Here is a 213288-nt window from a genome sequence, read left to right as displayed (position 1 = left end):
CAATTATTTGTTTTGCAAAAATACAATAAAAGTGGCTCATAGAAAATTGTTGTAGGTAATAACGTTGCCAGAGGCTCTGCATCTACAGTCCTATGAGCATTTAGTGTTCTCTGTTTGGGGGAAGGTGCAAAGTTGCAATGCGCTCAATGTGATAAATTTGAAATTGTAGTTCTTCAGTAGATTTTGCAGATACAAAATTCCATTTTTAAATTGCAATTGTTGATGACACATCACCAACTACAGCTTTTATTTTTATCTTCTATGGATTTTCATCATCACTGTATTTTTATACTGTCACTCTATACATCATTCTTTGTCTCCTTGTTAGGTTGTTTTAAATTTATTAGCTTAAAACCTTTTCCCACAAGCATGCTCACACACAAACATATATCGCACACATACATGTATAAAATGAAATCGTTTACCAGTTCTTGAGCCAAATGCTCATTCAAAACTGATGAACTAACACTTACTTACAGCATTTATAACAGATGCTTGCAAACAAAATATTAAGTATAATGAAATCCAGCCAGGATTTTATAAAAACAGTGAGCAGATTTCAGCATAAGAATTGAAGCGCAGGGTAAAATGACAGAGAAATACAGTGTCCCTAAAGCCATATAGTGGATCCACAATTCAGTGGATTGAAAAAGATCCCTCTTAATTTTAGGATAGAAATTACATCAAGTTTCTATAGACTGACTTGCCTCATCCTTTTTTAAAAAAAGGGTTAGTCAGTACATTCTTCTATAGTGAACTTGCAGTGCCTTGACAGGAAATAAGAGCTTACAGCTCTGCAAATCAGTGGAGGTATACTGCCATATTAAAGAGATACTTTGGGTCTAAATCTTATTAAAACACAAAATTCTCATATCTATTTGGTATGCAGATGGGTCTAGCTTTCACAACATGCAACTTGTCATGTTTTATTTGTAATCCGCAATGATAAACAATATCCCAGAATATTTAAAATGTTGTGTCCTGTAGTTAGGCAGAATGAGGTTACTCTCTCTCAGGCAGAAAAGGGTGAAGAAATAGGAAGGCGATTACTAAATGTGAAGTTCTTTCTTGGGAAGAACCTAAGCAAAGCCAGAAGCCCACTCCCTGTCTCCAGTATGCACATCTGACTGACTTCAGCTCTCTTCTTGCCATGCAGAAATATAAAGTGCATTTTCCTTTTCTTCTGCAGTAATGTCAGGAATACAATGTTTGCAACTCCCCTACCTCAGAAATGCATATGCTTCCACCATAGACATCATCTTGGTCTACAAGCCATTTGGCCATACTGTTCTTTTCTAATTTTATTTACTTCAACTGACTAAACAACCAAACAACAACAACATAATGGGAGGTGTAGTTTAGCAACAGCTGGAGGGCCAGAAGGTCCTTTCACCTAGGCTGCAAGCTTGGAAATCTTGAAATTATTCAGCAACGCCTCAGCTGGGACAGCAGCACTCAGAGAAGGCATCATTATTATTACCAGTATTTTTAAAAGGGCAAACCTACATTGGAGATTGAAGTATAGGTGGTTTCTGTAGCAATAACGTCAAATATTAAAAATATATGAAACAAAGGCATTTCCCTAACCATCCAGCCTGCCTTAATTCTCATGCTTTTGCTAGTTACCTTGAGCAAAATAACCGCAGCTCCTAATCTTGAATTCTCATTGTGTACAAGAATGCAAAATGTACTATCCATAATATAGGATATCATAAATTCTCTTATGTATGAAAGTTATTGTACACCTGGGCTGCAGAGCAGGAGTACCACCTCCACCTGGTGTTCAAGGACTCCTTCAACCTTAACTATACCCACTCATGTGGACCTCGTGGGAATTGGTGTGTTTGGCATGCAGAGCTGCCATTTTTTTACTTGTTGCAGTTTTCTTGTGATTGAGAAAGGGTGTGTGTGTGTACATGTAACAAGAGGCATTCTTTGTATCAGATTCTTAAAAGGTGAATGAGCAAGGGCAGTACAAAGATGGCAACAGTAGACAATCATGGTCATCACTTCAAATGTTACCTCTAATTGTTGGTACAAAAAATGCTGAAAGCACTCATTCCACCTGCTTGACATGCAGGAAATAACACAGGAACCTAGGAAGGTGCCTTAAACAGGGTCAGACCATTGGTCCATCTTGTTCTGTATTGTCGATAGTGAGCATAAGTAGCATGAGTTTCAGGTGGGGTCCTCTCCCAGCCCTATCAGTAGATGTTGGGGGTTGAAACTGCCTGCATACAAAATGAATGCTCCAACTGAGCTCTGATTCTTCCGAAAGAGCACAAGATAGGGCAGGTTTTTTCTTTCCCTGGGTCTGTTGATTATTGTAGGACTACAAACTTATGACTGACCTGCTCAAGCTATGATGCAATTGAGATACTTGGAGAGAAAAGGTAGAGAATTGGATAACAAAAACAAAACAAAAAACCCGCTTACTGGCCCTTAGGGGGGGGAAATACCCTAATTTGGATTTAGGAATAGCAGAGTACAAAACGGTGAAACTCACTTTTTACAAGCTTTGCATTTGAAAGTTAACCCTACTACCGGTAATTGCGTTGGGATCATTAAATAACATAACAGGGTGATTACATGTTACTTTCAATGAGTGTATAATCTGTGTAAATAGCTTGGCGGCATGAATCAACGCAAACACTTGTACATGTGTAGAGAGACAACTTGTACCTGTGTTTAGGGTACTGTGAATAACCTTAATGGGATCAAGTTTCAAAGGCATTCATTTATTGCAAACTTGCATTATAGCCAATGAGACCACTTAGCTGAAGAACCAGCTGTGTTTTGAACATTAATGCTGCTTGGCAGAGCAATACTATGCATGTCTTCTCAGGCATAAACTAAATGGGACTGGCAGGCAAGTATATACTGTATACAATTGTAGTCTTCATGGATTACCTCGGAACTAATGGGGATTAAAACAAGGCAAGTAATGTGTAGCCAGAAATATATCATTTGGTTACAGTAATTTATATCCATGCATTTTGCAGAATTTAAGCTGCAATCCCATACATGTTTATTTACCTGGAAGAAAGTACTGCAGCTGAACTTAGTGAGGCTTCTTGACAAATTTAGGGTTGTACTATTCTCAGTGTCACAGCTAGTGAAGTGGAGGGCCTGTCATTTTTAATTTCATTTTCCCAAATCAGAACTGAAATAGTATTAACAAATGAAAATGTCCCTTTAAACCTGAATGGAGTGCCTTGGCCTCCCTCCTGAGAAAGGAACTGTTCCATACCCCTCATTATGGGGGTGGAAGGGCACAAACAGCTTTCAGACATTCCAGCATCTTTCATTTTAAAATTAATTATGGAATAATTGAATTAATGCACATTTATTGGAACACGCCCATTCAATGCCAAAAATCAAAATCTTACATGTCAGCAAACACACTTCTCAGAAGGATTGCATTCAGCTTGGTTCTATTCAGAGCAGACTCGCTGAAATTGGTTAATATTCCAATGTAGGTGCATTGATTTTGATGTCTTAAGTAGAAGCTGGAAACAACCTCAAGTCCCTTTCCTCTTTTAAAACCCAAAAAGCTAATTATTTTAGCTCTACAGACAAAATATAGAAGTTTAAGAGAAAGCCCACCACATCTTAACAGTGGAACCTATTTTCAACTCAGTGGCTCAACCTCAGATATTTGAAGGAAAAAACCAAAAAGTTAGACCATATGCACCACAAAATAATTACAACCATCCTCCACATATGTAAAATTAGGAATAATGTCTCCCAGATTTTGACACATCAGTCTATGTGACAGGCAAAGCGTTTTGAGACCCCCATGTTACACATTTTAGAAATCCACTGACAAAATGGGCCCTAAAACAGGATCACAGGCATTACTAAGCAAGCTAAAAAGTCTACCTTGCTTGCCACCACTGCAAAAGAGAGTATGTTGAATCACTCCCTACTTGTGTTTCCCAACCAGTGGGTCAGAAAACCTGTGGCACCTAGGCATCAGAGGCAAGTTGTAATAGTCACTCAAAACAACTTGTATGAGCACCTTGTGGTGGACCATCACCGGATCTACCACCAGCGTTAGCTAATAGTTTAGTCAAAGGTGATTTGAGTTTGCTTAGCCAATATTTGTCCACAACTTGTCTGCTGAAGAATCAGAAGTGTGAATGTGTGTGAACACATTTGCAGCTGATATCACAAAGCTGTATTTAGCTGTGTACATACCATACTACTACTACTACTACTACTACTACTAATAATAATAATAATAATAATAATAATAATAATAATAATAATATATTATTTATACCCAGCCACTCTGGGCAGCTTCCAATAGAATATTAAAATACAATAATTTACGTTTAAGACACATTTAAAGCACACACACTACCCCAGAGAATCATAGGAACTGTAGTTTCCCCCTCTCAAAGCTATAATTCCCAGCAACCTTAACAAACTACAGATACCAGGATTCTTTGTGTGAACATGCTTTAAATGTGCTTTAAACTTCTATGGTGTCTGCTGATTCTCTGCAAAAAGGAAAACAACTTATTGAATTGTCATGTGATAGGACACTATTTTTTTTTTTGAACTGAGATTAACTGAATGTTGGCTTCATATAACCAAATTACAAACTTAGTTGGTCTCTAAGGTGCTACTGGAAGGATTGTTTTGTTTGTTTGTTTATCCTGAGCTTGCTAATGAAGCAGTACCTGTGCTGCTGCCATTTGGTAGCCCATACCTTTGCCAGAGGTTTTCAAGCAATGACTGCTATGAAGATGAAATCTCAGGTCCCACATTGAGTACACATTGGCAAAATGCAAGCTTTAGGGATCCCACTGATACTTGCCAAAACAGACTTGACCATGAATATTTTTAATACAGTAGTTTAATCTAACACTGCTTTAGTATTTTCATAGAATTAATTTTTATGATTTATGAAGCAATATTCTGAAGTCATTACTGGTGGTCTTACATTCTCATTAAAAAAACCTGATTGACTTTGTAAGTACTACAAATAGTTCAACAAATTCAGCATTAATAGGGGCATCAAGTACAATTTTGCTTGGATGGTTATAAAGTAGGCAGTTTCACTTAAAATGCATAAAACTGATGGCTGCCAAAGAGCTAAGGTCTAAAGTTCATGTGACAATAAATCACTGGGTCAGTAAATACAACATAAATTTGGACCTGTGGATCATACCAAAAAGGTTGAAAAGCACCTCATGAGGTTTTCTGGAAAACTTAAGGAAGCTGGCAAGATACTGCTGCTTCCCCCTTCTTTCATATTAATTCCATTGCAAGCTGATGCTGTTCCCTCAAGACACAGTTTAAATAATAAACTGTAATTAATTATTTTAAAGGAGCACACATAGGTTAGAAATTTATCTCAGTACTTTTCATCCAAGAAATAGAGTGAGAATTTAGCTGCTCAGACTACAACACAGAGTAGTATCCAAAAAGTACAAAACCCTGTTATGCAGTTCAAACAGGCTGTTGGGATTGAGTGTCTGAATCAGCCAGAAGTTGGGAACTCTTCAGTTGATGCTGGACTCTGGCACCCGTCATCCTTTATCTTTAGCCATGCTGGCTTGGACACATGGAAGTTGGAGTCCTACAACATATGGAGGGCCTCAGGGTCCCCATAATTGAAATAAATCATGTGCTGACCGTGATTATTGGCTGCCTTCTATCTTTCTCCTCACACAGTGAGATCTACTGAGCAAGCATTAGCCTAGGTTTTTTTCTCTCTGTGTTGTGGCAAGAGGAAAGCATTTTGCTTTTTTGCAGGGGGAGGGAGGAGTTAACAGGCAACAAATAGGCAGCTGCAATTCTAGGTGTAAGGCTTTAACTGAGAGAAAACACCCCAATTATTGGGGTGTGTGTGTCTGGCTATATTCCTCAAAATTGGAATATAGGGGGAGATAGAATGCAGCCTAAATCAGCTGCTGAATTTAGTTTAAATTGAGGTGTAGGCTACTACACCAGTGTTTTTTTTATTTTAAAAAATGTTTAGGGGTACTCTCATTTTGACTCAAGAAAACCACCATTTTATAGTTAAAATCATGAAAAACAAATACAGTAACTGGACAAAAGCACAAAGATTCACAAAATGTTTAGGTTATATGCATACCCCCAGAAAAAAAGCACTGGGCTACACTGGAAGGAAAGAATGATTAAGATGGTGTAATTGTCTTTCAGAGTTCCTCACACTAAACATTTTATTCATAGCTGTCAACCCTCCCTTTTTTGCGGGAAACTCCCTTATTCCATTTGTTTAAAAGATAAATAATAAATGAGACCAAAAAAACATACCTTTAAAACACTTTTGATTCTGTAGTGCTCCACCCTTCTGTCAGTGATGGGCTGCCCTAGCCTGCTTTTAGGGTTTTATTTTTCTAAATATTGTTTCTGTTTCTGCAAACCTCCTAGTTTCCTCAGCCCTGAGGTTAGCTCCTTGTGTGAGGACAATGCCATTTTGTCTACATAAGGATTCACACTCAAGAGAATGAGTTCACTGTTAGTAATGTAAGTTAGTAATATACATATGTAATATGTAGATTTATTAGTATAGTAATAGATATTAGTAATGTATGTATATTATATACTCTTAGCATTTTGCTAAAGCTATCAACAAGTGTCCTTTTATACCATTTAGATATTTGTGCAATATCTAATTTGTGCAAACTATTGTGAGAGCTGTCATTTCTGAGCCCACAAGCCCAGGAATTTGTTCTGAGTGTCAGTACAGAATTGAACTCACAGTCCTTGTACACAAAACTCCAGGTTTTCCCCTCACACAGCTTTCTTATTTTAGTAGATACGTATGTACAGTATGTATGTATTTTGGAGAGAGAGAGAGAGAGAGAGAGAAATTTTGTTGCTGCCATTCATTGTTATCAACAAGAAGTCAAAAATCCTTGCGACCGGCTGCTTCAAAGCACCCAGACCCAGAGATCTATCAGCAAAATCCTGGTCCACTTTCTGCCTAGCTCTGTAGTCGAAGGTGGCCGCTTGCTTGCTTGCTTGCTTGCTTGCAGCCGTTAGGGGCATTTTCCAAATATTATTTGGCAAGCCCCATTGAATTCCCCCGGATAGACTGAGGAGGAGTTGCTGTCTGCTCTAGCAGTGATCAGCACCACATTCAAAGGGCTGTGGGAAGCAATATAGAGGGAGACCCGGGCCCTGTTCGCTCCCTCGCTCGCTACGTGACAGAACGCGAGCGGTCGGGAATGCAAAGTGCAGGCGGCGCTTCGCTTTTCAGGCACACTCCTTATAACGCAGGGAGAGCCCGACTGCAGCCTGGCCTTTGCTAAGGATTGCCTGGCGGGCAGCTGCTGGCACAGGAAAGCGGGTAGCGTCGAGCGCTCCTCTGCCAGATGATGTTAGCGGGTTGGGGGGCTTCCCTCCAGGACGGCTGCTGCCTGCAGGGCCGACAGACAATGGCCTGGGAGGAGGCGGTGCCTTTTTCCCTTCGAGGAACGGACTTGGCACATGGTCTGCCTTCTCTGCAAAGTAAACACCCCACTGAGAACATGAGGAGAGGCGTTCTAAGAGTGTGTTGTTGTTGTTTTTCTCCCCAACGGGTCTACAGCCTGAGTGAAAGTTGCGCCTCCTAAAAACTACAACTCCCAGAACGCTGCGCGCGGTAGAGCGAAGGCTGTCCAGTCCACACGCCAACACCCCGCCCCCTCCAGCTCTTCCGGCGCCGCGTCTTCTCTCTCTCTCTGCCCATTGGGCGGCGGCGGCGGGAGCGCGAACGATTCCATGCGTCTTGGAGGTGCGCGCGGAGGACTCCGAAGGCGACGCGGCTATTGGCGGCTCGTGCGCTCCGTGGGGGGAAGGGAGCGCGCGCCGCCTGGCCGGGCGCGTCTTGTCGCTGGCGGTGCTGCTCGGCGTCTGCATGGCCAAGAGGAGAGCCATGGAACGGGAAGGGGGCCCGGCGGTAAGTCGGTCGTGGTGGTTGCTTTGCTCGGTTAGCGACGAGGCGGCAGTGAGGGAGGGCTCCCAACTTCCTTGCTCTGGTGCCGCAATAACGTCACACCTGCCTGCCTCCTGCTTAGGGCGAGGGGCGGTGAGGGGGTGTTCCATGTCAAAACGGAAAACAGTATATTTCCCTCATAGACGGTGCCCCCTTCCGGCTAAGCATCTCGCCCCGCAACCCGTGTCTCTCTCCCACCGCCCTTCTTGCTGGACCCCTGTGTGCAAGGAAATGCACTTTTCTTTAGCCCTAAATGGTTTCAAATAAGCTTCCTTGAAAGTTAACTCATTTGTCTTTCTCTCTTACTTTCAAAGACAGTTGCTCCTTCCTAGTCTAGCTAGGTAGGTAGATGGATAGATATGGATATTGGAAGCAATTGAATACTTGTTACTTCCTCAATCAAAAGGCGATTTTTGTAATGCTGTGTCTATTTATTTATTTTTACAAATCAGATTATATATAGTGTATTTTATAAGTCCATACACAAGTGTATTTTAGTTTAAAGAGATTCTTCTTTTCTAGGCGTTTTATATATATATTTTATTGGTTATAATTATAAATAATAAAAATCTATAGATTTTCCTTTAGGGAAAATATTTTTTGATGGGAGCCTTAATGTTACTTAAATATACTGTTATTTCTCTTTTTAGAAAACCAACATGTGGGACAAAGCTCACCCCCTCCCCAAAATGCATTTTACTCCTTCTGTGCTCTCCCCAGTATGCCTTGTTTCTAGTATCAATGCTATATTTACTTTGTATTGCGGCCCTTGACAAAAAATAAAAATAGACTGAAAGTGTTGGTCCCCCCCCCCCCATTGAATCCATGTGAGTGATGCTCCCAACTACTGTGTGTTATTATGTGAATGATCCTGCACACATGTAAGTTTCTTTTAAGTATTGAAAGATGTATGTGGGACAGCGCTAGACCTGTTGAAAGCATATTGGCTAATTACCTCCTGGCTTTGCTCTCTGTGAAACTCACTGCTTCTTGCTTATCAAACAGCTTATTAAATTAGTAACTGGCTGCTATTAAAACTAAATGACAGGTTGCATAGTGAACAGTTAAGTAGCAATAGAATCAGAGTAACATCCAGCTACTGGTATTTGTTTGAGCACCATCAGTATAGTTCAGGAGTCGCCAGTTTTGTGCCCATGGCCGGGATAGGTCTTCCTTGGCCCCCACATGGCCCCATCCTTCCACTGAAATTAGACTGTAGTCAGTAGAATTAGTTTTGGTGTATGCTTTGTTACCTGCTGCTCATGACAGTTTCTCCAGATTGGACCCAAAGGTTGGTGAGTTCGCCAGTCTGCAATCCTGTGCAAATGTAAGAGCAAGTTCCCCTGACAACAGTGGGGCAACTTACAGTTTAAATGTATTGTAGGATCTGATCACACAATAGATGGGAATAAGGGTTGGATTTGCTAATGCAACATTGATTGGAAGATGCTAATTGGTTAGGAGTGTAAAACTGGTGATTCTTGGGATTATAGGAATGCTTTGTGGAAGAAGGTGGAGCTCAGACAGGAAATGGAATTTGATATTTATGGTGTGGTGGTTCCAGCTGTAGGGTGCGTTATGGCTGGGTGAGTAGTCGTATTGTAGGCAAAGAACTTCATGAACTCAGTAGTGATTTGGTGGCTTGCTGCGTAAATGGACTTAAATCAGTACAGCATGTTGCTTGATCCCTCACAACAAATATGCAAAAGCAAACATACATGTCCTTCCTGTTGAATAACTACTTAGTCTATAATAGCTATTTGCTGGGGCTTTATATTCATAAGCTGTAGCTTAGATTGTTTTTTTTATTCTCCCATAAACATGCATTGAACATTAGGTGGGAAATGTCCTGATGGTTATACTTGCAAAAAGTGGTTAAGATTTGACTAATCTGCCTGAAGTAATCTTTACTGGATGTGGCCAGATGTTTTTGACCCCAAATTGTAGTGGGCTACTATGGGTATCTGCTGCCTGCTTGACATTGCAGTCTTATTGAATTAGAAAGAAAAACCAAGGTGGTAGGATGTTTGACTGCACTGGCTTCCTCAGTATGTTGCTAAACTCACAAAGGTGCTTAACTTAACATCTCTTTCTGCTTCACTGTTTACCTCATGTCTTTACAGAGCTGGGCTATAGTCATGGCCACTTACCCCCAAAGTCTGCTTAACTCACTTGTTTGCTTCGCTGGGGTTCCCCTCATACATTTCTGCCTACAGCGTCCTAACATTGCTTGAATCCATGTTTCATGTGGTGATTTGGGTCAGGTTGACGGCTAGGCCCAATGGACCAGGGTATCACTTCAAATGGACTTGAGACAAGCTATTGAGAATTCTCCAGAATCCTCTGCAATATGCAGAAATTCCACAGCAGATGCTCAGGAGTTCCCTGGAGGAGGTGCATCAACATAGACAGTGTTCCCTGAAAGGGGGGGGGGGAATTGGAAAATGCTAGCAAAGATTGAAGTTATGAAACATCAAAGAAGACTGAAATGATATACAGTTATATCATTCCCCCCCCCAATTATTCTAGCTTGATTTTGTATACTCCTTAGGATGTGCATCAGTTTTACTTTTTCTTCTTTTTGTGCAATTGCCCACTACTGCCACATCACTGTTTTCTGATTGTGAACTAGTGCCTATTGTAATTCATGTGGTGCTCACTAAAGACCTCAAAAAGTCAACCCTAAAATTTTGAGAGTTATCATGACTTCAGGATTAAAGATTTTAAGGCACATGATAAATGAATAGAGATGCATTTTCATATTGTTAGTCATATATATGCCACGTTCCCTAATAAACTTGGCTGGACTTGACTCTGCCTTTTTAGCACCAGTTGAAAACGCTTCCATTCTCCTGGAATTTTAACGGATATTATTTGTTTGTCCAATTAACTTTCTTTTTGTCTTCCAACACTTCCACTGTTGGAAGTGTAAAGATAAGGTGGGTGACTATTTACATTGTTGGTGGGGATGTGAAAAGATATCTAAATTCTGGGGGGAAGTGTATGAGGAACTGAAAAAGATGTTAAAATTCACGTTTAAGAAAAATCCAGAATATTTTCTATTAAGTTTGATTCCCGAAAACCTTCCGGAAGACAGGGAAAGTATTTTTCTTTATGCATGTGCGGCGGCAAGGCTGCTAATAGGACAAATGTGGAAAAAAGTAGAGGCTCCAGCAATACAAGAATGGCAGGTAAAATTAATAGATTTTATGAGCTTGGATAGAATGACGGCAGCAATTAGGAATAAGTCAAAACAATCAATTAGCAGGAAATGGGAATATGTAGAGGATTATTTTAAGAAAAAGGATATTAGAACGGAGCTAAAGATCTGTTTACTTTGAGGCAGCGCGGGGAATACCCTGTTTCTCATATTTTAAGACATACCCATAAAATAAGCCATAGCAGGATTTTTAAGCATTCAAGGAATATAAGCCATACCCCGAAAATAAGACATAGTGATAGGTGCAGCAGCAATGCCAGCCGCAGCAGGAGGAGGAGGAAAAAAATAAGACATCCCTTGAAAATAAGCCATAGTGTGTTTTTTTGAGGAAAAAATAAATATAAGACATGTCTTATAATATGAGAAACACGGTAATAGAGAAAGGTAATTGGATGGGGGAGAACCGTATGTTAGGGCTGATTTGTATGGATTAACAACGCAAGTAGTAGGAGTAAGTTACAGCTAAGTGGTGTGGGCAAGTTTGGAAGTTAATTTTTTTATGAAATAATAGAGTGGTAAGATTATAAATGTAATTTTGATTCGTGTTGCGTGTGTGTGAAATGTTAAAATTTTGAAATGTGATTTTATGGCAATAGAGGAATGGTTGTTTGTCTTTTGCTGTAATGTTTCTTTTAAATGTTTCAATAAAGTCTTTTTTAACAATAAAAAAAAAACTTTCTTTTTGTTAAGAACCTAAGAAGATCTCTGCTGGATCAGACCAAAGGCCTATCTAGTCCAGCATCTGATAATCTGCTTGCCCTTTTCTGCAGCTCTTCCAGTTTACTCTTCCACTTACTGTCTGAAAAATATTTTCACTTGATATTTGATATGTGTTGGTTTAAATTGTTCTAGTTTTGTTGTTGTTGTTAGCTGCTTGGGCTTAAAGGAAACATCACAGTATTGTAAATAAATATGTAATATTTTAAGGGGAGCATATTGAGGGAGTATGGGACCTCATCATTAGTGGAAGTACCGAACACTTCCTTGGCTAATAGCCTGTTCAAATGATTCCGCCTCTGATATATGTGAACTGAATGCCTCTTTCCCACCATCATGTCTGTGGGTATTTCAAATATACTCCGGTCTGTTTTGCTGCTAGTTGGAGTCTCCGGCCCCTTGCAAGGCCTCATCCTTGGAGCAGAAGAATGAGGAGCAAGAGGATGATGACTTGGATCTCTTTGGGGGTTATGATAGCTGCCGGCGTTACAGCAGCAGTGGAGAGAGTGGCAGTACCTCCTTCCTGGAAGACTCTAGTGAGAATGAAGCAGCAGATCGAGAAGCTGGGGAGCTGCCTACATTGCCTCCACAGGCCAAAATACCTACCAGCCGATTGCCAGATGAAAGTGGGTCTGAGCCAGGTACTGGTGTTTTGTGGCAAAGGAAGGCTGTAAATGATTGAATACAAAGCAGCTTTATTCTTTCTAGAGTGGGGGGTAGAGATAGTTGATGGAATACACTACATTTGGAGGATGAGCCAAAACGAAATATAATACAGTATCAGCTTTTTAATAGGGAGTGTGTGTGTGATATATTATCTCATACAGACATGAGTATTGCATATACGCAGTATGCCTAGCCATATGGTATTGCATGAAAAAACAGTGGTGTGTAAATATGGAATAATTCAAAAATTCACTACCGTATCATGCAGTTCTGCCCACTTTTTAAATCTACAGGGGCCTTGCTCCCAAGAAAACAATTTCAAACAAGCTATTTTTAAAAAGTTTGGTTAAAGATTTTGACATACATTTTCCATGAATTCAGTGCAGTTATGGAAACTTGTATGTAGAAATACTGTACTGTATGTTACAATTTGAACATTAAGTTGTATTTGAACTTTTACACTTGTTTTTAATGGTAGCTTTAAAACAACACAGCCTGAAAATATGTTCTTATTAAAAAACATGAAATTAAACAATTCAATTATTCCATATTGTTTCGCAAGCAAAGCTTCTGCCCAGAAAATTCAAATTTTGTACTCAAAATCCATTTGAGAAATAAACATTTTTTTTAAAAAAAGTACTATCTTGATAATTTTTCCTTATCGTATTCCTGGTGTTAAGCTTCTTTAGTAAGAAGGTTTGTGTTGAGAGGAGACGTTTGCAGGGCCAGACTTGTACATTTGGGGTAGTGTGTCTGAAAATCATGAAACTCCCACAAGGTGGGTTATATGTACCGTACACAGCTGAGTGTACCAGACCATATCCAGCAATTCCTCATGCTACAAACCTTTCTTGAAAATTGTGGAATGGTGATATCGCAATGGAGCTAGATAAGGTTGGGGTTACCAACATGGTGCCCCCTGCTCTCTGGTCCCTTCATCATGAGGTGGCTTAGATGCTTTCTGGTTTCCCCCTTGAAAAGTACCGGTACATAGAAGCAAAGGAGGAAGTTGAACGAATGACAATCTTTTTCACTTTCTCTTTCTACTCTGTGTGCTTTTCAAGGCTCAGATTGACAAATGAGAAGCTGAACAGAAAGTAGAGTGACCAAGTGCGTAGGAAGGATGGGGAGGTGAGCTATGGGACTGTGTGTGTATGAAAACGAAATGGCCAGGAGAGAAAGTGGGGTGCCCCAGGAGAGAGAGAAGATGGTGGCAGAGAGAGAGAGGGAGAGAGAATGTGTGCATATGTATGTATGTGTGCATATACCCAGAGGACCCAAAAAGCTAGCCATCCTTTGTGTCCAAAATGAGAGGGTGGAGTAGAGGCTCTTTCCAATCCATTAGGTCGCAGCTTTTGTGGTGGAATTTAAGTTATCAAATTCTGGCTTCAAGACAAAATTCTGCAATCAGGAGTCTGTCTGCATTGTAACACATTTCCTGTGTTGGAGCACTGCCATACAGAGGTGCTTTTGGGCAGCCTCATAGGGTGTGCTTGTGTGATGTTTGGGTCAACCTATGCAATTGCTATTGGAGGTACAGGTTCCCTCTTGAGCGCCATGCCCCCAACTTATGGAAGTAGTTTATCTCTCTGCTTTATAGTCAATTCTATGCAATGCAGTACTGTCAGCTTTGTGCTTTTTATCCAACTTGGTTGATACTCCTAGTGGCCAGTGCAATAAGTGGCACTCTCTTAACTCCTTCAGGTGTCTCTCTTTGGGATCCTAAAGCACACTATGGGCTCTGCTCTCTCCTTCTGATCCGCTAGTTGAAATGCCAGGACAAGAGCAGTTTGAATCAGTAGCAACAAGTGACCCTTTACTTTCCCCTTTGTTGCTACCTGCCCTTCTTACATGCCGACTAGCTCTAGGATTCCCCCTTGATTCACCCCTTGTTTTGGGGGTGGGTGAGACATAAATAGTTCCTCCTAGCTTTCAGGAGAAGGTGGCTCCCAGTCAACCTAAGTTTAATCATCCCCGTTGGTAGCCTTGGGCTTTTCTGATGGAACTGATTTGCTTCCTGCTGCTGAGGCCTATTGTATTTGTGCCCCCTCAGCTGTCTGTGAGATGTGTGGGATTGTGGGCACAAAAGATGCCTTCTTCTCCAAGACCAAACGTTTCTGCAGCGTCTCCTGCTCCAGAAGCTACTCTTCAAATTCCAAGAAGGCCAGCATCCTGGCAAGGCTGCAGGTGAGCAAGGCCCACTTAACGAGGCTGCTGTTTGCTAAACGAGGCATGAAAATAACAGTAAGCAGTGCTGGATGCCTGCCAGGGATATTCAAAAAGCCATTTTCCCATGAAGCAGGGACTTCAGGTGCTAGGAGGCACCTAGCAGACAGCCGCACTGGATAACTAATTATTTGGAAGCAGCTTTTGGCAGGGGAGAGGAGAGTTGGGGTTGGAAAAGCCATGCTTTCCCCATAGAATTGCACACTCACATGCACCAGCATATTAAAGATCACTTAACACAGAACAGTTGCTCTTTAACTGCTGTTTCATATTTGTAAACAGGTTACTGAAGAGGCCTAAGCAGGTAGATTTTTCTCTACCCTTTCCAATGCATGCTTTTGTGGAGTGTGATTTAAAAAACAAACATTGTCAGTGATTGTAATGAGAAGAACCTCGAAGTGGTGGTTATTTCAGATTGTCTAATCTCTCAAACACACACAATCTTGTATAAGTAAGCCTTATTTGGAATCTAATATTGTATAATTAAGAAATTGTGAATATGACACCGGGGTGGTGGTTTGTTTCAAATTTAGAATAAAAAGAGTGTGATCTTTTGCAAGCATTTCCAGTATGAGAGGAGGCACCAGAAGGGAGAAAAAGGACAGCCCCACTAGTTGACAGGGCACAGCATAGTTCAAAGATAAGAGAGTGAGTTGGAGGAGAAGAGGGTTTCCTCAAAAGAAAATGAAGGAATTGGGTCAGATACATTTGATGAGAGAAACAATAGTCTTTGAAATATCATGCCATACATCTTCAGATACAGATAACAAAGTTACTTCTCATTTAGGAAAGCTACTTATTGTACTCGTTAAAGCTGCCCTTCTGGTTTGATCCATTTAACCTGCAAATCCATCACAGACAGCAAGATTTGCCTGCCCCTTGTGTCACTGGAAGGCTATTGGGAATTAACATCTTCTTATCATTTTGTTTTGTCTTGTCACACTTTAACAGGGCAAACCACCTACGAAAAAAGCCAAAGTCTTGCACAAGGCAGCCTGGTCTGCAAAAATCGGGGCTTTTCTCCATACGCAGGGGACAGGGCAACTGGCAGATGGAACGCCAACTGGCCAGGATGGTAAGTGCTGGCAAGTGGGCAGAGGAAGTAAGAGGCTGTCACTTGCTTCAAACCTCATGGTAAATAGGAAGTTCATCAGAACCTTGCACAAAAGTATTTCTGGTTGAATAGAATATGCCAGCTGAAAGAAAAGAACGAATGTATAACCACTATAGATGTGGATGCAAGGTGAAGGAGTGCCTGCATGGCACAGAGAGAGATACTTGCGTCCCCTTCCTGTTTTTGGCCTTGTAAAGTAGTCTCTGCTTTTGGATAAGTCTAAAAACGTCTGGACTGTTCTGCACTCTCTGTAATAGATCTAGCTATTTTCTCCTTTCTGCTGGATAGAGATGTCTGAGCTCTTCGGAAACTCTCAGTGTCTTACACCAAGAGGATGATGCTCCCAATAGAAGATGTGTCCATACCTGTCCTTATCCTATTGTGGCGAATCTGTTTGCCAACCTTGAACCTTCTGTGTTGAGATGGTCTCTTGTGTTCCCTCCCAGCTCTCATCGTTGGCTTTGACTGGGGAGCGTATCTGCAGGACCATGGATGCAAGGCTGCGCCTGTTGGCAGTTTCAAACATGTGAGCACTCCCTACTTTCCATCAAGCCCATATGTGTTGTGTTGCAACAGAACCTAGGCTCCCGATAAGATAAGAAGGGTCCCCAGGAAAGTGCTCAGAGTAGCTTAATTATTTTTTTAAAACAAGAACATGAAATCAAGATGACTTTGAATACCCATATTGTAAACTGTGTGCTATGATTTCCAAATGATAAAAAGCTTACAGTAATAGTATCCTGCAAATGGATCCCAATTAGATTTGGCAATCAGCTTAAAAATATGTGAACAATTAAATTCAGTGTTGCCAGAAAGGGGAACATTTAAACAAATTGTTAGCTAACATTAAAACTAGTGCAAACTGCTATGGCCATAAAATAAGTATAAGCTGTTCTACAATAATGAGAAACATACACTGTATGATTAACAATGTTCTATTCATGGATGTGAAGGTGAACAGGAGAATGACCAACTTCAGACTCTCCGTCTAGTGTTGGAGGTAATGCCCCCTTTTCTCCCACAATCACATTTTTGCATAGAAAAGTGCTAGAGAAACGGAAGCTAACAGAGTTAAGGGCACAAAGTTCTCTGTTAAAAGCAATTTCCTCACCTGCTCATCACACATGTGTGCAATTTCACATCCATACACACACAAGCAAATGTAAATTATTCTGACAATTTGCTATTCTTTCTATGCCTCCCTGTTTTTCTGCTTCAATCTGTTCTCCACTCCATCATCAGGTGCCTCTTTATGATCAGTGGGAAGATGTGATAAAAGGGATGAAGGTAGAAGTGTTAAACAGTGATGCTGTGCTCCCCAGTCGTGTGTATTGGATTGCCTCTGTTGTTAAGATTGCAGGTGGGTCTCTTGAGGGGGATAACAGAAAAGAGTAATTTACTTTCCTTATTGTTATTTGAATGTACATCTGCTTCCATCTGGAGACTTGAGGCAGGCAACATATTTAAAAGGGAATAAAAGCAACACTATTATAAAACGTTATTTACGGTACTTACTTTTTAACACTGATACACAGCTATTCAAGCAGGTTTCAGATCTATTGCTCAAAATATAATTTAATTTGAAAACTTGCATTAAAAGCATTTTTGATAAAAGCAGCCCTAGAGAAGTAACAGAACAGTGAATTAGCAGCACAGTAATGGAAGGCTCTCTTTTCCTTTTCAGAATGGGATATTTTAGCTTGTCTTTTAAAAGGACAGCAGAGAGGAGGCTGCATGCACCTCTTGTGGGAGGGCATTCCAAAGAATTGGGGCTGCAACAGAGAAGGTCCTGCTTATTGTAGAGAATAAGCTCACCTCCACAGTAGTTGGAATCTGTAACAAGGCCTTATTAGTAGATCTCAATTTGCTAGGGAAGTTCATTTGGTAGTGCAAGTGGGTAGTGCAAGTGCTAGAGCAGTGGTTTCCCAACCTTTTTGGTATGGTGACTCTCAAGCCCAAATTTACCTGGCATGGTAGGTGACCCATTGATTTATTGTCAAATGAATTTTGGACCTCAGATCTTTGGCAGCCACCAGTTTCATGCATTTTAACAGCAAGTTTGCCTATTTTATTACCACTGCTTAGGACATCCCAGTAAAAACAATAAAGCTTGTGACCCACTTGCAGGTCATAACCCACAGTTTGGGAAACATTGTGCTAGAGCACTGGTGGAATAGGCTTCCAGACCTGCCATGCTGTACTGTGTCCCAACCCAGGGTTCCAGATGGGCCTTGAGAGCAGGGCATAACTGTAAAAGATTTGGGGAGCTGAATTAGGACACTAGGCTATCTTTCCAGCTGGCAGAGTTATTCAGGCTGTGGAGCAACTTCCTATAAAACAAGTGGTAGAATCCCTGTGGTTGGAGGCATCTAATGGTCCATACACTGAGAACAGAGTTTGTCTTGAAGGAACTGTTGCTATAGTGATCAGAAAAGGAGGGTGACAGTGTTCAAGATGCAATAAAATGTTCTCTTGTTTTCCTTTTCTGTCTCCAAAAATCAATCCTTGCAGGATACAAGGCACTGTTACGTTATGAAGGCTTTGAGAATGACTCTAGCAGTGACTTTTGGGTCAACTTGGGTACTGTGGACGTTCACCCTATTGGCTGGTGTGCTGTTAACAGCAAAATCCTGGTGCCTCCCCAGTGTAAGTGTCTTTGAGTCTTGCCCAGCTTTGGGGGTTTATTTAACTCACAATTTGCATCATTGCCCTTTCTCAAGTTGGATGATTCCCATTGGATCTAGTGACTATTAATCCTAAATGCTGCACACTGGAATACATTGGGGCATTAGCAAAAAGTTATCAAATTGCATGTATGCTTGTAAATTTGAGAGTTCTTACAATATGACCATTTTTGTTTAGGGGACTGAGAAAGCAAAGATGAAGGAGAAATGTGTGTATTGGTATTGAGGAGGGGGGCTTTCTAGGCCAAATAGTCCAACCCCTTGTTCTAGATGACTGTCCCACTAGGATGTGTCATTTTAGGGGGTAAAACATTTTTTTTTTTGCAAAATTCTTCAGAAAGCAGTGTTAAAAATGTGTTTTTGAGTGTGAGGAATTAAAATCTGCTAATATTTTTGTGATTGGACAACATTTAGCTTAGCAAGTCTACAGTTGATGAAAAAAACGCATAAACTGCTTTTAAGAAAACCAAAGAAATTTAATTTTACTTCTGAAAGTGTCAAGTAATGCCTAATAATAATGTTGATGACAATAAAAATATTAATGTATAATATAACCATAAGTACTTGGCAATCATTTTTAATTATCTCTGTGCAATTTTACACACATTCTATGTACCATGCAAAACTAAATTATATTAATTTAACCAAAATGTCTTTTGAATTCCCAAGTCATGTTACAACTTTTTAGCACCCCTCATTTTCGAAAAGTTGGATGGCCATTTGTCGTGGGTGCTTTTGTTGAAATTCCTGCATTGCAGGGGGTTGGACTAGATGACCATGAGGATCCCTTCCAACTTTACAATTATATGATTCTATGACCTTTAAAGCCCTTTATTGCTCAGGACCACAGTGCCTCAAGCACCACCTCTCCCCATATGAACCAGCCTGGATCCTACAAACTTTTGAGACATTTTACTGTAAAAGCAACTGATAAATGAAATAAATAATAATAAATAGTTATTGCAGGTCGGATAATTTAACTACTTGTAGTGCAGAACTTTCCCTTGTCAATGCACTTCAAGGTGATCTGTAGTCGCCTCTAAAGTTTCCATCAAAAATCTAGAGCCTGTTCAGGGTGGTAGTATGTTGAGACTTAGATGTTGCTTATGCTTTTGTTGAAAGACTACAGTGTTTGAAGGAGCAAAGCAAGTTGCTGCAGGTAATTTTTGGGGTGAGTGTAAACTGAAAGGAGGCTTTAAGTTTAACCAGAGAAGAAGAAAAATGAGGAAATCCCTGTGTTTTATTCTTCTGCAGGAATGAAAGGCGTGCTAAGTTTATTTTTTAATTATATGAAGATCATTATCCCAGCCTTCAACCATATATGTAATACTGAGGGCAATTTATAGCAGTTTTTAAAAAATCACACTTTTATAATAAAACAACAGTACTGTATTGGACACCGAAACAGATACAACTAAGACAGTCATAATGGAGAAAAACTAAATTCTCAGATCAAAACTATTATTTACCTGGGCAATCTTATACCTCTTTGTACAGCCATCCATTCAAAGTACACCGACTGGAAGGGATATCTCATGAAAAAGCTTGTGGGAGCCAGGACTATCCCTGTGGATTTTCATATAAAGGTGAGGGAAAATATCTCCCCCCCCCAATCCCCCTGCACACAGAGGAAAGAATCAAGGCCTTTCTACTTATCCATTCTTCCAGTAGCCCAACCTGGTGCCCTCACCATGTGTAGAAATACACCACCCATCGTCCTTGACCATTGCTCATGCTGGCTGAGGCGAATGTGAATTGTAGTCCAAATGTACATAGAACACAAAGTCGGAGGCTGCAGCAGCCCGTTTAGATTTAATATGGGCTGCAAGCCATGCTGGAGCCTATCTCTGTCCGGAAGGCCTGGTGATACTTGGTGATAAGGGAAAGACACTTCTACAAGTTCCACACCGTACACTTATAGCACTCTTATAGCATTTCAACACTCACGGCTTCCCCCAAAGAATTTTGGGAACTGGGAGGGTGCTGAGAGTTGTTACGATACTGCCCCTCACAAAGCTACAAAACCCAGAACCCTTAACAAACTACAGTTCCCAAGAACCCCTGGGAGAAGTTACTGTTAAAGTGATATGACAGTGCTTTAAATGCATAGTGTGGATGTGAATGCAGTGCATTGGAATACACAATGTGTTTCAGGACTGAGCTTTTCCTGGGATAAGCAGCATAGCATAAAGTTGGTAGAATTTTCTTCAGAGTGTTTGGGTTCTGCCCAGAGCATTGTTTGATAGACATGAACAGAATGTGTTAGCTGTAATCTCCCCCATTCATGACACGATGTCCTTCAGTTTAAAAGACTTTTAAATAAAGAGCAATTAAAGCCCTGCTGTTTGGTCTGTTGCCTTCACTAGCTCACCTAAAAACTCGATTTAGCTATATTTGCTTTTGGGGGGAGGCGCCCCCTGCTGGCACATTTTAGAAAGCATCTTTGGCCTGAAGGGATTTTTCTTCATAATCTGTGCCTCTGAATAGTGAGATGGCGGATTGAGGAAGAGCTCTTGCAATTTTAGCTTCCACATTTAAACAGGCACGAACCAGTGATGCAGAGTTGGAATCACTAAGCAGTCTTGATTAGTCTCTTCAGAATGTACTTTGTGAGAGGGTAATTAGTGTTATACTTCATTATGCCTTCCTCTCCCTCCCCCCTTTTACGAGGCTGCCTTGGCTAGAGATGGTATATTGGGCTGTTAGGGGCAAGGAGACTTTCTCTTGGGGGAGACCCAGTGAGTTACTGCTTCTGGGTCATATCAAGGCTGCAATTCTTTGCACGTGTGCTTCCACTGCAATCTGTTGGATCTGCTTTTAATAAATACGGGTAGGATCAGGCAGAAGGTCATTGATTAATAATAATAATGCTTTGTATATATATATTTTCCCTCCAGAGCTTTTTTAAAGTTCAGAGTGCTTCTCATATATTATCTCAGTAATCCTTACAACAGATAATACCAAATGTTAGCCATGCTCAGAGGAGACCCACTGAAAACAATGGGCTTAGGTCCATTTGTTTCAGTAGGTCCACTCTGGGTATGAGTTAGTTGGGTATCCCCCCAGTCACATTGTATCTTTTATCATTAAATAATTTTATTAATTTTCAAGAAGGCCAGCATCATTGTAAAGTAGGTCAGTTATATCCACATATGGCAGATTTGCGCAGGGGACACGAGAGTCTGGTTTGCAAAGTTCATGCCAGAGTTGCGATTTACACCAGGACTTCCTGGTTCGTAGCTCCACCTCCTGGTTTACAGCACTATGTTGGCTAAATCTGCTTCTGCCAGAGATGTGGGGCATGAGCCCTTAACACAGAATATGAATCCAATGAAGGTTCTGGAATTTTGACTGAGACTCTCCCCCCCCCAGAACAGTCAGTGTGGTATTAGGGTACCTTGGGCAAGTCTCTCTCTCTCAGCCTTGCCTGCCTCACTGGGTTGTTGTGAGGATAAAGGGAGGTAGAACCATGTATGCTGCCCTGAGCTTTTTGAAGAAAGGGCAGGATACAAATTAATAAATCAGGTTAGATTGTGGTTTTATTTATATAAATGCTCTGGGCTACACAAAAGGGGGCAATGGGGACATTCACATTTCATGGTATATAATAGTTAACGGTTTAGCATGAATGCACAGATGGCTCCTGCTTTACTGCTTCTTGAGCAGGGTCAACAAACCCTGGCCCCGGCTTAATACTGCATCTGAACTGGGGATTCAGATCTGGACTCAAATCAAATGAGTCCAGAAGCCAAAATTTATTCAGATGTATCGCTGAGCCAAGGACCATGGTTCATGACTCCCACTCGTGCTAGAAAAGGAGCAAAGTGGGAGCCATGTCTGCATTCATGTTGTTGTTTAGTCGTTTAGTCGTGTCCGACTCTTCGTGACCCCATGGACCATAGCACGCCAGGCACTCCTGTCTTGCACTGCCTCCCGTAGTTTGGTCAAACTCATGTTCGTAGCTTCGAGAACACTGTCCAACCATCTTGTCCTCTGTCGTCCCCTTTCTGTCGTCTGCATTCATGCTAAACCATTAACTATGGGTGTATGACCTGGGCTACTGAAAGTGTTTGGAAAAACCCAATCTGAATGGATGGCCGAATGCTTTTATGTTGACATGGAAGCTTCAGCAATTGGGTGGGTGGGGGTTGGATTCATGCGGCATCCCATGTTTAAGAAGAACTGCAAGGCTGCACTCTAGAGGAGGAAGTGTAAAAGTGCAGAGAGTTGCGCAATCTCTGTGGTGGAGGGCCATGGAAGGCAGCAGATCATCTCTCTCCTTGTTTACTCAGATGACTGAGAACATGAAGTATCCCTTCCGCCAAGGCATGAGACTGGAAGTGGTGGACAAGACCCGTGTTTCTTGGATACGTGTGGCTGTCGTGGACACTGTGATTGGTGGCCGCCTGAGGCTTCTCTATGAAGACGGGGACAGCGTTGATGATTTCTGGTGCCACATGTGGAGCCCCTTAATCCACCCTGTTGGCTGGTCTAGAAGGGTTGGCCATAGTATAAAGAGAACGGGTGAGGATTTACATAGGAGAAAAACTACTCTTCTACTTGAAGTATATATTTTAACCTTTCAGATTGTTGCAGATATAATGTATTCCTTCTTTTTAATGAGATTGGAGCGCATGGTGTGTTATTTTACAGTTTTTAAGACGATGAGAATGGTTGAAATGCATGCTGTGGCAAATAAACTATTTTTAAATGGAAAAAGAAGAAGAAGAATTTTCCTTGCCAAAAGATGACCGCTAGCTAGCAAATCCAAGATTTCTCGTTTCACTATTTCATACTTTCAATATCCTTTTATGTCTTTGCTGGAAGAAAAATCTAATGACATGGCACAACACCCTACCTTCCGGAAGATCTACTGCGATGCTGTTCCATATCTCTTCAAGAAGGTGGGAAAGGTTTACGGTCTCTTTCTTTTCTTTGGTCTCCAAGTGAGATGGGATTTGCACCATTTGTGGGATTGTAGTTTATTGAGCTCTTGAAATCTCTCTCTTGCCCTGCAAGGGACTAGCTGTTGTAGCGCCCAAGGAGCTCAGTGTTGTATGAACCAGTCGGGGGGGGGGCCTTCTCTGTGGTGGCTCTCCATGGAATCACTTTGCCCTAGAACTGAGACAGGCACCAGTACTGTTGGTGCTTCAGCACCTTCTGAAGTGCCTCTTCCCAAACTTTTGCTGATGTTTAGTTCTTTATAGTTTAGTTCTGTGTACCTCCAGGAGCATCTCCACACCCATTGTTCATCCCAGACATTGATGTCCAGCTCTGAGGGCCTTCTGTTGATTCTCTCACTGCGAGAAGTGAAGTTACAGGGAACCAGGCAAAGGGCCTTCTCAGTAGTGGCACCCACCCTGTGGAATGCCCTCCTGTCAGAAGTCAAGGAAATAAACAACTATCTGACTTTTAGAAGATCTCTGAAGGCAGCCCTGCATAGGGAAGTTTTTAATGTTTGGTGTTTTACTGTGGTTTTAAAATTTGTTGGAAGTTGCCCAGAGTGGCTGGGGCAACCCAGTCAGATGGGCAGCAATAGAAATAAATTAGTAGTAGTAGAGGAGGTATTGTTAATTTGCCCTCAATCGCTGCTGCATTTTATTTTTCAAAGATTTAACACTGTTTTACTTTGCTTAATGGATTGCTGTCTCTTTTCTGTTGTGCTTTGGGGTGCTATTTAAAAGACAATACAGTACACGAATAAACAAATTACAGTGTTGAGCTATTAGGGATAGGATACAGGACCTGGGTGAGTTGAAAGCAAAGCAGGGATGGCTTGCAGCAAAAATATGAGGAAGACTTTCTGTGGTTGGAAAGAGTCATTCCCCTATTGAAGGACTAGACCTTGGAGGAAGCTTAAGCAATGGGAGATTTTGTCTTTCCCTTTATCATGTTTATCCTACTTAGCCTTGCAACCGTGCTGTGACGTAGGTCACTGCTGTTCTCGCATATCAGGTAATTAACTGAGAACAAGAGTGCTGCTTCCCCAAGGCCAGCCAGCAAAGCTGGAAAGCAATTTGAACTCCTACGCCCCAGTCACCAGGGTCAGTCTTTCTAGTTACCCACACATGTCCCTGCATGTGTTTTACTTCTTTATCACCAACTTCTTTCTCATCCGTAATCTGTTCCAGGTGCGTGCTGTCTACCCAGAAGGTAGCTGGTTTGAGGAAGGCATGAAACTGGAAGCCATTGACCCTTTGAATATGGGCAACATTTGTGTGGCTACGGTCCGTAAGGTATTCCGGTCTGAAAAGAGGGAGCGGCTGCTTCAGCCAAGCACAGCGCTTTGCACCTTGGGCTTTCAAGGAATTGGGAGTCAGACTTTGAAGGAAGAAAGGAACCACTTTGGGGTTGTTGTTTTTTAACAAAGAAGTAGTGTATAAATTTTTATGAAATAAAAAATTAAGGCTCTGGTTTATATACTTTAGAGCCAACTTTTTTGGGCCAGTGGGCAGATTTCAAATTTTGAGAAAATGTTGGAGGCAACAGTCACAAAATAGCGGCTATGTGCTATGAGTCTGCTTTTTAAAAATCTAATAATGCTTGTACAGTGTTGACGTGATGTTCAAATCACGCACGTGTGAGTGCAGATCTTGGTTTCTGAAAGAAAAGCAAGTTATAAATATTTTTAAAATAAATGAGTGAGAAAAGTAAGAGGAAAGTATGTTATATTTAGGCACTTAAAACCATAGAGTGCTCCAGCTCTCCTCTCTGTTGAGTTTAGAAACTGCTGTTATGAAATACTTTAGAACAACCTTCAGGGTCGCTTTCTCACCCCTGGCCTGTCTTTCAGGTCCTTTTAGATGGGTATCTTATGATTGGCATTGATGGCGCAGCCTCTGAGGATGGTTCTGATTGGTTCTGCTACCATGCTTCCTTGCACTCCATTTTCCCTGTCAATTTCTGTAAGCAGAACAACATTGAACTGACACCTCCGAAAGGTGAGGACCCCAAGCTCTCTTTCTCTTTGCTGGCTTCCGTGGCAGATTAAGCTCCTTCCCTGCAAAATAGAATGCTAAGAAAAACTTGCTTACATTAGACTATTAGTGTGAAACCAACATACTCTGTTCATCCTTTCCTGCCTCTGCACTCCTCTGGAAACAAGAACTACTTGGTTTTCTGAATAGCATTGTGTTCTGTCTGATCTCCACTCTGGAAAGCAAACATTTGCTTTGCCCCACTGTGGCTGGCATTGGCTGCTTCTTGGGCAAATATGTGCAAGGGGACAGACAATAACTTGCATGCTTCTCCTGCTCCTTCTGGTTGTGGTGTTTATGGGGGGGGGGTGTTTCATTCCAGTAACCCCCCCTCAACTTCATACTTCAGGGCATGATGCCAAGACCTTCAATTGGACAAGCTATCTAGAAAAGACCAAGTCAAAGGCTGCACCAGCACATCTGTTCAACCTGGTGAGTACCATGTGGGAGGGCAAGTTCTCAAAGGCCACCAGCATCCCCCCAAACTAGTGGCTCTGTTGTTGAGAAGCAAATGGCCTTATGAGAAATGCTATTAGATACAGTGCAGTGCAGATGCAAGCATACTGATGAAATTTTGTGTAAAGTGTTTCCCTGAAGCTACCGAAAATGGCTATCAGATTTATCAAGGGATGTGAATGGCTTCCCTAAGTGGAAAGGTCCAAGTGTCTGGGATATTTCAGTCTAGATAAGGAAGTAAGATTCATTTTGTACATAGAATTTCAATGATCCAGGCTGGACAGAGCCTCACTCTTGACAGTGTGCTTTGCTGAAAAGAGATCAAGAAGACTGCACTCTGTGGCACAGTCAAATCTCTCATTTATAACATGGGCATTGGTACTGCTAACTTACATGCATAGGGCTCCCCCTCCCCTTCTCCCTGGTCTACATTCATTCCTTATCTCATTACAAATATCATTTCTGGACACCCACACTGTCCCTCAACTTGAACTGCTAAGCTTCCCCAGTAGAATTGGCTATTTATTAATTAAAATATTTATATAATAAAAAATGTTTTACAGCTGTGTGTGTGTGTTTGTGTGTGTGTGTGTGCATACGCTTAAAAATGTAAAATCAGAAAGCATTCTGCAGAATTTGGATTTCTGAAAACAATAACGTTGAGTGCCTTCAAGCAAGCAAGCAAGCAATAAAGCATGCAGCCCTCATGGATGTATATTATTATCTGAGGTTGGGTATATCGTGCTGCTCCTTTTCCCAGGATTGCCCAAACCATGGCTTCAAGATGGGTGCCAAGCTAGAAGCAGTAGACTTGATGGAGCCCAGGCTTATCTGTGTGGCCACAGTGAAGCGAGTGGTACATCGGCTTCTCAGGATACACTTTGATGGTTGGGACAGCGAATATGACCAGTGGGTGGACTGTGAGTCCCCAGATATCTATCCTGTGGGCTGGTGTGAGCTGATAGGCTACCAGCTACAGCCCCCAGTAGCACCAGGTAAGAGAATGTATCTTCTTTTCATCCAGCATCACCAGTTTCATTCAAGGTCTGTTAGTGGCAATCTAACCTATTGCTATTCTTTTTACTTCCCTTATGAGAAAGAGGTACCTTCCATGTGACCCACCCTATGTCTTTATTTCATAGGAAACCTGGACATGTTAAAGGCTGGGAACCAGACTGGGCAGGTTCAGTAGTTGATGAGGAATTGAAGCTGAAATCAAAACAACAGGAGCTCCCTATTTGGGGGGGGGGGTTTAAGCAGAAATGGTCGTTAAACTGATTCTGCTCTCAATACCAGCTCCATATACATGCAGCCCATTAAGTGAGGACTAGAGCAGCCTTTTGGCTTTTCCTCTACCTTTGAATTACCTTACTCGGAGCCGCTAACGTTCTTTAAAAGATGAAATCATTGTGAGGCCCCAGAATAAAATGTACAAATGTAGCAAACTTGTGGGCTTGCGGGGGACTAGACAGAAAATTGTCCTTCTCTGTCTCCTCTACCTTTTTATACAAAGTGTTCCGAGCTTGTTAAACTGGGAACTAATCATGAACCCTCCTGCTTGGAAACCTTATGCAGCTGTGTCTTTATACTTAGCTGCTGCTTAACGTTTCCTGTGTCCTGTGTAGTTTCTGATTGTAGATCTGTTTCCTCGGTGGCAGAGCCTATGTCACCAGTGCCAGCTAAGGAGATGCCGAAGAAGAAACGGAAGCCATATGGAAGGAAAAGTGAGTGGCAATTGAAACAACCTTGTCTCTATGATTCATCTTAATAACAAAGCAAATATTGCAAGGTTTGATCCTAAGGCTTCCTGCAGATAGTATGCTGCCCAGAACTACCAGTGCACATGCAAGGAACATTAAGGTACAGAAGGTGGGGGGTGGAACCTTTGCCTGGACTATCTTCTGTGAGGATGGCATTGCAAAACGGAGTAGCTTGAAATGTGGATGATAAGACTGTCTGACAGGACATGAAATGGACTGCCTCATCATTAGCTTGTGCCTTGTCCCATGCATTCTTGCGAATCACCGTAAGCTGTCACTATTGGAATTGGGATTCTCGATTGGATGGACCACATATATGACTTGGCTCTATGTCAGGAATGAGGAACCTGTGATTCTTCCAAGTTTGTTGCACTACAATTCCCATCATCCCATTGTCCCTCTGTCACCCAACCTGAGCCTTAAAGGAGCATGCCTTTCTTATGCTGCCAGTGAGGATGGCTTGCTGTGAATAGGGCTCTTCTCTGTAATACCCAAGGTCCTTCTACATGGAGGTGCCAGGTGACAGAATCAGGGACCTTGTTTGTACAGAACATGAGCTATGGCTCTTCAAGAATTGTGGCTACAACAATTGTGTTTGAAACCCTGAACATCTCTTACTAAGAGTGTCTCTGTTAACATGGTGGGAAATGAGCTCTGGCTGAATATCAGATGACTTTAGTGGGCTAGGTGAACCATTGGCCTGATGGCGAACGCCTTACGTTTCTATTGAACTGGCCAACTAAATACTGTAGACTAAACATATGAGAGCCAGTGTGGTGTAATGGTTAGAGTGCTGAACTAGGATCTAGGAGACCGGGGTTCAAATCCTCACTCAGCCATAAAGCTCATCTTGTAATTTAAGCTAAACCAAAATGACTATCAGTAGCACTTGTGTCAGTGTTGTAACGGTGTGTTTAGAGAACTGTTTGATTGTTCAGCATCCTGTTAAGTTCAGTGAGTGGCCTAACCTATCTTGCGAGATTCCTATGAGTCTTAATTCTAGCTCTCTTTGAAGTAGTCAGTAGTCTTGAGTAATTTCAGCTGCACTGAGAGCTCACTTGACTGAATGCTGCTGCCATACCAAAAACAAACAAACAAAACAAAACAAAACAAAAACTTAACAAGAAGATGTTAATATAAGAAGCAAAACAGCCACAAAGGTGGGTTTTCTTATAACTGCCTTTCTTCTGTATACAAAGGGAAGAAGATGACTGCTAAAGCCCGTTCCATCAAGAAAGCAGCAAAGAAGACGGCTGCCCCTGAAGTAAAGAAGAAAGCACAGGCTGCCAAGAAAAGGACTGCCCCTAAAGCAAAGGAGGGCACACAAACTGCAAGCAAGACCTCACTGAAACCAGCTTCTGATGAAAGTATGTTAAAAGGGGTGTCACTTGCGCCTGCTTTTTTGCTGCCCCCCCTCCAGTGGGATTGGAGATGGGAAGGTGGTGGTTGTGTAAATTAGCTATTTTCCTGCTCACCATTTCCAGTGCAGAATCTGTTTGCTGTTGTAGGAAACTCCAGTCACAGGTCTCCCAGCCTTGGTATATATAGATGTAATTTACCACAAGCTTTTGCTATTGTTTATTTCTTACTTGTGTATGTGCATGCTCTGAGGATTGTGTCCTGCAATGTGAATGTAGCCCCTCTCTCTGTTTCTTGCAGTTGTTGCTGTGGAGGTGAAAGAAGAAATTCTTGACGATTCAGCAATGGAACTTGAAGCCCCACCGCTACCAGTACCAATCAGCTGTTTAAAGGTTGAAGATATGGACACGGAATCCCCATTGAGTCCTATGCCAGGTGGCTGCTTAAAGGATAAGGATATTGAACCAGGAGCTCCAGCAAGCTCTGTGCTGCTCAGCTGCATAAAGGATGAAGTCATGGAACCAGAAGCTCCAGCAAGCCCAGTATTGATCAGTTGCTTGAAGGATGAAGATGTAGACTAAAGCTTCATGTGACAAAGTGACTTGATGTTCTTTTGCCACAATCCTTGAAGAAATTAGGAAATTGCTGGCCTCATTTGCGGGGCCATGGACCACAGTTTATAAAGCTGTAGTTTTTAAATAGTTGATGGATCACCTCAAAAGAAAAAAGGAAATCTCTCAAAACAAATTTCATTTAATTATGTAAAAAGGCAAGCCCACTATGCCTTTCTGACTGGCATGGCAGGAGCCAAGGATGAACTTCTGCATTTCAGATCTCTTTAGGGAGGTACTTCCAGTCTTTTTAAACTTGCACCAATTGAGCCAGAATCTAGATAAGTGCCAATAAAATACAGAACCACATCCATGGTATTGGGAAGAGGCGAGAAAACTGTGAGTTGCACTTCTGCTCTCCCAAATTATCCCTGTCTTCCTCTGTGCTACATTGTTTCTTCCTGCCATTTTGGCCACAGAGTCTAAGAAGGCACAGGACATATGAAATCCAATTACATGTGAGCCCAATGCACTTTGGATCATCCCAATTTTCCTCTGTGAGGAGTAGGAGTATACACTTGCCCCCTCCCCCTTTGTACTATGAACAGAGTAAATCAATTCTTTGACAATAATGAGAGGAGAAAAATGTATTGCAATCCTTTCTGTAAATAAAACCATGTGTTTATTTTGCCCTTTTGTTGAACAAACTCAAACTGTACTAATGAAATTTGTACGTAAAGCTTAGTCAGAATACCTTGTGTTTGGAGTCTTCTCTGGTCAAGAAAATATGGGTACCAAGGGCATACAGAAGCAACTTGTGCATTGTTTGCTACTTCTAAAGTACATCTGTCTGCAGGGGGGATTGTTTTGCCTTTTGTCTTCTCAGGCAAAATGGTTCCCAGGGTCATAACCATGACACCAAAAGTATAATCCTTTTCACTTTTATAAAACTACTAGCTGTTCCCGGCCACGCGTTGCTGTGGTTCAGAAAGAGAAAGCAATCATTCCCCCCCCCAAAAAAAACACGTTTCTATAGCAGGGTGGGTAGACTTACGACTTGTTGGTTCTGCTGAGCCTTTTTCTTTCTGTTAGCTAGAACTCAAAAGACCTAAGAACCATAGCCAGGTGCAAATGACAGATAGGAAGAATTAAAGAATAAGGTCCCCTTGAGCACATTTTGAGACTAGGAATGTGACCAGAACTGGGCTGAGCTCTTAACAGAAGCTTAATTTAGGTAGAAAAAATCATTTTGTTGTTGCCATTGTTAACAATTGGGAGTCAGAATCCCTTGTCAGTCTTCTGCAAATCAGCCAGAGATCTGTGGATTCTGATCTAACTTCTGCACTGCCCTAATGTAAACCATCTTTATCAAGCATCCTTGTCACTCTTCTGACTCTGGGCATTTTGATGGGCCCCAAAGTCAGCATGTTTCTCCCGCCTTGGCCTGAAATGAAAGAAGGCTGTTGGGTGGGGACTTGAAATGTGGACCATCCCTGTCGGCCTCCTCATTCCCAAGGTTCTGGTGAGGTGACTGTAGTTTTTCATCTCCTTCCTCAACAATAAAGGTGTAGAGTAGACTGTACAGGGAGAGTCCTGATCTAACCGTATATTTTTGTACAGACTCTACCCATCTTCTACCAACTTTCTCCTTGCAGAAAGTAAGTCTGTGCTTTCTAACATCAGGAATGAAAGTAAATCTCATTTTTATAAATTAAAAAAGAATAAAACTAAATCTACACACGCTAGAGCTGTAACTGAAGTGTTTATATTTTAGCTTTATTGATATGATGCTTATATAGCCATATAAAAAGAGCTTGCTTCTATTTATATTTCCCACACACATAATTCTTTGTGCATTTAGTTACATGTAGGAAACAGCCCTGAAGCTGTGGGGGAGTTTTCGTTTTGATTTCAATGTCATTAAGTTGTGGTACCTCCTGTTATTCTTTACTAGAGTGACATTTAAGATCTGTCTCTTACATTGCACTGGCAATGCACTCCCTTCTAAGAATATGAATTCGGAAGATCTGGAATGGGGGAAATTTGACCTTCCTTGTTTTGTTGCTGTAGCTGCCGGCATCCCTTACAGATGACAGCCATAGTCCAGCAATGGTCCCTGGTGTGGTTAAAAGTGGCCTAAGCCTACCGTATGAGAAACTGTTCTGAGAAGCAACAACTACCCGATTTACATTCACAGGAGCACCCACATTGCCACTATGAACCAGTCTTAAAATTCTCACCAGGAGAGCAGATGGGCCATGGTATATCTGGGGTTGCCATTTGAGAAAACATTAATAATGACACTTCTAATTCTTCTGCTAAGCTGATACCTTGTGAAATAATGGTTGGAATAAATACTGGCCATCCCCCTGCAATGGCAGCTTCCTGGCATTTAAATCATGCCCATTACTTAAGTGTGTTTTCCCATCATCCTGGTGTTTTAAAAGCCCCTAGGAGGAAATGTCACTACTTCCCTGGGCAACTTGTTCCATTGTCTGATGCTTCTTAAAGTGAAAAGGTGCTTCCTGATATGCGGCTTTCAGCTGCTAACTATAGCATGGATGCTTAGAAAGAAGTCATTTTGCAAGCAAAGGAACTTGCTTTTGAAAAAAGCATGGTTAGGATAAGGCTGTAAATCTGCTGTGCTACAACTTGCCCCCACTGTTGCTTTTGTTTCCTGCTGTGAAATGCGTGATTTCATTTTTGTTTGGAGACATCTTGGTTCTTTGGAACCATCTTATCCCATGGTTCTTTCAATGCACATTCTTTTGCTATTGCGTCAAATCCCCCATATTTTGTCTCTTGTAAACTCTTTGCAGCCTCCAGAGATAACTCCAGAACACACCAGAGATAAGAGGCAGTTTAACCTTGGGAAGAGCATTGGTTGCTTACAGATGGTGAGCTCCTAGCACTACCCAATTATTGCTCTTCTGTGGTAAGCTATGCTAGATTTCACAACAAATTCCTCAACTCTGAATTGCAAAATTCTGTATATAGTGCGAAAGGCTATTGGCGTAGTAGAGCATCAATGCATAAATTTGGCAAACTGAATACAATGAGTAGCAGAAGACAAAGACTTAGCCAAATTGTAAAGGTAAAGGGACCCCTGACCATTAGGTCCAGTCGTGACCGACTCTGGGGTTGCGCGCTCATCTCGCATTATTGGCCGAGGGAGCCGGCGTATAGCTTCCAGTTCATGTGGCCAGCATGACAAAGCCGCTTCTGGCAAACCAGAGCAGCACATGGAAACGCCGTTTACCTTCCCGCTGTAGCGGTTCCTATTTATCTACTTGCATTTTGACGTGCTTTCGAACTGCTAGGTTGGCAAATTGTAGCTTAGTCCAAATATTCCAATGCTTAGAAAAAGCATCATGAGAGCATTAACTTTAATAACTAATATACTTCACAAAGTCAACTTTCTAACTATCTCCTCTAACAGAAACTGCTGTTTCTACTTCAACAAATGCTGTGGGTTCTTTTACAATTTAGCAAAGATGCAGAAACAGCACACAGTTCAGCTGTGGGCAAAAAATTCAACAACCTTGATAAAGCTTTACATTACGTATGTATAAAAATAAAAAATCCTTCCAGTAGCACCTTAGAGACCAACTAAGTTTAGTATCTGAAGAAGTGTGCATGCACACGAAAGCTCATACCTACCGGTATGACAAACTTAGTTGGTCTCTACGGTGCTACTGGAAGAATTTTTTATTTTTATTTTGACTGCGTCAGACCAACACGGCTACCTACCTGTAACTAGTATTATGTATGTATGTATGTATGTATGTATGGCAAGCTCTTAATATTTTTAAGCCCTTGTTAAATACAGACTGGAAAGTGTGCATGACATGTCTGGCTAAATCATGGTGACAAGAGGAGTACTTGGTACCTTGCACTACTTCCAGACTAGCAGAATAAACTATAGAATATTTAAGTGTGCACATTTGCCTATACAAGTATCTTTGGAGATTTCAATCATGCTTAGTGCATGATTATACAGACAGGTATAGCATAACGTACTGCTCCACTTGCCTGCCTCTTTAACATCTAAGATTGACTCTTGGTATAATGATCAAGTATTCCTTTGAAAATGTACCTTTTGTAGTATGGAGGAATTTACAGGCTATAAAAATGTGCCCCCTCTCAAGCCTTTCTCCCCCTGTTAGTGGAGAAGCGCATTTTCAGCAACTTGCTTTTCCTGCTTCTATTTTTCTTGCTTTTCTTGACTCTTATATTTCCAGCCTGCTGCTGCCTCTTCTTACTGGAACTCCTTCCAGCCTTGGCTTTGGCTTTAGTTGAACTGGTTCGTTTTGTCTTCTTGGTATTCCAGCCTGGGCAGCTTTGGAAGATAGTTACGAGCTTCACCTTCTGGCCACGTACCTCTGCTGGGGAGCCACAGGTGGCTCCTACTCTAAGATTCAGCTTGTCAAGCCACCTGAAAAGGAGGAAGTGAGGCAATATAATCAGCCTAAGTGCTAAGCCTTTGTATCTTCACAGTCACACACTTTCCTACATTTCTGAGAGATTGCTTCTTGATACAAGAGAATCTTCAGTTATTGTGAAACACAGAGGAGAAAGGAAGGTATGGAGACTTGATGATTTCATTAACTTAATGAATTAATTTTAAAATTTTAAAAAATTATAAGTCAACCTAGGCAACTACCTGTATGGAGCTCAGTTGATCAGCTTGATGCATAAATGAATGAATCACCTTTTCAAATTGTGTTGGGTTGCCTATCTCTTACCTAGCTTTAATCTAGATACACTGCGGCATTTGAGTCAGCTTAAAGCATATTGGCTTGAAAGCAGATGCAATAGCATTTGAAGTGAGTTGGTATAATGAAAGAGTTGCTTCGTATTTGCTGCTCTTGGGCCTTCCCCATACCTTATTTGGTTTATTGGCAATAAAGAGGAACATGTTGAATTACTGTACAATTTTGCGACTAGGCAACAGAAACTAGAACAGTGCCCATAATCACTTTGCTGAGATGGCTGGCAAGAGTGCTAGTCTGAGCATGTTAATAGGATGCGTTTGAAGCCCTGCCAAATAAGAAAGAGAGACAAACATTCTACCCACTGCTGTTCTACAAGCCCTTGTGCAGTAGTGGGAACTAGCAGCTCACTTGCGTAGTGGGAGAAGTTGGCAGTCACAAGAGAAAGGAACATCACTCAGACTGATGACCTCCAGAGCTGTAAAGCTGTGTAAGTTCGGCAAACTGCTCACTTTGTTTTTCTCAAGATACAGACTTCTTATCTGTGGGCCCAAGCCAGTGAAGGCACCAGAGGAAATCTGCAAACACAGGAGGAGTTTGGCTGTCAGACGCTTAATGACATCAGTAAATTCTACGTTAGCATCCCGATCTAGGCCAGTTATCTGAAACTTCTGGTGACATTGACCCACTTGGTGTGTCCCACCAGAACCATTTGGAAGGTGCTCTTCTACTTATCCAAGCACTTTAGCTTCTACATCCCACCCCAGACTGATCAAATTATGGTAGTTCCATATTACTTTAAGGGGGGGGGGGGACTTGGATGGGGAAATGGCTCTACCAGATCTGAGCATCTTCAACCTATAGCTTACTAAGGGTGCTGGAATAAAGGAAATAATAGTTCTAGCTTTTAAATTTGCTCATCTACCGTGGTTTCTGCTTTGCACCTTCTCCCAGCCCCTTTCAGTTGATGGCGGCTTTTAATCAAAAGAAAAACAGCAATAACCCCGGGATCATATTTATACATTGTGCAGGTAGTTTGGATGCAAGCTGTTTAGAAAGCTGACATACTGAGTCAGAACCCTGGTTCATTTAGCTGCACTCTGGGTTTTTATTCAGACAGGCATCTTTCTCAGTCGTAGCTGGAGATGTCAAGGAATGAACCTGCAACCTTTTTGCATAAGAAGCCTGTGTCCTGATAACGAGGCAATGGCCATTCCCTCAGCATGCAAGAGCCATGAGATGAAATGGAACAGCTGTGCAGCAGAGAGTTTGAGTAGGGACAGCCTTTCCTGTCGCCACTGCAATGTGTGGAAAAGCCACATCTGCTAGAAAATGCATTTCATATCTCTGTTAAAGGCCTAAGAGCAGATTTTGTGGTCCAGGGGGAAGGTTGTTAGCTCAGAGGCAGGCACCTTCCCTGCATGCAGAAAGTCCTGCACTTAATGCCTGGCATCGCCAAGTGGGGCTGGGGGAAACCCCTGTCTGAAACCCTTGGGAGCTGCTGTCAATTGGTTACTGAGCTAGATGAAGCAATGCAAGTCTGACTTGATTAAGTTTATCCCCTTCAGGTGAAGCTTGTATTTGGGGAAGGTGGCAAGATAGGGCCTACAGGTTGGTTAGGGCCTCCTAACACATGTGTACAATTTCCCAAATCCTTATGACACCTGAGAACTGGTATTTAATAAAATTAAGCAAACAAACATTTGCAAAGGGACGTTCTTAGGAATATGATGGCAAGAGAAGGCAGGTCTTAATTTCCAACCTTCCTACCCCTGCTTACCTGTTCTAGCCCCATATTATCCAAATACAGGTGCTGCAGAGATCTTGCCACTGGCAGGAAGGCACCATCCCCAATGTACTTTATGGGATTCTTGGACAACTTCAGTTCACTAAGGGTGGGCAGCCCTCTTAGAGACTTGGTGGGCACTTCCTGCAAATGATTCTCGTCCAGATGCAGCTTCTCCAGCAGCTTGGCATGTCCCATAGCCTTGGGAGACAAGTGAGTGATGCGGTTCCCTGTTAGGTATAACCAGCGTAGCTTCTCCAGCCCAGCCAGGTCATTATCGGACAGCTGACCGATGGAGTTGTGTTGCAAGTGGAGGGCAAAGAGGTTCGGCAAGAGGGTGAAGGAGCTTTTGGATATTTGGTTGAATCCATTGTGGTCCAGGTACAAATATGCAAGCTGGGCAGGCCCTTTGAAAACATCAGCATCTACAGAATCTATGTTGTTGTTAGACAGGTAAAGGTAGACGAGGTTTTTCAAGTCCTGGAAAGCACCAGCCTGCAGCCTTGCAATCTTGCAGTTCTGCAGATGGAGTGATGTCAGGTTTCTCAAGCCAGGGAAGGAGTCTTGCGGTACTGAGTGGAACTCATTATGGCGCAAGTCCAGAAGTTGGGTGTTGCTTGGAAAGCCTTTGGGAATACTCTGGAGGTTTCTCCTGACACAGTTTGCATGCTGGGAATCTGGTGAACAAGTACATCCTTGTGGGCATCTTACAGCATCCTTCTCTGGCTCCCTGGTGACCGTGGCCAGGCTAGGCAGCAGCTCCTCACCCAAGGCGTGACTTCTGCACTTCATATCTGTTGCCCTCAGGGATTCCAGGTGCTCTCCCCTGACGGCAGCAGGACCAGCACATACTACATCGGCGTGTATTCTTGCTTTCGCAGCCCACTCCTTGAAGGGGCGCATTTCACAAGTGCAAAGGACAGGGTTCCCTGTTAGGTCGATTTTTTTGAGGTGGGCCATCTCCGTCTGTGACTGCAACACGGACAGCTGGTTGTTATGCAGGTCAAGAGTGTGCAGCAGGGGGCTCTTGACAAAAGCTCTGTGTGAGACCTCCTGAAGGGCCATGTTGTCCAAGAAGAGCTGTTTCAGGGATGCCATCTCAATGGCCTCCTCACCAATATAAGTGATTGGATTATGTCCGAGGTCTAGCTGGGCTGTGCCAGACAATCTAGAGAGTGCCTCGTTAGGAAGGAACTGAAGTTCATTGTGATCTAGGCTTAGCCTCCTAAGGGTCGATAATCCACCAAAGGCCTCGTTGGCAAGCACATTGAGTGAGTTATGGGACAAATTAATCCACTTGATCAACTGAAGTCCCTGGAAGACCATGTCTGGTAGGTAAACCAAGGAGTTTCTGGCCAGGTTAAGAAAGGTGAGGAAGCCCAGTTGACTAAAAGCCCCTGGCTTTATTTCCTCAATGCTATTATTTTCTAGGATAAGCTGCCGGAGGGAGGAGAGGCCATCTAGAGACTCTTGATAGATGAATGCTATATTGTTGGAAGCCAAATTGAGGTAGACAAGCCGTCCCAATCCCCTGAAAGCCCCTTCCTCAATGCTTTCCACCTTGCATCTCTGAAGTTTCATGTGGGTGAGGTATGGAATAGGCAAGAAAGTTCCTGCAGGGATGACTTTGATTTCATTACCCCGGAGGTCAAGTCTTTGAGTGACCTGTTGATTATCACAGATAAACGTTAGCTTTATCCTCAACTAATTGTCTTGCTCACGGTCTTTTGGAACAATGTTACCTCTGCATGAAAAGTCAATTCATCACTCCCTGGTGTGTTTGTTATAATAGAGAATTTGCATATTATTAACTATTCCATACTTCCATATTCTTCTCTGAAAAAGTGTGCATGCACACGAAAGCTCATACCAAAATATAAACTTAGTTGGTCTTTAAGGTGCTACTGAAGGAATTTTTATTATTATTATTATTTTGCTTCGACTCAGACCAACACGGCTACCTACCTGTAACTATTCCATACTTGGAATAGATATAGAAAATGACTTTGCCCCATAGGTTGCACCTTTTGAATCCACAACAACAGACTTCAATTTCAATCCCAGAAAAGTTTGAGAGACCTTTTCGGATGGGAAAAGCATAAATGTATAGTTACATGGACCTGATACCAAATGGGAATTTGTCTACTTGAGACCAGAGTTTTGTGGAGTCTCAGGTCTGGGTAGCCACAGGGTATCAGTAGCTTAAATAAAGCAGTTTGTACAAAAAGGAGAGGGTAATATTTTCAGGCTGCATCAAACAACTTATTTGAGAAGGTGGTTATAGAATACACTTTAATAAAGGGGGTACTTTCTCATTTATATAATCTGTGATATGATTTTGAACAGACTTGGGTTATTGGATTTCTGAAAGTGCTTGGTCTGTCATAACAATATGATGACTTCTTTGGCTTGTTATGATAGAAGCATAAGAAGCTGCCTTATGCTGAGTCAGGCCAATGGTTCATCTAGCTCAGTATTGCTTACACTGACTGGCAGATGTTCTCCAGGATTTCAGGCAGGGAGTCTCTGGTTATTGAACCTGGGACTTTTGACATGAAAGGTAGATGCACTGCCACTGAGCTGTGGCCCTTCCACTTTATGGGGAAGTCCAATATAATATTATGTTTAAGTGGCATATTATTCCAGCTAAAATCTCAGTCCAATTGTAGGATGTGTGCAAGGGGGCATGCCTATTTTATCCATTTGTGGTGGAATTGTAATATGGTTCATGGGTGAGGTATGCAGGTTTTGGATGTAAAGGGGCCCCGACCATCAGGTCCAGTCATGTCCGACTCTGGGGTTACGGCGCTCATCTCGCGTTATTGGCCGAGCGTTTGTCCGCAGAGCAGCGCACAGAAACACCGTATACCTTCCCGCCGGAGCGGTCCCTATTTATCTACTTGCACTTTGATGTGCTTTCGAACTGCTAGGTGGGCAGGAGCTGGGACCGAGCAACGGGAGCTCACCCCATTGCAGGGATTTGAACCGCTGACCTTCTAATCAGCAAGCCCTGGACTCTGTGGTTTAACCCACAGCGCCACCTGGGTCCCATATGCAGGTTTACAGGTTTTGGAGGTATGCAGGTTTTGGATGTAGATAGGTCCAATCTTGGGTGCTAATGCTATCGTAATTAATCATCTCACTGTCTTAATAGTGTAGGTAATGGATATCAAATGTATGTGTATTATTTTGACCTGTTTGTAATTGCTGAGATTGTTCTTTCAGGTAGTGCAAGGCTCAAGGCATATGATTAAGGAGTGTCTGATTAAATCCTTAGATAATATGTAAATGGATGAATTGACATGCTATTAATATTAGAAATTGGTTAGAGGCAGCAGCTGTTCTTTTTTTAAAAAAAGTCTCTGGGTCAGAGAGTCCTCAGATCAGGCATCCCCAAACTTCAGCCCTCCAGATGTTTTGGACTCCAATTCCCATCTTCCCCGATCACTGGTCCTGTTAGCTAGGGATCATGGGAGTTGTAGGCCAAAACATCTGGAGGGCCGCAGTTTGGGGATGCCTGCCTTAGATGGCTTCACTAGAACTTTTAAAGAAACTGGAGCTGTTTCATAGACTCATAGAGTTGGAAGGGAATCTCAAGGCTCATCAACTCCAACCCACTGCTAATGCAAGAAACCCATTAAATATCCCTGATAGGTAGCATTCCAGCCTTGGCTGAATAATAAAGGAGCACCCACCACTTTACAAGGCATTTTTTTTCAAAACTCTTTCCAGTTTGAACTTTGCCAGTAGGATGTCAGAGGAAAGGGCCCTATGGATGCTTCATAGAAGTGCACTTGCGCACGCTCGTGTTGCACGTCCCTCGTCGCTTCCCACAAACTGACCTGAGGGATGTTAATGGGCACCTCGGTGAGGTTCTTGTTCAAGCACATGACTTGATGCCTGATGCTGTCGCAGAGGCAGATTTGTGGGCAGCGTTCAGCAACTGTCTTTCCAGTGAGTAGGGTTGACAACAGGAGAAGGCGCACAGAGGTCCACATCTTGGGGAAGCGGCTGAGTAGGGAATATGCAAGAAAGCCAAGTCGTAAGGCAATATTAAACTTTCTGCTGCTGTCATGGACTGGCTGGAGGCAGAGGGGCGGTGGGAGGCTGGATGGGTAAATGGTTTGAATAAGCCAACATCCTAAAATGTGTTAGAAATTAGAAAACATAAGGCAAATCCTCAGCATGTGTTCCCACCATACTTATCTAGTAACAGTTAAACAAATGGACCTGTGCACTGGGTGTGCATGCTGAATGCACAAAACCGCTTATTTTTTTAAAAAATGCCCTACACGGATGACCTTAATATTGTCACTGTGATGTAATAAAAAGGGGTATAAACGGTATAAACTGAGAAAGTGATCTTAAGATACACTGCCTCCCCCCCCCACCCCCAAACTTTAATATATCCAAGACAGGCACTTTTCATGCCAGAAACCTTCATTCTTCTTCATTTGCAATGTTGCTCCTGGACTGGAAGCAAATCACAGTTTTTGCAAATTAAGACCAATTAAAGCAATCTGAGATTGAGAATACAACTTTAATAAATTTAGCTCTTTGATACTGCTGCTTCTTGCTTTCCCCTCGCTGCTCTTCACTTTGTGTATTTTTCAGTGTATTTTTTAAAAAGACAAATGTTAAGGCTCCCGTTGTTAGAAGTGAATCTGACCTACCTTAGGGAGGCCCCTCAGCCAAAGTAAAGAGAACAGCAGGGGCTTTGGAGAGAGACCAAGAGAGAGAAGGAAATGGAGGAGGGGAGTGTGCAATTGGAATCACAAATCAACATAGTTTAGACAAAATTAAAATGGAGGAAGAAATCCCTGAAGATTTAGAAACATACATACGGCAAACGGCACAAAAGCCCAAAGCAAAAATCAGTAATTTTTCATTTACAGGGCAATAAAATTGATTTATGCTGTACATAGCCATCTCTTCTGCCCACCCCATCTCAACTGATGTGCAGGTTATTTTACATAATGCAACAAAATGAAACCATCACTTGTTGCCAAGAGGTTCATTTCTTTGCTTTCCCTTCATTCGCCTTCTTTTTGCACAACCTTCTTTGCGAATTTTCATTTTTCTTTGCCTGTTATCTCAAATCTGCATGTCTTTGTTGTTTTCTGTGCCTGTCAATTTTCCTCTGTCGCCAAGGTTAAGACTTCACTCCTCCCAGAAGACCCCTTTCTATGTAGAATACAAGAATACATACATACACACACACACCACTTCATTCATTTATTCATTCATTCATTCCACACCTCACCCATTACAACTAATAATACAAAAAAGTAGATTTCCTAAGGGATAGTCTTGCTAAGTGGAAATATAAAATATTTCTCCTTACTTCCTCTCACTAAACTGTCAATTACAATACATTCTTCACACGTAAAATAAACAGAATGTTTAATACCAGTGATGAACACAACTGTATCCTGGGTGTGTTGAGAATTGCATATATTTTTTGAGAGAAATAAGCTCTTGTACATTAAGCGACTAATTACAATGAAAGTGGAGTTTACAAAGGTGTATGATACTGTTTTAAGTGTGGCATTTTTTATGGACAATTCAAAAACCTGGCTGATTCCACAGCCATCCCTGTCAGAGGGGCACAGTATGATTCAGATGTCCTTGGTATCTAACTCCCATTATCCCTCACCACTAGCCTTGCTGGCTAGGGCCGATGGCAACTGGAGTCCAGCAACACAGAGAGGGCCATAGATATGCCAAGTCTAAGAAGCCTTGTCTTCTAATCCATCTCTCTCTTTGTTCCTTCTGTGCCTTCAGGCAGCCTGATACAAACCCGGCTGTAATATTTATACCCTTCTTTTACTTCAAAGAGGTCAAAGTAGCTGAGGTCAGGCTAACATCCCCCCCCCCCGATTCTCTGAAATGTGTGCTCAGCTTGAATCTCATGTCCTTGGTGGTATTGGTTCTCAATATCTCCATTTCCTGAGTCACATGTTTACTATGACCTGTTTGTCTGTCTGTCTCTGTCTGCAGTGCAGCTGGCTGGACACAAAGGTACCTCTAAGCACCCCAAATTATTCATCAAATGCTGAAATACTTAAAGACTAAAAATACATCACCCACCCCATTGCACATTGCTGACTTAAAACATCTGCTTCTAAGTTAATAATAATAATAATAATAATAATAATAATAATAATAATAATAAATTTATTATTATTATTAATTTATTATTTATACCCCGCCCATCTGGCCGGGTCTCCCCCCCCCCCGTCATTCTGGGCGGCTTCCAACACACATTAAAATACATTAAATATCACAAATTAAAAACTTCCCTAAACAGGGCTGCCTTTAGGTATTTTCTAAATGATGTCAGGTAGTTGTTTATCTCTCTGACCTCTGATAGGAGGGCTTTCCACAGGGCGGGTGCCACTACCGAGAAGGCCCTCTGCCTGGTTCCCTGTAGCTTTGCATCTCACAGTGAGGGAACCGCCAGAAGGCCCTTGGCGCTGGATCTCAGTGTCCGGGCTGAACGATGGGGGTGGAGACGCTCCTTCAGGTATACAAGACCGAGGCCGTTTAGGGCTTTAAAGGTCAGCACAAACACTTTGCATTGTGCTCGGAAAGTCTAAGTTATTAGACTGAGGAACAGATTTTACAACTTAAACTGTACAACTAATTCGTACAGTCATGTTGTGGAGAAATACCCACTTAGGAATTAATTGTCCCTATTCCTTTAGCCAGAAAGCTTCCTATTATTTGGCAGCAAAAGGGTGTTGTTAAAAAAAACTGCTGTGTTTCCCTTATGGGGTACACAAGAGCCCTTACAGAGTCCTTTGTAGGTTCTCCATCAGTAGGAGAAAATAAGAGAGGCCAACCAGAGAATATTGAGAAGCATAGCAGCTAGTAAGCCTGATCTTTATTAAAGTTGTTGCAACAGGGTACCCCTTCCACAAGAAGAGAGGAGGAAGGTAAACGGCATTTCCGTGTGCTGCTCTGGTTCACCAGAAGCGGCTTAGTCATGCTGGCCACATGACCAGGAAGCTGTATGCCAGCTCCCTCAGCCAGTAAAGTGAGATGAGCGCCGCAACCCCAGAGTTGTCCGCAACTGGACCTAACGGTCAGGGGTCCCTTTACCTTTATAGGTATCCCTCTTGAGCACACTGGGTAAGACCTGTGTGTAAAGTCATCATCCATTGTTGTTGTAATTAATTCACGTCCCACACATGTTGCAGGGCACTTTGTAGTTACAGTAATTATTACATGCAAAAGTATTCCATGTAGGAATTGTGTCATATATGCAATGGCACTCATTTAGGAGAGTGTTTCAGTGCATTTACTCTACATAATCTCAGGGCATACTCTAAATCAGAGATGGCTAACCCTCAGTCTGAGAGCCTGATCTGTCCCTCCTAGCAAATTTTTCTGGACCCCTAAGACCCCATCAAGTTTGGCAACGAAAACAAAACACAAGGTAAACCTCTTGTTGGGTTTAAAACCTCTCTGCTCACCACAGCAGTCTGGTGGGAATGAGAATGGACTTGTCAGCAGATAAGTTATCTGATGAGCAGGAAAGGAGTGAAGTGGCATCTGTTTTTGGGTGGTGCTCACGGAAAAAGCACAATGTAGCTGATAGTGTGGAAAGTGAATTTCCAAAGTACTTGCAGCTTTCAACAGAGTAACAGTAGACCAGAAGTCCACCAGAGATTTATACCCAGATGCCCAGGCAAGAGCAAATTCAGAACTAAAGGTATACATTTTGTTCAGCTCATCTTCCACACAGGCCAGGGAAAACAGTCAGATAGCATTGTGGAAAGCAGTGGGAGGCACAGAGCATAACACAGGCTTGGCCAGTCACATTGCACCCTCTTTTGAGGGGGTTGCACTGGCAATATTTATCTGCCTAATGAAGGCTTTGCTTTACCGCTCATAAGGTACCGTGTTTCCCCCTTTTTAAGGCGTAGTCATAAAATAAGCCATAGCAGCATTTCTAAGCATTTGAGAAATATAAACCGTACCCCGAAAATAAGCCATAGTGATAGGCGCTGTGCGGAAGAGAGCACTGAGCTCCCCGAGTCAGCAGCAGCAACGCCGGCCGCAGCAGTGTTTGCTGAGTCCTTTCTTGCTTTTGGGACTTGGTTACTGTGCTGGCTTGGGATGGTGTGTGTGCAATTGCTGTTGCTGCTTCGTGTTTTTCAGCAGGATTCTCTGGGTGCTAAGCACTTTCCCCCGTTTGTTTGCGAAGCAGCACTCGGCTGCAGCCCCTGCCTCTCCCGGCGGCTGCATGAATGCGAGGCTGGTCGATCCCCAGGAGGCTGTAGTTGATCGCTATCTCCTTTTCCATTTCTTTTGTCTTTGAGCACCCGGCCCCGCCCCCTCTCCCCTTCGTGGAATGAAGAACAGAGTTTTAGCAGCATTTCCTCATTATAAAAAAAAGGTCAGGAACTTTTACTTTAACCTCAAAAATTGGATATTTCCTCTCTCTAAAAACAACTCTGACCTGAACACCAATAAAACGGGGGTAGATCACCTCCAGTTTATAAATCCGCAAGTAGATCGCAGTCTCCTGGAAGTTGGGCTATATACTTTGGCTGATTGCAAGCCTTTGCATCTTTAAAAAACAAAAACCATGCGCTTCTCAGTCTTAATTTTCCTTTAATTCATCCCCCTATACCCTCCTCCAACCATTGCCTCCTTCCATTCCTTACCCCCCTCCCTCTCTCCCCACTTCCCTCACTCCTGTGCGATCTCATTTAGTCATATACTTGCTTTTTCTGTTGTGTTGTCTATTTTATATTAAATATTATTACCCTTTATGATGTTATTTTTCCCCTTGCGATAATTATTTATTTTTTTATCTTTAACTAACTTTCCTTTCCATATTTTTCCATATATAACTCAACACTTTCCCATTCCTTCTTAACTCTTTGGATAGAGTGCCCCCCGCATTATTGTTGTTAATTTTACAATTCCTGGATTTTTTATGGAACCGAACAGCTCGGGTGCTTCAGAATGTGCCTTCTGTTGCTACAGGGCTTCACTATTTGACCCCCCCCCCCAGGTTGGGATTTTTAAAGTAGTTCTGTGGGTCCCAGGGCGCAGAATCACCCCCGATCCTTTCCTTTGTCTAAACAGACCTCTTCCCCCCTGACTTTGGAAGGCTGTGCTTCAAGGGTGATACCAGGGGTTTTTTAAGACCTGCGCATCTTAAGGATTGTTACAGTCCATAACTTCCATTGCTTTCTACAGGGTTGGGGGTTTAAAGCACTGCCACCCCCCACCCCACCCTGCAGGCGCTCGGAACTGGCAGCGCCAACAACGCGTCCAGCAGCGTGCAGAAGAGAGCACTGAGCGTCCTGAGCCAGTGGGTCCCACTTGTACCAGCACTTTTTTTAAAAAAAAAGACACCCCCTGAAAATAAGCCACTGTGTGTTTTTTTGAGGGAAAAAAGTTATAAGACGGTGTCTTAAAAAAGGGGAAACACGGTAGATTTGGATATAACAGTCCCTTCATTTATTTCAAACTATTCAAGTAACTCCGTGTACATGAGGTAATTTGTTTTCTGTGTACAGTATAGGTTACAGGTAGGTAGCCGTGTTGGTCTGGATCGAAGTAAAATAAAAAAATTCCTTCAGTAGCACCTTAAAGACCAACTAAGTTTTTATTTTGGTATGAGCTTTCGTGTGCATGCACACTTCTTCAGATACCAGTATAATTTCCTTCGCTGCTTATGGTGCACTGGAAAGCTATAATTTTCCACAAAGTTTGGGAAACTGTCTTTATGGAGGGTTGCAGGACTGAAGGGAGAATGTTGGTTTATTTGCCATAATAGGGTTGAAATCATCTCTCTCTCTCTCTCTCTCTCTCTCTCTCTCTCTCTCTCTCTCTCTCTCTCTCTCTTTCATCATCATCATCACAAAAGTGACCCAAAGTGACTTACATTAAAGCCAATTAAAATAAGCACAACCAATACAACAACAAAAAAAAACACCTATACAGATAAAAGACAGGTCTTACAGATCCTAACCCTCTAAGAGAGGCTATAAATACCTGAAAGTCCAACATATAATGCACTGCAGTCATCCAGCCTACAGCCCGGTCATAGACAACAGAAGTTAAGACTGTCCTTGTCTAGATATGAGCACAGCTGGGCCACCAGTCAAAGCCAATGGAAGCCAGTCTGCACCATCAAGGCCACTTGAGCCTTAGATGACAGAAACGAATCTGGAATTACCCGTAAGCTACGTACCTTCAGAGGGAGTGAAAACCATCCAGGATTCTCATACAAACTAATCAGTCCTCTTTTTTTCTGCCTGCCATTGCAGTGGCTGGTAATGGAAACACACATCAAGAGCTGTTCATCCTTGCATTAACACTGGACTCTTTGTAATACCTTTAGACTTGGGCAAGCTGCAGCCCTTCCACAGAAGGAAACAAGGAAGCTCATGGAGCAGAGTTGCAGGGTGCCGCTTCCCCCCTTCAAGCTGTCAAATAGGCCAACCTGCATTACAAAACCTCTCATTTATGAAGGCAGAGAAGTCCTTGCTCTGCAAGCAGTTCTCAGTCTGTGCACGCATACACACACACAGAGCAAGTTAAATTTCCAAATACCCTTATTGATTTGAATGATTTACTCCAGTACATTAAATGCAATTTAAAACAAAGGAAAAACCTGTTGGATTCCAGGGTTTATTATAGCCATCTCAAATTTCTATCTGGGACTCACTTCCAACATGTTCCTGGACCACAATGTGTCAAAAACCAAATTTTAGTTGCTCAACTTTTAGGTAACATGATATTATATGTTGTTGTTGTTGTTGTAGTGTTGAAAACTATATAAAATATATTTTTAAAAAAACCAGCCAGATTTTAGTTTATTTGTTTGACCTTAAGAATTTGCCAGTGGACACTCCAGATTTCAAGGGCCCAGTCCAGCAAAAGTTAGTTGCAACTACATTTGACTGACATTTTCTAAACATGATAATTAAAACAGCTTCAAATACTAATTAGTTGAATTGTATACTTATTTCTTTCCATGCAGGGCTAAAAACATGGGCCTGGATCGAATGCATTTATTTTATTAGAGAATTGTTATTTTGTTCTTCAGCCAGAACAGGCTGTCAAGAGAGATGTAGTGTTTATTTAGTTTAGCTCAGTTCGTGACACTTTTCTATTACAGACTTTGTTTGTCAGCTATGTTATAGTAAATATAAAAAATAGGTTTACCAGCATAAGGGTGTTTCATGATTTCTTTAGTGAATCTGCAGGGGCAAATGCCATTGGCACACACTGCCTTCTGGATACTGTTGTCACAATCACAGTGGAAGTTAGAACAAATCTTCCATGGTTTACATAGGATTTAGAGTATTAAAAGCATAGTAAAAGCGTTGTGTTTATGAAACATACATGTTGTTGTTTAGTCGTTTAGTCGTGTCCGACTCTTCGTGACCCCATGGACCATAGCACGCCAGGCACTCCTGTCTTGCACTGCCTCCCGCAGTTTGGTCAAACTCATGTCCGTAGCTTCGAGAACACTGTCCAACCATCTCATCCTCTGTCGTCCCCTTCTCCTTGTGCCCTCAATCTTTCCCAACATCAGGGTCTTTTCCAAGGATTCTTCTCTTCTCATGAGGTGGCCAAAGTATTGGAGCCTCAGCTTCACGATCTGTCCTTCCAGGGAGCACTCAGGGCTGATTTCCTTAAGAATGGATAGGTTTGATCTTGCAGTCCATGGGACTCTCAAGAGTCTCCTCCAGCACCATAATTCAAAAGCATCAATTCTTCGGCGATCAGCCTTCTTTATGGTCCAGCTCTCACTTCCATACATCACTACTGGGAAAACCATAGCTTTAACTATACGGACCTTTGTAGGCAAGGTGATGTCTCTGCTTTTTAAGATGCTGTCTAGGTTTGTCATTGCTTTTCTCCCAAGAAGCAGGCGTCTTTTAATTTCGTGACTGCTGTCACCATCTGCAGTGATCAATGAGCCCAAGAAAGTAAAATCTCTCACTACCTCCATTTCTTCCCCTTCTATTTGCCAGGAGGTGATGGGACCAGTGGCCATGATCTTGGTTTTTTTGATGTTGAGCTTCAGACCATACATGTGTTTTATTTATTTACTCACATTTATATTCCATCTCTTCTCCCACTCAGGGTGCTTCCAAATGAGTGTTTATTGTGAGGTGTTTTTTGTTTTATTTTTTGCAGTGCTCACGTGTCATTGGTAGCCCACATTTCTCACTCTCTGAACCCAGATTTACAATTTGTGGAGGAAACCCAGGAAATTAATAGTTAAATAGAACCATTGTGAATAAACAAATCAGAACTTCCTCATTTATAATGTAATCCTTGGCTGTTCTCCTGTAGTCTTGAGTGTTTGGTTCAGTTTGTGACTCTTTTCTGTTATACAGTCTTTCTCAACTACTTTATAGTAAATATAAAAAATAGAATTTCTTAGCATCAGCGTGCTTCCCGGTAGTCTTGTGTTGTAAATGGGGAGGGGGTCATTTAGGCATTGCAAATGGGTTATTGACAACAGTTTTTCGTTTATCATATTTCCCCAAAAAAGGGTAAATCAAGATTAAGGGCACTTCCAGATTGAATCTCACCCATAAAATTGAGTCAAATAGATACCAGCAAAATTCAGATGGCACAGTTTAAAATGATTTGGCACTCTGCAACAAACCTACTTTTCCCACAAAAATCAGACTTTTGTGGTAAGCAAATGCACTGAAAATGATGAGATAAGCCTGGTTTGATGCAATGTGATATAACTTGCCCCTTTACAAATTAGAATGAACACTCAATACACAACCAAGGTTCCCAGGCTGTGAAAACAAATGAGGCTAAATGCTCAATATGGAAGTACACTAAAAAAAAAAAAACACAGGCTAGCATGCCAACGTTGGGTACGTGTTGCAATAATGTGTATACACTAGGTGCATTCATTCCACAATATACACCTACTTGGAAGCACCCTACCACTCTGGATGATTCCAGACTGCCATTTGTGGGTGGGATTCAGTCTTGTTTTGACGGCAAATTTAAGTTGTGCAAGGAAAGTTGATTCGTCTCCCTTGCCCGATCAGACTTATTGTGATAAGGAAAAACGGGGACAGGGACAATATGCACTGGGGAGTGGGCAATACTGTTTACTTGAGGCAGTGTCCTGTAACAAATCAGGAGGAATGCTCAGTAGAGAGGTCACCTGGAAGCGGTCTCTATGTTCAGGGTAGCAAAAAGAGCTTTTCCACACTAAGCCCCATGCTTAAAAGAAAAGCCAGCAGAGGTGACCGGCACACCCCGACTCTCAGCTTTAAGGTTGTGGCCCTATTATGCGCATTTACCAACACACCTCACTGAACACACTGGATCTTAATTCCGAGTAAAGATGTGCAGGATCGCGCTGCACATCACTTGCTTCTAATAGCATGAGACTTGCAGCGGGTTTGTGCTTAAGCGCCTTCTCTCGCAAATAGTATTTTTTTTCGTGCATCAAATGCATATTTACAGTGAACGGAGCTGATATGAATATATACTGTATAAATCTACTCCTGCACGCACGCACAAATCGGCGTTCAAGCAGAAGCGGAGGAAATTTTTCCTTGAACAAATGACCTCATTTAAGCCCGCCTCCCCGCCCCATTTCTGCAAACTATCACTGGAGGTCTGAGCATGCGCAGTGGTGATCGTTATCCGGCAGGCTTCGCGACAAATGCAGACGTCACGTGAAAGCAGAGCCGGGAGGAGTTGCGATGGATTCGGCTCGGAGGCGAAGGCGGCGTTGCTTAATTTGCATATCCCATCATACATTGCGCGGAAGGCCATAGATGATACATTTAAAATACTTTTATTAATGTTTTAGTTTCGAACCCGATTATGAAACTGGTCTTGTCAACTTGGAAATCTAGTGTTTACTCAAGGGATTGCTTTTGACAGGTCAGTTAGGTATTCGCCATCACCTGCGAGGCTGTTGGCGGGTCCCTGGTAGAGGCGCCCGAAGGGTTTTCAGTATACTCTGGTTTCTCTTCAGATCGTATAAATCTTTCGCCTTTTACTAAAGATTTCCGTGGAGAGGAACATTTATGAGTTTACAACTAATTTTTTGAGGCTCTGTTTCGGCAGAGCTGTCTTATGCGGTTTAAAAAAACAGAATGAGCTTTTTTGTGTGTTGAGTGGTTGATGTTGTCCCTGTAATTTCATGTTAAGTGTTGTTGAGGCTGTAAGACGACTGAGAGATTTGAGGTTTTTCTATTTCATAGGAAAGTGGGGGGTTAGAAGCGAGATGTGTTTCTGTTGGTGTACCACTTGGAGAAGGGCTGTTAGAAGTAGTTTTGGGGTTTCTTTACTGCTTTTTAGATAACTCCTAATATTAAATAGTGGGTAGACAATACAGCAGTTCTTCAAGAAGCTCTTTATTCGGAAGCCAGAACTGAACTGCATTGCTGAGCTGGCCTGCTTTTATAGAGGCTGGCTCAAACAATGTATCAAACATAATTCAAAGTTCCCTCCTAAAGTTCCCTCCTAAAACAACTGTCAGGGGCTGGAGGACCTGAGGGAAAACTATATACCCTAATACATAACACCTAAAACATACAGGTAGGTAGCCGTGTTGGTCTGAGTCGAAGCAAAATAAAAAAATTCCTTCAGTAGCACCTTAAAGACCAACTAAGTTTTTATTTTGGTATGAGCTTTCGTGTGCATGCACACTTCGTCAGATCTGATCAGATCTGATTCATCTGACGTCAGATCTGACGAAGTGTGCATGCACACGAAAGCTCATACCAAAATAAAAACTTAGTTGGTCTTTAAGGTGCTACTGAAGGAATTTTTTTATTTTGCTTCGACTCAGACCAACACGGCTTTGTTGTTGTTGTTTAGTCGTGTCCGACTCTTCGTGACCCCATGGACCAGAGCACGCCAGGCACTCCTGTCTTCCACTGCCTCCCGCAATTTGGTCAAACTCATGTTCGTAGCTTCGAGAACACTGTCCAACCATCTCGTCCTCTGTCGCCCCCTTCTCCTAGTGCCCTCAATCTTTCCCAACATCAGGGTCTTTTCCAGGGAGTCTTCTCTTCTCATGAGGTGGCCAAAGTATTGGAGCCTCAGTTTCACAATCTGTCCTTCCAGGGAGCACTCAGGGCTGATTTCCTTAAGAATGGATAGGTTTGATCTTGCAGTCCATGGGACTCTCAAGAGTCTCCTCCAGCACCATAATTCAAAAGCATCAATTCTTCGGCGATCAGCCTTCTTTATGGTCCAGCTCTCACTTCCATACATCACTACTGGGAAAACCATAGCTTTAACTATACGGACCTTTGTAGGCAAGGTGATGTCTCTGCTTTTTAAGATGCTGTCTAGGTTTGTCATTGCTTTTCTCCCAAGAAGCAGGCGTCTTTTAATTTCGTGACTGCTGTCACCATCTGCAGTGATCAAGGAGCCCAAGAAAGTAAAATCTATCACTGCCTCCATTTCTTCCCCTTCTACTTGCCAGGAGGTGATGGGACCAGTGGCCATGATCTTGGTTTTTTTGATGTTGAGCTTTAGACCATATTTTGTGCTCTCTTTCACCCTCATTAAAAGGTTCTTTAATTCCTCACTTTCTGCCATCAAGGTTGTGTCATCTGCATACCTGAGGTTGTTGATATTTCTTCCGGCAAACTTAATTCCGGCTTGGGATTCATCTAGTCCAGCCTTTCACATGATGAATTCTGCATATAAGTTAAATAAGCAGGGAGACAATATACAACCTTGTCATACTCCTTTCCCAATTTTGAACCAATCAGTTGTTCCATATCCAGTTCTAACTGTAGCTTCTTGTCCCACATAGAGGTTTCTCAGGAGACAGATGAGGTGTTCAGGCACTCCCATTTCTTTAAGAACTTGCCATAGTTTGCTGTGGTCGACACAATCAAAGGCTTTTGCATATGTCACAGTGGCCGGAGCAGGCTACTTCAGAGAAACGACGCTACGCAGCTCTGCATTTTATTACTTTATTGGTGCTGCGTATTTACAGTGCTGAAGTCATTGCTATTTACACGGAACGATGGGGTCATTATGTTGCAGAACCTCCGAATGGCTTTTGGCGCGTCTTTCTCCAACACAAAAGCCTTGGAAGACCCATCCTCTTTCCCCTCCTCTTTCTGCGTAATTCCGGAGTTGGGGGGATGGGTCTCCCCCCCTTATTTGCCCCTTCCTGTCCCACCTGGGACCCTGGCTCCGCTGCCTTGCCTGAGCCTCGGACACGACTTCCTGCTTCCTCACTGGAATCGGAGCTCCCTCTGCTTTCCCCTGTGCTCGGGGATGGGCTTGAACTCAGGAGGGGAGGGACTTCGCGATATCCCCTGTCCCTCACAGCATAGTCAATGAAGCAGAAGTAGACGTTTTTCTGGAACTCTCTAGCTTTCTCCATAATCCAGCGCATGTTTGCTATTTGGTCTCTGGTTCCTCTGCCCCTTCGAAATCCAGCTTGCACCTCTGGGAGTTCTCGGTCCACATACTGCCTAAGCCTGCCTTGTAGAATTTTAAGCATAACCTTGCTAGCGTGTGAAATGAGCTACCTGTAATATGAGTTATGTTACAGTACTTCTCATCTCCAGGTTAACATATCTGACCCTACTCTAAAATCTAAAAATAAATAGTATCTCTCTTAAACAAGAAAGTGGTGGTTGTTGCATGACCAGCTATTTATTAATAAAAATCACCCAGGAACCCTCACATTTATGTTCTTAAATTTCCTGAGCAAGTTAATTATTCTCAGTGTTGTAGCACATTTGTCTTGCTTCTGTTATTATGGATATAGTCCCTGGTCAAGGCGGTTCAAGATATGTGAATCCCAAGATGGCACAATGTACAACACGTCATGGTACTCCAGTGTTTGTTAGAGTTGATGTTTGTTATGGTAATAGTATGTTTGCCTTGCACGTGATCAATAGTGGAAAAAATAATTTAAAAACAAAAGCACAAAGCAAACAGTTAGTAGATTATTCCCAAAATCTGAACATTCATGTTTAATAGCATATACTTAAATAAACATATGACTATAATAACTGGTTGCAGGCATGTATCTGGGTGTATGGTAAGTCTCATGGAACTCAATAGGACTTCCTTCTGAGTAGACTAACATAGAATCGCCCTGTAAAGGTGTTCTTGAATCTTCCTCCCAGTTTTTTGCTTTGCATCTTTCACCACATCTCAATATTGTTTATAATACCCTAATACCCAGTTCTGGTAATAATGTTTGGTACAGGTGTTTATGTAATACTGTACATGAATTTAAATTAATATTGGTGTGGGAAGTGAGTGTAATATTGGCGGTAGAATCAATGATCAATATTAGCTATACTTGTGATGTACATAGTTTGGGTCATGGAATAACATGCAGACATAGCATTTTGTGATGCAAGTAATGCACAGCATTACTAGAACCCCTGTTTCCCCCCTTTTTTTAATTAACAAACAATAAGAAGTATTTCAATTTATTTTTTTCATTCTGATGTAACACATGTAAAATGTTGGAATCCTATTTCATAAACATTTGCCTTTTTCATAAATTGAAATAAAGAAATATTTATTCCAGTCCGCAACTTCCTTTTTACTGCCTTATCTACTGGTGTTTTAAGGCAGTATCTGGTGCACTGGGTCACTTTTTAATAGGGTAGGGGGCTGCAGAACCATTTTCACTAGAAACAATAGAAGGAAAAAACTTGTCCAACCCAGTTTCCTGTATCAGACTTTGTGGTTGAAGGGAAGCGCATGAAAGAGCAGCGAGAGAAGCCAGCTACATGGCTGTACACTCCAAAAGCAGCTCCAAGACAGCGTAACAAGAAGCAACGCAGCAGGTAAGGGAGATTCATGGCTCAAATTGATGAGGATGCAGGAGCCACACAACAGGGAGCAGCACATGAGAATGATAAAAGCCTGAATCAAGTTCGTGCCCCTAAAGAGATATTTGTTTTAGCAAAGGGTTTTTTTTTTTTTTACCATAGAGGTTAAAATGCAAGTGGGTTTTGGGGTGTTTTGCAGGCTAATGGCAGTGAAGATTGATGAAGGCTATGTAGCATAGCAAAGATGGGAAGAAGTATCCAGATTTAATTGTGAAACCAATATGTATGTTCCAAATAGGTACAACCATCCGCTGATGAATGAGAGAGACTGATTGTATGATGAAGTGAATAGAATGTTTTTACTTTGAAGGATCTCCGGTCTTTACATTAGCATACTTGCCTTGCATTTTCCAGCAATTGAGACCACAGTATTAGTGTTGTAACCCGCACTGAAGGGTGGGTAGGAAAGAAATAACAGTAGTGAGTTTTACTCCCAGAAAGTGCATGATGCTGTATTTGAATTATTTTCAGGTTGACATTTGATGATGGTGTGCGCACAAGGACCATCTGTCCAAAGGATATGTGTACTGTTGTGTACTGTGGTTGCGCAAATGTCATTAGCATGTATTGATTAATGTTCATTACATCACTAATGAAAAATGACCCAGCTCTCCATTCATACTGGGCTGTTTTTGTATTTATGTTATTTTTATGTCTTTAATGACAGGACACTCTCATCATATAATTTCTTTTACGGGTTTCTAATCTCACTTAAAATATATTATGAAACATATGAACAATGGAATTACTCTGAAAAACGGTTGCTACCCCCTTCCAATGACTGAATACAAATCTAGAACTATGTAAAAGCATAACCTGCTTATCGCTTTGCTACAATTAATCGAAATTCACCATTTTTGTTAATTCAAATGCTTGCAGGACTGAAAGTCTTCCTAGTATTCCTAATAGTGCTGTCTGTTGCCCATTGGAACTGATAGGGTGGAAGGCATAAAGGTTAACACTTGGTAGAACCAACTAATTCTCATTTTGCCCCCATCCTCCTGCCTGTTGAATTCTGCAAGAGGCCACACTGAGACTGAGGAGGAGGAAGAGGAAACTTCCTCCTTCTGGTCTGGGTGTAAGAAAAAAGGCTGGCAGGCAGGAGCTGGTTGAGGGCGGACTAAGGTTGGTGGGGCACCCATTTGCCACCATAGACCAACCTCCACTGATTCCTAACAGTGCAGCCCTGTGCACAGTAACTTGAAAGCAAGTCAGTGTGAGGTTACTCGCTAGTAAATGCATTGAGGATTTCAAGACCAGAACCACCACTGATGTGAGTTTCATCTGCAGAAATCCCTACCCTGGTTTTGAGAGCTTAACTAGTATGGATGAACATTAATTAAGTGAAAATTAGGTACTGCCTGATGGTTCTTGAACAACGTTAGTGCTAACGTGGTACAGAGAGTTAAAAGCTATTTACTTTTCCATCACTGAAAAGCCCTTTAACCCAATAGGGTGAACCTGTGGCTCTCAACCTGCAGTTGGACTCCAACTAGGTTTGATAGCTCAGCAACCTCACAAGGACACAAGTTCTCTTATAGAAAATGTGCAGATCCATATAAAACCACCTAATGGGCATCACTGCTGTTCTCATTATATAGACAGGGGATATGGCTGTTTAATGTATTGTAGAGTCAGATAGCAAATATAACATGTTAGGACAGGAGAATCCTGGGCAAGTTATACCTCAAAGAGCATGCCTGGGGACTTTCCTGGTTCTTCTCCCTATAGCTTTTCCATGTGTGGATTTATATTTTACTCACATCCATAAAATCACAATTTGCATATGGTTTTATTTGAGTGGAACGGTATGTTTCAGTTGTGTTTTATTTATGCATATTGGCTGCCTTTGGAAGGCTTTGCCCTGAAAGCTAGCATAGACATAGGTATTTTAAAAATGAGTAAGAACCACTTATCTGATGCAGGATGTAACATCCCAAGAATCACCATTTTAATTTATAAGCTAGAGCAAGTTTCTACTCCGCTCTCTCAAATAAATCTATTTTCCAGGGCAAAAAACAAACCCAGTCTCACAACTTCCTGTGTTTCTTGGCCACATGGACTGAAGTCACAGAGCCCATTCATCTCTGAGTTTATGCTCAGATTGTCACAACACTCATCAGAGATAATTTAAAAGCAGACTCTTTTCAAAAACCACCAGAGGGAGGGAAATCAAGGGCAAAGGGGTCTTATGCCAGTGTTTCCTGCTTTCCAGATTGCTGAATCAGTATATTTTTAGCTGTAAATTATACCCCTGGCTGAAACAAAAGGAGGAAGCCCCAACACCCTTACTGTTTGCTTCCAGAGAGGCCAGTTAACTACTTTCTAGAGGGGTAGCTGTGCTACTACCGGTAAGTTGTTTTAAGAACAGTAAGAGTATTTTGCAGCCTTCAAAGACTAATAAATGCATTATGCATTTATTAGTCTTTAAAAGAAGAAGGTTGGAGCCTTCTCCAACCTCGTGCCACAGGTAGATCTAAGGGAGCACGGCTGGTTTGCCTGTACTAGGTTCCCAGCTGAGAGGGTGTCACAATGATGATGTAGAACAGAGGCGGGGAGCTGTGTGGATTTAGGTGTCGCACAGGGCACTGCTGAAATTTGGAAGCCCCAAATCTGCCTCTGCTGCTTGTGCCCTGCATGTGGTTTGGACTATGGACACATCTACTTCCTAGAAGATTCTGTCCTGCACATGCATTGAAGTGTTCTGCAGCACCCACACATCGCATCAAAATAGCAGCCCACACTTCCCCCCTTAATTCAGATGTCCCTGCTGTTGCTGGGTTGTTGTTTTTAACTGACTGGACACTGGACAGAATTAAGCCAAGAAGACCTAGGACTGTGGTAAGAGGGAATTGGAGAGTATGTCAGTTAGTGCTAATGGGGTAGGGGAGGGCCACAGAAGGCCAAGTGACTCTTGCTCTCCCTTGCCTTGAAAAGCTTGCTGGTTCTACAAGGGATTGCCAGCAAAGAGACATGCCCGGCTGCCATGTTCTCTCCCTCATGGTAGATCGTTCAGGAGCTTCACAAGCTTTCTGCAGCCCGAACATCACAGCGAGTGATGCCAACTGACATCAGCACACTTCACGGTTCCGCAGAGGTTTGCGCAGTTGCGTAACAGAACTCAGTAGCACAGCATTTGGCTAATCTACTTTATTTACATATAAACACACTCTGAGCACTGCAACATGGCTCCCTCTCTCTCTCTAGCATCAGACAGCAAAGAGAGAGAACAAAGGATAATAGTCCGTCTTCAGGAACACAGTAAGACAAACATCCTGTCTACCTCACTTCCCATTCCTGTGGAATGTAAACATATACCATAATGTGATAGACAACAAGCCCATGACTGCACATGGGAATGAATCTCCAACACCAGCATGGTCAATGATCAGGGATGATGTGAGCTGTAGTCTGCTCCGCCCCTGCAAAAAATTAAAATAAATAAATCCCCCACACAATTTGGAGAGCACCACATTGACCACCCCTAGTCTAGGGTTCAGACACAGGCCACAAAAGCACCTGGAAGCCTTTTTTAACCTCAGGTATGAAGACTGAACAGCATTAAGGTGACTTCACACATCTTTGCCAAAGTCCCTTAGTGCCCAGCAATGTAAGCTTTTGAGCTGGGGAGATGTGGTGGGATGCATGTATAATTCTGACACATCTTCTTTAGGCAATTGATCAGAAAAGGCTCCGGCTGAGAAGAGAAGAGATGCTTCACAGACTACCTGCAGGTTTCTGAAGTGTATTTAATTATTTCAGTCTGCTTTAAATTATAGCATTATGGCTCAGCATTGGTGTGTGGCCTTTACTCTGTCAGTACTGTGGATCATTGCCAGCCCAGAGGTCCTGGACCGTTCCCAATGCCCCATCGGTTGCAGCTGCTCTTTCACAGACGGGTTTATTCGGTGTTCCAATGCCAGCCTCTCTTCTCTGCCCACTGGCATCCCACAAGCCACAGTGGAGCTTGATCTGCAGTTCAATCAGCTGGACAGCCTGCTGGCAGCCTCTTTCCCATATTTGCCCGAGCTCACCACGCTTTTCCTTGGGAGCAACCAAGTGCGCCGGATTGAAGCGGGAACCTTTCTCGGTGTGAAGAATTTATACCACCTCCACTTGGACAACAATCTCCTCGAAGAGATTCCAGAAGGGGCATTTGAAAACCTGACCAATCTAGTCTTTCTGCACCTGGAGCACAATCGGATTGCTTACCTTTCACCAGGTATTTATAGATGGGTGTTTCCCCCCTCATTGCTAAGGTATAATAGTGATTATCCCTCCCACTTTCATTCCCAACAGTTTTAGGGTATGAACTGTGGGGAAAGGATGCATTTGGGATGAAGTATGGGATGAGTGGGACGTGGGTGGCGCTGTGGGTTAAAGCACAGAGCCCAGGGCTTGCAGACCAGGTCGGCGGTTCAAATCCCCATGACGGGGTGAGCTCCCATTCCTCGGTCCATGCTCCTGCCAACCTAGCAGTTTGAAAGCACGCCAAATGGCAAGTAGATAAATAGGTACCACTCCGGCAGGAAGGTAAACAGCGTTTCCGTGTGCTGCTCTGGTTTGCCAGAAGCGGCTTAGTCATGCTGGCCACATGACCTGGAAGTGTATGCCGGCTCCCTCGGCCAGTAAAGCGAGATGAGCGCCACAACCCCAGAGTCTGTCACGACTAGACCTAATGGTCAGGGGTTCCTTTACCTTTACCTTACAAATGAGTGGGGCAGCTGACCAATTTAGAAGGTGAGCACAAAGCTGATGTGGAGTAACTTAACTGAAATTGGCTAGTTCAAGCCCTCTATGAATTATTTCAGCTTAAGTTCAATATGGATTTATTCAGTTGGGGCGAACACCTCCTTTCAACAGCAATAAAGTAGGCCCATGGTATTACTGCTACGTACTGATAATGAATTGCTCATTTTTTATGTGCAATAGGCCAGATTAGCCTATTCTGGTGCCCTTCCTGTTGCCTTTTGTATTCCTTATGGCAGAAAAGAGTATTGTTTTCCTCTTGGTTTGGAAGAAGGGAGAGAGGTCTTGGCATTCTCTGCAAATTTTATAAAATTAAATTCTAACACAAACAAGGATGTAGTCCTGTAACTTTGAACTCTGTCCTTAATGGTTACCTTCTGTAGTTTGTTCCTTCAAAATGCATTTGGGGCTCTTGCTGCTCATTCTGCTGAGTTGGGCCCTGGATTTTTCCATGAATGTCCTTTCCTGATGACACCACTGAGCACAAGACCACATTCAGTGCCACAGTATTGCAGGAGGGACCAAGAGGTTACACACCCACTAGAGATCACACCCACCCACCCCTCGTAAACCAGAATATTAGCAAACTACTGCAACCTGCTCATGAGGAAAGACACGTTAACCTGGCATTATCCCAAGGTGTCAGGTGGGAGGGGGGAGAGACTTTGGAACAAGCTAGATATCATCAGGCACAAATGTGCACCATGAAAAGCAGAAACTGACCAGCAATATTCATTTTATTAATTAATTAAAATAGTTATACGCAGCCTCGCGTCACAGATCTGCAAGGGACTAAACAGTAGGCTAGTCTTTCTGTTGTGCCAGCACCATGTGATGTCTGGTTCTCAAAAGTTCTGTGAAACACACTGAGCAATGCTCAGGCCTCCCATATAGCAATTAGCTTTATTCATTAATCCGAGCACAAGCAAGTATAAACACACACCCAGAGAAGGAACCCTAGACCAGGCATCCCCAAACTGTGGCCCTCCAGATGTTTTGGCCTACAACTTCCATGATCCCTAGCTAACAGGACCAGTGGTTGGGGAAGATGGGAATTGTAGTCACAAACATCTGGAGGGCTGAAGTTTGGGGATGCCTGTCCTAGACCTAAGCACTTGGATGCTTAAGCAGTTTTCACCTGTGCTGGAAAGCAGATGTGCTCTGCACATCATTACCACCCTGGGGAGGGCAGAAGTGGGATGGAGTTATTAGCTCTCAACTCAAGACAGCTCTTACTTCCACTCCCTCTTTTGCCTAGGTGCATTCTCCTCTTTGAAGCGACTGAGTCTCCTAGACTTGAGTCATAACCTGTTGACTGAACTTTCAGACGAGGCCCTTGGTGGTCTCCAGCAGCTACGCAAACTTCACCTCAGTGCTAACCTTATTGCCAACTTGTCAGCCAGAGCTCTCCCGGGCAACATGCGCATCCTCTACCTCGACTGGAACAGGCTGAAAAGTGTGCCACTTGCCGTCCGCACCTCTGCCACTCTCTCCAGCCTTTATCTTAGTAGCAACCCAATCCAGGAGCTGACATCTCTCTCCTTTGGGAGGAAGCTCGGCTCGCTGAGGCAGCTGTTCTTAGAAAACCTGTGCCTGGAGAACATTACCAGCTCAACGTTCAAACGGCTACGCAGACTCGAGGTCTTGAGCCTCAGGAACAATAGTTTGGAGTCGCTGTCACCTCTGTCGTCGCTGAAGTATCTCTCGACTTTGTATCTGACTGGGAACAAGTGGCGCTGCGACTGCAACTTAATCTGGCTTCGCACCTGGCAGAAGCAAGTCGCAAGAAAAGATCGCAGCCCAGTGGAATGCAGTTCCCCGGAAGCCCTTCAGGGACAACAATTGGGAAATGTAGAGGTAATGAACAATCTGAATCACACTGACAGACCCCAGAAACACCTTGCAAATAGGACTGCCAAAGAAAGAGGGGTGGGAACAGACAACCCTCTCCATCTGCCATCCAGGGTAAAGGTAAAGGTAAACTGTCAGGTATGATAGGAGCTGGAGCTAAGCAAAATCTGAACTGTAACTGTTGTTTAAAGATATGATAATCTTATTAAAGGAAACATAAACGTAAAGGGACCCCTGACCGTTAGGTCCAGTCACGGATGACTCTGGGGTTGTGGCACTCATCTCGCATTATTGGCCGAGGGAGTCGGCGTACAGCTTCCAGGTCATGTGGCCAACATGACAAAGCCACTTCTGGCAAACCAGAGCAGCACATGGAAACGCCGTTTACCTTCCCGCTGGAGCGGTACCTATTTATCTACTTGCACTTTGACGTGCTTTCGATCTGCTAGGTTGGCAGGAGCTGGGAACGAGCAACGGGAGCTCACCCTGTCGCGGGGATACAAACCACTGACCTTCTGATCGGCAAGCCCTAGGCTCTGTGGTTTAACCCACAGTGCCGCCCGCGTCCCTCACCATCCAGGGTAGCAAGCAAGGCACATTATCACAGTTCAAGGACAAAATTTTAGCCACCTGAGGGCACTGATCCTTAATTACAGTACTCTGTATAACAGACAGAAAAGAGCCTAGAGATAGTCTAAAACTGGGGCACAAGACAATTTCCCCAGAGTTGAAGGTGGTATGAAACAGGAACGCCTTTTAGGGGTGTGTCCACTAGTCTCTGGCAAACAGGTTTTGTAGGTTTTTATAATACTTCAAGAATATGCAACGCCTGTTAGCTAGAGGCAGACAACAAGGGGGCAGAATAAATGAGTGTGTACATCACAGGCAATGTTGCCATCCAACCACATTCATTTCTCTGTAAGCATTCTCTGTCTGCAGCCAAATGGGTCACTAAAGGAAGTAGTGGCAATGCTAAATTCAGCTCTGAAGTCATAAGAACTTTCTTAGGAAGCTGTAACATTCTGTACGTTACACTTAGTTGTCATGTAATAAAACGAAGAGCCTTCATTTAGACATTCTAAAGGTGAGAGCAAGTGTGACACGCATAATAGTTAATACTGGAAGATGACTTCTCGCATGTCTTCGTTTCCCCTCCAGTTACAGAAATTGACTTGTCCACCTTTTCAAACCAATTCAGCCACCACCAGCTCCTCTGCAAATGCCATGCCTGTGATATCTACTCTACCCAGTGAACAACTTTTGCCACAAGCTGCTACGACCCTTCCGATCACTGTTTTCACTACTTTTGTTACCAGTAGGATGTTCTCTATCACAGGGACAACTACACAAAATAATCCCACTTCAAGACCAACCTCTGATGAGAACCATTACATACTGGAGAAATATGACCCTTGCCTCTCTGACCATATTAGTAGCATTCACATAAGAACAAAAGACCACACTGCCCTGGTGGTTACTTGGTCTTTCTCTGGAGATCATGACCAGTTTGAACTGCGCTACAAGTCTTCTGTGGATCAGCACATACTGCGAGTGATTGGACGTTTAACTGAGATTGAACTTCACCATCTGCAACCAGGGACCGATTACAGGGTTTGCATTATCCCCCAGAACAAGAACCTCCTGGAGTGTGCGGCCCCTACAGCCCAGCAATGTGCCACAGGGCGCACTGGAGCCCAAGTTCCAGCTCAGCACAACTTAGCCTTGGGAATTGGCGTCAGCATCGCACTTTTAGCACTGGTGGCCCTGGCTCTCTTTGCCTTCTACAAGTGGCAGATCCGACCCTTCCAGTTTCAGCGCTACTATGATGAAGACGGGCTGCCTTCCCGGCGCCAAGGCACTGCCCACTCCAAGCTGACCACAGAGTCAGTCTATGAGAACTTAGAAGAGGACAACCAGCATGTTTATATGACAGCTGCCAGCCAATGGCCTCAAGAGAAGATAGACTGCACTCCTGTTGTCCCATCCAGATTTTCATCCACACCAGCCTATGCAAGCCTCTGATATTTACAGAATATTAGTTATTTGTTAAAATGACCAGCTGTTGTGAATGACATCCAAACCCTTCACAGCTGTGGATGAAAATGTTTCTTACATGACCACAAAGAAATGCTGAATCCGATGGAAGAAATCTTTTCTAACCTGTGTCCTCCTTTGTGAAGATTTTCTCAAAGAAACAAAGTCAGCTGTTACTACCGGTAACTTTTACAACAATACCAGGAAAGAAATATTATTTGGGTATTCATGTTAGCATAAACTAGTGGCTTTGTTGGCTGAACCTGAAAGGGGAGATTCCTATTTTTCTGAAGACCAGAGGGGGAGAAGCACACAATGATGCCATCATAGCTGCTCCCCAACTATCCGGAATATGCTCCACACAACTGCCATCTTTAGAAATTTTTCATATATTTTAATGAAATAGTATTTGTGAAGAAACCCATGCCTATCGTTCACAACACAAATTGCTCTTTTGATAACCGACAGTGTATGGATAGATGTTATTCGCTTTATTTTTTAATGATTCAAGCTTGGCTTCAAGGCAATGTGTTTTAAATAAATAACCTGAAGACAACAAAATTCGAACTAGAAAGTAATTAAAAATGGCGGTATTGTTGAATTATATGAAGGGTTGCTTATTTCCAGTTCTGCACTGTCCAATGAGTCAAATTTCTGCTTCTAACACAATCACTTTCTTTACTCAGGTATAAGAGGAAATATGAACAGAATGATTCCAAGGAGAGTCAATATTGATTTTTCTTATATTGATTTTTCTTATACTGAACCAAACCTATTTCAATTGAGAGCTTTTATGCTTAGAAATATTACTAGCCGTTTTCTTGCAGGCCTCCAGAATCAGTCATTTCAATGAGAAACATCAGTGAATAATGGGGAAGGATCACTCATGATGATCCAACAACCAATGAAATATCCCCAATTAGGAATATATGTCACGGTCCACACAATTATAATAACCTAAATTTCTGAGAAACAGCAAAAATAGTGACATTGCTTTATACCTGGTGCTGTCCTAAAGCTGAAAGAATTGCTCCTCCAAAGCTCATAGGACAGTGCAGTAAAAAGGTTAGCGTCAGGATTTTCTGTTACCCCATGAGAGGTGGTCCTCTGACAAACAGTTCAATTTAAGCCATTTAGTGAGTCCAAAGCCCTGAATTTGGAAACAGAAGTTTCAGCTAAACAAAATGCAGAAAAGCCGAGGGAAGACTAACCTCAGAGAAAGGGGGATGGGGGAAAATGAAGTATTTACACTGGGGAAGGCAGAGTTCACTTTGGAAAAATGAGAGCTTAAAAACACAAAGCCCCCTCAAAAAAACCACGAACACATTTTTTTTAAAAAAAGCACATGGCAGACTTCCTCAAAGCTTTAGGTAGCAGTAGGTAGCCAGACATCCTGGTGTAAAGAGAGGCAGAATGTTTTATCCGTAAGTCCCGTTGTCTTTATCTGCTCTCCATCTCAAACACTCTGATGACAGTCCTATAATGGGAGGGAAACAGCTTCATGTGTATTACAGCTGGTGGAGAGTTTGTAAGAGCAAGTGGCGGGCAAAGGAACAGGAATCCAAAGCATGATTGGGTCTGCAAAGATAAAATGGAAATAGAAGAAGGGATGAATATTAATGAACTTGTACTCAGATCAACAGATATTCTCAAAAGGGACAAAGAGTTCAGTTATGTAGCCCTGGAATCTGCCATAGGCAACTGCAATCGCTAGGTGCTTTAAGAAATACTCAAGATTTTCCACAATGCAACAGTCAGATACACTTGTATGTGTCCCATGGACATGTAGGCCCCATGGTCTAAAACGGGAGGCGGGGGCTAACTGGCTGCCCAGATGTTGTTGGACTCCCAGCATCCTAGCTATGGTCCATGCAGGGAGATGCAGCCCAACAACATCTGGAAGGTCACAGGATAGCCACCCCTGGCCTATCAGGATTATTCTGGTGTAACTATGGAGTATAGAGAAAAGTGTACTACGGGAAAATGGGGTTGTGGGGCAGAAACAGGATTCAATCTGCAACAATCATTAGAACACTTAACATTAAAACGTCAGAACAAGGTTGTACTGTGAATGGCTCTGGAAAAGAGATCTTCTCTCTCAGGTCCCTCAGGCCATTCACAGAGACAACAAATGGAGGGGCATTAATAAATCAACCATAATGAATGATTAACCCCTCTCCAGGTGAGTGTGTGATTCCAAGGCTGGATATTTATCACCCTTAAAAAAAAACCAGCCAACCAACCAAAAAAGGCTTTTCAGCAAAAAAGTAAGCTGTCATTACAGATTATGGCTGACGTTTAAGTCCTTTGCAATAACATCTATTGTGCTGAGAGGTTTCCGCTGGATCCAGCAATATGATGTGTCTCTGTTATCTGGGAGCGGCAGGTGTTGCTATTTTTTCTCATTGAGAAAGGCGCAATACTCACTTTGTAACAAAGGCCAAGAGAACTGGTACAAGAGATTTAGGGAAATAATCCTGCTGGACCATGTGGTTCAGAGTCATCAAAGGGCCGTAAAGGCTTGGTACAGCCTTGATCTTCTCTTCGCTCTGGAAGGGACAAGCAGACATGCATGTGTTGTAAAAATTTTGCAGAGCTACACGGCCCTAGAATTAAGTGGATCCTTGACCCAGGAAGAGTCCAGGTATCCTGGCAAGCAGACAAAGTTTAAGCGTCTCCTGCCCACCAAATAACAGAGACCAAACCAGGACGTGCGAAGCAAGGCACTTTTATTTTTGCTGTTGCAACAGGGTCCTTCCTCTCACACAGGAGAACAAGGAAGGAACCCCAAACAAAGATGTCTTGCCCTTAAAAAGAGATTTGAAATTGGTTTCAGCCCACCCCCCAGAAGCATCATCCATATGTCACAGAAGGGGTGTAGCCCAAGACCCCCCCTCCCTAGATTCATCATAGGTACATCATGAAAGGGGAGGTCTGGTGGCAGTAATCTGAGCACCCTGGACCCTGCCCCCTGCCCCCAGAACCTAATCAACAAAATTGAGAGATATTTACATTTCCCTGTTTCCCAGCCAAGTTAATCACACCCTTTTGTCTGGCAGTCAGGTATCAGGATGCCAGGGATTATCACTTTAATTCCTGAGACAATGAGAAGGTTCCCCCCACCCCCCTTCTTCCTTGCAGAGGAACACCTGGTCAGAGAGAGTCAAAATGGTGTCAGTCAGGCCTGTTTTCCTGTGCTGCTTCAGACATGTTTCTGTACATTCATGTACATGTTTTATGAACAATTATTATATATATATATATGACCTCAAAATTCTTATAACAATATCCCCCATTTGGGGCTATAATTTTTCTTAAAAATTGTTGCCCCACAAAAGAATAACCAGATGTGTTGTTTTAGTACTTTGGGAGAAGCATTTCTCAAAAATGGTCTACGTATTTCATTTAACAGGATGGTCCACCAATATTGACTGGAAAGTGCAGTTTGTTTGTTTACCCTTTTGTGTGTTCTTCAGGTGTCAAAAGCTAGCTCTCCTCTGGTTGCACACCTCCATCGTGGCACAACAGCAACAATCCCTGGTGAATCCCCTTAGGGCTTTCATATTGACCATGTCGCCTGGCACCCCCCATAGCTGCCACAGGTTTGGACATGTCATGAGAGAGATGCCTTTGCCTTGGGCTTCCTATGGGCCTTTATTATAGGCTCTGGCCTTGCACTGTAGGGAGTTGCCCAGTTGCTCTTAAAGGAAGAAAGCTACTTGCACCTTGGATACACTTGCCCAATTAGAACTGACCCAATTAGAATTTATACAGCCCCATAAAACATGTCCAAATTAGTCAAATTTAACTCTAAAAGGGATCATTCCTGTTAAATCAAGACATAAATACCTTCATTTATCTGGTGTTTCATGGATCTTGGGGCTTATTCTTGGTAAAATGATTTAAAACAATCTAAAATTGTGTAAGAAGGCTGGCACACTGCAGAGTGCCAGGTGGGACAAGAAAACGTGGTCATAAGTTGATCTAATCTAAATACTGGACTATGCAATATCCTGATCCTTTAAAAGGCATACAATAATACAAAAAAAATCATTGGGACACTATACATTAAACATAAAAAAACAATTAAACACAAAATTGGTTCACCCCCCCCTCCTTGTGGAAATAACATACTGTCAGACATAGTTCAATGTTTCTGTCGAATATCACACAACATAAAACATAATCATATATCAGTTGTATGTCTTGAGGCCATCATGATCTTGAGACAATTCCGGCTGCTTTTAAATCCTAGGGCACAGAGTCTTGAGGTCAAGGAGAGAGAATGTCCTTGCAATTCACTTTCCCCCTTTGTCCCAAAGTCATTTGACACATTTCAGTGTTCCTATATAACACATAATGCACAAAACCTTCAAATTATTAATTATACGCCACTTGTATATCTTGAGGCAATCAGGTGAACTTGAGATAATTCTTGCTGCTTTTGCATGTATCTCCAACAAGGGGGTTTTCTTGTCTGCCTTCGAGTCACTGGGAGGAAGTTAACAGTACTTCTATGCCAGCACTTCTAAACCTTGCTGAAACGTTATAGCTTTCTAGGTCCTCCTTCTTAGGTTGTGATCAAAGAGATAAAATGTCAATTTGGTTTCCTGTAAAACATCCTTTTGAAAATAGGCCTGCAGGGGGTTGGGGTCTGAAGATATAATTAGTTAAAAAATAATAATAATAAATAGTATAATAATGATAAAGTCAAGAAAGGGGAGAATATTCTAGAAATTTCTTCTTGGGAAGCTGCAAAGAATATAAGATCATAGTTAAGCATTTTATTCATCTAAATATTATTATTATCATTCATATTTAATTACTGCTGTTATTGTCTGCTCAGTCAGTTTAATTTACTTCACCTAGTTTGGCTGTGGAGGAAACAAAGGACAAAAATTTTGTTAATTAGGACACAATCGATAAGTTATTAACATTTTCCTTATGTGGTTCTGAATTCTCTTTGAGGTTCACGTATCTTGTTTGAAAGGGATTAATATTATTATTATTATTATTTACAGGAAAGAATGAGTTAGATGCTACATTTGTATGTACAGAAAGAAAAAGTAGAAATACCAAAAAAAAGATACAAAAATAAAACAATAAAATTTAGATTACCACTCACACAACAATTTTTCAAATGAAATTGGACTTGACACAAAGATATCAGATTTTTTTAAAAAAAGAATTATCATTAAATAATACAAAGACATTATAAATTGGAGAGGAACCTTAAAGATCTGAAGGTGAAATATCCAATTAAGATGGAAAAATGGTAAAATAACGGAAAAAGCTTTGAAATTCATCATAATAAGAAATACTCAGGCAAGACTACCTGACAAAATACAGTCACAAAACAATACCTGGTTATTGTTAGAATAATTTCATAGACATAATGGAAAAACTGATTTAATAAATGGAAGCAGATTATTTATAAGCTAAAGAGAAGCGCCAAAGAGAAATGAAATTACTGTTTGTATCTCCTCACTCCTCACTTTTTCTTTCTTTTTTTTTTGTGCTGTGGAAGAAAAAAATTGGCAAAACACTCAATCATTGCTACATTAGAAAAGGGAGGGTTATATTAACATAGGGTAATGCTTCGGGGTGAAATGCAAATGAGAGATAAGTATCCATCCTGAGTACCTGCTAGGAAAGAAATGGAGCCTTTTGTTTGCATAGTCTGTCAACTGGTAGACAGCAATTTTCTATGAATTTCCAAGTGTGGAGGGGGCTTGTTTAGGTGGCGTCCCCCCCCCCCATTGGGAGATAATTTTGCATTAAGGTTCTGAAAGAATTTCTCTGCACACTGAATCTCAGTATCCTGCTGGAAAGGGAAAATTATTTCATGTGAAAATCAGTCAGGAAATGTTCCTAAAATGTACAGAGTTTTGCATGTTGAACTGGAATTGGCAGCTTCTAAACAGTTGATGGTTCTCAATGGTTCTTTATCTATTTATTTATTTTTACATAAAGAAATTTAAATTTAAGTTTCATGTGCAAAGCATAACCTTGAACCTCTTAATTAATTTATAAACTACTCAAGAGACAGACTTATAGTAGTACTCTGCTATTTATACCTGTGGAAAGAATCTGGCATGTTAAGATTTTGAAACTTGGCAACCATTTAACTTTGATGGACCAGTAACATACATGAGGTTGTTTTCCCTCAGTGGTTCAAAGCTTTACATTAAGAAATTTGAATAATATTTCATGAGCAGATTATAACCTTTTCGCCCCTTAGTTTAAACCTCCTTTTTCTCCTCTATTTTCCTCTTCAAGCTGACATAGCCTCTGTGCATGTACAGAGTTCATGATTCGGCAGTCTATTATACCCTTTTTTTTTTTTTAAAGTGCTGTACCTCTTGACAACATTACCATCTGAATAAAGGAAGGGAAGGGGAAAGAGTAGATTTTAAAGTAGGGTTAGATTTCAAACAAAAGATAGAAACATAGCAGTGTTTTTTTTCCCAGAGCCAGTTTAAATTCTTTTTCCTTGTTTGGAGTCCTAATACAATTTGATACATTGTTTCTTGTTTCTTGCTGCTTAAGAAGCAGGCTTATAAACCTTAAACTAACTTGGAAGCTGCAATAAAAGTTGGGTCAGATTAAAGTCCTAATGAAGTCACCAAATAAACACCTCATACCCCAGGCAAAATAAATCTTGATTTGCCCCCTTTATCTACAGGGTTCGGGGTGAATTCGTAATTGCAAATGTTTTCGTTTGTTTGTTTGTTTTTAATTAATTTATTACAGCCATGGCAGACTAAATTCTCTGCCCCTTTATCTATGGGTAATATGGCCATAGAGCCAGAATTCATAAAATCCTTTGCATTCTCATTGATTTTCAGCCTTACCAATTCCAGACAAAATTTTCTGGCCCTTTATTTACTTGAACTGTTGGCTGGAGTTTTGCAGTTAAAAAAAATAGCTGACAATATGGTGGAAAAAATAACACCAGACATTCATTTTCAATGCATGATATACCATCTCTACCTCTTTCTGAATGGCACCTCAAACTCTTCATGCCAAACTTTAAAAATCTATCTTTCCATCCTTCTCCACCAAAGAGTAATGCTTGACTGAATTCAGGCCATTTCACTATACCACCAGGGTTTAAACTCACTTTTCAGTGCTTACAAACACATTTTCTCTCCCTCCTTTTTCTAAGTTTGGAAAGGGTTGGAAGGGATCTTGAGTAATCTAGTCCCCCCCTTCTGAAATATGGGGATCTCAACACTATCACTGCCCTTAGGATACACATACATTTGAGTACAGACGCCTGACTGGGAAGGAAACACAGGCTATGCCCTATCACGGAAGCACATGTGTGTACTAAGGGAAAAATAAGGAAGGGGAAGATTAAAAGTACCAACGTTATATAGAAGCCTTTAGCAAACCTTAAGATTGGATAAAGATTGGGAAATGTTCAAGACTTTCATATGTGCTTAAACTTTAAACCTTAATAGACAACGTGATAAAAACTTATATAATCACTCCATAAAAAAAACAATTACACTCTTGTTCCAACTCTGAAAACCAATAATCTTTCCTTGCCAGAAAGCAGAGCTGGGCTGAATTTCAACCCATCACCACATCAGACACATTGCCTTTCACATAGCTCTAAAATGGGGGTTAGAAGGGACCCTGAGGTCATTTAGTCTAACCCTCTAAGATACAGGATTCACAAGATTTGAATGAAAATACCAACTTTATACAGAACCCTTGAGCAGATGAGTTGTTTTTTTCTTAAGAGACTGATATTAGGAGCCCAACAATAACCCTTCTGTCCAACACAATTGAAGTTAAAACTAGACTCAGATAGACAATTCCTGGCTATGGAAGCTCTACCTTTGACAAACAAATCACCTTTATTGGAATAGCTGTTCAATTTTCCTTTAGTCAATATTCATCTAGTCACTTGGAGAAAGACTCCCCTTTGGAGCCTCTCTCAATAACAAACATTTGCACACCTCATTCTCATATTTATAATGTTTAAGATTGATCGGTTCAACATTGTTTCTATACTAGAAATTTAAACAAGTTGGCAGTTTTAACTATGCACACTTAAGAAGGCAGTCTATGGATGTTGTAGCCAATTTAAACACACCCCATAACATTCTAAACCTTGAGTACATCTCTTATCCACTTATAGCTGGAGTTTATGAACATTTTCAAGTTTAAAATATTTTCAAAGCATTGAGCAAGCATTTTTAAACTTACAGCTCGTTATTTTCCTTCATCCTGCCCCCTCTTTTTACTTTTGGAGAGGAAACAATGGCCTTCTACAGCCTCTTTAAAACAAACCTTTACACACTACCTCCACTCTTTTAAATATTTGCCATGTTTTTGGGTTGATCAAGCCCTTACATAAGATTATTTAAGCAAGCTTGCCTTAATTTTTATATTATTTTAAACTATGCATGCTTTAAAAAAGGCAGTCTGTGGGTGTCATGGCCAAATTTTAAACACAAACCCCTAATTTCCTAAACCTGGATTATATCTCTCATTTACTTTAAAGGAAACAACTATCTATAGCAGACACAAGGAACAGACGCACATACACGTAACAGACAACACAGACAACATGTAACATGCAAACATATATAATTTTATACCATAACATACTTTGCAGGATTCCTCACAAAACTTTTCCCATTCAGAGTTCACCAGGGTTAATTTTAAAGCGGAGATTCACTGTATGTTAAAGGAACCTCCTGGTAGCCATTTCCCCTCATCTGGGTGGTCCATAGTAAATCGGACCCAATGTTTTTTTCTTACAAAGTTTTTGCAATTGGTTCCCTTCAAGCTTGTCCGCCCCGGGGATTTCATGCCAATTTAAGAGAACGAATTGGAGTGGACTTTCATCCTCAAAGTCCTTACCGGAGCAAAGCCTCAGTTGTGCTTTGCCTCGGTTGGGAGTCTGGGAAAGGAATTCCTTAGAGTGGGTTGCACCCATTTTACTTCTGTCTTTTTATACTGCAGTTCTGGGTCCCCGACCCTGTTCCTGGACACTCTTAACTTCCCGAGTCTATGACTCACCCCCACGTCCTAGTGGTGTTCCTGCCTGCCGTTCGCGTGCACTAACTACTAGGCGGCCTGGTGCAGCTAAAACCCTATTGGAACCCTCCCACTGGTCATCAATTGCCTGAGGGTTCCACAGCAACTTCCCTGCCTCTTACACACTAGACTCAGGTCCTACTGAACGCTTGCCTACGCAATGTCAGGTCGGAACTGAGGAATACAGAGTAGAAAGGAACAGGCGCACTTGCATTCCCTGGTCACGGGTCCTACCCAACAAGGGTCGCCGTGGCAGGGGGGCGTCTTCACCCGAAGATTAAGAGCAGAGGAATAGGAAACAGAGCTGGGATAGCCAGATTCCCAGATTGGTAGAAAAGCGACAGTTTGCTCAGACTTCTGCTCAGTTTGGCAGAAGGGAGCTGGGACAGTCTTTCTAAGCTCTGCGTTTAACGTAAAGACTGTTGCCCGGGACCTCAGTTCTACTCTGTAACTGTGCCTGGCAGCCTTGCTGCAACTAAGGTCCAAAGAGGAGAGTAGAAAAGGATAGTCCAAGTGGAGAAATAGATTTTTAGTTGCTGTGGTTCTTAGCTCACCCAAGGTGTCCCCTTTTAATACTCACGACCGATCCTTTCAGTCGAATCCCGTTGTCTCCAGCTTCCAACTGGTTCCTAAAAAAAAACAGCCTTGTCCCTTTAAACGTTGCTTCGTCCTGGGGGTCCCGCTTGGACTCTCAATTACTACCAAGTGCCTCGGGTCCTGAGGTTGGTTTACCCCCCTGCAAAAGAGGCAAGGGCGCGCTGGGCTCCCCTTCCTCAGTGAACCCGGAGCTCAAGGCAAAACTGGGTCCCCGAAGTGGTCGCCAAACTGTTGTAAAAATTTTGCAGAGCTACACGGCCCTAGAATTAAGTGGATCCTTGACCCAGGAAGAGTCCAGGTATCCTGGCAAGCAGACAAAGTTTAAGCGTCTCCTGCCCACCAAATAACAGAGACCAAACCAGGACGTGCGAAGCAAGGCACTTTTATTTTTGCTGTTGCAACAGGGTCCTTCCTCTCACACAGGAGAACAAGGAAGGAACCCCAAACAAAGATGTCTTGCCCTTAAAAAGAGATTTGAAATTGGTTTCAGCCCACCCCCCAGAAGCATCATCCATATGTCACAGAAGGGGTGTAGCCCAAGACCCCCCCTCCCTAGATTCATCATAGGTACATCATGAAAGGGGAGGTCTGGTGGCAGTAATCTGAGCACCCTGGACCCTGCCCCCTGCCCCCAGAACCTAATCAACAAAATTGAGAGATATTTACATTTCCCTGTTTCCCAGCCAAGTTAATCACACCCTTTTGTCTGGCAGTCAGGTATCAGGATGCCAGGGATTATCACTTTAATTCCTGAGACAATGAGAAGGTTCCCCCCACCCCCCTTCTTCCTTGCAGAGGAACACCTGGTCAGAGAGAGTCAAAATGGTGTCAGTCAGGCCTGTTTTCCTGTGCTGCTTCAGACATGTTTCTGTACATTCATGTACATGTTTTATGAACAATTATTATATATATATATATGACCTCAAAATTCTTATAACACATGAGATACAAATGAGTATCTGGGATCGTTCAGAGACCACTAGGAGGTGGCTGATTTTTACAATCAAGGAGTATATTTAAATTGTATTGGATATATAAATTTGCTGAGATGGTGCAGTTCAGATACCAGTGTCCCGTTTCTCCCCCATCCCTTCGTGGCTGCCTACCCTAGGGCTTTTCAAAGCCCAGACAATTCTTTCTGGCCTGAGAAATGAAAGCACAGAATTATGGCATGTGCCCAGTGTCCCTCCTGGCCTTACAGGACATCCAGCTGCCATATAATTTCTACCCTTTTCAAAGGGCAAGAAAAGCCCTCAAGTGGATGCATTTGGGATAGATGGGTGGCGAGAAGGTAAAATTTCACACTTAGCTGTTGCTTGATCAAGGCCCTGTCTATGCAAGTGTATTATTTGCTTTCCATTCCTACCACATGCCTTCCATTTGCCAAGAGCAGAAATGGCAGAGCACTTCCATTTTAGAATACTGTACCAGGTATCGAGAACAGGTTTCTGTTATCGCTTATCACCAGATATGCACAGAAGCCTTATATAGTCACAGAGAAAGAACATCTTCCACAAGCAGCTATCTTGGCCTTCTAAATCTCTGTGATTTTGGAACAAGGGTGCAGTTTGCTTAAACAGACCACACCTCACAGTTGCCACAAATCATTTGCTTCTCCTCTCACCTTGAGCAAACCCATGTGAATCAGGAGGCTGGTAAGGAAAGCATCAGAATTGAAGGTAGCTGATGAAAAAGCTTCTCTCATCATGGCATCTGAAAAAAGAGAACAGCGGGTTTCAATTTTTCAGGGAAAGAGGCTCTCAAGCTTTACAGTCCTGAAGGCAGCTGGCCAAAAGAAAGACACTAAGAACCTGGTGGGTCACAGGACTTAGCTGGTATCTTCATTTGGTGGCTAAAATGCAGTTGCATATAGCTCTTCCTATAGCATTTTTGTGTCCCCCACAATATCCCTCACCCAAAAAATTGGTTATTAGAAAAAAAATACTTATTTTTTGCTGACTGCTCCCATAGGCTCCCTGCTGTGATACCAAAAAGGGTTTTATGACCACCTCAAGACCCCCTAAAATGTGTCTTTTTTTTTTACCAAAACTAATAATTAAAGATTGTTCATGCCCTCTTGAACCCTGTAGTCAATGCAATTGACCATTGGCCAATGCAGCCCTTCAGCTAAAAAAAGGTTAGCCACCCCGGCCACAGCGACTGAGCCTGATAGCCTGCTCTTTGCCATCATCCTATTGGTCAAAGTTCCCAGCCTCACCTGTTGTTTCATTCACTGCTGATTTTACTGTTGGCTCATCTTTGAACACAGAAGATATCTTCAGAAAAACCGTAACAACTTTCTCTGTGTCAGATGTGTCTGTCTAGAAGAAACGTAATTCCAGAATAAAAAAATGGAGAGTCAATGGCAAGGTATGTTTGCTGCTTGAAAGAACTAATCCATGGCCATTATGTCTAGAATTGCAGCCCATGCATGATACCTAAATCCCCAGCTATTTCAACAAGTAGCAAGCATGGGAAACCCAGCCAGATGGGCGGGGTATAAATATTATTATGATGATTTTCAGCGGGAAGAATACAGATAAGGCTAATTATACTCAAGCATATTTTGTATCCTTCCTGAAGTTAAGTATTTGTACACTGAATCCTCTGAAACACCTAAGGAAGACCAATCTCAAACTGTAGCTTTGCAAAAACAACAACCACCCCCCACGACTCATGAAAAACAGCTGTGACTTACCTGCTGCGCTATTAAGGTGGAGCACTTAGGGCCTAGTCGCAACAGTTTCTCTGGGGATGGAAAAGCAAGAAAAGTGCCAACATCCACAGGAGGGAGAGAAGGAGAAACCACTGGAGTAGAATCCTGGAAGAGACAGCCCTGAAAATTAGTGCGCCCTAGTAATTTCCCAGAAAATTCACAAGCGCTGGAACTCTGGAAAAGGCAGGTCCAAAAAAGGAGTTGCAGCAACAGGGAAGGGCGTCATTAATAAATTAGTGGAGAAGAGCCTAATGCTATATTAAAAAGGTAAAGGTAAAGGGACCCCTGACCATTAGGTCCAGTCGTGACAAACTCTGGGGTTGCGGCGCTCATCTCACGTTATTGGCCGAGGGAGCCGCCGTACAGCTTCCAGGTCACGTGGCCAGCATGACAAAGCCGCTTCTGGCAAACCAGAGCAGCACACGGAAACGCCGTTTACCTTCCCACCTATTTATCTACTTGCACTTTGATTTATCTACTTGCCGTTTACCTTCCCACCTATTTATCTACTTGCACTTTGACGTACTTTCGAACTGCTAGGTTGGCAGGAGCTGGGACCGAGCAACGGGAGCTCACCCCGTTGCAGGGATTCGAACCGCTGACCTTCTGATCGGCAAGCCCTAGGCTCTGTGGTTTAACCCACAGCACCACCCGCTGTATATTACAACACCCTAAATCTGCCCTGCTGAGCCTTTCCATCAAACATACTAAGGCCACAGCAAAAATACCTTCCTATCACTGAATTCTTGCGCCTCAGGAAAAATGAGGGTCAAAGAAATCTTTCTCTGTTACAAGCCACTGCCTCAAGGCAACTAGAATGCCTTGATGCAGCGAAACCTACAAGGGCAGCTCCCTCTTTACCACTGCTCAGTTGTGGGGGAGAATTGTGGGAAAGCAAGGAAAAACTATGGGGTTTCCCCCACAAACCACTCTGTTATTTGGGATGAAGAGGGAGCTGCTTCAGTTGTTCCTGAAGTATCCCTTCCAATGGACTAAAAAGGGATGGTGCACAAGGAAGAAACAAAGTGAGAGAAAAAGAAACCACAATTTAAGACTATACAGTAGTTTAATGTGAACAGGCAGAATACTGATGCATACTGCTCAAATGTCCCTGTGGTGCTCCTCTGCCATGGCTGAAACAAGCCAGAGTCTGGCTTGATTTATGATCTGAACCTGAGCTTCTGATTAGGCTGGAAGACTGTGATACAGCAGCAACTTTAGAGAAGTCCATTTCAGCATGCTACTTGCTCACATTAAAGTTTGTAAAAACAACTGAGAAGGTTTTCCAGTAGCTAAAAATATTTGAATCGAAATACTTGCTTAGCAGCCCAATTTGACTTGTATTCACTCGGTACATTTTAATTAATTTTATGCAACACTGCATTGTTAGAAATGGAAAAACTACAATGAAAAATATGGCAGTAGAAATCTTTACAGAACACTTTCCCACCCCATATCACTTCATGAACAGCTATTTTCCCTCTATGTGAAAGCAACGGGATCTGTTCATACTTACATGTGCCTCCAATATTTTTTTAGGCGTCAGTGATTCTTGCTCTCCCTGGCCTCTCTCCTGCAACTGAGTTGGTTCTTCTTCCTCCTCTTCCTCTTCCTCCTCCTCTTCCTCCTCCTCTTCATCGTCGTCATCTTCATCATCATCATCGTCATCTTCTCCTTCATCATCACTAGGTGGACAAGCGTGAGAGAGAATGTTATGAATATAGCCGTTTCATGCCGTATGCAAGCATTTTATTGCCAGTCAGTTTGTAACAATCAACACTAAATAATCCTAAACGCAAGTAAGAGGAAGATCTAGTGGCAAAGAAGGAAGGAAGCACACTTGTAGGAGTGGCTATTCTCCCTAGTGGTCCGTTCAAGGAGCAGCAGTTGGACCTCAGGAGTGGATCTCATCCATCACTGTATTGTTCTTAATGGTGTTTGATGTTATATTCTATTTTTACACATTTATGTACACCACCTTGATGTGTCATATGAGTGGGTGGTTTATAAATATTTGTATAAATAATAAATTGTTTCCCCCAGAGCCTTCATCAGTGACTGAATTTGATTGTTTTCCAGCTCCTATCCCATCCCCTTTTTCTTTTCTTTTGTGAATGTTACGACTGTTACCTTGTGGATAGAGATGCATTTGGCATTTCATCTTTGTACATCTCCTAGAAAACTGGCGGTATACGACCCAATCATACTCACTGAGTGGACTCACTGAGATGAATGGATTTGAGTTAGTTATGTCAATTGAGTTCATTGGTCTACACTCTGACTTAGCGGAATACAACCTAAACTTATCATCATCATATTTTTCTTGCCTCATTTAGAAAACTGTAGTCACAAAACAAGTTTTGTATCATTACACAAGCAAAAAACCAAGTAAAATGGATTATAAAATCTTTTTCTTAAAGGAGCTCAGAAGGGCAGAGCACAAACCCATAAGCCACCAAAAAGAGCAGCAACAAGTGTTACCCGAAAAATATTTTCACACTCGGGAACAGAAGCTATGCACCCTGGCAATGGTTAACTAGCCAATCATGAATAACCAACATAAGGAATAAGCCATTTCCAAAGAGGGTCAATACAATTTAAGTTTTAAGGAATGAAAAACTCAGGCCAACCGATCAAGAGATGGGCATGTCAAGAGCCCCCCGAGTCAGATTTATCCCACTGTAACACTCCTAGAATGGTTGTTATAAAAACAGCAAAACCAATTAGGAGCTCAAGCTTAACTACTGTTGGAGAAATGGCCATTTCACAAGCAGCACTGCATGCATGCAGATTCACTAGAGAATCAAGGAACTCTAGCAGCAGATTACCGTAGCTTCTTCATATATCTTACCTCAGAGATCCAAGTACTTCTGCCATGTTGAAGCCTTCAAGGATCTCTTGGAGCTGCTCACAGCCCTCCTCTCCAAAACAATTCCCTGTGGCAAGGACAGACATCAGCAAAGACTGTAATTCCCACAATGCACCTGCAGCCATCCTGTGACTCTCTTATATGTGTTACTGGGCAGATTTTTTTTTAAATGATAATTTTTATTAAATTTACAAATAAACAACACCAAACAACAACAAAAACAACAAGCAACCACAACAACAACAAACAACAACCAAAAATTTGCATTTTGAAGGAGCGTCTCCACCTCCATCATTCTGCCCGGACACTGAGGTCCAGCACCGAGGGCCTTATGGCGGTTCCCTCGTTGCGAGATGCCAAGTTGCAGGGAACTAGGCAGAGGGCCTTCTCAGTGGTGGCACCTGCCCTGTGGAACGCCCTCCCAACAGATGTCAAAGAGGAAAACAACTACCAGACTTTTAGAAGACACCTGAAGGCAGCCCTGTTCAGGGAGGCTTTTAATGTTTAATAGATTGTGTTTTATTTTTCTGTTGGAAGCCGCCCAGAGTGGCTGGGGTATAAATAATAAATTAATAATAATAATAATAATAATAATAATAATAATAATAATAATAATAATATATTTTATCTTGTATTCCCCATTTTAGTTCATTTTGCTCTGCCGAGCTTTGACTTCCCTCCCTCCCATCATTCGGTTTTCTTTCCCACTCTTATCTCGCAGTTCCTTAAACTTCTACAGAAGTTCCTTTAAACTTCTACAGTTTTTCTCCATATAGTCCACGAATTTACTCCATTCCTTTTGGAACCTTGTCTCTCCCTGGTTTCGGATCCCGCAGGTCAACTTTGCTAACTCTGCATGGTCAATCATTTTCGTCTGCCACTCCTCAATCGTCAGTAACTCCTGTAATTTCCATTTTGGGGCTAATAAAGTCCTAGCCGCGGTTGTAGCATACATAAGTAATTTTTGATCTCCTTTTGCAATCTCCTCTCCTATTAGTCCCAATAAAAAAGCCTCAGGTTTTTTTGGAAAGCTATAGTTAAAAATCTTTTTCAGTTCATTATATATCATTTCCCAGTGTTACTGGGCAGATTTGGCAAGTAATTTTGCATAGAAAAGGGCAAAACTCTGTGGGTCATGGGGGGAGATTTCAGGAACTGCTGAAGGCTATCTGCTGGAACTACGGATTTAAGGGAAGACTTTGAAGATGTTGAGGAAGAAGTTGGAAAATTGCCAGACTTCAGAACTCGGAGAACCCTATCAGTTGCAGGACTTTGCAGTAACCAAGCTTAGGACTTGGCTGTGGACTTTAACACAGCAATGACTTTGAAACAAAGAACCCTCTCTGGGTTGAGATGGAGAAGGCTACCTGTACCATCTGTGTGTGTATGTAAACGGGTGTATATTGGTGTTGGCCCAGTATTATTATTATTATTATTATTATTATTATTATTATTATTATTATTATTATTTCAACTTTTACACTGCCCTATACCCGGAGGTCTCAGGGCAGTTCACAACAAGACCACAACACATAAAATCAAACCAAAAGCAGTATCCCAATAACCCACCCACCCCAAGCCACATTCTAAAAGGGTCTTGGATAAACCAAAGGCCTGGTTAAAAAGGAATGTTTTTGCCTGGTGCCTAAAGATGTATAATGAAGGTGCCAGGCGAACTTCCCTGGGGAGAGCATTCCATAGATGGGGAGCCACTGCAGAGAAGGCCATAAAGGTGTTTGTCTAGCAATACAAACTGTTGGAATGAAACAGTTATTGCTTCAGTATTATCTTTATATGAACAACTTTAATATTTAAATACCCAATCATGGGACTTGTGCTTTGAAGGAAATGCCACTTCAGTTGGGTTTGCTGGGTCAATGTGGAATAGAGTTTAAAAAGCAACTTTATTGTACTTTGGTAGTGAAGTCTCTTGACACAAAATGGCTAAGTTGCCGTGGTTATATAGAATATTCATGAACGTCATATATGCTCAGGGAACAATATGTAAGAATGTTTCCTATCCATCTTCTGGGAGAGAAAATGGCTTTGGCTAGGACCAAGACCCTGCACAGGCTCTATGAACTACAGTAGCATTGCACGACCAACTGATATGAAATTCAATTAGTTAGGGAAGCTAAAGGACCGGAATCTTAGAGACAGGATTGTAGAAGCAAGTGTGTGGGGTGGGCAATGGACCGAGAACCTATGGGAAGGTTGGGTTAAACAGAAGGTTGGGGAAGAGAGGGAACTGAGGCATATTCACATGCTGACCTGAATGAACCAGGCAATTATCAAGCTACAGATTTCTAGTAAAACATTTTTGACACTGACATCATAAGCCTCATACCATTGAGATCCAGCTTCTGTAGCTCTGACTTGTCCTCAGTAGCCTCAGCAATAATTAGAGCAGCATCTCGCTTGATTTCACAGAAAGACAAGTTGAGTTCCTAAACAGACAGAAGCTATGGTTTTAGAGCAATATTTTAAAAAATTAGAGATATATTTTGCATTTTCAAGCCAGGTACGTCTACAATTCACATTACAAAGTACCAAATCAGGAATCTAAAAAAAGCTTCATTAAAAAGGTAGTGATGGGGTTAGGGGAGAAATGACTAAATTATGAATAACCTTGTTTAAGAGATGGCAAATAGTGCTTGGTTTTCTTTATAAGAACTACAGAAATAAATCCTAGATGAAGGTTTATGTTGACTCTTTGTAGTTTTAGATTCAATACACTACCTCTAAGCCAAATTTCATATTAAATGGATGCAAAACACTTACATTTCACTCAAACAGAATAAATGTCATTCTTCCATCACGCCAAGTGGCTTGGAATATATTCATGCTTAGTGGCTATGTTTTGGCATCAGTTCAGAAGGGTGCCTTAACTTTAAGATGGATCTCAGCCATAAGCACGAAAATGAGTAGTCATGTATTTTGTCAATCCCTATTTCAGGGTTTTTGAATAAAACAGCACATGGGGAGATGGACAGAAAAGAAAAGAAAAAGTATTTCCTATTTGAAATCTCCCTTAATCACTCAGATTTCTCCCAAGCATCTTAACAAAATACAATATTTTGAAAGATTAAGTTGTAGCCAATACCTTTAATTTATGGAGTCCTTCATTAACAGCTTCAGCAATGGCAACAGTACCCTTGGAACGTACTAGGCAGTCACCAAAGTTGATCACTTCCACTTGTCTGAGTTTCTTGAGGGTCTGAATGGAATAGAGAACATTACAGTGGTTAAGAACTTAATTTGTTCTGGAGGTCCATTCTTAACCTGAAACTGTTCTTAACCTGAGACACCACTTTAGCTAATGGGGCCTCCTGCTGCTGCTGCGCCACCGGAGCAAGATTTCTGTTCTCATCCTGAAGCAAAGTTCTTAACCCGAGGTACTATTTCTGGGTTAGCGGAGTCTGTAACCTGAAGCGTTTGTAACCCGAGGTACCACTGTATTCCACTCACTATTCTACTTGACCATGCAAGACCACACAAGACCAACTTAATCCTAAGGAAAGTGTTTCCTCCCCTACACTTTCTCAGGATTTCCTGGCCCAAGTCACTCTTAGAATCAAGAGGGATTAATTTTAAGTGAAAGGAGCTCACCTCTGCCATAGCCACGGCTCCCTTCTCTGTAAAAGTGTTATCGTTCAGGTTGATCACCCTCAGCAAGGGATTGACAGCAAAAGCCTCGGCTAAGGCTGTAATTCCTGGATGGTTGATTCCATTCTGAGGCATGTGAACTTCTTCCAGGGTCCCAATAACCTGAAGGGGCAAAAACAGAATGGAAAGCAAATAAAGTTCATGTCATAGGTGATAATTCTAGGAGGCTGGTGTTCTCAGATCCTTTTTATCTCCATCTTCCACAAATGTTTTGGGATATTTTGTCTGAACCCTTTGTATATTATTTAGTGATCCAAAGTGATTGGCTAATTTGAATAATGAAAAGCCTAAGCGCATTCCTGATTCCAGAATGTTGAGACTCAGAACAACTTTCCTTTCTTGTCCCATTGCTTACTTATCCTGCTTTATTCACTTTTTAAAATATTAGCTTTTGTCTCTCTAATTTAGTTCAACACCTCCTACTGCCCTTTCTCTTCAGAGTGAAATCATCTCTTTGCCCCACGCTTCTCCCAACCACTTTTACTCTGCATGTGGGGAGTTTCTGGTGCTGGCATTGGTCCAACCAAAATTCTGCAGCACAGCCAGAATTCAGGGTGGGTAAGAAGAACTGAGGCCCTCCTAAAAGTGGACTGCAGTCCACTGGTAGTCCCTGGCCCACCAACTGAGAAATACTGCAGGTGAGTTGCTGTTGCTTACCAGGGGGAGAGGGCCAGTGGAGCAGAGAGGTCAATGTGGTGCAAAAGCACCAGCAGGAACCTTAGATTGGCTCTGCCAGTGTGTTTGCTCCGCATCAACCTCCTTTCCACTCTGTGTCCCTCCTGATAAACAACAGCACCCATCTTCCGGCAAGCTAGCACAGTGGTCCCACTCTACCTGGCAAGCCACTTCTTGCAGCAGTATCAACAGAGGTGACTTAGGCTGCCTCAAATGGCCTTTTCCGATGCTGCAACAAACTTGACCACTACTAATACCATTCAATGCAAGAGATAGTAGCATTGTAGCAAAAGGAATTCGGGTTTTTTTAAGGGCACCACAACACACTTTGGAGGAAGAATATGCATGTTCATTAACACCAATGGCTAAGAGCATCCCTCCCCATGCAACAAATGTCAGGGCAAACTTCCTGTCTCAAAGTCCTGCTTTTTGTACTTACACTGAATGCCTCAGCAAGAGCAGTTGCACCATCATTTTCCAGGCGGTTCCTGCCAGCCACAAATACTTTCAGAGCCAAAGGCTTGCCTTGAACACTTGATTTCCTGTGGCACTCTTTCAAAGCTGCAGCCAATATCTAAAATAATAATAATAATACCAGACTGTTTATGTTACTATAATTTCATTTTGGCCTGAGGGATTCAATTCCTTTAAGGCACACATTTAAGTTACCACTTCCTAGACATACATACATAATGCAGGCACTCTGCAGGAAATATTACACACCACTGAAGGCTACTGTCAGCAGTAATATCATGAGGGGAATGTAAGTGAGTAAGATGCAATGATTCTGTTGTGTATCTTCAACTCAGATTTCCATGTGTGTGAGATAAGAAGGACACAGGTCCCCAAATTAGGGTTTTGGTTCTCCCCACCCCCTCAAAAAACCCAAAAACCTCTCTGTGGCAGGCAGAGGAATGCCTTAGACATTTCTTTTTTGAATTAGACTTTTTGACTAGAAAAAGAGAAGACTGCCCACCCTGATCTGCTTGTGGAGATTTTAATACAGAAAACAATCTGAAGCAATAAAAAACTTGTTGGCAAACACAAGCCCCCCTGGAACTGGTTCTACTCAAGAGCTCTAAATCAAAGCTTCTGAACAGTCAACCCTTGTCAGAAATAGGGTTTGAAGACAGTGTCAATCAACTGATGGGAAGTGACTTTACCCAACCCCGCTGGGATCTTCCCTTTGCAGCACCACTTGCGTTCAAGTTCCATTTTAAGGGGAAATTGTGACATCATGGTGACATCACATGATGGATAGGCAGGAAGCCGCAATTATGGGGATTTCAGGTTTCACCCTGCTGTGAAGACTGGATTCCCCACCCAGGAAATGCCCTTACCTTGCCACCACCAATGCCCATGCCACAATTGTTTAGCTTCAGTTCCTGCAGGGTGAAACAGGCAGGGCTTTTCAAAAGTGCCTCAAATCCACGCACTCCATCTGGTCCAAAGGCATTGTCACTCAGATCCAGCTCTGTAAGCTGGCAGCCAGCAGAAACAATGGCCTCTCCAAGTGCGATCTGAAAGATGAACAAAAGGTAAATTTGAAACAAAGCCTGTCTACTACAGAGGACAGTGATCGGCCCTGCAGCCATTTCTTGCTGTCTCTTTTCACTCATTACCCGCTAGCAGCCTTGAGAGGCTCCTTTTCATTCATAAAATGGAGAAGTTGCTGGTAGGCAGGCAGCTGCCCTGTTTCGTGTCCTATGTGCCATGTCTGTGTCAAGGAGGGGCAACACAAGCAGCTGGGATGAGCAAGTCACACCCATCTACCTGGATGCTGTGTTTCTGTTTCCTCCTGGCCTTTTCTCCAGCAACAGATATGTTGTGACTCCGAGCAAAGAGGACCGAGGAAACAGCCACTGATGACACTCTCCCCTCCTTATAAGGCCCTAATGTTTTATTAAACTGTTACCATTATAATACTGATTCCATCATTACTCAATTTCTGCCCAACAGAGATATCTCTTGGCAATTAATTTATGACAACCAATTTCAAAGCTTAAAATTACAACCCTTCTTAACCTTCCTTTTGGTCATTCATTAATCACATCCCTGTCTCTATCTGAAGCAGGGGTGGGGAACCTAAGACCCTTCGACATTCTCCTCAGGCCACACTCTTGACTGGCTCTGCTTTGCAGCCCAAGTGTTTTTGCCTGGAATCTGACAGTGCCTCTTGGCTGCATGGATGGAGGATAGCAAGGTGTGCATTACTGTGTGTAGAAACTAGGCTACTGTACAAAGGTAATTTTTAACTTTAATGCCCTACCCACTTTTGCCTCTGCAAAAAGTTACCCAGAAAGGGTAATAAAGCTTGGGCTGAAAAAGCTTCCCCAACTTTGCCATAAAGTCCCTGTAAGAGAAACAGTATATTGCTCCCACTGTTGATCATCAAGCTCAGAAAGTCATTCCTACACTTTAGCCTCAGAAAAATATCATGAAAAGAGCATGGACTAAGAAATAATGAAAAATGACATTTGGTAATATTAGCAACCTAGTCTTACACTTACCAGAGCAGGGGGAATTTCAGATCGTAGTCTCCCGGTGAACATATCACTCCAATGGCACCTCTAAAATAAGACACATATATTATATACATGCTTAAAAATAAAAGACCATGATTAGTCAAAGTATTTGTACTCACTTACTTGGTGTGCGTAATGGAGAGCTACATATGCTTTATATCGAATGTTTTGCTCAAGAGTAGTTTTTTTTAAAAATAATAACAGGTTTTTGACAGCACATAGCAATAATACCATACAGATTAGAAATTTGGTAAACTAATCCTTATTGTTGGTTTTAATTATTCATTAAATGTTTAAAATATTTTTCTTCAACTGTTTTTTTTACTGGTAATTACATTGCTTTATTCCTCTGGGAAACTGCTTCGAGGGTTGTTGTTGCTTGCAATCAAGTGGTATATAAATTTTGTGAAATAAATAAAATCACCATGCTCCAAAGGAGGCGTGCAGAGTGGCATTTATAATTCAATTTGCTCAAATATCCAGTATAATCTTGCACACCAATTTAAAAATCTTACTGCACACACACACACACACACACACACACACACAAGCTTAGTAATGACAGCCGAAGCAGTGCTACTCCAGAGTTCATGAAGAAGGCAGGAAGCAATGTTTTCTTAAAAAAATAGGGTCTATCTATGCAATCACCACCCCATGCAAAAAAATAGTCAGAGGGCTGTTTTGTAGTCAGAGGGTTGAGGGCACAAGAGAGAATGGTTGAAGAATTCATAACTGCTACTGTAAGACTTAGCATATTTCATTGTGTTCCCTGCAAAAATAGTAAACTTTGCTTGAACAATGGTTTCAACCAGTATTTGCTCCACCAATTCAAACTTTTCCTTAAATCAAGAGTGGGGAGCCTGTGTCCCTCCAAATCATGGCAGAATACAGCTCCCAGCATCCCTGAGCACTGGCCAGGCTGGCTGGGGATGATGGAAGTTGGGAGTCCAACATCTGGAGATCCACAAGTTCACTTACCAACAGAGTCAATCACAGGAAGCACAGTAGTGAATGCCACTTATAATTCAAAATTGCTTAGACAGTTTCGATTTTTTTTTCTTATGTTTGTGAATATCACAGATGTCCCTGGGCCTGTTTTATCTGCTAGTCAAGCGGTCACTGAATTTAAGTTGCAAGATGATGAGTTTTCCACTGTCCATCATCCACTGAAATGCTCACCTTGAGCTGAGATTTCTTCTCCAGAGCCTTGGCAATGACCTTTGCTGCCTCCACCCCCACAGTGTTGCCTTCGAGGCGTAGTGCTTCCAGGCCATCGAATTCCTCAATCTCTTTAATCACCTCTTCCGCTGCACAGAATAAGCAGAATATTACTTGTTGCCAAAATTGAGATCTAACAGTGCTAACAGTACCAGCTGTGGAATTATTATTTTTTAAAGACTCTGGAGAAAGGGGTATGTGTGCAGCCTAGGTATGTACTAAGGGTGGTTGGAGAATCTCTCCTGAAATCATTCTCCTTGTTTGGGTCTCAGATGCACATTCATCCTGCAATTCAGAATCCAAAATCAAGGAAGGATTCAAAATCAAGGTTTCCTGCAAATCCACCATTTTAGAAAGATTAAGGGGGGGCACAAATATTTGATCAGGCCAGACTTTTCCAGGATCTATTGCTGGGAAAACATTCAAAGCAGTGCTATTCTTCTTACCATCTTCTGCGGTATTGAGCTTCAGACTCTTGCCTTTAAAACTCAGCTGCCCTCCGCCCACCTGAGTTTTAGCAAGGGACTCTGCCAGCTTAGAAATGTCTTCTGATGCCATTTTTGGGGGATTGTGTCAACCTTTACTGATTACCAGTTGGGAAGGGTGCTGAAAAAGAGGAGAGAAATCATATACCATCAATGGGGTGAAAATGTGCTGTTCAATTATATGTAGAAATTATTGTTTGATAGATAACTGCTTTCAAAGCTTAACCCCTTAAGTGCTCGTGGTGAAAAGGAAACAGCCAAGAGAGGGGAGCAAAGGGTTAAACCATCATACAACCTCCTGCAAAACAAATATTTCAGTAGACTAATAATCTTTTCCTACCTTATATTATATGCCATGAGAAAAGAGGTCAGAACAGCCTAACACTGGGGTGAAAACTGCCTGTGAGGATAGCAAAAAGGCCCTGTCACGTGCAGGCGAAAATAAAAGAACAATAATTTACCCGTCACCACATGCCAGTTCTAAGAGCTGCGGATTAGGAAACAGCTATTGAAAAGAGGCTACAAAGCATAGTTTGCTAGTGTGTACTGCCATGCTTCTGCTAAGTTCCACATAAATAATGCAGTTTGGTTTAATATTCAGCACCAGCACATTTCAGCAGAGGATTATTTGCATGAGGCTGATGATAAACTGGGCCAAGCGTGTCAAACTCAAATTAGTAGAAGGGCAATATTCATCACCTAGCAGAACCTAAGCAGCCATATCCATAATTTTAAAAAGTCAGCTCCACACTCATTCACAAAATGTTTCTGAAGTCCTGTTCCTAATTTCTGCACACCTAGCAAAGCCTGAGCAAGGAAACGCTCCAATGAGGAAGTTGGGGAATAGACAAGTTTCCTCATTATAACACTTGCCTACGCTTTCTCTCATTAGCAGTATCTGAAAGAGGAGGAAGGAAGCATTTCTCTGACCATATACACTAACAAGGAACTCCAATATAGCAAAAATGTTACATACACAGCTTGACTATTCAACACTATGGATTTGAATGGAAATGAAAAGGAACTGAAGCTACAATGACACAGATTAGCAGCCATTCCCAAGTTTGTTTCTCCCTACTTAAGGGCACTCGTTTCCTATCATCATTATTTATTTGTCACATTTTCGCACAAAGATGTGGGTCATTCCACATCAAATCAATGCAAAAAACAAGGGTTTCGTCACTCACCATCTTGGATTTTGACGAAACTTGTTGTACACCCTTCCCTTATAGTTGAAAGAAACCCCCTTAATTTTTTTCCTCTATCTCAAACGGTTTTAATTTTATAGCACTTTATTATGTAGCAGGAAGGGGAGCTACCCTAAAATAATTTATTTCATATTAATTTCTAAGCATAGCTGTAGAAATTGGCACCAAAGATGACATGGTCTGCAACAGTGCGAGCCACAAAACTAGAAAATGTGGAAAGTGTGGTATAGCGATCAAAAGTAAGCTGAAGTTAGTAGCAAAGCACTCTGCTACTATACTATACTATACTGTTCTATATTAATACCACTTTTTTAAGATAGGAAGGAATAGCCACTTGTTTCTTATCTCAGCACCAGAACTCATGTCCACAGCCCTGCATCTGGTTGCCACCTTCTAAAATGAAGATTACCTTAATGCTATTTTTAAACAAGAGGTATCACATTTATCTACAGGCCTAATTATATCTCTTGGAATTAATATTTTGTTAACTAGCTACCCCCCCCATTTCAACCCAAATGTTGCTTGGGCATGCTCTTTCAATTTTAAATTGAATGCCACTGAATGCCAATTGTTAAAAGGCTGATCCAGCACACAAATATTCTTGTATTCTTAAATAATATACTAAGCATCTGTCATAATCAACATTCATTCCTAGGGTAGTCTCTCCATCCCCTTGATCAGTTTGGTTGCCCTTTTCTGACCCTTTTCTAAATCTATCATATTCTTTTTGAGGTGAGGCAATCAGAACTGTACACAGTATTCCAAACATGGTTACACTATAGGTTTGTATTATGGTGTTATAATATTGGCAGTTTTATTTTTAATTACTGGGTACCTTCCTAATTTTTCCTAGCATTGAAATCACCTTTTTCATAGCCACTGCACACTGGGTTGAGCTAACTACTTTCACCCCAGGGCCTTTTTCTTGGTCCCTCAAGAGTTTCACAAGGCTTCATCTTATGACCCAAGGTATTCAACTCTGACATAAACCAGTGGGAGAGAAGCTCTAGAGATCTGGGGTGTGGTGTTAGCACAACCACTTTGAGGTGGGCTTTTATATTTTCACGATCAAGTGGTGTATACATCTTATGAAATAAATAAAAATAAACAAACCAATAAGCATGCTAAGGACACTCAATTTTCTCTTTCCCATTTGATTCTAGAGAGGTTGCAGAGATTTTGAATCACTGCTTGAATTTAAGGAGGGATTGGATGTGGGCTAATAAATGGAGATTCAATTCAGATAAGACAGAAGTGCTGTTGATCAGGAGACTTAATCCAGGGTTAGGTGTAAAGTCTGTTCTGGACAAGGTTGCACTCTTCATAAAGGAGCTGGTTCGCAATTTGGGAGCTCTTCCAGATCCAACTTTGCCCTTGGAGATCCATTTAGTGCACAGGACTGTTTTGTGCTGCTTCAGCTTGATACACTAGCTGTACTCTTACCAGGAGAAAACAGCTCTTCTCACTGTCATGCCTTCTTCACATCTAGGCAAAGTTAATATAAGGCCGTTTATGTGAACCGTTTCTGAAAACTAACTGGAAACCTCAAGTGGTACAAAACGCTGCAGCTAGAGTTTTGGCCAGGGCCTATCTTTCACCTCAAAAAGGATATTGTAGGACTGGAAAATATTCTGTAACGGGCAACCAAATGGTCACTGGACTGCAGTAACTCCTCTTTGAGGAAAGAGGCTCTTTAGGCCAGGCTTCCCCAACCTCGGCCCTCTAGATGTTTTGAGACTACAATTCCCATCATCCCTGACGCTGGGATCATGGGAGTTGTAGGCCAAAAACATCTGGAGGGCCGAGGTTAAGGAAGCCTGCTTTAGGCTCTTTCAGGGTTCTTTAGTTTAGGAGGAAAAGTTGAAAAGGGACATGATGGTGTTATACATCTTGGGGGGGGGGGATCCTGCTAAACCCTATGAATTAATAAATTGAATGAATTCAGGAACCCACCCACCCCCCCGCCCAGGTGTTAACAGAGACAGGGGTCTGATTTGAAGGGTTGCCGAGGTGATGGGGTGTGCTTTTGAGCAGAGGTTTCTGGGAGGAATGAGGAGGAAGGGGGGGAGAGATCCATCTTGGCCAGGGAGAGAGGAAAGGTTGCCTACAATGTCGTCGGCCATGCTGTAAGATCTGGACTCCCACCATGAAGTCCGAAGGTGCAAATAAACCATATTTTTAAAAGCACAACAGTCTCTGCTGTGTCTTCTTTTCTCCCAAGAGACACAGACCCTGTGTGTGTGTCCCTGTGACCTCATGGGCTCTTGCCGCCGCTTGGCAGTGAGAGGGGCAGGCACTGGAATTTTGTAACAATATAAAAAGTTATGCATGGCATGGATTTGTTATGTGGGTGGATTTTGTCGTCTTTTTCTCTAGAACTTAGGATCATCCAAAGAAGCTGAATGATGGGAAATTCAGGACAGGCCAAAGGAAAGTACTTCTTCAAACACAGCATAGCTAAACTATGGATTCACTATGTAGTGATTGATGCCCATTTGTTTGACTTTGAAAGGTATTACATAGATACATTGAAGATAAGGTTATTAGTGGCTACTTATCACAATAGCAATATTCAGTCTCCAGTACTGAAGAAAGTATGCTTGTGAGTATGCTAGGGAAAAGGAATGGCAGTGTGTTGTTGTGCTTATGTCCTACCTATGGGCTTCTCATCACGGGTTTCCAGTTCAGTTCTGCACTATTTGGGACCATGATATTTAAAAAGATCACTCCCTCTCCACCCACTGAGTTATCAACAGAGGCTTGGCTTTACATTTCACCACTATCAGAAGTGTAGTTGGGGTGGGGAGAAAGTTAGCTTTTTGTCAACGGCTCCATGACTATCAATCTTTCTATCTCTTACATAATCAACTCATTTTTTTCTTGTCATACTTTAACTTGATTTCCCCATTCATGATATTGTATTGCTAGTTCTCTGTTCAGACTGTTACAGAAGATACAACATATTTTTTTTTTAAAAAAATACATAAAATGTAATTAATTTTCAACTCTTGTTTTGATAAACATTTTAGTGACTATCAGTGCTGCTAAAGGCACATTATTACCATCTCTTCAGTTCCAAAACGCTCCAATATTATTATTTACCAGTGGTTTGTTACACAGGTCAAGAGACTGTCAACTTGTTTCCACTAGAATAATCACTTCCCAAACAAAAGTCCTATTTAAACCTTTTGCTTTTCTTCCTTTATCACCCTACTCTTGAAGCAACACGAAAATGCGTGAAGCTTACGTGTTTCCTAGTGTTGCAAGCGATTTCAGTCATCGAACATTGCTCAGCCAATCTAGAGCCACCGCACGCCTTCATTGACTCAGTTCCGTCTGCTTCCTCGCTATTCTACATAAAAAGCAGCCTCCCATGCAGATGCTCACTTTTAAAAAAGCAAGTGGAACTGAGAGAAGGTGAGCAAAGGGGTGACCCGAGTCCCTCGCTCCGTCATGCACGGGCTTCACACAAACGCAACAGCACAACAAAATTACACAAGCCAAGTTAAACAGGCTCACCCGAGTGGGCCCTAAAACTGCCAACGAGGGCGTGACGTCATACAGGGAAGGGACCGAGAGTTTTTGGGCTGGTAAAAAAGCACTCCTAGTGGAGAGGGTTGGATCCACGTCTCCGCCGGACGAACCGTGGGAAGATATGTACACGTGCATCCCGAGGGGCAACGCGCAAGTGCTTTCTCCTTTCCTACCAGTTGACGCACACACGCGCCGCGCCTGGCATGGCCGGGGCGGAAAGTGGGGAGGCGGCGCTAACGCGAGGAAACAAACCCACCCGGCGCCCTCTTACCGGCGAGCCTGCCTAATCAACCCAGCCAGCCAACTCCCGCCCCTCCTCGCGCGAACACATCGAGACCACCCGGCAGGCGCTTACCTGCGAAAGCGCCGGGTTCCAGTCTGTCACGTTGCAGCCGCTACCGCAGCCCCAAGCCTACGAAGACGATGGCGTTATGGGAGGCGGAGGATTTGAAAGCCGGCAGTTTTGTTTCCTACGCTGTGATTCGCTCTTCGCCTTCCCGGTCTTCTGCGCCTGCGCAGGAAGGGGCTTTCACGGCCTCCCTCCTCCTCCCCTTTGCTCCCTCCTTCCTCCTAAAGGCGCCCAGGCAATTGTTAGTGGGAGAGCCGAAACGGAGAGGAGAGGTCACAATTTCGCGTCGCACGACGCAGCTCCCCGTTTGCCGCAAAGCATCTTGGGAGCTGTAGTTTTTTTAATGGAAGTGTCCTCGAGCTCCCCCTTTAAAAACAAAACTTGGTGGTGGAGTGAAAGAGGCTGAGTTCCCTACTATTTTGTTGCTTGGAGCGGCGGGTCAGACGTGTGTAACGGGTTTGGATACGATTATATGGTTCTGTTTAGTTTTTAGTACGACTGCTACCTATTTTCTTGAAGAATTCCTGTGTCTTTAAGAACTACCTTTAAGAAACTCTCTTGAGAAAAAATTACAACGTTTGAAGTTTTTTAGTTTAGAAAAAGGTGAGGGGAGGGAGAATTTATTCTGAAAATCCTCTGGTCTAGTAGATTCCCCCCAAAGTGTCCCTATTTTCCAGGGACGTTCCTGATTTAGAGAAGCCATCCTGATTTCTGATTTGATTCTGGAATGTCCTACTTTCCCTTAGGATGTCCCTATTTTCATTGGAGAAATGTTGGAGGGTTTCAAGTTATCCAGCCTCTGAGCCATCTGAAGGCAATCCTGTATAGAGAAGGTTTTTAAGGTTTAATGTTTTATTATGTTTTATACATATTGGAAGCTGCCCAGAGTGGCTGGGGCAACCCAGTAAGACATGTAAAAGTAAAGTTATCATTATGGAATGGGACATCCCAATTTTCATCGGAGAAATGTTGGAGGGTATAGTTTAGACTTTTACAAAATGACACTATTGTTTCAGTGTGTTGTGAACTAGGCCCAATCTGAACTATACATTTAAAGCAGTATCATATCAATTTAGTTTAAACAGTCATGTTGTTGCAGTATTTTTCCCAGTCAATAAAGACACACACAGGTTCTCTGAGGAAGGTCAGAATTTATTTGGTCCACCTGTGGAGAGAAGACAGAGCAGAGGCCAACATTTGCACTTCCTGAGTCTTACCTAAAAGAATCCAGGGAAATGTACTTTATGGAGTGTGCTGAGAGTTTGTAGCAGCTACAGTTTCCATAGTGGTTTAACAATACAGTAAATCCCTCTTTGTAGGGAACTCTGAGAACTGTAGCTCGGGGGGGGGCAGTAGAAGAAGAAGAAGAGTTTGGATTTGATATCCCGCTTTAACACTACCCTAAGGAGTCTCAAAGCGGCTAACATTCTCCTTTCCCTCCTCCCCCACAACAAACTCTCTGTGAGGTGAGTGGGGCTGAGAAACTTCAGAAAAGTGTGACTAGCCCAAGGTCACCCAGCAGCTGCATATGGAGGAGCGGAGACGCAAACCCAGTTCCCCAGATTACAAGTCTATCGCTCTTAACCACTACACCACACTGGCTCTCTCAGTAGAGGTCCCTAGCAGCTCTCTCAACACCCTTAAACTGCAGCTTCCAGGATTATTTGGAGGAAGCCACAACTGTTTAAAGTGGTGTGATAGGCTATTGCTTTAAATGTATTGTGCAGATAGAGCCTTATTTTATTGCATGCATATGTTTACTCAAGAATTTACAGCATCAAAATAACAGATTATTGTGGGGCTGTGGAATCTTGCACCTACATTTCCCAACAGACTCTAAAGTGACTTGCATCACTGACCTTGTGAGGTGGGTTGGTTTGCTATGCTATGAAAAAGAGGTAGAAACTGACTACAGTGCAGCTTGGTAGCAGATATGTGTGGCACCAGTGGGGAGAAGTGGAGCAGAAAAACTCTTAAACGAGCATCATAAAATTGTGTACAAATCTGTGTCTATGTCCAAAATGCAGATATGTACCACATATGCAGCCCACCAGTTTTAACAGGGCTTTCCATTTCATTCGCCACAGTTTATTGCCTTATTAAAATAATTTATTGGTTGCCTTTCAATCACTCAAGATACCCAAGGGCGAGACATAAGTAAAACTAAGCAGAGCAAACTCAACAGCCCACAAAACTGGGGGAAACCCATCACCAGCAAGAAAAAGTAGTGCTTGTTGATTTTCCTTCTGATTTGGGGGACAACTTGATCAACAACATCCCGAGTTATTATGTTGACTAGCTTCATGCATTCTTGTTTTTAATGAATTTACCTCTTTTTCCTCTCTCAATTTCAGTGTTGACTAACTCTGTGATCAACCCTGTGAAGGAGAGGATTAAAAAAAATCCCATTGAAATTGATAAATATACAGTATGTTTAATTTGACATCTTCCTCATCAGTTACTAGACTGGTTAAACATTTATTCCCTAACCATTTTTAAGTATCCGTTATTTTATGCTCACTCCTAAAATTGGTTGTCTTTACTCATTGGGACACTGTCAAAAGTTTGACTTCTATTTATATACTCTGATTTTTTATCTATCTATCTATCTATCTATCTATCTATCTATCTATCATCTAGCTATTTATCACTGCAAGTAATCACCTTTTACAGGTGACTTAGTGATTAATTACTCTGATAATTATTTATTCATTCACATTTATAGATGGATAAAGTAGTTTACAGTACAGTCCTGTACATGACTACCCATGTAAGCGGATCTAGAACTGTAGCCTTAGTCTGGTACTATCTGTTGATAAATTGCCTGGAATATTATTTACTGAAAAGCCCATTTTTGATTGGACAAGCACCTACTCCCTTGCATGAGTAGTGCAAAGGCATGTATAGGAGTTGGACCAGGGCCGTCTCAAGCAGGTCGGGCGCCCTGGCGCTGAGGCACGGAGATTGCTCCGGCGCCCTCGCAATGCGCAGCACCCCGCACCACCGGAACTATACCTAGAGCCAGGTCTGAGTTGGACAAAGAGAGAGGGAAGACTGTACTATGCACAGCTAGAAAGGAGGAAAGGATCAAAAGAAGAAAAGGACAGAGTGGCCAGCAAAGTGTAAGAAAATGGAATAATGAGTTGGACAAAGAGAGAGGGAAGACTATACTATGCACAGCTAGAAAGGAGGAAAGGATCAAAAGAAGAAAAGGACAGCGTGGCCAACAAAGTGTAAGAAAATGGAATAATGGAAGGAAGTAAAAAGGATGGATGGGCTGAAGGAAAGAAAAATGATAAGCACCTTGGTCTACTGCTGTGATTCCTGGCCCCTCCACTTGCTATATAAGCAAGTACACAAGTCCTCCTACCCACATAGCTGGTTTATTACCAAGCCACGAAAGCCCCTCCTGATCAAAGAGAGCAATGGTGGAAATTAGGGAGAGAGATAAATGATTGATGTCATTATTAAAATATTAATTAATAATGGGAGTAGTGGGAAAGCGAATGAGAGAAGCTACAGAAGGAGGAAGGAAACAATATCAAAGGAGGAGGAAGAGGAGGGATTCAAGAATTTGGAAGTTTGGGGCAATGATACAAATTAAGTATGAAAGAAGAAGGGCAGAAGAAATGACAGTTTACTAAAATATTTTCAGACAAGTGGAAGGAGGGAAAACCTCATTTATCTAACAGCACCCCATACTATTTTGTGGTATGTGCACCCCCAAAAAATTAACCCTGTTAAGTGTGCCCTGGGAATAGGAAGTCTGACAAGCCCTGATTATTATTTTTGTAACATGATGTCAACACTTGGCTTTTTAAAGCATCTTGGTAGCTGTGATCTGTATCAGCAGAAGATTCTGAACTGTCTTTAAAGAGAGCCTTATATGTAGTATATTATAGCAGTCTAGTTTGGATATAACCGGGGCTTTCTCCAGATGACAAATCAGCATGCAACAAAGTACAGTAAAAGGCACTTCTAACTACTAACAGTACCTGTGCCGTAGAACAAAGTTCTTTAATACCAGTAGAGGCTGCTCCATTAGCATGAATGGGGTCCAACCTCACCAACTTCAGCTGTCCATCAGCTAACCCCACCCACCTGCCAACCTTCCTTTTTTTGTTAAATAATTTTTACACCTGCCAACCTTCTTAATCACAACCAGGGCAGGAAGTGGCCATGGCTGTCGGCTCCCTCCTCCTTAGTCTCAGTCCCATCCTTTTAGAACTCAGCAGGAAGGGGGGCAAAAGTGGAATTAGTTGGCTTCGCTTCTCATTGGCTGTTGCACCACCTACTGTTGGCTCCCTGCCTTTTGCTCTACCATTCCCAAGTGGGTACCAGCCACCACTGCTTAACACAATTCTGGTTATGCCCCTCTAGAAAGGATCAGAGCTGCGCTGAGACTGAGCCTCAAAGGCCCAATCCCTATGGTTGATGGTCCTGAAAGCTGCTGAAAGGTCTTGCGAAACCTGCTCTCTCCATCCTCTACCATGGCATGAAAGGTGGAATTGTTATATCCTCTAAATTTGACTCAAACTAATCCCACAGCCTTGGACATTGGGAATACATATTAGCATATTGCTCATCTATAACTAATAGCCAATAGGGCTATTTTGCTGTATTTTGTCATAATAAAAAATTGCATTGTTTTTGCATCTCAATTACCTAATAACCTGTTTAATCAAGTGAATCGGAACACTTACAACAGATTAACAGAATAATAATTAGGGAGAGAAATAAGGGGGAAATGCACAGGTAGATTAAGCACTTAACTGTGTATTTGCAAATATAATAATAATAATATTTTGTTGGTTTATTTCCTTCACTCGTTTATTATTATACATCCTTGCTCAGATGTTTATCATCATAGATTGCAATGCAGTTCTAACAATATCTACTCAGCAGGAAGCCATATGGAATTCAAAGGGGTTTATTCTCAGGTAAATGAGATTAGGATTGCAGCCTAAATTGCCGCTAGGAAGGCTGTGTTATGTATGTGGTGTCGATGAAACAGTGGACTGTAGGACCTGGAGGGATCCCAAGGAAGCATTTTGCCTTGCTGGTGAGACTGAGCTGGAGAGACCTGGAAATGAAAGTAAAAAAGACCAAGAGGCACATGGAGGGAGCTGTATCGGCAGCAGCTCTAGGAACAGAATGCTGCGTTCTGTAATTAAATAGCAATTACTAGTATTATTACTAACCGTAATAATGCTCTAATAATATTTATAGTAATATCATAGCATTTATCAAGGCGGGGTGTAGGGGGAATCCCCAAGCAGAGGAGGTGAGTTGGTTATTTTGTTGTTTTTCTGTAAAGGAAGGAAGCTAGGAAGAAGGAGGGTGGCTGGGTTGGGGGTATGAGGAGCGAAGATGGGCCAAAATACCCCTGAAGCAATATTACTCAGCTTTGCAGATGAGTAACGGAAATATTTATCACTGCATATGTTGCTTAATCCCAACCAGAACTAAATAGGACGCGAAAGTCACACTACTACCGCCTCTCCTTAAATGTTCTTCGGGTCGAATTCTTAAAAGATAAATGTCTTCTTCCTCCCTGTGCTCCTTTTGAGGTTGGGAAGTTTTTTTGGGGAGGAACTAGCGGGAGCTCGGAACTGAATGGCGATCCCACGGTTTCATTTCGGGTCTGCGGTTCTAGAATTTTTATTTTAGTTTTATTGCTTCCTTGCTCAAAAGCACTGACTAGATACAGTCACAGTGAAGAGAATATTTGCAGAAACGCTGATCTTGGACGAGGGGGAGTTGAGTAAAAAAAAAGGTTTGGTTGTTGCCTCATCTGGCATTTTATAATCTATGACTTGTAAAAGTTACGTTGCTTAGCAGAACGGAAATGTTTCATTTAAAATCATGCATCGTTTTGGGCGGGTTTTTTTTAGTCTGGAACCACCAGTGACAGTTTGTTGTAAGCTTAGTAGCACCAAGTTGTGTGTCGTGGCTTCCGAAGGCAGGCGGCTTTTCCTTGTCTATTTCCGCGTTCGAGGCACATCTAACGCCGGTTACTTTTGCTAACCGAGGCCGGGGATTTGGAGGCCTTGGATTGGTGGGAATTGGGTCAATTCTAGTGGAATTAAACCAGAAAAATGTGCATGTGTGTTTTAGGGCTGTTAATGGGGGCTGGTGGGGGGCAAAGAAAAGGAGGACCTTATTTGACGGAGCAGAGCAATAGAGCAATAGAGGAAGATGCCGCCAATGCGCATAAACAGGGTACAATCCACATCGAAAAGGCTTACTAATGTCTGTTATACGCCTGTTGCATTATAGTATGATAGCTAACCAAAATATGTTGAAAACTGGGAGAAGGAACACTAGGGGAGTGGGAAACGTGTTTAAACCGTTGCTGAAAAAGAGAATCTGTTCCCTCCCTCCCTCCTTTCCCCTGCATATTGCAGAGGTCTTTACGGTGCATGTAAATATTTGGGGAGACGGAAGCGCTAGGGAGATGTGTGCTGTAAAAGTAATCTTACATATGGGTTTGCAGCTCAATGCTACCATGTTAATGTGCGATATTGAGGGCTGCAACTAAGCCCCAAAGCTTTCTTTATGCAAAGCAAAACATCACAATTTGTATGAATGCAACGAACCTGTTGTGATTCTGCCAAGCCATTTGTACATTTTCTCGGTAGAGTCTCCTTATCGCATAATCGGTGAAACGTTCCAGACATATGGGATTATAAAAGCTTTGTATTACTAACTCCCAAGGTTCAGGGTTGGAGAGGAGCCTGGAAAACATGAGATTTGAAACCATGATGATAAATGTGTCCCTTTTCATTTGTTTTCATTTCTCATTTTAAGCTTTTAGTGCATGTTATAGCAGTTTTAAGCTTTTACTCTGCAGTATACCATCTCTGAGCAGTTTGTAGATCCAGTTTAAAATACAAAAACAATCCAAAGTTTAAACAGTAAAAACAATGAAAACCAACAATAATAATACAGAACAGGAAATAAAATAAAATAAATCTAAAGACCAGGATGCACAGCAACAAAAACAAAACAATTTAAATCCAGCTAGGGGAATAATTAGGTGGATCTTGAAATCCCATAAAATGACTATCCATTGTATACACAAGAACATAGGAAGCTGCCTTATACCGAGTTAGACCATTGGCAAAAACATTCTGCACCATCCAGTTTAAACTGTAGGCATGCCTGTAACTGTAGGCTAGTGTCTGTAACATCATATTAAAAGTGAAACATTTGTTTCCTGTTCCCTATTACGTTACCCCATTCGAGAACTTTAAAAAACCCTAAGAAGCAAAATACAACTAGCGTGCTACTCCAGCAGAAGTACTCCATATTATTTTAAATATTTGTGCAAAAAACAAAAACCAACCTCAGACTTCTTCCCACCCCTCAGAGCAGTGTTGTTGTGTTGCTTCCCCCCCCCATTCTAAAAATTAAGGCAGTCTAAAGGGACTCAGTTTATCGTTGACTATGCAAAAGCCTTTGACTGTGTTGACCACAGCAAACTATGGCAAGTTCTTAAAGAAATGGGAGTGCCTGATCACCTCATCTGTCCCCTATGCGGGACAAGAAGCTACAGTTAGAACTGGATATGGAACAACTAATTGGTTCAAAATTGGGAAAGGAGTACAACAAGGTTGTATATTGTCTCCCTGCTTATTTAACTTATATGCAGAATTCATCATGCAAAAGGCTGGACTAGATGAATCCCAAGCCAGAATTAAGATTGCCGGAAGAAATATCAACAACCTCAGATATGCAGATGACACACCCTTGATGGCAGAAAGTGAGGAGGAATTAAAGAACCTTTTAATGAGGGTGAAAGAGGAGAGTGCAAAATATGATCTGAAGCTCAACATAAAAAAAACCAAGATCATGGCCACTGGTCCCATCACCTCCTGGCAAATAGAAAGGGAAGAAATGGAGGCAGTGATAGATTTTACTTTCTTGGGCTCCTTGATCACTGCAGATGGTGACAGCAGTCACGAAATTAAAAGACGCCTGCTTCTTGGGAGAAAAGCAATGACAAACCTAGACAGCATCTTAAAAAGCAGAGACATCACCTTGCCTACAAAGGTCTGTATAGTTAAAGCTACGGTTTTCCCAGTACAGTAGTGATGTATGGAAGTGAGAGCTGGACCATAAAGAAGGCTGATTGCCGAAGAATTGATGCTTTTGAATTATGGTGCTGGAGGGGAGACTCTTGAGAGTCTCATGGACTGCAAGAAGATCAAACCTATCCATTCTTAAGGAAATCAGCCCCGAGTGCTCACTGGAAGGACAGATCATGAAGCTGAGGCTCCAATACTTTGGCCACCTCATGAGAAGAGAAGACTCCCTGGAAAAGACCCTGATTGCTGGGAAAGATGGAGGGCACAAGGAGAAGGGGACAACAGAGAACGAGATGGTTGAATAGTGTTCTCGAAGCTACGAACATGAGTTTGACCAAACTGCGGGAGGCAGTGGAAGACAGGAGCGCCTGGCGTGCTCTGGTCCCTGGGGTCATGAAGAGTCGGACACGACTAAACAACAACAACAACAAAGGGATTGACAGACAAATATTGGTATAACCAACCAATATTAATACCATGCTTACAAAATATATTTTATAGTTAAACAATCCCATGATATTTTAAAGTATGTTTAAATTTAACAATAAATTGTTACTCTTTTGAGAAGGACCTTTACAAAAATGCATTTTCAGACAAGGACATCAGCATATTTAGATGACAGTTCTGTGGTGCATATGTGGGCAAAGTTATTTGTAAGATGCATTAACTTTTGTATCACCTGCCACATAAGAATTCCAAATGCAGGTTTTTTATTTGGAAATTTATGTAGAGTGATGAATTCCTATAGGATTATGTATTTGCTGGCTGATTTTATTAATAAATAATAATAAACTTATGAATAATCTCTTACATTATCTCAAAAAAGCTTAAAAAAAGCTTTTAAAACAGTAATAACCTTTCACATATACACACAGGTTTAAAAACAGTACAAAATGACCTTTTGACTCAGCTGGAAAAGCTAATTGAATTAACAAAATCTTCAATTGTTTCTGGAGAGTAAGATAAGATAAGATATCTTTATTGTCATTGTCCCCTTGCGGGAACAACGAAATTACTCGGTTGCTACATCTACTTAGATAAAGCATTCCGCATAATCCAAAATTACAAAACCTAATTAAAAACAGTAAATATAATACAAATAACAAATAAAATAAGATGACATCAAAGTCCAGGCTTTCCATTTAAGGCCAAAATCGCTCTAGAGAAGAAACTGTTCCTGAGATGGCTCTTTCTTGCCTGCATAGTTCTATATCTCCGTCCCGATGGCAGGAGCTGAAAGAAATGGTGACCAGTACAGATAGTAGACACCTGTCTTATCTAAACTGGACTGCTGTTCCACAAAACGGGTAGCCACATTGAAGGCCCTGCTCCAAGTCACTTTGGAATACGTTTCTGCTATTTTGGGCACTTGAAGGAGAAACACTCTTGCAGAACACAGAGACCCACTGTGTGTATAAGGGATATGGCAATCACTGAAGCAACCTAGTCCTAAGTTTTATGTGTTAGTACCCAAACCTTGAATTAGGCCCAGGAGTAGATTGGCAGCCCATGCAAATCCTGCAAACAACGTGCTATCTGCTGCTGGTGGTTTATCCCCACAAGCAACCTAGACACTGCATTGTACATTAGCTGCAGCCTCAGGGCCAACTTCAAGGGTAGCCCCCACATAGAGTGCATTGCACTAATCCAACCTTGAAGTACCAATGCATGGTATCTGAAGAAGTGTGCATGCACACGAAAGCTCATACTAATAACAAACTTAGTTGGTCTCTAAGGTGCTACATGAAGGAATTTTTTAAATTTTGTTTTGACTACGGCAGACCAACACGGCTACCTACCTGTAACAACAATGCATGGATAGTCGTGGTTAGGTGCTCATCATAGAGGCGCTCTAGGGATAGAGCTATATCTAGAAGCACTCCACACTTTGCAGCTGCTCTTTTCAGGAGAGTTTGGCCCCATCCTGGATCGGGACACATTCTCACTGAACCTAGGAACCCAACCCTTACACCCACTGTCTTGCCTGGATTCAGACTCAGTTTATTAGCCCTCATCCTGCCCACCACTGCTTCCAAACACTGGTCCATGGCCTGCTCAGCCATTTCCAATTCAGATATTACAGATAAAAAGTTTTGGGTATCATCAGAGTACTGGTGACTCTTCATCTTCTAATGGCTCCTCCCAGTGGCTTCATATATATGTTAAATAGCATTGGGGACACTAGAATGCCCTGTGGCAGTGCATAACTCAAGAGCCAGGGGGGCTGAGAATGACATATTCAGTGTTAACTTCTGGAAGTATCCCTGGAGATACCGGTAAGCCCAGAGTCACTGCAGAACAGTGCACCAATATCCATCTCCCATAGATAGTCCAAGAGGATATACCATGGCCGATGATACTGAAACCTGTAATCAGGAGTTTAAGCAGCAGGGTCACATTCCTCCTGTCCCTCCCCTGATAGAGGTAATCTATTAGAGCAGGGGTAGGCAACCTAAGGCCCGTGGGCCGGATGCGGCCCAATCATCTTCTCAATCCGGCCACAGATGGTTCGGGAATCAGCATGTTTTTACATGAGTAGAATGTGTCCTTTTATTTAAAATGCATCTCTGGTTTATTTGTGGGGCATAGGAATTTGTTCATCCCCCCCCCAAAAAAAATATAGTCCGGCCCACTGCATGGTCTGAGGGACATTGGACCGGCCCACGGCTGAAAAAGGTTGCTGACCCCTGTATTAGAGTGACAATGGCTGATTCAGTCCCGAACCCAGGTCCAAACTCAGTTTGGAATGCATCTAAACAGTTTCCTCCTAGAATGCCTGTGACTGCACTGCCACAATTCTCATGAATACCTTGCGACCGGGATATATTTGTAGGCACCACTCCCTCATGCAGTGTTCACTGCACCCTGGACCCACCCAGCCACGCCCACCCCACAGCTAGCTTTAATCAGTTTTGAAAAGCAATGGTCATGACAGTACTTTGGAGGCATAGTCACAAATGCCTTGTCAAAGTCCTCAGGCTGCCAGAACTGATCCCACAAAGCAAGGCTTGATGGAGCATTGCAAACTTCACTCGGAGCTTAGTCTTAATTTGTGTTGTACGTTATGGGATGTGCTGAATCTCACTTGGACTTTCCCCCCTGTGTTGAACTTTCTCCTTTTTGCAGTGACATTTTGGTTTCAGCAGATAAAAATACCCGGTTTCCAGCAATTTGGAATACTAATTCTGCTGCAGATTCAGCACATCTTGTGTTGCACCTGACCAACTGAAAAATACTTTAAAGTTTGCCTAGCACAGCTAAAGATAGCTGAGAACAAATTTTCCTGTTTTGTATTTTTAATTTGAAATGTCAGAACAGCGCACTGAATCATGACATACTTTTTGTGCTCTGAATTTTTCTCCTGAACTGAGTTGGTTGCTGGGTTTCATCTTCATCTTTGATGTTCCTTGTTGTACCACCATAAATAATTGACAGCCTTCATTTTGGTTTGCATCTTCAAAATTGGAAAAACCTAGTGTAGCTAGATGCGTCTTAGAATCTGTGTTGCCATGAATTGTGTAGAGTAACAGCTCTATGCATAATATGGTAGTTTCTATGGTATCCTGGAAATCAAAGCCTGCCTTTCAAGTTTGCTTTCTAAAAAGTGGGCACTTGGGATGTATGAAAATGGAATGTTCTATCCGGAAGAAAATGTGTCAACAGAAAGCAGGATTTTGTTCCTCTGTACAGATCCCAGTCCATTGATGTTCATTGAGACTGGAATGGTAGCAGATCAGCTGAGGCCATTTTGAGGCAGTGTGGATCAAGCAGACTTTATCCTTGCTTTAAAAAAGGGGGGTGGCTACTGTAATATGAACTTACATGTAGTTATGTTTAATAGCAGTATTTGCACTCTTCTATTGGTCCCTAGGCCCATTTGAGGGTGGGAACTGTTCTCTATACAATTCTAAATGGGTTTAACCCACCACATTTGAAGCAGCAGCTGTGAGAGACCATTCCTCAGTGTTGGAATGCATGCTTTAGCAGCAGAGATGAGCAACTTGTGGACCTCCAAATGTTGTTGGACTTCTAACTCTCATCAACCACACCCAGTGCTCAGGAAACGTTGAAGGATTCATCCAACATCTGGACAACCACAGGTTTCCCATCCCTTCTTTACTTGTACAGTCTCTAGTTAAAACTATCCTATGTTATTGTTAAAGCTGTATCATGGGGTACGCTCAGACTCTAAAGGTTTAATATATGCTTTTCCCCACTGCAGTGACTGTAATGGAGAGACAAAAACGTAAAGAAGAGATAGAGAAGGGACTACAGTTCATCCAGTAAGTGAACAAGTTTTGAGACTGTGTTGTCTCTATTCTCATTAATCTGTGAAATTGAGCAATCCTTATTTTTTAATATATATAATTTATTTTCCCTTCAAATGAAGACCAAAACAGCTCGCACAATAAACCATAACTTTCATAAATAGCAGCAGAGATACGCTGACATAAAAAATACCTAATTTAAGAAAAACTTACAAAGAAGCAAACCACAATTCTTATACAGCTTCCAAAATTGTGGCACCACTATAACATAAGTAACACTTGTTGCATGGAAACATATACTTGGCCTTGAGTGAGTGTACTTTGTTTTTTACCTTTGTAATGGAGAACTTTGAAATACAGTGGTACCTTGGAACTAGAATGTAATCCATTCTGGGAGACCGTTTGACTTCCGAAACGTTCGAGTTCTGAGGCGCGGCTTCCAATTGGCCGACAGCTAGGTTTTTGCACAGCAGAAGTCGCGTTGGACATTCGTGTTCCAAGGAACATTCGAAAACCGGAGCACTTCCGGGTTTTTGGCGTTCAGGAGCCGAAACGTTCAAGAACGGAGCAGTTCGAGTTCCGAAGTACCACTGTACCAGAAGTTTGCAGCCTTAACTTTCTAGAGTAAGGCTGCAGATTGGAAGGCTCCTATTTTAATAAGACTATTCTAGAGTAAATGGATTGTCATGGCTTAACCCTATGATTATAGGGTTAAGACTTGCACTCCAGTAAATAGTCACTTCTGGTTCATACAACTACAATAGTAAAATTATAAGGGATAGAGGAGCCAAATTCCCTTCAAATCTGTGGCGCACAGCCAGCTTCTTCACATATGTAGCAGCCCATGTAAACAGTTAACTATCTACACTTGGGAACCTAGGCAAAACCTTTTTCCATTTGTATATTGAAGAATATTGATTCATTCTATTGAAGGAACCAGCAAAATACTTGACAGACATAATTTACTGAACTGGACACCATGCCTGTGATGTGGAAAACAAGTAGTGCTATCATTTTATAGACAGAAAAACCAAAGTGTGTGTTTGGGTTGTTACCTGGCTGTGGAGAAAGTATTGCCTCCATGAGGCCACCTAGCAATGCAGGGGACATTTTATCAACACAGGAAACATTGGACTTTTGGATGGCAATAGGCCAATTGCCACCCAAGCAAGTTGAAACAATTTATTTGTTTCCCTTTATTTAAGTTCCCATCTACAATAGTTCAGGAATGATGTCGTGCTGGCTAATACTATAGTTGGTGGTACATTACCCAGAGGGCTTTGTTTTTCTGTGTTAGTCACTTTCACCGCCTTGAAAGTCAAAAGAAATTTAAACCGACACTGAAGCACAGCCAATTTTTGATTATCCTGTCTTAGTAGCTTTCAGTTTGTTGTTACTTTAAGCCTACTTTCTTGCCCAAAGAATCATTGAGAGAGAGAGAGTATGAAATATATATTCTCAATCAAATAATGTGGATTTTTGTGCAAAAGATGTGTGTGTGTGTGTGTGTGTGTGTGTAAACATAAGCAAAGTATTCTTCAGCAATAGGTAAATTTGTGTGCAATGACTGACGCTAAAGGGATAATGTAGCTTCCTGTACACAGGCCATGAAAAACCTAAGTGCATTCTGCAAACTCATCTCTGAAAAGTGAGCATACCAATGCCCACAGGTAAAAAAGAAGAGGTTCCGTACTGTATTTCTAGTTATATTATTCATTTATACTGCTTCACATATTAGAGTGATGTGCATATATGTATATTTCTGTACTTCACAAGCCCTTTGTCTTTGTTTAGGTCCACGTTACCCCTAAGCCAAGAAGATTATGAGGTAATTTTAAGAGTTTCTTTTTTTAAAAAAAGAAGTACCAATTGATACGTTAATATACATTGTTATCTTGACAAATTAGTCCTTGTAACTGAGGTGGTGGTGGCAGGGAGGAAAAGGGAAGTAGTTTCTTCTTGCCGCTGGATGGGCAGAGTTGCTCACAGAACAGGGATAGGGAAGCTTTTTCAGCCTGAGGTCCATCCAAGGTCCATATTTCCTTCTGGGCAAGTTTTTGAGCGCCACATGCTAGTGATGGATGCGGCTAGGATTCAGGAGATGCCATTCTGAATTGCATTGAGATTATCAGCTGGGTCTGTGTGGGTGGTTTTTATACTTCCAATTTTATATCCCCCTGCTACGAGATCTCAAAATATGAGTATGTAAAAACTATCAACAACGTGGGAATTTACTTTCCAATAATATTTTTGTTGTTTGACTAAGTTACTTAAGTACGTTGACTTCAGTGGGTCTGAGTAAAGCTTAGCTTTGATAATGCCAAATTTGCTTTAGTTGAACAAGCATGCTATGCATACTTGCCCGAGATATATATTTTAAAATGGGAAACTTGAATTTACTCAAGCCCACTTATTTACTGAGTTGTTGCCTGGCTCTTAAGACTCCTCATTTGAGTTTTGCAGCCCCTGGCAGGGCATCTGCCCTAAAACCTTTGAGAGATGTCCCCTCTCCAACCATAGCTATGAGTCTTGGGAACTCATTTGCTCTAGAAATGCACTGTGACTGGTCTAGGTTCTGTTTTTCTTGCCAAATCCTGTCCACACTGTGTTGTGACATTGGCACATTGCATAGCAGGTGCATAGCAGACAGTAATATTGTGAAGTACAATATCATTGAGATTAGATGAAGAAAAAGCAGGTGAGAGCTGCGTTCACGCATCATGCTAAGCCATAAACCATGGCTTAATGTGCATGAGTGAATCTTGTCCATTGCACTCTTCCCCACTCCTCCAGCTGACACTGTGAAGAAACAAATGGCTTGGATAGATACATTCACTGTACTGTGCCATGATGCTTTCCAACCAAGGAACACTGTTTCTCTTAGGAGACAAGCTTTTTCTCCTAAACCTGTCCACAGGAGATTGTGGCTTTCTAGGATTATTCGAATTATGTGCCTCCTTTATATTCTGAGAGAACGTATATAGTGATTTTGATGCCTTTTTGGCAGTGTAGCAAGGACACTACAGGATGGCATAGTGTCCTATTTCTTCTTTTCTTCTTCCTACAGGCTTTTTTGCAAAAGCTGGTGAGAAACTTATTTGCAGAGGGCAACGATTTGTTCAGAGAGAAGGATTTCAAGCTAGCGCTGGTTCAGTATGTCGAAGGACTGAATGTGGCTGAATATGCAGCTTCAGATGAAGTGGCCATTCCGGCGGATCTCTTATGCAAGCTGCATGTCAATCGGGCTGCCTGCTACTTTGCCATGGTGAGTAGTCTTGGGGCTAGTTTGTGCTTTATTTGATCTCTCCATCATTTGATGGCTTGCGTATAAGCAGGTTTAAACTGCATTAAAGTAATTTGGGTTGAAATATATAAGAATAATTTCAAGATATGTCATGGCTCACTTGCTTTTATTTGACGTTGCAGTCATCAGGTGATGATTATACTTGTGCAGTTCATTCCATTGCCTTTAGGGGGTGGGGTGGGGGTTAGGGATCTGGCTACAGGCAATATACACCAAGGGGAAGAATTATCCATTGTTGTGGGTATTAACCTGACACACTGTTCTTTTGCTCCCCCTTTCTTTTCTGTACAAGCAGAACTTAAGAGCAATGAGTTAGGTGGGACAGATCTTGCATGGAAGGAGACGTGTAGGATCTGTTTATATCAAGCTTCTTATGGTTATGATAGTCTCTTTTTCCAAAAGGGCCTCCATGAGAAAGCTCTGGAAGACAGTGAGAAGGCTCTGGGATTCAACAAGGAGAACATTCGTGCGCTATTCCGGAAAGCCCGCTGCTTGAATGAGCTAGGGAGGCACAAGGAAGCATATGAATGTAACAGCCGCTGCTTGCTCTCCCTCCCGCATGTAAGTAGTGGCTTGCAAATTTACAGTCATTGACTTTTTAATGGAAAGTGCATAAATGTGTTAAAATAAATTACAATCAGACTTGAGATTTCCATTCCCCTCCTTTGTCGTTGGCTCTCTCGTCTTTTGTTTTGATACAAAGAGCAATAAAAAGGACTCTACAAATCTTCCAAGCATTGAGCAAACTAATAAATAGAGCATGCAGTTTCCAGCACAAATATGAAAGGTTATTATTGTCTTTAGCACTTAGAATTGCAAATATATTTTTATATATGGCAGCTTCTGGGGGAAAAGTCCCTGCTCTCTCTCTTACTGCAAGTGCTGCTTCTTTTCCCCCAGCTTCCCTGCCATTATTCCCCCTCTAGCTGAGACACCGCCCCTTGTTCTGCTCATATCTCACCTTTAGATATTTTGGTCTGGATTGGAGAGACGGCACGGGAGAGAGCTTGGGGAAATAGGCATTTAGAGGATTCATGCAATTTCACTTATGAAATTTACACAATTACACTTACATGACGGGCCCGGAATGTAACCCCCTATAAGTGTGTGTGGGGGGGAGACCCCTGTATTTGCAAAGAATTGAGTGAAATACTTTGTACACCAACAAATGTGCTCATTGTCTTCTCCTTGAAGGATGAAAGTGTGGCACAACTCGGCCAGGAGCTTGCACAGAAACTGGGATTAAGGGTCCGGAAAGCCTATAAGAGGCCTCAGGTATAGTCGTCATGTCCCACATTTATTTCGTTTGGCATATATAGGGTTATGTGATTGCATCCTCCCAACAATCCTTTGGGATACGTTAGACTGAGAGATAGTGACTTGCCTAAAGCTAGCTAGTGAGCATCAAGATGGTTGTGCAGGGATGTGAACTTGGGGTTTCAGCATCCAAATCCAGCACTCTATCCCAAGGCTGCATAGCATGTGATTCAGCTCACCAACAATGTGGGGTAACCTCTGAAGTGCTTGGTACCCTCCCATGTTTATGCAGTCCTCAAAAGAGAAAACAGAAATAGGAAGTGTTGAGTTTTGGTGAACCGCCATTCATGGCCAGTGCTCAGAATTGGGCTTGGTGCAGTTGAGCAGGTCTAGTTTGGGGATCCTGTGTGGCCTTCCTGATGTTCACTGGTCTCCATCTTCCATCACTCCCAGACTGCGTGGCCAATGGTCAGGGATTATGGGAGTTGTTGTCCACCAGCATCTGAAGGTCCTCCATGTTTTATTTTTTTTGGGGGGGCAGTACTAATTGGTGTGTGCAGTTGCGTGTAAATATGTGTATAAAAGGCTTATGACAAACCAGAAGGTTGGAATGGTGAGTACAGTGGGACCTCGGTTTTCAAACACAATCAGTTCTGGAAGACCGTTCAACTTCCTAAACGTTCAACAACCGAAGCATTTACTTCCAGAAGCATCTACTTCTGGAAAACTCTATACAGAGGCCGCGTGGCACGTTTGACTTCTGAAAACCGTTCAGAAACTGAAGCAGTTACTTCTGGGTTTTCAGCATTCAAAAACTGAAACGTTCACCTTCCAATTCTTTCAAAAACCAAGGTGCCACTATATTCTACTTTAAGTGCACCTGCCACTATTATAAATGGTGTTTAATTAGAAATGGCATTTAATTCAGCTAGCCAGCTCAGAACAGAATCATACTGTCTGGCTATCTATGAATACCTTAGAGAGCCAGACTACCTACCTCCTTTCCTGTCAAAACTTAGTGCTATTAGTTTCACCCAGGATAAAATCCAAAATAAGACTATCTACTTGCAAATGATGTGATATTCCAAACACAATAGTCAGTTCTTGTTGGAAACAACATGTAACCTGCAAGTAGATTGTCCCATTTGACTATTATATAAGCATGTCTTGTACTGAATGTATAAAACTGGGATGTGAGGTTTAGCTGCAATTTCTGGTCTGTGTACAGGGTGGTGCAAGTACAGTCGTACCTCGGGTTATGACCACCTCGGTTTGCGAACAGTTCGGGTTACGAACTGCGCAAACCCGGAAGTGTTTTCGCCGCGCGCGCGCATAAGCCACACGCGCGCGATCGCGCGATTTGTGCATGCGCAAAGCGCGAAAAACGCGCTTTGCGCATGCGCAAATGGCGGCGCCCATCGCACTCGGTTTGCGAACTATTTGGGTTACGAACTGCGATCCGGAACGGATCGCGTTCGTAACCCGAGGTATTACTGTACAGTGCAATACATACATACATACATACATATGTATATGTATATGTATATGTATATGTATATGTATATGTATATGTATATATACATATTTATGTGTATACACACACACACACACAGAGAGAGAGAGAGAGTGTCAGTGCCATCTTGTATGTTTACCTGCTCGCTCTTAATATGGAAGTGACTTTGTGTCAGAATCTTGTAGATTACCACTGTTCTCTCTTCCTTGCAGCAGGAATTGGAAACGTTTTCTCTACTTAGTAATGGCTTGTCTTCTGCCTTACCAAATCAGGTAATAATAATAATAATAATAATAATAATAATAATAATAATAATAATAAATAATAATTTATTATTTATACCCCGCCCATCTGGCTGGGTTTCCCCAGCCACTCTAGGCGGCTTCCAACAGAAAAATGAAATAAAATAATCTATTAAACATTAAAAGCCTCCCTAAACAGGGCTGCCTTCAGATGTCTTCTAAAAATCTGGTAGCTGTTTTTCTCTTTGACATCTGATGGGAGGGCGTTCCACAGGGCGGGTGCCACCCCCGAGAAGGTCCTCTGCCTGGTTCCCTGCAACTTGGCTTCTCGCAACGAGGGAACCCGCCAGAAGGCCCTCGACACTGGACCTCAGTGTCCGGGCAGAACGATGGGGGTGGAGACGCTCCTTCAGGTATACTGGACCGAGGCCATTTAGGGCTTTAAAGGTCAGCACCAACACTTTGAACTGTGCTCGGAAACGTACAGGGAGCCTTTATTGATTAATAGTGCAAGTGAGACCTGAAACAACATTTTGCAGTGTCAAGCCAGGACTTCTTCGTGAAAACTTCATTTCATTCCCTGTCCCCCTTTCTCGCTTAAAGAGTTTTATCATTCTTCAAACCCTGGGGTTCCACCAAGTATGCTAATATCTCCCTCATGTTTCTCAGTGATCCTGATTGGCTAGAGTCCTATTGGCACTCACTGCCTAAGTTCGCTGTTGCAAGAAATGATACCTCCTAGGAGTTTTTAATTTGAAGTGCAATTGATTGCATTCCAGAATTTTTAGCAGAAGCTGGAAAACTGTAGAGAGTGCTGACTGGCTAACTAATGGCCCTTGTGACAGTCATGAAGTCAGTCAGTTGTGTAGATTGTAGAGCATTGATTGTCAGTCCAACTAGTCACATAACTCACATGGCCTGAGCAGTATTTCAATTTTTTAAATAAAAAAATAACCCCAGCAGGAAAGGGGTCTAAAGAAAATTTAACCAGACGAACATATGCCCAAGTTTTTTGTGTTTTGTAATAGTTGAAAGCTTCCCTGAAGCTTGGCAGGAAGGGTGAAAGAGAGGAAATTAGTGCTAGTTTCAAAGATCAGAATGTGTGTCAGTAAAGTGAACAAACACTTTGCAAGAGGAAAAAACTGCAAACTTCTGTAGTTAGGTACATCACTGTGTGCCCTGAAATAACTCTTTGTAAAAGTTAGAGAAAAGAGTTGAATGCTGAGAGTAGCACCCCCCCCCCAACCTGCAAGAGGGATGACAATAGTATATTCTTTCTCTTTGCAGACTGTTTCTAATGGATTGGGCTCTGTAGATGACATTGAAACAGGTGATTAGTTTTATGTTCCTTTGACTCATAGCAATTTTTGTCTCTCTTACTGACTTAAGTTTTGACTTTAGAAAGTCTCAGGTCATATCTTCAGGACCTCTGGTTTTTCCACCTGGTTTGCCACTAAGGACTATAACTGGAGTGACAGAAAATGTTCTGGTAGAGGGGAGGTGTTCTGGTAGAGTTGCTCTTGCAACTTCCCTCCCTGAGGCAGCTTTGAGAACTTTGCACTGGGTTTGTAGTTGTTCCCGTGAACTGTGTGGATCTGCAGAAAAACCAATGTATGCTGAAGCTCCCACCACATGTAAATTAAATCCACTGCAGGAGATACCCTTTCCCCATGATGCACACTGTGCCAGCATGCTATAAAATTTGAAGATACTGTTAGAAACATGACTTTAGATTGTATTCTGCCTGATACTGAAAGACATATTTTGAAGATGGGAGACACAGTACAGTGGTACCTCGCAAGACGAAATTCATTCATTCCACGAGTCCTTTTGTGTTGCGATTATTTCGTCTTGCAAAGCGCGGTTTCCCTAGGAATGCATTGAAATTTAATTAATACGTTCCTATGGGGAAAAAAGAAGTGCAAAAAAAAGGCGCCGACTCACCCGCCACGGGCTCTTCAAGGCTCTGGGGAGGGGGAAGCAGGAGGCGGGCCAGGGGTCTGGAAGGAGTCTGGAAGCCAATTACAGAGATGGGAGAAAGCAAGGCTGGAGCCACGGGGTCTCCTCCCGCTGCAGCCTCCGCTCCTTCAGGCGCTGTCGCTGTTCCTGCCAAGGGCCGCCTGGCAAGCCCCGCTGCTGCTCCTGCCGGAGCTGCAGAGGCCGCCATGAGTGCCATGCTGCCGCAGGAGGCAGAAGTGGCGGCCGTGGATGTCACTGGCGGAGTCCTAAAGGTAAGTGGCGGTGGTGGCTTCCCTTCCCCTCGTGAGGCTGCTTTGTCTTGCGAAGCACAGCCATAGACGGTTTCGTTTTGCGAGTCGTCCAAAAAAACGCAAAACGCTTTCATTTTGCGATTTTTTCGTTGCGTGAGGCGTTCGTCTTGCGGGGTACCACTGTATAGTACAGGCTTTGAGTGTAGTAGAAGGTCTCTGGTTCGATTCCTCTTATTTCTGTCTGTCTGTTTATGTAAGGATCACATAGTGGGTGATGAGCGAGGGCGGAGAGAGACCTCTGCCTGGGACCCTGGACAGCCACTGCCCCCCAGAGTGTACAATATTGGGCTAGTTGGACAAACGTCCTGGGCTGGCATACGGTAGCTTCCTATAGTTTAGAGAGCAAGAGCCTCTGAGCTTCCATTTCTGCCACTGGATTGGGATCTGTGTGTGTGCTGCCATCTGGATGTGATCAAGTAATTTGCCTTGCAGACAGCTCTCTCGATCTCCAGTGTGTCACCCCTCCCAATGTCTCTGTGAGTGAGGACTCTGCCTTTCCATCAACTGACTTGGATACGAAAGGCACACCAACTTCACTGCCTGCCGCCACCCTGCTCCCTTCTACTGATGCTGCATCCATGCCAGGGTCTGAGGGTGCTGATGACTTCACTGAAGGAGGAGTTCTTGGGCATGAACTGGACTCCATTCTGGATTCTATTGCAGATGGGTCACAATACCCTCTGGTAAGAGTGGATTTCCTAGGTCTATCTATCCATCTACATCTCTGCTTTCAGTCACTCCTTTTTGACTTTCCCTCACTCTTCTCCTCATGCACTGGAGAGCTCTGTGTCTTTCTCCCTCCTCCTTTTGGTATCTCTCCCCTGCCCACAAACTCCTCCTTTTGGTTTCTAAGTATCTGATGGGATCTGAACCAACATGAGACCTGAGTATATTATACATTTCCATGTGGCATTGTTTATCACCTTGGGAACACAAAGGGTGTGTGCACATCTAAAACTCCCAACTGTGGTAGCTGTGATTAAGCAATTGGAAGCAGAGTTCTGGTCTCCCTGTCCACACACAGGGAGTGCAAATTGTTCTCTACTAGTCTTACATGCAATTAAGTGATACAGTGGCATTGATGTTGACAGTGGCTGAAGTTGCCCAGGGTTTCCTCCCCAACATCCATCTCAAATCCTGGTTAAGAGAAAACTCTGATATCAGGAATGGGGAAGTCCATAGCTTAATGGCAGAGAATGTGTTGTATGTGCAGGAAATCCAGGGTTCAACCCTGACACCTCAACCTGAAAGGATCCTGTACTAGGAAAGTATCGGGCATGTACTAGGAAAAACCAACTGTCTGTGTTAGACAGCGACTGCTAATCAGAGTAGACGGTTCTTTCCTAGATATACCAATGTTCTGGGTCAACATTGGGCACATAATCCTTCCCTGAAGCTTCTTTCTGGTACCCTATTGGATCTGTTGCATTTTTCCTCCCCGCTCCCCCAATCCAGTTAATGCCACTTATGCCTCTAACACCTGGTTAGTCTTGATGCCGTTGTAATGCTGAACTGCAGTGGGGGGGGGGCAGGAGTTGCACCCCCAAAGAGAGGAGGGTCTATGTGGATCTGCCCAGATACTGGTTGATAATGCTGCTGCGTTGGAGAAAGTAACTGTAAACTAGTCTTCAGTTCTGTCTGCCATAGTGCCCTGTGCTACCTACCTTGTGTACCTGCTGTATTTCATCTCTTCCCCTCTAACTGTATCATGTTTTATCTCTCTTGCTGAAGTCCCTGGTCCAAGGTGCCATCCCTGCCAACCTGTCTAGTGAGATGCCCCAGCTGATCCCCGTCTTTCCAGGTGGCACTCCTCTGCTCCCTCCCGTGGTGACCGCCAGCATTCCAGTCTCCACACCGCTCCCTCCTGCTTCCTTTGGCCTTGTGATGGATGCCACTAAGCAGCTCTCCTCCTCATCTGTCCTGGATGCCTTTGAATCACCTGTGGGTGGCAGTGGCAGCTCCCCTTTGGACTCGCTGGATTCGCTAGACTTGCTCCCGTACACCGAGTCCCGCCTTGATGTGTTGGATGCTTTTGGAACCAATAGGGGATCGCTAGATGCGCTGGATTCTTTTACTGTTGGTAGGTGTGGGGCCTGTTAGAGTCACATTATCTTGTAAGGAAGGGAAATGCTGCATCAAAACTCCGTATAATTTCTAGGCATATCTCTGTGAAGAATCAATTGCCCTAGGCTCATGTTGCATGCTCCTCCACTGCCATCTAACTCTCTCCTTCTCACCACTCATATCAGTTCCTGGCCTATGTCCCAGCCTTGTATTGTCGCTTTTAAATTGCAAATGTTTCTTTTGTCTAACTAGACTGGGTATAATAAATAAGCAAGTGGATAAATGTTTTGGTTTGTAGAGTGCCCATCATGTGGTTTGCACCAAACAGCAGCAGTATTAGTTCATTGCTGCATTATAGATTAAGAGAAACTTAAAGAATTACTTGACTGAATAACAAGATTAACATGTAAGAGGATGAAGGAGAAGGAGGTATGTTTCTGTATGATCCAAAGCAAAATTGAAGAAAAGAGTCTTTTTCTAGCCAGTGATATCTAAACCACTAGAAAACAATTTTCCTCTTGGTGAGAACTGCCTCTTTGGAGTAATTTGAAACTAACACTGGAGAGAGAACTCCCTGGGATATTTCCCTATGCAGATCTCATGGTAATGACTTGGGTGGTGGGGCTGTGCAAGAGCATTACAATGATTTTCTTTCTTAACTCTAGGTTTTTTATTATCGAAACTATTTGCCTCAAGTGCTAAAAGAATGTGGAACTTGGTTTCTGTTGCCTCTTGGGAACTTAAGAAAAGAGAAGGTAGTTGAATGTGGTATCGCTCAGATAGTTGGCAGTCATGCTTGTAACACTGGCCAACTGTCTTCATTTCTCTTGTGATTTTTCTCTCCTTGTTCAGAGGAAACCAGCACACAAGAACCACGGCAGCCTGCTGGTATCCAGAAATCACAATCCTTGGTGAGTAGCAGTTGTTCTCTTTTTCTCTGGATGGGGATATAGAATAATCTGTGGGCCAAGAGCTGAAAATGGACCCCTTGGCATCATGTAAGGTGGCAAAACTTCATTAGGATTTTTTGAAAGGTGTATATCTTGGTTGCATTTTCATGTGATAGCCCGTTCTGGCAGGTTGCTTGAGCTCTCTATGCTGTCATTAAGATGGCTGATGCCACCTTTTCTAATTTAAGATATAATGTCAACAAAGTTTGTGGTTTAAAATGTTAAAACTGTGTTGGAAAGCTAATGAAATCTGTTACAAAAAACTAACAATTTCACTATTTTTTACAATTACCATGGCCATGTATCAGGAAAAAAGTTATTTCCCCCCTCCTGAGCTATATATGACACTTTAGCTGAACCACATAGGCAACTAAAGTGTATTGGACAATTGTAGGATACTCTTTGACTTTTCCAACAAGCTTTCAAATGAGAAGGAAATAGATTTTCAGGTGCACCTTCAGTGTAACAGTCAGTAATATAGTTGATACCCCGATTTCATCCAGTCTATTCCACTAATGGCACAATAGGGCAACACTTTGACAGTTCTTCTTTGCAACCCTGCCTAGAATTCATGGGAATGCACAGGATTGCATTTTGGATTGACCACGAAAGTCAGAGTAATTCTCCTTGCATGTAGAGTAGAGTCATCAATGAAAATGACTTTAGTTTGCCCACTTTGGCTTGTTCTTTCTGAAATGCAGGTTTACCTGAAGAACTTCAGGAGCGGGGTTCAATTACTTTTCGTTGCAATTCCCCCCCCCCTCCAGGCAAACCACAGTGGACCAAGTCACCCAACGGTACCCAAAGTGGTAGAGTTGCTGATGTGTCAGCCAGAGTCAATGATGCCCAACACAGCTCTGCTTGTGAAGAACCCGCTGGCGTCCACTCATATCTTCAAACAAGCCTGTCGCATCTGCTATCCCAAAACAGGTTATTTGCTTGTGATGACTTGGACTAATTGCTATTGGAAAAAACTGGGCTCTTGTTAATCTTGTCTCCCCTTTTGTAGGACCCAAGGCTGGCGATTATACCTATCGAGAAGGTCTGGAACACAAGTGCAAGCGGGATATACTGCTGGGCAGGCGCTGCAACTCAGAAGATAAAACCTGGAAGAGAATCCGGCCACGGCCAACCAAGACAAACTTTGTGGGATCTTATTATCTCTGCAAAGGTGATTTGAAGGGAAGGGTGCATGGGGGGTGGGGAGGAGGAACGGGACTGCTTCATACAGAATGAGGGTTCTGTGAAATATGGCGTGGGGAGAGGGAGGCTGATTTCTGTAGCAATGACCTGTTTCCTACTGACCTACCCTCTCCTTCATGAATGTGTACAGGCTTTAATTAATATAGAAATTTATACCTTTGCCTTCAATCGATTCCCCATCATGGTGGCTTACAAAATTTGCAAAGTTCAGTAATAGATAAACAAGATAAAAGTAATAGATAAACAAGATAAAAGATATACAAAAGCACACCCAAAGCAGCAAGATTTAAGAGGGCAGCATAAAAACACAATTGCCATCAGCCAAGAAAAAATGATTAAATTAACATCCTAAGAAAATCAAATTGTCTGACTTACGCCAAAATGGGCAGGTATCAGGCAGGTCTCCTTGGGGAGATTAAGTTAATCATTAGTAAAGATGACAGGGGATTGAGTTATTATGATGACTAATTGCAACCTTCTCCAATGTACTCTCCATTCTACTGCAACTCCCATGAGCCACAGTCAATATGACCAATGGTCCAGGGTGATGTGAGTTGTAGTCCCAACAGCATCCATAGGTTGGGGAAGGCTGGGCTACACCAAGATGTGACATTTTGAACTCATTTGTTTATTTTTAACTGTTTGTGATCTTGGGGCTGGGTGGGAGGGAAGAGAAGGAAACAGAAGAAGGGGTAGCAAGAGAGCTTGGTTCTGATTCCAGCCTCCATTCCTTGTGTGGTGGTGTGGTGTCTGTTGCTTTGTAGATATGCTTAACAAGCAGGACTGTAAGTACGGGGATAACTGCACCTTCGCGTACCACCAGGAGGAGATCGACGTGTGGACAGAGGAGCGGAAGGGGACTCTCAATCGTGACCTCCTCTTTGACCCGCTGGGTGGAGTCAAGCGGGGCAGCCTGACCATTGCCAGGATCTTGAAGGAACACCAGGGCATATTCACCTTTCTCTGTGAGGTATGGAGTAGAAGGCAGGCAAGATGTCCTTCCTTCCACTGCATCCTTCTCCTTGTCTAGCTACATAACTGGGCCACTGAGACTTTCACCCAGAATAGTGTCCAGTGCTGACATTTGTCAGTTTTGGTTTTGCATAAAAACACCAAAATTCTGCTTACCCTTTCTCTCTCACACTCCATTCTGGGTTGCAGCTCTGTTTTAAAGTGACGGGAAATGGCGCCTCTCTGGAATCTACTGCCTAGTTGCCATGTGGCTAGCCTTGAGCTGGCCTCCAGAAACCCCCAGTATTGCTGAGAAACATGAATTGGAAACATCACAGTGTGGTTGTGGCTTGATTACAATAAGCATTCTGTTTTCTTGCTAAGTAACTTAGCAGAAAGCCACTGTGTTCTAGTCAATGGAGCGTTGGGCTGGGCCCTGGAAGATCAGGACTCGTTGACTTTTTGAGTGGGCAAGTGGGCAAGTTGCAACCTCCTAACCTTAATTCCTCATCTATAATAACAATTACCTATAATCACAAGTTGCCAGGAGCATGATAAAGGAACACAAGAAGCTGTCTTACACTGAATCAGACCATTGGACCATCTTGCCCAGTATTGTCGACACTGACTGTCAGGGGCTCTCCAGGGTTCCATTTGGGAACCATTAAGATTTCAGCCCTTGTTAGGCAAATATTACAGTGCCTTGGAAGTGCTTTAGAAATGATGGTTTAAAGCAATTTCTAGGGACTTAAGTCTGAAACCCTTTTCTAATGGTGTGCTTGCAGATCTGCTTTGATAGCAAACCCCGGATAATCAGCAAAGGGACCAAGGACTCGCCAGCAGTGTGCTCCAACCTAGCTGCGAAACATAGCTTTTATGATAACAAGTAAGTGGGCTGGGCTTTGTCATAGGGACATAGAAAGTTGCCTTCTACTACCGGTAAGTCAAACCTTTAACTAGCTCGGTATTGACTCTACACAGACTAACAGGCTGCTCTCCAGGGGTTCACACTAGAGTGTCTCTACCTGGAGATGCTGGGGATGCAAAGCAGTTGCTCAACAATGAGCTGTGGCTGATGGTCTCGCTTGTTGTTGTTGTTGTTGTTTAGTCGTTTAGTCGTGTCCGACTCTTCGTGACCCCATGGACCAGAGCACGCCAGGCACTCCTGTCTTGCACTGCCTCCCGCAGTTTGGTCAAACTCATGTTCGTAGCTTCGAGAACACTGTCCAACCATCTTGTCCTCTGTCGTCCCCTTCTCCTAGTGCCCTCAATCTTTCCCAACATCAGGGTCTTTTCCAAGGATTCTTCTCTTCTCATGAGGTGGCCAAAGTATTGGAGCCTCAGCTTCACGATCTGTCCTTCCAGGGAGCACTCAGGGCTGATTTCCTTAAGAATGGATAGGTTTGATCTTCTTGCAGTCCATGGGACTCTCAAGAGTCTCCTCCAGCACCATAATTCAAAAGCATCAATTCTTCGGCGATCAGCCTTCTTTATGGTCCAACTCTCACTTCCATACATCACTACTGGGAAAACCATAGCTTTAACTATACGGACCTTTGTCGGCAAGGTGATGTCTCTGCTTTTTAAGATGCTGTCTAGGTTTGTCATTGCTTTTCTCCCAAGAAGCAGGCGTCTTTTAATTTCGTGACTGCTGTCACCATCTGCAGTGATCAAGGAACCCAAGAAAGTAAAATCTCTCACTGCCTCCATTTCTTCCCCTTCTATTTGCCAGGAGGTGATGGGACCAGTGGCCATGATCTTGGTTTTTTTGATGTTGAGCTTCAGACCATATTTTGCGCTCTCCTCTTTCACCCTCATTAAAAGGTTCTTTAATTCCTCCTCGCTTTCTGCCATCAAGGTTGTGTCATCTGCATATCTGAGGTTGTTGATATTTCTTCCAGCAATCTTAATTCCGGCTTGGGATTCATCTAGTCCAGCCTTTCGCATGATGAATTCTGCATATAAGTTAAATAAGCAGGGAGACAATATACAACCTTGTCGTACTCCTTTCCCAATTTTGAACCAATCAGTTGTTCCATATCCAGTTCTAACTGTAGCTTCTTGTCCCACATAGAGATTTCTCAGGAGACAGATGAGGTGATCAGGCACTCCCATTTCTTTAAGAACTTGCCATAGTTTGCTGTGGTCGACACAGTCAAAGGCTTTTGCATAGTCAATGAAGCAGAAGTAGACGTTTTTCTGGAACTCTCTAGCTTTCTCCATAATCCAGCGCATGTTTGCTATTTGGTCTCTGGTTCCTCTGCCCTTTCGAAATCCAGCTTGCACTTCTGGGAGTTCTCGGTCCACATACTGCCTAAGCCTGCCTTGTAGAATTTTAAGCATAACCTTGCTAGCGTGTGAAATGAGCGCAATTGTGCGGTAGTTGCAGCATTCTTTGGCACTGCCCTTCTTTGGAATTGGGATGTAGACTGATCTTCTCCAATCCTCTGGCCATTGCTGAGTTTTCCAAACTTGCTGGCATATTGGGTGTAGCACCTTAACAGCATCATCTTTTAAAATTTTAAACAGTTCAGCTGGAATATCATCACTTCCACTGGCCTTGTTATTAGCAATGCTTTCTAAGGCCCATTTGACTTCACTCTCCAAGATGTCTGGCTCAAGGTCAGCAACCACACTACCTGAGGTGTACGAGACCTCCATATCTTTCTGGTATAATTCCTCTGTGTATTCTTGCCACCTCTTCTTGATGTCTTCTGCTTCTGTTAGGTCCTTACCACTTTTGTCCTTGATTATGGTAATCTTTGTACGAAATGTTCCTTTCATATCTCCAATTTTCTTGAACAGATCTCTGGTTTTCCCCATTCTATTGTTTTCCTCTATTTCTTTGCATTGCTCATTTAAGAAGACCCTCTTGTCTCTCCTTGCTGTTTTTTGGAAATCTGCATTCAGTTTCCTGTATCTTTCCCTATCTCCCTTGCATTTTGCTTGCCTCCTCTCCTCCGCTATTTGTAAGGCCTCGTTGGACAGCCATTTTGCTTTCTTGCATTTCCTTTTCCTTGGGATGGTTTTCATTGCTGCCTCCTGTATAATGTTACGAGCCTCCATCCATAGTTCTTCAGGCACTCTGTCCACCAAATCTAAATCCTTAAACCTGTTCCTCACTTCCACTGTGTATTCATAAGGGATTTGATTCAGATTGTATCTTACTGGCCCAGTGGTTTTTCCTACTTTCTTCAGTTTAAGCTGGAATTTTGCTATAAGAAGCTGATGATCTGAGTTACAGTCAGCTCCAGGTCTTGTTTTTGCTGACTGTATAGAGCTTCTCCATCTTTGGCTGCAGAGAATATAATCAATCTGATTTCGATGCTGTCCATTTGGTGATATCCATGTGTAGAGTCGTCTCTTGTGTTGTTGGAATAGAGTGTTTGTGATGACCAGCTTGTTCTCTTGACAGAACTCTATTAGCCTTTGCCCTGCTTCATTTTGAACTCCAAGGCCAAACTTGCCAGTTGTTCCTTTTATCTCTTGATTCCCTACTTTAGCATTCCAGTCCCCTGTAATGAGAAGAACATCCTTCTTTGGTGTCATTTCTAGAAGGTGTTGTAGGTCTTCATAGAATTGGTCAATTTCACTTTCTTCAGCACCGGTAGTTGGTGCATAAACTTGGATTACTGTGATGTTAAAAGGTCTGCCTTGGATTCGTATCGAGATCATTCTGTCATTTTTGAGATTGCATCCCATTACAGCTTTTGCCACTCTTTTGTTGACTATGAGGGCCACTCCATTTCTGCTACAGGATTCTTGCCCACAGTAGTAGATATGATAGTCATCCGAACTGAATTCGCCCATTCCCTTCCATTTTAGTTCACTGATGCCCAGGATGTCGATATTTATTCTTGTCATCTCATTTTTGACCACATCCAGCTTACCTCCACTCATGGTTCTTACATTCCAGGTTCCTATGCAATATTTTTCTTTACAGCATCGGACTTTCCTTTCGCTTCCAGGCATATCCGCAACTGAGCGTCCTTTCGGCTTTGGCCCAGCCGCTTCATCAGCTCTGAATCTACTTGTACTTGTCCTCCGCTCTTCCTCAGTAGCATGTTGGACGCCTTCCGACCTGAGGGGCTCATCTTCCAGCGTCATAACTTTTATATGCCTGTTGTCTTTGTCCATGGAGTTTTCTTGGCAGGGTTACTGGAGTGGCTTGCCAGTTCCTTCTCCAGGTGGATCACGTTTAGTCAAAACTCTCCACTATGACCTGTCCATCTTGGGTGGCCCTGCATGGCATAGCTCATAGCTTCTCTGAGTTATTCAAGCCCCTTCGCCACGACAAGGCATTGATCCATGAAGGGGGATGGTCTCGCTAGTAATGCTTTTCCCCCACCCTGTTTGATTCTGGGAATACTCCTGGCCTATCCTATATTATTATCGATAAGGATCATTAAATCCATATTCGTGCATTACCTTTAGCAGCATGGAAACAGTTGGCATGTAGTTGTGCTCTTGCTGCTGCAGTCATCTAGCAGATCGTTTGTTTAAAGCAGCATTCCTCACCATGGTGCCATCCTGTTAACTACCACACATAAGCACCTCAGTTGTGGAACCAACCTTTTCCTATTGTTGGTTCTGATGATTAAGTATTTGCCATGCTTCTTGAGTAATGCATAAATCAGGCCCAAGATCTAACATTTTATTTTGTCTGTCTAGCCCAGTCAACACATTACTCATGAAGCATTGCAGATACACAATTGTCAAAGCCCACATCCAGTAAGTGTGTGTTCTGAAACTGAGGTACGTACCCATCGTGGTCTAAACTTAGCACAATTAGCTCCCAAAGTGGCTTATAGTGAAAATCTGCAAAAGGTACAATATATTAGCGACTCATGGACATGTTTTATGGCATTCTCCTGACAGGCTAACATTGTAATCCAGATTTGAGGTTCTTCTCTGTAAAATCATGGGGCAGAGGGCACTGCAAATGGATGGGCTGGCTCAGGCTGAGCAGTATTTGTCTATATCACTGCTGTTTTAAAACAAGTATCTTTCTGAATAAACATTCCTCTCCTCGATGCAGGTGTCTAGTTCACATTGTTCGTTCCACGTCACTGAAATACTCCAAGATCCGCCAGTTCCAGGAGCACTTTCAGTTTGATGTGTGCCGGCATGAGGTGCGTTACGGCTGCCTGCGTGAAGACAGCTGCCATTTTGCCCACAGCTTCATAGAGCTCAAAGTTTGGCTGCTACAGCAGTACTCTGGTAAGTGTGTACCACTTGGCTCATCCTGAGGATGGAGAGGGAGATCTGCAGTATCTATGGCTCCTGAGGTGCCTTTCTAGGGACCATAGGATTGTACCTTTAGTGTAATAAAATCCTACATACATGAATTATAAGAGTTGAGGGAATGATTTGTGGTGATAGGTTTTAATATTCTACACTTTGCAGAAAAGCAAAGCTGCAGAGTGGATCAATGGATGTGACTGTCAACTTGGCAAGAGTGGCTGGAAATTGGGAGGCAGCATGTTTGAATCAAGAACTCTTAAATTTTATACCCTTTTGTTGCTATATTTCTGCCGCACGTGTAGAGTATTACATATATATGAAGAGATCTCAGGGTGGTTCACAATGAAATTACTTGAATCTCCAAGTCTGTTGGTCCATTGCCTTTTTGAAACACTACAAGTAAAACCATTGTTTTAAAAAAATCTGAAAAGATTCTGGAAGTTGGAAGCCCTTAATAGAAGTCTTGATTATAATTCCAGGGATGACCCATGAAGATATTGTACAGGAATCCAAGAAGTACTGGCAACAGATGGAGGCACATGCCAGCAAGACTAACAGCAATATGGTAAGGAACTTCAAGGATCCAATGCCAATGGCTGTGTTTTATGAGAACACACATTCATTCATCAAAGGTAGACCGCATTAGGAACTTCCAATTCCAGGACGTGTACTTTACTTCTGTACTTGTGTACATAAAATGTAACACGAGCATTCCCTATTTTTTCCACCCACACAGAAATTCCCAGAGAACATTGTGCATTCACTAGCCTAAGATATTTGGCACTAAAGGGAAATAGACAGATTTGTGGTAGATATGGCTAACAGTTGCTTCTAGTCTCTATGTTGCCTTCAGTATCGGTTGCTGAGGATAGGGCTGTTGTCCTCATGTCTTCTTTGTGGGCTTCTCAGAGGAATATGATTGGCTACTGTGAAGAACAGGATGCTTGACCTACCAGAACTCACTCTGTATTCTTTTGTGTGCTTTTGAGAGAATAACCAGCGACTGACTCTGTATAGTGGCCCCCCAGGAGAGGGGTGGGATTGGGTGCTACTCCAAGTATATTCGTATTATTAAATGGTGTATGTATTTCTTCCCCTTCCTTGCTTTTAATGTCTCTCTCTCTCTCTCTCTCTTTAATTTGGAATATCATAAGGGTTAAAACATGTTAAGGAACTTCTTAAATGGAAATAATTGTTAATGTGAAAATAGCTCAAGGATTGTTCTATGTGTAAGACCACATTCCTAAACACATTTAGTGGCCAACAAGAGCCATTAGGCACACTGGCACTAACGTCTCAGCAAGGATGAATTGGAATATATTGCACATGTCCAAAATAGGATCCAGAATAGAGCAGTTGGGCCTTGAGGCAGCTTTCAAGGAAGGGAGGAGGATGTTTATGGGCTGCATGGGCGAGTGGCTCTTCATACTGCAGTGCAGCCTGTGGGGGATGGGCTTATTTCGGGTGGAGATCACGAGGTTTGCTGCAACTATTACTCTGACTTCTCTCCTTCCCACTCGGTTCCTTCAGCTGATCATGCCTGCCAGCATCTAGAGGCAGCACTATCTCATTTGTTCTTTGTGGTTGTTAAAAGTAACAGAAAAGAAATTATGCCCAGAAAGCGCCCCCCCCCCAGGGGACAAAATCAATGCACAGAAGCAAAACCCAGAAGCCATGTACCTTAGAAAAAATATAGCAATGAGTAGCTAAGAACACTATTTTGATCCATGAAGAACAGGGATCAGATTTGATTCTTGGAAGTTTATGGCTCATGGGAGGGTTGTTGATTTGTAGGCTGGGGTTCAAAACCCAAGTGGCAGCTTTTTTAAAAAATTTTTTTTATAATTTTCATTTATATAAATTACAACAATTATTCAATCATAATTTTAACATTTAAAACTCTGACTCCTTTCCTCCTCTTTCTATGGTTCTTTGCATTTATTTTCATCTTCTTGCATACTCAAAATTATCTCAACATATTCTTTTATATATCTATTCCCGTATATATCCCAGAGAGAGAGAGAGACTACAGGTTTTTACATAAATCCTGCCAATGTCTTAATCTGTTTACAGTTTGTTTGTAAATCCTCAGTAAACCATTTCCATTCCTTTCTTTAAAAAATTGTTAAATTGCTATCTTGATTTCTTATCCTCCCGGTAAGTTTTGCCATTTCTGCATAGTCCATTAACTTCTGTATCCATTCTTCTCTTGTTGGGACCTCTTCTTCCTTCCATTTTTGGGCACATAACATTCTTGCAGCTGTGGTTGCATACATAAATAAATTTCTATGCTGTTTAGGTAGTTCTGATCCCATAATTCCCAAAAGAAAAGCTTCTGGTTTCCAAGTGACAGCTTTTAAAGTACTACTGTGCGATAATAACCTGTTGCTCCTCCTCCTGGGTTTCATTTTGGAGTCCTGGAGAAGTGCCTAGCTGATGAGTAACAAAAGGAGCCCAGCCCTGCCATTGGATTAAAACCGCTCTTGGACTAGAATACTTAAGTTCTTTGACCTTTAATGACTTTCAGAAGGTGTGGTTAGTAAGAAGAGAAAGGGAGGGGAGACAAGACCCATCATTTAGAAGTTGTTAGATTAAAATGCTCAATAATATTTCCTACCACTTGGTGTCTCTTATTCCTTCTGTCAGTCATTTTCAGCATAGATGGACATGTTACGGCTTGCCCAGCACATAGGATTGTGGTTTCATGGTACTATAACAATGGGGTCAAATAATCAAACTGTGCAGCTACATCATACTTTTCAGAGAAGAGCACAAGTGGAAGGCTTGAGGCAGTACAGATGCAAGGAAGGATCAGGCGAGAGCTGGGGAAGAGGGCAGTAGGGGAGTTGTGGTAGCCCATGAAACAAATTAAACTCTGGATGCTCTCCCACCACCATTTACTTCCATGGCGGTTTAAGCTGGTACACATGTAGCCACTAAGGAAATGAATGGACTGCATTGTCCAGTCTCATGATGTGGGGCTGAGAGTTTTCTTCCCTTTTGCTTTTTTAAACACATCCCTGTTTCTGATTTAGAAAATTGGAGAAGCACGCACGCAAAACCATGTTCTTTACTGTGTGCTTCATGCGCACCCTGGTAATCATTCATGCATTGTGGAAGAAGCAAGCTTAAGGACCAGAGGAATGGGAAGGAGCTGTCTGGTGGAAGGTGTTGACCAGACCTAGAGCCTTTTTTGATTTGGGGAAAGGAGGGAGGTGTTGCTATTTCAGCATTCTACCTATGATTCATACCCTCCAACATGCCATAGAGGAAAATCGGGGTGCACATCTTTTGGTGACTCGTGCGAGAGCACGGCCCCCCAAAAAACATGTGTCTTTCAGGGCTACGCTCTCGCTGAGCCAAAACGGGACATCCCAGGATCCAATCAGAAGCCGGGATGGCTTCTGTAATTCCAGGATGTCCCCGGGACAATTGAGGGGTGTGATGATGCCCAAGTACTTCCATGCTGAAGGTGGAGGGGACATGTTCCCAAGGAGAGGAGAAAGACCAAATAGGAGTAGTAAATTATTAAGTGCCATGGTGGAGTAATACAGTGGAAGCAGAACTGGGACAGTGGTATCAGTTACCAGCTAGAGCAGACAGGGAGGAGCAGCCTTTTCCTCTGACAAGAGAAACAGCCTATCACCATGTCGTGGGGGAGGCATTCAGAAAGCATGAGGAACACATGCAGCCTATGAGACCATTTTGGAGGCTGGGCTAGAAGTCCCCTGTCCCCCATGGCTGGGTATACAAGGGAGGTGGTGGCCTTGGGCAGCTCACACCCTACTTCTCTGAGGCTGCAGCCTTCCAGACCTGGATCCTTTCATTTCTAATATCTGTGGACATGTAATATTTGGGGGTACATTCAAGCCAAGGATGCTGAAGAAGCGCTGGACTGTTTTTCTAATGAGTCTCACAATCCCTTTGTGAAATAAAACATTCAATCCATCTTCCATGATGGGAGTTGGAAGTCCAGTAGCATCTGGAGGGTCAAAATCCCACCATCTCTGAGCCTAGTGGGTGTCTTGAACTAAGTCAGAAATGTTCAGTTAGTAAGAAATGCTGTGAAAAGCACAGCTGATAGCAATGAAGATTTTGTAAAATGTTTCTACGGGCATGTTCAGAACATGCTTGTTGCTGATACCCTGATAATTAAAAAGGGTCCTGCATAACACTGATGTATAGCATGCTTGTAGCTTTTTAAACAGAAGGGAATTTCAAATAGAACTAACCAGTCCCAGATGGGTTCATTGTGGTTTTGTCCAAGCCGAGGAAACCATCCTACCAGCTTTTAGCTAATTCTCAAAGAAAGTAGCAACAGTTCACTGGTGCAGAGGGCTAGGCAACCAACAGTGGAAAGTTTGTTTTTGCCTTTCTTTTTCTCCAGTCTAGGCAGGTTAATTTGGCATGATGCTTGTTCAGCTGTGCTTCCAGCTAAATAACTCCTGCATGGAGAGGGAGTGGGGGAACTTCTGTGGGGAGAGGAATGACGCAGAGTCACATTAGGGGGATGGGTTCTGTCTCCCCAGAATTCCCTTATTTGTGCTCTGCTCTTGTGCTAAGATGACTTTGGTTCAGAAAAACTAAAAAACAGGATGACTTGCTCTCTTGCTACTTTCACAGATTGCAAAATCACCTGACATTTTCTAAGCTGTGAAGTTGTCTGGAAACTAATTGCACAATGCCTGAATGCATTCATTTTTGGATATACCTGGAACAGCCATTCTGTATAGCCAGCTTCACTCTGGACTGCCAATAAATAATGCCGGGCTGAGTTGCTTTTTTTTTGGCAACTAAATATGTGTGAATCATTGGGAACAACTGGAGAAGAGTTAACAGAGTTAGGGAAAGGTTACGAGAGAATAATACTCTTGCATATCTAAGTGAAATCAGACCCATCCCACATTTCTAGAATTGGCCTTCAACCATTGTTCACTCTAGCTCAGTACTGTTTACACTGACTGGCAGCAACTCTCCAAAGTTTCCGTTGGGGGGGGGGCATTCCCAGTCTTCCCTAGAGATGCCAGGGATTGAAATTGGGAATTTCTGTATGCAGAACAGATGTCCTGCTTCTGAGCTACAGATATTTCCCCAAAGCATACGCAGTGACTACTCAGGGATGGTAGAAGATGAAAACTAGAGGGAGGGAGAAATGGAATGGAATATCCTGAAAAAAGTCATAGCTGCCTGGCTGGCTGGAATTCTGAAAGAAGCTCACCATACTGCAACATTTTGTTGGTGATCTTATCCGCGTGCTCTGCCACTGCTGTCTTTCTCATTGTGGCATGCCTTCTGCCTTATTTTTTATTATTTTTATTCTGCCTTATTGATTTGCGTAACGAATCAAAGCATTGCTGTGTCAAAGCTTTTAATCATGTGGCCAGTATGGTTTAGTTGCCAACTAGATCTTGTAATGTTGGCCCCATAACAATGCAGCTGTTAATCTGAAGCCACTTGGGCTGAGTTAATTCATGGCATGCTTAGGAACTTCTAATTTCCATGCAACATTGACTAATTTATTAGCAACCCGTCAGGTATGTGTCTTGCTGTTACAAATACAGTCATGTACAGTTGATGCTTTGGCTTCTTCCTTCAGTTTCTTTTACCTTTGCAAAGATGTATTTACCTGGCAAGGATGCATATGCTTCTCAGCTTTGGGCTACTTACCTGAAAAGACCTGTTCAGTTTGTGCTTGCCTCATGTTCTTGGAAGCTTCTAATGTTTAGAAGGAGCTTTTCAAAGCCTTTGATGACGGTGTGAAAAGACTGGAGGCAACGATTATTAGACAGATACCTAAGGGATGAATTCCATCTGCAACATTGACTTATATGGATTTATTTGGTGGGAAGGCCTTGATGGCAGCTTTCCACATGACTAATTAACACTGTAGGAATAGGTGTCTAGAGGTTTGGCTAAAAGGGATAGCTGTTTTTGTTCCAGGGGTTTGTGTTTTGTCATAGTTACTCTTTTTGCACCATACCTCCTGCACTAATCTGGATTAGCCCTGTTTTCCTATTTGTTCTTGCAGTGATCAGCATGGCGCATAGCTGCCAAGTTTTCCCTTTTCTCACGAGGAAGCCTATTCAGCATAAGGGAAAATCCCTTTAAAAAAGGGATAACTTGGCAGCTATGGCATGGCGATAGGTACAAACTTTACTTATGTGACTTGTGACACCAGCCTGGTGTGTTTATCCAGGGCACCTGAGTCTTTAGAGACTCCCTCCAGAATTACACACATGTAAAACTTTAAACCCTCCTTCTAGGCTTGTGGAGATTTCCTTGGTCTCAGTTGGTGTGCTCTGGCTACCTGATTCAGGTGGCTATCCTTACCTGAGAGTAAAGACTCAGTGGAGCTTGTTTTTAGTTGATGCAGCATAATCCTACACAAAACAGTGTGGCTGAACAAATTGCTCGAGATCAGCATTATTTGCGTTTTGCACTTCTAAAGCAGTTGGCACCCAGAGTGACTCATTCATCCCAGACCCCTGGTGTGTGTGTGTGTGTATGTGTGTGTGTTTTATTTTAATTTAAGTTCCATGAGTTTGTTTATAAAGAAAAGTAGCGATTTTTTCTTTCTAACATTGCAGTCAAAGGAATGAGGATTGTATGTGAGTATTGTGTTTAATGTTCTTTTTTCCTATAGAGGTGGCAAGAACCATAACAACGTGAACCCTCTTTTTCCTCTTCCTCCCCCAACCGACACAGATTTTCTACACTAAATTACTGCCACCAATTGCATGAATCTGTGATCTCCTGTCCTGGGAGAACCATCTCTTCATATATTTTAGCCTCTGACTTCTCCCTCCTGCCACTGATTCTTTCCAAATTCTAAGTTGGCACAAATTGTCTTTAAATTATTAGCAGCTCTTTTCTCCTCTACTCAAATTGTTAGTCATTCGGAGCTGAAGATGGTATCATGTTTAATATGTTGCTCAGGCAGAGAATTCCATCAAGTAATATTCTGTGCCCCCAATGTTGTAAAAGGTGATATAGTTTATATATGCACATTAAACTTCCTAACAGGGTCTGTGTCACCCAGGAGACCACAGCTGCAGAGATAAGAAAAGAAGAGTTGTTCTGTTGTCTGGAGAGGTCCCTTCCTGGTTCACATGGAGAAGCCATTTTCAACAGAGCCCACCAATGGAAGCACACAGCTGTATTGAGGCAGCTAACAATTTTGTTCCACGGCAACCACCACTGTAGGCTCCCCCCCTCCCAATGCTATGTCACAGCTATGTTCCTCAGGGTGGCCTCTTGGGCTTGCCAATCAGAAGGTCGGCGGTTCGAATCCCTGCAATGGGGTGAGCTCCTGTTGCTCTGTCCCAGATCCTGCCAACCTAGCAGTTTGAAAGCATACCAGTGCAATTCCCGCAGCGGGAAGGTAAACGGTGCTTCCGTGCGTTCTGGTTTCTGTCACGATGTTCTGTTGCACCAGAAGCGGTTTAGTCATGCTGGCCACATGACCCGGAAAGCTGTCTGTGGACAAATCCCAGCTCCCTCGGCCTGAAAGCAAGATGAGCGCCGCAACCCCATAGTCGCCTTTGACTGGACTTAACCGTCCAGGGGTCCTTATGTTCCTCAGGGTTACTTTGTGTATGTATGTCCATTTTAGAATGGGGGTGTCATGCGCAATGTTTGCAACCCCTGCAGGAAGTGAAGTGATCATATAGGCCCAATTTATGCTCTGAGAGCCCAAACTATAGATTAGATACTGTGCTGAACCAGTGGCCAATACTGGCAAAAAAAAAATGGTTCCTGTAGGACTGCAATTGTAAATTCAACAGCATGGATCATAAAAAGAGTTGGGGTTTTTTTTTACTGTGAGTTTTGTATTGTGTCATTTCATTATCTCCACCACCACATCCCACATTACTAGAAAACAGAAGTAGGTGGCTTATTAGCTTCTTCAATAGCATGAAACAGAGCTTGATATTTATCTTCAGTCCCTTACATATGATCTCCTTTACCTTTTCAAATAACGGGATTTTTGTCTGTAAATTAGCAGCAAAGGCTATTTACTTATATATCACTATCCATTATAATGCAATGTTATCTTACTGTTAGGATCTGTTTTTGCGGTCTTGTTTCTTCCCTTGCTTTATTCTGCTGTTCTCAAAAAATAACATACGTGTAATAAAAATGTGTATCGTCTTAGTAAACCTAGCTTGTCTGATTTTGTGAATGCAGCAACTCCCTCCACCAACTTTGCTCCTTCCTCCTTCCCAATATCAGGCTTCTGCAAGGACTCCCACGTCAAGCACTTTTGACCTCCAAATGAAATTTGTTTGTGGCCAGTGTTGGAGGAATGGGCAGGTGGTGGAACCAGACAAGGACCTCAAGTACTGTAGTGCCAAAGCTCGCCACTGGTAGGTGCCCTTACCTATTCTACTGCCTGTAGAATGTTTTCCTACCATAGATTTTGTGGTGTGCTTTTATTTAAACAACTGCTGTGGTTTTCTAGGGTTTTGTTTTTATTCCTTGTAGACCAGGCATGTCAAACCTGCGGCCCTCCAGATGTTTTGGCCTACAACTCCCATGATCCCTAGCTAGCAGGACCAGTGGTTGGGGAAGATGGGAATTGTAGTCCAAAACATCTGGAGGACCGCAGGTTTGACATGCCTGTTGTAGACTATAAAAAGTATTTGTGGTCATTTTTTAACTGAGCCAGTGCCAGGCATACCTACTCTTGTGGAGGAAGCTGGGGGGGGGGGACACGGGGAGACGGGAGATTAAAAATGATGCACAGTTTATGGGCCAATTACTTATGGTCTGTATTGTTTTAATGCAATGTTTTCCAAAGTTTTGATAATGGGACAGTTGCCCACCCCCACCCCAATTTTTTTAAAAAAATTCAGTTTTGCACTAAAAAAAGATTACTATAAATGCTTGATTAACTTGTAAAGCAATGGGCAGGGAATTTGAAGCCAGCCCATTTTGATTCTGCTTCCCAATGTCCCAGCCTTTCCTTTGCCTAGGAAGCACGGTTGCTTCCCTAAGTAGGCAATGTGTCGGGGGTTCCCCCATGCCTGACAGCTCTAGCACAGGTTGCATCTGGGGAATCCTTGTGCATTATTAGTCCTTCCTTCAGGGTTATGTCACTGATCATATTCTGGCAAAAAGGAGGAAACTAGTGCTGTCTGCTGCCTCCCCACTCTGAAGGTACGTACAGTGCCTCCACACACTCCTTCAATTAGCCTTCTAAAATCTTTGTCCTAGTTGGTGGGCCTGTCCTGGACCTGAACGGATTGTGTGTATTTGTTGTGGTTTTCAGCTGTTTTTATATTTATAGTGGTAGTTTTTCAAAATTGTTTATATACACGATTGCTTTTTCAATTGTTTTTATATACAGTTATTCCTTGGAAGTCAAACGGAATCTATTCCGGAAACCCGTTCAACTTCCAAAACATTCAGAAACCAAAGCGTGGCCGTGGCTTCTGATTGGCTGCAGGAAGCTCCTGCAGCCAATTGGAAGCCGTGGAAGCCCCATTGGATGTTCAGTTTCCAAAAACAGTACGGAAACCGGAACAGTCACTTTTGGTTTGCGGTGTTCGGGAGCCAAAACGTTTGAGAACTAAGCAGTTCAAAAACCAAGGTACGACTGTATGCAACTTTTATATTTGTCATTATAGTATAAATCATTTTGAGATACCTCTCCAGGAGTAGCAAGGGTAAACAAATAAGGGTATAGTGAGATAGATGCCACCAATGGTTATTTAGATATTATATCCCATCTTTCCTCTGTGTGGTTAAGAGATAGTCTCCCTCCTATTCAGGCATTGCTACTCTGCTTTAGGAAGCTGCCTTCACACACTGCCACAGACCTGGACATAGTAGTTTGCTTAAGTTTTCAAGGCCTAATTCTCTCTCTTTCGTGGCACACTAGTGTGCCCTGACACTCTAGCTCTTCCTTAGTCTATAAATCATACAATCTATGTGATACAGGACCAGGTGATCTGCCTTGTAAGGCTTTTCTTATCTGCTACTGCTTTGCATGGTTTATTTTGGCGATCAGTTGTTGTGTGTTGTCCTCCCCACCCTGCCCACGTGGTTTGTGGCACAGAGCTTTCCTTCTTTCTAGCAGGGAATTCTGGATTCATTAGCTCAATCTGTACACCAGTTGTCATGAAAGCCAGACTCTGCTCATAATAGAACATTTTCTGAGCATCTTTTTTGGTTCCCTCCCTCCCTCGTAGTTGGACCAAGGAGCGCCGTGTCCTGCTTGTGATGTCCAAAGCAAAGAAGAAGTGGGTGTCTGTCCGACCATTGCCTTCCATTCGCAACTTCCCTCAGCAATACGATGTGAGTACCACTGTTGTTTTGCAGATGGTGCTTAACATAAGAACATCATCAGAGTCTGCAGGATCAGGCACAACTAGTCCAGCACTCTGTTCTCACAGTGGCTGGTCAGTTACCTATTGGAAGCCACAAGCAGAACTTGAGCGTAACAGCATTTCCCCCATTTATGGTTCCCAGGAACTGGTATACATAGGCAAACTGCTTCTGGCAGCAATGGTAGACCCTCACCATCTTGCTTATTAGCTGTTGATTGCCTTATCCTCCATGAACTTCTCTAATCCTCTTTTCTTTTTGTTTTTTTAAAATATTTTTTATTGATTTTATATTAAGACAAAAAGAAATAACAATAAAAAGAAAAAAAATACAACAATAATAAAAAATAAAAAACAAACAAGAAAAAACAAGAGCTAAATTATAGCAATTCATAAAGACCATTGAACACTAATAACATCAAAATGTTTACTTTATATAATACTATTTTGTTCAAATGCAATTCTTTATCTCTGTAGACTTCCTCCTGTCCTCCCTTCTACGTTTCTCTTTATAACTAATTTAGCACTTCTAAATCTTATCAATATTCTTCTAAATCACTCATTCTAAATTTTATTCTCAATCCATTATCCCAAGCTAATTCCAAAAATTCATAATATAAATTGGATCTTGAAATCACATTAACTAATCATCACTTATCTTAAATCATCCTACATATATCAAATTAGCTTCTACAACCTCCTTATACTTCCACTTCCTTTATCAAATATTTCTAATCTTATAATTCTTTTCTAAATAAATTTTAAATTTCTTCCAATCTTGTTCCACCGCTTCTTCTCCCCAATCCCGGATTCTCCCAGTCAACTCAGACAGTTCCATGAATTCAATCAGCTTCATCTGCCAGTCGTCCACTATAGGCATTTCTTCAGATTTCCAATTTCTTGCTAATACAATTCTAGCTGCTGCTGTGGCATACAAAAAAAAAAGTAATATCTTTCTTCTGCAATTCTTTTCTTATGATCCCAAGTAAAAAGGCCTCTGGGTTTTTAACGAACGTGTTTTTAAACACTTTCTTCAACTCATTATAAATCTTATCCCAGAAACTCTGTACTTGGGGGCAAGTCCACCACATATGGTAAAAGGTACCTTCTGCTTCTTTACACTTCCAACATTTGTTACCTTTTTATGATAAATCTTTGACAATTCACTGGTGTAAGATACCATCTATACATCATCTTTAACATATTCTCTTTTAACAAATTACATGCAGTGAATTTCATATTACTTTTCTATAACCTTTCCCAGTCTTCCATCATAATATTGTGCCCTATGTCCTTTGCCCATTCAGTCATCACCGATTTTGTTTGTTCGTCTTTAGTATGCCATTCCAACAATAGATTGTACATCCTAGAAATATTTTTTATTTTTGGCTCTAGCAATTCTGTTTCCAATTTGGATTTTTCACTTTGAAAACCAATTTTCTTATCCAATTTATACATTTCATTTATTTGATGATATTGCAACCAATCGCTCAATTGGCTTTTCAATTGATCATATGTTTTTAATTTAACCTGTTCATCGTCGTTCACCAATATATCCTTATATGTCAACCACTTGGCCTCCATATTCAACTTTTTATTTACTTTAGCCTCTAGAGGTGAGATCCACCTGGGTGTTTTCCTTTCTAAAAGATCCTTATATCTGACCCATACATTAAACAACGATTTCCTTATAATATGGCATTTAAAACCTCTGTGAACTTTAACCTTGTCGTACCATAGATAGGCATGCCAACCAAATGCATTGTCAAAACCTTCTAAGTCCAAAACATCAGTATTGTCAAGCATAAACCATTCTTTCAACCAGCAAAATGCAGCAGCTTCAAAATATAACTTTAAGTCTGGCAGGGAGAAGCCTCCTCTTTCTTTAACATCCGTTAGTAATTTAAATCTAATTCTCTAATCCTCTTTTGAAGCCAGCCAAGCTTATGGCCATCACTGCTTTTTGTAGGCGTGAATTCCCTAGTTGATTACTACTACTACTCAGCTCAGGGCAGTTCATAGAATAAAATAAAGGATAAAAACAAGTAAATAATTTAAACAAAACAGCAAAACAATACCTCCCGCAGATATATTTAAAAGGCTGTAGAATATTAATCAGCCAAAGGCCTGCTTAAAGAGGAAGGTTTTCAGTTGGTGCCTAAAACTATATAATGAAGGTGCCAGGCGAACTATGTGCTGTATGAAGAAATGCCCTTTTTTTGGGCTGCCCGGAAACTTGGATGTCTCTTGAGCAGGGGTCAGCAAACTTTTTCAGCAGGGGGCCGGTCCACTGTCCCTCAGACCTTGTGGGGGGCCAGACTATATTTTGAAAAAAATGAATGAATTCCTATGCCCCACAAATAACCCAGAGATGCATTTTAAATAAAAGGACACATTCTACTCCTGTAAAAACATGCTGATTCCCGGACCGTCCGCGGGCCAGATTTAGAAGGCGATTGGGCCGCATCCGGCCCCTGGGCCTTAGTTTGGGGACCCTGCTCTTGAGTTTCAGTATTATGAGAGAGGGAGAAAACTTTTCTCTATCCACTTTCTCACTGCACATCATTCTTTATATCTGCTGTGTATCTTACTCCCCTTTTCTCCAAGAAGACCCAAATGTTGTGTAACCTTTTCTTATAGGCGAGTTGCCTTTTCTTTCCATTCACACTTGAGCTCTGTATGGAGTGAGAAGGGAACCAGAATACAGAAGCCAAAGGAGGAAGAGCTCCTTAGTCAGGGCAATAGCAGAGTTATTGTTAAACAAAAGACAGATGCTGGTTGAAGGCCAAGATTAGTCAGTGGTGCAATAATGAAAGAATATTTTGACACCCGTTGAAATCACTCATGCAAATTTGGTGGTTTTAATTAAAATCCTTGTTCCATGAAAGACTGGTTGGTCTGGAATCGGGTATAGCGTGTCACCTTGGGTTGTTGTTGTTGTTTAGTCGTTTAGTCGTGTCCGACTCTTCGTGACCCCATGGACCAGAGCACGCCAGAGCACGCCAGGCACTCCTGTCTTGCACTGCCTCCCGCAGTTTGGTCAAACTCATGTTCGTAGCTTCGAGAACACTGTCCAACCATCTTGTCCTCTGTCGTCCCCTTCTCCTAGTGCCCTCAATCTTTCCCAACATCAGGGTCTTTTCCAAGGATTCTTCTCTTCTCATGAGGTGGCCAAAGTATTGGAGCCTCAGCTTCACGATCTGTCCTTCCAGGGAGCACTCAGGGCTGATTTCCTTAAGAATGGATAGGTTTGATCTTCTTGCAGTCCATGGGACTCTCAAGAGTCTCCTCCAGCACCATAATTCAAAAGCATCAATTCTTCGGCGATCAGCCTTCTTTATGGTCCAACTCTCACTTCCATACATCACTACTGGGAAAACCATAGCTTTAACTATATGGACCTTTGTCGGCAAGGTGATGTCTCTGCTTTTTAAGATGCTGTCTAGGTTTGTCATTGCTTTTCTCCCAAGAAGCAGGCGTCTTTTAATTTCGTGACTGCTGTCACCATCTGCAGTGATCAAGGAGCCCAAGAAAGTAAAATCTCTCACTGCCTCCATTTCTTCCCCTTCTATTTGCCAGGAGGTGATGGGACCAGTGGCCATGATCTTGGTTTTTTTGATGTTGAGCTTCAGACCATATTTTGCACTCTCCTCTTTCACCCTCATTAAAAGGTTCTTTAATTCCTCCTCACTTTCTGCCATCAAGGTTGTGTCATCTGCATATCTGAGGTTGTTGATAATTCTTCCAGCAATCTTAATTCCTTGGGTTACCCTCCTCTAATTCAGAGTGCTGTGTTTGTGTGTGAAAAGAAGCTGGTGATATTTCTCTGTTTGTTGACTGCCAGAGAAGGTGTGGCATTTGCTCCTGGGCTTGAAGATGAAGTGACTTCAAATCAATTCAAGGATTTAGAAAGCGCTGTTCATTAAAAAGAAGAAGAAAACTATCAGGAGGAGCTCTTAACGTTAAGCCCAGTTGTGGGTGAACCTGTTGCAAAAAAAAAATTGTATCCATTTTTCCTAAGGGAAGGGAAGACTCAAAATGTCCAACAATATTTGGTAAATAATGAGCAAGCAATACATGCACGTGCATATGAATGTTCATATCTAGGCTTTTCATGTGCCCCTAGAGTCAAATGCCTCCTTGCTTTAGGAGAGTTTTCTATCAAAATCATCCAATCCCTTTTTAAAAAGACTTGTATTCTGTTGCAGAAGGAAATCACTGTTCTTCAAAAACGGTTGCCACAAGGAAGTGAATAATTTTACTGCTGTACTTCTGTTGATTGCTAAGTGCATGGATGGGGAACCGTTGGCCCACCAGACGTTATTGGAATTCAACTTCCAGCCAATGGACTCCAACTCTTGGCCAGTGGTCAGGGGATGATGGGATTTGTAGTCCAGCGACATCTGGAGACCACAAGTTCCCCACCCCTGGCTAAGGGAATAGTTTTTGTTTGCTTTGTTGGAATTGTTCATTAAATCTGTTCCTAATCCAAGTGTCTGTTGTCTATTTCCTCTGAGCACAAAGCCAACATCTTCTGTTTCCATGAGTGAGTAAGGATGAAGAAGAGAGGTTTAAAACAATTGCTTTGGAAATCATTGATTTTCACTGTGGATGAGGAATGAGCAGTTGTGCTGTAGCCTCCTCAGGGTGTGGTCTTTCAAGAACTGAAGAGGCTTTGTGGTAGAAACAAGAAACAAAAAAGGGAGATATGAGGGAAAGGGAAAATGTTAGCAGTATGTCTTTGGAGGAGAAGCTTTTCTTCAGTTCTTCTCCTATATTTATATTTTAGTGTTTTCTATTCAACTCTGCAATCTAGGAGGTTCTTGGAGAGGTATTCAATAAATCTGGCCTTGATTTGTCTCCATTTCCAGAAATGGAGAGACGATGTGGTCCAGAGTAACTTCCTGATATGTTGGTATGGCAGGCAGGTCTCAGACTCCCCTCTGTGAGCTTCACTGTGATACCATGCTCTTGCTTGAAAGCGTGCTTGAATGTAGCATATCGAAGGTGTACTATTCTTAATTGCGTGATGCAGCTTTCCATTTCAAAGTAGATCTCTGCGTAGCTCCATGTGCTAGAATGCACCTGCAGTTCTTGGGAGCGCTTGTCCAACACAAGGACAGGCATAAGGGCTCTGAGAGAGAAAGTGGACTTAAAGAGCAGTAGGTTTTCCTCTGTACCCTGTGTCAAGGGGAAAGATGGCAGCGTCTGAAGACCTTGCTTAAATGGCAAGTGTGAGACAAGTGGTGTGTGGCCATGCCAGGACTTGCAGAAAGCAAGTCTGTGGTACTGATACTCTGGAATAAGGGGCAGGTGGGGAGGAGCCCGTGCGACTCCAATCCCTGTGACGCAGCAACTAGTAGTATTCTGCACAACAGCTGCTTTTTGAGTGAGGGGAGAAACTATGCCACCATCACCCTAATCCTTCTATGGATCACACAGCCATTCTGAATTGACTGGTAGTGATCCATAAGAAGAAGTTGCTGCAGTCTGTATGGCTTTTATGGATAACCAGGTGCACTGATTGGCAGTGCACCTGAAACTCAAAAGCCCTTCATCCAGAAGTGCTGCAGCAATTGCTAGCCTCAGGAGGGCCCAGAAAATCGGCAGAAAGCACAGGAACAATTCCACGGCAGTCTTCGCAGAATAACAGTGGGTTGTTGAATAAGCCCCATAAGCCCCCAGTGTATCAGTCTTCTTCTTTTTCTTTGCTCGTCATCTTTCAGGTGTATGTGTGGAGGTGGGTTCTATCACCACAGCGTCCTTAATGATAAAAACCAGAATAAACCTGTACCAAAAAAACACAATAATTGAAAATTTAAATCCTACAGCTCTCAGGGCTTATCCACACTTACCTTTAACCCGCTCTTTCCAGGCACAGGTCTGCACTTAAAAACTTTGTGTCCGAGCATGGGTTTTCGGTTTTGGTTTTGTCGCAGTGAATATCTGCTCTTTAGTGCTCAATTGGAGCAAACGTCAATTCAGATTTTCCAGAGATTGCTGTTCGTTCTGATTGAGCTTTAAAGAACAGGTTATTGTTGCCGGGGGTGTCAACTACCTTAATGCTGGAAAGCTATCACCTGTCAAGCTGGAGAGAGAAATTTGTATGTTGTTGTCATTGCCTAGTCACAGATCTGCGGATACAGTCTGAAGCAGAATTAATTCATAAAGCTTGCTTGTCCCCTTTTTGTTTGACTTGGCACCATTCTTGGCTACTTCATCCTTTTTTTTCTTTTGAGGCTAGAGAAGTTTTTCTTCTTCTTTTTTAAGGTTTGTGTGTGTGTTTTCTATCTCTTTGCAGCTATGCATTCATGCCCAAAATGGCAGGAAGTGTCAGTATGTTGGAAACTGCTCTTTTGCCCACAGCCCTGAAGAGAGAGAGATGTGGACTTTCATGAAAGAAAATAAGAGTGAGTGGCATGTATGTTTGGGAGCAGGGGGAAAACTCTCTTCCATTCTAGTTCCCCATACCCCAGTTTTTAGGAAAGCTAGCCTTGAGAGTGATGGACACATTGTGGCTTAGTGAAGATGTAAGTCTGGCTCCCTGAAAAACGTAGTTTGCAAACCAAGGGCTGGTCTTGTGAAACTTGCTCCTTCCTTCCTCTCTCCAGAGCAATTCTCCCTTCCCTGTGCTAATTGAAGTATTGCATTATGAGGACACCAATGTATAAAATAACTGGGAATCTTGTCTCTTTCCCCAGTTTAGGAAGGTGAGTTTGGAGCTCTGGGGGAGCTCAGACTGAGAGCTTATATAACAGTGGGAGACTCCATTCCTGCCTGGCTTTCTCTGCCAGGCCCTGTTTTCAGGCACTTACCTGCCTCCTGAATAGCCAAACATGCTGTTAGCCAAGCATTTAGCTAATAGCCTTGAAGTTCTTGCCTTGCTTCTGTCTCCTCCATTATTGGAGCTCCAGGGGTGGTGATTGGTGGAGGGATGGAATCCAAGAATTATCCAGGAATCTAGGCTACTGGTGTTGTGAGCTCTGGTCCTGGGGCCAGGAGTTCTGGATCTGGCAGGGTTGCTGGCAGTGAAATCTGCTAGGGTGCTCTGCTCCTCTTATGAAGAGGTTCCAGGTCTGGGTAGGGCTAAACCTGGATATGATTAAAGCCATGACTTGAAATTGGTTTACAAACCATAGTTCCCTAAAACTACGGTTAATGTCAGGAAGGGGGTGCAGATGACTCCAGAGAGCAGAGGAGGGAGGAGTGAATGCACAAGACTTGACTCCCAATCCGCAGGTACCCGCAGTTTACAGGAGCCAGCTTTAAATAGGAACCACGCCATTGCGGGCTGGAATTGTATTCCAAAATGTCACACACATGTATAGCTAGCTGAAACAGTGTCCTGCACCGTGTGCTAGATTATTTTTATTTTGTTTATTTACCACATTTATATCTCACCTGGGCAGTCTTACAGGGGCCACATTCCAGTAATGAGCAGGGCCAGAGGCAAAAGTGGCTTTTAACTCTGTACAGTAGTCTAGTTTCTACACTCAAGACACCTATCCCTCCCTATTCTTCATCTAGACAAGGGAGAGCTATTATCAGAGTCCAAGGACAAATTCCACCCATCCAAAAACACCCAAGGGGGGCGGGGTTTGAAGCTGGGTAGCTGGGTTGGGGGGGTAGCCTACGGGTGTGGGGTGGAGAGAGTCCCAGGGCCCAGATAGAGAAACTTGGAAGTTCACATTTAGCCCTCATTCCTGAAGTTCGTCACACCTGCCTTAAAAGAAAAAAGTCTTTTTGCAAGTCCTTTCAGCCATGGTGGGGCTTTGGCTCAGTTGCAGAGCACATCTTTTGCACGTGGCAGGTCCCAGGTTCAAATCCAGGCATCTCTAGGTAGGGCTTCTAGAAAGAGCCCTGTCTGAAATGCTGAAGAGCTACAAGAATGCTAAGATAATACCAAACTAGACAGACTCTTGCTCTGACTTTGGTATAAAGCAGCTTCCTTTGTAAAGCTTTCCTCTTGGAGCGGTTGTGCTTGGTATAGGGTTGCTAGACTCAATAGAGGACAGGACTTCTGTGCCTTTAATTGCCCTGCTCTCTTTTGAGTCTGGAAACCTTAAAGAGAAACCAGCAGACCCTTTGTTTAATTTCCAAGTCTGGTAACCCTAGCTTGGTATGATGGAAAGGAGGCTCATCAAACTGATATTTCATTGCAGTTTTGGATATGCAGCAGACCTACGACATGTGGCTGAAAAAACACAATCCTGGGAAGCCGGGTGAGGGGACACCTCTGACATCACGGGAAGGGGAGAAGCAGATCCAGATGCCCACTGATTACGCTGACATGGTAACATCTTTCTCTTGCGCGATCTGTTTCTTGCCATCCATAAGCTGGTTGATGGCCCATTGGGGTGGAGTGTTCCTGCTTCTGAAGTCTTTGCTGTTTTTCTGTTGGGTTTATTCATTGTTGTTGGAATGATTTTTAGTGAAAGGTACTGTTTTATATGTTATGCCTTTGCTCTTTGCAGCAAGCAATTAAGTCAAACAAACAAACAAATAATAAATATTGAATCCCCCCCCCTGTTTTTATGAAAACAGTGTACCATTTTAAAAAAGAAATGGAGGGCCACTTCATTATTGCATGTGTTTTGCTGGAATGACATGAAGTCAAGACCCAATCCTTGTATGAGTAGTGAAATATATGAAGGATTTAATGTTGACTTATTTTATTACACACACACATCTATGCCCCTGCTCACTGTTTCACTCACCAGTCCCCCTGCCATTCTCCCCACATTAACCCCAAAGAGCTTCTCCTTCCCATCCCATCCAACTACAAAGGTTGCTTTTCACCTTCCCAGCCCAGCCCCATTTCTGAAGTTACTTTTCTATTCTCTTCTGAAGCCCCATTTTGCACCTGTTTTCACCATCCCCATTGCCATGCCTCCTACTCCCTTTTTTTTGCAGCCCCTTGCACCCAATTTTTCACACGCACCCCCTTTTTTCCTCCCCCTCTTCCTTTTCTCTCCACCAGTCCCCCCACAAAACCCAGAATATCTTTGGCAGTTGCAAAACATTTTGGAAAGTGGATAGTAAAGGAAAATCTAGTTGGTGATCAAACTATGAAACACATAGAACAATGGATTTCTTTTATTTTTATCTGAGCTATTTCTATACAGCTTAATTAGTGGAAATGTTAAGTCATGGGCAAATCGGTTTTATTGAACAGTAGGACTAGGCATGGAGGTGGTTGGAGGAGCCCTTTCTAACTCTTTTATGGAGCAGTTGTTCAGTGAAACAGCATGAAGTTAAAGAACTGTGTTCTCCTGTTATCTGATGGCTAGATGGGTTACCATTGCTGGCTTTGTGGGAAGAACAGCAATAGCAAGAAGCAATGGCAGCAACACATTCAGTCAGAGAAGCATAAAGAAAAAGTCTTCACATCGGAGAACGACTCCAGCTGCTGGAACTACCGTTTCCCAATGGGGGAGTTCCGGCTGTGTGAAAGGTACTGTGCAGTCAAAACTACCGCTTTCTCATTTGGTTACATATGCAGTCAATATGGAAAGGTAAAAGTAAAGGACCCCTGACAGTTAAGTCCAGCCGTGAACGACTCTGGGGTTGCGGCGCCCATCTCGCTTTACTGGCCGAGGGAGCTGACGTTTGTCCGCAGACAGTTTTTCTGGGTCATGTGGCCAACATGACTAAGCCGCTTCTGGCGAAACCAGAGCAGCACACAGAAACGCCATTTACCTTTCCGCAGGAGCAGTACCTATTTATCTACTTGAACTTTGACGTGCTTTCAAACTGCTAGGTGGGCAGGAGCAGGGACCGAACAACAGGAGCTCACCCCGTCGTGGGGATTCGAACCACCAACCTTCCGATCAGCAAGCCCAAGGTTCAGTGGTTTACAACGCAGCACCACCCATGTCCCTAGTCAATATATATCTCCAGATTAATAAAGAGAACAGTCCTTGGCTTCAGCTCTTCCTCACCCCATTGCCATCTAGCCTTATGAAGAGTTCTGAAGGACTCAGAAGCTTATGTACTGTTTTGTCACATTTTGGTTGGCCTGGTAAAGTTATTGCCCTAATATTGATTTGGAATTTTCTTATGGAGCAGCACAGCTACTATATACATTCCAGGTTAAATGTTTATTAGTAATAGGTGGAGAGGTGCATTTATGTATTCATTTTTAATAGGCGGAGAGCCAGCTTTTATTTACCGCTGCTGATTAACTTTCTAACTGCTGCCACCAGATGTCTGTACTACATTGTTTACCAACATCTTTAACTACATCTCAGTAGCTAGTGAAATTCAGATATACTGTAGTACAAAACTGGCCAGGCACACTTTTATAATTAAGCAAAGGTAACAATATATAATGTACTGTAAACTATAAAGGCATTATAAGTTTGCTATTGTTTCTTTAAGACGTACTTATATTTTCTTTGGACGCGGGTGGTGCTGTGGTCTAAACCACAGAGCCTAGGGCTTGCCAATCAGAAGGTTGGTGGTTCGAATCACGCCGACAGGGTGAGCTCCTGTTGCTCGGTCCCTGCTCCTGCCCACCTAGCAGTTCAAAAGCACGTCAAAGTGCAAGTAGATAAATAGGTACCACTCCGGTGGGAAGGTAAACGGCATTTCTGTGTGCTGCTCTGGTTCGCCGGAAGTGGCTTTGTCATGCTGCCCACATGACCCAGAAGCTGTACGCCATCTCCCTCGGCCAATAGAGCGAGATGAGCACTGCAACCCCAGAGTCATCCACAACTGGACCTAACGGTCAGGGGACTCTTTACCTTTATATTTTCTTCAATAAGGTTATCATATCTTTAAACAACAGTTACAGTTCAGATGTTGTTCAGCTCCAGCTCCTATTATACCTGACAGTTGACCAGGCTGGCTTGTTTACCAAAGAAGTATTCCTCTTTTGCCTTGGGCCCTTACCATGTTTAGTAGAAAACCCCCTCTGTAGTTTGAAATTAGTTTTCTGACGTCAGATATTGAAGAACTGAGGGAAATGGTTAAAAATGGAAAAACCCTAAAGTCTCTTAAGCCATTTGTTGTCTTCCTGCAGATTCCAGAAGACAAAATCCTGCCCTGAAGGGGAGAAATGTCGCTCTGCTCATGGCCAGGATGAACTGACAGAGTGGCTGGATCGGAGGGAAGTAATGAAGCAGAAGCTGGCCAAAGCCCGCAAGGATATGCTGCTGTGCCCCAGAGATGACGACTTTGGCAAATACAGCTTCCTATTACAGGATAGCATATAATTTACTGAGGGTGGTGAGAAAACAGGCAGATTTTCAGAACCAGAGATGTGGGAAGGGAAGGAGCAGGGCAGTGACATAGAGACTGGTAGTTGTTCCACAAACCTTTCTTTGATTGTAAGATAATCAAGATGATTTACTGATGTCGAATGGGATTTTGAATTGATTCATCTATAGCCAGGCAACATGATGCTCCTAGACTTTGGTTGTTCTATCTCCCCCGCTCCCTTTTTAAACATAATTTTTCAATCTACCACTTTTCACCTTTAAAAAAAAAAGATACTGTTTTGCGGTGTTTGGTAAATAAGAGGGAGGGGGCTTCTCACTTGGGTTCCCAAGCCCCTGGATCCTTTATTTGGGGTGCCTGATTGCTGGAATATTGCAGCATCGTGGACATGAGCATAGTGAGATAGTGGAGAAATGGTGAGCAAGTGGGGTTTTGTTCAGTGTTGGTGACTGTGCAGTGCTGTGTGCTTCTTCTCCACAGACACCCAAACCATTGTGTAGAAGAATAAGGAAGTACGGTAACTTAAAACAACCCCAGCTCAAGCTATCTTTAAAGTTTTGAGATTACTCCGGTGGTTGCTGTAGGCAATAGTAAAATACGACCATATTTTTCTCTGCGTGTTCTAGATTAAATCTTTCCTCCTCCTCCTCGCTGCCCATTCCAATCCCTCTCAGGTGAAGGAGGACAATGAATTTCTAGTCCAGCTAGAAAGATTATCACTACGTTGTCTTTGGAGGTGGAAGCAACAGTATATATTCCCTGCCTTCCCATATAGCTTATTCTGTTACCCAAAAAGCAAATTGATAACAGATTATTGTGTTGGACCTATGTTTGTTAAGCATAACTGCGAAGATTCTTCCCCCTACAGTTGGAGCAGTTGCGCAATGCAGTCTTTTCCTCTCCATAGAGACGTCTAAAACCAAGATGCTCTTTTGAGGATTGACGTCTGCTTAAGAAAAAGTAATGTTTGCAGGTTGTGCAGAGAGTCTGCTCGGTTGTTACTGAAAGTGTGTCAGTTCCACCTTAGTGGTGCCCACCCCCCCCACCCCCCCGTGTATTGGAATAGATGTGTGTGTCTGCAAAGACCAAAAAGCAATGATAGCTGAAATGGACAGAAATTATGTAAAAGGAATCTAGTCGTTTAGTTTTTTTAAAAGTTTGCCATATAAAAAGCAGTCAGGTTGGAAACCATTTTTATTTTTTTTGCCATGTAAAATATGTGGTGCCACTCAGATAATAAAGAAATGTAACTATACTTGAAATCAAAGATAAAATTAAATGCAAAGAGAGAAATTTAAAATGTTTCCACAAGAGAAACTGGTTAAACCAAGGTTACAAAGAAGGAGAATAAAACCTTCCTGGCATATGATTGTTTCGTTTCCAAAACTAATAGAATATATTATCTACAAATAGCCTCCAGCAACAAGAACACATTAAATCAACTTTCTGTCCCCTCTTCGACAGTGGAGAAGGTTCCTAGAAGACAATACGATCTCTTCTATATCAATACTATTTAATACACCTTTTGAAGTGAGCTTCCAGAGGCTATTGTCCAAAGCACGCTTTCTATGAGTTAAGTTCCATTGAACGCCATGGGGCCTGCTTTTGGGGTAAGCAAGTTCAGCACTGGGCTGTAAACGTCTGCAAAAAATGACGGGAACATGAAACAAAACGTTCTGTGAAATAGGGGTTGAAGAAGGAAAAAAGTGCTTTCATTTTATGACACTTGGTATGATGTGGTGTGTTGGACACATCTGTTCTGGATAAGAATGCAGGTGATCTAAAATGTGCAGAACGTATATTTTTGCAAGATAAAATGCTCAGCACTTGTGACTGAATAAGTTGGCGCAATTCTATTTTTGGGTCTAAGAGAAAATAGACTAATATGTATATTACAAATTAGTATGCAGTATTAGAATATTTGCTTTATGTTTTGCAAGCAGATGATGGGTGATCTGAATGAGGAGGTTTCATGCTGAGATGTATCTATCTAGGACCTGCAGTCTTGGTTATACTATCTATTTTATGAAGTTGTCCAACTAAGAGCTTTTGATATTTAATCAACTTTTATAACCCTTCCCTACTTAAATAATATTAATTAAGATAATATAAACTATCCCTATAGACAAGAAGAGGCCCAAATAATTGTGATAAGGAAGGGGAAGTAGAGTGAGCAGGGGAATAAGATCACTAGGTTAGGGTTCTCTGAAACCTTTTGTTGCTTTATTTTCTTTCTAACTGATGATCAGATGCCCCATTACTCATTTTTGTCAGTATCTGGCCTTCACACTTATTAACCCACTTGTACCTATCGTAAACCAGTTTAAAGATATTTGGTCTTTTTATAAGCAAAACCAGCTACTTGTTTTGAAATAGGCTTATTTTGTTAGACAAAAAACTTGTATTCCTAAAGAGGAGATGTAGGTACTTTTCATTGCTATCTTCTAGGAGAAGGTTATAGCTTTTTGTGTGTTTGACTGCCAATGAATGGTAGTCATGTACCCTGACCACCACCATTCCATGGACTAATCCACACATACTTTTCTTGAGAGCTATGATTCCCTTTTATTGATTTGATTATTCCAGAATTTGAAACAAAACCACTCATATCATGTTATGTGTTTTCCATTGGCCTAGGTTTTGATAAAAAGGGAGTTGGCATTTTCTGCTGCCTTGCCAATTTAGTAGTCTTAATTAATTTGACACTGGATTAAGCAAAACCACAGGAATTCAACTGCAACTGAATGAGCCAAATCACTCCCCTTCCCACACATAAGCATTTTGCGTATTTGCTTGTTGTCTGCTTGGCCATTGTGCTTTCAGTCTGTTGGTCCTATTTCTCAAAATACTGATTGACCAGCTTCTGGAGTTGAAATGTTAACCTATTTGGGACAGACAGAGGAAAACACACATAAGAAAATGGATGTTTAAAATTCTTAAACTATATGCATCTAGAAATGTAATTATATAAGTGTATGCTCTACCATGAGTTATAATATGTGAATTTATTTAGATTATGGGGTGGGAAATGTTTCCTTTCCTCTTTAATTAAAAAATAAACTGCTTTGCAGCCTTTTTTACTCCAATCAATACTACTTTGATAGGGGAGAAAAGGGCTTTTGTGGTTTATGGAAGCAGAGTTTATAGGGGTGGGAACACATATTCCTGGGCATTGCAGTGAGAATCAACTTTTGTTTTTTCCTGATATGATAACCTGATATGTGGTGTTGCAGTATTTTGTCACTGGACTTGTTCTAGTGTGTATATATGTAACCCTTCCATAAAACATATATACACAGGTATTAAATATATCACTCTATATAATATTATATATGTATGTGGTATCGAAGGAATCTTTTTTTTATTGAGGGTTAAGGGAAAGGACTCTAGCTAGGGAAATGCAGCATCTCTTATTGAAACAAAAAGATGTTTGGGGGGGGGGAGGAAGTTGCGTTGAAAAATAATTATTTATGCTGATAGGGGATCATTACTCCAATTAGTGGTGAACTCACCCATGTAAATATCTTTCCATTCCATGGAAAGAAATGTTCATCTAATAAATAAGGTGCTAAAGAAATCCTTTTGATTATTTTCTTAAGAAAATGGACATTGTCAAGAGCAGGGGGTGGTACTTTGTCCTCTGTTTATCTTTTCCCCTTGGTCTTTATATAAATAGGATGGGATTGTTTTTTGTGCTATAGCATCTCACTGTATCCATAGCACTAGCAGTTCTTCAGTAATCAAGGGTGTCAGCCCACTGCTCCAGAACAACTGAATAAAAGAAATAAGCATTTGGATAACTACCATAAATGACCTAGCAAGGGAAAGATTTTCAGGAGGGCAGACACATCTGAGAATTATAATGAAATTAGGTCACTGGTTATGTTTGTTAATACTGAACAAACTGTGCTACAAAGAGCTTGGCAATGGCCCTTTCTTAACATAAAATAAAGTTATTGGTTCAGTTACTGTATTATAAAATGCTCCAAAAAAGAAGGCAGGACTCCTTTCCCAGAGTCCTCAAAGTTGAGGGAAGGGGAGGTTTGAATGGGACAGTGATTAACCAGGCCTTCAACTAGGCCATCCCTAAGAAATTGAGTGATAGGGGAAAGCCAGTGAAGGGAGATGCTATATTTCTAAGCTGATCTTGTAATAAGTTGGAGAGTCCTTCAAAATGTCTTTGTATTACTATATTTTAAGAATACCACGCTTTACTATTACAAAGAAATCCATAGTACCTTTCGGAAGGTCTAGTATCCAAGATAATAATGTAGATGTTCTAACAACTTTCTTGTTCCTAATGAGACAGATTTGCTTCTTTTAGCCTTTGTAATAGAAAATAAAAGTGTGCACTTTAAACCCTCACCATGTGTGCTGTATTATTTATTCTTTGGACAAGAATGGCAAGGTGGCTCACCTGTTTCCTCATGTAATCAATCAATCAATCAATCAAAACCTTTATTGGCATCATGTTTCCTCATGCATGGGCAACATGGCTGGTATGAAACATGATCAAAAACTGATTCATTTGTGGCCTACGATAGATCTTTGTGTTTTAGCTACCTCTCATTTAAAATGAAGTACCAAGTCTCATGTCACACAGTTCCCATGATGTCACTATTCTCATTACTTATGTACTTCAGATGTAGGGAACCTCCAGCTGCTGCTGAATCACAACTCTTATCATCCCTTGGCAATTGGCCGTGCTTTCTGGGGCTGTTGGGAGTTGTAGTTCTGCAACATGTGGAAGGCCAAGGTTTCCCTGCCCCACTTGTACATATCACCATGACATTGGCATTGCTCACTGAGAAACAGTGTGGCAAGAATTTACTTCTACACCACTGGTTTGTTACCCAGGTGAGAGAACGCCTTAAATAAAAACATGGAACTAAGAGAATAAAAGCAAGCGCAACAGATCCAAGTTAGGGACCTAGTTTATTAACTACTGCACATAAGGACAGAACAACTTAGCAGGGTTGTTCTTGCCAAACTGCCAGTTAAGAGAGTCTGCCCAGAGGCAAATCAGAACAAAGCTTATACAGTATAATTGTTCAAGCACAGCACTCTTTAAAGAGTCATAAAACATCAAACCTTCTACATACATCTACCCCAGCCAATAGGCCAAGTGGCCAGGGGTGATGGGAATTGTAGTCCAAAAGCATTTGGAGGGCTACAGGTTTTCCAACCCGAGTATGTGGCTAAATATGCAGATCATGCTCGATTTTTTAAAAAATGATCATCAGCAGGAGAGAAATCCAGTGGAAGATCTTCTGAAACTCTTAATTCTGCCTACATGCAGGAGAGAAGATGTATGTAAACCATTAAACTTGCATGGTTCACATTCATGTAAATCCTGCCTAATCTGAGAGGCGGTGCCTGTGCCATGCAAGGTGGTGGTTATGTACTTTATAAGCACACACTGGCAGGGGGAGCGCACTGCCCCGGCACCATCGGGGAGGGGGGTACCATCGTGGCTGCCTCCCCGACATGCGCTGTGTAGTCCCCCACTGCGGTGGGTGCCACCCCCCTGCAGGTGCCACGCCCCTCCCCCCGGGGTGCACACCGTGCCCTTGGGATGCGCGCCAGCCACACACCCGCCTGCTCTCCCCCCCCCCCCCGGTGCTGCTGTAAGCACATTGACAGCTCCTGTTGCTATTTACAGTGATGTTAGCACATGGCACATACATTCATGGGGCTTGCGGCAACTATGTTTAGATATGGCTTGTGGCCTTATTATAAAGAGTTGTGTACAGTGTAGCTTGGTGTACTTCACTACACCTCATGTTAATGAGTTCTTCAGCCTCCCAGGCTTCTATGGTAGCAAATTACCACAAAGCAAATTGCTGTTTGAAGATGTCCATAATCACAATTTAGGGCTATAAATACATGTAACCATGATTGGCGCTTTTGGCCATATACTGGTAGTACTGTAGTGCAACCAGCAACATTTCAAATACATGACTTAAAGCATTTTTTTCCCACCTGCTGCTGATGTGCAGGTGTAAAAGACGGGGAAAAAACCACCCTGGAGTGAAAGTTCACAAAACGGCTTGCTGATTCCTTGTAGAGGGATGGAAGAGGCCTGTTCCTTTGTGGTGGTGGTTTTTAAATCAAAACTGGTGTCAGATGATTATGCCAGCCATTGCTGATCAAAGTGAGGGGAAGTACACAGCCACTGAAGAGTCTTAACTTTGAGAGGAAAGGGGGAAATGGAAGTCCATGGGATGGTGTGGGCCACAGGAAGTGCTTATTTTAGGATGTCACATGTACTGTTTACTAATAATTGGAACATTCATGCCATCACACACTGATCGGCATGAGGACTACCGAGGTCAGGCAAAGGACGTCAGAAGAGCGCTGCCTGATCTCACTGTGGCCAGCCAGATGCCTGGGGGGAGCCACAAGCAGGACATGAGCACAAACGGTTCTCTGCCCTCAGTCTGGATTCAGTCACTGGCTAGAAGGTCCACAAGGCTTTTCTCCCTCATCATATGAAAGCTGGGGAAGATGCAATAAAGCTGAAGGTTAGAAGCACAAAGCATAAAGGAAAGGAGGTACTTCTTTACACAGCACATAGGTAAACTACAGAATACGCTCCAGTAAGATGTAGTGATGTCCACCAAGTTAAATGGCTTTAAAGGGATTGACAAATTCATGGAGGATAGAGCTAAGGCCAACCTCTGCCCCCAGAGGTAGCATTCTGTGTATTGGTTTACAGCAAGTGCAAGTGGGGCGAGTGCCATTGCACTCAGGTCCTGCTTATGGGCTTTCCGTAGGAAAAGAATACGGTACTGGGCTAGATCCAGCTTACGTTCTCTTAGGGCTGCTTAGGGACAGGATTCGACAGGCCTTCTTCCATCCAAATAAAAGGCTGCTTGGCTGTCATAAGAACATAAAGAGCCTGCTGGATCAGGCCAGTGGCCCATCTTGTCCAGCATCCTGTTCTCACCGTGGCCAACCAGAGATGCCTGTGGGAAACACGCAAGCAGGTTCCGAGCACAGGAGCCCTCTCCCCTCCTGCGGTTTCCAGCAACTTGTATTCAGAAGCATTGCTGCCTCTGACTCTGGAGGCATGGTCATTGTGGCTACTAACTATTGATGGCCTTCCCCAAGGATCGCCTTGTCAGTTGCCCTGAAACTGTAGGTAGGTGAAAGAAAAAAACATACCGGCTGCAGTAATTGGTTAGTGGCTTCAGAACAGGTGGGAGGTTGCCATCTCTCAGAGCAAGAGCAGGCATAACAGCTACCGTCTGCTCTCAGAGTTACTGCCATGTGAGGAGGGTGGCTATGCAAGAGTTAGGAAAATTCCAATTATTATTTTTTTAACAATTACTTACAAAATATTTGTACAAGTTGCTGAGAGCCTTAAGTGGCATGGGACATAAATTGAATGAATACATAACCGTTTGAGCTGCATTTGAAACTGTTGGGAAACTTTCTCGGTTTTTTGTTTTGTTTTCAATTTGTGATTAAGTGGATTGCCATGTTTGGCTATGTATTCCTAACATGATCCAAATGCATTAGGCAGCCATGAATGATCAGGTTTGGCAAAGTGCTGGAAGAATGCTTCCAAGTCTCTGTTAATTGACTTCAGTTTTAACTGGTTTTAGTTTCTTCATCCAAACGCATAGTTTTCTAGTTGGGATTCAACCACCTGGTCACCATCTGGTAATTCTGATATACCTTTTTTATTTTAAGTGTATCATCACCATCATTCTATTTGGCATTATTTTATTTTATTCCCCAAAGGCAGCTTTTTCAGCTGTTGGTGTATCATATCCACTGTGCCCAAGAGAACTGGACACCAATCTGAGACATTACATTTGGCTGTGAACATGTTCAAATTCTCACTCAGCTATGGAGGTCTATTCTACAGTTCTAGTGGGACAGAGTGGTACCTTGCTTCTCAAACTTAATCTGTTCTGGAAGTCCGTTCCAAAACCAAAGCATTCCTAAACCAGGGCACACTTTCCCATAAAAAGTACAGTAATGCAAAATGGATTAATCCATTCCAGACTTTTAAAAACAATCCCAAAACAGCCATTTAACATGAATTTTCCTACCTAACGAGACCATTGATCCATAAAATGAAAGCAATAAACAATGTACTGCAGTCACACAATCAATCAGTAGCTGAACTGGGTTCTACACAGTAACACACCAAAAAAGAGCCACATAAACGCAAAATAAATAGCAAAATCAGACAGACCTCAGTGTAACACTCAAAACGAAAGTGTGGCACTCAAAATGGAGCATGTTCCACTTCCAAAAAAAAAAAAAGTTTGCAAACTGGAACACTTACTTCCAGGTCTGCAGTGTTTGGGTTCCAAGTTGTTTGAGAATCAAGGCATTTGAGAACCAAGGTACCACTGTATTTGGTCTATTCTCTTGTGCTGACAACTGTATTCAGCTTCCAAGCTGCTCGGCTAATTAGGCTTGGCACACCCACAACTGTGACAGGTAGTGTGTGTGTGTGTGTGTGTGTGTGTGTGTGTGTGTGTTTTGCAGGCATTTCAGTTCCTTGCACTGGGCAAGGATCTTCCAAGAAAGGCCTCCAGGCTCAAAGCAGTGTGTGGGAGGGACTTGTGTAAGGGGTGCCAGGGAAGAGCTGAGGCTTGTTAACATTGCTTCTGGGCAACTTGTCTGGGTGTGAAGCGTGACTGGGGGATGGGATAGCTGACTGCACCCATTGGAATAATCACAGTTTTAAGCAGACTTTGCAACACCTATCGCTACTGGACTGAGATGCTGACATAATCACACAACTGATTCAAAATGGTACCAGTCTGTCTCTTGGTATAAAACAGACTGCATACACTCCATCCAAAGAACTCTGGGAATTGTAGTTTGTTAAGGGTGCTGGGAACTGTAGCTTTGTGAAGGGTTAACTACAGTTCACAGAATTTAGGGGACGTTGCCTTAAAGTATGTTATGTTCACAGTGTGGTAAAGTATTTGAACATAATTAGGAACATGCTGCCTAATAAAGCATGTCTTAAAACTGATGGCAAAAGTAAGAAAATTAATGGGCAGCATTAGATGATCCCTCTCAGTATCAAGCTATATAGCACTACGAATTAGAGTTATACTTGAGATCAGGAGGGCTCTAAACTTGCCCTGTGGGCCTCTAGATATTGCTGCACCATCCCTGGCCACTGGCCTTGCTGGGTGGTACTGAATGGGTCAGTCCAGAATCTAGTCCAGAAATAGCCAGAGCACGTTTAGCAAAACTCAAAGTCTGCTTTATTCAGATAGTGTTGCAGCTAATGAACTAGCCTAAGCTATTAAAAGGCACCTCCAGCCACTGATATTTGTGCCCCAAATATAGCGCCACCCCCAGACTATGTATAAGGTCACTGCTCTATTTTAGTTTTGTATAAATATGGCTTTTAGATAAACAGTACAGAAAGGTTCCTGAAAATATTCTATGCAAAAGGCGGCCAGTTAGTTTCACCAATTAGAAAAGCATTTATCATCAAAGTCCTCCCAATGTTACTGTATGGGGTTGAAATTTGGGGGTGGAATTTAAAAATACTACAACGGCTAGAGATTCTACAAAACTCATTTGCACGAAAGATACTGGGTCTCCCCAAGGGCTCGGTTGCTGCACAGTTAAGAACAGAACTGGGCCTCCCCTCCATTGTTGCGAGAGCCCACATCAGAATTATTTGTTTTTACTGTAAATTAATAACTGCCCCAGGTTCCCTATTAGCCAGGCAAGCCTTTTTAACTTGTTCCCATAGCAACAAATGGTCTAATGGCATGGAGACTATTATTACATGCTACTCCCTCCCAGAATTTGACACGCTGTCATACTGGGACCAACATAAAATCCGGGCCTGGATTCTTACAAGGGACGAGGCCATGGACCGGGCACAGTCCACCACAGCCCGCCTCTCTATGTGGTTTCCTAAAGTGAAAGTGGCAAGATCACTTGCCAACTACTTGATAGACCTGACGGAGCCCAATTTGAGAAGAGCGTTTACTATGGCCCATTTCCATTCTATACCCACGGCCTTCCTGCAGGGGATTTACTCTAAGACCCCTATTACTCAGCGCCTATGCCCATGCATGAAATAGAGGACTCTCTACATTTCTTTTTCTACTGCCCCATTCATGAGCCAATAAGATCTAAGCTCCTCCTCTTGATCCCGTCCACCATTACATCTAAGGAAGACTGTTTGAAATTAATTCTTGTAGATGCAAATCCCCTAATTTCACCTGGGGTGGCAATCTTCATAGTGCAGGCTCTGAAACTCAGGGCTACCCTGACAGGGTAGTGTGTCCTAGACCTGGACCTGTTTTAATTCTCTCTATTTCATTTTTAACTGAATGTGCCGAGCCTATTTTGGGCTATTTTATGCTTTACATATATCTGCATATTAGATTTTTGGTGCTGGCACCTAAATCTTTGCATTATTGTCTTAGGGTAATGTAAATGTTATTACACCAGCAACATCGCCTTGAATTTTGCTTTGTTGCTTGTCTGGCATTTTGTATTGTTTTATTTTGCTATGGCTGTATGCTAACGCAATAAAGGTTTGGTTTGATTTGATAAACAGTACAGAAAGGTTCCTGGAAATCATGCAACAGATTTTCTGCTGATGCCATAGAAGTAGAAACTAGATTACAAGTATGGTGTTTTCCACACCCACTAACTCTGAAGCTTAAAGCAGCGGCATGGTGTGTCATTTTACTCCATGAGAAACAGGATGAATGAAAGTGATCCATAATTCTACGGACTTAGCTACGTACATTGGTGGCTCATGCTGTAACTTTGGTAGAGCGTATTTGACATCACATGTGCACCCAGCAGCAAAATCAAAAGCAAAGCAGTATCTCTTTAAACACCACAAACTAAAACAGCTCAAACAAGTCCACCCCCCCACCTGCATTGAATGCCACAAATTCCCACTAATCATACATGAGTATGCCCACATGGCATCTTCAAATTAGCCATATGCAGAATGTGGATCTACACACGGCAATTAATGTTCCCTGTGATTCCTTTACCCCACACCCAGGCCAGATTAAAGGACCCCACAGCGCAAACACACACACCATCCATCACTCCAATAATTGCTGGAATTTGTGTGTGATGAACCACTTGAACTGCAGGTGGTCATCTTCTTTGTGAAGAATGGGAGCACAGAATTAGTTTGTGGGTAGCAGTTGTGATAGCAGTTGTGATTCCACCTGAAAGACTGCTTTGTTGCAAACAGAAGCAAGCAAACAAACAAACAAACTGTACCGCTTCTGCCTTGCAGCTTCTATTGCCAGGTCATATATTAGGTAACTGAATTAGGTACCATGGGGTTTTTATCCAAGAGATAGAATTGTGATTATACTACTTAAGGTTTATCTAACTTAAGACTAAGAACTTTGATCCTGTGGGTCATGACCCCACACAAGACACTGAGTAGCATATGAAAAATAAATATAGAATGTTGCCTACAGTATTTTGATGGAGAAATCAGAAACACTGGTTAAGAGGTGGCAGCTTCCAGGGTCACGCTGCGAACCCCTTCCTAAGATGACGGATGATTTGCAAAGCCGCTCCACAGACTGAAAACAAAACAACACCGGGAGGTACTAACTAATGCATTTATTCTGTCTGATCGAGAGAGCAACCTCTGATTTACTTGCGTGAGGTTGGCATTGTACTTTATGGTTGTGGTAGACTTGTGCCAACTGTCAGAATCCTGCTTTGATTTGTTGCCCGTCTGCTCACACTTGAGATTTAAGCCTTTCCTGCGACCGAGCCCATTTCCTTTCGCAAGTTAGGTAACCGGCCCAGTTCTTTACGGCCTGATTGGCTGCAGCGGGAGGGTAAACCAGCCCCGGCAGACCGGCCCGGCCCTGTTTGTCATTGGCCAGCGAGGAGTGGGCGGAGCTAGCTAAAGAGTTCTGGGCTGCCTCCGTCTCTGATTGGCTGTTCCTCTCGCAGCCTCCCCCTGCCAGGAGTTGTTGAGCAACATCGCTCCGGGCTCCTCTTGTGACTTCTGCTAAAAGCCCGTTCTCTGCGCTCAGACACGCGGTCGGCCCTTCTCTTGGGAAGAAACGGGATTGTCCTCCCCCAGCCCAAGGCGGGAAATGTCCAGCTGCAGCAGACTTGGAGCCCCTCCTGCCATGGATTTCCCTGAAGTGTTGAAGTCTCTTCTGGAGTACTCTGTGCCCTGGACGGGATCTCTGAAAGGTAGGGTCTGCGCGCCTCTCCTTTTTGCCCCAAAGCCAGATGGGGAGGGAGAGGGAGGGGTGGGGTGGCGGCATAAAAGATAGTGGCTTTGGCTCTTTTTTAATTCGACCTAAGCCACGGGGATCGGAAAGTCGAGAGGAGCGAGCGACACGTGCCGAGAGCCACACTTTTCTGGTGCTGCTACATTCTGTGTGGGTCGGGGGAGGGCGGCCGGAGACTTCGGAATAAATGGTCAGATATGTGGTGGGTGTCTTGTGTTGATCTCTCATCTCAAGCAACTACTGTACTGCTGCTTCTGGAGCCGTTCTACTTGGGCATCAAAAACTCTCAGGATTTCCATACCTTTTAATTTCGCGAGCTATATCTGTCGGGTCAGCTCTGGCGGATCATAACCACAACAACCACCTGACTTTTACAAGACATCTGAAGGCAGCCCTGTTTAGGGAAGTTTTTTATGTTTGATGATTTATCGTGTTTTTAATATTCTGTTGGGAGCCGCCCAGAGTGGCTGGGGAAACCCAGCCAGATGGGCGGGGTATAAATAATAAATTATTACAACAAGGTTTAAAATCAGTGTCACGTCGTTTTATGGCGCTGTTTCTGAGGCATAAGTTGCTTCTTATCCCGCTACCTCCCATATGAAATAGAGCCATCCGGGAGTAGGGTGTTTTAACGAGTGCTCCGATGGGCTTTGGGATCCGTTGGCTGATGCTTTCTCTTCCCAGTTATGTAGGCATATGTTTGGGGGTTGTTGTTTTTAAGTCGCTCGCTGCATTTCTGGCCAGGAACTCGTCTAAATGCTGTGGTGTGTATTTTAGATATGGTCCTAGTTACTATAACAGAAGCTGGTGGTCATTTCAGGGTCCCAAACAATGTAGAAGGCAGATTTTTGTGGGGGAATGTAGTGAGTTGATGCAGTGGGGAAAGCCTGCTGAAAGAAATAGCCTGCTATGTGAACTGACTGTGGCAACAGGAGAGTGGTGATGGCAAAAGTTCAGTTGGAATGTTGTGCTATGATGAAAATGGGAGTCAAGGAGAATACACGTGTTTCTCATTTTTTTTAGGTCCCTCTAGCATCTTTCTTTTGTCACTGTCTTGTTCGTCCTCTACTTCTTCCTTTCAGAAACTTTTGCAACAAACCACTGGTATAAAAACAGAGCCCCCCGAACTATTTGATATTACTGTAAAAAAAATCATTGGAAACAGGAGGTCCAATTTACCTCTGACAAAATAACCAGAACTGCACTCAAGAGGAAAAATTATGCAGACCAGACAGTTAATCCAGAGTCAAATAGTACGAAATTATTCTGATAGGTGGTTGTTTTGACAGTTTATATACCACCTAATTATAAATGTATCCAAGTGGTTTACATCAAGTTCAACAAAATAACAATATAGATTAAATCAGTTACTTAAAATATCTACTGGAATAAAGGAAAGGGTTTGGGTTCAACAGGGAGGGGGGATGCTTGATATTAGTTAGGGGAGAGTTCCACAAAATTGGGTCCACAATTCTGAATGCGCAGCTGCTGATGGACATGAGTTGTGCTTCCAAGACATTCAGTACCGAAGGACTGAAACTACCTAGCAGATTTTACATAAACAACATGTGAAGAAGAGAGGCAGGCAACGTGCAGTCTTTCAGATGTTGTTAGACTACTCCAACTCCCATCAGCCCCAACTAGGATGGTTGATGGGCAGAGATGCTGGCAGCTGCAGCCCAGTAACATTTGGAGGTTACAGGTTGTCTGTCTCTGGTTTTGTATGAACGTATGTATGAAAGGAAAACAAACAGATCTTTAAGGGTGATGATTTACTTTTCACTGGGTGTGGTTTATCTTGGCTACTCAGAAGCTGAATTCTTAGATTATGCTATCCTTGAAACGTTGTCAAGGGAACCCCCCTCTCCCTTAAGCAAACAACTTTCCATTTTTACTTGCATAGTTCTTTGCAACTTAAATAAAGCAAATGCACATGAACACACACAGAAAGAGAGGTTACTACTGATTCCTCTAAAACAGGAGTGGGTAACTTTCCTCCTGCCCAATGGCCTCCTTCACCTTTGATCACCTTTCTGGGGTTCACAAGCTAGCAGTGGGTGTGGCCATCCATACACACACTCACACACATTCCTGGAACACACAAGTTCACAGTATCCTCAGTTGAACCATGTGGTTCAGCTATGAAAGGGACTATCACCCACCCTCCACACATCACATGATTGAGTTGATGACCAAGGAGGGAGCACCCCAATGAGGGTGATTAGCTCTACCTGCCTCAGTGCTGCCTATTTTATTTTATTTTATCTGCTGCTACCCAAATCAGTGCGATCTTGCAGGGGCAGAATTTTTGTAGAGGAAGGCTAGATCAGAACCCCAAGAAGCGGGACTTCCAAACATGCCTTATTTTTTTATTTTTATTTTTTAAAAAATTTATAGACCACCCCTCATCATAAGATCTCAGGGCGGATCCCAGGCTTACATTGTATTCTATTTATGTTTCACTGTACCTGCCTGTTTTGTTGTTCACTGCCTTTTAAAAATAATAATGCTTTGCATTTATTCTTTATGGTACAGAAGATACGTTTTGAGAAAACGACTGTTACAACAGTAAACAACAAATAACTTGTCATGATAAAATTACAGTCTTTTGTCATGCTGTATAATAAAGTTTCATTTGATTACTCTAAAAGATCACACCACATTTTCCTGAGAGTGTTGGGTGGATTTCTGCCAGTCTGAACTATTTATTTATTCAATAAACATATATATAATGTAAACTGGGCATGTGGGTTAGTCTCCACTTTTCTCCAAAACCGCTTGACCGATTGTGTTCAAATTCGGACACAACGTCCCAAGCGAATATGCGAGTGATAGACAGGTTGCGTAGATAGATGTCACACCTATGGCAGGTAAAGCAGGTAAAAACCACTGTTCCAGAACACAAAACTCAGACAGCTGGGAGCACAGGAGAGTTTGCAAAACAGTGCCCTGTAGCGATGGCTACACTGGTACTGCAGCTAGGAAACCTTTCCTCTCCACAGCATCTCGGCTTGGCTTTGCAGACTGGGCCGAGAGGCTGGGATAGGTCATGGGTCGGGACAGAGTGGGGCCAATCACAGGGATGAGCCGGGGGGTGGGGGGAGGAGGGGGCAGAATAGGTCATGGGTCAGAACAGGGTGGGGGCAGTCACAGGGGTGAGCCACAGCAACGTGTGGCCGGGCCAGCTAGTATGTTACAAAGGAAACAGGGGTTGTGTTTGCCCTTTGCTGCTCTGACCTGACATGTTAGTTTATCAGCCATTGCTATTGACCGTACTCTGTTATACCAAGAATCAATGTTCAGCCCAATGCCAGTTTTCCAACATCTGGCTATCTCCATACAGGCACCAGTCAATAGAAAGCAAAGAGGTCGTCATTTGCTGTACACTGCATTGATATTTTAGATGAGGGAGCCAGCTATACATATTTTAGTATACTGTATAAATGAGAACTGATTTTCCAATGGCCTGCATGGCTCCATATTTTCCCCTCAGTCGACCCAATCATCCTCTTATTTGTCTTCCTTTTAATTCAGCATTGACCTTTCCCATATCCAATATCAAATACAATTTTCTCACACATTTTATTGTGGACCAGTTATGAGTCTCACTGAATTCTCTGCTCCCCCCCCCTTTTACTGCCCCTGGCTAGTACCAAAAAGGGACTGAGGCTGAAGTTGTCAGACTTTAAGCAAACCAATAAAGTGTAGCTGGTAGCCTAGGGTGCAGAGTTTAGTCTGCTTGGCAGTCAGAACAACTAATTCCAGAAGAACTATAAGTAAAAAAAAAACTATAAGTAAAAAAAAAACTAGTCCAGCAAAGCTGCAAAATCCTATGCATTATGTTCCTAAATAATAGCTCACATAGATCCTAAATAATATATTTGAAACTTTATATGCGCCAAACCATGGGCCAGTAGTATAACACACTACGTATGGATATTAGTTCAGAACATCAACCCTATGGATGTTTCTGCTATGCCAGAAGGCGACTCTTTCATTTGGTGAACTGAAGCCTGATTTAAATAAGTTGGCAGGCAAGTAAGAACTGCCCTGTGAGGCGTCTCATGCACCTGGTGTCTTGCTTAAACTAGGTTGGCCTGCCTTGAGGTGCAGTGATAGCATGCCAGCAAGTGGACACCTCACTGGAGCACACTAGTATTGCATGCATAGAGGCTGAGGGGGTGGTTAAAATGAAAGGTTGGCTATGTGGAATGCCAGCTGCACAGGTAAATTTGCTCTGGGTATAAAAGTACTATTTTGGGTTTGTGTGCATTGTGGGCCTTCTCAGTAGTTGCGCCTGCCTTATGGAACGCCTTCCCATCAGATGTCAAGGGAATAAACATCTATCTGAATTTTAGAAGACACCTGAAGGCAATCCGTACAGAGAGGTTTTTTTAATGTTTCAGGGGTTTTTTGTGTGTTTTAATATTTTGTTGGAAATCACTCAGAGTGGCTGGGGCAACCCAGTCAGTTGGGCAGCATATAAAATACAATAACAATTATTACTGACCTCTATTGGATAAATATTATATTTATTTTTTTACTATTTTGTAAAGTTTTGGAGATAGATTAAGATCTAGGCAAATTGCCTAGGGGGCAATGCTAGAGAGAAGCTTCAGTCTCGTAAGTACTGTAAAGTTAGGCTAAATTCAGTTTTATTTACATTTGGGGCAGCTTCTATATGCGTTTGCATGTTCTCTATTAATAATATGATTTGTTTGGACCAGGCTTGCCCAAAATAAGGTCCATGATTACAGCTCCTTCAGTATGAACTCACTTGGAATATTTGTGCAGGATTAATACACAGATTGGAAGCTGATCTGATCTGGAGGAGCACACTTTGCTCTTGTTTATAATCACACTGATACTCTTGAGTTTAGGAAAATGAGAAAGCTAACTTTATTAAAGGGGAAACATACCTGATAGGAAATATCCTTTCTTCTGTCTAACTAAGATGGAGATACAAAGAACCATGCCTCCTCTTTGTTCTCAGCAGGAGAGACATACAGTACAAAGATGTCTCCTCTCCCAAGGTGAAGAAGAAGAAAATGAGGAAAGCAAGCCTGAGAGTATCAGTCTAACACCTGATGGAAGGTCAGCACAGTTAAAAGAACAGCTCTATGAAGTTTGGCGGTTCCTCTCTCTATATTTTCTCCTACGGTATGCAGACCCACCAGTCTTCTATACAAGCTCAGTTTCATCCTAAAACTTCCCACATGACTGAACACTTTTTGTCTGTCAGCCCATTCCCATTCTCTTTGTGACAACAGCTTTGATCTCCACAGCCCCCTCAATAATGGGGTTTGGAGAATGTTGCTTGTCCTTTCCTGGATTCAGAGTGGTACTTGTTTTTCTTCCCAAGCTGTTGCAGTTAGCCTGCCATTCAAGGATCACTAGAAAACACGAAGACCAACAAACTACACATTAGAAGCAGGAAACGTCTAGCAGGAAACTGGCTAGAAAGAATAAGGGAGAGAAAGGTGTGCTAAGGGAGGAAAATGAGATTGCAGAGAAACTGAATGAATTATTTGCATCTATTTTCATGGTGGAAGAGGTAGGGCAGATCTGATCACCTGAACCAACTATAGCAGGATGAGAGTCTGAGGAACTGAAGCAAATAGTACTAAACAAGAAATGAAGTTCTAGGCCATATGGACAATTTAAAATTCACAAATTGCCGGGTGCAGGTGGTATCCACCTGAGAGTTCTTTAAAAACTCAAATGTGAATTGCTGATCTTCTAACAAAAACATATACTTTGCTCTACACATGAGGACTGAAAACTGCGCAATGTGACACAATTGCATATGGAATAACAGTTCTTGATGAAGCAGAGGTGGCATGGCTTCTGCAAGGGTGAGAAGTCCTGTCTCACTAACCTTTTAGAGTTGGTTTTTTTTTAAGGAGCATGACGAAACATATAGAGATCATCCAGTCAGCATTACAGTGGTACCTCGGGTTAAGAACTTAATTCGTTCTGGAGGTCCGTTCTTAACCTGAAACTGTTCTTAACCTGAGGTACCACTTTAGCTAATGGGGCCTCCCGCTGCTGCCATGCAGCCGAGTGATTTCTGTTCTCATCCTGAGGTAAAGTTCTTAACCCGAGGTACTACTACCAGGTTAGCGGAGTCTGTAACCCAAAGCGTTTGTAACCCAAGGTACCACTGTATATACTTAGACCAGTGGTTCTCAAAGGTTGTGGTACGCCACACTGGTGTGGCAGGAGAGGATGGCAATATGGCAGGAAGATTCAAGGATAATCAATATTTTATTTAGGGAATGATTCATGTTCTTATGTAGCTGCATTGTTTTATACTTTCTGGATGTCCCATGATCATATTATAAACTAGTTGTGTTCTATGTTATAAATCAAGCACTGCCATGAGGTATGCCCCCCCCCAATGTATTTCTTACTCACACACTAATCGGTGGTGCGAACAAATTTTTATTCTGAAAGTGTGGCCCAGAGAAGAAAGTTTCAGAACCACTGTGCTATGAAATTCATTCTCATGATATGTTGTGATGACTTGGATGACTTTAAAGGAGGATAATGGCTAGTAGCCTGGATGTCTATGTTCTTCTACCTTGGACAATCTAGCACCTCCTTTCTCACTTCTGAAGATAAGGGAGCTCAGAAGAGCATCTGAGGAAGACCTTAATATCTGGGCAGGTTCATGCAGTCCTTCTGGTATCCCAGTGCTAAGCTGTTTAAGGGCTATAAACATAAAAAGCCATGTGCTTGGCAATTGATTGTTAACTACTTCAGTTGTTTTGAGACTGCTGGGATGTGATCCATTCAACCAGCCAATTACGAATCTTGATGTAGTATTTTGTACTAACTTAAGTTTCTAAGTATTCGGCAAAGGCAGAACCACATATAGTGCATTACAGCAGTCAAATCTGGATGTTCCTATAACATAACTATGGCTAGAAGTCATTTGGGTCTCTAAATATAAGACCAAATCTATCAGCGCTGCAGATTGTAGTCTGAGTACAACCCCGCCAAGAAAAGGCTAAACAACACCATCTAAGCTAGATGAACTGCCTACCAACAGAAACCGCACCTGAGTTTCAGTTTATTGGCCTTTATCCAGTCCATGGCTATCTCCAAATACCAGCTTACCACTTTTGCAGCCTCACCTAATCTCTGATGAAAACGATAAACTGAGTTGGGTGTCGTCTGCAGAGTGATGACGCACCTTGTCGCAAATCTCCAGATGACATGTGCCCTGGTTATGATGTTGTCCTTGTGCACTAGAATATGCTAGGTGCTGATGTTGTGTGGAAATCTTATTACCACTAATCCTATTAGTCTGAACTCCAGATTTCATGTTGAGGGATAATTCCTCTCCCAACCATTTTGTAAACAGTTGAAAACGGCAAACCTTCAGAGGGATTTCAATGTCACCAGTCCCAGCAATGATGATGTCCAGCTGGACCTTCCAGATAGAATGCAGAAGTAGCTGATCATGGAACAGATCACTGGAGGAAATTGATGCAGGAGAGAATCATGGTCTGACTTTAGGGACCATGGTTTCTTTAGTAGCAATGTACCTTAGGACATGGATTCTCAAGCTTTCTACTCCCAGGGCTTACTTGAGATGTCTGAAAATCACTGAGGCCCACAAACTACAACATGGAGCCAAGCAAAATCCAAAATAGTGGCAGGTGGAAGTAAAGTTTGGCATAATCAACTGGCAGTTACTATTACTTTCTACTGATACCTAATCCACTTTTTGAAATTGCTAAATTCTTTGCCTTAGCTTTTTCCTTGTGGCAAGAAGTTCCATAATTCAGCTTTCCTCAAGCTAAGTAAGGACAGTTGCCATGGCGGTATTGTGACTCAGCCACTCCATATTAGGAAGAATTTGCTGATCCAGTGGCTTTAAGTGAAAAGGGTTTTTCCACACTCAACTTGTACCTTATCCCACCAGACTTCAAATGTTCAGTGTCCTTCACCCTTCTCACTGATCCTTTTGCATTCACCTCTTCCTCCTCTAACAGCTCCCCTCTCTTGCCACCTTCCATTCTAATCCCAGGCCAGTGAGGAGGCAAAGGACAGGCTGTGGCACCAACGGCCACCTGAAAGTGGCCCTTGACTCATTGCTGGGTCCCAGCCTAGTTTGAGAAACACACTGCCCAAGGAAATCTGCCTGTTTCAAGCTGCCTCAAACTACTCTAGAAGCTTTACTAGCCATAAATATAATAAAACAGCTTTTTATGCTTGATTGTAATTAGGTAGACTGAGAGCAAGGCAATATTGTGACTCCTGTTGTTGACCAATATAAGCCATACTGTACTTGAACCAAACAGTAGCCATTTGTAAAAGTAGCAAAATAATGTATTTTTCCGACTATAAGATGCTCCCATGTATAAGGTGCCCCCTATTTTTGGGGACTCCAATTTAAGAAAATGGGGGGGAGATGTATCCATGTACAAATTTTTGACATTATTTTGTAGGAGAAAAACCTAGTCTTATACGTGGAAAAATACGGTATGTCCTTTTTTAATGCTTTCATATTATTTACATTTATGGTGGCGTCAGGGTGGTTACATGCAATCGTGCTTTCAGTATTGCCCTGCAAAAGCTTCTGGTTGGACATAATGCAATATAGTGGGCAAAAATGCATAAACATTACATATATTAGAAAACAAACTCACTTAAAAATGCTGGTCAATTTTTATGAGGACTTTTTAATGTGAATGTAGTGAACCAAAGACAAGACTGCAAAAATGAGAAACAGGTTACATGCATATAAAAAGTAGAAATTTAAAACATTTATATTACAACAAGGATTTTCAGTTAATTTCCAGTTTGCTTCTGCCCACTGGAAGAAGAGAGGCCTGCAACTATGAAAATAAAGGTCTTCTCTTGACTTTATAAACCTCTGCTTGCTTGTTTCTATCACAAGCAGCAGGTGATTTTAGACTACTCTGTTCTATTGTTTCTGAAAAGTCTTCAGGACGCGAGTAGGGACACATATGGCTGCAATTCTATACTCATTTTGAAGTAAATTCCACTGACCTCATGAGTCTTACTTCTGAGTAGGCATAGGCTTTCACTGTAAATTATTATTTTAAAAACATTTTTTCCTGCTAAACAGCACTTAAACTGATTTACAGAAAGCAAATAATACAAATTAACAATACATATACATAAAGCCAAATGCATATATAAAACACTAGGTACATACTAATAGCCACATTATAGTTCTGAACACAAAAGTTTGATGGAGAGAGGTTTGCTTGAAAACCTCAGGTGATTTGGCCTGTCGCATCTTTTTGGCAGGAAAATGTCATAACACTTACCATAATGCCACTAGTGGGACCTAAATTCAAGATCTTAATTCCCAAAGGGATGGATTGGACACAAAGGCATTCCCAGCTCTAGAAATTTAGGTTCGCAGACTTTTAGGCATGAGTCTGAGATGAATTTTACAGGCACATTTGAAGCTAGTGTGTCTTCCAAGATTCTAGTGCATTTCAGAATTATATTATCTTCTAGATTATCCTGATTATCTTCTAGATATTAATTTGTATATTCCAACAATGGGTGAATTAAATCTTACTTTCATTCACATTGTGTCATCTTATGTGAACTGAATTGTAATTATAAGAATTGTTTATTGTTTCTGACTGTCAATATGTACTCATTATTGCTTACTTTGGCTCTAGTGCACTCCTACCCAGTGGAGATTGGGGTCCATTGGGATCTGCAGGGTGGAAGGCAAAGAGGCCAATAGTATATAGCAGGGGTCAACAAACTTTTTCAGCAGGGAGCCGGTTCACTGTCCCTCAGACCTTGTGGTGGGCTGGACTATATTTTGGAAAAATAATAATTCCTATAACCCACAAATAACCCAGAGATGCATTTTAAATAAAAGCACACATTCGACTCATGTAAAAACACCAGGCAGGCCCCACAAATAACCCAGAGATGCATTTTAAATAAAAGGACACATTCTACTCATGTAAAAACACGTTGAGTCCCGGACTGTCTGCGGGTCGGATTTAGAAGGCGTTTGCCTACCCATGGTATATAGAGCCAGAGCCTTTGGCAGGCAGGCAGAGGCAGAGCCAGTAATAAGGGAAGGCAACTAATACAGTACTGGTTTCTTTCTGCAGCCTCCTCCCTGCTAAATTCTACACAGGCAACACAGGGACTAAGGAGCAGAAGTATGACAAGCACTGCCACCCCCTGGCCTGGTTGTAAATGAACTAGTCCACTGTTCCAACAACTGGTGTTTAAAGCCAGGTGCATATGGCATTAACTAAATCCAGTCTGTTGAGAAATACTCCTTTGATACACTTTCCTTCCTTGAACAGGAGTTCAGAGAATTCGGCTTCCGGTCCGTCGCGCCGGTGGAATAGGACGCAGGGACTTCGCGCTCTGAAGTCCCTGGCTTTGTGGAGGGGGGGGGGGAGTCCGCAGAGCGAGCGGACTCCCCGAAAAAACACCGGGTAGAGAGTCCCGGTGACTTAGCCGCCCAGCTGTCTGCTCCGGACGCGATTCCTCCGCTGCCCGAGAGCTCCGTAGAGCGATCAAGAGCCAGCGGAGAGGAGTCGCGGGAGCCATTTTTGGGTATCATCTTACCTCCTTGAAGTGAAGCTCCGAGTCCTTAGCCTGCAAGCGGCGGATTCTTCCAAGAAAATAAAAGATTTCTATAAAGTAAGTTAAATCTTTATTTGGACTTTAAAAATATCAATTTTGAAGATAGGAAGAGATTTAAAACAACGGAAGCCGATCTCTTCCAAATGGTCAATCGGGAGGCGCATTAAATATCTTCAAGCCGAAAGGGGAAAAGTTTTTCAGATTGTGGACCCGAGAGAAAGAAAGACTTTTTCAAACCTTCCCAGCCCCCGGTGTCGGTACCACTTGAGGTTCAGCATTAATAAAGAGGAAGGTGCTTTGACAGCTGTCAAACTGCTAAAAGACTAAAGAAAATCGACTTTATTGTTGTGGATTGTATAAACTGATTGAAGATGATTCAGAAGTAATTTAATTGGAACTTTAATTTGATTTGTGATGGTGTTAAAGACAAAGGAGAAGATCAGCCAAGATGGAGCCGACAACGTGATAGAGAGGAATTTTCCAGTACCCTTTGGCCCTTATCTCCTGTCTGCCTGTGGTTAAGTGAAGTATGAAAACAAAGTTTTCTCGAGCCTTCCAGGAGGCTGTGCTGAACTATCTACAAACATGGGAAGATATTTACAAGGAACGGCAATATTTGAATCCAACGGCAACAGAGATTGAGATGCAAGATCAAGATGTAGAGGACAACTTTGATTCTGACTCTATGTGTGAGGAACAACAATTTGATGATAATTTGGAGAGTGATTTGGACCAAAAAAAAATACGTGTTGGATGATGAAAAACAAAGATTTGAACAAGGAGACGAGTCCGATGAGGAGAAGCAAAGTGAAGTCAAGATTGATGGAAATGAGGACCCTGGAGGGACTGAAATGTGGAAAGGTGTTAGTGAGGGAAGGGATAGGCAGGGGGAGGGGGGAACAAAGGCCTGGAAGGGGAAGTGGGAAAGAACTGGTGTGGGTTGAAAACTTTAGTTTAAGGTTTTTTTATTGGCTGGTGAATAACGGTTTCTGAAACCTTGGTTTGTTAAAGGAAATGCTGATCCAATTGGGGGAAAAGACACTGGGAAGGGGGAAGGAGAGTTTTTCAAAAGTTTAGGGTTAGGAGTTTTCTGGAGGGATTAGAAGAATGGTTGAGGAAATATTTTAGAGTTTGTTTTTAATATTTTTTGTGTTTAGAGAGGTGTTTGGGTAGAGAGCTGCCTGTCTCCCTCTCTTTACTCTTTGCACCCAGTGGCAGGGGGTGCTCAGGGGGGGGAGGGGGGTAGAAGGAAACCCAGACACAAAAATGGAACCTTTAGAGTGCTGGGCCCCTCGGGTTATCCTCGTGGCAGGAGGGGACTCGGAGGGGGAGCAGCATGAAGAAGGAGGAGGATTAAGTTAATTTGATAAGAATAAGATTTTGAATTAGAAGAGTAAACCTGCCATAATTATTTAAAGAAGTTAGGGAAACCAGGAGGAAGAGAATTGAGGAAGCCACAAACAAATTGTTAAGAAAATAAGATTTGGGAACTTATATTTTTTCTTTTTCTTTTTTCTTGGTTCTTTTTTGTTTTTTCTTTTTCTATTTGCTGTTTTATTGTTAGGTTGAGAATTAGCTGGGGGGGAAAACCAAACCTCAGAGATCCTCCGCCCCTGTCCTCTCAGTGGCAGGGGGGGTGAGGGGGGAGGAGGGAGGGGGGAGGTCAAACCCAGCTTAAAATGGACCCCTTTGTTTCCCAATGCCCATGGGTACCACTGGTGGCAGAAGTGGTCTTGGGGGTGGAGGGAAAATGAAGGGACAGAGTTTATTTTGTATGTTTTGTTTGTCTTGTTTCTATAGAATTTAATAAAAATTATTTAAAATAAAAAAGGAGTTCAGAGAATTCCAGGGACAAGGAACATTAAGTAATGTGCTTTGGGTGAAGACACTGGCCGCCTCTCTGATGTGTGCAGCAAACACCACTTGAAACAGTGGGGAGAAACTGACCATTTCCTTTTTAAGCCTTGACAACCTTCCTTGGAGGTTTTTAGTTGGATGGCTATCTGCCATGGATGCTTTAGCTGAGATGCTTACATTGCACGGGGTTGGACTAGATGACCCTCGGTTCTCTTCCAACTTTATGATTCTCTGATTCTATGACAATGGGTGGGTGCTATTTTTAAACGAGGTTCAGAGATGTACGGGTGTGTATGGTAGGTGAAAGATCAAACTGTGCGTGTTCGTGTTTTCCTGCAGAGGGTGTGAGGGGATCCCTTTTGGAAGCCTCATTGTTGCTGCTGTTCCTCCTGTGAATGCGCTTGCTCGCCTCCAATTCGGCGAGGTTTGTGACCTCTAAAGACGCCAAGCTCCTCTTTCCGGGGCTGCCCCGCTGGTCCCCTCCGTCGTCCCGGCACCTCTTTGGTCCCCTCATCTTCGACTCCCCCCCCGCCTTCTTCCCACGCAGGTTAAAAAGGGCTCCGCCGCCTCCCTCTGCTGGTTCCCCTGGCGCGCACCCTTCGCTTCAAGGCTCACTTAAGGTCAGAGCCGCAGATGCGCGCCGCGCGCAAAGCAATACCCGCCAGCGCGTGGGGCGGGCCCCCCCTGGGGCGGCCCCCCCATGCTAATAAGAAACTCACCCCTCCGTTGCACGTGCCTGGCGGCCAGCCCCGCCTTTCTGGAGGCCCTGGCCAATCACAGGGCGCAGAACGTGAGGGTGGCGACGCTGGGCTCATGAATAGTAAAAGCGCCTCGGGGGCCCCCGGAGAAGCCGCCGTCCGGAGCGGCGCACGCGCAGTCGTCGCCGTCGGTGTCGAGTGGTGGCGGGTCGGCCCCTCCCTCTCCCTTCGCGGGCGCCCCCTCAGCTGGCCTCGTTCGCCGCCGCCTCTACCACTCGCCCCTCTCAGGGCCTTTACGGGGAGGGTGGGGGTGTCTCGGAAGCCGCCGCCGCTCGCCGACCGCTTGGCTATAGTATGTCCAGCCGTGCCGTGCACCAAGAAGCGGCGGCGGGGACCGCGGGAGCCGCGCAGCAAGAGCGGGGCCTGACGGGCGCCTTCCCCTTGGTGCTGAAGAAGCTGATGGAAAACCCGCCGCGGGACACGCGCCTCGGTGAGAGCGGCGGCGGGAGCGCGGGGGGCTCCGGGGAGGGCGGCAGCTGCGGAGCGAGCCGGAGGGTTGGAGGGGAACGGCGCACGCAGCAGCAGGAGCAGGGCAGAGTCGCATCCATTTTGCGGCGCTCTGGCGCCCCGGTTTGTCCTTCGCCTGCTATGATCCGGGCGGCTTGTTTACGTGCCTGAGATGAGCAGCACCAGCCCCTTCTGCGCACTTACGAGGGAGTAAGCCTCGCTGTGCAAACATGCATCGGGTGGTACTGCAAGGGGTCGTGGCGGAGGAGGCAAAACAACGGCTCCTCCCGCAGCGTTAAGGGGTGGATTTGATCTCCCGTTTCCCCATAACCACAGTAGCAGCACGGCTGCCAAAACTACACACGGAAAGGACTGGGGCTCTCTTCCCTGTGCCGCCCTGTGCCCGATCCAGAGAAACGCTCTGGAGATAACAGATAGGGATTTCATCAGGGCTTCAAGCGAATACTCTACTGTTTGCAAATATTCAAGGTTGAGTCGCGTGGGGGGAAGGGAGGGGGAAGCATTTGAGAAGCATTTGCCCTGTTTGTTTTGATGCTTCGTGGTAATCCACAGATGGAGGTGCTCCTGATTGACGTAAGCATGCATACGTGTTCTGGAACCGCCCTTCCCAAGTGACACACCTGCATGCACATTTCTCCATCAGCATTCCAAGATGGATGTGAATGTAAATCTCGTTTTGTAGATGTGGCAAGGATGGCTGACCTGCATTTGTCTCTTGCAATGTACCTGGTTCCACAACACCTGTCTGAATCTGGATGGATGGTAGATTTTTACTCATGGTCGATAAGAAGAAAATCTACAATGGACAGTTTGCTAACCTCAGTAGTAAATGTTAGCCTTTCTCCAGTTTTGGACGTTCACTGGAGCCCTGTTTTTGTTTTTACAAAGTTCCCTGGTTTGTAGTCTCAGTGATAAAATTCCTTCCCTGTGCAGAAGGTCTGGAGTGCTGTAGATTTGACACTCAAAATAATGGACACCCAAAAGTATGTGACCTTTGTATTGGGTGAAGCATGCAGTATAGCTTTGTTTAAAATCTTATGGGAAAGTGGTTCTTTTATCACTTGAAATACTTCATGCAAACTAGATGCTCCAGCATTCTGCCTGCTGCAGCGCTTCCCTAATTCTTGCCATTGTTTTCTGTTACTGTAATACTGTAAAACTTCTTACATCTACATAGGTTTTCAGAAGTCAACTGATTTCCTAAGTCATTTTTCTTTTCTTAATCATTTCAGTTAAAGCAAAGGAGAAAAACATGAAAACAAGTATCATACATACTATTACAGACTAAATAGGGTAGCATAAGTAGCTGACAACATTTGAGTAGAATTATTAAAATTCTACTTTATGCAAACCCTCTTCTCCCCCTTCACCACCACTTCAGCCAGCCAAACAAGCTTTTTTCATAGGTTGTCCAGAGAGGGGTTGTTTCAGATCTAATGTTTGGGTGTGGACAGTTGCTGTATAAGAGTCCACACACACTGGGTTTTTCCAGTCATCATATTAATTATTATTGCACTTCTGTCCACACCAGTTGGGAAAGTTTGGCAGAAAGTATCCTGGGTTAGTTTGAGAACCACTGTATTATATATCCTAGAGCTGTTCTTCCAGTGTTTCACAATTTCCTGAATGGCCACCACTAATAAAAAAAAAAGATGAGATTCATGTACAGAGCCTGTCTCCATGTCACTAAACATTGACAAATGTTTCTCCCCCTTTTATTGTTTTTGGACTGCAATTCTTTATATTGGGAGTAGGTCCCATTTAATACATTGAGGCTTATTTCTGAGTAAACATGCAAACACACTGTCAAAGAAACACGTTTAAATGCTTTGTCATATGTTGATCACATATAAACTTCTAAAATGTAACATGGCAGTAGTAGCTGGAAAGTTAGAATGTTTATCTTCATGTGATTTACTAACACTATGTGGACATAATGTCTTGTTCCCTTTTAGGATGGTTACACTTTTACTGCTTATCTGCCACATCCTCACTGGTGACTGGATATAAACACATAAAAGGGAAATGTATGTCTCCAAACACGCAGAGGATATGAGTCAGCCAGTTGTGGCTTCTTAGTGCATGTTTACCATAGCATCAAAGAAAGACAAAGTAAACACTCACGTTGGTGAAACTACTTAGAATCCAGCGTTTTAACGGTCTTGCTGTGATTTGAGGGGCCGGAGGTTGGCTGTGAACATAGATGTTTATAGTTATGTGCTGAGTGTGCACACCAACGTTCATTCATGATAGCTTAGTCTCAAAGTCCAGTGTTGCATTTTGTGAATAATTGCTGCCCCCATTTGAAAAGGGATGTTTCTAATCTTGAATGGTTCTGTTCTGGCACCTAGCAAGTGCCTTCTGATAAGTGTATTGGACCTGATATTGTTGAGTAATTGAGTGGTGTATATGTTTTAACCATGATTATAATTCTCCATAAGATTTAAAGCATAGTTTAATTTTACATTTAGATAAAGAGAAGAAGGAAAAACTTGAGGAAGATGAAGCGGCAGCTGCTAGTACAATGGCAGTCTCTGCCTCCCTCATGCCTCCCATCTGGGACAAAACAATTCCTTATGATGGGGAGTCTTTCCACCTGGAGTACATGGATCTGGATGAGTTCCTGTTGGAGAATGGAATCCCTTCCAGTCCTACTCACCTGGATCTGAACCAGAACCCACTGCTGCCTGTGGCTGAGTTGGAAGGAAAAGAACCTGCCAGTGTTTCTGCTGCTACCACCCCACTCTCATCATCTTCCACAGTGGTTTTCCAGCCATCAGAAACTACCACAAGTGCAGGTATGTGTAATACTGCCAATCTGAATATTTCCTAATCACAAAATCAATATGATATATTTGCCTGTTGTGCTTTAATGCTTTTTCATTTAAAGTGGAGGTGGGTGTTTAAAACAGCTGTAGCAAGTCGGCTTAAACTTGTCCGTGTAACTTGCATTGCTTCTGCACTATAGCTCATTAGCGATGCTAGTGCATTGCTTTTACACGACATCAGCTACAGAGGCCCTGGCGAAGTGACTTTTGGGTGCCCTCCCATGAATGAAAGTAACATTAGAACTAGACCTCCATTGCATTAATTGTGCTTCTGGAACCTTTGCACAGAGACATACCCTAATGTTGGGATAGTAGTGTAAGTCTATTCTAAGCTTTACGTGAGCTGTACTTTCAGATAGAGCATGCTCTTTTACAAAGCCTGTATGTGTTTGTGTTTCTTGACACAGCAGGTAGCTTAATAAATGGTTGCTGGGAGATGTATGTGAAGCAGAAAAGGGTACTTCAATTTGTGGGGTGGTCTTCCATTCAAGTTTGCACCACAGAGAGGGAATGTATCTTTTGACTTTCAAAAAGTATACTCCTGGTATTTCATATTCTGCATGACTCTGAAAACATTTAGCATGCAAGATTATGCTCTGTACTATGAGATTAAATTCTAGGATAGAAGTTTTCCAGAAACTTCTGTTGAACCTTTACCTGCAGGCTAGGCAAGTCATCTCTATCCAACATCTGAAAATGTGCAGAGACCCAGTCAGGATTGCTACACCCAACATCTTCTGACCAATAGACATATCTTTTCACAAACTCGAGTTCTCTTCTTCATAGATTACTATCCAGACAGTGAAGAATAGCAAAATGTTATCCTTCACATGACGAAACAGAGCACATTAATACCCTGCATGTCTGGCTATCTGCTTTGGCAGACGTGATATTGAGAGGAATTGTTTTTCTTGAAAGCATGGATTTGTTAGCTGTTTTCATAAACAATTAATCTTATTTGACAGATGAACAAGGTGTGTGTGTGTGTGTATTTCCTAACAGGATTGTCTTTACACTCTTCCTGTAGGTGTTACTGCATATAAGCTAGTGCACAGTTTGTGGCAGTTAACACAAGAAGGCTGCAGATGCTGGCTTCTGGGAATGACCCCATCCATCCCAGATTCAGAACAAATTCTTACTGGATTGTTAATAGGATGTTAATTGGGATTAATAGCCTCCTCTGCACTCACTCATAGGCACACTCATACCTATCTTTTGTATGGGACTCCAATCAGGCTGGGGCAGTCCTGTGGCTTGAAATTAGAAGAAGGAATGTACTTTTTTGTTTTGCTGTCATCTTTCAATTTGCTGCTGTCCAGGTTTCCTTGTATATCTTAGGTGCATTTCCAAAATACCATGGATTGATGTGGGTTTTTTTTTTGGTGAGTTACATTAGCTAGGTGACCTGTTAACTGACCTTAAATTGATTGTATCCCAGCTCCTGCTGCAAGTATCAGGGTGTTTTGGTGGGATGAAATGGGTGCACTAACTCCTGTCACAACAGCACAGCCTTAAGGCTGCTTTATAGTGATTTTCTCCCTGTGGTCTTTTAATTACCCCCCTGTAACTAAGGTCAAGGATCTGTAACTAAAATCACACATTTTCCCTTGCATTCTTCCTTCCTCTCCCATGGGTGTCGCCTTTGTGTCTAGCTTTAGACCAGAAGTCCCTTGGGATGAGGACATGTCATATCCTCCTTTGTAAAGTGCCATGTACATGGGGGGCGTTAAATAAAGGGGGGCTGCTTTTGACCCTTTTGTTTCCTTGTTGCTATTTTCCTCACACTGACTTCCTGCTTCAATTTTTTTTCTTTGCCAGAATCCTCACCAGATAACGAGAGACTGACTCCCAGCCCTGTTGATCCCGAGTGTGTTGAGGTTGATGTGAATTTCAACCCTGACCCTGCTGATTTAGTGCTGTCCAGTGTTCCAGGAGGTGAGCTCTTCAACCCTAGAAAGCATAAGTTTGCTGAAGAGGACCTGAAACCACAACCCATGATTAAAAAAGCCAAGAAAGTCTTTGTCCCGGAAGACCAAAAGGTAACACCTGGTTTTTATCACAGTGTTAGAATGTGAGTTAGAGAATAGTGTTCATGTATAATTTTTTAGAATGAGTTATTGCATAGATGGGAGGTAATAATGAAAAGGTTATTGGGAGCTGGTTTGTTCACTACTGTTCTGGTTCATAGTACTGGAATTTCCTACAGCCCCCCCCCCCCCTTGGTAAATCAGCTGACCCCTTTTGACCCATTGTATTGAATGTTTGGTACAGAGGTATGAGCAATGTGAAAATGCCTTCATCCTTCTCTAGCAACTACCGTGTGTGTGTGTGTGTGTGTGTGTGTGTGTGTTAACATACACATAAACATGTTATTTGCAGATACATTTTTTAAAGGTCATCAGCATTTGGTCAGGCATATTTCTATACAGTGGTACCTTGGTTTACAACCATAATCCATTCTGGAGGTCCGGTTGTAAACCAAAGCAGGTTGTAATCCAAGGCGCACTTTAACAAATGGGGCCTCCACCCCAAAATGGGTTGTAATCTAAATACACTAAAGGGACACACACTTCTGGGTTTGACATGATTGTAATCCAAAACAGTTGTAATCCAAAGTGGTTCCAAACCAAGGTACCACTATATTTCAACAGAAGTATAGTATCCTGATCAAATGAAGTAATAGAATTACTCTATTTTGCCTTGGTCAGACGATATCTTGAGTACTGTTTCCAGTTCTGGGTGCTACAATTTAAGAAGGATATTGACAAGCTAGAACTTAAGCAGAGGAGGGCAACTAAGATGATCAGGGGTATGGAAACCAAGCCTTACAAGGAATGGTTGAGGGAACTGGATATGTTTAGCCTGGATAAAGAGGAAACATGAGAAAAGATATGACAGCTATCTTCAGATATCTTAAGGGCTGTCATATGGATGATGGAGCAAGTTTGTTTTCTCCTGCTCTGGAGGGTAGGACCCAAACCAAAGGATTCAAGTTACAAGAAAGGAGATTTCAACTAAACAGCAGGAAGAACTTTCTGACAGTAAGAGCTGTTTGACAGTGGAACAGACTCCCTCAGAAGTTGGTGGACTGTTCTTCCTTGGAGGTTTTTAAGCAGAGGTTAGATGGCCATCTGTCAGGGATGTTTTAGTTGAGATTCCTGCATTGCAGGGGGTTGGACTAGATGACCTCTGGGTACCTTCCAACTCTACAGTAATATGATTCTATGATCTAATAAAGCAAAATTATCATATTTTTCCATCTATAGGATGCCACCATGTATAAGACGCCCCCTAATTTTTGACATTAATTTTTTAGTGGAAAAACCTAGTCTTATACACAGAAAAATACAGTATGTCCCACTAAATCCTGTTATATAAGTAAACCCAGCTGTTGAAGTGGATGGTAACCACTGGAGCTGTTTTAAGATGTGTTCTGTCTGTTGCTCAGGACTGATCAATCTAATAGATTGTTTCCTGTGCCAGATTTCTGAGTAGTCCCCACATATGAGACACAGCAATTATTCTGGAAGTTACTAGGGCATAGATAACTCTTGCTAGGCTGGGTTGCATAGCTGGTCATAAGAAGAGGCCATATAATAGGTACTTATTGGCTTTTTGATACCTGAAGTATTTCACTATTGAACTGATTTTTTCCCCTCTAGGATGAAAAATATTGGACTAGGCGGAAGAAGAATAATGTGGCAGCCAAACGATCTCGTGATGCTCGTCGCCTGAAAGAGAACCAGATCACAGTCCGAGCTGCCTTTCTGGAGAAGGAGAATACAGCTCTGAGGACCGAGGTGGCAGAGCTGCGAAAGGAAATGGGAAAATGCAAGAACATTGTCTCTAAATATGAGAGCAGATATGGACCCTTGTAAGCAAACCCTTTTCCCTTACTTTGCTCACTCTGTTTCAATAGAGACTGATGTTTGTAGTTCGGTTGTTCTGTAACCCTGAACAGGATTCACTTCTGCTGACACAACTTGGTCAGGAGCTTTCTGATCTTTGTGTTGCAATATGCCAATTTTTAATATTTTTTAAAAAACAAATTTAACACATTTTAAGAACTTGGTGTTGCTAATCAAATAACACTAATTTGATGACTTGAGGAATAAATCTGTCTATGTCGCTAGACTGGCAGGGTATTTTACTGTTGTCATGTCTGGAATGGAAGGCAAATGGTTCAAAAGTATTTTCCTTTAAAACAAATCATACAATGTGGAAGGAATCATGCTGAAGTAATTGCTCCCTTTTCCAAGTTATACATATTAAATAATATGATGTGCAGGACTGATAGTTTTCTCTTACTTTGAGAACAAGTATGAATCTTCTTTTCAGTTCTGGGCCTTTTGATTCTATTGGGCAGAAATGTGGCTTTGGCTTCAATCCTAACCGTGACTACTCAGAAGTAAGTCCTGTTGAACGCAGTGGGACTTACAAATAAGTGGGGTTTCGATTGCAACCTTATCAGCTGTGTACCTGTCCAAACAACACTGCTGTGGGTGTATTACTTCTGGACAAAATTTTATAAATTCCTTTGCATATTGTAAAATGGAAGCATTTCCTCTTAATTGATTTGGAATTTTTTACTTTCATTTAAGCAATTTGTCTCCAAATCACTTACATTAGTTTTTTTAAACTAATATGAGTGGCTGTTGAGAAAATAACCAGATTCACTTAAATTACAGGTTCAATTCATTATAGTAAATTCCTCCACTTAATTCTTCAAAGGAGTATATTCTTATTCTTCAAAGGAGTATATTCTTATTCTTATTAAAAATATTACAATATTTGTGACCTACAGTTGTAGGATAATATTAGTCCTGAAAGAGCTTGCTTTAGACCAGGCATCCCCAAACTGTGCCCCCCACAAGATGTTTTGGCCTACAACTCCCTTGATCCCTAGCTAACAGGACCAGTGGTCAGGGAAGATGGGAATTGTAGTCCAAAACTTCTGCAGGGCCGAAGTTTGGGGATGCCTGCTTTAGACCCATTAAAGTGATGCTTTGCTACATTGTTGGTTCTGACCTCCTGGCCAATATAAGAGGTGGGTGGGGCACATTACCTTGCTGCAAGCTATTTAATTTATTCATTCTTTTGGGTTGCCTTGCATATGGTTTCCCTGACAGCTGCATGCCTTGTGTCTCAAGCATATTTTAGTGCTTATCTTGAAAAGAACACACAAGGCTTTCCCCATAGCTGCTAATAATAACCTCCTCCAGCTAAAGCAGCATACATTGGTGTAATACTAGAGACCTTCTTCAAGGCCATTGGTTGCAAGGATACATAAGAATATCAGTAATACAGAAGTAAATGGGTACCTTGAATTTTACCAGAGCCAGTTCAGGTGCACACATCCCCTTGTAGCAAAAATTTTCAGCATGTAATATACTTTCTTAATGATCAAGGAGATAAAAATGCCTGAATGCTGAACTAGCTTTCAGGCAGAATGAAGGGTTTTCTTAAAGGCATTGTGTGGTACATTGCTGCTGTTTTAGGACAATATAATCTAGATGTGCTGCAGCCAGTGCCCACCCACCCACTTTTTAAAGGGAGGTCACGTTAGTGGTGTTAAAAAACACCAGGTATTGGGTATGGATCAACAGTTCGACAAGCTCTACCATGGCTCATTGATAGAAATGGGAAGCAGTTTAATTTTGTGCAGTTAAAATAAATTTCGTAGGATTGTTGTTCCCTTTCGTGATACCTTAGACTCAGCGGAGTGGTTTTTACTGTCAGTGCTAGTGTAATGCTCCCCAAGTAGTCTGTTTCCTTTATAATGGGGAATTGGTAACATCCCTGAGAGTGAATGTAAAAATATGCTGTTTTATAAATAGTCATATTCTTGCTTTGCTTTGTTTAAAGTGACTTATCCGATTCCGAGTGATGCAACTTTAAAGACTCTTAAAATCACAAAGAAACTAAAAACTACACATGAAACCACCTGCCATCAGAATGAATAGTGAAAGATGTGAGGTGTTCCACAACTGATGATGACCCTGCTTGCCTGCAAGTACCTCCCTCTGAACTACCCAAGGGCTGAGCATGATGAAAAGACCAAGGTCTCTAAGGATACATTTCTTGTTGTACTGCTATTTTTCCTTGTACCCACAACATGCAGTACAGTTATTAACTCTTTTCAATGACACTTGGTGCTCGTGTCCTTGAGTTCAGTTTGAATAATTAGTGGTGATCCTTTATTGGGAGGAAGGGGCAAGTATTAAGGGAATATAACTATAAATATTCAAGATTTCCTTCTGTGTTTCTTTTTCATATCTGTTCTTTGCTTTAGAATGGATATCAATATTGCAGCTAAATTCTGTTAATCTATTGTATCTTGTACTATTGGAACAGAAACAGCATATATATGTGGAAAACAGATTAAAAATAAATATGTTTTGGTGCAATATTCAACCAACATATCAATTAAAATAGAAGTAATGGGAAATAACACGTACCCCAAGATGCACTATATCTTAACAAATGCTAGCACATTAGATGCACCTTATTTTCTCGGCTGATTAAAGCTGACACTCACTTTCTGAAATTAGCACTTTTTCTTCAGCTTGCTGATTCTGACAATAGAATGATTGTGATGGCATGCTGATGCATTTTCACAATCTACTTGTAATAATTCTAAGAGATTTCTATTTCCTTACTTTCATAAACATAGATGTGTAATGAAGAGGGAGTATAATAAAAGGACAGGTTGCGAAAGTAGGGTAAGTCAGTTACTCATTTTATCTGCTGTTGCCTATCTTCTAGAAGATGCAAGTTCAACATGTACAGTAGTTTACTTTCTCTTGCTGAATAAATTGCCCCAAGTCTCTTATCAAAATTAGTGTGGCCTTCTGATTGCCCCAACTGAATAATGCCGCAATAATTGCTGATTTTCATTTCTTCTACCTGGTCCTGTACGTGTTAGAAATAAAATAAGCAACGTTTATGCTGTTTTCCCCTACTATTTTTCCCTTAAATATTTCTGAATTTCACTTGAGTGCCTGTACATAGTATGATGAGCATTGGACTCATAAATCTGAAGCATCAGACATCGCACAGTTGGAATATCCTATCAGATACATGCCTATGTGGTAGCAGAACCTGTTGTATAGACCCTAGGGACAGCACAGTGGCTTGTGGAAATAGGGTATTTCAATTCTGTAGAAGTTACACCCTGAACGTGATCTACAATCTACATGAAATGTGTCAAGAATAGATATATTGCAAAACTGGATAAAACCCACACCCATTTGTCATAGGACTAATGACTGGGTTAGCAGGCTTCCATCAGTTGATTAGGAAAGCATAGCACAGAGGTTGCCAACCTTTTAAGGCTTGTGGGCACATTTGGAATTTTGGACAAGTGCACCATCCCTTCTGGCCACTTCCCTCAGCCAGATCAGCCTCCCCACAGAAAGAAGAATTAATCTGGGCCTTGAAAAGGACATGGAGCTAAAAGAGAAAGTGGAAAGAAGCATCATTCTTCCAATCTCCTCATTCAGCTCTATGCGTTCCCCCCTTGCCAGCTCATCAAAAGGGCAGGAAGTAAGAGGGGCTTATTTGGCCTGGCAGAACCATGAGAAGACCTCAAGGGCACTATTGTGCCTGCAGTTCAATGCTGACAATATTTTTATAACATTATACTGTTTCAAAATTCATAAACAGAAAACATATAATATGTGCATGGAGTCACAAATTAATAAGAATCAAAAAATGTTCCATGTTCATGGATTATTTCTTTGGTATGGGAGGTAGATAATATATCATTAGCATAACCAGGTCTTCCACCTTCATCTTGGTAACCAATTTATAGTGATAACAGTAGAGAATAATGTTCTTAATTTGCACTAACGTTTAACATTAATTTGTCCAAAGAAATAGTGCAGGATGCCTGCTGTAAGTATGCATACACTTCTACATACTGCTATTTAATTATATAATGGAATGACCAGAGTGTGATCTGTAGGATTACAGACCTTGAGGGGAACAGTAATCTCTTTATGGATACCCAGTTACTATCAACATGCCACTGAAGATTCAAGGGTTAACAACTTTTAATTTTTTAATAAATATTGTAGAGAAGAAAGAAAATCTTCAAAAGCAAATAATCCATATAATAGAGAATTTTGTTATGGTAATCTTAATGTACATGATCATCCCCTTGAGAGAGATTGAAATAGAATATCCCCTCTAACTGAATTTCATCCATAGATTAAATTAATTGAATAAATAATTTGTATTTAAATAATAATTTAGAAGTTGATCTTCCTTTTCTTAAAGATTTCATTTCATTGTACAGGCTTAGCATAGGCATTTAACCTCTGTTTATTGGTTTTTAATCATTATTTAATAGTCATGTGAGATTTCTACTTTGCAACTAGAGCAATGATTTAGGTTTAAGGCATAATTTGTGGTTCTTTGTGATCAATCTCTGTGCAGGTTTCATGTGGAATTTTGGTGGAGTTTCCCCTTATTCATTACTTTTGTATCATTCATTCAGGAAGTAATGGAGGCATATACTTAGTGCTGTGGGTACTGAAGCCTTTATAAGTTTTTATATTAAACCTATGATATTAATCTTGGTTGCTGTTTTGTATAACTATTAAATTCCCAATGTCTTTGCGGGTGGGTTTTTAAAAAATATATTCATTGGCACTTTCCCTTTCTGTGCTGTGCTGTGCTGTATTGTGCCGAATAACCAAGTATTCTAGATGTAGAGCTTGCTTCTAGTACTCCCTAGTGGGCCGTCCTTCTGTCAGGTATCAATATAACAGGTGCAGTTAAAGAGAACCAGCAGCTAAAGCTTACAGAGATACTGTAAAATTGTTAAGAGCAAATATATTTTGAGTAGTTAAGACATACTAGAATCTCTATGGTGTTGTTTTTTACAGAATTCCTAAACACCTCTGGGCCATAAGCATCGAGTTCAATTTTTTTTCTACCCCCACCCCAAAAACACAGAAAACCCACAGAAATTGGGGATGTTTTAACACAGATTCTCATGTTGAGGCTGATTCACCCAATAAAGGCAGCTATACAAAACTGAATTGTTTCAACTTCTAGAGTAACAGAAATCTTACAAATCTGAACCTTTGCTAAGGAAAAAAAAGGTGCATTATCGATCTTTTTGTATATGCACCTCTGCTTTCCTGGAAAAAATTGTAAAGAGTTCACTAGTATTCATATACCTTTCAGCTAAATAGCTACTTCATGTATTTCATGTGTGCACCCTTTTAGATCTGCCTTTTTAAATGCTCACCTAAATGTTGTGAGTGTGATAACCATGTGTTTGCAAACATACATAATACAGACTCACTTAAAATATAATTTTATATCCTGCGTACATATAATAATAATTAGAATAATTTTATTATTTATACCCCACCCATCTAGCTGGGTTGCCCCCAAAAGTCTCCCATCCAAATAATTGATCAGGTTGACACCTGCTTGGCTTCACCTGCAATGCTGGAGCCTCAGGCATCTACGGGCACAACTCCAGGCAGCCTTGATTAACTGCACCTCACTATGGAGCACACGGTCTGTGACAGATCTGAGGTTTGCCTCTGTGCAATGTGCATAGCAGCGCTAATGCTGGCAAATTGAAAATTCTTAACTGATTACTGTCCCTTTTTCAGTTTGAAAACCAGTTACAGAGAGAAGACAGGTGTGACCTGTATAGAGCAGTGAGATTTGTTTGGAAGAAGCTTTATCTTGTTCAAGCATGCTCTTTAAAAACAAACAAAATAAAAAAACTGTTTCGCAAGTTTGCAGCCAAAGCCAGGTGTGCATGTGGCCAGGGGCGGAGGAAGGGGGTGAGGGGGAGCGGTTCACCCCAGGTGTCTTCGCTGAGGGGGGTGACATTCGGTGTGCCGCCCACCCGTGACTCCCAATCCTACCCTTTGCCGGTGGCATTCCCCCCTTCTTCTTCCTTTGTTTTGACAACTTGGGAGAGGCTTGGGAGTTGCAATGGGCAGCACACTGAATGTCACCCCCCTCAGTGAAGACACCTGGGGCTCCCTCCGCCCCCAGCTGCAGGGTGCATTCACCTAGCGTGCACCTGGGAGGGCACCCTCTGCGCCCCGCCCCCTCGGGAGCACGCCCACCCTGGTTAGCGCGGGCATATGCTCCGCCACTGTGTGTGACACTGATAGGATGGCAACTACAACAATGCACACACAGTTTTCCGCTTTAAAAAAACACTTTTGTCCTTTTTTCATTAACGAAATAAGGCAAGGCTGATTTCTGAGCCAGCATTGAATTCACTGGTATGCAGATCTCATTAAGCTGAGAAGCAGGGAAGAATTCACTGGATGGTATGCAACTACGTTTTACTCAAAGTAGATCCATGGAAACTAATGAACCTGACTTAAATTAGGTCCAGTAATTTCAATGGGTGTAGTCTGAATAAAACCCTCTCTTTTCCCCCTGTGGCTCCAAAACATACTCTATATATTACATCTGCTTTTCTCAGATTTGCCACAGAAACTATAAAAATACTTAAGTGAATGGCAACTACATTCCCTCACAATGGCAATGCCTGGTATGTCCCCCACCTTGCTAAACAACTTTCTTATGAAAACAACACAAGTTTATGCTCTCCTGGGCTGAATGGTGCCAAGCAAGGAAGATTTAACATTGTAAGAGACAAGGCATTGCTGAGTTCAAAGTCATTCTCATTGTGAACTTTAGATACTACAGTAATTCTCTTCATTTGAGTTAATTTATAATGAGAATTGCTTTTGATGTGAAAGCTTGTCAACTTGATTATATTTCTGGTGAACTTGTACTATCTAATTATAATGAAAAGAATGTGAGGCTGAGGAGGGAATGTAATAATTCTGTTTTTCAGACTCTTAATAATATATCTCCCCCCCCCATAACCTCCCACTGCTCCATTAATGCACATGGTTCTTACTTGTGGTTCCTAGTAGTGCTTTCTTGTGAACTTTATCTGAATTAATCAGCAAGGCAGCCTCCTAATACAAAACTGAGGCTGAGGTGTTCTTTGTATTGTTTTGCTGAACTAGGATAACAATTACTGGTAACTTGTGCTTTGAAGCATCAGTTGGCAAGGTGTTAAGTTGGGTCCAGAATAGCAGAAGTGTAGTGTTTTTCCATTTGTGTCTGAAACACGGTAATAACATGATTATTGGAATACTGTATTTTGTACAACAAAATATGTAAATACACTTTAATATTAATCTCAGTCCTCATGGAGTAATAAGTGCTTTCATTGTAACCTCTGCAAATTAAGATATTTTAATGTAGCATGGTTTGAGGATTTTGTTTCTTAGAAAATGCAGAAATCAAGCAAAATTTAATTATTGTAGAGCTTTGGTTTGTGATACTTTCTGTTTACAAAATGTTTAATAAACCACAAAAAGCAGAGACACTGAGAATTGGCATGGGAGGTATTTCTGTGGTCACTGAGTTTATTCATAATCATACTCAGCTGGTTTTATTTGGAGGCAAGCCTATCTTGCCAGCTAGCAGTATCTTCATGCATTAATTCCTGTTGGCAAAAAGCACATGATGATTTCAGAAATGCAAACTACTCTGAATGTTGTGTTCATATGTGCTCTTTGCACCAGTCTGGTGTGAATTGTCATTCAGCACACTATACATTAGGTTTATGGTAGTTTAGCCATAAAAAACTGGTAGATGAATTTGGAAATAGTTTTTTTGTCAGTATTCTACATTGGGATCTGGTGCATGCAACGTACTTCCCTTAGCGTTTCTCCAGCTTAGTGACACTATTTCTGCTGTTAAAACTCCATTATCATTGGCATGGAAAACTTTATCTCGGGTCAGCAAACTTTTTCAGCAGGGGGCCGGACCACTGTCCCTCAGACCTTGTGGGGGGGCGCACTATATTTGGGGGGGGGGGATGAACGAATTCCTATGCCCCATAAATAACCCAGAGATGCATTTTAAATAAAAGGACACATTCTATTCATGTAAAAACATGCTGATTCCCGGACCTTCCGTGGGCCGGATTTAGAAGGTGATTGGGCCGCATCTGGCCCCCGGGCCTTAGTTTGGGGCTCCCTGCTTTATCTGCTTATAAAATAGCTGGATACGGTGTTCCTTTAAAAATATGTTCTCAGATAATCCTGCAGCGTAGCTATGTTATTTTTCCATAATTAGATTAACTACTCAGGAGTTTCATTGTCTTTAGTCCCTTCTGTTCATTTGGAGCAGCAGGTAAGTGTTTAGCTCCATTTGTCATTAAACGGGGAAATGTGACTGCAATATAAAATGCGACCTTTTTTGGTCAAAACTACTCTTTATTTTTGCTGTATAACATTTGCATTTCTCTTTGATGCGTTCCAGTATGTACTGAGTGAATGTAAAAATGTCTCTATCCCTACCCCCCCCCATACGCAAATGAATAAGACTATCGAAAGGACTTAAAAATGATAATCCTGGTAAGAAAAAAAACACATGTTCATACTCAAAGCCTACCTGGTATTCATTTTTATGACACTTTCTAAATGATAGAATTAAGCATATGAGCTCTTTGATTGTGGAAGCCTGAGCTGGATTGTCTGGGTATGTTAAAGTCTCTCTGCTAAGTGTCTTTTTAAAAAGAATGGTTTTGTTTTAAAAATGTAAAGTTTTGACTGTATTGAAATGTTGGATTTCTCCCCTCTTAAAAATAAATAAAGTGTATATTCTACTAAGTTCAAGGTATAGTCACTGCAGTATATTGTTTGCAAACTGTCACCAGAACATAAAGAAGTAGTGCAGAGCCTTCAGCTGTGTCTGATGTCTGTCTGAGTTGGTGTCAATAATCACTTGCAGAAGTCAGGCTGTACTCTTGCTTCCTATATTTACAAGCTTGCCCAGGCCATGAATGAACACAAAAGTTTATTTTATTTATATTTATTTCTCCTCAAGTTTTTACCTTGTGAGTGTATCAGAAATACAGGAATACCTCAGAGATATTCCAGATCACTGTATTAAAACAAATATCACAATAAAGGGAGTCAAACTTCTTTCTTTTCTTTCCCAGTGCATATAAAAGTGTTGTTTTGTAATGTAGTCTATTAAGGCAGGAGGCTGCAGGAGTGAGAGGGGAAAACCCGGCTCCAGCCCTAGTCCCCACCACTCCAGCGCCCAGAAGAGAAGCAGCAGCAGCCGCCCAGCTTGCCACAACTACAGCCAATATCTGTGGAGCACAATAAAGCTGAACAGGGTTGCTTCTCCTGAGAAAGAAAAGCAAGTGCTATGTACTGCGCTTCTTAAAATGTGTGTGGGCAGTAGGAAGCAGGACATCGCATCCTGAGTAATCCCTCCTGAAGCACTTAACACTCCTAATGTTTATGGAAACACTACCTATTTCACAAATGGTCTCCCACAGGCTATTGTTGAAAATCTTGAAACAAAAGGCAAAAAAATTATCTGTTCCCTTATACAGTACTAGAACCGCCTTAAAAGGGGAGTGGGGATGGAACCTCTTGTGGGAATTAAAACTTCATATGCTGTGAAGAATCTATGGATGGAAGATCTATTGTGGAAGCACCACGAATCAATAGTAAATTAATATTACTATTAATATTATTAATATTAAAGTGGTTAAACCACTGAGCCTAGGGCTTGCTGATCAGAAGGTCGGCGGTTCGAATCCCTGCGACGGGGTGAGCTCCCGTTGCTTGGTCCCAGCTCCTGCCAACCTAGCAGTTCGAAAGCACGTCAAAATGCAAGTAGATAAATAGGTACCGCTACAGCGGGAAGGTAAACGGCGTTTCCATGTGCTGCTCTGGTTTGCCAGAAGTGGCTTTGTCATGCTGGCCACATGACCTGGAAGCTATACGCCGGCTCCCTCGGCCAATAATGCGAGATGAGCGCGCAACCCCAGAGTCGGTCACGACTGGACCTAATGGTCAGGGGTCCCTTTACCTTTACCTTTATGCTGTGAAGAATCTATGGATGGAAGATCTATTGTGGAAGCACCACGAATCAATAGTAAATTAGTATTCTTAAGCACCAGAAAGGGTTGCTTAAAAAAGTACTAAAAGCTTTCCCTAGAGCATAAGTACCGAAGTTAGATGCCAATCATGCAAGTCAAATTACATCCTATGCAGATGGAAAGAGAGAACATTAAATTGCCTACTGGAGCTAGTCATGCCACATGTCACTTACTGCTTCCTTAGCAATGAAGTCAGTTTCCAGTAGGGTAAGAACAGGGGTCAGCAAACTTTTTCACCAGGGGGCCAGTCCACTGTCCCGCAGACCTTGTGGGGGACCAGACTATATTGGGGTGTGTGTGTGAATGAATTCCTATGCCCCACAAATAACCCAGAGATAAATTTTAAATAAAAGGACACATTCTACTCATGTAAAAACATGCTTATTCCTGGACCGTCCGTAGGCTGGATTTAGAAGGCGATTGGGCCGGATCTGACTCCCAGGCCTTAGTTTGCCTACCCATGGGTAAGAAGATGTGGCAATCATGAACAAAGAGACAAAAAAATCCCCCACTTGCTAGCTTGAACAGAGTTTGCACAACATGATACCTAGACTGCCCCCCCCCCATTGCAGAATACCTGCCTCTTGCCCTCTGAATGCTGATGGGCAGTAGGAGTTTTGTGGTAGTGTTTGGCATTAGGATAGCAACTATTGATCACAAATGTTCTAGGATTTTTGTTTTTGACAAATGGGGTTTGGATATGGAGGTGGAAGAAAGACAAGAAAAGTTCAAACTTGGCTATCTTCATGCAACTTGAGCTAAATATGGCTTTTAAATGACAGTGTAGAAATCTTTGGGACTTGGGGGGGGGGAGAAAAAGTTCCTAGTTTTTTGAGGCAGTGCTATGCCTCAAAAAACTAGAATTACTAAAAATTATTCACTAAAAAAACTGGTGATATCCAAGGTTGGTCAAACTCTTGAGTGGATAAATTGAAATCCTTGGAATTACGTCCATTGATTTTGATGACTTGCACATCATCCACAAGAACTGGGTTAGACTGTCTCCTTTCCGACAACAGAGAGTGCTAAATGTTTCAAAAGGGACCTTTGCGGAAATGGGGCTATCTTGGGTCAGATTTAAAAATGCTTTTTTCAAAGAATTGAAGGTGGTTTGAAAGATAGATTGCTGCCTGTTGTGTTGTGTGGGTGGGTGGGTGGGTGGGTGGGTGGGTGGGTGGGTGTGCGCGCGCGCGCATGTGTGGATAGACACACACTATCCTCCTTTTGCCTCTGCTTAAATGGGTTTTTCAGGATTTTGTATTGGTTGCAAAAACCTGCTTGATAAGAGGCAAAAATGGACTCAATGAAATATCTTTCTTAGAAACAATTTCTACAACCACTTCCAGCTTTTAAACTATTGTCTTTCTCCAACCTCCACTTTCTTTCATCTGACATTTGGTTGTAATGAGACACCATGGTGATACATTTCAGCTCTTCACAGTTGTCCCCTTGCAACTGAAGGAGCTATCTTCTACATCAACCCCAGTCATACCACTGGCCCTTCCTCCAAACCAAATTTGTTGTTGTTGTTTAGTCGTTTAGTCGTGTCCGACTCTTCGTGACCCCATGGACCATAGCACGCCAGGCACTCCTGTCTTGCACTGCCTCCCGCAGTTTGGTCAAACTCATGTTCGTAGCTTCGAGAACACTGTCCAACCATCTTGTCCTCTGTCGTCCCCTTCTCCTAGTGCCCTCAATCTTTCCCAACATCAGGGTCTTTTCCAAGGATTCTTCTCTTCTCATGAGGTGGCCAAAGTATTGGAGCCTCAGCTTCACGATCTGTCCTTCCAGGGAGCACTCAGGGCTGATTTCCTTAAGAATGGATAGGTTTGATCTTCTAGCAGTCCATGGGACTCTCAAGAGTCTCCTCCAGCACCATAATTCAAAAGCATCAATTCTTCGACGATCAGCCTTCTTTATGGTCCAGCTCTCACTTCCATACATCACTACTGGGAAAACCATAGCTTTAACTATACGGACCTTTGTCGGCAAAGTGATGTCTCTGCTTTTTAAGATGCTGTCTAGGTTTGTCATTGCTTTTCTCCCAAGAAGCAGGCGTCTTTTAATTTCGTGACTGCTGTCACCATCTGCAGTGATCAAGGAGCCCAAGAAAGTAAAATCTCTCACTGCCTCCATTTCTTCCCCTTCTATTTGCCAGGAGGTGATGGGACCAGTGGCCATGATCTTGGTTTTTTTGATGTTGAGCTTCAGACCATATTTTGCGCTCTCCTCTTTCACCCTCATTAAAAGGTTCTTTAATTCCTCCTCGCTTTCTGCCATCAAGGTTGTGTCATCTGCATATCTGAGGTTGTTGATATTTCTTCCGGCAATCTTAATTCCGGCTTGGGATTCATCTAGTCCAGCCTTTCGCATGATGAATTCTGCATATAAGTTAAATAAGCAGGGAGACAATATACAACCTTGTCGTACTCCTTTCCCAATTTTGAACCAATCAGTTGTTCCATATCCAGTTCTAACTGTAGCTTCTTGTCCCACATAGAGATTTCTCAGGAGACAGATGAGGTGATCAGGCACTCCCATTTCTTTAAGAACTTGCCATAGTTTGCTGTGGTCGACACAGTCAAAGGCTTTTGCATAGTCAATGAAGCAGAAGTAGACGTTTTTCTGGAACTCTCTAGCTTTCTCCATAATCCAGCGCATGTTTGCTATTTGGTCTCTGGTTCCTCTGCCCTTTCGAAATCCAGCTTGCACTTCTGGGAGTTCTCGGTCCACATACTGCCTAAGCCTGCCTTGTAGAATTTTAAGCATAACCTTGCTAGCGTGTGAAATGAGCGCAATTGTGCGGTAGTTAGAGCATTCTTTGGCACTGCCCTTCTTTGGAATTGGGATGTAGACTGATCTTTTCCAATCCTCTGGCCATTGCTGAGTTTTCCAAACTTGCTGGCATATTGGGTGTAGCACCTTAACAGCATCATCTTTTAAAATTTTAAATAGTTCAGCTGGAATATCATCACTTCCACTGGCCTTGTTATTAGCAATGCTTTCTAAGGCCCATTTGACTTCACTCTCCAAGATGTCTGGCTCAAGGTCAGCAACCACACTACCTGGGGTGTATGAGACCTCCATATCTTTCTGGTATAATTCCTCTGTGTATTCTTGCCACCTCTTCTTGATGTCTTCTGCTTCTGTTAGGTCCTTACCACTTTTGTCCTTGATTATGGTAATCTTTGTACGAAATGTTCCTTTCATATCACCAATTTTCTTGAACAGATCTCTGGTTTTCCCCATTCTATTGTTTTCCTCTATTTCTTTGCATTGCTCATTTAAGAAGACCCTCTTGTCTCTCCTTGCTGTTTTTTGGAAATCTGCATTCAGTTTCCTGTATCTTTCCCTATCTCCCTTGCATTTTGCTTGCCTCCTCTCCTCCGCTATTTGTAAGGCCTCGTTGGACAGCCATTTTGCTTTCTTGCATTTCCTTTTCCTTGGGATGGTTTTCATTGCTGCCTCCTGTATAATGTTACGAGCCTCCATCCATAGTTCTTCAGGCACTCTGTCCACCAAATCTAAATCCTTAAACCTGTTCCTCACTTCCACTGTGTATTCATAAGGGATTTGATTCAGATTGTATCTTACTGGCCCAGTGGTTTTTCCTACTTTCTTCAGTTTAAGCTGGAATTTTGCTATAAGAAGCTGATGATCTGAGTTACAATCAGCTCCAGGTCTTGTTTTTGCTGACTGTATAGAGCTTCTCCATCTTTGGCTGCAGAGAATATAATCAATCTGATTTCGATGCTGCCCATTTGGTGATATCCATGTGTAGAGTCGTCTCTTGTGTTGTTGGAAGAGAGTGTTTGTGATGACCAGCTTGTTCTCTTGACAGAACTCTATTAGCCTTTGCCCTGCTTCATTTTGAACTCCAAGGCCAAACTTGCCAGTTGTTCCTTTTATCTCTTGATTCCCTACTTTAGCATTCCAATCCCCTGTAATGAGAAGAACATCCTTCTTTGGTGTCATTTCTAGAAGTTGTTGTAGGTCTTCATAGAATTGGTCAATTTCACTTTCTTCAGCACCAGTAGTTGGTGCATAAACTTGGATTACTGTGATGTTAAAAGGTCTGCCTTGGATTCGTATCGAGATCATTCTGTCATTTTTGAGATTGCATCCCATTACAGCTTTTGCCACTCTTTTGTTGACTATGAGGGCCACTCCATTTCTGCTACAGGATTCTTGCCCACAGTAGTAGATATGATAGTCACCCGAACTGAATTCGCCCATTCCCTTCCATTTTAGTTCACTGATGCCCAGGATGTCGATATTTATTCTTGTCATCTCATTTTTGACCACATCCAGCTTACCTCTATTCATGGTTCTTACATTCCAGGTTCCTATGCAATATTTTTCTTTACAGCATCGGACTTTCCAAACCAAATAGTTTTATTTAAATTGTGTTTATATATTTGATCTATTTGTATGCTGGCTTTAAGAATCAAACCCTGTTAAGGTGGCTTCTGTTAAACAATACAAATACAATATCATCAAAAAAAATTACAGACATTAGCAATAAACATTCACCCACACCCACACCCATCACACATATATAGCCAAAATCAACTTCAGCAAGAAAAAAATAGATTCAAGGAAAGGCCAGTGTGAACAGGTAAGTTTTCAACCCTTTCCTAAAGTCCTGAAATGTTGTTGTCTGAAGGAGCCCAGCTGGTAAAGAGCTATGGTGACAATACAGAGAATGCCCTTTTATACTCATCAGTTTAATTGCTCTCGGTGTCAGGCAGGTGAGAATGACTTCCTTTGTGCTAATCTTAAAGGTGTGGGCAGGCTGGAATTGATGCAAGGAATAAAAGAGTTTCATTAAAATTTAATTGTGTGATGAGAAAATGTATTCCAGAGGATGTGCTTCAGAACTTTTGGATTCTGGAAAGGAGCAGTTGCCTATTATCTGTGTGCAACATGTTTCATTTTTTTTTTTTGCATCTCACCTGTCAAATCTCTTTTTTGGTGGATATACATCTCACCTGCCCCATCTTTGCTGTTTCCCAGTTATTCTGGTACTACCGGTATGCGGTGTCCCTCCACGAGTCTGTTGGGAGACTTCCATGTAGTATTTAAGGGTTTGTACCTCACATCTTGGAATGTTTAGTGCTTTGTTATTTTCTGCCTTCCTAAAATTGGAAGGATTTTTTTTTTAAAAAAATGCTGCCTCATTGGGAGATATGAGAGAGAGAGAGAGAGAGAGAGAGAGAGAGAGAGAGAGAGAGAGAGAGAGAGAGAGATCTAAGTAGTGGTTGTTTGAATAAAAAAAATGTGTGCATCTGAACTATCTTCTGCAAAAGGGGGAGTGACACAGAAAGAGCTAAGATTGGTGGAAGTGAGTGGGCAGCTGGAAGTAGTAAGGCTTTAGAGTAAAAGTACTGGCAGTACTCCAGGCATTGCAATAGGTGACCTTATGTATGGTTTACCTGGGATAAACTTGGAGTTACAATGCTGGAGGCAACACTGATTTTCTGGTTTTGAACTTTGCTTTGGGAGAGGAGAGCACAGTCAGCAAGACTGTTTGACCTGAAAGCAGCTTCCCTCACCAATGGGGCCAGCGAAGTTCAGGGTTACTGAACAACTTCCATCCCTTCTGATTTTGAGAGAAGGGGTTTGGATTTCGTTGTCTTCTGCTCTGCTTTGACCCTCTCTGTTCTCTATTCACTTTTCTAGCCCTTGCGTCCAACTGAGATTCTTAGTCTGAACAATTTACCAAGTAACCATGCAATCTCTCTCCTTGCCTCATCTTTTCAACCATATATTAGAAGAAGAAACCTTGGCTGCTTGCCCCTGCATTGGGCTCTTCACATGAGGCCTTGTTAGATCCTGACCAAGGCCTGACAGTGGGGCAAAGGAGTGCAGGGAAATCAGGGGAGGTAGGATTCATCATCCCTCTCTGCATGCAGGTCCCCCCACATTTATACATGTGCCCTCATCACGTTCATCTTACCCCTTGTCCAGTCTTCTAATTTGGTTAAGAAACGTTCTGCTTTTCTAATGGCTCGCCACCAGATGGCGATGTTGCAGCATAGCAAGTGCCGTGACCTTGTCCCTTTAAAAATAAATAACCCTCCCGATGGGATTGCACAAGAAACGAAAGGTTATATTGATATGAAATGAATGAGAGAGAGAGAGAAGCATACTGTTTTGACACTAATCCAGCCTAAGCTATGCAACCAGCTATCTTGGAATGGTTTTTTATTTTCTTCAACTGAAAGGCAGTAAAAAAATGATTGTAAATAAATAAACCTCCCATTAGCAAACAATCACCTTTTCTTCCCTTTTATATGCCAGTTGAACCAGCATGATGGATGATCAGGCTAGAGTCTTAAGACTCTACATTCTGGTCCACTTCTTCTCAAGTTTGTTTAGTATGGATGACTGAGCAGTTTCAAGGATAATGAATTATAGAAAAAAGCCTTTGTGCCACAAGTGAAAAGGATTGCAACCCCAGGGAATGCCAGTCTGGATAAGAGGGCCCTAGGCTTGTCAAAACCAATCTGCATGGGGAGCAAAATATTTTCCCCCGAGAGATATGTAGCAGCAACCATGGGCATGGCCAGGATTTTTGTTGGGGGGTAGGCCTTTTTTGTGGCGGGGGGCAGAACCTCAGCTATGTGTTTTCATTTATTTTTATTGATTGGGGGGGGGCAGCTGCCCCTCTTCCCCCTCCCCTGGCTACGCCCATGGTGACAACTGCAAACTGCATTGGCAAAGTATCTACTTCCCTGCCCCAAAGGAGATTCTTCTGCACTCTCCCATGCAGAATTTAGCCCAAATTATATAAATGAGTGTTTTGACAGTACTAAGTCACAGAAGCTGAAGTGCTCTTTTCTTCTGTATTGTGTGTTCATTTAAAGTGCAGTGAAAGGGACCTTTATCCAATTTATCACGCAAGTGCTCTTGTAGCCCTATAAAAAGAAGGAAAATCGTTCTAAGGCTATCTCTTTCCTCTGCAGCAGAGATGGGGACCTGTGGTTTTCCATATGCTGGTGTTGGTTTATGATTGATTTAAAGAAAAGAATGCCAGATTCTATCCAAACATGGAGTAGAATACTTTCTGGTAAGAGAGAGCCTCAGCAGATCTCATTCTAAGTTGCTTACGGCGACTTTCCCTTTCTACCCTATTAGTATTGAGTAGACTACACAGTTTGGTAAGTTTAAAAGAAGTGTACTTACAAAATCATCAACAGTCATATTCATGTGTTTTTCCATACAGCAGCAAAGAAAACCGGGTTGCAAAATATGGTAAAAGTTTCTGAACATGCAGTCAGGACTTGGAGCAATCTGCTCATACATCCTGCCTAGTTGGATTCATATGGTGGAAGAGAATGAACAGCAGATAGAAGGCAAACAAAACAAAATAACTTTCCTAACTGCCCACCGGATATGAGGGCCTGGGACCTTCTCAAGTCTGGCAACAACAGCTTATTCTGTGGTCTTAACCCCTTCATGCACTAACCAGAGCAGAGCTAAACAAGTTAGTTATATGAGACTGCATTTCCCACTGTTGTTGGACTCCAACTACCATCAGCCCCATCCAGCATGGCCCAATGGTCAGCAATGATGAGAATTGTAGTCCAGCAACATCTTGAAGGCTGCAGCCCCTGCATTCCTGCTGTAAAGGTAAAGGTCAAGGTACACCTGACCGTTAGGTCCAGTCACAGACAACTCTGGGGTTGCGGCACTCATCTCGCTCTGTTGGCCGAGGGAGCCGGTGTTTGTCTGCAGACAGTTTCTGGGTCATGTGGACAGCATGACTAAGCCGCTTCTGACAAACCAGAGCAGTGCATGGAAATGCCATTTACCTTCCCACCAGAGTGGTACCTATTTATCTACTTACACTCTGACGTGCTTTCGAACTGCTAGGTGGGCTGGAGCAGGGACCGAGCAATGGGAGTTCACCCCATCATGGGGATTCGAACCGCCGACCTTCTGATCGGCAAGCCCTAGGCTCTGTGGTTTAACCCACAATGCCACCTGCATCCCTCGCCATCCAGGGTAGCAAGGCTCAAGGTACAACGTGGATATCATTGCATCCCATCCCTTCTTGAATTAGGACATTAATTACTGCATTAATTCAATGCTGCTGATATTACCATTGTTGTGTTTTTAATGTGTGTGCTTCCTTTTTATAGTCAGATTGCTTTCAAAAGGTTGTTAACAGCTGCCCTAGGATATAAATACAAATAAATAATGAAAATGTCTGCCTGCCATTAGCTACAAACCCTAAAATCCTCTCAAAACCTCAGTCAGTTTTGTGCCACAAACTCCCTTTTTCTTTTTTCTTTTGCCACCACCTCTTACCTGACATTTTGAGTTACCTGTGTACCTGACATTTTGAGTCATTAACACTAAAAAAGCAAGTATTAACTACTTAGCTGTGGCCACATGCTTTAAATGTATTGCGTGAATGCATCCAAGGGTGTGACTTCCCCATGTGAACCTGATTTTTAAATTATTTTTATACCTTGATTTATGTTAAACCACCCATTAATCTCGTAGATCTAAGGTGCTTTGCATTCCAGGGTCATGGTTGCTACTATGTGATTTTAACATTGTATTGTTGAGCTAAACTGCTAATGAATGTAACTGAAGCACCTTTACTGGACAGCGCTTCCAACTGTGAGGGACCAATTTTATAGCAAGGAAAGGGAAACTGCTAACAATGCAACATCAGACTGCATCTGAAATGGAGCTGGGTTAGGACTGAGGAGCAATTCTCATTGATTGTGCTACTTAAGCAGCGGTCATCAACATTTTTGGAATTTTGAGAGAATGTTGAAGCCACCAGTCACAAAATGGCTGCCACAGGGCACTGTGGCATGATGCAAAATGGCTGTCATGGCATGGCTTGACACAAAACTGGGAATACTCTTATTTCTATGTAGCAAAGCATCAACTAACTGATTGGTTGACATGGGAAATGAAGGTTTCAATTCCCACTCAGTGATGAAGTTCGCTGGGCAATTTTCAGCCAGCCATTCTCTCAGCCCAACCTGTGAGGATATAATGACGTGCAGAAAGAACCATGTATAGCACCTTGAGCTGCCTGGAGGATATTATTATTATTGTTGTTATTATTACTACAATAAAATTAAAATAAATATGCCCTTCTGGGCAGAAAAGAAATGAGGCAAGCCTTAAGGCAAGTGGGGATGGCATCACCTTTGCCTCTTCCTCCCCAACACTAGATCAAAATACAAGAAACAGAGGGAAGCCAACTCTCTCCCCTCTTCTTTCCACCCCATCAAAATGTCCTCCAGAGCTAGGAAAAGAAGGAAGGTAGATCCATTCCTGCTTCACTCCCCACCCCATGCCATCCAGGGCAAGAAAATGTGGAGGGGGGGGGAGAATACCCTCACCATGTACCTCGGGTTACAAACATGTCAGGTTACAGACTCCGCTAACCCAGAAAAAGTACCTCAGATTAAGAACTTTACCTCAGGATGAGAACAGAAATCGCAGCGCAGCAGCACGGCAGCAGCAGGAGGCCCCATTAGCTAAAGTGGTACCTCAGAGAACGGACCTCCGTAACAAATTAGGTTCAAAACCGTATTTCCCTCTCTACAAATAAAAATGATATCCAGTGCTAGAAAAATGAGGAAATAAACCAGGCCAGCGGGAAACCAACCATGCCACTTATCTGTCCCCCAGAGGAGAGAAGGAGTTCACTGCCCTACCAATTGGAGTGAAAAGGGAGGCCCTTTCTACTCCCAGAACTGCTTGGCATGCAGAACAATACCTATAGTTTCCCAGAGCGTTACTGGATGCCCCAAATCACTTTCATTTTGCACAGAAAGCCAGTAAATTAATATATACTTTAATTCTATTTATGAAGAGCCATGTAATATTGTTATGTACTGAGCTGAATCCTAGAACAATAGGATTCAGAATCAGCGGGAGCTACCCAATCCAACTCCAGGTGGAAGTGAATCCGCAACCTGATTGGCCTGCTGGAGCAGCCAATCAGGCGGCTGGCAGAAGTGAATCTGCTACCTGATTGGCCTGTAGGAGCAGCCAATCAGGCTGCAGGCAGAAGTCAATCCACAATATAATTGGCCCACAGGTGTAGCCCTGAAGTAGCCAATCACGCAAGGCCCATTGTGTAAATAATGTATATAAGCAGATGGTTTGGCGAAAAGAGCCATTCGTCTTCTCTTCTCCTCCTTGATGACTATGAGCTGAATAAAGAGCATGAAATTCACTCTTGACTCCGAGTATATTTCACTGGCGACGAAGGTGGGATCCTGCTGAGCTGACCGCCACCACGCACTGCACCGCAGCACCGCCACCTGCTGCACCGCTGCATCACACCGTGCATCCAGGCTTCAGCTCCAGGACCCAAGGAACCCAGAATGGCAACCGACAGCAGCTTCTCGCCATTCAAACCAGCATCAGGAGACTGGGAAGGGTACGCCGCCCGTTTCAACTTCCTCCTGCAAGCGAAAGAAGTCACCAACGATGCCATGAAGAGGGCAACATTCTTCAGCGTCTGTGGAGAGGAGACGTTTGAAATCGCCCGGGCTCTCCTTGCACCTAGAGATGTCGCTACCGTCTCTTACAAAACAATAATGGAACGGCTGAAGGAGCACTTCTCACCACAGCCCTCGGTGGTAGCTTGCCGAAATGCCTTCTACGCAAAGCGGCAAGCCCCGGGGGAAACCATAACTGGGTTTGTGACCTCCCTCCGCCAAGCCGCCCGGTTATGCAACTTCTCAGAATTGGAGAACATGCTTCGTGACCGCCTCGTCGGTGGCCTGAGGGACGAGATGTTGCAACGACGCCTCTACGCCAAAAAAGACCTCACGTTCCAGAGTGCTCTGGAGGAAGCCCTGGCAACCGAAGCCGCCGAGAGGTCAACGCAAGAGGCACGACCGGCCCCGCCATCCCAACCGAGGGTCTACCACGAAGACCTCACCGACGAATCCGAATCTGACAGGGAGGAAGTACACCGAGTACAGCGGCGCACTCAAGCAGCACACACACCACAGCAGCCTCGACGAGAAGGAGGGAACTGTGCAAGCTGCGGGGAGAACCACGAGAGGAGGACCTGTCGTTTCCGCAACGCAGAGTGCAGGCAGTGCAGAAAATTGGGACACATCGCCCGGGTGTGTCGGGCTCGACTCACCCGTCGACAAGCATCAGATGACCGACCCAGGAGCCCCAGGTCACACGGCACCATGCACCAAGGCAACTCGACGGAGATCACGGACTACCAGGTATTCCAGTTGCCCCATCCCAGCACAGAGAAAATTTATATAGAGGTACAGATAGAGGGAGCCCCATGCCGCATGGAGCTGGACACGGGTTCAACTCTATCCATAATCTCGGCCCGAACATTAAGGGAACTGTGCCCTAATGGGGGTCCCAAACTAAGGCCGGCCCCATTCACCCTCCGGGACTTCCAGAAACGTAAGGTCCCTACTATGGGGGTGGGGACCTTCAGGGTGCAATATCGAGGGCGAAAGCAACAATTGGACTTGCTGGTAGTTAAGGGCCCCTACGTTAGCTTACTGGGACTGGCATGGTTTGGACCTCTGGGGCTAGCCGTTACCGGGGTGAACCGCACTAGCTTACAAGTGGACGTGGACGCCATATGCAAAGAGTTTCCAGGGGTTTTCGATGGGGCATTGGGACGATATACAGGACCCCCCATTGCCCTACAGCTAGACCCCGCTGTACGACCCATCAGGCACAAGGCCCGCCGGGTCCCGTTCGCCCTGAAACCCCGCATAGACGAGGAATTGGACCGGCTCGTGGAGCAAGGAGTGCTGGAGCCGGTGCCCAACGCCCCCTGGGAAACTCCAATTGTCACACCCGTCAAGCCTAACGGTTTGGTCCGCATCTGTGCAGACTACAAATGCACCATAAACAAGGCTCTCACGGCCCATGCATACCCAGTGCCAGTGGTCAGCCATGTCCTCGCCACCCTGGCTGGGTCAAAAATCTTTGGCAAACTGGACTTGGCCCAAGCGTATCAACAGTTGCCTGTGGACGAAGCCACAGCAGAGGCTCAGACGATTGTGACGCACAGAGGGGCATTCAGAGTTAAGCGGCTGCAATTTGGCGTTAGCGTGGCACCAGGCATATTCCAGAATCTAATGGACTCTCTCCTTAAAGGGATTCCTGGCGTCACCCCCTTCTTCGATGATGTACTGATCGCCGGGCCCACACCAGAGGAATTTGAGGACCGCCTCCGCTCCGTCCTGCACCGTTTCCAGACGGCGGGCCTCAAGGTGAAGCGGGAAAAGTGTTTACTGGGAGTGCCGCAGGTGGACTTTCTGGGATTTAAGGTGGACGCAGAAGGGGTCCATCCAACCGGTGACAAGGTACGGGCCATTTGTGAGGCCCCAGCGCCCAAGAGCAAGCCCGAACTTCAGTCATTCTTGGGACTATTGAACTTTTACCATGCCTTCCTTCCCCATAAGGCAGCGGTAGCGGAGCCCCTACACAGACTCCTAGATAAAAGGGCCCCTTGGGTGTGGGGCCAGCGACAAAGGGCCGCATTCCAGGCAGTCAAGGACTTGCTCGTCTCGAACTCGGTCTTAGCACACTTCGACGAGAGGCTGCCAGTGGTGCTGGCATGCGACGCCTCTCCCTATGGCATCGGCGCTGTCCTGGGACACCAACTCCCGGATGGAAGAGAGGTGCCGGTGGCATACTTCTCCCAGACGCTTGCTGCAGCCGAACGAAACTACTCACAGATTGACAAGGAGGGTCTGGCAATCGTGAAGGGCGTAAAAAAATTCCATGATTTCTTGTACGGGCGGCCCTTTACCATAGTGACTGACCACAAGCCGTTGCTTGGCCTGTTTGCCCCTGAGAAGCAGACCCCCCAAGTGTTGTCTCCACGTGTCCTCAGGTGGTCAATTTTCCTTGCCGGCTACCAGTATGCACTAATCCACCGCCCTGGGAAGGCGATGGGCCACGCAGACGCCCTCAGCAGGCTACCACTACCAGAAACAGGCCCCGACCCAGCGCCTGCGCAAGAGGTTATGACCCTGGAGCTGCTTCCCGACCGACCCATTCAGGCACAAGAAGTTGCGCACCATTCCACAAAAGATAGGGTCATCTCCCGGGTCCTGGACTGGGTGTGGCGAGGATGGCCCAGCAGCAGCCCCGGGCCAGAATTCGCTGGCTACACAAACCGCAAACATGAACTGTCGGCCCACAAGGGGTGCCTGTTATGGGGAAGCAGGGTTGTTGTTCCCCAGCCCCTCCGCAAAAGGGTCCTCACAGCCCTACACGAGACACACCCAGGGGTAGTGAGGATGAAGGCCCTTGCCAGGAGTTATGTGTGGTGGCCGGGGATTGACAGAGAGATAGAGGCCTGGGTCCAACACTGCCAGACCTGCCAAGAATCCCGCCCGGATCCCCCAAGGGCCCCAGTCCAGCCCTGGGAGTCCGCCCGACATCCATGGTCACGCTTGCACGTGGACTTCGCTGGCCCCTTCCAGGGAAAAACATTCTTCATAGTGGTGGATTCCTACACCAAATGGCTGGAGGTCGCACTGGTACCATCCACTTCTACGGCGGCAGCCATCCGGGTACTCCGTAAGCTGTTTGCGACCCACGGGCTCCCTGACACCCTCGTCTCGGACAATGGAACCGCATTCACGTCAGAGGAGTTCCAGACCTTCACAGCGCAGAACGCCATCCGCCACATCCGCTCAGCACCATTCCACCCTGCCACCAATGGCCAAGCGGAGCGCATGGTGCGGACCACCAAGGACAGCCTCCACCGCATGACACAAGGGGACTGGGAATACCGCCTTGCCGCATTTCTTCTAGCACAGCACAGCACCCCAAGCACAACGACGGGCCGGAGCCCAGCTGAATTACTAATGGGCCGGCGCCTTGCAACTAGACTGGACCGACTTCACCCCGACAGAGCTCAGGATGAGGTAGTGGTGGGGAAAGGCAGGAACCCCCGGACATTTGTGGCCCAGGACCCAGTGTATGCAAAGAATTTTGGGGCAGGCCCAGCATGGGTACCCGCCACAGTCACCAAGGTGACCGGTCCCGTGTCGTACGAGGTACTAACGGAAGGGGGGCAATGTTGGCGCCGCCACTGTGACCAGCTACGGCGACGATTCCCAGGAGGAACCCGGGAGGAGAGCGGGACAGAGGGGTCCCAAGGGGACAGCAGGGCAGTGAGGCCTGTAGAGCGAGAGGGGTGGGCAGGGGAAGCAGAAGCAGTAGGCACAGAGGGGCGCCCCGAGGCTGGAAGGACACCGGAACCAGAGCTACAACCTAGTGGTTCAGTGGCGCCAGACCAGACAGCCCTGGCACAGCCAGCAGCCTCGGAACACGAGCCAGAACCAGAACCCCTGACCAAGGAACACCCCAGGCCACAACGCACACGGAGGCGGCCAGCAGACCTTGGGGACTACGAATGCAACTTCCCGGGCAGGACTGGAACTTAGAGGGGAGGGGTGTTATGTACTGAGCTGAATCCTAGAACAATAGGATTCAGAATCAGCGGGAGCTACCCAATCCAACTCCAGGTGGAAGTGAATCCGCAACCTGATTGGCCTGCTGGAGCAGCCAATCAGGCGGCTGGCAGAAGTGAATCTGCTACCTGATTGGCCTGTAGGAGCAGCCAATCAGGCTGCAGGCAGAAGTCAATCCACAATATAATTGGCCCACAGGTGTAGCCCTGAAGTAGCCAATCACGCAAGGCCCATTGTGTAAATAATGTATATAAGCAGATGGTTTGGGGAAAAGAGCCATTCGTCTTCTCTTCTCCTCCTTGATGACTATGAGCTGAATAAAGAGCATGAAATTCACTCTTGACTCCGAGTATATTTCAAATATGTTATAAAAATTTTAAAACTGTGTAGTGCTCAATATTGTTATAATTTATGAACTGAATTGTATTACTCTTTTGCTGGTCTTTGACCGTATTAAAGTTTACTTACTAATTTATGAAGTGTCCCCCTCCCCTAAAACATTACTCCCTTGGGAATTAAAGTGAAATAAATATTTATGCCTAAAACTGCACCCAGCACAGTGGCAGGACGTTCTGAACTTTTGTCAAAATTTCTACTCCAGACATTAGGCTAAGTTTGATTGCTCTGGACCACTTTTGGTGTTTAGGAGGCATCTCTGATGACAACGAAAAGACCCCTGCCCTCTTCTGCACCTGGTTGATCTGCAAACAGGAGCTAGAGCTATTTGCATTGGTGCTGGTTGATTCAGTAATGGCCAGCCCAGGGAGTGGAGTAGGTGAGCAGGGCTTTTGAGAGAAAGCTGGTCACACACGTAGCCTCTTTAAGCAGGCATTCTTTTGCTCCTGACCATCTGTCTCTCCCTCTCTGTTCAGCTGATGGGGCGATTCTAGGGGTGTTAGATTCCCTATTCACTATGGTGCACCAACATCCTGCTCCGGTCGTCCTCGGTGGGAATGGCAATAGAGTGACCTTTCTAATATTACTATGAGACAGAGGGGACTGCCAGTACTGCGGGGAATGGGGATTAAGGAGAAACACCAGGGTCAGGAAAGGGTGGTGGCTGAAATGAGGAGGTGTACAACCTTCAGTGTTTGAGGAAAAATCTTTCCCAGCAGAGATAAGTGCCAGCTCAGGCGACCATACTTGCTGATAGGATGATGAAGCACCTGCAGAGTCTGACCTGGACGTCAGAATCTCCAGGTTTACCTCAGCTTTTTAGTGTTGCTGGTTGTCTAACAAAGTTACAGTGAAGGGTAGTGACATAACCTGAAGGAATTCTTGCACATACTCCTTTCAACAAAACTTTGCAATATCTTATTCCTCTGCTTGGCACTATGAGAAGAGCTAGAGGAGAATGGGGGCGGGGGGGGGGCGATGGCAAGAGATGAGCTATAAAAATAGCTTTGTCCGATGGCTGCGGCTGTTCCACTCACTGCCTGTAATCCACCCTGTGGCATCCTGGCTCCCATGTGCACTGTGTGTTACATAATGGGAGACACTCAGGCATCACTTCAGCCTCAGAAAAGGGAAAGGGAAAGAGTGACGTGACATTTACACCGCTTGTGCTTCCCAATATGTTCCTCCAGCTGGGCTTTCCAAAGCATGTCAATGCTGAGCTGCTTTCAGAGGGGTTGAGAGGCACCTGGAGAGAGTAAAAATAAAGCATTTCCTTTTTGCGCCAGAGGGCAGTGGCGGTTGACGTGGGTAGGGGCAGTAGAATGCCTTGCACAAGAATAAATATAATTTGAGGGAGCAGGAAGGGGGTCAAAGAAAGAAAAGCTCTAAGCCGGTGTCCTGTTAGGAGTATTTGCTGTGGAAAGATTAAGCCATTGGCAAGTGTCCAGGGACTAGGTTGCTTTGAACGAACAAGACATTTTATAGTCTATAAAATATAGTACTAACTGCCACATGCTCAAAATAGGTTTCAGTGTTTGGAAAGGGAGGGCTTAGTTGGAAATAATACATGGGGATTTGCTCGTGTGGGGAGGTTTGCGTGCACCCCCAAAGCAGTTAGGGCTGTGTACATACCAATACCTTTAAAGCACATTACTTCCCCCTGAGATACCAGAGAACTGTGGTTTGTTGAGGGTGCTGTGAATTATAGCTCTGTAAGGAAGGAGTATAGTTCCTAGGATTCCTGGAGTGAGTGTGTATTTTAAATGTATGGTGTACAATCGGGCCTTTCCTGGGTTAGAACAACTTGCCAGCGCCAGTGACCCGCAGAGAGTCCTGTTTTACATACTCACTCAAACATGCACACACAAATACACACACTCTCACAGTCCAAGCCTTCTGCCTCCTCACATTTTGCCATATGGTTTTCAGCAGAGTGGAGTACCAGAAAAAGAAAAAGAAAAAAGACTGCTTCTCAGCTTCACTTTTGGCTGCTATTGCCTCCCAATGTCAAGCAGCACAAACTTCTGTGAGGCTTCCTGCCAGGAATACTCAGCTGCAGCAAAAGGGGTTCCCTCTTCTGTGTTTCTCTCCTGGAAGTTTTTATTGAGCCACTTGTCCTAATTCATCCTCTGAAGAAGGATCTGGAACTGGTAAATACTGAGTAAAAAACAGACCTGTAAGGAAGTTCCAGAAGTCCATATGGGGTGGAGAGATGTGGTTGAGTCCAGAAACTATCCAACCATGGATCATGGAATATTTGGTCAATTAATATATAGAAGAACAGTACCAGAGTGGTATGGAAAGGGCAATTGGTGAGCACTCCAATATTCACAGTAGGGCAATTCCTTTATTAGGAACAACCCAAATGACCTGCTAAACACAGGCCTCTTCCCAGGCAGTTGCAACTAATTTTTTGTTGGCAAAACGTAATCCAGTGTGGGTTGCACGTAAATGTCTACGACCAGACTCTCTTGGGCCTGCAGTGATGAATCATTTTATTTTAAAATTTAATATGCATGTGTTTGAACAACATCTGTGGACTCAGACCCGCAAGCATACTATACAAGGAGAAACAGCAGGGCTCTGTCGATGGCAATCAAAGGACCAAATGTTGGGTGTTTACTTTGTCCTGGCTGCCTTGTCTGAGATCAGCAGTGACTGTAGATTTTCTCCTTGTTCCATTGGAATAATATATATTGATTAGTCAACAGAAGTGAGTCCAGTGTGCGTATAGTTCAAGTGGTTCTGTTCATTCCATTTAAATCCTCTGGTAGTGTTGCATGGGAAACGAAAACAGAAATTGCAAGTAAGCCAGTCTTGGTTGCGGTCTTTTTATCCCAGAGTAGATCATTTACATTAGTGGGAAGGTGAAGACAGCCTTTTCAGGGCTGGGGACACCTTTAGGCCACACATACCTCATGGGGCCCACTTCTTAATAGCTTAATATATATTTGTATGGTGGTTGTGTTGTTTTTGCAACCCATGTAGTTCAAGCTGTGACCCAATAGTGGGTTCCAAACCTGCAGCTGGCCCAACGATGTTAGGTAATTGGGTTGGAGTTGCAGCCCTAGCTTCTGAAATAGGTAAGAGGAACCTATGGCCTTCCAGTTGTTGTTGGACTGCATCCCTGTCGATTGGCCAAGCTGGCTGTGGGTGATGGGGAGCTGCAGAGTCTGACAACATCTGGAGGGTCGTAGCTTTCCCGCCACTGCTCTAGAAGGCTTAAAGGATGAGGACTGGGGACTCTATAAGGATGTTTCAGCCCTTCTAAAGTAAATATTATTTAGTGATATAGTCAAATTACCCTGGGGTAGACCCTTTGCTCTGCTCTGTTCTCATTGGTTATGAGAAGGAGAGCCTCACATGACTGGAGAAACTTTCCTGAGCAAGTTGGATTATTAGCAGCTACTTAAGTTTTCTTATGTACTGTACAAAGATTGCTTTGCAGAAACAGCTGCCTCTGAGAGGACATTGATGAGGCCCCAGAGAAGGGAAGTGGGGGTGATGTAGGATGGTTTGTCCCTCCTGAATATTGTTGCCTCATTGGATTTATAAATAACATTCTCAATACCTTGGTTGCTAATTGTTTGTTAAGTATTTCCAGAAAGAATGAAGCAATTTCCAAGAACTATCATCGTTGGCAAGGGAGATAGTTTGCTATGGAAGCCTTTTCTCCTTCCATATGCCCGTTGTTCTCTACATTTCCAGTAATTTTTATTAATTGCCCAAGAGCCTCACTAGACATTTAACAAAGTACTGTAACTTTAACTTTTTATTTTGGTGGTCTTCTAAGCAGGCAGTGGTGGCAGGGGAGTTGTGTGGCTGCGAAAAATTGCCAAGCTTCTAGCACATTCTGATGGATTTCTTGTGAGACAATGACTATCAGCTGCTTTTAGAACCACTGATGTCCACAGGACAAACTGCACAATTTGCCATAGACAGACAGCACCACCAATGTGTTCAGGGTATGTTCTTTGGATAACATCCAGCTCCAACTGCCTGTAAAACTTTAAAAAGCAATAAAAGGGCAAGGAGAAAGTAAGCACTTTTGAAGCAGCTTTTCCCCTCAAAAACTTCTGGGCACTGTAGCTTGCTGAGGATTGCTGGGATTTCTAATTCTGTGAGGGGTAAACTACATTGCCCAGAATTCTTTGAGGGGGGAAATATGTTTCGAACAGGGTGGCCCACTCTATTTTGGTGCCTGAGACAAAACATTCTGTCGCCACTCCCGTGATGCAGGGGTGTGTGTACGAGCTTCTAAAGGGCTTCCTTCTTAAGGAAAAGCCATTGCACACCTCACCACATGGGCTTCCAAAATGAGGGAAGCATTATGGAGAGCTTTACCACCTCTGGGGTGGGGGGAGATCAGCAGCAAAGCTGAGCAGCTCTGCCAGTACAGAAGCATCCCTTACCTGGATTGCTTCTCCAGCAGTGGTGGGAGTAATGGGGCAGGTGGTGCACCAGTGGGGGCACCACCTCTTGCGTTTCCGCTGCCTGAGGCAGCTGCATCAACTTGCCTCATGGGTGGGCTGGCTCTGGTTTCAAATGTGATTTAAAGGTGTGGTATGAATGCAGCGTGGTTCATACATGTTTTACTTCCTAGGTGGCAGTCTGTGCTAGCTGTGGCTTTGTTGTGGTCCTTGGATGACCCAGTAAGACGGGTCTATCCAGATTTCCAAGACGGCTGAGCTGCCTCTCTGGACAGGGATCAAGTAAGGGTAGAAACACAAAACAGATGACATGCAGGGACTGAGTTCTTTCAAGTATGTGCTGTGCACAATCCTGTTATGAGCTCTTCCAAACTACTTTTTCTTTTTTCTTTTGCATGATCTGTTACAGATAATCTCACGATGGCTCTTTCAGACAGCATCTGGTGAACTGTTGCTGCTTAGCACTCTAGAATTTCTTCTTCTTCCTTACCTGCCCTTCCTTGTTCACAAAACGTGCATCTCAATTGGGATACTCCTGTAACATCAATAGTAGTTTTATAGAAGAGGACATTTTGGCAGGAGACAGCTTTCATCTAGGGTTGGGGGCAGGAGGAAAGGGTGAATTTGATAGCATTGATTCCCCTATAGAAGGAGCCCTAGCCAACTTAGGATCTGGTCACATTTGCATCATTAGTTACAAACCTTCCTATTGTCTTTTCCCATCCACAAACCCACCCACCTAAATAGCAACAATCTCAAAGTGCCCTTTGAGTGACTGCTCCTCTTACTGTGCAATCTTAGGCATGCTTTCTTAGAACCAAAGGCCCTCTTGGAGCCAGACAGATGGGCATTGGATTGCAACCTCAATGTAAAACAAGGGTATTTCTTATTCCCTTGATGAATTGTATGTTCTTTGGCATCCTGGGTAGCTAATGTTTCAAATTGGAAAAGAGAAAAGAGCATCTCTTCTATGTGGCAAAAGTATTTTCGCTTGGGAATCCACAGGCTCTTTTTAATTTGAACACATTGTCTTGCTTCTATTACATGAAACACTTATGCTGAGGAATCGCCTTTATCCAGTATGTGTGACCCTCTTAAAAATCTTTTGAATGGTCTTTTTTTGGGGGGGGGCAGGAGAGCAGGTTGGGAAAGAGGCAGAAGAAGTAAATCTTCACCTCTGTAAGCCAACATGACCTTTCAGTTGGCCAGCTGTGCAGAATAGAGGCCACAGGACTGAGCCAATATTTGGGCAAAATGACACCAATATAATCTGATCTATTGGGCAGGTATGTATTCTAGAGATTCAAACCGTGGCCACAAAATATATCTCTGTTGAGAAGATGACAGGTGAAGGGTTAACTTACAGCAGTAGCCACATGCAGCAAAGGGCTCTCTTCTCTCTGCCTGCCAGCTCCTGGAGACTAGCAGAGAGTTAAGGAGCTGGGAGTCTGACGTCAAGAGGGCCAGAATAGAAGACTCTATTTATAGGGCTGTTCCAAAGGGAATGGGAGACACACAGACAGAGAGATTGTTCACTGGCTTGTGCTTGCAGGGTTGTTTTCTCTGTTCTTAACTAGTACAGGCAGCTGCCCCTCTAGCTGGCACAGCTGCCTTGTTGGGAGGGAAATCAGCTCTCTCCATTGGCCACATTTGGTCTGTATGTCCTCCCCTTTCATTTCCTACACAACCTCATTGAATGGTTACACATCCTCCTAATATAGTGCCAAATGCAGTACTGGTACTTTCAGTATATGAGAAATCTCTTTTGCTAGGCTCATATTCAGCGAATAACTCCTAGCATTTTATCCTGTGACCTGCAAGTCTTTAACCCTTTCCCCAAATACATGGGGGCTGGCAGTGGTGAATGAAAGGTACTCTGTTTGGAATCCAAGGTGTTCCTTGCACGTTCTGAGGCTGTGATCTGGTACTGAAAACAGATACTTGCAGGTAAATCCATCCCGGTCTTGACTCATGCCAATATTTGCTCATATTTCCCAGGAAAGAATTGCAAATTCTTTTGGGAACTTAAATTACCTGACTGAATGTTGTTGCCATGTTATCTGTTTCCTTGTCTCCATGGGAAAGGATTGCTAAAAAAGGAACGAAAAAATAAAAATAGGGGCGGAGGAGCCCTCAGGCATAACATCTGTGCAACCAGTCCTCTCTTCAGGTTATAATATTTGTGCAAAAGCAAAACAGAGAGTCCTGTGCCCTGTGATACCACTGCTGCCATTTACTTCCAAGCTTCCAGTCCTATCATGGAGGATGACACAACTGTAAAATGCCCTTGCTTGAACACAATGCTCCTTTGATATTTCTCCCCACAAAGTTCCAATCCTAAAGATATATTTACTTCTCTAATCTAGGAATAATCACTGTGCTACTTTCAGTCTCTCCTCTGCAGCATTTTGAGTATGCATAATCATTGTGGAGTTCTGTTGTTGCATTCCCTTTTGCGCTTTTTGGCAATGGAACAAAGAAGTCTTTCTTCTCTCCTAGTTATCTGACGTATGAAGCAGAAATGTGTGTTGTGATCTTCGTTTCCACCTAGAGATTTTAGTATCTTTTAACTGGAACGTAGCATGTCTAGCCTTCACACACACACACACACACACACACACACACACACACACACAGGGGAGTTTATAATCTCTGAAGCAATCTGTAATACCAGCATCTGGGGCTGGATTTGGAGCACATGCAGCAGCAATTGTGATGTCAGTCATTTGTGAATGAGCGTAAAATGGTTGCAAAACCATGAATCCTATAGGCACCCTTGTCAATCAGTCATGGTTGATGGCAGCTCCCTTTACTTCCTGCAGTACAGTCATTACACATTACAAAACTCAAACTGACACCAAAACCAGCATCCCCCATAGTTTTCAGCTTAGCCAGGGTCCAACGTCATCACAATGTGTGAATACCCACCTCATTGTGTAGATCACATCATTGGATGGTGGGGACAGGAAATGCACACTGTAATGAAGCCCATCCAGCTTGGCCAATGGGCAGGGATGATGGGCGTTGCAGTCCAAAATTTGAAGGAACACAGGTTCCCCACCCCTTCCTCAAGGACTAACAAATTTATAAAGATATTATGCCAAACAAGTTGTTAGCTTTCCTGCAAAACATGCCTATCCTCCTGAAAGAATGAGGAGTACACAAAAGATCGTAGACAAAGCTCAGAGGTAATCAGAAAAATAAGTAAGAGATCCATTATTCTATTGGCTCCCTAAAATTCACAAGGAAAGCTTCCCTTTGCTAAGTAGACCTGTTATGTCAAAATCAGGATCTATTTGGGGGCTATTTTGGAGCCTTTCTTGATTGCTTTCTACAATACTTTGTGCAGCAGAGCCCATCATTTATTTAAGATACAAAACATTTTATCAAGGCAGTGGGTTGTATGCCTCCACTTACATACTGATCTAAACACTGCTGCTGCATGGTCTCTTGGCATTGTGATGTGATGGCAACAGCAAGCTGAGACAGATTCATGTGTGTTATGCATCCTCTGCCTCCTGCATAAGAGAGGTAGAAATGTGACTTTCCCTGGAACTCTGGAGACACATATTGTAGATGGCAGTCAGAGGCCACATGCACACCACATATTTTTTTAGTGATATTATGCCACTTTAAAGAGTCATGACTTCCCGCAAACAAAGAATTCTGGGAAGTGCAGTTTGTTAAAGATGCCAAGAGTCATCAGAAGACCTGCATTACCCCCACAGAGCTACCATTCCCTGGGAAGGGAAGGACTGATTGTGCTGTAGGGAATTGTGATGCTGAAAGACTACATGACAGCGGTCTAGAAGAATTGCTCCGATCATTAACCAAAAGAATTGGAATAACCCAGCAGCTTCTATCCCATTTGTGGTTGCGTTTGCTGAGCACAAGTTAAATGCAATAGTATTGCTTGCCGGGATATAAAGCACTTCTCCTACTCATGATTTATGGATTGAAGTTTTAAATATTAACACAACATAAATAGGCCAAATAGCTTTTATCTTCACTGACTCAAAAGCTCTTCTTTAAACCAACATAAAATCCTTCCTTTGTAGATAAAGTTGCCCATCTGTATTGCTTGTGAATCAAGTCTCATTTACTTTGAAAAACTTAAATCACGCTTGCCATGCTGGGAGGACAGGAACAAGCAATGATACTTTTTCTGGAGTCAGATACAGAAACCTGAAGGTTGAATTGAACTTTGCTTATTATCTCTCGTTTTGTCTCTCCTGCTGCACACTCTCCATTCTGTCACTTGTTGATCGGGGGGCTTGACCCAATTATGTTTAAATTATGTCCCACCATTCCTCCAAAGAGCTCAAGGCAGAATACATGGTTTCTCTTATCTGTCCCCCTCCCAGTCAATTTTAGCCTTGCAACCACTCTGTGCTGTAGGTCAGGCTGAGAGGCTGCCAGCCCTAGCATTTCATGGCCAAGTAAGGATTTGAACCTAGTCCAGAATCAGTAGACTGTCCTAGTCCTAGTCCAGCGTCATAATAATTAAACCACAAGAAAAGCCTGCTGGGCCAGAGCAGTGTCCCAGCTAGCTCTGCATCGTGTTCTCACGGTGGCCAACCAGATATCTATGGGCAGCCTGCAAGCTGGTTCTGAGAGCAGCTCCTGTGGTTTCCAGCAACCGGGTATTCAGAAACATACCGCCTCTGGCAGTGGAGGCAGAGCATAGTCATCAGGGTTAGTGGCCACTGGTGGCCAGCTTTATTCTCTGTAAGTGGGAGCAAACACACTGGCTCTTGCTAAAAACAGGGACTTTATGGAAGCAGGCCTTAATGAGAACATTACTCTTTGGACATGAGTACTCCATCCTCACAACGCTGGGATAAAGAAAAATAGAACCTTGCTGCAACTGTGTTACATCAGTGACATAATTTCACATGGTTCCTAAAGCTAAAGTAGAGCAAGCCATCTCAGCAAAGGAACACATTGGCCTGCTTTTCAAATATGCTGATCCTTTCAAAGGCAATGAGCCCTGCAAGTGACTCTGTGCATTTGCAAATAATCAGCAATTTTTTAAACGTGCAATTGCCCCTGAACCCACAGCTGAGTGTTTTTGCCTTATTTACAGCCCAGGTTTTGTTCTCACTGGGAATGACTGCAATATTAATTAATGCTAGCCATTCATTATGGAAATCAATGAAGTTAAAGGAGGAAAGACTAGACGAAATTGTTTCTGATAAGCACAAAAGGTTGTCTAAGGTGACCACACTGTGAGGTCAGCACAGCAGAGGTGGGGAGGAGCAGATGGCCTGGAAGCGTAACCTCTCCAGCGAATTAGTGGAGGGGTCAGGGTGAACGAGACTCATTCAGCTTAAGTTGGAGGGCAGCCAGAAAAGCAGAGGTAAGAGCACAGACAGGCACTTAAGGTTTTAAGGCTGGCTTTCCTTGGCCCAGGCCTTTCTTACTTGCCTGTGTTTTTGTTGGCAGACTTAACATCCCCAAACGCAAACCTGCATTGTAGGGTATAGAATTATCACACTCCTCAGTAAGAAACATAATGTACAGCAGGGAATAGGAAGAGGTGGCACTGGAATATATCAAGGGGAAGAGGAAGAATAGGAAGTGGATGTTATGGAACTTACGGTATCTTGTTAACTGTTCATTTATACAAGTCATGAAATGTGTGCATTGACCTGAACCATAACCCTTGAAGGTGGGGCCTGATTCAGAGGGACCCTGTGTATTCTGCCACTCATCCAGCCTATGACATGCCATGGCATTCAGGAAAGATAAAACTAACCTAGAGGTGCCAGCAGACCAGCTCTGCCACAGGGAAAGGGAAAAGGAACATTAGATCAGCATCCCATCATGTAGCCTGAATTGGTTGGGGGTCTTGCACACCTAGGAAGCCTGCTTTTTACCCTCAGTTAATTGTTCTGCCTTTGCCCACTCCATACTTCCAACAAGTCCAGCCAACAAAGCTGGTGTTGGTACATTTTGAATTGGAGAGATGCAAAGGTTTACACTTTGTGGAAGCCACACCACCTTTCTAGTGCCTGCCTGCTGTTACAGTGATGATGTAAAGGGAGGGATCAGTCCGATTCTGATCTGTGTCAGTTTCACATACGCAACTCTGTTCTTTTGCATTAGTATGCAAATTATGAAACTGTACCAATTAATATTTAAGTATACATTCTTGACTGTGTTTTCTACACAATAGGTGAATTTCTAAATGCATCTTCCCTAAAAAATACTTCATTTTCTTATATTTGTATTCCACCGTGATGTACATGAAATTCTCAGAAAGCCATGTTCTGGCTATCAATGAAGCCTGTCGGAAAGCATTCTAGATGGCTGCTTTACAGTTGCAAAAACTCCACATTGTGGAAGCTCAAAGTTAAAACCTGAGTCTCTTCTTTAACAGTGTAACTGACATTTTTACTCTGGTTTTAAATTAGTGGTAGGTAACTTGAAATTTGGTAGGGATCTTGCTATGTTTTGTAAATTGAAAGTTTTAACATGACTGATACTGCTAATATGTACATAAACTCTGAACTGATGATGTAAAAGCCAGCAAACTTAAAAAGTAAAACCAGTAGACAGCCTTATTACGATTTCTCTGGGTTTTTTACACCAGCCCCTGTACTGTTGGGGAACAGCTCAAAAACTTTAAGACATATTACCACATCAACCTCTTCTAGCTACAATGGATTATTTAGCAAAATCTGGGCTTGCAGTGCTGTAGAATGCAAGGCCCTCTGTGAAGCTGTTATTTTCCAGCTGCTATTGTGTGTGGGAAGCATGTATCTCCTATTTAAATCCAATAATCTATATA

At 42.8% G+C, this 213288-nt stretch overlaps 6 protein-coding genes and 1 non-coding gene across 18 annotated transcripts; 5 read left to right on the top strand and 2 right to left on the bottom strand.

Annotated features, from left to right (window-relative positions):
- Positions 1-7703: 7703 nt before the first annotated feature.
- On the top strand, positions 7704-30438 carry L3MBTL2 (L3MBTL histone methyl-lysine binding protein 2). 4 transcript variants are annotated; one of them, XM_088676624.1, is made up of 18 exons: positions 7746-7921; positions 12277-12535; positions 13625-13691; positions 14614-14747; positions 15738-15861; positions 16347-16426; positions 17143-17260; positions 18412-18546; positions 20082-20170; positions 22877-23108; positions 23412-23488; positions 24716-24820; positions 25378-25525; positions 25911-25993; positions 26778-27012; positions 27643-27741; positions 28977-29144; positions 29437-30438. In XM_088676624.1, exons 4-18 carry the CDS (start codon positions 14625-14627, stop codon positions 29715-29717), a joined length of 2097 nt encoding a protein of 698 aa, XP_088532750.1. In that variant the 5' UTR covers positions 7746-7921; positions 12277-12535; positions 13625-13691; positions 14614-14624; the 3' UTR covers positions 29718-30438. The 4 variants fall into 4 exon arrangements, with proteins under 4 accessions (XP_034983847.2, XP_034983848.2, XP_088532750.1 ...); XM_035127956.3 differs by lacking the exon at positions 13625-13691 and having other exon boundaries at positions 7704-7921; XM_035127957.3 differs by lacking the exon at positions 13625-13691 and having other exon boundaries at positions 7705-7921; positions 27676-27741.
- Positions 30439-33787: 3349 nt separating this feature from the next.
- CHADL (chondroadherin like) lies at positions 33788-40276 on the bottom strand. The gene is made up of 4 exons (XM_035127809.3): positions 40028-40276; positions 36180-37850; positions 34811-34977; positions 33788-34122 (listed from the first exon to the last, which is right to left on the bottom strand). The coding sequence occupies exons 1-4, from the start codon at positions 40181-40183 to the stop codon at positions 33831-33833; spliced, it is 2286 nt and encodes a 761-aa protein (XP_034983700.2). The 5' UTR covers positions 40184-40276; the 3' UTR covers positions 33788-33830.
- A 9888-nt stretch (positions 40277-50164) lies between these two features.
- LOC118091600 (U5 spliceosomal RNA) lies at positions 50165-50280 on the top strand. Its single transcript, XR_004693407.1, has one exon. It is a non-coding gene; the product is annotated as a U5 spliceosomal RNA (small nuclear RNA).
- A 3592-nt stretch (positions 50281-53872) lies between these two features.
- Positions 53873-63232, top strand: LOC118091327 (leucine-rich repeat transmembrane protein FLRT3). Of its 3 annotated transcripts, XM_088676623.1 has the most exons (5): positions 53873-53992; positions 56253-56388; positions 57800-58259; positions 60045-60643; positions 61796-63232. In XM_088676623.1, exons 3-5 carry the CDS (start codon positions 57821-57823, stop codon positions 62657-62659), a joined length of 1902 nt encoding a protein of 633 aa, XP_088532749.1. In that variant the 5' UTR covers positions 53873-53992; positions 56253-56388; positions 57800-57820; the 3' UTR covers positions 62660-63232. The 3 variants fall into 3 exon arrangements, with proteins under 3 accessions (XP_088532749.1, XP_060135778.2, XP_034984087.3); XM_060279795.2 differs by lacking the exon at positions 56253-56388 and having other exon boundaries at positions 53878-53992; positions 57817-58259; XM_035128196.3 differs by lacking the exon at positions 53873-53992 and having other exon boundaries at positions 56260-56388; positions 57817-58259.
- Positions 63142-91884, bottom strand: RANGAP1 (Ran GTPase activating protein 1). 2 transcript variants are annotated; one of them, XM_035128198.3, is made up of 16 exons: positions 91577-91884; positions 86441-86600; positions 85956-86083; positions 84762-84821; positions 83592-83771; positions 82691-82825; positions 81520-81678; positions 81014-81127; positions 80258-80357; positions 77893-77977; positions 76558-76726; positions 75024-75146; positions 74544-74646; positions 73950-74038; positions 65099-65220; positions 63142-64249 (listed from the first exon to the last, which is right to left on the bottom strand). In XM_035128198.3, exons 2-16 carry the CDS (start codon positions 86550-86552, stop codon positions 64180-64182), a joined length of 1749 nt encoding a protein of 582 aa, XP_034984089.2. In that variant the 5' UTR covers positions 86553-86600; positions 91577-91884; the 3' UTR covers positions 63142-64179. The 2 variants fall into 2 exon arrangements, with proteins under 2 accessions (XP_034984089.2, XP_034984090.2); XM_035128199.3 differs by lacking the exon at positions 91577-91884 and adding an exon at positions 91207-91550.
- A 4742-nt stretch (positions 91885-96626) lies between these two features.
- ZC3H7B (zinc finger CCCH-type containing 7B) lies at positions 96627-148839 on the top strand. Of its 5 annotated transcripts, none has more exons than XM_035127471.3 (23): positions 96627-96854; positions 103883-103943; positions 105723-105756; positions 106996-107193; positions 107635-107793; positions 108427-108507; positions 110218-110274; positions 111532-111574; positions 112947-113197; positions 114246-114594; positions 115431-115489; positions 116296-116458; positions 116538-116699; positions 117496-117701; positions 118468-118568; positions 122721-122902; positions 123406-123491; positions 131159-131292; positions 133120-133225; positions 139556-139664; positions 141417-141547; positions 142545-142708; positions 144278-148839. In XM_035127471.3, exons 2-23 carry the CDS (start codon positions 103891-103893, stop codon positions 144468-144470), a joined length of 3021 nt encoding a protein of 1006 aa, XP_034983362.3. In that variant the 5' UTR covers positions 96627-96854; positions 103883-103890; the 3' UTR covers positions 144471-148839. The 5 variants fall into 5 exon arrangements, with proteins under 5 accessions (XP_034983362.3, XP_034983359.3, XP_088532748.1 ...); XM_035127468.3 differs by having other exon boundaries at positions 110215-110274; XM_088676620.1 differs by lacking the exon at positions 96627-96854 and adding an exon at positions 97032-97346 and having other exon boundaries at positions 110215-110274.
- A 7577-nt stretch (positions 148840-156416) lies between these two features.
- On the top strand, positions 156417-185915 carry TEF (TEF transcription factor, PAR bZIP family member). 2 transcript variants are annotated; one of them, XM_035127525.3, is made up of 5 exons: positions 156417-156669; positions 172876-173202; positions 175051-175271; positions 176895-177106; positions 179098-185915. In XM_035127525.3, the coding sequence occupies exons 1-5, from the start codon at positions 156567-156569 to the stop codon at positions 179117-179119; spliced, it is 885 nt and encodes a 294-aa protein (XP_034983416.1). In that variant the 5' UTR covers positions 156417-156566; the 3' UTR covers positions 179120-185915. The 2 variants fall into 2 exon arrangements, with proteins under 2 accessions (XP_034983416.1, XP_034983414.1); XM_035127523.3 differs by lacking the exon at positions 156417-156669 and adding an exon at positions 170054-170366 and having other exon boundaries at positions 179098-181891.
- Positions 185916-213288: the final 27373 nt, after the last annotated feature.

The sequence above is a fragment of the Zootoca vivipara genome, chromosome 9, assembly GCF_965207765.1.
Source record: "Zootoca vivipara chromosome 9, rZooViv2.hap1.1, whole genome shotgun sequence".
Taxonomy (NCBI): Eukaryota; Metazoa; Chordata; class Lepidosauria; order Squamata; family Lacertidae; genus Zootoca; species Zootoca vivipara.
Note: the sequence above shows the minus strand (reverse complement) of the source record. Positions and strands in the feature narration are given on the sequence as shown.

Coding starts and splice junctions, on each gene's coding strand:
- L3MBTL2 (XM_035127956.3), top strand. CDS start 7,880: ATGGCCAAGAGGAGAGCCATGGAACGGGAAGGGGGCCCGGCG. Junction 12,536..14,613: donor TGAAAGTGGGTCTGAGCCAG/GTACTGGTGTTT, acceptor GTGCCCCCTCAG/CTGTCTGTGAGATGTGTGGG. Junction 25,526..25,910: donor TGAACTGACACCTCCGAAAG/GTGAGGACCCCA, acceptor TTCATACTTCAG/GGCATGATGCCAAGACCTTC.
- CHADL (XM_035127809.3), bottom strand. CDS start 40,183: ATGTGGACCTCTGTGCGCCTTCTCCTGTTGTCAACCCTACTCACTGGA. Junction 34,978..36,179: donor ATAATATGGGGCTAGAACAG/GTAAGCAGGGGT, acceptor CTGTGTTTGCAG/ATTTCCTCTGGTGCCTTCAC. Junction 34,123..34,810: donor CAACTTCTCCCACTACGCAA/GTGAGCTGCTAG, acceptor CCTCCTTTTCAG/GTGGCTTGACAAGCTGAATC.
- LOC118091327 (XM_060279795.2), top strand. CDS start 53,907: ATGAAAGAGCAGCGAGAGAAGCCAGCTACATGGCTGTACACTCCAAAA. Junction 53,993..57,816: donor AACAAGAAGCAACGCAGCAG/GTAAGGGAGATT, acceptor TTTAAATTATAG/CATTATGGCTCAGCATTGGT. Junction 60,644..61,795: donor AACAATTGGGAAATGTAGAG/GTAATGAACAAT, acceptor TTTCCCCTCCAG/TTACAGAAATTGACTTGTCC.
- RANGAP1 (XM_035128198.3), bottom strand. CDS start 86,552: ATGGCATCAGAAGACATTTCTAAGCTGGCAGAGTCCCTTGCTAAAACT. Junction 84,822..85,955: donor AGAAGAAATCTCAGCTCAAG/GTGAGCATTTCA, acceptor GTCTTATTTTAG/AGGTGCCATTGGAGTGATAT. Junction 76,727..77,892: donor GAAGTACTTGGATCTCTGAG/GTAAGATATATG, acceptor TTGTCCACCTAG/TGATGATGAAGGAGAAGATG.
- ZC3H7B (XM_035127468.3), top strand. CDS start 103,891: ATGGAGAGACAAAAACGTAAAGAAGAGATAGAGAAGGGACTACAGTTC. Junction 107,194..107,634: donor CTGCCTGCTACTTTGCCATG/GTGAGTAGTCTT, acceptor TTTTTCCAAAAG/GGCCTCCATGAGAAAGCTCT. Junction 110,275..111,531: donor CTTCTGCCTTACCAAATCAG/GTAATAATAATA, acceptor TTCTCTTTGCAG/ACTGTTTCTAATGGATTGGG.
- TEF (XM_035127523.3), top strand. CDS start 170,231: ATGTCCAGCCGTGCCGTGCACCAAGAAGCGGCGGCGGGGACCGCGGGA. Junction 170,367..172,875: donor GCCGCGGGACACGCGCCTCG/GTGAGAGCGGCG, acceptor TTTTACATTTAG/ATAAAGAGAAGAAGGAAAAA. Junction 173,203..175,050: donor AGAAACTACCACAAGTGCAG/GTATGTGTAATA, acceptor TTTCTTTGCCAG/AATCCTCACCAGATAACGAG.